The sequence below is a fragment of the Rhinatrema bivittatum genome, chromosome 5 (assembly GCF_901001135.1).
Source record: "Rhinatrema bivittatum chromosome 5, aRhiBiv1.1, whole genome shotgun sequence".
NCBI lineage: Eukaryota > Metazoa > Chordata > Amphibia > Gymnophiona > Rhinatrematidae > Rhinatrema > Rhinatrema bivittatum.
In genome coordinates, this window is record NC_042619.1 from 235,638,353 (window position 1) to 235,926,710 (window position 288,358).

The window sequence follows — 288,358 nt, forward strand, 5'->3', positions numbered from 1 at the left end:
CTACTACCCTTACAAGGTAACTTAGATTTTCTGCCGGGCTCCACCTCCAGGGTGTTTAGGGACTGGGCGAGACAGGGGATCACTCAAGTAGGCCATGTCTTTGATGAGACAGGTCAACTTCTTACCCCGCAACTGCTGTCCCAACTTTATGGCTTGCGCAATCCCTCTGTGTTTGCGTATCTACAGCTCTCCCATTATATTAAATCTTTACCGAAGGATAGTCTTACGACGCGAGGCATTCAGGGGGTAGCTGATTTTTTTCAATTAGCTAAGAGGGGAGTGCCATCGCTTTCCCAGTATTATCAGAAACTGCGGGCAGCTACCTCCCAGAATCCCTGTCTGGATTTAGCTGAACGCTGGAATAGCGAAGGGGCATTCCGGATTACAGTAGGGCACTTGAGGAGTGCCTTTTGGCGGATTGCCCAGATATCCTCAAACTCCTACTATCGGGAAATGCAGTATAAATTTCTTTGGAGGGCATATGTTTCTCCTCAGGTGGCATTCTGCTCTACGTTACTGCCAGCGGCAACTTGTGGGAAGTGCAGCCTGGCGATTGGCACTCTATCTCATATGTTTTGGAGCTGTCCGATTATTCAAAGATTTTGGGGGTGTGTCATGTCCTACCTGGGCCATATCTTGGGGATTTCACTGCCTGCATCCCCCCTATTGATCCTTTTTGAATGTATTCCTATATTACGCATTCGGGAGGTGGGCCCTCGTCTTTTGTTTATGAAAGCTTGTTTTGTAGGGAAGAAATTGATTCTCCTACAGTGGAAGGAGGCGGCAAGTCCTTCCTTTTGGGCCTGGAGGAACCACTTTCATCTATTGATGCAGATGGAGCGGATGTCGGCTCGAACCTCTTCAAAGACACACCGCATCTTCCTACAAGTTTGGGACTCGTACATACAGACTTTGCCTCATAAAGTTCGTAGCTGGATTTTAAATGACTGACATCTCATTCTGTCTTAAAGTGTTGGACTCACCCCGGTTGAAGGGAATTGGAACCCATATCACGGATTATTTAGTTGCTGTCTTTGGGGTTGGGGGGGGGGGGGAGAAGAGGGGGTGGGGGGGAAGGGGGGTGGTTAAAGGCAGTTTCAAGTTGCTACCTGCTTTGTTCAGTGAGGTTGAGTGCAGAAGGAACACTGTAGTCACCCTGTTGTTTGTACTGTGTTGTGATTTATTGAAAAAGCAATAAAATTGTTTTACACTAAAAATTAAAGGACAATGAAAATCAAATGTGTGTGCTATTCAGTTTCTTCATGGAGTTCATAGGATGAAACACCTGTAAGAGTGTATATCTAAAATTGCTCATATTTATTCAAAAGCCCTTCTCAATCTCCTCCCCTCGAAGTGGATTGTATCTAGTGGTCAATAACAGACTGAAAAAATGTTGACATGATAGATATTATTGGACCATCGGAGCCTGCACCGTATTTGTACTGAGACAACTCCTGTGCTCTATCAAACAATATGTTTAGTGTGCCTGATATAAATAAGGAGATAGTTACACTGGATGACATAAATTAAATTACATGTTGTGAGATGCAATCTATGTGATGTTTGATTGAAATACAATATCCCAAAAACGTGTGGTTCCATTCTTCTCCCGTAAGGTTGAATTGCATAAATCCTGGTCAACGGATGACTGAATCAATGGTAAAGCTTAGGGATGTGCAGAGCAAAATTTTATGTTCATATTTTTTATGTCCGAAAGGGGGTCCCACTTGCGGCCAATATGGACATAAAAAAAATCCAATGAGTTGGGTATATGTACATATGTGCAAAAAAAAAATTTAAACCCCCTCACCCTCCTTAATCCCCCCCCCCAGACTTACCACAACTCCCTGGTGATCGAGCGAGGAGTGAGGACGTCATTTCTGCAATCCTTGGCGAGAAGCATGTGACGTCGGTGGCACGTCGAGTGACGCGGCGTCACGTGCTTCCTGGCGAGTTCGCGCCGGACGGCTCGTTCGGCCCAAAAAGAACTTTTGGCCAGCTTGGGGGGGTCAGGAGGCCCCCCCAAGCTGGCCAAAAGTTCTTTTGGCCAGCTTGGGGGGGTCAGGAGGCCCCCCCAAGCTGGCCAAAAGTTCTTTTTGGGCCGAACGAGCCGTCCGGCGCGAACTCGCCGGGAATCACGTGACGCCGCGTCACTCGACGTGCCACCGACGTCACATGCTTCTCGCCAAGGATTGCAGAAAATGACGTCCTCACTCCTCGCTCGATCACCAGGGAGTTGTGGTAAGTCTGGGGGGGGGATTAAGGAGGGTGAGGGGGTTTAAATTTTTTTTTGCACATATGTACATATGGCCTCCTGACCCCCTCAAGCTGGCCAAAAGTTCTTTTTGGGCCGAACGAGCCGTCCGGCGCGAACGAGCCGGGAATCACGTGACGCCGGCGTCACTCGACGTGCCGCCGACGTCACATGCTTCTCGCCAAGGATTGCAGAAGAAATGGCGTCCTCACTCCTCGCTCGATCACCAGGGAGTTGTGGTAAGTCTGGGGGGGGGGATTAAGGAGGGTGAGGGGGTTTAAATTTTTATTTTGGCTCAACAATCGCGATTTCCCACATATCGAACATATCTATGTTCGATATGTGGGAAATCCGATCGTTTATGTCGAATCAATTTTTTAAGTAAAAAAAAAATATGAGTTGCGTTTTACTAATGCGGTCAATCCGAATGCACACCCCTAGTAAAGCTGCTCATACTACCTTGTCCCTGATACTGCAACCCCCTCATATAAGATGTCAATGGTTTTGCGGAGAACACAGAATGCATAGACAAAATATTTCAATATTTTTTAATCAATGCTGCCAGTCTGTGGGACAAATTGGGTATAATGCAATACTCATCTATTTCCATCTCTGTCAACCACGGATTTACGAGCACATTAGGATTTCTTTTCTGGTGGAGATTTATTGTTTTAACTTTCTACAATCAAGACAATGTATTTGTCATCTACTGTGTGTCTGATATGCTGTCTGGTATCTGTTATAAATATAATAGTAAAGGGAACATTAGAGGTGAAACATTAGGGTGGAGTTCCTTGCATACCACCCTTGATTTCGTATCTGTTTGATAGTGAATCCTGTGCACTGTGTCTTAGATTTAGAGACAATAGGGACCTCAAGACGTCTTCTAGTCCATCCTCCAGGCAGAATCCACTGTGCCTATATGTACAGGTACAAATTGAGTGCGTACCGAATGAACAATGTCAGCTATACCCATACCCAAGCATACACATTAATCTCTCTCGGCCTTACACCGTGATCATTTTTATTAATCAAAGCTGCGGTTAACAATGCTTCTCGATTTGGAACAACATCAATTTTCTCACTTTCAGGCCGATTCAGTAAAGTCCGCAGGAGAGCGGACGAACGCCCGCTCTCCCAGCGTGCGCATCGGCCACTCGCCGGTGCGCGCAATTCAGTATTTAAATTAGGTGGTGTGGTAGAAACAGGCAAAAGGAGGTGCTAGGGACACTCCTTTTAGCCCGGAGTGGCGGCTGTCAGCGGGTTTGACAGCCGATGCTCAATTTTGCCGGCGATGGTTCTCGAGCCCGCTGACAGCCACGGGCTCGGAAACCGGACGCCGGCAAAATTGAGCCGCCGGCCCATTTTAAAGTTTCTTTTCTTTTTTTACTCTTCGGGACCTCCGACTTAATATCGCCATGATATTAAGTTGGAGGGTGCACTTTCCCGGTGCCGGCAGAAACTAGCACCTACCTTTGGGTAGGCGCTAATTTCTTAAAGTAAAATGTGCGGCTTGGCTGCACATTTTACTTACTGTATCGCACGGGCATACCTAATAGGGCCTTCAACATGCATTTGCATGTTGAGGGCACTATTAGGTGCCGCGGGTTGGACGCGCATTTTCCACCCCTTACTGAATAAGGGGTAAGGGAAAATGCGCGTCCAAGGGCAGGTTAACAGTGCGCTCCGTCAGAGCGCACTGTACTGTATCGGCCTGTTTATTAGGCAGGATGCTTGTGGATTACTCAGGGTCAGGAAAATAGGGGAACCAAAAGTTGTGACCTCCAAGTTCAATGGGGAAAAAAATTCCAGGTAAAGAATTAAGTTTTCTATTGATAGATTTGGAACGAGGTCTAAGTCTCCTGTGAATAGATATTCAGAATTCAGCCCATTTTCTTTTATGTTCATGTTGTATGTGGGAATTTCTGATCCAAGCAATGTACTCATTTGAATAATTACATACAGGAGGCTGCTTTACCAGGTTTTAACAGTTTTATCACTAACAAATTGGCCATGAGGCCCATCAGCATTAACTGGTAATAGGGCCAAATACACTGGGGTCTCTGCTCCCTCCTCTGGAGATTTAGGAGCCTCTGGATCTGTCATGTCTGTCCTCACCCTTCCTGGACAGCAGGCATTGAGGAGAATCCCCTCTCCTTTCCTGTTCTCATTTAACTTTCTTGCTTGAATCCTGGACAAGGCAGTCACCCCAATTTTGGAAATGCCATAAGCAGTATTGGGCCAGCCCTCTTGGCTGTGCACCCCATCTTTTGTGTCTTTAATAAACTTCTCCATGAGCGTCGCCAGCTCCTCCTCGGTGATGGTCTCACTGCGGAACTTCTTCTGCAGGTCGGGGCTGCAGCTCGAGAGAGCTCTTACACTAACCATGCTGGAGACATTCACCACTCTTCCTACAAGAATGAAAACATGGATCCTGTGCATCGTACTTCAACACGGTAATAACAAGAACACAAATTATTATTAGAAGTTTTGTTTTATTCACAGAGTAAAAGAAAAACTTTTTTTTTTTTTTTTTTTTTTTTTTTAAATCTCTGATCAAAGAGAGATGATAGCCCAGTTATCCCTCATTCCTGGCCCTTTTCCTGCTCAGGACCCACTCAACAACTGTGACAGTCTTATAAAACTCATTAAGTAAATCCAGTGACTCCAAACTATGATCTTCAAATGCCCCACCTCCTGCCTCTACAGTGATGTCTACTTTAGTTGTTGTCATGTGTTCTACATTGTGAAGTGACTGTCATGTTTTTCACTTGTAGTAGCTTTGGGTTAGTGTCAGGAACCAGCCTCTGGTGGATCTTGGAGTGGGAGGCCCTCTCAACCACCGGAGGGCACTGTTGAAAGCAAGGGAAGAGACTCCATAGCGAGTCTAATGACTTGTTTCAGGGTGCTTTTATGTGAATTTTAGTGTAGTTTTTTATCTAGTTTAATTGTATGCAAGTATTTTATTATGTATGTACATATGTATATATGAACCACCCTGAGCAATTGTATTGGAGGTGGTAGGGGTAGAAGATTTTATAAATAAATAAATATGTTCACAAATGACTGGGTTGGCCCTCTGACCTTGAAAACATTTCCAGCAACTTAAAGCCATCCGCTCGGAACTCATGTTACCTCTGTTCTGACCACAGAGGTACCTTGCTTTGGAACCCGAACTATTTGACCTACCTGTGAATTTCCCAACCTGAACAGGCCCTGTCACTACCAGATTTGTCTCTTACCCTTGCTACTTCCAGACCAGTGGAGGAACAAATAAGAGGCAAGCCAAGCACATTTCTTTAACTACTGCGCACACCGCTGTTTTCCACTTCCAGACCAGCAGGATCCAAACCCAGTGACAGAAAACTATATTTGGCCCCCTGCCCTGGGAGAGGAACCCGACAGTTGCTAACCTAATGAAACAGTGAAAAGCAGACAGGTTGTAAAGATCCCTTTCAGTGTCCGTACTCACCAGGGGACTTAATGTGTGGAGGCATTTTCCCATAGACACCAAATGGGAGCAAACCCTTTATAAATCAAGCCCTATATCCTTCTTGCCTTTTTCTCTACCGCACTACCTTTGCTACTCCTCTGAGCATTTCTTCATTTCCTGGTCCCCTCTTGTCTCTCCACTTCTTCCTGCCACGCTCCGTCTTCAGGACAAATCAATTAAATTCTGGCTGGTCTACAACTGTTCTTATATTTGCAACTTTTAGTCACATCACTGATTATATTGAAGGAAGCCAAGTCTACTCAACATGGTAAACCTGTAGAAAAGAAAAGTGATGGTCCCCTCTAGCCAACTGTCCTTTTTCTGTGCTCACATTGCTTTAGCCTGCCAAGCCTGTATCCTCACCATTACCATGTTAAACATTAGTTTCATATAAATAAAACTGGTGCATTTTATCTCTTACCCTTCCGTTAAGTGGGTTCTTCTCAATAGTCAGTCCAAGGCTCGCTGGCCACGCTCTTGTTTTTGCCAGTGCAAACTTTCCATTTGAGTACAGGGAGGTCAGGAGACTTGACCCAGATAAACCTCCATTTCCAGTTTCATAGCTCTGTAGTTTGACCGCTGCCAGCCCCAGAAGAAGTTTCCCTACCTCAGCATAAACAGGGCTGAACTTGGATTCATTTCAATGTCACCTTGCTTTCGTTTGCCTATGGAAACCCTATTTCTTCACCTTCCAGTCCATCCGATATCAAGTGGTTTATCACCCACCAAAAATGGCACTGCCAACTTCCCTCCCCAGTTTTCAAATTATCTCACTCTTATGCAGAGCAATACAGTATGGTGCGCTCAGCCGAGAGCACTGTTAGCCTGCGTTTTCGATGCGCTACTTTAACTGCTTATACAGTAAGGGGTAATAGCACGTGGAAAACGCTTGGCCAACCCCCCGAAACTAATAGTGCCCGCAACATGCAAATGCATGTTGATGGCCTATTAGTTATTCCCGCGTGATTCAGAAAGTAAAATTTTCAGCGAAGCCACACATTTTACTTTCAGAAATTTCGGCAGGTACTGGGAAAGTTTTTACTGCTTTTCTGTACACCCTCCGAAATAAAAAAAAAAAATCTGCCCACAGCCCGCGGGTTGGAAGAAGAACGCTCAATTTTGCCAGTGTCCATTTTCCGAACCCGTGGCTGTCAGCGGGTTTGACAACCGACGCCGGTAAAATTAAGCTTCAGCTATCAAACCCACTGACAGCCGCTGCTTCTGCCAATAAGGAGGCACTAGGGACGTGCTAGTGTCCCTAGTGCCTCCTTATTAGCACGGGCCCTCATTTGCATACTGGATCGCGCGCACAGGAGCGGGGCCTGGGCGCTCGCCTGTGAGCGCCGACACTCCTATGCGATTTACTGAATCGGCCCAGTGGTTCTTTCTCCATCAAATCTCATTCTCATTAGTTATTTCAATCTTCCTATCAGGGATCAAAATTAAATTCTCTGTTGCTCAACTTAGTGGAGATGCTGGTACTTGCCACCACTATCTCTGCCTCCGGCATTTTTGTTTGAATATTTTTTGAAATGCTATTTAAATTCAAGGCCTGCAGGACAGGCCACCTACTGCTTCTAAAATTGTGAAGTTTAACAATCATCAGAAGGCCTTTTAGGGCCAGCTATGCTTTGGAGGATCGGCCAGATACAAACTGGGCTTTAATAGCTTTTATGCTGATTCCAAACTGGATCCTGTACTTACCATGGGGTTTAATAAGTGGTAGTAACTCATTGCAGACATCTCTGGTAGCAAAAAAGTTTGTTTTCAAGGTCACCTCGGCTTGGGTGGGGAACGGAGTGGTGTCATCAACTTATAGTATATAAGAGAGAAGAAAAAAAAAAGGAGTCACAATAAGGGTGCTGCAGAGATCCTGCAAAACTGCATTATAAACTAGGTCAGTACTTTATTGCCCACAATCTGATTAGCTAAGAAGGTGTGCAACATCTGACTATAACGGATTGTTCAGCTTTTTCACGGCTGCCTCCCCTCCTCTTTTTCACATAACTATTAGGGTTAGGACAAATAAATTAAAACTGGAGTACAGTAATCGAAGAGTGAGAAATACGTTTGTTGGAGGATATGGTATGTTTCTGTAAACAGGGGTTTCTTAATACGATTCGATTACTAATGCAATCGCAGGGTATGTGGACAGATATTATAACGGCTCAGGGTGCATCTACCAATCAAATAGCTCGGTGATTGACCCCCCCCCCCGCAGAATGAGAAGTTAAAAAGGTTTCGCTGGTATCCATATGGCAACCTTACAACATATTGGGGTAGATTTTGAAAGAAGTGCGCATGTGCGTCCATGTGTGCCAGAATTCGTAATCTGTGGGCGCATGAGCACGTGCAAGGGGGGGCGGCAGATTTTTGCTAGTTTTGCTCGGCGACGCACCCCAGCCTTCCCCAGTTCCCTCCCAATCTGCTCCCCACTCCCTAATTCCCACCCGTCTCCTTGGGGTTTTTTATTTCACAACTTCAGGGCCCGATCTGAAGTAAGTTGCCTGCCGGCACGTGATCCCCCCGGCACAGTGGCAAACGGCCGCTGTACCGGCCGCTTCCAGCTCCACCCCGCCCTCTGGACAACCCCTTTTGTGAGGCCCAGCTCTTGGGCGCGAAACGGGGGTTACACGCGCGGCCGGGCCCCTTCTTAAGGGGCCGATGCAATAATTTTCGCGGAAAGCAGCACTGACTTTTCAGCGTGGCGCCCCTCTTGCAATTTCCATATTAGGGGGTCGCACAGGAAAGGAGGCGCTAGGGTCGACTTTAGCGCCTCCTTGTTAACGCGACCCCGCGACGGCTGCCGGTTATGAAGACCGACGCTGGTAAACCTGGCCAAGTTTATCGGCGTCCCGTTTTCGTTACTGGCAGACGGCCGGTTATGAAAACCAATGCCGAGTTTACCGGCGTCGGTCTTCATAACTCTGTCTGCCGAGGCATTTTTTTTTGTTTGTTTTTTTACTAAAGAAGTACAGAAGAGCAGTTTTTTCTGCTTTTCTGTACTTCTTTGCCTGCTCCAGGCATGCATCGATATCTGAGCAATAAATGTGCATCTGTGATGCACATTTATTTTATTGCATGCGGAGTGAATGAGTAATAGCCTCATTCACATTCATTTGCATGTGATGAGCGCTAACTCATTCACTCCGTGATGCGGGCGCGCGTTAAATAGGCGCTAATCCTCCTATTGCATTAGGGGGTGGATTAGTGCCTATTTAATCCGCGTCTGACAGCGGGTTAAACAGTGCGCTCATGTAAGCGCACTGTATTGCATCGGCCCCAAAATGTGCGCGTTGTGCACAAGGCCCGGACGAACGCGTACCCCCGTATTTTACGTGCGGGGGATTTAAAATTTGCCCTTTTATCATTAAGGGCCGTACAAATGTTACAGTCTTAGGTTGCAATCACACAAAAGAATGCCTGAATAAACACTTAATCCAGAGCCTACAGAATTGTCACTACACATCAAACCAAAAAAAGCTACTGGTATATATTTAACAAAAGTTGTAAGATATCGAACCATCAACTATAATTCAATTAAATGTCAATTAAATATATTTGTAGGACCTCTAAGCTACCTGAGAATGTAAGCCATACAGACTCATTTGTAGTGTGCAGGTCCAAATTTAATTTATTAATCAAAAGATCGATTTTTTTGTCATTTTTGTATTTTGTAAAAAGTAGTGAGACCCACAGTATCGGCTGCTATTCAATGCATCGCCGTCATAATCGTTGTAAATCCATCTTTTTAAGAAAGGATAATCACTTCACTACTGTTAATGGGTATTTATAAAGACTGATAGTCCCGAACGATATACTCAGCTTTTAGACGTCTTCCACGTCTCTCATCCTCAACGTCCCGACACGGCCGTGTTTCGGACCATACTGGTCCTGCTTCAGGGGCAGTGGTATCTCAAAAATGAGCATTCAGGGTCTTCATAGATTCATCGCGGTTCAATTTCCTTTTGGTCATTTTTAAATGCGGTCGGCATCTCCGACTGCCTTTTTTTGGTTTGATGTGTCGTGACAGTCTTAGGTTGAACAGCATCATGCTCACTAGAGGAAGAAAAATGATGCAGAAAAGAAAGCACACTTTCTGCATTCCCTGTACTTACCCGGATCAGTCCAGACAGTGGGTTTTGTCCTCCTTCCAGCAGATGGAGTCAGAGAGAAACTTGAAAGGAGCCCCTATATAAGCAGGTGCACCCTCTGCGTCCCTCCAGTATTCCTCTGACTCCAGCAGATGCGAGGTTTAGAACCTGCGGTCCTCTCTTTTCTTATTTCTGGTTTTAGAACACTAGCTTTCTTCTTTCTTGTTGGCTTGTTTTCTCCTCTTGGTTGGATCAAGTTGAATAAAAAAAAAATAATTTTTTTCAGACTGAAAGAAGTTAGTCAGTGCCGGGACACTAGCAGACTTGCAGGCAGAACTGTTTCCCTATTTTGGTCTTGTTTTTTGCTATTCAGGGTAAGTTCTGTATGTTTTTATTCTCAGGACTGAATGTTTTTTGGTCACTTTCTGGGGTGATAGTTGGTAGTCCAACCTCTCCCCCTTCTTCCAACGACACGCTGCCCTGAAAAGCCATTTGCCTCGGGGCAGCGCTAGCCGACATTCTTCTGCTCAAAATAAAATAAAAAGACAAAACAGGAGGAGATTTCAGAGGGAGTTGTTTCAAGTCGTTGGTATTTGGGTGGAGATTTATTCTCGCTCTAGGCTGCCTTCGGGGCTGTTTCTGTTTTTGCCAGACAGCCTGCCTCTCTCCTCCCATGCCGCGTTTCTTGCGATGTGATGCCTGTGGAGAGCCTGGGTCGAGGCTCTTCAGAGAAGGTCTTTGCTCCAGGTGCCTCCCTGGTGGGGAGGGTCCCTTGAGCCCAGCTACTCCATCGGCAGCATGTTCGCAGTCATGCCGTTTAGCGTGGGAACGGTGGCCATTTTGTTTTCTGAACCGGCTGCTCTAGCGTAGCCTGCGGGGGATTCAGAGCCCGGATTTTCACCGTCTCCGCCTCTTCTCACCCCCGTTGATCCTCCGGATCTCTCTGCAGTTTGGGGGCCTCCTCAGGGGCTCTTCCCGACCCCCTCCCCACAGGTCCCCTCCCCCCTCTTCCTGGGCCATTTTCAACAGATTTTGTTCTTCTCCTCCACAGCGCTTATCTAGCCCGGCTGGGAGAGCAGCATGAGCCAGTTCCCGGACCACCTCCTCCAAGCAGATTAGATTGGAGCTGCCTGGCAATAACACGGGGTCTGGGACTGCCCCGGGGTCTTCCAGGGTCCATCTGGCCCCACAGCCCAGTGTTCCGGCTCCTGTGTTTCAGGACCCTTTCCTGCCTACGTTACCTGATCCTAATTTGGATGATCAGGGGGCGCACATACAGGTTGAGGGAGATGACCCTAAGGTCCTGCGCCTCTTCCAAAGGAAAGAATTTGATTCTCTAATTCCCCATGTCCTTAGGGAATTAGATATCAATGCTCTGGAGGATACCCCTGGAACCAGACCCGCGCCTAAGAAAGGGGATCCTGTACTAGCAGGGCTACGCCCACCAGCAAGGACTTTTCCTTTCCACAAGATGCTTCTTCAGTTGTTGTCCAGGGAATGGGACACCCCTGATTCCACTCTCAGAGTAGGCAGAGCTATGGACAAACTCTATCCCCTCCCTGACGAGTACCTCGAGCTCCTCAAGGTACCCAAAGTAGACTCGTCGGTAATGGTGGTCACTAAACGGACAGGTAGAGCTGCTCTCCGGGATCTCCAAGACCAGAAGCTCGAGGTCTACCTCAAGCGGATTTTTTAGGTGTCTGCCCTGGGGGTAAGGGCCGCTATCTGCAGTTCTCTCATGCAATGTGTGGGGCTCCGCTGGTTTCAACAACTGTTCAGTGTGCAAGAGCTGCCTTTGGAGGAGGCGCAGCAGGCGGAGCGTTTGGAGTCTGTCATAGCTTATGGGGCAGATGCGCTATACGACCTCCTCTGAATTTTGGCTAGATCAATGGTCTCTGTGGTATCTGCTCGATGCCTCCTTTGGCTTCGCAATTGGTCAGCAGATTCTTTATCCAAGCAGCAGCTAGGATCTCTACCTTTTAAAGGGAAGTTGCTCTTTGGAGATGACCTGGAGCAGATCATTAAATCCCTTGGGGAGAATAAGGTGCATAAGTTGCCTGAAGATCGACCATGGAATTTCAGGCCATTCAGCTCATCCAGAAGTCACTTCAGGGGTCAACGACATTTTCGCCAGTCTTGGCCGGCCTCTCAGAAGCAGCCTTCGACTCGGTCCCAGTCCTGGTCACATTCCTTTCGAGGTCACAGACCTGCCTGAGATAATCCCTCCCAAAGGGGTTCGTCCAAGACTTTGCAATGAAGCTGTGCCGTTCCTCGACGCCCAGGATAGGGGGACGTCTTCGTCTATTCTACGAGGAGTGGGTCAAGATCACGTTGGATCACTGGGTCCTGGATATTATAAAGCACGGCTACACTTTAGAATTTTCTCGATCTTTAAGAGAACGGTTCCTGTTCTCCCCGTGTGGACCAGCGACAAAGCAACTCATCATGCGTCAGATGCTAGACAGGCTTCTAGCTCTGGGAGCCATTTCTCCGGTCCCACTAGAGGAGCAAGGATCAGGCCATTATTCTGTTTACTTCGTAGTTCCTTCCGCCCAATCCTCGATCTCAAGTTGGTCAACAGAGCCCTCAAAGTCCCTCATTTCAGGATGAAAATGTTGCAGTCCGTCATTGTGGTAGCTCACAGGGGGGAGTTTCTGGCTTCCTTGGATCTGACAGAGGCTTATCTCCATCTTTCGATTCGCCAGGAGCATCAGCGTTTTCTGTGCTTCAAGATACTGCGACAACATTTCCAGTTCAAGGCTCTACCCTTCGGACTCACAACTGCTCCCCGCACCTTCACCAAGGTCATGGTGATGGTGGCGGCGGCCCTACGGAGGGAGAGAATTCTGGTCCATCCCTACCTGGACGACTTACTCATCCAGGCAAAGACTAGGGATCTATGTCTACAGGCCGTCGAGAAAGTTCTACAGCTTCTCCACTCCCTGGGATGGGTGGTCAATTTCACCAAGAGCAGCCTCACTCCTTCGCAATCTCTTGACTTCTTGGGAGCACACTTAGACACCAGTATGGGCAAGGTGTTTCTTTGCCCTGAACAGGTTCGCTCCCTCATGGCTCAGGTACAGAGCTTCAGTTGCCTGCCATTACCATCGGCATGGGACTATCTCCAACTTCTGGGCTCGATGGCTTCCACTATCGATTTAGTTCCTTGGGCCTTTGCGCATATGCGACCATTGCAAAAAGCTTTACTCTCCGGCTGGAAACTGGTGTCACAGCAGTTTCAGGCCATCCTGCCTTATCGGATCTTGCCAAAGACAGTCTGGTGTGGTGGCTCAGTCAGGACCACTTGCTGAAGGGAGTGGACCTGGAGGTCCCTCAGTGGGTAATTGTCACCATGGATGCCAGCCTCTCGGGATGGGGGGCTGTGTATCAACAGCAATCGACCCGGGGCAGTGGACATCTGTTCAGGCGTTTTGGCCGATACATCGTCTGGAAACCAGAGTAGGTCGCCTGGCATTGAAGCATTTCCTCCCCCTTGTTCACCATCGGGCTGTGAGGATTCTCTCCGACAATGTGACCACAGTTGCGTACATCAATCGTCAAGGAGGAACGAGGAGCCATCATGTCTCTCTGGAAGCGGACAAGCTCATGACATGGGTGGAGCGTCACTTCTCCCGCCTGGCAACGTCCCACATAGTAGGGGTGGACAATATGCAAGCGGATTTCCTAAGCAGACAGCACATAGATCCCGGAGATGGGAACTCTCGGAGGTTGCGACAAATCTTTTCTTCCGTCAGTGGGGAACCCCCCACATGGACCTCATGGCCATGCAAAGGAATGCGAAGGCTCCACACTTCTTCAGTCGCAGAAGAGAATACGACTCAGAAGGAGTGGATGCCCTGGTCCTACCATGGCCTCGCCATCTCCTGCTCTACGTGCTTCCGCCATGGCCCCTGGTGGGAAAGGTAATCCGGAGAATAGAAAGCCACCAGGGACCCATAATACTGGTAGCGCCTGAATGGCTGTGGAGACCGTGGTTTGCAGATCTGATCAACCTCAAAGTGGACGGGCCTCTTCGCTTGGGGCATCTTCCGAACCTTCTGCGGCAGGGTCCAGTATTTTTCGACAGGGCAGATCACTTCTGTCTTGCGGCCTGGCTTTTGAGAGGCGCAGGTTAAGTAGACGAGGTTACAAGGAGAGGGTCATCTCAACCCTCCTCAAGGCCAGAAAGACATCAATGTCCCTCTCCTACATCAGAGTATGGAAAGTTTTTGAGGCCTGGTGTGAGTCTATCAACTTGGCTCCTCGTCACGCTTCAATAGCTCAAATCCTGTTCTTCCTGCAGCGGGGTCTTGAAAAGGGTTTAGCCTACAATTCTCTCCAAGTGCGGGTGGCAGCCCTCAGTTCTCTCATCAGACATCTGGACGGGGCCCCTCTGTCCTCTCATCCAGACATAGTTCAGTTCCTGAAGGGGGTCAAACATGTGAAACCTCCGGTCCATGCTCTGTGTCCTTCTTGAAGCCTCAATTTAGCACTCCGGGCCCTGACCAGCCCCCCTTTTGAACCATTAAAGAGTGCTACGCTTAAGGATTTAACGCTCAAGACAGTCTTCCTGTTGGCTATTATGTCTGCCCGCAGGAACTCGGAGCTTCAAGCCCTCTCCTGCAGGGAGCCCTACCTCCATTTCAGGGATTCCGGGGTTTCCTTGTCCACAGTTCCATCCTTCCTACCGAAAGTGGTATCCACGTTCCATGTAAATCAGTCGGTAGAACTTCCATCCTTCTCGCAGGAAGACCCCAGAGAGCTCCGCTGCCTTGATGTCAAATGCGTTCTCATTTGCTACCTGGAAGCGACCAACGATTTCCACTTATCAGACCACCTCTTCTTCCTCTGGAATGCCCCAAGAAGGGCAGCAAGGCATCTAAAACCTCCATTGCTCGTTGGTTAAAGGATGCAATTGTCTCCGCATATGTGGGCACAGGCCGCCCACCTCCACCATGGATTAAGGCTTATTCACTTCGAGCTGAGGTAGCCACCTGGGCTGAGAGACAGGCAGTATCACCATAGGAAATCTGCCGTGTTGCTACCTGGAAATCGCTGCATACTTTTGCACGGCACTATCGCTTAAATCTTCAATCACCGGGGTTTGGCTCTTTTGGCGACCAAGTCATTCGAGCGGGGCTTTCAGGGGCCCACCCTACATAGGGAAGCTTTGGTACATCCCACTGTCTGGACTGATCTGGGTACGTACAGGGAAAAGAAAATTATTCCTTACCTGCTAATTTTCATTCCTGTAGTACCACGGATCAGTCCAGACGCCCTCCCTAAGATTATATGGGGCTGGGATTGTCTCTTAGCTGTGGTGTGCATCTATTCCTGACACTTAATGTTACATGGCTCTCTTTGCAAGTTCTTTTTTTTATTGTTCGCACAGTTCGCTTGTTTTTTCTACTGCTGTTCTAGTTGCACAGTTCTGGTGTACTTGATCCATCCAATGGTTTCTCTATGCTTTGATATTCTGAATACTGAAGGGACGCAGAGGGTGCACCTGCTTATATAGGGGCTCCTTTCAAGTTTCTCTCTTGACTCCATCTGCTGGAAGGGGGACATAACCCACTATCTGGACTGATCCGTGGTACTACAGGAACGAAAATTAGCAGGTAAGGAATAATTTTCTTCTGTATGCTCTCCTATTTCCTATGTTTAGCTTTCCATTTGTTTATTAGACATACGCATGAATTAAACTGGTACAAGTCGGAGGCTTGTGAGCAGCAGTGCCAAATTTCAAATTTGTGCTAATTGAAACCCTGGGAGTAATTTGCTGTCATGACCCGCACATTTTAATGCTCGAAAATTAATGCCAGCCCAGAGCTGGTGTTAAGTTTTAAGGCACCCCAAGCCATGCTCAGAAGAGCAAAAAATACAGGGGTTTTTTTTGTGGTGCCTCCTACTTAATATTGTTGCGATACTAAGCAAAGGGAACTACAGAAAGCTGCAACAACAAAAAAAAAATAAATCCCAAAACAAAAAAAAAACCAAACAAACTTGACAGTAGTCAGGTTAGGAAAAGGGAAGCTCAATTTACAAGTGTCCATTTTCCTAATCCGTGGCTGTACATGGATTAGGAAAACGGATGCTCAGAAAACCATCCATTTTACTTACCTGCTCACAGCCACTTCTCCTGGGCGCTCGATGGCATGGACGTGCTAGAGACGTGCAAATTATCCACTGCGCGTCCCTTTTAGCGCGCCAGCTCATTAGAATATATTAGATCGATGCACATTGTGCGTGTAATATTGCATTGGCCCCAGAGTTACTCATACACTTAACGCCATGGTCTCGGGTAAGCAGCTCGTGACATGATTTCTAATGGGGCCCCAGGGCAACTGGCAGGGTTGGATTTCTAGCAATCGTGCCCCTGGCTGAGGAGATCCCCCCTCAGTGGCAAGGGAAGGAGAACCCCGCCGAATATTAGAGCTTGCTTTCAGTAAACACATGGCAATTGCATAGCATTAAGGCATATGCCGCTTCAACAAGTCCCATTTCGGGCTTAGTACTTAGTCTCCTTTCTGTTTTGGTTTTTTTTTGTCCTGATGATGTTTTCTGTTTTCACTCTTTCAGAATAAAAGGTGTGCACTTTACATTAAGATGGCTGCCTTTCCCCAATACCATTTTTAAAACTCTGCTCCACCAAGTTCAATCCTTAGCAGCCACCCCTGTCATGCACCTAGCAGTACCCCAATTTAGTTCGTCATAGCAGCAGCTATGAAGGAGCTTAAGGAAGCTTTAAAGCCTAATATCTCCTTCAGACTTAAATATTCAGTATGGAAACGAGTTTATTATAATGATTTAAATTCAAAGGAAAAAAACCCTGCAGGTCACTTTGCTGGCACAATTTTGATATATCGCAATGTTTCTCCTCCCAAAGATTTAACTTCCTATACATTCACAAAGAGCAAACAACAATGCAAGCGAAAAGAATTCTACGAGAAGCACAGTGAGACCTTTGCCAGATCCTGCTCAACCGAAGGATTTGTGGAAGGAACGTTTCACAGGGTAAGCTCTTAGTGTGCAATTATTACTCCTGGGGGAATTCTGTGCAAAAAAAATTTCAAATTCTGCGCACAAAAACTGAAAATTCTGCAAAATTCTGCAAACTTTATATTGGTCAAAATAACACAATTTACATGACAGTCTTTAAGTAATTACATTTTAAATTATTACAGAAAAAAGTTATTACTTAAAGTTGCAGAATTTCAAATATTCTGCGCAGAATTTCCCTAGAAATTCACTGTAACAGTGTCCCTTCCACATACACACACCCTCATGCAGGCTCCCTCACTCTCTCGCACACACACACACACACACATCCCCTCATATAGTCTCCCTCTCTGAAACCAACACTCAAGCATCCCCCCCCACTCATCCTCTTACCAACCAAGCTGTCTCTCATCCTCCCCCACACCCCCTCTCCTCTCTCACACATTCTCTCTCACCAGCATCCCCCTCCCTTCATATAGGCTCCCTCTCTCTGAAACCCACACTCAAGCATCCCCCCACCCACCCTTTCTTACCTCCCATGCTCTCTCTCACACCCTCTTGCTCTCTCTCACCCCCCTTACCAACCATGCTCTCTGTCACCCTCTCCAATCTCACAAACACATTCTCTCTCACCGCCCCCCCCCCCATGCTCTCTCTCTCTCACCCTCTCTGACACACATTCTCACCGGCATGTCGCTGGTCATGCTCCATTCGTGGCGAAGATGAAGGCCCAGCACGCCGTCCACAGTGAAAAGGGAAGGCCCCCATGTGCTGCAGGACACGCTCTGTTCGCAGCGAAGATGCAGACCTGGCGCATTGTTCGCGGCGAAAAGGGAAGGCCCCCGTGTGCCACGGGATGCACTCCGTTCGCGGTCAAGATGAAGGACCGATGCGCCGTTCGCAGCACACAGGGGCCTTCCATTTTCACCTTGAGCGGAGCACAGTCCGTTCACGGCACACGGGGGCCTTCCCTTTTCACCGCAAACAGCACGCCGGGCCTTCATCTTCGTTGCGAACGGAACTCGTCCCATGTACCGTGGGAAGCGCTCCGTTCGTGATATTCCGGGGTCTCCTCTGCTATTTTCTGGAACATGACAATTCTGCGCAGTAGCGCAGAATTCTGCACAAATTCTCTGCAGTAGCGCAGAATTCCCCCAGGAGTAAATTATTTTCCCTTCCTGAAACTGCAGGAAATTAAATCCCTGGGTAAAAAACACACACACTTTCAATGTGCATGCAAGCAAACTGACTTGGGGGGGGGGGGGGGTGGCAGATGTTTGCCGTCTCTTTTGACCTACTTTTAGGGGAATCTTAAACCCGGTCCCTTTTCGCTAGCTATTTTCCTTGCTAGCGTTACCTTTGAAAGCAATCGCTGCATTGTTGATGAGCACATCTATGCCCCCGTACTCCCGCTGCAGGAAATCCCGGAGGTTCCTGATGCTCTGCAGGTCCGTGATGTCCAGATGATGGAACAGAGGTTTCAAACCTTCTCCTTGAAGCGTTTTTACTGCTGCCTCCCCCAGCTTAGGGTCTCGGGCTGTCAGGTGCACGTCCCCGGTAAACTGCTTGCACAGAGCCCGCACGATCGCCAACCCGATGCCTTTATTACCCCCGGTCACCACCGCTACGCGCCCGCTGGCCATGCTTGGGCTACTAAGAGAGAAGGACAAGCGTTGGGCGGGCAGAAGGGAGCCAGCTGCGTCTGAAGCCTGATCCGCTGCTCACCAGCCACTGACTTCCAAACTCTTTCCTCTGTTCTCCCACTTATGCTAATTTCCTGTAAACAGGCGCTGCAGGCAGGGACAGTTAACCCTTTACCTCCTTTACAATTATGCAATTCGGTGATCCTGCATTCCTTTCATTTCCATTTGGCGTAAAAAGTCAAGAAGATAAAACCTCCTTTGTGGTGATTTTCTGCCAGGTCGCCAACCCAGACCCTTAAAGTGGACGGGGGAGGCTGCTGCTGGACCCAAGCCTGGTACCTTTTTCTTATTTAGAAAATGACCACTGTAGGTAAGAGTGGGATATAAAACCAAAGGGGAATAAAAAAGGGCCAGCAAGAGGGAGACCTACATAAGGAAAAAATCCTAAGCAAGTTCTTTAGTTAAGTACCCAGAGGTTAAGCTGCATCCTGGTGCTACTTGTTCGGTTGGGCTATAAACTGAGGGAGGTCCCTTCTTGGCCTTATGGCAGAGATTGAAAAGCTGAGCGAATTACAATGGTTAATGCCCAGCCACCGAAACCCATGGGGACTCCCAGTGCTAGAACAGTTATGACAACAAATGCAAGGCTGCCCACCTTTTGGCTCTGCTTTCCTTAAGTTTTTCTTTGAACCTGACAGCTACTGTTATAGGAGGGGGTAATTGTGTAACATCGCACCAGCAAAAATATGCATTCACCTATACCAATTTTCAAAGCCCACTTCTGTGCCTAAATCCACTTTACAAATTATCCCAGCAAAAGTGCATGCAGACAAGTGCACCTCATATGGTGCTTGTAGTAAAATAAAAAGATATGCATGTAAGTCCTAACCCCTCCCAGACTCCAGACTCCAGGCCCTGGAACACCTCTCCCCTATGGGGCCGATGCAATTAAAACACGCAGAAAGCAGATGCTGAGTACTCAGCGCCCACTTTCCTAACTCGCCCCCAAGCACCTCTCCTGGGGGCACCATGCTATATTCTAATTAGGGGTTGCGCTTTCAAGGAGGTGCTAAGGCTGATTGCACACCCCTAGCGCCTCCTTGACAGCATGCGCCTGGGAGAGACCAGCTGTCCGCAGCCATATGTGGGTTAAGAAAATGGACGCTGAATTTATCAGCATCTGTTTTCCTAACCGGCGCACAGCCACAGGTTTGGAAAATGGATGCTGGTTAACTGAATGTCTGTTTCCTGAACCTGATCACCTGCACTTTTTTAAACTTTTTTTTTTTTTAATCTTTTGTTCCTCCAACTTAATATCGCTACGATATTAAGTCGGAGGATGTACAGAAAAGCAGTATTTTCTGCTTTTCTGTACAACTTTTGGTAATGCCCAGAAATTATCTACGCACAAAAATGTGCATATTGGACGCACATTTTTTTTTTAAAATTTTGGGCAAATAATAGCCTCATTCACATGCATTTGCATGTGATGAGCGCTATTAGTTTTGCCGCGCATTGGACGTAAGTTGTGGAGGCACTAATCCCTTTATTACATAAGGGGATGTGGACGTGCCAACACAACCTGCATCCAACTGTGAGTTAAACAGTGTGCTTGGCTGAGCGCACTATAGTCCATTGGCCCCATATATGCAGAACATCACACTGCAGTTTAATTTTACACGCCTATCGGTGATTTGCTTTACCCACAAGCATCCCTTTGAAAATTACTCTCGAATGTACTACATTTTGCGGGTTATTTCTTTATATTCCTTGCTCGGTGTATATTTCTGATTTGCTTTAAAGGAGAGGCAATGCAGGCTCGTCATACATTGCCGTGTATAACTCGGCAAAGCGCGCATAGGGTGAGCGGAGCTGGCATGGGGGAGGGTAGGAGCAGCGAGGGGATTGGTCGGGGTGCAGCTCGTAACGGGCAGAGTTTGAATCAACCAATCAGGGCTAACCCCAGGAGAGCTATGGGTTAGCTTTAGGCTACATACAGCATTAGGCGAGTTGCAATGGTAAGGGTACGTGGCTCGTTTTTGCTGTTACCGTATTTGGGCTTCAAGGCGTATTTGTCTCGATTCTGTTAATTTTTTCACTTCTTTGATTGTTGTTTTTTCGCTTGTCTGATTCCCTTCCTTTTATCTTTTTCCCGAGTTTTTTCCATTCTAGTTCTGTGCGGCCGGGCGCAGTGGCTGCCTCGGTACTTCGAGGAATTAGCATACTGAGGAAGGGGCATGAGAAGGGTGGTCATTCGGGCGCCCGTGTGTCGGTGGCCAGGCCCAGCGATGGGCGGAGGGGCATGGCTAGGAGGACCTCCAGAGGCATGGCCAGGGATGATTCTCCTATGCAGGCAAGTGTTTGTGGGGATTTGCCTCCCGTCGCTAGCTCTGGCGAGAGCAGGCCAGAGGTGGACCCTGTACTCCTCGAGGCGCCGTGTGGGGTGGAGGCCGACTTCGAGCCGCTCGATTTATCCCTGAATGTGTCGGGGACTGATTTTGCTGCTCCCGGCAGTTCATCCCCCGGGGCCGCGGCAGTGCCTGTACATAAACCGAAAAGGAGCAGCGCGAGGTTCAAAGAGGGCGGAGATAGGGGCCTGGCCGCCTTGCGTAAGGCACAGGCAGCCTTCAGGAGTGGGAAGGGGAAAGCTGCTGGGGCAAGTAGAGCAATGATCAGCGGGGGGAGGCATGTGGTTTTTTCTTCCCACGGGGCGGGTTGTTTTAAGGAGCTTGGCAGGCCCAGAGGTTCTTTGGGCTTCCCGAGGCGGGGGGATATGTGTAGCGAGGAACCAGATGCGGGGGTGTTTAAGGGCCCGGTCGCCTGGCCCGGGGATCATTATGGCAGGGGGGTGGGTTTGCAGCCTTTCGAGGCCACCTTCTGCGGGGGTCGGCAGGCAGGGATCCCTTTCCGAGTTTTGTTTCGGCGAAGGGTCTGAGTGCCATCCATTTTCAGGGTTTGGTGGGTGGTCATCCTGGCAGCAGGACTCTGGGGAAAGGTCGAGCAGGCAGGGCATTGGTAGGGGGGAGGGCATGCCTTTGCAGAGGGAGTGGGGATCGGGTTGGGGGAAGTTTAGGGTCTCAGAGGAAGGTAGAGTTGGGGAGTCTGGACGCGGCCTTGGTGCGGATATGGGTCCTGCGGCTTCTTTTCTTCGTGCAGGTACACACGAGATGGTTTATCCAGGTACCTCTAGGTTGGAGTCATGGACGGACCAGATGCCCCATGGAAGCGCAGCTGATGAGATTAGAGGAAGAGGGTCGGGCGAGGGCGCAGCCCTTGGTGGCAGGCTGAGCTCGGGTACAGGAGCAGGTAACATCGATTCTCTTGGCAGGACAAGCGAGGGAGCGGTGGTGAAGAGTAAGAAGAGGGCTCATTCTGGCAGTTCAGGGTCCGATACCAGCTCTTCTTCTTCTATGTCGACATCTAGTGGTTCCGGGGGCGTGGTCAGTAGGGAAGGGAGGGGGGCCCGTCTCAGGATATGGGGCATCCAGCTCTAGCAACTTTGACCGAATTATGGGAGAAGGTGCCTATTAAATTGAGGAAGAGGATCAAGAAAAGGAAGTACGTTAATGTATTTGGACTGCTGGAGGGTAGAAGGGGAGCCAGGAAGGAAAGGAGGAAGGGGAAGAAGAAGGGTGAAACCTCAGGTCCCAAGGCTGCCAAGAACATTGTTAATTGGGTGAGGGGTTTCTTTAGATTGGCGAGTGTGGTTGGACACTACCAGCCCAGTTCTTACGGCGGGCTGTTGGCCTACAGGGATAGTAATCTCAGGGCTTTCCGGGATTACAAGGGTTGGGCTTGGTTAAATTATGATGTGAAATTTAGGGACAAGATGGCGGATAACAGGTTCAAGTCATGGGGCACGCAGGTTATTAATTTGTGGTTAACTCAGATGACCAACAAAAGTGCTGGTGGGGGGAGGAAAGGCATGGCTGCATCCGGAAGGACGGGGGTAAGCCTTCGGATAGTCAGTCGGGCTCAGTTGGTGCCTTTCGAGGTTACGGGGCTGGGAGCAAAGCAGGTTCAGGGCAAAAAGGGGGAGTAGGTTCACAGGGTGCATGTTGGAGATTTAACAAGGTCACTTGTCTGTTCCCAGATTGTAAATTCAGACACGTGTGCGCCACCTGTAATGGGGCGCACCTGGCTTCCAAGTGCGGGCAGGCGCAAGCTCCTTCCCTCGGTAGAGGGGGACAGTAGGGGCAGTTTTTCGAAAGCCGACTCGCCAATCGTGTTAGCAGCCATGCAGGAGTGGTTGCTGCTCTATCCTGATCGAGGAGCAGCGCATTTTCTTTTCTGGGATTTTAAGGAGGGTTTCCGGATTCCATATCGGGTTCAGAGTAGGGAAGGGGCGGTAAGAAATTCAGTCTACGGTGTGCTTGGCCAGTGCTGCTCGTGACAAATTGAACGCGGAGTTGCATTTAGGTAGGATAGCAGGGCCTTTTGTGGAGCCTCCGTGCAAGTCCTTATACTTGTCGCCTTTGGCTGTCATTCCCAAGAAGGTTCCAGGAAAATACAGGCTTATTTTGAATCTGTCTTTTCCAAAAGGGGAGTCAATCAATGATGGGATACCTAGGAAATATTGCTCCGTGCACTACGCTTCATTTGATGCGGCTATGGGCCTGGTCTGGGAGGCGGGTCCAGGTGCTTGGATGGCAAAAGCTGACATAGAATCTGCTTTCAGGTTGTTACCCATACACCCGTCTAGCATTCACTTGTTGGGTTTCACTTTTGAAGGGAAGTTTTTTGACAGATGCTTGCCTATGGGCTGTGCTTTATCGTGTGCATACTTTGAGGTTTTCAGCAGTTTCTTGCAGTGGGTGGCCGAGCAGCACAATCGTTGCTCTCAGATATTACACTATTTGGATGATTTCCTGTTTGTGGGTAGCCTTGGGTCCTCAGTGTGCCAGATGCAACTGGACGGTTTCATTCAGGTGGCAGGCAGTTTAGAGGTTCCCATAGCAGTGGACAAAATGGAGGGGCCATCTCAGCTGTTAACATTCTTAGGGATTAAGTTAGATTCTGTAAGTATGGTGTCCGGGTTGCCGGTCGATAAGGTCAGGAAGTTGCAGGAGTTAGTGTGGGAGGTCAAGGCCTCAAGGAAGGTTACATTATTCCAAATGCAGTCATTGATAGGTTTGTTGAATTTCGCTTGGAGGGTTATTCCGATGCTATGAGAGGTGTCAGGGCGAAGCATCATCGGATTCGTGTCACGCATGGGATCAAGGAGGAATTGGAGATTTGGGAATCTTTCCTTGGGACATTCAACGGAGTTTCTTTAATCCTGGATGATGAGATTTCCAATCAGGATGTAGCAGGTAGCACTGGTTTTGGGATTTATTTTCAGGGGCAGTGGTGCGCGTCCATGGCCAATGGATTGGGTTGAGAGTGGTTTGACTAAGAACATAACTTTTTTGGAGCTGTTCCCAATGGTAGTGGCCTTGGCAATTTGGGGGGGAAAGGTTAGCCAATAGACGGGTGGTCTTCAGGTGTGACAATTTGGGGGTGATGCAGGTTATCAATAAATTCTCGGCTCACTGTTTGAAGGTGTCAGAGTTGTTGAGGTCGTTATTGGCGTTTTGTTTGCAATTTAACATCGGTATCAGGGCTAAGCATGTGCCGGGAGTTCAGAATACCATTGCTGATGCTCTCTCTCATTTTCAGTGGACGGTCTTTCGGAAGTTGGCCCCCTTGGCGAAGGAGATGGCAGAGCCTTTCCCTGAGGATCTGTGGAGGCTCGGGAGAGCGAAGAGTGGGCGTTAATTCGTCAATCGGTGGCCCCTGCTACCTGGGCAGGATATGTAGCTGACTGGAACACCGTGGCGCGTTTCTTGCAGGCGGAGGGTTGGCATGGGGGTCCTGTGGTGGAGGACTTGTTGGTGGGGTTTGTGTTGAGCGTCAAGGGGCGAGGGTACTCTGTTTCAACTGTCCGGATGCAAATGGCTGGGTTCACTTTTTTCCATAAATTGCGAGGCTGGGGTAACCCGATGTTCAGTTTCCTTTTGAGGAAGCTTTTAGGGGGTTGGCAGAGAGCTTCTGGTTCGGTTGTTGATTCGCGGATGCCCATTCGTTATCAGGACCTGATTATGTTGATCAGTGCACTACCGGGGATTTGTTGGTCGGCATTTGAAGTTCAACTATTCACAACGGCGTTTTCCTTGGTGTTTTTTGGGGCAATGCAGATTAGCGAGTTAGTGGTGAAGTCCGCCTTGGCAGGGGCGGTTAAGGGGTTGCTAGCTGAGCATGTTAACGTGTGGGAGCTCCGTACTCTTGTATCTCCCCAGGTCAAAAATGGATCAAAAGGGTGTCGGTCAGGTACTAAAGCTTCTCTGGGCTTTCCCCATTTCTGTTTGCCCGGTGCGGGCAGTGCAAGGGTATTTTCAGGTGAGACCTAGAGTTTCAGGGTCCTTTCTGGTTCATGAGAAAGGGATGCTGTTAACTAGGTTTCAGTTTTCCAGGGTGCTGCTTTCAGGGGTATGTGGGGTCGTATAGTTCTCATTCTTTTCGGATCAAGACGGCTACATCTGCCGCGGAAGGGGGAATTCCAGCCGTGGGTATTCAAGAAGTCGTAAGATGGAGGTCGAATGCTTTCTTATCTTATGTGCGAAAATAAAAAAAATTAAAAAAAAAGAGAGGGGGGAGATGTGAGGTTGGGTGTGGGTGTGTAGGGTGGGAGGTGGCGGGGGGGCATGGTGCATGGCGAGCAAGGAGACGGAGGTGCGGATATTGACTGTGTCTTCTCTTTTGCAGGGCAAGAGGGGAGGCAGGGAGCGGAGGGTGCGTCTGGATCGTGGGCCACTCTTTTATGCACTGGACACAAGTGCGAGCTCAGCAGCGACCTTATGGAGAGGATTTGAGTCTCGGTGGGTGCAACGTGACAGTGCTCTAGTTCTGCAAGCGTGGAATGCTGTGGGACGAACTGTTGCCTTTCTTATGGGAAAGAGCGGACTGGTGGGGTGTGCCGAACATATTATTGGTGCATCTCGGGGGTAATGATATGGGGGCCAAAACTTGCAGGGCCTGGGTGACTTGCGTTAAGAAGGACCTGTTACAGGTCTTCATTCGCTGGCCGCGAGTTAAGCTGGGTTGGTCCGACATCATTGTCAGGTGGGGGTGTAAGGACAGCGCTTTGTGGAAGGTAGGAGTACCCAAAATGAATAAGCAGATAGGTAGATGGTTGGTTCGGGAAAGGGGGGTCTGGATTAGACACAGCTGGTCATGGAAACTGGAGAAAGGTTTCTTCATGATGGACAACATCCATTTGTCTGAAGTGGGAATGGATTTGTTAAATAATGATTGGCAGGAGGGGCTGGTGAAGGTGGTGGGGGAGGTTTTGAGGCTGCAATGGGGGAACAAGTACCACTAAAGCGGCCCTTGTTTGTGGCGGATAACCCGAGCCCAAATTATTGTTTGTGGATTGGGGGCTTAAAGGAAATGGGGGGGGGGAGGGGCAGCTCGTGTAGCGGGGGAGGCTGCTACACGAGATGGCCAGTGAGCTGAGGGGCTAAGCTCGAGGCCAAGTCTGCCAGTTTGCCCATGCTGGTGGAGGGGTGGGGCAAATGGTAATGGGGGTGGGGGCCTTACCACTGGGGGGGGCGAGGTGGTAAGGTATGTTGGGGAGGTAGGGGAAGGGAAGAAAAGGGGGCGGGGTTTGGTGGTTATTGTGATTGAGTTTGTAAGTTTATACTGTTAGGGCTCGGGTTAAGTGAATAAAACTGCAGCCGGTTATAAATGCCAAACAACGGGCCGATACAGTAAAAATCGTGGGAGAGCGGGCAAGCGCCCGCTCTCCCGGTGCGCGCACAGGACACTCTCCTGTGTGCGCGATATAGTAAATACATTTATTTAAATTAGGCCCGGCAGTAAAAAGAGGCGCTAGGGACACTATCGCGTCCCTAGCACCTCTTTTCGGTCAGGAGCGGCGGCTGTCAGTGGGTTTGACAGCTGATGCTCAATTTGCCGGTGTCGGTTCTTGAGCCCGTTGATAGCCACGGGTTCGGAAACCGGACGCCGGCAAAATTGAGCATCTGGTTTTTGAGCCGTGGGCCTATTTCACTTTTTTTTTTTTTTTTTACTTTTTTAAACTTTCGGGACCTCTGACTTAATATCGCCATGATATTAAGTCAGAGGGTGCACAGAAAAGCAGTTTTTACTGCTTTTCTGTGCACTTTCCCGGTGCCCGGAGAAATAAGCGCCTACCTTTGGGTAGGCGCGGGCATACCTAATAGGGCCATCAACATGCATTTGAATGTTGCGGGTGCTATTTAGGTTTGGGGGAGTTGGACGCGCATTTTGGACGCGCTATTACCCCTTACTGAATAAGGGGTAAAGCTAGCGTGTCAAAAACGCGTGTCCAAATGCCGGCTAACAGTGCGCTCTGTCGGAGCAGACTGTACTGTATCGCCCTGTTTGATACTAGTGTTGTGTGTTTATTGGGGGAGATCAGTGGGAGCGAGCCCAGCGCAGGTATTGACTCCTGTGTTATAGAAACATATAGAAACATAGAAATGATGGCAGAAGAAGACCAAACGGCCCATCCAGTCTGCCCAGCAAGTTTCACACTCTCTTTTTTTTCATACTTATCTGTTTCTCTTGGCTCTTAGTAACCATTTGGTTCTATTACCCTTCCACCCCCACCATTAATGTAGAGAGCAGTGTTGGAGCTGCATCTAAATGAAATATCTAGCTTAATTAGTTAGGGGTAGTAACCGCCGCAATAAGCAAGCTACACCCATGCTTGTTTACCCCGACTATGTAATTCAATCCTTGTTGGTTGTCTGTATATAGATCCACTTTTCTTCATTCCCCCTGCTGCTGAAGCAGAGACTTATGCTGGATATGCATTGAAAGTGAAGTGTCAGTCTTTCTCCCCTGCCGTTGAAGCAGAGAGCTATGCTGGATATGCTTGAAGACTTTCTCCCCTGCCGTTGAAGCAGAGAGCTATGCTGGATATGCTTGAAGACTTTCTCCCCTGCCGTTGAAGCAGAGAGCTATGCTGGATATGCTTGAAGACTTTCTCCCCTGCCGTTGAAGCAGAGAGCTATGCTGGATATGCTTGAAGACTTTCTCCCCTGCCGATGAAGCAGAGAGCTATGCTGGAAATGCTTGAAGTGTCAGACTTTCTCCCCTGCCATTGAAGCAGAGAGCTATGCTGGAAATGCTTGAAGTGTCAGACTTTCTCCCCTGCCGTTGAAGCAGAGAGCTATGCTGGATATGCTTGAAGACTTTCTCCCCTGCCGTTGAAGCAGAGAGCTATGCTGGATATGCTTGAAGACTTCCTCCCCTGCCGTTGAAGCAGAGAGCTATGCTGGATATGCTTGAAGACTTCCTCCCCTGCCGTTGAAGCAGAGAGCTATGCTGGATATGCTTGAAGACTTCCTCCCCTGCCGTTGAAGCAGAGAGCTATGCTGGATATGCTTGAAGACTTCCTCCCCTGCCGTTGAAGCAGAGAGCTATGCTGGATATGCTTGAAGACTTCCTCCCCTGCCGTTGAAGCAGAGAGCTATGCTGAATATGCTTGAAGACTTCCTCCCCTGCCGTTGAAGCAGAGAGCTATGCTGGATATGCTTGAAGACTTCCTCCCCTGCCGTTGAAGCAGAGAGCTATGCTGGATATGCTTGAAGACTTCCTCCCCTGCCGTTGAAGCAGAGAGCTATGCTGGATATGCTTGAAGACTTCCTCCCCTGCCGTTGAAGCAGAGAGCTATGCTGGATATGCATTGAAAGTGAAGTGTCAGTCTTTCTCCCCTGCCGTTGAAGCAGAGAGCTATGCTGGATATGCTTGAAGACTTTCTCCCCTGCCGTTGAAGCAGAGAGCTATGCTGGATATGCTTGAAGACTTTCTCCCCTACCGTTGAAGCAGAGAGCTATGCTGGATATGCTTGAAGACTTTCTCCCCTGCCGTTGAAGCAGAGAGCTATGCTGGATATGCTTGAAGACTTTCTCCCCTGCCGTTGAAGCAGAGAGCTATGCTGGATTTGCTTGAAGACTTTCTCCCCTGCCGTTGAAGCAGAGAGCTATGCTGGAAATGCTTGAAGTGTCAGACTTTCTCCCCTGCCGTTGAAGCAGAGAGCTATGCTGGAAATGCTTGAAGTGTCAGACTTTCTCCCCTGCCGTTGAAGCAGAGAGCTATGCTGGATATGCTTGAAGACTTTCTCCCCTGCCGTTGAAGCAGAGAGCTATGCTGGATATGCTTGAAGACTTTCTCCCCTGCCGTTGAAGCAGAGAGCTATGCTGGATATGCTTGAAGACTTCCTCCCCTGCCGTTGAAGCAGAGAGCTATGCTGGATATGCTTGAAGACTTCCTCCCCTGCCGTTGAAGCAGAGAGCTATGCTGGATATGCTTGAAGACTTCCTCCCCTGCCGTTGAAGCAGAGAGCTATGCTGGATATGCTTGAAGACTTCCTCCCCTGCCGTTGAAGCAGAGAGCTATGCTGGATATGCTTGAAGACTTCCTCCCCTGCCGTTGAAGCAGAGAGCTATGCTGGATATGCTTGAAGACTTCCTCCCCTGCCGTTGAAGCAGAGAGCTATGCTGGATATGCAATGAAAGTGAAGTATCAGGCTTATTTGATTTGGGGTAGTAACTGCCATAAAAAGCAAGCTACTCCCTGCTTGTTTGTGAATGCAAATCTTTTTTTTTTTCCCCCACATTCATTTACGTCCTCTAGACTTTATGGATCCACAGTGTTTATCCCACGCCCCTTTGAAGTCTTTCACACTTCTGGTCTTCACCACTTCCTCCGGAAGGGCATTCCAGGCATCCACCACCCTCTCCATGAAGAAATACTTCCTGACATTGGTTCTGAGTCTTCCTCCCTGGAGCTTCAAATCATGACCCCTGGTTCTGCTGATTTGTTTCCGACGGAAAAGGTTTGTCGTTGTCTTTGGATCATTAAAACCTTTCAAGTATCTGAAAGTCTGTATCATATCACCTCTGCTCCTCCTTTCCTCCAGGGTGTACATATTTAGATTCTTCAATCTCTCCTCATAAGTCATTCGATGAAGACCTTCCACCTTTTTGGTCGCCCTTCTCTGGACCGCCTCCATCTTGTCTCTGTCTCTTCGGAGATACACTTTGAGCTCTTTGAATGGAAAAGTGTGAGGTAAACAATGATGATGATAATGAGGTATTAGGAATAGGAGAGGGGGGGGGGGAGAGGGAACAGATGAGAGAGCCAGGGTCTTCACACTTATTCACATCCCCACTTCCCCCATGGTCTCCCCTCCTCATATTTAAGTCCTCAAGGTCATTTCAGAGGGCTTTGGGGCAGATTCTGTTCATATTCCATTACAAAGTAACAACAGAGGTTTTGTATACCTACAAATATATTCTGGATGCATGTAATTTTACACATAGGTCCGGTTTTTTTCACTGTCCTACACAAGAGGAATCCGTAATCCTAACGTATTTTCAAATTCAGCTCTTTAAGAAATGACCGGCGGTGTGGGCTTGTCCCGCGCTGCTGAGTTTAACCAGGGGAGAGGGTGCGCAGCGGCGGATGTATCGCTGGGGGGGAGGGGATGGGATCGAGGCTGGAAGCTGAGGGATGCAGCGATGTGAATCACTGCGTCCCTGTTGGTCAGGTTCCTCAGCCTGCCGGTGATGTGGTGATTCGAGGTAAACGGTCCCAGCAGGCTGAGGAGAAGGCTGTGTTGGCTCGTTGTCGCGGTTAGTTTAAAATAAAGGAAAATTAGTTTCTTACCTGATAATTTTCGTTCCTGTAGTACCTAGGATCAGTCCTGACTGCTAGGTTATGCCTCCCCTCCAGCAGATGGAGTCAGAGAAAAGCTGAAAATCACCCCCTAGATATACTGGTGTGCCACCTGCGATCCCTCAGTATAAAGAATATCAAAGCAGAATGAAACATATAATCATCCACTCCTGCTGAATAGTAAACTCTTTTAACTCAACCAATGATTAGATCAAGTAGGTATATTGCTCTGAAAACACAAACAAACCTGTCTCCCTATATGAAAATAGAAAACCCTGTATAACTTGCCTGAAACTACGCATCAACACGTATTCCAATACTCTGCAGCTGCAGGAACTGTAAGGAGACAAAGGAACAGAAAGAAATACGAGCAGACTCTCCCATAACAGACTTGGGCGGGCGTCTGGACTGATCCTAGGTACTACAGGAACGAAAATTATCAGGTAAGAAACTAATTGTCCTTTCCCTGTACTTACCAGGATCAGTCCAGACTGTTGGGATGTACCCGAGCCGCCTTAAATGGGGTGGGACCCAGAGAGTCCCGCTCGAATCACTCTGCTACCAAAGGAATCCACCGACGGATCATGAACATCCAACCGATAATGTCTAGCGAATGTGTGCAAGGACTTCCAAGTGGCTGCCCTGCAAATCTCTTGGGAAGACACAAACAGACTTTCAGCCTATGATGCCGCCTGAGAACGAAGAGAGTGAGCCTTAAGCCCATCCGGTACAGGTCGTCCGCACCCAATGTATGCGGAAGCAATCACGCTTTTCAATCAGCGGGTGACAGTAGTCTTGGAAACCTGAAGACCCTTCTTGGGACCATTCCACAAAACAAATAGATGATCCAACCGTCGAAAATCATTAGTCACCTCCAAGTACCGCAGAAGTGCCCAACGGACATCCAAATACCTTAGTTCCCGACCTTAAGAAGAGCGGATATCCTCCTCAGAAAAGGCAGGTAATTCCACCGCCTGATTAACGTGGAAGGCCGAAACCACCTTAGGCAAGAAAGAAGGTATTGTGCATAGGGATACCCCGGACTCAGAAATACGCAAAAACGGCTCCCTGCACGATAATGCCTGAAGTTCCGAAACGCGACGCGCTGACTAAATAGCCACTAGAAACACTGTCTTGAGAGTTAAATTCTTCAAAGTGGCCCTCCTAATAGGTTCAAATGGTGAAGTGCAGAGACCACGGAGAACCAAATTCAAGCTCCAGGATGGACATGGAGCCCTCACAGGGGGACGCAAATTCCTAACCTCGCATAAAAAACGAGCAACATCTGGGTGGCAGGAAAGAGAAGAACCATCAATTCTGCCCCTCAGACAGCCCAGGGTCGCTACCTGCACACGAAGCGAACTGTAAGCTAAGCCCTTCTTCAAACCGTCCAGCAAAAACATGAGAATATGCTCCAATGAGGCCTTCTGTGGAGACAGCTTTAACCTACTGCAGCAGGAGACAAAGACCTTCCAAACTCTAGCATAGGCAAGAAACGTCGAGGTCTTGCATGCCCTAAGGAGGGTAGAAATCACTGCTTCTGGGTAACCCTTCTTTCTCAGTTGTCTCCGCTCATAAGCCAAGCCGCTAGACAAAAGCGATCCGCTAGATCAAAAGATACTGGGCCCTGACGCAGAAGATTCGGGAGATGACCAAGACGCAATGGGCCGTCTACCGCCAGGTTGACCAGATCCGCGAACCACGGCCTTCTTGGCCACTTCGGGGCCACTAGAATTACCAGACCCCGGTGGGATTCTATGCGTCTTAAAACTTTTCCCACTAGGGGCCAAGGGGGAAACACATAAAGGAGGATGCATGGAGGCCACGGATGTACCAGCACATCCACCCCTTCCGATCCATGTTCCCTCCTTTAACTGAAAAAACAAGCCGCTTTGGCGTTTAGCCAAGTCGCCATTAAATCCAAGCGCGAGGTCCCCCAATGTCAATTTATGAGTTGCATTGCCTCGGCCAACAGCTCTCACTCTCCTGGATCCAGGTGTTGTCAACTGAGAAAAGTCTGCCTGAACATAAGAAAATGCCATACTGGGTCAGACCAAGGGTCCATCAAGCCCAGCATCCTGTTTCCAACAGTGGCCAATCCAGGCCATAAGAACCTGGCAAGTACCCAAAAACTAAGTCTGTTCCATGTTACCATTGCTAATGGCAGTGGCTATTCTCTAAGTGAACTTAATAGCAGGTAATGGACTTCTCCAAGAACTTATCCAATCCTTTTTTAAACACAGCTATACTAACTGCACTAACCACAACCTCTGGCAACAAATTCCAGAGTTTAATTGTGCGTTGAGTAAAAAGGAACTTTCTCCGATTAGTTTTAAATGTGCCCCATGCTAACTTCATGGAGTGCCCCCTAGTCTTTCTACTATTCGAAAGAGTAAATAACTGATTCACATCTACCCGTTCTAGACCTCTCATAATTTTAAACATCTTCATCATATCCCCCCTCAGCCGTCTCTTCTCCAAGCTGAAAAATCTTAACCTCTTTAGTCTTTCCTCATAGGGGAGCTGTTCCATTCCCCTTATCATTTTGGTAGCCCTTCTCTGTACCTTCTCCATCGCAATTATATCTTTTTTGAGATGCGGCGACCAGAATTGTACACAGTATTCAAGGTGCGGTCTCACCATGGAGCGATACAGAGGCATTATGACATTTTCCGTTTTATTCACCATTCCCTTTCTAATAATTCCCAACATTCTGTTTGCTTTTTTGACTGCCGCAGCACACTGAACCGACGATTTCAATGTGTTATCCACTATGACGCCTAGATCTCTTTCTTGGGTTGTAGCACCTAATATGGAACCCAACATTGTGTAATTATAGCATGGGTTATTTTTCCCTATATGCATCACCTTGCACTTATCCACATTAAATTTCATCTGCCATTTGGATGCCCAATTTTCCAGTCTCACAAGGTCTTCTTGCAATTTATCACAATTTGCTTGTGATTTAACTACTCTGAACAATTTTGTGTCATCTGCAAATTTGATTATCTCACTCGTCGTATTTCTTTACAGATCATTTTTAAATATATTGAAAAGTAAGGGTCCCAATACAGATCCCTGAAGTACTCCACTGTCCACTCCCTTCCACTGAGAAAATTGTCCATTTAATCCTACTCTCTATTTCCTGTTTTTTAGCCAGTTTGCAATCCACGAAAGGACATCGCCACCTATCCCATGACTTTTTACTTTTCCTAGAAGCCTCTCATGAGGAACTTTGTCAAACACCTTCTGAAAATCCAAGTATACTATATCTACCGGTTCACCTTTATCCACATGTTTATTAACTCCTTCAAAAAAGTGAAGCAGATTTGTGAGGCAAGACTTGCCCTGGGTAAAGCCATGCTGACTTTGTTCCATTAAACCATGTCTTTCTATATGTTCTGTGATTTTGATGTTTAGAACACTTTCCACTATTTTTCCTGGCACTAAAGTCAGGCTAACCGGTCTGTAGTTTCCCGGATCGCCCCTGGAGCCCTTTTTAAATATTGGGGTTACATTTGCTATCCTCCAGTCTTCAGGTACAATGGATGATTTTAATGATAGGTTACAAATTTTTACTAATAGGTCTGAAATTTCATTTTTTAGTTCCTTCAGAACTCTGGGGTGTATACCATCCGGTCCAGGTGATTTACTACTCTTCAGTTTGTCAATCAGGCCTACCACGTCTTCTAGGTTCACCGTGATTTGATTCAGTCCATCTGAATCATTACCCATGAAAACCTTCTCCATTACGGGTACCTCCCCAACATCCTCTTCAGTAAACACTGAAGCAAAGAAATCATTTAATCTTTCTGCAATGGCCTTATCTTCTCTAAGTGCCTCTTTAACCCCTCGATCATCTAACAGTCCAACTGACTCCCTCACAGGCTTTCTGCTTCAGATATATTTAAAAAAGTTTTTACTGTGAGTTTTTGCCTCTACAGCCAACTTCTTTTCAAATTCTCTCTTAGCCTGTCATATCAATGTCTTACATTTAACTTGCCAGTGTTTATGCTTTATCCTATTTTCTTGTGTTGGATCCTTCTTCCAATTTTTGAATGAAGATCTTTTGTCTAAAATAGCTTCTTTCACCTCCCCTTTTAACCATGCCGGTAATCGTTTTGCCTTCTTTCCACCTTTCTTAATGTGTGGAATACATCTAGACTGTGCTTTAGAATGGTATTTTTTTAACAATGACCACGCCTCTTGGACATTTTTTACTTTTGTAGCTGCTCCTTTCAGTTTTTTTCTAACAATTTTTCTCATTTTATCAAAGTTTCCCTTTTGAAAGTTTAGCACGAGAGCCTTGGATTTGCACACTGTTCCTCTTCCAGTCATTAAATCAAATTTGATCATATTATGATCACTATTGCCAAGCGGCCCCACCACCATTACCTCTCTCACCAAGTCCTGTGCTCCACTGAGAATTAGATCTAAAATTGCTCCCTCTCTCGTCGGTTCCTGAACCAATTGCTCCATAAAGCTATCATTTATTCCATCCAGGAACGTTATCTCTCTAGCGTGTCCCGATGATACATTTACCCTAGTCAAAATTGGGGTAATTGAAGTCTCTCATTATTATTGCACTACCAATTTGGTTAGCTTCCCTAATTTCTCTTAGCATTTCACTGTCCGTCTCACCATCTTGACCAGGTGGACGGTAGTATACCCCTATCACTATAGTCTTCCCCGACACACAAGGGATTTCTACCCATAAAGATTCAATTTTGTATTTAGTCTCATGCAGGATGTTTATCCTGTTGGACTCTATGCCATCCCGGACATAAAGTTCCACACCTCCTCCCGGGTCAATTCTTATAAATTTCCATGTGCTAAACATGAATGTGACTGTGAAAATGCAACCATATCCTTTGTCAGCATACCCATTCAAACAGAGGTTTTGTTCAATTTAGAGTATGTATCAAAGAAAGTATCCTCCTCATTGTTAAAAGCCAGCTCCTATTCCATTGCCAGACTATAATGCCTGACTTGGAGATATGGAAAGAAATTACCCCCTGGGAGTGACCAAGTATCTTGAAGTTGTGAAAAGGTATATAGAGTATTGCAGTCCGGATTGATCCACTGCCTCACACAGTAAAGGCCCTTATTTTCCCAAACAACAAATGCTGCAGAAGAAAACCCTGCAGGGAAATCAACATTACCCTGTAAAACTAAAAAGGTTGATCTAGTTGCACTGTGTTTCAGGGCTGTTCTCCACCATTGCCAAGCTTTACAAATACGGACATCCAAAAACTGTGGTAATTCATTGCCCCCAGTCAAAGACCCGAAAGGTGCAATAAATTAATGGGACTATTTGGACTTGTTACAGCATGCATTAAAGACTCAGGATCATATTTATTGCTAAAGGCAGACTATTCTTGAACATATCTCGAAAGGCAGGCTACATTATATAGACGAAGGTCTGGCAATGCAGGTTCCCCTCTGTTTTTATCAAGACAAAGTGTTTTATAGCTCAAGTCCGCTCTCCTGCCCTGCCAAACAAAGGATGTAACCATAGAATGAAATTTAACGATATCCAACTGTTTTATCCAAAGTGGCAGCATCTGTAAACAGTGTAAAACGTTTGGCGGAATCACCATTTTAACTCATGCACAACTGCCCATTAAATTGCCTCCAGCGACTCAGCTTGCTGTCCCTTCTGATTCCCAGCACAACACCTTGATACATTCTGAACTCTTGCCTCATTTGAACTCTAAACTCATCCCCTTTTGGGGAAAGGACCATACTACAAATCACTCCCTAACTCATATCGCCCTTGACTTCCCATTGCTGGAAAGGTCTTCTTATTAAACACAGCGTAAGCATTTGCCTCTAGTAAGGCCCAAGCTGCTTTATATTTCTAAAAGTGAAGAGTTCATTTTTGCAAGGAGAACTGCATGATCTTGAAAATTACAGTAGAGTTAACCGTTCTCCAATCAGGGTCTGAGCCTTTTGTTTCAGGCAAGGTGAAGGTAGACAGTCTGGTGGCGCTGCCAAGGATATGTTTTATAATCTAAGGCATATTTTGCAATGCTTGAATTTCTCAGTTCTGTCACATATACTGTAGAACAGGTTCTTGACCTTTTTTCCGTGATGACACACCTGACAGATGATACACGCATGACACATTGCACACTACATTTAACAGCTATACTAAAAAAAAATCCTAGATATTATTTTATTGTTGAAAATGATGCAGCAGAAATATAAAATATTCTTTAATTTCAGTAACTGTTTATAAAATATTCTTTTTTTTTTTTTTTTGTTATTAATTTTTATTGGAGTTTGCAATATCACAAGCAATACAGCCCAAAACAACGGGTAATTATCCACCAAGAAAGTACAAAACATCATGGTATACAATACACATCCGGATACCAATGAAAGATAAGTGCAAAAATTACAATAATAAACGCCAAGAGTAAACCCCAGTTTTCTTCACCTCCTTTTCCTGCACCTCTCCCTCCCCCCCCCCCTTCCCCACCCCCATACAGTAACTAAACCCGTACGTGGTACAGGAGCAATGTGAACTAGCCTTAAATAAGAAAAATAACATATGACATTAACGTCGTAACATACAACAGAAGGTAATAACAGATGGTCCAGAGTAGACACATAAAACATAGGAGAACGTGTGATCTAATACAAGAAATCATGTGATCTGGTACAGGTGATCATCAAGGGAATTTAGGTTGGAAACCAGCTATGAAACAGAGGTTCACCAGGGTACAGCACTCTAAATAACTAACTAAGTAATTCGTTAACTGGCACGTCCCCTGTTGGTGTGGGACTAGGTTTTAAGTATTCCAAAAAAGGATCCCATACCTCAGCACCTCTTTTCGCTACTGAAGTTTTCTGCTGTGTAAGTCCATACATCTCATGCGTGCACAGGCGAAGCATGTATTTAAACCATTCTTCATAAGATGGCACATTGTCAACCATCCAGTGGAACAAAATTGTCTTTTTCCCAACCACAGCCGCTTTAGCTATAAACAAACTCAACAGTGCATTCATGCTAACGTTGTCAGAAGGTATAACCCCAAACAACCACTGAATAGGATCTAAGATGATATGACATTTCCAAATAAGCATACAAAACCGTTGTATACCCTGCCAAAATTCCTGTATATGTTTACATTCCCAAAATACATGGTAATATGAGCCCGGAGCCTCCCCACACTTCATACACGTCGGCGAATCACTGAGTTTAAGCGTGTATGCGAGCGCTGGAGAAATGAACCCTTGCCATAAAAATTTATATTGTGTTTCACGAAGGTCCTCATTAATTGTAATAGACTGTATATTAGGGAACACACTTATAAATGTCTCATAAGATAATGTAAAGGCCGACCACTGTGTCCACTTGCCATAAAGCTTCTGTAAAGGTATGGGCACAGAACAGCAAATTTCCAGTTCCTTATAAAAAAGGGAAATTTTTGGGCCCTTCGTGGAGGTGCTGGAAAATAGGTCCCTTAAAGCACTAGTGCTAGTGATTAGCACTAGTATGCCAGTGATTAGAATGAGTTTGCATAAAATGTCTAATTTGCAGAAAGGCATAGAAGTCTGCATGAGGTAACCCAAACTGATTTTGCAAATCTTGAAAACTGTATAAATGACCGGTTAATGGATGAATTAATTGATATAGATATCGAAGCCCCTTATTGTTCCAACGCATAAAGGGGGAAACTCCCATTCCCGGGGAAAACATAGGGTTAAAAATCAGTGTTAGCATTGGGGTCACCCCTAAAGGTTGTCTCAAGCGGTGACACAATCTTGTCCACGTCTTCCTACATGTTACCACAAGGATATGATCTCGTAGGGGTAAAGGCATTTGGCATGCAGGCATATGCAACAAGCAATTCAATGAGGGCACTTGATACCAGGCCGTGAGGAGCTGAGTAGGTGTAAAATAAGAGGTGTCATATAGCCAGTCTTTAAGGAAACGTAAGTTACATGCTACATTATATTGGCTCAAATTTGGACAACCCAACCCCCCTTTTGAGAGAGGAGTTTGCAAAGTGCGAAGCGAGATCCGGGGTTTCTTGCCCCCCCACAGAAACAATCTGAGGGCCTTGTCTACACTACAAATATCCTTCGACAACAGGGAAATAGGTAACATTTGCAAAATATATAGCCATTTGGGTAAGATTATCATTTGAAATAGGTGAATTCGCCCTTTAAGCGATAATGGTAGATTCCGCCACCGTAGTAAAGTCTCTTGAGTGTATTTTACTTTCGGGGCTATATTTAGCTGGTAGAGAGTGTCAAGAGATGCTGGAATCTTAACCCCCAGGTATTTAAGGTCATTGGCAGCCCATCTCAATGGAAAGACTCCCCGCCAGCTAGATTGAACCTCCGGGGTTACAGCCAAAGCCTCAGATTTGTCTCTGTTGATCTTGAGTCCCGCAAAAGATCCAAACCATTCCTGAAGCGACAACAAAGGTCCCAAAGATTTCTCAGGATCAGTTAGGAACACCAGAACATCATCGGCAAAAGCCGCAATCTTAAAGGCATGAGTCGCCCTCTGAAAACCCCGGATCTCCTCATTTATCATTATCTTCCGTAATAATGGATCAATAGTGAGAATATATAGAAGTGGGGACAGTGGACATCCCTGACGAACTCCTCTCTGTATAGATACCCCCCCGGAACAAACGTTGTTCACAATAATGTGTGATATGGGATCACCATATAATAACTTTAGGTATTGCAAGAACGGCCCATCAAACCCATATTTGCGCAACACTGAAAACATATATGACCAGGACACCCGGTCAAAGGCCTTTTCAGAATCAAACCCTATAGCTATAGCAGATATTCCCTGTTGTTGACAGAATTTTATCGCCGAAATTAATTTGAGAATATGACCAGTGACTGTGCGGCCTTTGACAAAGCCTACCTGCTGATCTGAAATCAATTGGGGTAAAAGCATATTTAGCCTATTTGCCAGTACCTTGGCTAATATTTTGAGATCGCTGTTCAGAAGGGAAATCGGACGATATGATTCGGGTTTCTCTCGGTCCTTACCCGGTTTAGGTAGGACTATTATATGGGCTGTATTAAACGATATGGGAAAGGAATCTCTTGCCAAGCCATTGGCATAGAAATCCGTTAGCGGGGTAACAATGTGTTCCTTAAGCAGCTTATAGAAATCATATGAAAACCCGTCAGGTCCAGGCGCCTTCCCAATAGGCATAGTGTTGATGGTCTGTAACACCTCATAGGTCTGAATAGGTCTGTTCATGTATTCTCTTTGAGAAGGAGTAATATTTGGCAGGGTAAGGTCAGCAAAGAATTCCTGTTCACGATCTGGGGGTGGAGTAGGATCTGCTTTATACAGGGAATTATAGAAACTGCGGAAAATTTCGCAAATATCCGCAATGTCAGTGACTTGATGTCCTTGAGTCGTACGCATACCATGAATCATGGTTCGCGGTCTAGCTGCCCTAACCAAATTCGCAAGTGGTCTCCCAACTTTATTACCAAATCGAAAATAGTTGTGCTGGGCAACTTGTAAAGCATAGCTTGCCCGTGTATGAAGTACAGTATTGAGCCGTCTTAGAATGTTAAAGTAGTGTTTTTTATTATTTTCCGTGGGAAATTGCACCATAACACTACATGCCGGTCGTAACATGGAATCTAGCTGTAAAATTTCCTTGTTAATGCGCTTTCGCCGTGTGCAAACATAGCTGATAATTTCTCCTCTAAGGACCGCTTTTCCCGCTTCCCAATATAATTGGGGGTCACCAGTATGCTGGGCATTATGTGTAGCATACTCACGCCATTTTTCACGTAAGAACTGTTGAAAATCTTTATCCGTCCGCAGAGCCCGAGGAAACTTCCATATGTTTGCCCCCACCCTATTAGGCCCGAACCTCAAAGAAACAGACACAGGGGAGTGGTCAGAAATAACTGGTGTTTCAATGGTGGCCGTAAGGACCTTGGGAAAAACTTCCTCAGCTAAAAGTATATAATCAATTCTAGAAAAAGACCCGTGTGGGTGGGAATAAAAGGTGAAGTCATTTTCTGTTGGGTGTAAAGTCCGCCAGATATCAGTAAGCCTCAACTGAGTACTAAGGTGGGCAATCCCCGACCTCGGAGTTCCTGCATGAGATCCCCTTGATGTTGATTTATCTAGCAACTCATCCGCCACACAGTTAAGGTCTCCAGCTAACACCAATAACCCAGTCTGATGAGACAAAACTATTCTGGCAAAATCTTTTAAGTAACCGTGCGGATTCGTGGTGGGAACATACACATTACAGATGGTAACCAACGTCCCTTGCCAACGACCCATTACTAGCACATATCTGCCCTCCGGATCTGTCACTGAGTTTTCCAACACGAAATCCGTAGATTTGCGAATAAGAATCGCAACTCCTGCTTTTCTTTGCTGTGCTGCCGCAAATATGCATGTTTCTACCCAGTCCCTTTGCAACTTGGCACTCTCTTGGGCATTCAAGTGGGTTTCTTGGAGACACACTATATCTCCCTTTAAACGGTGTAAATGAGTGAGGACTTTTTTCCGTTTAATGGGGGAACCTAGCCCGTGCACATTCCAAGAAATAAGTTTCGTCATCTAATACACCCTGAAAAGAGAAAGGTCAGAACACACTGAAATGCAACTTCAAGGAAGGAGGTCCCAGCTACTCCCTCCCACACATGGTTGCCACAGCAACTCATTCCCCAATCCAGTTCTTGCTCTGCATCCTGTATAATAAGGATCACACATACCAACAGTCGATCCCACAAACTCACACGCAACACCCCATACCACAATAGTAATGTTAGCCAAAAAACTCCCTTCTTTACCCTCCCCCCTTTACCTGAACTACCCCCCCTACCCCCCTCCCTCCCCCCCCACCAACTCCCCAACTTCCCCATTCCCTTGAAATACTTAACAAAGAACCTGCACCCCTATTGTTCTACAGGGGTACGGATTTGAGGGCACGTTTAAGAAGCGTTCAGGTGCCCCGACCCTGCTCATGAATAAAAGTCTGGCGCCATCCACATAACAACTCCCAGATTGCCTCCAGCCGGGCATGGCGCCCATTCATAACACAGGTGTCATGCCGACCATCACAAAATGGCTGCACCACGCTCATGAGAGATGGAAGGGCAGTCCGTAGGCCCTGCAATTGACCTTCCCAAGCTAAAGCCCAGTGCGGTTAGGCTAGCTGTACCTTCCCCAGATGATTGCAAGTAAGAAAGAATAGTCCTGATTTAACCGGAGCCAGCAACCTGTTTTAGAAATTTGAGCCCGACAGAAATTAAAGTAGGCCAACACAAACTGGCTGATATCCTCACAGGAGTAATGCCGGTGCACAAAGTTCAAGGTATGCTGGGACTACAGATGAGAACATATAATCAGTACAAGCAGCTATACAAACGTAGGTAAGGTCTCCAGGAATACAAACGTAGAGATTCAAAGATTTGCTCGCGAGGGCAGTCACTTAATATTCCTCTGAGTTAATGTCCTGGTCTGGTGAGTCCCAGATTCATGGAGCTTGTAAAAATCTTTGCGCCGATTCCGGATCGGAGAAACTGTGTTGTTTGCCGTCTTTCCATATCTTAAGCACCGCCGGGTATTGCAGGGCAAATTTTATTTTTTTATCAAACAGTGCAGAGCAGACCGGAGAGAACTTTTTCCGCTGCTGCGACACAAGGACAGAATAGTCCTGCGTTATCCGAATCTTATGACCTTGATACAGAACCTCAGGACACTTACGGTAGGCAATCCAGATCTTTTGTTTTACTGCAGAATTTAGAATTTTCGCTATTGCGATTCTAGGGCGCGACTCAGAGGGTCGTCGGATACCAAGTCTGTGAGCCCTCTCGATTTTGAGTTCCCCTTTAATATCCGCCAGCCCTATTGCCTCCGGTAGCCAAGACTCCAAAAAAGATCCCAAACCTTGTTCATCCAGTGCCTCCGGTAGGCCTAAGAAACGTAAATTATCACGTCTGAGCCGATTTTCTAACTCATCCAATTTGTCTTGGCACGATTGGAGTGCAGCAGAGTGAGAAGTAACAGAGGTCTCTATCGCGGTCGCCTTGTCTTCCACCTCCGCCACTCTCCCCTCCAGCTAGTCAATTCGCGGGCTCAGTTCTAACAACGCCGATTTTACCTCTGTGAGCTGATGAGCTATCCCGGCCAGTTTTGTGTCCAAAGTGGCATCCAGCGTTTGCTGCAGCACGTCTACCGTCAACGGCAAACTCGTGGTAGGCCCAGAATCTCCGGAGCCGGCCGCCATCTTGGAATCTGCAGGTTTCAGTTTCTCCTTATCTTTTTTTCCTCCACGGGAAGCCATCGGCGGCGGTGTTTTGTTCATAAAATGAACAATCGACATGAGCTGAATATGGGCAGCAATCCAGTGCGCAATTAGGCAGTAAAAGATAGCTGATGCCGGTGGATGCAGGAGCGCGGCACCCGGAGCTAAGGGAGAGTACGTCTACCCTAGCACATCGCCTCACGTGACCCCCTATAAAATATTCTTAAATGTTATTTTTTCACAAACATTAAATCTTTGCTTACTGTATTAGTGAGAAATCTAGGACTGATATGCATATGCAGCACAGTTTTTTGTTACAGACAAACTCATGCATTTCACTGTCAGTCTCAGAAAGTTCTGACCTCTTCTGGAGTTTATACAGAGCAGAGTTAGGAAATTTCCCCTTTCAACACACCATACAACTTCTTCCCCATCCCACGTCAGGGAAAAAAAAAAAAAAGGAGGAGGAATCCTCCTAGCTACAAAAAAGGACCTCAGATTCACTCAACACTCCTCCCACACCGACTCGAAACTTGAATTTGGCTTCTTCTCGTCAGACAAACTCCAAATTTTACTTCTCTACGCTCCTCCAGGCTTACTGGAAACAGACGCCTCTCCTCTGGTCGAATTAACTACTTCCCTTATCAATCTAGATGCCCCAGCTATAATCTTAGGTGACTTCAACCTGCACGTCGACAACTCCATATTATCACCTAACTGCGAAGCCTTACTCACAGCATACTCCGCTTTAGGTTTCACTCAACTAGTTAACGAACCCACACACAAAGCCGGACACACGTTAGACCTTATCTTCGTCAATACAGCAATCAAACTGGTCCAGCACCCCACCTGCACGAAGGTACCATGGTCAGATCACTCCCTCATAACTTCCTCATTCTCAATAAAAGATACCAGTCCATCTCACATACCCTCACATTGCTTCACTTACAGGAAAACATGCACCACAGAAGATCTTAGCAATCACTTATCATCACATCTCACCCAAGTAGACTTCACCAATCCGAACTCAGCGCTTCGATCTTGGAACACCATCACGGAATCGATAGCAAACAAGCTATGCCCTTTAACAACAAAAAAACCTCACCCCAACTCCTCCAAAAGGCAACCATGGTTTACCCTAGAACTAAGAAAGCTTAAACTACTGCTAAGACAAAATGAGGCTAAATGGCGCAAAAACCCATGCACCGTCACTCTATCTACCTATAAATTAACTCTTCACCAATACAAATCCAATACATTAAGATCCAAGAGGAACTACTACGCATCCAAGATCCACCACCTAATCTTCGACGCTAAAGCCCTCTTTAGCTACGTCTCTAACCTCACTCAAATAAACCCTTCAGAAATCGCTCTAAACCAAGCCAAATCTAAAGCGGAAGAACTAGCGCTATTTTTCAACAACAAAATCAGCAAACTTCTAACTCAACTGCCCCCTAACACCGCTTCTACTTCTACTTCAACACCACATCAGACCGCCTTCAAAAATTCCTGCTTAGAAGAACTGGAACTCACTTCTTCCATTGAGATCCAAGGTATACTACGGAAAATGAAACCATCTTCTCACCCTTCGGACCACATCCCCTCAAAATTGCTTCTATCAATTCCTGACTCCATCTCCAAATCCCTGTCAGACATCATAAATTGCTCATTAACACAATGATCTTACCCAGATGACCTAAAATTGGCCTCTCTCAAACCACTACTCAAGAAACCTAATCTAGATCCTAATGACCCAAACAACTACCGTCCGATCGCCAACCTCCCCTTCATAGCCAAGATTATGGAGAAATTGGTGAACACCCGACTCTCAAACTACATTGAAGAAAACAACCTCCTTTTCCCATCACAATACGGTTTCCGCAAAACACTAAGCACGGAGTCCCTCCTCATTTCCTTAACAGATCACCTCATCCTGGGCCTCGATAAAGGTCAAGCCTTCTTACTGATCCTACTGGACCTTTCTTCAGCCTTTGACACCGTTAATCATTCATTCCTCATTAACCAGTTAGCCTCCATAGGTATCTCAGGCACAGCTCTATCTTGGTTCATATCATTTCTCAGCAATAGAGGATACAAGGTCAAGATTCAGAACAAAGAATCCTCTCAACACCCGTCATCAGTAGGAGTCCCACAGGGGTCCTCCCTGTCTCCTACTTTATTTAACATTTACCTTATACCGTTATGCCAACTTCTCACCGACCTCAACCTCAAACACTTCCTTTACGCGGACGATATCCAGGTCCTGATACCCATTAAGGATTCCTTCGCAAAAACTCTGGCTTACTGGGATAAATGCCTTCAAAAAATTAAACTCCTCCTCACCAGCCTAAACCTGGTATTAAATTCCGGCAAAACTGAACTCCTGCTCATCGCCTCAGAAAACAGCACCATCACCTCTGCACAACAAGCCACGCCAACAATCACACAAGTGAGAGACCTAGGAGTCTTAATTGATAATCGCCTGAATTTCAAAGCCACTATTAACAAAACCACCAAAGACTGTTTCTACCAACTACAAGTGCTGAAAAGAATTAGACCACTTTTCCATGCCCAAGATTTCAGAACCATTCTACAAGCAATCATTTTTTCAAAATTAGACTATTGTAACACCATCCTACTTGGCCTTCCCGCTTCATACACCAAACCGCTTCAGATGGTGCAAAATGCAGCTGCACGAATTCTGACAAATACCAGGAGAAGGGACCACATAACCCCCATTCTAAAGAGCCTCCATTGGCTACCTATACACTTTAGAATAATATACAAGGCCATTCTTACCACTTACAAAAACATCAACCAACTGGCTCCCATTGACCTACTGATCCCTCTCCGACTACACAATTCATCAAGACTGACAAGAGATGCATACAGGGGATCTCTACAGGTACCACCGTCCAAATCCACCAGACACTGCACACTAAGAGACCGGGCTTTCTCTACAGCCATTCCACCGTTATGGAACTCCATCCCCTCAAATCTAAGAACAGAACCATGCATCTCAACTTTCAAAAAAAGACTAAAGACCTGGATATTCACACAAGCTTTCCCGGACGCCAATTGATCTAACACCGCCAAGCCACCCCTAATCTCCAACTATACCATGGTTAACTAATCTCCAACATGGTTAACTAATCTCCAACTCGGTTAACTAATCTCCAAATACACCATGGTCATCCTTATCTTCTATCGTTACCTGTGTGAATTTCAATAACCTTTCCTTTCTCTTCCTTCTCAGCCAAGTTCTTATCACCCTGTTATATGTAACTGCCTTTTAAACACCATTGTTATAGTTATGTTTACTATGCACCCCTGTTTTATGTGAACCAGCACGATGTGACTGCTGTCTCGAATGCCGGTATATAAAAATCTGAAATAAAATAAAATAAAAATAATATAAAAAATATATTCAAATTCTGGTATCCCCTCAGTAATAGTACTTCAAAATCCCTTCCCTGCCAGCCATTTCATGAAATAACATGAAGACCTGATAAAAAGACATTTAGAAATTATATAGCATACTAGCCTTGCCATAAGAGTACTAATACCCAGGACTTGCACAGCAACAACCTAACCTATGAAAAAGCAAGACTGCAAATATAGAACACAGTACACCCACTATTGGATAAACAAAACAAGCCAGACTGCTCTAGATTCCTACACAGAATCTACATCCTACTTAGAAGAATCCCTCACTTCTGTCAAACATGCAGAATGCAGACTGACTCTTACCTAATATAGAATAAAAGACCATAAATTATGAACAAGCATACAGAGAAAAAATGAAACTCCAAGAAGCTTGGGGGGGGCTAGGACGGTGGGAAGGCAGGGGCAGGATACAGCATGCCTGCAACATTTATGGCTTGCATTGGAGGTGGCAGTGATTGCCAGGGTTGCCAGGGTTGAGGGAGAAGCAGGAATGTTAAGTTCCAGCTCCTTATCTGCACTCTCCTCAAGCAGCAAGCACATGTGGCTGTTATAGAAAGCATAGGCTTGCTATGTCAAATTTTTGGTGACACACCAGTGTGTCCTGACTCCTTGGTTGAGAACCACTGCTGTAAAAAAAATATCCATAATTCTTTGCTGTCCTTTCTTCCATTATGTTTGGTTCATATCCTTTAAAATATGCGCAGAAATGGTGGCCTGAATTGTCTCTGCAGCTCCCAGACATAGAAGTAGCCTCCCCACCTCTCACCTTCCTCTTTAAGGATTACATTTCTGACTGAATCTGGCTGGTGCAAGATTCTGGTTTTCATGAGTAAGGAGCTCTAAAAGGAATGACCAGAAAAATCAGTCTGGCAATGCTGAGGGCAGGCAAACACAGTATTTCAAACCCTGCACATGCACAAAGAGAGAAATCAGCAGAGCTGTTGATTTTGTCTGGATTATCCTGTATAACAATATACAAAACATTTTTTTGGAGAGGTGAGGGGTATATTTTTCCCACCCATAAATACCAGGAAAAAAAAAAGAATCCAAGAGAGCTTTTTCTGCAGTTTTGCCCATCATTTTCCATTGAAAATATTGTAATATTTTCTTTGATGAATCTAGAACAAAAACATGATGCATCTGCCTTCTAAGCCTTTATATGACCGTGGTATATGCATGTAATACAAGAATCCTAAATATTTTGTTTTGGGGGTAGGGAGGGCAGTTTTCACACACTAATGAAAAAACTTGTTTGGAGCTGTCTAAATAAGACGTGCATAAAAATATTTGGCTGACTGTGGTGCTTTAAGACCTCTGATTATTAATGACTCATGCAAGCAACTCGACAATATACAGTCTATCTTGCTGCCGGGTGTTATGATGGTCTTTTAAGCTTATGCTAGCGCCGACTATGATTCCTCGAAACTTGAACTTTCTATGTGAATGCCATTGTTGTTGATTAGCCAATTTTTTGCATTTCACATTTTGACTCTTTATAGTAGTTATTAGTTGAACAAGCGAAAGACCAAGAACAGCCCTAGATTTAAATGCAACATTTAAAAAAAAAACCCAAATCCATTAAACTTTTATACTATCTAACAGGGGTCTGTTTTCTGGCATCAAACATAATTCTACCTGGGCTGGTCAGGTGACTCAGTGGTGGTGCTGTTTACTGCTGTGCAGAGGGAGCTGGCCTTGATTTCCAGGCCAGATCTTCCGCTCCCTACTGGGTACACTGGGAAGGTATCATTCACATCCTCTGGGGAGGAACAAGTCATAGTCACTGCATAGTGGCGACACCTAGTGGCCAGATTAAGGGCTCATGATTGCAGAGCTCTGGAAGTAATTTTGGTGCATGCCCCGCCTCCCCCAGACCAGGACTGTCACTGTCACGATTGGGCTACAGGAGTTGTGAGGGGGGTATAAAATAGGGGAAATTTCCCCAGGGAGTTGTGAATGAAGGCTCATGGCACCAGGTCTCAGTCCTGACTGAACTTGAAGCTCCTTGGAACAGGGGAAACTCAGAGTAAAACAAACAAACAAACATTATCTTCCTCTATGGCAGCGGTTCTCAACCTATGGGTCGCGACCCCGGCGGGGGGTCGAACGACCAAAACACAGGGGTCGCCTAAAGCCATCGGAAAATACATATTTCTGATGGCTTTAGCCGCTGAGAAGTCGCGCTACCGTCTGCAGCAGCGCTATTCAGCTGGAACGCACGCCGTTATGGATGCGCGTTCCAACGCGCATGCGCAGACGTGATTGCATCATCTGTCCGGGGCCTAAGGGGCGGGGGAAGCGGGGGGAACGCTCCACAGTCCATAGCAGCGCATTACATGAGTCCGGCGCTTGCTGACGTCATCAGTGGGCGGACGCAGCAAGCGCCGGAGGACAGAAGCCTAGGAGGTGGAGAGGCAAGAGGCGGAGAGCCAAGAGAGCCTGCGAGACAGCCTGCTGGTGTAAAAAAGGTTAATAATGTAAAAACAGTACACACACCATACACACAATACTGTGTAAGTGTAAGGTGCTTTGTGTGTAATCATTTCTGAATTGGTAAGCAAGAAGCAACCACAACCATCTCACTGAATTTGGCAGCATACTATTGCAAAATATTGCACTGTTGTTTACTGTTATATTACTGTTGTTATATTTAAACCCATGCTATGCCATGGTGAAATGTTATTTATTTGGAACTAGCCATTAAGCCCGTAACAACGGGCTTCATTTAAAAAAAATTTTCGGTCTATTTCCTTCCCACTTCCTCCCCCCTCCTCCCTCCCCCCACCTCACTCCCACCTCCCCCCTCTATTCTCCCTCTCCTCCCTCCCCCTTCAGCTGATCACAACAGGCAGACGGGGGGTGTCCCTCCCTCGCACGAGCGTGCCGCCGCTACTACTCCTCCCTCCCTCGCGCGCGCCGCCGCTCCTGCTCCTCCCGCTCATCGCTCCTGCCGCCGCCGCTCCTGCTTCTAAGGAGCAGGCGCCATTTTTTTTTTGGGGGGGGGGGCACGCTCTGCTCTGGCCGACGTGCTCGCATGCGCAGTAGAGCTGCTCTCTACTGCGCATTTGCGGCACGTCGGTCCAGGCTCCCTTATAGGTATGATTGTTGTTATATTTAAACCCATGCTATGCCATGGTGAAATGTTATTTATTGGAATTAGTAATAAATATTTCTCAACATATAATTAAATATTGTTTTTGTGATTAATCACTATGTTTAAAATTATGTTTGATTTGTAGCAATGAGAATACATAATGCATATCAGGTATTTACATTCCGAATCATAACTGTAGCAAAATTACAGTTTTGAAGTAGCCACCAAAATTATTTTTTGGTTTGGGGTCACCGCAACATGAGGAACTGTATTGCGGGGTCACGGCATTAGAAAGGTTGAGAACCACTGCTCTATGGTTTTCAAATGCCTTCCTGTCTGGGACCTGCTTAAACTCTCAGGGACTAGCACATTAGAAAAACTGCTTCAAAAACCAAACAATAAGGGGTAGATTTTAAAAAAGTACGCCCGCTCGTACTTTTGTTCGCGCATCAGGCGCAAACAAGAGTACGCCGGATTTTAATAGATACGGTCGGCGCGCGCAAGGCTGTGCAAAATCGGCAGCCTGCCTCCGTTCCCTCCACCCCCCCGCACCTTCCCCTCCCTTCCCCTACCTAACCCACACCCCCAGCCCTATCTAAACCCCCCCACTTTTGTTTGAAAAGTTACGCCTGCCCGAGGCAGGCGTAACTCGTGCACGCTGGCCGCACGATTTCCCGGCCCGGGAGCAGTTTCTGAGGCCTCGGCCATGCTCCCGAAACGCCCCCGGGCCGGAACCACGCCTGCGGCCCCACCCCAGCTGACACACCGCTGCGACACGTCCCCGACACGCCCCCCCCAGGAAAGCCCCGGGACTTACGCATGTCCCGGGGCTTGTGCGCGCCGCCGAGCCTATTCAACATAGGCTCGGCGCGCGCAGGGGGAACTTGGGGCAGGTTTTCGGGGGTACGCGCATATCTTACGCGCATACCCCTTTGAAAATCTGCTCCTAGCGTATGGATTTTTTTAGATGTTGTGGGTGCATTTGGAGTCTGCCAGTGTTTGTATTTGCCTTGTGATCTGTATTACTGAACTGACTAAGAAAATGACAAGACTCACTATGCTTTTTTTTTTTTTTTTTTGTGAAATAATGAGAAGGTATATTTTTCTGTTTAATATATGTACAAGCAAAATTAACGCTTATGAGAACACTAGAGAAAATACAGCAAATTATAATATATACGTAACAGGAGTTTGAGAACACCCTAGACAAAATTTCAAAACACTATATATATATATATATATATATATATATATATATCAGCACAATATGCAAAAGTAATTTCCTCAACCATTAGTGTGTAATTTTATACAAAGCCTAGCGGAAACTGTCACCTTTACCTGAAGGGTTCCTTACTGCCAGACGGGTGAATCAGCAAAGCACATACTCTTTTTGGAGACAAAGCGCTGGAGAAATCCCCCTTCCCCACAGCCTTGGGTCTCAGCAGGGAATCGGCCTGGGATATGATGGCCTGGGGTCAGGGCCGGTGCAAGGGGATTAGGCACCCTAGTCGAGCCTTCTCTCTTGCGCCCCCTTCCTCCCCCCCCCCGGTTGCGCTACCACCCCCCGGTCTCGGCCCCGACTCCTACCTCATTCTCGATCACGCCTGCTGACTGTGTGGTTTTCTGGGTCGCGAGCAGGTTGGGCACTGCTCGCAGCACGCCAAATCTCCACTCCTCTTTGCCGCCGCTTGTGGCCCCATATGGCTTGCACCCAGTGGCGCACCAAGGGTCTCCGGCACCCGGGGGCCAATGCATTTGTGTGCCTCTCCAGCATCCCCCCCCTCCCCCGTAATCCTTCTTGTACTAATGCTTAAGGTCACAGAAAATCAGTGGTGTCTCTAAGAAGAATTTGGGGGGGGGAGCCAAAATGACATTTCTTCATCACACCCACCTCTATAGCATGGATCCTGCTTTAAAACTGGTTATAAAAAAAAGTGTAAATAAAAAAGTCCAAAGGGTCTTCTGCATAATTTAAAAAAGCTGGTCAGTTTCACACTATAAAATTATTTGATAGCCTCATTCAACTAATTCTATAAGGCTATGAGAGTGAAGTCTGGAATTTATAGGAAGGGACAGAATGTCAATATAAATCCTGCACCTCCAGTTCTGTAACTCTGTGCATCCACTGAAATTCCCCCAAACAATGGAGCTTGGATGTTTCCCTTACAGCTCATCATACTAAAAGATATTTTCAAATTCTGGTGTCACCTCACAGTAACAGCAGCACAAACACCTTCCACTGCCAGGCACATTCGGGCCGATTCAGTATGGTGTGCTCGGTCGAGCGCATCTTTAGCCCCGGTTTGGCTGCACGTTTTCCACGCCTGCCCAAAGGCAGAAGTTAATTTCAGCCGGCACAGGGAAAGTGTACAGAAAAGCAGAAAAAACTGTTTTTCTGTACACCCTCTGACTTAATATCATAGCGATATTAAGTCGGAGGCCCCCAAAATAAAAAAACGGATGCTCAATTTTGCCGGCGTCCGTTTTCCGAACCTGTGGCTGTCAGAGGGTTCGACAACCGATGCTGATAAAATTAAGCGTTGGCTATCAAACCCACTGACAGCCGCTGCTTCTGTCAAAAAGGAGGCGCTAGGGACACACTAGTGTCCCTAGCGCCTCCTTTTTACCGTGGGCCCTAATTTGCATACCTGGGCTTCCTGAATCACGCGCCCAGGAGAGTGGCCTGGGCACGCATCGGGAGAGCGGGCACTCGTCGGCTCTCCCGCAAAGTTTTCTGTATCGGCCCGATTGTGAACTAACACATAATCCCGCAAAAAAGACACTCAAAATCTATATTGTAATCTCATCGTAACATAATAGTAATAACACCAAGGACTCAAACAACAATAACCCTACCTGTGAATAAGCAAGGGTAAATATTACACTGGGTCCTAGAATAGCAATACACCACCTACTGAGGAAACAAAACAAACCTGATTGCTATAGATCCCTATACAGACACTTTATGCAAGCAGAATCTCTCATCACGGTCACACACACAGAGCAGAGACAAACCCTCACCAAATACAGAATACAAAATAAAGGAGCACAAATTAGAAAAAACTGAAATGGAAACCCCAAGAAGCCAGACTCTGTGTATTAACAATGGAAAAACAGAACCACCATTCCTCATAAAGCAAATAAAATCAAGAAACATAAAGCATCAGTTATAATAGTAAAACCATACTGATAAAAGAATATTTTAAAACTACTGATAAATAGAATTTCTATGAATTAAAATCATATACATTTTTTACAATTTCCCAAACACCAATAAAATATTTCAAAACAGCACATATATCAAATAACACCCAATAATTAAAACTAATAAGGATTTAAAAAGCCCCTGCTATCCATACGTGGGAGCTCTTGATTTCCAGTCACCCTGATATTGTCGAGGATTAGGAGGTTATCCTCTCTCTCTCACACATACTCACATATCCATTCTCTCTCACACATACACTGTCACATACATACACATTCATGCTCTTATACCCACCATAACCTCTCGCTCTCACAGACACTGACACACTCTCAGGCTGGAAGACACTCTCTCCCCCTCCACACACACCCCACACACACACTCTTACTCCCTTGGATTTTCTCATACACACTCATGCTCTCACTCTCACTGGCTCCCTCACATACACACAAACACACACCCAGGCAAGCTCCCAGTCATTCTCACACACACACTGACCCCCAGGCAGGCTCCCATTCATTTTCAAACTACTCCCTCCTCATCCCCCAGGCAGGCACCAATTCATTCTCACACACACATACACCACACACAGGCAGGCACTTATTCTCACACATACAAACCCCAGGAAGACACCCAATCATTCTCATACATAGACACACCCTCAGGCAGGCACCCATGCATTCACACACACACCCCCAGGCAGACTCCCATTCATACACATGCACACACTAAAGGCAGACACCCCTCTCTTTCTTTTGCCAGCAACCTCAGAGCCTCAGCAACTGCTGCCACTGTCACTGCTGCCGCGTAGCTATTGGGGAGGTGCTGATTGCTGCTACTGGCACTGAAGCCCATTCTGCTGCCTCTTCTGTGCAGGTCCCGTGGGCTTCCACTTCCTCCATGCTGATCTCGTACATTGTGAGATCCACATAGAGAAAGTGCTACTCTTGCACATTCCCAAAGATTACATGTGCCAATCAGTAAAAAGTAATTTATTTTTTTTTTTATATTGCTGTCTGAACTTAGTTTTCTAATTGGTTGGTCACAGGCTTTTTTTTCCCCATCTTCCCTTTCTTATTTTTTTGCCAATTCCTTTTATATTGTCTTTTTTTCTATTTCTTTTCTCTCCATCTTCTTCTCTCAAACACACAGTCAGGTTCTCATTCTCACATGCTTTCTCACACACACACAGGCTCTCACTGTCACTTGCTCTCTCTCATACAATCATTCATACACACAGTCTCTCTCTTGCACATGCTGTCTGACTCTCACACACACAGGCTCTCTCTCACTCCCACACACAGTCTCTCAACTCATGTCATACACGCACACATACACACTCTACAGGCCCTCAGCCTCTCTCTCACTTCTGGGCCTCCTCTTCACGGGTCGCCGCAGGATGGGCTCTGCAGAGGCCCTGATCTTCTTGGGCCGCCTGCAATGTGGGATCCGCGGTGGCCCTGGTACCAGGCCTCCTCCTCTTCTCAGCCCGCGGCGGCCCGTAAGCGCTGCTCCTCTTCTGCACGCGGCTGATGCTCCTCCTCCTTCCTACCCGTGCGGCTCCGGCAACATTTTTCTTCCGGGGCCGCGCAGGCAGGAAGGAGAAGCACCTGCAGGTTTAGATGCGACCTTTTTCTTCGGGTCGTGGTGACATGAGCTCCACAACGGTCCTGCCGATCTTCCTGCTGTGGGTATCCGGCACACAGCACAGCCGTAATTCACTGCTCAGCCGCCAGGGGATGAGGTCCACCGGAGGCCGCATGAGCCTTCATGTTGGTCATCAGCGCTCGTCCTATGGCCCTGCTCCCGGGGCACTGGCTCCCCCTGACCTCCCCTCGTTTTACCACTGCTTGGCGCCCCCTAATGCTCGGTGCCCTAGGCCCAGCCCTAGTTCTTCCACTGCCTGGGGTATGATGCTCAGAAGAGATCTCTTTGTTCCCTTCTTCTGAAAAATTGCCAAGCTAGGAAATGTTACTGCTTATGTACCTTTCTGATCACCATATTGTCTTCCCTGGGTAGTTGCCAGAGGTGGCCTTGACTAGGCCAGAGAAAGGGAAGAGAATCTGTGGGTGAAGAAGGAGGGGGAACTTTGTGTCCAGGCTACTTCTAGCAAAGGGAGAGAAGGGAGGGAGAAAGAGTGAGTGTGTATGTATATGTGTGAGTGTGTGTGTGTGTGTGTGTGGGGGGGGGGGGGTTGCTACCCACAACCCACAGGTGTCTGTGTTATCTTTTGCTATGCAGTACTCCCTACTAGCTTTAGCTTATGTGCTGGCCTGCTGCACAGCAATGGAGTCTAAACTGTACACTCTGTAACAACAAGATGGAGACTCACAGCACAAAGCAAGATCTGCCTCACAGTGTCACAATCATTATACAATCTGTAACAGTATTTTTCTCTCAGAAAGACAGAAAATGATTATACACTAATATGGATGTGTAAAGTGTTAGTTCACTGACATGGCTCTCCTGGAGTTTACATTTTCTTGGTGCTGGAGTTTCTGGGTGCTTTTTGTAAACATTTAATTAAGGAAGTTTCCAGGGGGAGGGGTTCCAGAATAGATCCATTCCTCCATTTACAAGTTTCTTTCCGAGTGTCAGGGTGTCCTTTCCAGAAGTGACTGCATTAATATTTCTAATGCGTGCATTCAGTTATTTAGGATATTGGATGACAGACACATAAGAACATAAGAACATGCCATACTGGGTCAGACCAAGGGTCCATCAAGCCCAGCATCCTGTTTCCAACAGTGGCCAATCCAGGCCATAAGAACCTGGCAAGTACCCAAAAACTAAGTCTATTCCATGTTACCGTTGCTAGTAATAGCGGTGGTTATTATCTAAGTCAACTTAATTAACAGCAGGTAATGGACTTCTCCTCCAAGAACTTATCCAATCCTTTCTTAAACACAGCTATACTAACTGCACTAACCACATCTTCTGGCAACAAATTCCAGAGTTTAATTGTGCGTTGAGTGAAAAAGAACTTTCTCCGATTAGTTTTAAATGTGCCACATGCTAACTTCATGGAGTGCCCCCTAGTCTATCTATTATCCGAAAGAGTAAAAAAGCGATTCACATCTACCCGTTCAGACCTCTCATGATTTTAAACACCTCTATCATATCCCCCCTCAGCCGTCTCTTCTCCAAGCTGAAAAGTCCTAACCTCTTTAGTCTTTCCAACTGTTCCATTCCCTTTATCATTTTGGTAGCCCTCTGTACCTTCTCCATCGCAATTATATCATGGCAAATGCAAATTATAATTTCACTAAAGCTTTTGTCTAAACCTTTGACAATCTAAAGGAGTGCAAGACATGGCTGATTGCCATATTAGCCCCACATTCTTGGTCACCAGGTTTTAGGCAGGCCTTTTCTATGATGACCACTTCTCTTGCATTGGTGGAACAGTCTTTAATTTTGACAGAAAATGACTTTTTTTTTTAATTCTGTTCTCCAAATATTTCAGCCAGTGCTCAATCATAGCTCCTGAAAGGCACCACTGCTTACTTAGAGTGATCAACTTTTAAAAGATTTTTTTAACCCAGCTACATTAACAGCTTTTACCACTATAAGAAACATAACACTTTCCCCTCTCAGGGAATAATCAGTCAGTGAACTACAAGGTACAATTAAGCTCTGGAATTTGTTGCCAGAGGATGTGGTTAGTAGGGATGTGAATCGTTTTTCGACGATTAAAATTATCGTCCGATAATTTTAATATCGTCTTAAACCGTTATGGAACACAATACAATAGAGATTCTAACGATTTATCGTTATAAATCGTTAGAATCGTGAGCCGGCACACTAAAACCCCCTAAAACCCACCCCCGACCCTTTAAATTAAATCCCCCACCCTCCCGAACCCCCCCCAAATGACTTAAATAACCTGGGTGTCCAGCGGCGGTCCGGAACGGCAGTGGTCCGGAACGGGCTCCTGCTATTGAATCTTGTTGTCTTCAGCCGGCGCCATTTTCCAAAATGGCGCTGAAAAATGGCGGCGGCCATAGACCAACACGATTCCACGGCAGGAGGTCCTTCCGGACCCCCGCTGGACTTTTGGCAAGTCTTGTGGGGGTCAGGAGGCCCCCCCCAAGCTGGCCAAAAGTTCTTGGAGGTCCAGCGGGGGTCAGGGAGTGATTTCCCGCCGCGAATCGTTTTCCGTACGGAAAATGGCGCCGGCAGGAGATCGACTGCAGGAGGTCGTTCAGCGAGGGTTCCGGCGCCTCGCTGAACGACCTCCTGCAGTCGATCTCCTGCCGGCGCCATTTTCCGTACGGAAAACGATTCGCAGCGGGAAATCGCTCCCTGACCCCCGCTGGACCTCCAGGAACTTTTGGCCAGCTTGGGGGGGCCTCCTGACCCCCACAAGACTTGCCAAAAGTCCAGCGGGGGTCCGGAAGGACCTCCTGCCGTGGAATCGTGTTGGTCTATGGCCGCCGCCATTTTTCGGCACCATTTTGGAAAATGGCGCCGGCTGAAGACAACAAGATTCAATAGCAGGAGCCCGTTCCGGACCGCTGCCGTTCCGGACCGCCGCTGGACACCCAGGTTATTTAAGTCATTTGGGGGGGGGTTCGGGAGGGTGGGGGATTTAATTTAAAGGGTCGGGGGTGGGTTTTAGGGGGTTTTAATGTGCCGGCTCACGATTTTACGATTTTTCACGATATTTTACCCCCCCAAACGGCAACAATACGATTCCCTCCCCCTCCCAGCCGAAATCGATTGTTAAGACGATCGAGGACACGATTCACATCTCTAGTGGTTAGTGCAGTTAATGTAGCTGAGTTCAAAAAAGGTTTGGATAAGTTCTTGGAGGAGAAGTCCATTAACTGCTATTAATCAAGTTTACTTAGGGAATAGCCACTGCTATTAATTGCATCAGTAGCATGGGATCTTCTTGGTGTTTGGGTACTTGCCAGGTTCTTGTGGCCTGGTTTGGCCTCTGTTGGAAACAGGATGCTGGGCTTGATGGACCCTTGGTCTGACCCAGTATGGCAATTTCTTATGTTCTTATGTATCAGTGAAAGAAGTCTTATCACACACTTGCATGGACGGGTGCTTAATACAGACACGTAATAAGCACAAATTACATTGATCAAGCTGGCTATTATATAACCTTTTCGTTCCTGTTATCTGATCTCTGCGATTAGCATTTCAGCATTGTTCCCCTTTCTTATTTGTCTTGCCTTCTTGTTTGCTTATCTCACTTAAAGCCTGTGTAAGAGAGGGAGGGGGGGGGGTGGAGGTGTGGGTCTCTGCCCTTTCTGCATTTTCATTTCTCTGTGCTCAGCAAGAACATAGGGAGATGTCTCAGCTTGGTGGTTTGACTCTTTAATCAACTCTGCTTACAGCCTAAGGGGTGGGTGTCATACTTTATATTCCTTTCCACTATCTTCTGCTAGAATGAGACCTATATGTGGTTTTACAATCTGCTTACACAGCACAGCTCGCCTGTCAATTCCTTTTTAATGTCAGAAGCTAAAAATGATCTCTAAAAACAAAGATTAATTCCTCCCTTAGATTCTTAAGGGAGCTTCAAATTAAAAACAATTCTTTTTCATTTTCTATACTATGCTTTGCAAAGCAACAAGGGTGTTTTCCAGAATTTTAGCAGCTTTAATATTTAGCAGCATGAAGTAATTTAAATGAACATTTAAAGCAACTTATATTTCTTATTCTTTATGGATATGCAATAGCAACATTTAAACTTTACTTCTCATAATTTCCACCTTTTTATTTTTATACTTCTGTTGCTATTTCACGCATACCTTTCGGGGCCCATCTCAAGGTTCCCAATATTTCTTCATACACTTGTTCTCCCACCAACTCCTCATACATCACGTGTTCTCCCACCAACTCCTCCATTAATTTCATGTCATCAGAATAGGAAGGTGGTCCGAGGGGCATTTTCTTAGAAATTGCTGTCTCTATTAATCTTTGTCATGAATTCACACAAATCTTAGAGAGCCAAACTGTATATATAAAACATACAAAATTTATTCAAAATATCACACATGTAAACCTACATAGACAATAAAACTAAGCTAGCACACTCACACATTCATACCCACAAATTAAAAAATATGTCTTTTTGAGATACAAGTTTCAAACATTGACATAAGTTCTTATTATAAATTAATTTCACAAATGCTCATAGATTATATCAATTAATAATTGCATATGTCACATGTTTCCGTGACCACTTAATCAGGATCATTTGCTCATTATGTCCGACAAAAGATGATACAAAATCTCTTCGTTTCACCCCTATCGTTAGGGGCTTCCTCAGGGACTGATGTTATTCATGTTATATCAGTGCTCCTTTTCTTTCTACCCCCCTCCTTCTCTCGTTCTGTTTTGAATGTCAGGGTGAAGGGAACTGCCAATTGTACAACTGCACATGTGCCAGACCATTTGGAGGGTAACGTTGCCCACAGCCTTCATCCTCCACAGTACCACCACAAGTCTATTTGGGCCACTTGCAGGTTGGAGTAATTCCCGCTGTCGTCTAGCCCTGTAATTCCTTCTAGCCCTGTCACATTTCTGATGGTCCGACACTCAGTTCTCCTAGATACTGGATATATTTTGACCCCTGCCTTGAGAGGCAGGCCTTATGTTCCCCAGGGCTTGGGGAGAATACTGGAGGTGTCTGCCAGCCTTGTGACTTCATGGCTGGGAATTTGATGGCCATCTGAGTACAGCTAGCATCACCCCAGGCCTTTTCTTCTTGGTACAAGGCCAGGATACACCTCATCTCTTCAGGGTTGTCATCCCACCCAAAGGGAAATGGCACAACTTTTGTAGTTGGTTTCCCTGCAGCGTACACATAGCAGTCACTTTTGTTCAGGGATTTCACTGTATACTTTACCCACTCCATCCAGACATTCATTTCTCCATATCCTGTTTCTATTTCTAGGGTTTCACTTAATTCTTTCACTATCATGATTCTTACTATCTTGGGATCATTTAGGGGTGGTTCGAATGGCTTTGTATACCCTGCCAAAATTCCTGTATATGTTTACATTCCCAAAATACATGGTAATACGAGTGGAGTGCCACAGCGATCGGTATTGGGACCGCTTCTGTTCAATATCTTTGTGAGCAACATTACAGAAGGAATAGAAGGAAAAGTATGTCTATTTGCAGATGATATTAAGATCTGCAACAGAGTGGACATACCTAAAAGAGAAGAGAGAATGAAAAGAGATTTAAGAAAGCTGGAAGTGGTTGAAGATTTGGCAGCTGGGATTCACTGCCAAGAAATGCAGAGTCATGCAGCTGGGATGTGGTAATTCAGAAGAGCTATATGTGATGGGGTGTGTGTGAAAAACTACTGTGCACGGACCGAGAAGGATCTTGGGGTGATAGTGTCTAGGGATCTGAAGATGGCAAGCATCATGACAAGGCAATAGCTAAAGCCCGAAGAATGCTGGGTTGCATAGAGAGAGGAATAACCAGTAAGAAAAAGGAGGTGATAATTCCCTCGTACAGGTCCTTGGTGAGGCCTCACCTGGAGTACTGTGTTCAGTTCTGGAGCCCATAAATAGCAGCGATAGGATGGAGGCTGTCCAGATACAGAATTATAGATAAAAAGATAACATGGACTTACCGTATTACAAGTTAATAGTGAGTCTCATCTTGGTCTTCCACAAGTTAAAATGGCAGCCTCAAGTACTAATTTTTCATTGTACTTATACTTTTCATTTATTGACAATTTATGGCCTATTATCTTAACACATGGACTCAGCCATAACATCTCAGACACACATGAACTTATGGTCACATATATAAATCCAAGATGTTAGGTACTGAATTTATCATTAAGCTCTAGTGTGTATATTCTATTAAAACTGTGTAAAAGCCTCATAAGAGGAAGCAATAGAATTAAAGCTGGTATATTTTTCAATATTGGTGTATTGTATTATTCTCTCATATATATTTATAGAAGTATTATTTGCTAAGCACCACCTAATTTCAATACCTACTAAGTCACATACTCAAGAGGATTTAGCTACATAGAGGTTCATGATCGGATATAATAATGCCTTACATCAAAAATGCTTAGTTGAGCTAGCTAAATGCCTTGCTCTATAATTTTATTATGTGCTAGAATGAAGAGCCTATAGCTATAGTAAAATAAAGCCTTATTTCCTTACATATTTATTTTTGATAAAAAAACAAAAACTCTTAATTGTTGCGATCCCCCCTGTTGCTGCGCTACAGGAGGTCTCTTACTTTCCTCCAGAGGCCGCTCTGAAGCCTGGGCCTCGCCTGTGTTCCATCCGGGACTTGCTCCAGGGCCTGAGAGGCCTAGCTGTTCCTGTGGCCTGCCTGTGGCTTGCATACCTCTGCGTTTGGACTTCCTGGTTTCCAGCCATGCCCGTTTCTCTAGGGGCTGGCCCGCAGCTCTCTTCCCCAGTTATAGGGCCAGCAAGGGGCGGTCCTGTCTAACTCCTCCCAGGGAGTTGCCTCCAACCTCCAGTATATAAGGACTTGCTTGTTAGTTCCTGTTTGCCTTTGGATTGGGTTACACAGTTGTCTGTGGCCTCTCATGATCAGCTGTGTCTAGATGGTACCGTGTCTTGATGTCTGTTTTTGACCATGCCCTGATGTCTTCGTGTCTCTGCCTTGACCTATGTCCTCGTCTGGTTCCTGAGCCTTCTGTCCTGTTGGGCCCTGGAGTGGCCAACAGGAGGGATTCGTCCCATGGGCTCTTGAGCTTCTGTTCCTGCCAGCCGAGGGGCTTCGGATGTGAGTATCCCAGCATCGGAGTTCCTGCTTGCCTGGACCTTTCCTTCTTGCTTCAGCCCTTGCCCTGATGTCTCCAATGTCTGCTTCAGCCTCTCTTGGATGTCTGCTTCAGCCCTTGTCTCATGTCCTCAGTGTAAAGGACCCTGTCTGCCCTCGCCTCTGTCCGGCCTGCTGCCCATTGCTGTTCCCAGCGGCAGGTCCGAAAGGGCCGGGAACAGTCGGAGGACCGTTCATTAGTCAACCTCCCCGTGTTGGCTACCATGGGCATGCAGGTCCGGCTGAGGGTCGGACTCCCTGCTTCTGTTCCTGCCTGCCTGCTCAGCTCACCTCCCACGGTGTGGCTTGGGGCTCCTCCTTGAGTCCTGCCTTGGCCCAAGGGCTCACCACCCGCTTATGATGATCGTGCCCACGTGCGCTCGTAACATTAATGGTTAAATATTGCAAGCAATGGTTTATGAACTATACTTGCAGATTTAAAATGACTGGTGTCTTTTTGTTTTTTCTCAAGTCTGAATGATGTATCTTAACTTGTGCATAAGTTCTGGGAGCTTTGCCAAACTAGATTATCTGCTACTACTGAACTGCCTCTTAATGCTGGACTATCTTCCAGCCTGACAGCCGTGCCAATTGTCACTAAGAAACTCAGCACTATCCCTGTTAATGTATTCAAGATTTAAACAGGAGCCCAGGATGTCAGAGGTTATTGTTTTCATTTTTTTTTTTTTGTTTTTAAGCGGTAAGGGGCCCCTAGCCACTGTCTGAGACCCAAGGGACCCAATCCCACCAGGTCACCAGTATTCTTCTGGCTTTAGCTATCGCTTTGGCACATTGCTTTGCCGCCTTTAGATCACCAGACACCATCACTCCAAGATCCCTCTCTTGGTCTGTGCACATCAGTCTTTCACTCCACATCACATTCAGCTCTTTTGGATTACCGCACCCGATGCCGTAACTCTGCACTTCTTGGCATTGAATCCCAGCTACCAAATCTTCAACCACTCTTCAAGCTTTCTTAAATCACTTTTCATTCTCTCTGCTCCTTCACTCATGTTCACTCTCTTGCAGATTTTAGTATTATCCACAAATAGACAAACTTTACCTTTTTATCCCTTCCGCAATGTCTCTCACAAAGACATTGAACAGAGCCAATCCAATACTAATCCTCCAGGCACTCCACTCAGTTTTCTCTTCAGTAGGTTGAATTTACCATTACCCGCTGTCTCCTGTCAGTCAACCAGTTTGTAATCCCCTCCACCAACTTGGCGCTGACTCCCAACGTCTCATTTTATTCACAAGCCTCCTATGTGGAACCGTATCTCAAGTTTTGCTGCATTCCAAGTAAATCACAGCGAGCGCTCTTCCTCACTCCAATTCTCTAGCCACCCAATAAAAAATAAATCCATCTGATTTGTCAGACAGGACATTCCCCTGGGGAATCCATGCTGCCTTGGATCCTGCAACTTACTGGATTGTAAATAGTTTGCTATTCTTTCTTTCAGCAGAGTCGCTCAATTTTCCCACCACCAAGGTAAGCCTAACCAGCCTGTAGTTTCCAGCTTCCTCTCTATTCCCACTCTTGTGAAGCAGGACCACCACTGCTCTTCTCCAATCACTCAGCACCACTCCCATTTCCAGGGATCTATTGAACAGGTTATGCAGCTGTCCCGCCAGCACCTCTCTGAGCTCCCTCAGAATCCTGGGATGTGCCTCATCTGGCCCCATGGCCTTGTCCACTTGGGAGTTTTCCTAGATCTTCCCCTACACTCTCTTCTATAAAAGTAGTTGTATCCACCCCCATTCCCATCTACCCTATTCCCACAGCTTCTTTTGGGGGCTAAGCAAAGATTCTCAACGGTTCAACATCTTTGGTAACCACAGGCTTTTTGGTGAGGCCAGGAGGATGAGGATCACATCTCTTGTCCTGCTGTATTAGTCCAACAGCCATATTAATTATTTATTTAAGGTTTTTTTTATACCGGCATTCATGCAGACATATTATGCAGACCTCAGTGTGGTGGTTTACACATGACAGGAATTCCTCACCAACGTCTCTTGGTTTTGCTTGAACATGAAATGGAGCTGGAGGTCAAAGATGAGGGGATAGAACTCCTCACATCTAACATCAGGTGAGATAATCACTTAACCTGTACTATCCTCCACCAAGGACATGCCACCTTATTGTATTTAAACCCTTAACCTTCCCAGCTGCAATCTTGCAGTTTAGGGCTGTAAAATGTTTAGTTCCGTGGTGGGGCTTAAGTTTGAAGCCCTTTCAAAGAAGGACAGACAGGATGTAGGAATCTGTGACTATGCCACTCCTGATGTTTAGGGGAGATGGCGAGTAAGGAACCCTATTTTAGAGGAGAGCAAGCTAGAGCTAGGTCTGCTTTCTGAGAAACACTGACCCTCACAAGAGATGGTTGCCATGGTTAGGAGTAAATCAGGCAGAGTAGAAGCTGTTCTTGTAGCATCACACAAAGTCAAAAGCACTGGTGTCTGCAGCCAGAAATATTGAAGGGGGCGGCAGGTAGGTAGAGATGGAGGCAGGAAAGTTGATATTGTCACACATCATGCCCATCCCACTGGCATGGTTCCTTGCATTTTCTACATGCATTAGTGTGTTCTTCTGTGTACCACTGTCATGGGTGTAAGCAAGGGGCTATAACAAACATAGGCCAGATTGAGCCAGTGAGTGTGTGGTAACACCTGCTGCTTGGGGAAGAGAAGACTGCTTATTTTCTCAAATGTCGGTTCACTAGAAGAGAAGACGCTTATCAGATGGCAAAATGTCTGTGTGGTGAAGTTTGTGTTTTGATGATGTGCATTTATTCCCCCATCCCCCCCAATAGCTTTACAATGGCCAGATCTAGCTGAGTCAAACTTTCTATGGAGGTAGGGCAAGGTATCTGACTTTTCAAAGTTTCAGAATGATCAGATAAATGCTGTAGGAGATACTCTTCCATTTTTCAAAAATAATTTTTTTTCAGGGGAAGGGGAAAGCAGGGCCACAGAAGATTGCCAAAATGTCCCACTTTTGCCAAAGAAATTGACAGGGAAGGGGTAACTACAGCTGTCTATAGTGGCAGACCTTGCACCTATTTTAATTAATACAAGATGTTAAGCCTGGTTGGCATAGGTACTTTTGAAATGCTGCTATACTTAGAGGGGGTATAGCTTTCTTCGCCCCTGTAGTCGGTTAGTGAAAATTCAAAGACAATCCACAGTAATGAACCCCATGAATTATACTTTGATAAAACCTCCAAGGTACAGGTAGCAGACAAGACTTTCTATCCATTAACAACTGAATAGGAGGAGCATCACTGAACTAGATGTGTACTGAAAATTTATTAAACTTTGAAAGGAAAGCCATCAACTTTATTAAATGTTACAGTTAAACAGTGCTGTATTAAAGTGTAAATGCACAACTACTGTAGAAAATGATTTATTGTTGGATGTTGCAAAGACAATTGACTTTTCCAGAGCAAACATGGGTAAGAAAAACATTACAGGCTAAGTTATGAGCACAGGGAGGTTGAATAGCCATCAAATGAGCAGCTGAGAACAGATTGGGGGGGGTCTTCAGGTACTGCCACACTCTCCTAAATTAAACTGTTCTATGCTTCACATGGGCCACATTTTAGAGGCCTTGGATAGAGAGAACAAATTGTTAGTTCTTGGATCATGCTTCTTACAGCAAACAAAAAAAAGAGGCCGCCCACTTACCATTTCTCCACCTTTTTTTCACTAACATATTGGCCATGAGGCCCATCTGTATTAGGAGGTAATAGAGCCAAATACACTGGGGTCTCAGCTCCCTCATCTGGAGATTTGGTTGCCTTAGGGCCTGCCATGTCTGTCCTCACCCATCCTGGACAGCAGGCATTGAGGAGAATCCCCTCTCCTTTCCTGTTCTCATTTAACTTTCTTGCTAGAATCCTGGACAAGACGGTCACCCCAATTTTGGAAACGCCATAAGCAGTATTGGGCCAGCCCTCTTGGCTGTGCATCCCATCTTTTGTGTCTTTAATAAACTTCTCCATGAGCGTCGCCAGCTCCTCCTCGGTGATGGTCTCACTGCGGAACTTCTTCTGCAGGTTGGGGCTGCAGCTCGAGAGAGCTCTTACACTAACCATGCTGGAGACATTCACCACTCTTCCTACAAGAATGAAAACATGGATCCTGTGCATCGTACTTCGACACAGTAAGAACAAGAACACAAGTTATTATTAGAAGTTTTGTTTTGTTCACTGGGTAGGGCAGAAAACTCCTCAGAAGACTTTCAGTTTCTTGCTCTGACTAAAATCGCAATTGTCCCAATTATCGCTCTATTGTTGAGGTAAGCCTTCAACTTTGCAGAGCCTGAATGCTTCTGCTACTGGAGCTATTCTCTACTCTTCCTTGAAAATTAGAATACTTTTGTTAGTAGTAAGTGTTCCTTCCCATATAAACTTGGGAAACAAAGTATAACAACTAATCACAAAGGAGGAAAAAAATGAAATTATTCCTGCATAGCAGTGGCTAAGTGGAGCAGGAATCTGGGATGCAGACGCTGGGCCAAAGCTTTGAGGTGGGACTGATGGTAGGGCAAGTGGTCCTAATTAAACTGTAAATTGTCCCATAAGACTGAACAAGCTACTGGGGGACTTGGAGTAGGCAACTAGTCTTCGAGTGCTGCAAGCTGGTGGGATTTTCCAGATAGCCACACTGAATATTCATGAGATGCAGTTTTATGCATTGCCTTCACTGCATGTAAAAACAGGTCATGCATATTCATGTGGATATCCTTAAAATCCCAATCGGCTTGCAGCACTTGAGAACCAGAGTTATCTACCCTGATGTAGACAAAACAAAGATTCCAATGAGACTGGACTGCAGAAAGTCGAGAGGTCAATCAATATCTAAATTTAACTAAGCGACAGATGAACTCCGCACTCTGGATGAACATAATTTAGAGTGCATGCACATTTTTTGGGATCCCTGGGCTATACATACAATATCTAAGACTGGTGCAGGAGCACCCACTCTTGAACTGACGCATAGAATCAGTGGTGTAAATTGTGCCCAAGCAGCTCCTGCAGGGAAGGGGGTCCCAAGGAAGGAGGAAGTGGCCCACCTGCAGATGCTCAGGGATCTTCTGAAGTGGAATCCCGCTGGGGGTCCTTTCTGAAGTTATCACTTAGGGGGGGCCCTTAATCTGAATTTATACCACTGCACAGAATCCATCACTGCCTCAAAAGATAAAGGGCCTTCAACTTCAGAGGAACAGATGTGCAAAAGTGGGGACACTGCAAAGCTACAGCCTCTAGGGAAAAAAAAAGAAAAGGTAAATGCTGCAATTGCAGCATTTTCATCCTTCAAGGGAGCAATTTTTTTTAAGGGAGATTCCCCCAGAGTAAACACTATAAAGCTGAGCAAGTGTGGATGGGCAGACAGGAAGGTCCATGTGGTCTTTATCTGCTGTCACATTTCTATGTTACCTGGGAAGAGGGCCCCTTTGAAATTTGTTGCACCCTCCCCCACCCCTCCAAGGGGAAAAGAGGCAGCCCCTGAGGCAGAACTAGGACAGTGCTGATAATGTCTTTGAAAACAGACCATGTTAGGTGATTAATTTTCTGCACATTTCCATGAGCCACTGGATGTAAAGCCAGAGCTTTAACTTTATCAGTCATATTACAGAGCTTTTGCATATTTAACCTGTTTAATTCTGATTTACCCTTTAATTTTATTGTGATCCACTCTAAGTGGCTGACAAGCCATGACAGGTGGAATATAAATCCTTAACTATATTGGACTATCATTGTAAGTGATTTGGTGTAGCACATTAACGTCTGATAACTGCAAAGGCAAGAGAGTGCAGGGAAAGCATCTTCAATAATACTGTACCAGTCCAACAGTCGTCATACTGAGCTTACCATTTGCTTTTATCAATGGCAGTAACTCCGTGCAGACATCCTTGGTTGCAAAAAAGTTTGTTTTTAGGGTCACTTCGGCTTGGATGTGGAATGGAGTGGTGTCAGCAACTTTTAATACGACAAAAGAGGGGGAAAAAGAAACATCAATAACCAGCTAAGTTAAACAGCCTTATTCTTTAGCAGTGGTAAGCCACATCCCATACTGTACATGATGCAGAGGTTACAGAGCTTGGATCTGTCAGAAGTTAGATTCAAACCTGGTGGTAGATAAGACTGAGGTACAGCTTCTGACCACAATTCTCTTCCCTCACCCCCACCCTGATAAGAGACCCATAAGCAGATATTCACATTCTGTATTGCCACAAAGGCTGAAAATTGAATGTTTACCCTTGACAACCCAAATCCTCACATGCATCCAGCTACCATGACTCCTGATCTCTACGCATCCCATGTCGGAGCTTTGAGCACACATCCCTTTCCTAATGGGTAAGTTTCAGAAGGACTCAAATCTACCACATCACCCATGAAGACCACGGCAGAATGAAAACACCACTTTCTCACAGCTTACAACTGAAGCAACATTCAATGTGAATGTCTGCAACAAGTCCTATTTTCAATGTCAAATATACCAAAGATGGTCCCCACAAGCTTTTTACATGAATACAATGGGTACCATTAATCCTCAAGCTGTCTGATGCAGTTTACTAAATATATTGTTAATAAAAATAAAAACAATGTGGATGTCCAGTGTTTCATCCAAATAAGAAAAAAAGAAACCTTTGCAGCTAAATGAAAGCTTTCAAAGAGGTGATGAAAAAAGGGAACGTTACTCAGTAACAGTGGGATAGAGTAGGGACAAGGAGGTAAGAGTAATTTCATATGGAGGGGGTGCAGACATATCAAACCCATAAACAGCCAGCATAAGTCAGGTAAAGTCTATCAAGGACACTTGCGAAACTGGCTTTACGGGAGGTTAACAAAGAAACGTAAATCCTGGTTGCTGAAAGCGTCAAAGCACCATAACGGCAAGTAAAGAGTTCCCCTACATTTATTTACAAAGCAAATTAACGTTTTAGACATCACACTTTCAGTGTACCTTTGAAAGCAATCCCTGCGTTGTTGATGAGCACATCTATGCCCCCGTACTCCCGCTGCAGGAAATCCCGGAGGTTCCTGATGCTCTGCAGGTCCGTGATGTCCAGCTGGTGGAACAGAGGTTTCAAACCTTCTCCTTGAAGCTCTTTTACCGCTGCCTCCCCCAGCTTGGTGTCTCGGGCTGTCAGGTACACGTCCCCGGTAAACTGCTTGCACAGAGCCCGCACTATAGCAAACCCGATGCCTTTATTACCCCCGGTCACCACCGCTACGCATACGTTGGCCATCTTCGAGCTAACAAGAATCAGATAAGCTGGAGAGAGAAAGCAAAGCAATCAGACACAGAATAGGATAGAAGATAAAGACAATAAACGCCATCTAATCTGCCCAGTTTTATTCCTGGTGCAGCACCATCAACCCCCAGTTGATCTGTAGCTTTCCCCTCACTTTTTGCCAACTTTAATTTGTTTTTATTTTAAACATCTTATATTCCACTGCTTCCAAAAAAAGTGTGTAGACTACAAATTACAAAATCACATTTATTTGGAATCCTCCGTGCTTATCTCAGGCTTTCTTGAATTCTATCACTAATTTTGTCTCCACCACCTTGACTGGAAGGCCATTCCACGCATCCATCACCCTTTCTTTCTATGAAGAAATATTTCCCAATGTTCCTCCCAAGTCTACCTCTTTAGAGCATCATATCATGACCTCTTACTCTAATTTATTTTACTATATTTTACTATTATATGGTGAGTTTTTGGTTGTGATCTGCTTAAGTGTCACTGGCATACTCGCAATCTAGATATGTAAATAAAAAAAACCCAAAAACTCTTCTCTCTGAAAAAGGTTTGTTTCTCGTTCATTACCTTTACTTTAGATATATCTGAATGTCTCCATCCTATCCCTTTTCCTCTACAAGGTATAACATATAGATCCATTAGTTTCATCTCATGGGTTTTAATGAAGCCCCTGCACAGTTCTCTAGACCAGTGGTTCTCAACCTTTTTCCCATCATGACACACCTGACAGGCCACGCTCACATGTGTGACACATTGCTCATTACAATTCACGGCGGAAAAAAAAAAGTAAAGGTCCGGTAATTATTTTTATTGTTTAAAATGACACAAGGAAAAGATACATATTCTGTCTGAACAGAAATTGCATAAATAGTAAACATCCCACAACAAAACAGCACCAATTTCCAGCACTTAAACAGTAACCACCTTACCTAAGAAAAGGCAACACTGAAATATTACACCAGGCCTTAGGACACCAATATATCTCCTATTAGGAAAACGGACCAAGTCAGGCTGCTATAGAGCCCTCACAGAAACTACATGCCAGCAGAGAACCTCACCTGAATCACATGTGCTGACCCTCACCTAATAAGGAATAAAGAGACCAAAACGCATAACTAGAAGCATGCAGACAAAACCTGAATTGGAAACTGCAACAAGCCAGAATCTCTGTATGCAGTGTAATATATGAAAAAAGAAACATCACCCATCCTTATAAAACAAATCAAGAAATATAAAATCAGTAGAAGTAAAACTATACTAACAAAAAGAACAGATTATTTCGAAACAGCTGATGAGTGGAATATCCAATAATTAAAAACTCATATAAAAAATTTCTAGATACCAATAAAATATTTCAAAATAGCAGACACAAAGACCCAGTAATGAAAAATAAGGATACAAAATTTTTTGCTCTGCATACCTGGAAACGTTTGATATCCAGGTGCCCTGAGATTGTTCTGAATTAGCAGGAGGAGGGGTGGTTTGCTTGGAACTTTCTCCTCTCTCTGTCACATACCAGCGCTCTCTCTCTCACACTGGCTCTCAATTACACACCTATACACACATGCTCTCAGTCACTCACATATACACATGCTTTTTCTCTCACTTATATAGGCTCTTAGTTACACATTTACACACATGCTATTTTTTCACGCTTACACAGATAGGCTTTCAATCACACACGGGGAGCAGCTGGGTCAGTGGGGGACCGGGAAGTGGCGACACATACATGCTGTCTCTCTCACACACACTCATTCACATGCTTACAAACATGCTCTCTTTCTCTCATTTACACACAGGCTCTCAATCACATACTCACTCACCTAAACCAGCTCTCAATCACACACAGACACACATGCTCTCTCTCTTACTTATACACACAGGCTCTTAATCATACATACACATGATCTCTCTCACACACAAAGGATCTCAATCATACATACTCTTTCACACAAACAGGTTTTCAATCACAAACTTACACATACAGGTTCCCAATCATAAACTTACATTCATGCTCTCTCTCACAGACAGGCTCTCAATCACAGACATTATTATTATTATTATTAATAAAGGCTTTTATATACAGACTTTCTTGGTACAAATCAAATCAACTCGGTTTACATCGAACTAAGCAGAAACTATAAACCAATCAACAAGAGACAATTTAAAAGGCGCATAAAGTTACATTATAACAAGGATGCCTTAACTGCTACCACATACATACTCTTTCACATATACAGGCTCTCAATCACACACATACATGCGATCTCACACACACACACAAGATCTCAAACACACATGCTTGCTTCCTCATTCACTCTCTCTCCCCCCCCCCCCCCCCCGGAACTAGCAGCAGCAGCAGCCTCCTCCCAACCCTAACCTCCTTCATTTTCAGCCCTCGTGGAGGAGGAGTCCCATCGGCCGCGGGGGTTGACGCTCTTCATTTTCCTCCAAGCCGCGCTGCACATTCTTCAGATCGCGACTCTCTTCTGTTCATCGGGCCGATTCTGACCACACTAGCATGGTCTCTTCTTCCCGCGCACGCACCCTATGCTCACCACTTCCTTTTCTGGGCTGCGGGAAGAAGAGACCATGCCGATGCCGCTGACTCCAGCTGTCCTGCCGCGTACCGCCCGGGCTGACAGCATTTTAAGCCCAGGCGGAGGAGGACCGGGGAGCAGCTGGGTCAGTGGGGGACCGGGAAGTGTGGCAACACACCTGCGTGTTCTTGGCGACACACTGGTGTGTCATGACACACCGGTTGAGAACCACTGCTCTAGACCAATTTCACCCTTTTTATATCTATTTGCAGGTAGGACCTCCATCACTGGACAAAATATAGTCACAAATGTATGAAGTTAGTCCAACAAATAAGGTATCACCTACAGTTTATCAGGATGTAAAATCCCGACAAATCTTTTGCATTTCAGGAAAACTCTAGTTTGCATGAGGCTCCAAGGGGCTACTCAAAGGTAACATCAGAAAATAATTTCTGGGGCCAGGCCAGTGGCAAGTGCTGTGTGGTATTAAGCAGAGAACCTGGATTTGATTTCTGAGTTAAGTATTCCCTTCCCCAGGCTTGCCAGGGGAGGGGCTGCTGCAGTATTTACACCCCTGGAAGGTAAAGGAGCAACTCAGCCATCACTCACGGGTGAAACCTAGTGCTCAGATTTAGGGTCCACGTCAGTTGAGCTCTGGGGGAAGCCATGGTTTACGACCCCTTGTCCATTCTAAAGTTCTTTCACTCCTTTCCTATCTCTTGCACCTTTATCGTTAGCCAACATATCCTCACCAGGGGGTGGGTGGGTGGGTCAAGTAGCTTGTGGCCTTCAGCATCAGCAAGTGTGTTGGAAAAAATATTCCCAATCTAACAATATCAAAAAGGGATTCCAAACTTCCCATCTTAAACTGTAATCTAATTATCCACTGTTAAGGCTCCTTCGCCAAAGTCCCAGAAAATCCTCTCCACCCTTGCCTGACTGGATACTTGAGCAAAAAGGTATTTCATTCCAATCTTCTGGGAGGCAGTGAGGCAACCCTTCCCCTCAGACCAGAAAAATACAAACAAACAATCTTCAATAGCAAACCTCTTCTCCTTCAAGCTCCTGCATAAGATCCAGAGGGGATCTTTAGCTCTCCTACACCTTTGTTCATGATCAGGGCATGAGCTTATGAGAGACAGCCTGTGTGTGCATGTGTGATTGAGTATATGAGGGAGAACCTGTGTGTATGACTGATCATGTGAGAGGTATGAATGTGGGTGCGACTGAGCATATGAAAAAGAATGAATGAGCATATGAAAAAGAACGAGTACATATATGAGTGAGCATGCCTGAGCATACGAGTGTGTGAATGACTGAGCCTGTATGTGTATAAGATTTACCATGTGACAGAGATCGTCAAGTATGTTTGTGTGTATTAATGAGCATGAGAGAGCACAAACGAGCATGTGTGTGTGTGTGTGGGTATATACAATTGAGCATGAGAGAGAGAAAGCATAGATAAAGTTTGGATGCAACAACTCCCTCCTCTCTCCCTGCTAATCCATGACAATCTCAGGTCATCTGGAAATGAAAGTTTCCAAGATATGGACAGCAGAGGATTTTTTAAAAATCCTTATCAGTTTTAATTATTGGGTGATATTTGATGTATCAACTGTTTTAAATATTTTATTGACTTTTGGAAGTGAATAGTTTTTAATTATTAGTATAGTTTACTATTTATGATTCTTGATTTTATTGTTTGAAGTTTGAGGAATGGTGGTATTTCTCTTTTTCCATAGTTGCACTGTATACAATCTGGCTTGTGGCTCCCAGTTCAGTTTTTGTCTGCACTTTCTGTTTACACTTTACAGTCTCTCTATTAAGAATTTGGTGAGGGTCTGTCTTGTGTTTGGCACGTGAACAAGGTGAAGTGCTCTGCTAGCTTGTAGTTTTTGTGTGGGGATCTATAACAGCCTGGTTTGTTCTGCTTTCTTAATAGGAATTGTTTTGGTGTTTAGCACCTGGTGTAATATTTGCAATGTTGCTTTTTCATAGGTAGGATTAGATGCCGACAGTTAGCGCTGTCTTGGTATGGGAGGTTTAGTATATTGAAATTGCAATTCTGTTTTCTCATAGCTTTCTGAGGACCAAGCCTACACCTAACACACTACCACAGGCCTAATACCATATTGGTTCCAAGGGCCTTTTTTTTTTTTTTAACTTGTTTTGTAGGGTTTTCTAATTAGAATCATAGCAATGCATGAAAATATAATATAGATATTGTAAGTGATGGGATACATATTCAAAAAGCCATTTAGACTAATAACTGCAAAGTTATCTGTCTAAATGGCTTAGCAGCATATTTAAAAGGCTTATCCGGTTAAATTCTAGCCAGATAAGTCATGGGTATTCCTAGGGTGAGAGGCAGGCATTCCAGGGAGGAGCAGAGATAGCAGATTAAATTAACATGCCATAGGACAGGTCTATAGTTAGCCGGTTACCATATCTCCGGCAAACTAACTTAGCCAGGTATATTCTGCAGCATGGCTACACTACTGAATATCCCAGTTAAGTTAACCAGATATGTGCATCTGGCTAACTTAATTAGCCATTCAACAGCTGAATATTTGCCCTGATATTTTTAGCTCTGAATGGCCTTTCATGTAAAATCTGAATAATATTTAATCATGTGTGGGGAGGGCATGACTAGGAAGGGGGATGACACCTAATGGTTGACTGCAGGGTTCTGAAGGGAGCCTTGGTGCACGGCCTCCCAGCCCAGGACTGATACTGCAATGACTGGATTAAAGAAAGTGGAGATGAAAAAGATATCCCAGTGCATCTTGAAGGCTCCTGGTGCAAAGATCTCGCTACTGGTTCTGACTGAGTTGGAAGCCTAAAGGAGCCAGAAGAAACTGCTGGGTGAAAATAAAATTCAAAGCTCTGTCCCTTTAAACGTCTCCCAGCTCATGGTGTCCTGTGTTGTGCTCAGGTGTGGGCTCACTTTTTCAATTTGCCATAGGTGCCACATGGCTTGGGTAAGGTTCTGGCCCATTCCGGTCCTCGAGAGCCAGAAACGGGCCAGAATTTCAAGGCAGGCCCAACAAATATTCATGCCATAGATTTGCTTATACTCGAAGCAGCGCATGCATCGTCATTGCGGATACTCTGAACACCAGACCTGTTTGTGGCTCTCGAGGACTGCAGTTGGCCACCCTCGCTATAGTTTGTCCAAGCTGGTGACCTTTACAGCACCTGCTAACGTTCAAGAGTTAACAGCAGTACCTAGCGACTGCATGTAGAAGCCCAGATATTTCCTAGACCACGCCAGCATATTTTTAATTGCAATTAATACGCGGATGGTTCCCCAGTCCCTCCCTAGACATTTGCAGCTTGCGCTTGCTAGGATGAACCCATGTCCCCATGCAAACTTTTGCACGCTCGGATTCCTCCTTGCTGTTTACCTCCTCCTTTTCCGATTAACGTTCACAGAGCTTCTCTGGCCGTAAAACCACACGAGGCCAACGGAAACCGTTTGTCCCTCAATGTCACGCAGTTCTTACCGCTAAAACAGATACACGTCCTTAATATCTCCGTTAAATATTATTAGGGAGTCAAGGCGGGTCAAGCTAAAGAGAGCGGGGCGAGACCCGCTAAGCCAATCATGTTGGCCGCTCTTTGAGTAGTGGGCGGGGCTGTGAGGCAAGACGAGGCTTGGCACGCACAGGCTCCGTTAGAACGTAGATGCTGCTGGGGTGATTTGTTGCAGGGAAAGCAGACGAGTGGGAGGTACTAGGGATGTGGCTGGGAGGGAAACGTTTTACCTGTGACTTTGCCTTCTCCCCAGATAAGACTGTGCCAAGTAGTAGCAGAAAAAGCAGGTGCAAATCTTTGTTAGTACTTCCCCCTCCAGACTACTTTCAAAGGGAAAGAACTGGTGCAAAGTGGGCAAAATTACTTGCAGGCTGCAACAATGTGGGCATTTCTGAAAATGGCTCCACTAATGAGATTAGTTAATGATATAATGCAGATGATGGGAGGTTTCTATGTTTGCAGTGAGGTACAGAATTTTTCTATTATACTCTTCAGCAGTCTAAGCACCGTTTTAGGGTATGTAACAGACCTCATATCTCACTTGGCTGCAGTACTTTCCTTTTCACCTCTCCTTCCTTATCACTGCCCTTTGCCCGACTACTTTTTTTTTGTGACCTTTCTAGGAAATGAGTATGCTCCAGCTTTTTCACCAGTGGAACAGGAATGCTTCAGTGAGAAACAGCCGACTGTCTGAATGTGCTTAATTTGGCAGGAAGGTTTGTGGCAGATTTCTAGTAACTGTATTGGTGTGGGGTGGTAGCAGTAGGCACATGCCCCAGCTTTTATTATCGAAAATTTTTTTTTTTGTTATACATCTATATATTTTAAGTATAACACCCACTGTGTTGTAACCATGAGAAATCTTTAAAACATTCTTTAGTGAAATTTCAAAAAAAAAATATTTAGAAGTCAGTTGAAAGTTTCATACATTTACAGGCCGATACAGTACAGTGTGTTCTGGTGGAGTGCACTGTTAACCTGCATTTGGACGCACGTTTGACGTGCTAGCTTTACCCCTTATTCAGTAAGGGGTAATAGTGTGCTGAAAACGCGCGTCCAACCCCCCCCCGAAGCTAATAGCGTCCGCAACATGCAAATGCATGTTGATGGCCCTATTAGTTATGCCCGCGCAATTCAGAAAGTAAAATGTGCAACCAAGCCACACATTTTACTTTCAGAAATTAGCGCCTACGCAAAGGTAGGCGTTAATTTCTCTCGGCACCAGGAAAGTACACAGAAAAGCAGTAAAAACTGCTTTTCTGTACACCGTCCGACTTAATATCATGGCGATATTAAGAACATAAGAACATGCCATACTGGGTCAGACCAAGGGTCCATCAAGCCCAGCATCCTGTTTCCAACAGTGGCCAATTCAGGCCATTAGAACCTGGCAAGTACCCAAAAACTAAGTCTATTCCATGTTACTGTTGCTAGTAATAGCGGTGGTTATTATCTAAGTCAACTTAATTAATAGCAGGTAATGGACTTCTCCTCCAAGAACTTATCCAATCCTTTTTTAAACACAGCTATACTAACTGCACTAACCACATCTTCTGGCAACAAATTCCAGAGTTTAATTGTGTGTTGAGTGAGTCCAATTAGTTTTAAATGTGCCCCATGCTAACTTCATGGAGTGCCCCCTAGTCTTTCTGTTATTCGAAAGAGTCAAAAACCGATTCACAACTACCCGTTCTAGACCTCTCATAATTTTAAACACCTCTATCATATCCCCCCTCCGCCATCTTCGGAGGTCCCAAAATTTACAAATAGTTAAAAATTAAAAAAAAAATTTTTTAGCATGGGCCCGCGGCTCGAAAACCGGACGCTCAATTTTGCCGGCATCCGGTTTCCGAACCCATGGCTGTCAGCGGGTTTGAGAACAGACGCCAGCAAAATTGGGATTTTTTACATCTATCCAGGATTATTAACAGGGTTGAAGGGATTATACTCTTAAAGACTCTAGTAAAGGCAAAAAAAGAATTGTCAGTAAAATATAGAAGAATGGATGCCATTTAAAGTGTTTCTTTTGGGACATCAGCAAGTGAAAAAAGAAAAAAAAATTGTAAAAAAAAAAAGTAAAATGAGGAGGTTGGAAGTTGATTACATCCACCAGACTAAATGTATGAAACTATCAACCGACTTCTAAATATATATTTTTTTAAATTTCACTAAAGAATGTTTTAAAGTTTTCTCATAGTGACAACACAGTGGGTGTTATCCTTAAAATATATACATATATAACAAAAAATATTTCTTCCAAAAAATGTTTTAGATAATATAGTACAGTGATGGGACAATACAGTCCCAGTGTGATTGATTATATCTATAGTTCACTGTTTTAGTGATGGAGTTAAGTTTAGGTGTGTTCCAGCTTTGAGTTAAGCAGGCCATGCACCCTTTGGGGTAGATTTTCAAAGGGGTACGCACGTAAGATACGCGCGTACCCACCCGAAAACCTACCCTAAACCCCCCCCTGCGCGCGCCGAGTCTATTTTGCATAGGCTCGGTGGCGCACACAAGCCCCGGGACGCGCGTAAGTCCCGGGGCTTGCAAAAAGGGGCGGTTGGGGGCGTGGTCAGGGGCAGGTTAGGGATTGGGGGCATGTCCGGGGTGTGTGTGGGCGGTCCGGGGGCGTGGCCGAGTGCCCCGACACAGCGGCCTGTGTCGGGGCCTGCTGTGCCGGCGCGCGTAAGTTACTACTGCCCGGAGGCAGTAGTAACTTCTCCGATAAAGGTAGGGGTGGGGTGTAGATAGGGCCAGGGGGGTGGGTTAGGTAGGGGAAGGGAAGGTGCAGGAGGGGGGGTAGAAAGAAAGTTCCCTCCGAGGCCGCTCCGGAGGGAACGGGCAGCGCGTGTAGTACTCTGCGGACGCAAGTTGCACAAATGTGCACCCCCTTGCGCGCGCCGACCCTGGATTTTATAAGATACGCGCGGCTACGCGCGTATCTTATAAAATCCAGTGTACTTTTGTTCGCGCGCGAGTATGTTTTTAAAATCTACCTCAGCGTGTTCCAATAATGACACATTTTAACACTCTGTGAAGTAATTGGGTATCATCTTGTTTTTGTGCCCTTTCTCTCCTTGCTTCTGCCTCTGGAATAAACTACCCCCAGTCATCCAGAATGCCCCTCTCTGAAGGCTACAAGTTTGAGTTTTCCCATAATCACATCTATCTCCTAGCTAGCTTTATTTTGCCATCATTCCCTTGACAATGTACTTTCTAAACTACTTTGCTTAGCTGTATGCTTCCTTACTGTGGTAAACTTAACAGTAATGAAATGCATGTATTTATGTAAATAAATATATACAAATTGTTCTACATATATCTCTGTTAGTAAGTGAGAAGTACAATTTTTGTAAAGGGGAAGATGTACACCAAGCAGAGAAAAAAAAAAAGTAATAAATATTTCCCCTGACTCCTAGAAGACATGAAATGAAGCAAAGGGGAAGGGTGTTCACACTATTTCCAAGTCCTAGCTAGAGTATTGTAAACAAGGCCATCAAATGGAGATCTAATCTGGATAGCGCTCTCCACAGTATACAGTCAGATTTTTCCTTAGTATACAATTACCCTATTTAATACAAGGGAAATTTGTTTAGCTTTATTGGACGATGTAAGGCAAAAGAACTCAATTGTACCCGGACTGCTGCAATGCAAGAAACATATTTCTGTCTTAAAGGCCTGTTTACTAACGTGCGCTATTCATTAAAGGCTTTACCCTTTAAGTGGATAGTGTGTTAAAGTGCTGCAATTGCCTGCATTAAAATTTGACTTTTATTACCTATGAGCCTCACAGGCTGGGGTGCTACTCTTCTGCTATGTTTGGCACAGGGAACGAGAGAACTTTACACCTTTGAGCCACCTTCAAGTATCTCCCTCAGCATCTCTTCTATTCGCCCCTCTTTTCCACCTTCAGCTGCCTCTCCCTGCTGGAGGCGAGCAATAGGCCTCCCACGCCTACCTCAGTGCCAGCTCCATGTCTTCTCCTCTGCCGCATCCCGTGGGGCCTCCCTTATTCTTGGCCGAAAAAAAAAAAAAGTATCTGTCTTGCAGCTTGTTCTGATCGCACAGTACCCATACACTGCTAATCAGGCAGTTTAACCAGATGCTGATCTTCCAATGAAGGCACCTTGTGTTTATTCCAACAGGTAATCAAAACGTATAGGGGCCGATGCAATAAAGGCGCGTAGAAAGCGGGCGCTGAACAGTCAGCACCCGCTCTCTTAACGCGTACATGGCATCCCAAAGGGGGGGGGCGCCATGCAATATTTAAATTAGGGGTCGGCGTTGTTTATTGGCGTCTGCTTCCCTTACTGTTGTACGGTGGTCACGAAAAACGACGCCAGGTTTATCGGTGTCTGTTTTCGGGACCGGCCAACAGCAGTCACGAAAACAGACGCTGGCAAGTGTCCTGCCCAGACGGGTGGGGGTGTGCTCTCAGACTTGTAATTCTGCGCATGCGCCTTACGCTTGCTACTGGCTGCGGTTTGGTGTATCGTAGCTTTTCTTAGCTGCAGCGATCAAGCAAAGGTTTGTGTTTAGAAACAACATTGGGCTCAGATAAAATAACTTGAGGGTGGATAGAAATATTTAATCATTTTTATTGTAGGTAGTCGTATTTTTATTTCATGACAAATGTAGGTGTGCGCACCGTGCTGCTGGGAAGGAGCTGGGACTGCTGAGCCATTTTGCTGCCCCATGCAAAACAATTTCCGTGTTGTCCCTCCCGTATTTATTAGCTGTGGACAGCCACGAAAACAGACACCATTAAACTTGGCAATCGTCGACTTTTTTTTTTCTTTTATTTCTTTTTTTGATGTGCACATCTATGAACGCCTGCTCCTGGCATGCGTTAATAGGTGACAGTTAAATGTGCGTGGGGAGATGCACGTTTTTCTTTTTGTATCGGGAGTGAATGCCTAATTGCCTCATTCACATGCATTTGCATGTGAAGAGCGCTTATTGCATTAAGGGATTGATTAACACCTATTTTACCCACGTCTAACTGCACGTTAACAGTGCGCTCGGCTCAGCACACCATATTGCATCGGCCCCCATGGAAGTATCTGCTGCGCTATGCAGGTTACCCCCATATGTCAGTCAGTTTTGCTTGACATGCTTTGCTTATGGACTTGGCTGTACAAGCAGTCCAATGTTTTTTTTCTTTAATGTCTGTGCATCAGTACTCCAGACAGTAAAAAAAAAAAAACGTCATGGCTTGTGCTGGTTGCCTCTAAATCCAAATTCCTCTTTCCTTTCACCCCCCCCTCCCCATTCGAAACAGAGAGTGATTGTAGTTGCATCAAAAGCATCAAGGCTTATTGGTTAAGGGTAGTAATCTCATGCCTTCTATTAAGGGTAGTAACTACTGCTCTGTGCTGGTTACCCCCATGTTTATCAGTTCCCCAGACTGTAAAAGTTGGGGCCCTCCTTAATTTCTGTCTAAATCCAATGCCCCTTTTCCCCTGCCGTTCAAGCAGGGAGCAATGTTGGAGTTGCATGAACAGTATGAAGGCTTATTGGTTAATGGTAGTAATCGCTGCACCAGCAAGTTACACCCCATGCACGCTTTCTTCGTTTCCTTTAGGACTTGGCTGTAGAAGCAGTCCTCTGCTTTTTCCCTTATCCCAGAGCATGGAAGTCAAGGCCCTCAGTTGTCTAAATCCAATTTCTCTTCCCCCCCACCTGCCATCCAAGAGGGAAGCAATGTTGCAGTTGCATTAAAAGCATCAAAGCATATTGGTTAGTGGTAGTAATCTCCATGCCTTCTGCTAAGGGTGGTAACTGCCGTACCAGCAAGTTACCCCCCCCCTGCACACTTATCTCATTTCCAGCTTCTAGCCTTTAGAGATCCACAGTGTTATTGTATGCCCCTTTGAATTCTTTGACTGTTTTCTTCTTCCCCCATCTCCTTTGGAAGGGCATTCCAGGCCTCCACCACCCTGCAGTACTCCCATTTAGGAATGCACGTTTTCTGCGCGCAAAACTCCTTGTTGCATTGGCAGTAAGTTTTTTTTTTTGTGCACAGAAAATGCACCTTCAGGTGTAGGCAGAAAAATGTGTTCAAATGAACGTACCTTTCTGCATCAGCATGTTGGTGAGGAGGTAGGGCCAGGGAGAGGGCAAAGGAATCTGACTTTTCTACTTTTCAAAGTTTCAGAGTGAATTGGGGTGGGGGAGGGGCAGGCAAAGTTAGCATTTGTTTCACAACTCGGGGGCTTCCCCCACCCCACTCGCTTTATAACTTTGAAAGAGATGGGCCTAACTCTACCAAACTTTGTTTAGAGGTAAATGTTTGAGGGGGCATCAGACTTTACAAAGGGGCTGAATCATTTTTTTTTTTTTGCAGAGGGGCACAGAAAGTAGGGAGGGAGACCTTCCACCTGTCCTAATAGCATTTTTAATAAATCCAAGATGCTAATTCTGGTTGACTTATGTACTTTTGAAATGATGCTACACAATATAGAGTAGGTACAACTTTCTTCTACCAGGTAGGGCTAGTGAAACAATTCACCAGAGACCTCATACATGGTAAGAAACCCCATGAAGTATACTTCATGATAAAGCTTCCAAGCTGCAGCTAGAAATCATTAGGTCTCCATGCATTAGCAACTGAATATGAAGAGCTTTAATGGAGGAAAATCACTGAACTAGCAGTGTACTGAAACATGATTACATTTGGAAAGTAAAGACAACTCGAGCAATGAAAGGTTTATTAAATCTTTCAGTTAACTATATTGGTGCATTTAAGTGTAAATGTGTAACTACTGTATTACAATCAACTGTAGAAAATGATTTAATATTGGACTTTGACTTTTCCAGGGCAAGCATGGTTAAGATAACATTACAGTCTTAAGTTATGAGCATAGGGAGGTTGAATATCCATGCAGAAAATCAGCAGTAGAGAACAGATTGAGGGGTGTTCAGGTATTGCCACACTTTCCTGAATTAATGCTGTTCTATGCTTCACATGGGCCATGATTTATAGGCTTTGGATACATAGTAAAATGTTTGCATTCAGGATTAGAGCATTGTTGCTGACTCTTCTACAAGAGACATGAACCAAGAACAATAATTACAGAGGCTGCTTACCATTTTTCCACCTTTTTTTCACTAACATATTGGCCATGAGGCCCTTCTGCATTAACTGGTAATAGAGCCAAATACACTGGGGTCTCTGCTCCCTCGTCGGGAGATTTAGGAGCCTCTGGATCTGTCATGTCTGTCCTCACCCATCCTGGACAGCAGGCATTGAGGAGAATCCCCTCTCCTTTCCTGTTCTCATTTAACTTTCTTGCTTGAATCCTGGACAAGACGGTCACCCCAATTTTGGAAACTCCATAAGCAGTACTGGGCCAGCCCTCTTGGCGGTGCACCCCATCTTTCGTGTCTTTAATAAATTTCTCCATGAGTGTTGCCAGCTCCTCCTCGGTGATGGTCTCACTGCGGAACTTCTTCTGCAGGTCGGGGCTGCAGCCCGAGAGAGCTGTTAAACTATCCATGCTGGAGACATTCACCACTCTTCCTACAAGAATGAAAACATGGATAATGTGCGTCGTACTTCAACATAACAAGAAGGAGAAATTACTACTTACCTGATAATTTCCTTTCCACAAATGAAGGTAGGCCAATCCCCACAAGTGGGTTATGTACCTCTACCAGCAGATGGAGATGGAGTAAAAGCTGACATCACAGATATATAGCCCTGCCCCGACAACAGCCCACCAGTATTCTCTGGACAAATTGATTATACTTGAAAATGATTATTAAATGATTAGTAAAAAGTCATTATTAAATGATTAGTAAAAAGTCATGGGATAGGTGGCGATGTCCTTTCGTGGATTGCAAACTGGCTAAAAGACAGAAAACAGAGAGTAGGATTAAATGGGCAATTTTCTCAGTGGAAGGGAGTGGACAGTGGAGTGCCTCAGGGATCTGTATTGGGACCCTTACTTTTCAATATATTTATAAATGATCTGGAAAGAAATACGACGAGTGAGATAATCAAATTTGCAGATGACACAAAATTGTTCAGAGTAGTTAAATCACAAGCAGATTGTGATAAATTGCAGGAAGTCCTTGTGAGATTGGAAAATTGGGCATCCAAATGGCAGATGAAATTTAATGTGGATAAGTGCAAGGTGATGCATATAGGGAAAAATAACCCATTCTATAATTACACAATGTTGGGTTCCATATTAGGTGCTACAACCCAAGAAAGAGATCTAGGTGTCATAGTGGATAACACATTGAAATCGTCAGTACAGTGTGCTGCGGCAGTCAAAAAAGCAAGCAGAATGTTGGGAATTATTAGAAAGGGAATGGTGAATAAAACGGAAAATGTCATAATGCCTCTGTATCGCTCCATGGTGAGACCGCACCTTGAATACTGTGTACAATTCTGGTCGCCGCATCTCAAAAAAGATATAATTGCGATGGAGAAGGTACAGAGAAGGACTACCAAAATGATAAGGGGAATGGAACAACTCCCCTATGAGGAAAGACTAAAGAGGTTAGGACTTTTCAGCTTGGAGAAGAGACGACTGAGGGGGGGGATATGATAGAGGTGTTTAAAATCATGAGAGGTCTAGAACGGGTAGATGTGAATCGGTTATTTACTCTTTCGGATAGTAGAAAGACTAGGGGGCACTCCATGAAGTTAGCATGGGGCACATTTAAAACTAATCGGAGAAAGTTCTTTTTTACTCAACGCACAATTAAACTCTGGAATTTGTTGCCAGAGGATGTGGTTAGTGCAGTTAGTATAGCTGTGTTTAAAAAAGGATTGGATAAGTTCTTGGAGAAGTCCATTACCTGCTATTAAGTTCACTTAGAGTATAGCCACTGCCATTAGCAATGGTAACATGGAATAGACTTAGTTTTTGGGTACTTGCCAGGTTCTTATGGCCTGGATTGGCCACTGTTGGAAACAGGATGCTGGGCTTGATGGACCCTTGGTCTGACCCAGTATGGCATTTTCTTATGTTCTTATGTTCTTATTAACAATGAAAAACTCATGCTTCCTATTAACCAAAGGGGGAACACTGAGCTCAGACAAAACAATGAACATTTACTAAACTGAAGAGCTGGATAAGTCACTTATCTATTCACCAATGAAAAGCAAAAACAACGGTCTGCATTGTGCACACCTAAAGGGCGAACCAAAGGCAAAAATCAGCAGCTGAGGGAGGGTCAGGGATTGGCCTGCCTTCATTATAGGAAAGGAAATTATCAGGTAAGTAGTAATTTCTCCTTCCTCTGCACTGAGGCAGGCCAAGCCTCACCAGTACTAAAGCTACTCCCAAACAGGGTGGGAAGCTGCCCGCAGTCCAGTCAAAACCACCAGCGCAAATGCAGTGTCCTCCCGAGTCCGAACAGCCAAGCAGTAATGCTTAGAGAATGTGTATAAAGACGACCATGTCTCTACTTGGCAAATCTTAGCAGGAGACTATAATCAAATCCCTGCCCATGATACTGCCTGAGCCCTTGTGGAATGCAGTCTAATCTGCTTTGGCAAAGGAATCTCTGCAACCACATAGGCGGCCATGATGACTTCCTTAATGTAGGCTCACCCTGTTTAACTCCACCATGGAGTACAAACAGAGAATCAGACTTTCGTACAGATTTAGTAACCTTCAGTTACCGCAACAGATGCCGCTTGACCTCCAAGGTTTGCAAAAGACGATACTCTCATCTCTGTCCCTGTCCAAAGTGAGCAGAGAAATAGACTAATTCAATTAAAAGTCCGAAACCACTCCCGGTTAAAAAAGAAAAGGCACAGGCCGAAGCTGTACAGCTCCTGGAGTCACACACAGAAAAACCTCACAGTAAGAAAAAGCCTGCAGTTTGGAAACAGAACAGATTGCCACTAGAAAAATAGTCTTCAAGTTAAGCAGCCACAAGGAGAGGTCAAGTAGCAGCCAAAAAGTCGGACCTGACAAAACATTCAGGACCAGATTAAGGTCCCACAGAGGCATCGCAATCACAAGGGAAGACTAAGATGCTTAACTCCCTCCAAGAACTGAGACATATCTGGATGGGAAGACAAGAGCTCACCGTTGACTCACCCTCTATAACAAGCGAGAGCTGCCACTTGAACCTTCAAGGTGTTAAGGGCCAAACCTTTACGCAGTCCTTCCTGTAAAAATTCCAAAACTAAAGGAATTTCCCTTTTGAGAAGTTGAGAACCTGGTTCCTCACACCAGACTTCAAACTCTCCAAAATCTAAAGTAAGCCAAAGACATAGAAATCATTGTAGAATAACCACACTTCAATAAGTGAGCCCTCTCATGGGCCAAACCTGGATCTTCATACAGAATGGGTCCCTGCTGCAACAGATCTTTCCAAAGTGAGAGGGGACTGCCCACCAGCAGTCTCTACAGATTGGCATACCTAGGCCTCCGGGGCTAATCTGAGCCACCAAAAGTATGGTGCCCTCCTGTCTTGCAAACTTCTGAACAATCCTGCTTATCAGAGGCCAGGGCAGGAAGGTATATGATATCCTGCCGCGCAGCCAAACCTGAACAAGAGCATTGCTGTCCAGCATCTACGGATCCCTTCTGTGACTGAAGAACCGCAGAACTTTCGCGTTGCTGGATGTCGCCAGCAAGCCCAGGTACGAGCATCCCCTAGTGCTCCACTATTAGCTGAATAGCTTCATCTGCTAACTCCTACTCTCCTGGGTCCAGGTTCTTCCTGCTGAGAAAGTTGGCCCTTGCATTGTCCTTTCTGGCAATGTGGGAGATGGATATGGCTAGCAGATGTTGCTCTGCCCATACCATTATTATTATCCTCCGACACCTGCTGGCTTCTGGTTTCGTCCTGGTGATTGATGTAGGCCAGCATTGTTGTATTGTCTGACATTATCCTGACTGCCTGAGCCTCCAGACGTTCAGAGAATCGCAAACAAGCCAACTGTACTGCCTATGCTTCCAATCGATTGCTGCTCCACTTCCATTCCTCAGCAGTCCAGTGACCTTGCACCAGTAAATCCTGACAGCGAGCCCCCCCCCAACCCAGGAGGCTCTCAACTGTCGTAAGCACCAATCAATCCGGCGTCTCCAAGGAAACTCCCTTCCTTAGATGATCCATCTGCAACCACCACTGCAACTGGACGCTCACCTCCAATGGTAAGTGAAGTCTCACTCTGTAGTCCTCCGACTGCAGACTTCACCTGGAAAGCAATGTGTGCCAAGAAGGCTGCATATGGGCCCTCACCGAGGGAACAACCTCTAACGTAGCTGCCATCAAACCCAGGACCTGTAGATAAGACCATACCATCAGGCGAATAGTCCTCAGCACGTGAACTGAGCAATTAACTTCTGAATGCGACTCTCCAGCAGAAAACCTCTGCCCTGCTTCATCTCGAAAAAAATGCTGAGATACTCCAGTATCTGAGATGGCTGCAATTTGCTCTTGGCCAGGTTCATCATCCAGCCTAGATCCTACAGTAAGGAGACCACCCTGCGAGAAGCCAGATGGCTCTCCTCCATGCTCATAATTCAAATCAATCAGTTGTTCAGATATGGGTAAACTAGGATGCCATCTTTGCGCAAGGCTGCTGCTACCACCACTATGACCTTGGAGAAGGTCCCGAGTGCAGTGGTCAGCCCAAAGGGCAGGGCCTGAAACTGGTAATGACATCCGAGCACAGTAAACCTCAGGAACTGTTTATGTTCCTGGCAAATGGGATATACAGATATACTTCCGTCAGATCCAGAGACTTGAGGTATTCCCGTGATTGTACTACCATTATTACAGAGCACACAGTCTCCATTCAGAAATGAGTCACCCTCAAATGACTATTGACTCCTTTGAGATCCAGGATGGGTCAAAAAGACCCCCTCCTTCTTGGATATGACAAAATAGATGTAACAGCAGCCTGTAGTTTTTTGCAATTCAAGAACAGGAATTATGGCCTTCAAGTCCAATAGCCTCCTTAAGATAGTCTCCACTGCCACCCTCTTATGAGGGGAGTTGTGTGTAGAAATCAAAGGCATCCAGAGGAATGCAAAGGAATTCTAGAGCATATCCATCCCAAATCACTTCCAAGACCCATTGGTCTGACGTGATCTGGACCCACCTCTGATAAAAGGGAAATAGGCACCCACCTATCTTCTGCACCAGCAGATGAGTCCACAAACCTTCATTAAGAAGATTGAGAGGTGCCACTCCTGGAGCCAGCATCCTTCCAAGGTGAAAGGACTGATCCCTACTGAAGGGATGAGGTCTCTGAGAGGAAGCCCCCCCGTAAGGACAAAATTGCCTATAGTCTCGAGAGCAGCCATTTGTCCGAAAAGGACGTGAAGCTGGCTTCTTATCCTCCGGCAAACAAGGGATCTGGGCTCCCCCCCCCCCCAATCTATTTGCCATCTTCTCTAATTCACTGCCAAATAAGAGAGAACTCTTAAAGGGCAACTTAGTGAGATTGGACTTAGAAATAGTGTCTGTCGATCAATTTTGTAGCCACAGCTGACATCTAGCCACTATCATGGAAGCAACTCCTCTGGTGGTGGTGCGAACAAGGTCACAGCCTGCATCAGCTAAGAAGGTGGCTTCCGGTTCCATTACCACTCTGCCACCCGAAATCGTTCCTTCAGACTCCTGAGAGAAATGCAGACTAGCTCGAGCCACCAGAGAACAACAAGAAGCAATCTGTAAATTTATTGAAGCTGCCGAGGTAGAAAAGGGTTTTCCCCACATCTTATGTAAAACGCATCCAACACAGCATGTGGTGGTAAGACAGTTGGTTCAGGCGGCATTTCAAATATCTTTAGGATGCTGAGAACCTCCGCCCGAGGGTCAGGAAGTTTTCCTGTTTCAATGTTTAGTAGCGATCCTACTTTTTCTATAAATTTAGCGTAGGATAGATCCTCTGGAGGAGAATATGGTTCGGGAAGGCCCTCGGGAGGGTCTGATGGAAAACCCGTAGATGACTAAGGGGGCGACGTAGACCATTGTGAATGTGGAGAATCTGGCCGATCCGGAACTGGAATTGATTTTTCTTTTTGCTTTGGTGGTGGGACCACTGGGATATGTGGAGTAGAAACTGGAGACTGTGAACCCGGGTTCCGTGGATGTATCTCATTGAGATCATGGAAAAAGGACGTCAAAGCAAAAGAAATTTGTGACATCGCCTTTGATGCTAACGTATGATGTGAAGGCGTAGGAAATGGTTCTGAAGGAGGGGGTGATGCCCCTAAAGAGAAATCCTGAGAAGGGCGACTTGGTTCCATATGGTGACTTGACTGAGATCTCAGAGAAGAGGACCAATCGGATTGAGAACTCTCCCCCTCTGACGATTGATTAGTAGATAGGTGAACTATTTCTACATCAGAATCTGTACATGGTGATTCAGCCCTTTGGAGACGTTTTGTCTTGGCTTTCTGTTTGACATGGTGCTCATGTTGGGGTGCATCTTGGGGAGAGGTCAGAAGTGGAGCTATAGGTGGGTCCTGATGTTTTATACGCATTGCATTACCCTGATGGTGATGGTGAACATGCTTTCTTTTCTGAACATTGTGTTGGGATGACCCAGATAGCGAAGCAGCCCTCCCCGAAGCACCGTCTGAAGCACCTAGTCTCAAAACGGCGTCTTGAATTAGTTGTGGCGCCGTTGCGCTGTGAGATGTGCCATTGCGCCGTGCTTCATGGGGCTACGGTTGCTTTTCCCGTGCTCAGAGTGCTTCGGCGTCAAGGAGCGGGAACAAGGGGGCACAGAACCCTGTGACCCCAATGGCGCAGCTGACTTATCTCTTGAGGGATTCGAAGCCCCGATCTCCTTTCGCGGCCCTGGTGGTGGCAACCATCTGGCCAAGTCCCCTTCCAAGAAGTCTATCTTCTTGGCGGCTTCTTTTTCATCTTCTTCGCCAGGCCCGGCGAAGAATGAGGGGACCGTAGGCGCACGATTTTTTCGGCGCGCTATCTTCGGGCCCGGGACGACATCCGACCACAGTCTCTGCAAGAGGCTGTGTCATGCTCCGGGCCCAAACAAATGTAACAATAATTATGTCCATCGGTGATGGACATAATTTTGCCACATTGGCAATATTTAAAGCCCGATGGCTTCGGAGCCATCACTAACTCGAAAAAAGTCGAAAAATGAAGAGACGAGGAGAGGAGAAAAAACCGCCCGCGTGCAGTCCTCGCGGAAAAAAAGAGACTGAGGTAAATCAAGCAATCGCGCAGGAACCTCACTGCGCAGACGTACAGAGTTCAAAACTCTGCACTCTAGGAGAAGCTCCACCTGCCGGTCGCGCGACGACGCTCCCAGACAGCATGGCTAATTCAGGCTGCTATCACCGGGAAACAAAGATTCCAGTGGGACTGGACTGCAGAAAGTCGAGAGGTCAATTTGTTTTTCTTTTTGCTCCAAACACAATCCTTTTTTCCTCCGAGAAAAAGCAGAAATATATTGCTCATGACCCTAGATTCAGCTGCTAGTCTTCACTACTCCTGGAAGAATCATCTTAAACCTGTAGATATAAGATTCTCAAAATCTAAATTTAACTAAGCGACAGATGAACTCCGCACTCTGGATGAACATAATTTAGAGTGCATGCACACTTTTTGGGATCCCTGGGCTATACATACAATATCTAAGACTGGTGCAGGAGCACCCACTCCTTGAACTGATGCATAGAATCAGTGGTGTAAATTGTGCCCAAGCAGCTCCTGCAGTGAAGGGGGTCCCAAGAAAGGAGGAAGTGGCCCACCTGCAGATGCTCAGGGATCTTCTGAAGTGGAATCCCGCTGGGGGTCCTTTCTGAAGTTATCACTTAGGGGGGCCCTTAATCTGAATTTATACCACTGCACAGGATCCATCACTGCCTCAAAAGATAAAGGGTCTTCAACTTCAGAGGAACAGCAAAAGCGGGGACACTGCAAAGCTACAGCCCCTAGGGAAAAAAAAAAAGAAAAGGCAAATGCTGCAATTGCAGTATTTTCATCCTTCAAGGGAGCAATTTAAGGGAGTCTCCCAGAGTAAACACTATAAAGCTGAGCAAGTGTGGATTGGGCAGACAGGAAGGCCCATGTGGTCTTCATCTGCTGTCACATTTCTGTTTTACCTGGGAAGAGGGCCCTTTTCAAGTCTGTTGTACCCTCCCTCGCCCCTCCATGGGGAAAAGAGGCAGCCCCTGAGGCAGAGCTAGGATAGAACTGGTAGGAAACATGCAAAGAGTTTAACTGCTTGCTTATCCTTTCCAGGGATGAGGTGTTTGCACCTGCGAGCTCTGCAGGTACTTATGTACTTGAGGGCCCTACCTGAGAAGGGAGTTTCCCTTTGAAAAATGGCAAGCAGACTCGTGGTTACAAAATAGCCGCAGGCCTTTAAGCTCTGTGGGAAGGCTGAAAATTGGCCTTTTAAACTTTCTTTGCTGAAAAATTGTTTTTGTTAGTTTATTTCATCAGTCCTTATCTCCCCCCCCCCCCAAAAAAAAAAAATCCCCCCAGACAACTGGGGGATTTAAATCCTCAGCTGTAAGCATGAAATGCAAAAGAAAGTTCAAACTGCAAGAGGATGAGGAGTGAAGTAAAAACAGATCTGACAGAATATTTGAAAGTGTAACATTCTTGTTATTTGTAATGCCTACTTTAAACAGCATGCAAAAGGAACAGGGGAAAAAATCTGTATCACTTGAAAGGAAAAATTCTCTGAAAATTTCCATCATCTCTGACCATAAGCCACTGCTAGAATGAAGAAAGAATTAAATATTTTCTTGGATACCACATGCAACTTAAATGTTGTATGTCTATCAAATGTTAATTTTTCTTTCCTTAAAATGTCTCTCTTAAGATCTCCAGACCACTTAATAAATTGCAAGTAAAATGTTTAAAGTTCCAATTGGCCTCTCATGCTCCTTGCATTTTCTAAACTTTCCATCCCAGAACACAGTAGCAAAAAACAGACTGCTGCTGTTAGCGATCAATCTGGATGCTCTGTGCTATGCAAGTTTGCAGGAGAAGGTTCTGTGCTAGCGAGGGAGATCAGTAAACAAGGTCACAGCTAGGCACAAGACGGACTTTTTGTCAAAGCCAGATTATTACATTTCAGAATGACACAGTGTACATAAACGTCAGTATTGGACTGCTGACATAATCTTCTCAATCACAGCAACTGCTCTAATTTCTCAATCCATTTAATCTTTGTAAGGCTCTGTATTTATAGCGCTTCTGAAATGTAGGCAAATCGGCTGAGATATCACCTAACCTTCTCTACTTCCATACTATAGCTTGAGAATAATCTATTAACCAAAAATGGTTTTCTAAACTACTGATGAATAAAACAAATGAAGTATGGTTTGTCACTAGCTCTTACCATTGCTTCACTAAGCTTAGGGATGTTGCCTCAGTAGCTGGAGGGTCTTTGGTTATTGGAGCCAGGCAATTTCCAAACCCGCTTGGACCTTTAAGGGGGTCACTGTCTTACTGATAACCTCCTTGTAAGCCATCCATGTTAGGCAAATAATTTTCGGCACATTTCCATGAGCATTGGATGTAAAGCCAGAGCTTTAACTTTCAGTCATATTACAGAGCTTTTGCATATTTAACCTGTTTAATTGTGATTTACCCTTTAATTTTATTGTGATCCACTCTAAGTGGCTGACAAGCCATGAAAGGTGGAATATAAATCCTGAACTATATTTGACTACCATTGTAAGTGATTTGGTGTAGCACATTAACTTCTGATAACTGCAAAGGCAAGAGAGTGCAGGGAAAGCATCTTCAATAATACTGTACCAGTCCAACAGTCGTCATACTGAGCTTACCATTTGCTTTTATCAATGGCAGTAACTCCGTGCAGACATCCTTGGTTGCAAAAAAGTTTGTTTTTAGGGTCACTTCGGCTTGGATGTGGAATGGAGTGGTGTCAGCATCTTTTAATATGACAAAAGAGGGGGAAAAAGAAACATCAATAACCAGCTAAGTTAAACAGCCTTATTCTTTAGCAGTGGTAGGCCACCTCCCATACTGTACATGATGCAGAGGTTACAGAGCTTGGATCTGTCAGAAGTTAGATTCAAACCTGGTGGTGGATAAGACTGGGGTACAGCGTCTCACCACAATTCTCTTCCCTCACCCCCACCCTGATAAGAGACCCATAGCAGATATTCACATTCTGTATTGCCACAAAGGCTGAAAATTGAATGTTTACCCTTGACAACCCAAATCCTCACATGCGTCCAGCTACCATGACTCCTGATCTCTACGCATCCCATGTCGGAGCTTCGAGCACACATCCCTTTCCTAATGGGTAAGTTTCAGAAGGACTCAAATCTACCACATCACCCATGAAGACCACGGCAGAATGAAAACACCACTTTCTCAGACAGCTTAGAACTGAAGGAACATTCAGTGTGTGTCTGCAACAAGTCCTATTTTCAATGTCAAATATACCAAAGGTGGTCTCCCACAAGCTTTTTACATGAATACAATGGGTACCATTAATCCTCAAGCTGTCTGATGTAGTTTACTAAATATATTGATAATAAAAATAAAAACAGATGTGGATGTTCAGCGTTTCATCCAAATAAGATCCTTTGAATAAGGAAATTTAAAAAACCCAAAACCCTTTGTAGCTAAACGAAAGCTTTCAAAGAGGTGATGAAAAAAGGGAACGTTACTCAGTAACAGTGGGATAGAGTAGGGACAAGGAGGTTAGAGTAATTTCATATGGAGGGGGTGCAGACATATCAAACCCATAAACAGCCAGCATAAACCAGGTAAAGTCTTATGAAGGACATTTGCAAAACTGGCTTTATGGGAGGCTAACAAAGAAACGTAAATCCTGGGTGCTGAAAGTGTCAAAGCACTATAACGGCAAGTAAAGAGTTCCATCCCCACATTTATTTACAAAGCAAGTCAACGTTTTACGTAGACAGCAGCACTTTCAGTGTACCTTTGAAAATAATCGCTGCGTTGTTGATGAGCACATCTATGCTGCTGTACTCCCGCTGCAGGAAATCCCGGAGGTTCCTGATGCTCTGCAGGTCCATGATGTCCAGCTGGTGGAACAGAGGTTTCAAACCTTCTCCTTGAAGCTCTTTTACTGCTGCCTCCCCCAGCTTCGGGTCCCGGGCTGTCAGGTACACGTCCCCAGTAAACTGCTTGCACAGAGCCCGCACTATAGCAAACCCGATGCCTTTATTACCCCCCGTCACCACCGCTACGCGTACACTGGCCATCCTCGAGCTAACAAGAATCAGATAGAAAGCTGGAGAGAGAAAGCAAAGCAATCAGACACAGAATATGGGGCAGGAAGAAGGGGGGCATCTCACAGCCCAGGGGTGGAGTGGTTTGAGGGGGTCTGGGAGGAGTGGCAGTGTCCAGGCCCGTGGCGGCGAAGAAGCCCGACCCTGTGACTGCCACTGGCTGGAAGTGCTGAAATTAAACACAGCGGCCAGCCACAAAGAGGCCAGCCGCGCCAGGATGTCCCGCTTCCAAATTGGCAGAGAACCGCGATAGAGTAGGGATTCCCCAAAGCGGCAGCAGTGAGCGCGGCAAAGGCACAATTAAAGTAAAAGTGGCAGATGGGGCAATTGGAGCTCCCAGCGGCCGTAAAAGCAGGCAGATTGGGAGCCACTGGAGCCTAGAGATATCCGGCTTGAGTGCTGTGACATTTTTCTAAAATAAATGTTTGCTGCTTCAGTGCGGCTGAGAAGGCAGTGGCAGCCCTGGGAAATCTGCCACTGTGAAATTAAAGGGGAACACAGCATTGGGGCTCTAAGCAAAGTATGTGTGAGAGACAGAGACTGGGCAGGGAGGTGACTGGGGTGTGTGTATGAGACAGAGACTGGTCGTAGGGTTTAATTGGGTGTGTATGTGTGGAAGTGACTTGTGGGCCCTAAAGAAGAGGACCGTGAAGACAGAGCTTCAGCAGCCACTGCTGCTCCTGGTATGTGCTTTCAAGGGAAAGAAGTAGGAGAGTTGCTGGAGAGGGTAAGTAAAGGTGGCATTTTAAGTTTATTTTTCTTGATTGACAGCCATTTTAATTATTGGGTATTATGTGATGTCTGCTGTTTTGAAATATTTTATTGATATTTGGACAACTTTTAATAATTTTTATGAGTTTTAATTGTTTGACCTTATTCTGTTCATCAGCTATTTTGAAACATTTATTAATATAGTTTACAATTATTTCTGTGTGGGGATCTATAGCAGCTTGCTTGTTCTCTTTTCCTAATAGGAGGTGTATTAGTGTTTAGGACCTGATTGAATATTTGTAGTGTTGCCTTTTCATAGATAGGGTTGTTATATGTTCCATAATGCAGGTGTAACTTTCTGCAGATTAATTTCTGTGCATTATTGCAGATCCTGGGAGTGTGTTAGGTGCTATATTTCTCTTTCCATTTCTCCAAGTTTGCACTGCATGCAGAGTGGCTTTTTTTTTGTTTTTTTCATTCCAGTTTGTCTCCCTATTTATAATGTGTGGTCTTTCTGTACTTGGTGAAGGTCTGTCCTGTGTGTGTGACCGAGGTGAGGTATTTTACTAGCATGTAGGCAATTGTATCAATCTTATTTGTTGTGTTTTCTCAATAGGATATGCATTAGTGGTAAATTATTACCTTTTCATAAGGAGGGCTATTGTGCCTGGTAGTAAAGGGAGTTTGTTTTGCTTTTACTGAGATGTCATCAGAACATCTTTTTTTTGCATGGTGAGTTCTATGAGTAATGCCCTAGTTCTGCTCTGCATCCATTGTTGGAGGTCAAGGGGGTTCCCATGGATGCAGAGTGTATGTTTACATATAGCCCCATGACTGTCATATGTTCAGTGTCACGCATGTGAGAACCATCTGCCAGTTGTGCCCCGGCCGAAAAAAGGTTGAGAACCACTTCTCTAGGGTATACATTTACATTTTTAAGTCTATCCCCATATGTTTTACAATAAAGATCACTGACCATTTTGTAGCCACCCTCTGCATTGACTCCATCCTGTTTATTATATTTGTTTGAAGGTGCAATCTCCAGAATTGTACACAGTATTCCAAATAAGGTCTCACCAGGGAATTATTCAAGGCAATATTACCTCCTTTTTTCTGTTACCCTTTCCTCTCCCTATGCACCTATAATTCAGTTATTTTGAAAAAAATCTAGCTACAATTCTAGTAACTTTAAATCATATGGATAAAATCTCTATTGTGTCCCAATGTGAAGCCTTTGGCATCTTGTTGCTTAGGCAACATTTCTTCTTGGGTAGCCTCTATACCAGGGGTCGGGAACCCATGGCTCGCGAGCCAGATATGGCTCTTTTGAGGGCTGCATCTGGCTCGCAGACAAGTGTCGCCACACTTTCCCGCTGACCCAGCTGCTCCCCGGTCCTCCTCCGCCCGGGCTTAAAATGCTGTCAGCCCGGGCGGAACGCAGCAGGACAGCTGGAGTCAGCGGCACCTGCGTGCTCTCTTCTTCCTCCCCCCCCCCCCCGCGGCCCGGAAGAGGAAGTGGAGAGTATCGGGTGCGTGAGCGGTAAGAAGAGGCCACGCTAGTGCGCTCGGCATCGGCCCGAAGAAAAGAAGACTGCAGCGCAGCTCGGAGGAAAATGAAGAGGTTCAACCACGGCCGATGGGACTCCGCCTCCGCGAGGGCTGAAAATGAAGGAGGTTAGCGTTGGGAGGAGGCAGCTGCTGCCGCGAGTTCCCGGGGTGGGGGTGGGGGAGAGAGAGAGTGAATGAGCGAGCAAACACATGCTTGCTCGCTCATTCACTCTCTCTCCCCCCCACCCTGGGAACTCGCAGCAGCAGCAGCCTCCTCCCAACGCTAACCTCCTTCATTTTCAGCCCTCGCGGAGGCGGAGTCCCATCGGCCGTGGTTGAACCTCTTCATTTTCCTCCGAGCCGCGCTGCAGTCCTCTTTTCTTCGGGCCGATGCCGAGCGCACTAGCGTGGCCTCTTCTTGCCGCTCACGCACCCGATACTCTCCACTTCCTCTTCCGGGCCGCGGGGGGGGGGGGGGGGGGCTGTGTGTGTGTGTGTAAGTGAGAGATTGCATGTATGTGAATGATTGAGAGCCTGTACATGTGAAAGAGAGTATGTCTGTGATTGAGAGCCTGCCTGTGAGAGAGAGAGAGCATGAATGTAAGTTTACCATTGGGAACCTGCTTGTGTAAGTTTGTGATTGAAAACCTGTTTGTGTGAAAGAGTATGTGTGTATGATAGAGATCCTTTGTGTGTGAGAGAAATCATGTGTATGTATGATTAAGAGCCTGTGTGTATAAGTAAGAGAGAGGTCATGTGTGTCTGTGTGTGACTGAGAGCTGGTTTAGGTGATGGAGCATGTGAGTATGTGATTGAGAGCCTGTGTTTAAATGAGAGAGAGAGACCATGTGTGTCTGTGTGTGATTGAGAGCTGATTTAGGTGAGGGAGCATGTGAGTATGTGATTGAGAGCCTGTGTGTAAATGAGAGAAAGAGAGGACATGTTTGTAAGCATGTGAATGAGAGTCTGTGTGTGAGAGAAAAAGACAGCATGTATTTATGTGATTGAAAGCCTGTGTGTGTGTGTAAGCGTGAAAAGATAGACAGCATGTGTGTAAATGTGTAATTAAGAGCCTATATAAGTGAGAGAGAAAAAACATGTGTATATGTGAGTACTGAGAGCATGTGTGTATAGGTGTGTCATTGAGAGCCAGTGTGAGAGAGAGCGCTGGTATGTGACTGAGAGAGGAGAAAGTTCCAAGCAAACCACCCCGCCTCCTGCTAATTCAGAACAATCTCAGGACACCTGGATATCAAACGTTCCCAGGTATGCAGAGCAAAACATTTTTGTATCCTTATTATTTTTCATTACTGGGTCTTTGTGTCTGCTATTTTGAAATATTTTGTTGGTATCTGGAAATGTTTTATATGAGTTTTTAATTATTGGATATTCCACTCATCAGCTGTTTCGAAATATGTTCTTTTTGTTAGTACAGTTTTACTGCTGATGATTTTATATTTCTTGATTTGTTTTATAAGGATGGGTGATGTTTCTTTTTTCCTTTGTTACACTGCATACAGAGACTCTGGCTTGTTGCAGTTTCCAATTCAGTTTTTTTCTGCATGCTTCTTGTTATGCGTTTTGGTCTCTTTATTCTATGTTAGGTGAGGGACAGCACGTGATTCAGGTGACATTTTCTGCTGGCGTGTAGTTTCTGTGTAGGACCTTATAGCAGCCTGACTTGGTCCGTTTTCCTAATAGGAGATGTATTGGTGTCTTAAGGCCTGGTGTAATATTTTCAGAGACTTATTGTACTTTAAAAGTGTGATCTTACATAAAATGCACACATTTACTTGTATTTAGTTTTAAACATATTGTATGGCTCTCATGGAATTACATTTTAAAATATGTGGCGTTTATGGCTCTCTCAGCCAAAAAGGTTCCTGACCCCTGCTCTATACATTAATGGATGACTGGATGGCAGCAACTCTGCTGTCCACCAGAACTGGGCTGCTCCCTGGATCCTGATGCAGCTAGGGAACTGAGCCTGATGCCACACACCATGTCAGAGAGACTTAGGAAAGGGAAGGAGATCAAAGTGGCTTCTCCCTCCTGCTGTTTTTAGTACCTTACATGTGCAGGGCACAAGGTGTTGAGCGGCAGAAAGAATGAAAGGGGAATAGATGCCAGGGAGCAAGATAAAAATGCACTTATATAAGACAATGACAACTATAGCATAATGGTCTGAGTTAAATTGGACTATTATCTTTCTTTTGCATATGAGAACATACCGAAAGATTTGTATATAACTGGTACTCCCACTACATCGACCTATAAGAGTGAGTAATGCTTGAGGCGCATTTAAACATCCGGCTCCTGAACTGTTTGGGCTACGACTCTAGGCTTGCTATAATATGTCCAACCTGGAGAGTTTTTCACTACTAACATCCATCAATGAAGAGTTGCCGACATTACCTGGATCTTGTATGTACATGCCCAAATAATTCCTGTCAACGGGGATAGTTTTTTTTTTTTAATGTTTAATACCCGGATGATTCCCCTTTCCCTAGACTTTTGCGGTATGCGTATGCTCGGATGTTTTTACGTAACTAGTTTATTTTTAATGATTTTTTTTTAATGTAACGTTGGAATCCGCTTGATCTTTGGAATATAAGTATTAAAAATAAATAAAAAATATTTCACAACCCCTCCCGAACTATTCCTCCTTGCTGTTTACCTCTTCTTTTTCCGACTAGATTTTCGCTGCCCGTAAAGCAAAACGAATCGGACGGGCACTGTTAGTTTTCCTTCTCCCGGCGGGGAGCAGTCGTTACCATATAAGCGGGTGCGTGCAGTTAATAGCTCCATTAACCTTTATTGGGGCGAGGGGGAGGATCAAACTAAGGAGAGCGTGGCCGGGCTCACTTAGCCAATTAAATTGACCGCGTGCGGGGTAACGAGGCTTGGCACGCACAGGCACGCAGAAGCAGTAGGGCGTGCTCTCGTTGGAGCGCGGAAGTGATGGGGGTGATTCCTGTAGGCAGGTTGAATAGCTTTGTTGAAGGAGAATCATGTGATGGCGAGGCACCAGAGCTGTGGGTACGAAGGAAACGTTTTACCTGCAAGCAGTCTCCTTTTCCTAGTTTCTCAGGGAATCAGAAACTGAACAAATTCATGTCATGTTAAAATTCAGATTTTAAGTCCTCTGGGTCCCTCTTTCGTTCTTTGTCTGAAGGAGGACTTTTTAGTGTGAAAAAGGCCATAAAAAATAGAAATTCCTGCCGTTGGAAATTAAAAACAAAAAGGCTTTGAGCTCTGAATTCAGCGATAAAGCATTTGTGTCAAAAGAGGCCTGGTATCAATCTCCACATTGCAAGCTTAGCCTAAACCTGATGCGATCGTGGCAATTTTCAAAATCTTTTTACCCGCTAAAATTGCTATCCTATATGTGAGTATAAGTATGTATGGGGATCAATAGCGTGTGTACGTTTACTTGTGAGAAAAGTTGGTGGGCTCAAGAGTCCGGGTGGGGAAGGCAACAATATGCTAGTGTTTTAAGGAAAACGTTTTAGCAGAAAAAGCAGTTACAAAACTCTACTATTACTTTTTTTTTTTTGTGGTCTTTCCAGGAAGTGAGCCTGCGCCAGCTTTGAGCCAGTAGAACTGGAGATCTTCTGTGGGAAACAGCCTGAATGCACTTAAAATTGGCAGGAAGGTTTGTGGCAGAGTTCTAGTAACTATTGTTGTGGTGTGGCAGCAGCAAGTACATGCACCAGTTTTGAGTTGAGAAGACCAGGCATCCATAATGCTCCAATAATGACACATTTTAACATTCTCAGGCCAATACTGTAAAGTACGCTCAGCTGAGCATACTGTTTAACACGCTGTTGGATGTTCGTTTTCCTAGCGTATAGCCAGATGGACTCAGGACCAATGGTTATTGTGCTCTCCTGATAGCAGATGGGAGACGGAGTCATATTTCAAAGCTGACAGCCTACATATACCTGTGCAGCATGCTTAGCTCTTCAGGATTTCTCCGTCTCTCATAGCAGATGTGGATACTATCCAAAAGAGTATAGTGTAACATTTACAAAAAAAGAAGAAAATTTACCTTTAAGAAGAGAGCCCCGCTTCTCCTGCAGTGAAACCTAACGGTCCCTCCCCCAGTCGAGTCTTTCCTGAGGTCGATTCGATATCCCTCAAAGGTGAGCCTTAGTCCGCTGGCCAATTCCCGGCGTGGACGTTGCCCCTAGGGTGGCTGAAAGGCAGCGGGTGCAGATTCGAGCGCGGCGGTGAAGGTATTTCCCTCTCCCCCCGCAGCTGGAGACTGCCCGACACGTGACCTGTAAATGCCGAGACCAGGTAAGGTAGAAACCTTTTCTTCTAAGTCCCCCCCCTCGCCGTCAGTACATGTGGAGCAGGCCAGAGGCTCGAGGCACCTAACTTGAGTGCGTCCGTAGGGATACACGCTTAACTGCGCGCACATCTGGGTTGTGCGCAAAGCAGCGCGCACAACTGCGCACATAATTGTGCCATGCGCACAAAATCTGCCGCCTGCACGCATAACTTGTGTGTACGTACTGTGCATAACTTCTGCACTCCCGACACGCACAACTCTTGCTCGGACAAATTTTTAAGCCCTACACGCGCACAAACGATGCCCATTCTGCCACTTGAGAGCTGCGCAGCCTGAATTAGAATCCCTGCTGGGCCAGCAGTGCGAAGAGAACCAGGGAGAGCCCACTCAAGACCTCCCACAGCCAGGAGCGGGATCCAGAACCACTGATGATGGCACCCCGGACCTAACTATGTCCAACTCTGCATCCCCACAGGAAAGTTCCTCCGGGGCTACCATTATAATCCTTCCTGGCATCAACATGGACCTAGGAACCTTCTCCTGGGTAGAATTTTTCAAAGGGCTGTAAACCTTTGTCCAGGGGCAACCAGCCCCGGCTATTCACTTGCCTCAAACTCTGCCGGAAGCACAAGCACTTCCCAGCACCTCCCGAGGATCCCGAGATATGCCGCTCCTATCCAAGATCATCCCAGATGGGGAGCCAGACACCTCAGAGGAGGAAACAGACTCCCTCGAAGAAGGGGAAATCCCCCCAGGGATGGAGCCATACTGGACCATGCTCCAGTTCTTCCACAAAGACGAATTACCATCTCTTGTGTCCCAAACTATGAAGACACTGGGTCTACCACGCACGGACCCTACATTGGAACCTAAAAAGAATGCATGAATTAGGGACCTTCATAATACCCAAGGTGCTGCAAGTATGCACTTGTGTTTTTGCACCTTGTGGGTCCTTTTTAAACATAGGTCCAATAGTCCACTATTTGCACAGAGATTTTTAACTTTTTTTACATTTTTCTTAAAACATGGAATGTTACTTCCCTTTTGTTCTTTGTCGGAGTCAGAGGTCCGACGCGCGTGTTTCGCGAGCCGCTGCTTCAAGGACGTCTCAAGGACGTTCTTGAACCTGCTGATAGCCACAGGTTCGGAAAACGGATGCTGGCAAAATTGAGCGTCCGTCTTCCAACCCGCGGGCAGATTTTTAATTTTTTTTTATTTTTGGGGCCTTTGGCAGGCAACCCCCCCCCCCCCCCCCCCCCCCCCCCCCCCGAAACCAATAGTGCCAGCAACGTGCAAATGCATGTTGATGGCCCTATTAGTTATTCCTGCGCGATACAGAAAGTAAAATGAGCAGCGAAGCCGCACATTTTACTTTCAGACCGACCACTTTATTATTAATACCATTGGCACCCTTAACACCCCCCCCTGTACACCACACACACAAAGAAAAACGATCTCCTTCCGTAAACCCTGCCCCCCGGAGGCCATATCCCTAGCAATTGAAACAGCCACCAAGACCCTAGATCTTTCAAGTCCTGATGCAGCCCTCCAATCATGGAACAATATCACCTCTTCCATAGCTGAGGAATTATGCCCCCTGATCCACAAAGAAATCCCCCTCTCTCAGAAAGATAAGAAACCATGGTACAATAATGATCTAAAAACGCTAAAGCAGACCCTCAGATCGAAGGAGCGCATCTGGCGTCGGCTACCCACACACACACACATTACAGAATACAAACAGACCCTTCACAATTACCGTCAAGCCACCCTCAAAGCCAAACGTGACTTCTACTCGTCTAGAATCCATGACTATCAATTCAACTCAAGCGCCCTCTTTTCCTATGTTGCTGACCTCACAAAGCCTTCCCTCCCCACATCCCATGAAAGCAACCCCATGGAAAAATGCGAAGAGCTTGCAAAGTATTTCCACAACAAAATTGCAAACATCATCAAGCGCTTCCTCCCTAAGCCCATCCCCACCCCACTGCTCCCCAACTATAGTGGCCCCATGCTGAAATCCCTAGACCTTACATCCACCTCGGAAATAGTGTCTATCCTAAAAAAGATAAAACCAGCATCCCACATTGCAGACACTATTCCCACAAAAACCCTCCTCTCCATGCCCACCTCTATTGCTAAACCCCTAGCTGACATCATAAATTGTTCCTTATCATCTGGTAAAGTCCCAGACCCACTCAAAACAGCTGTCGTCAAACCCCTCCTCAAAAAACCGTCCCTCAACCCCTCTGACCCAGCAAACTATCGATCCATTTCCAACCTCCCTCTTATTGCCAAAGTACTCGAGAAGGTAGTCAATTCCCAAGTTTCTGACTTCCTCGAGGACCACCACATCTTACATCCATCCCAATTTGGATTCCGTAAGGAGCGTAATACAGAAAATCTTCTGCTAGCAATCACCAACACCATCCACATAGGTATGGGCCAAGGGACATCTTTTCTCCTCGCTATCCTTGACATCTCAGCTGCCTTTGATACAGTCAATCACCAAATTCTACTATCCCTTCTAGCAGAAATAGGTATCGTAGGCACTGCTTTATCTTGGTTCTCTTCATACCTCTCCCACAGAGAATACATAGTAAAAATTGACAAAGCTGAATCTTCTCGCATCTCCCTCACACAAGGAGTTCCTCAGGGGTCCTCACTATCGTCTACCCTCTTCAATATCTATATACTGCCCCTGTGCCACCTGCTCTCCAACCTAGGACTGAACTTTTTTCTATATGCCGACGACGTTCAAATCCTCATCCCTATCCAAAACACACTAAAAGAAACCCTTCAACTCTGGGACTCCTATCTCACCTCCATCAATTCACTACTATCCAACCTTCACCTTGCCCTCAATGCTTCTAAAACTGAGATACTCATAATATCTAATCACCCTGAACTCTCACTCCCCAACAACATATCCTCACCCCACGTTTCATCCCCGACTGTTAGAGACCTCGGCATAGAACTTGACCAGAGCCTCGATTTCAAAGCTCATATTAAATCCCTTCTAAAGGGGGGCTTTTACAAACTCCACATCATGAAAAAGCTTAAACCTCTGCTCCACACACAAGATTTCCGACTATTCTTGCAGTCCACTATCCTCTCCAAAGTGGACTACTGCAATTCCCTCCTCCTTGGCCTTCCAGAGTCGACCATCAAACCCCTACAAATCCTACAGAACGCCATGGCGAGAAAACGAACACCCGAAAAAGAGACCACATCACCCCTATACTTAAGGACCTCCACTGGTTACCCATCTCATTCCGTATACAGTATAAAACCCTGACCACTCTCCACAACCTCCTCTACAAAACCAACCCCTGGCTCAAAGACTCACCGCATTTCCGTATAACCAATCGTCCAACCAGATCCTCTCATGCAGGTACTCTACATACTCCCTCCCTTAAAATCACTCATCTCACCTCCACGAGAGAAAGGGCCTTTACCATAGCGGGCCCTTCACTCTGGAATACCCTCCCCACCTTTCTCCGCCTTGAACCTTGCCTGGCCACCTTCAAAAAAGGCTTAAAAACTTGGCTTTTCAGAAAGGCCTATCCTGAAACCAACCAAACCTAGACACTTCTACCCAGTCCTACCCACCCCCACCTTTATAGCCTCCTAGTCTCCCTCCCTACCACCCCGCCCGCCTTTCCCTCCCTAAGGCAATACCTCTCCACCTCCCGCTGCCTGCCCTCCCTTTTTTATCGTTCTGCAATTTTATAAAGTATTTCAATGAAACTGAAGTAATTAATATTATTTTAGATGTAACTATTGTAAATAGATCCTTCTGTAAATAAGTTCCTTCTATTGTTTTCACGGTTGCTCTTTATTCTCTATTTCACGCTACCTATCTTTCCCTCTCTTCTCCTGTCTCCATTACCCCCCTCCTCTTTCTGGCCTGCTCCCATCCCCGGCCCCCTGTTCATTGTAATTCCTCCTTTAATTGAGTTACTTGTAAACCGGCGTGATGTGCCATACGAACGTCGGTATATTAAAAACTGTTAAATAAATAAATAAATAAATAAATAAATAATGCCTGCCAAAGGCCTCAAAAATAAAAAAAAATTAAAAATCTGCCCGCGGGTTGGAAGACGGACGCTCAATTTTGCCAGCATCCGTTTTCCGAACCCGTGGCTGTCAGCAGGTTCAAGAACCGACGCCGGTAAAAAATTGAGCATCGGCTGTCAAACCCGCTGACAGCCACCGCTTCTGTCAAAAAGGAGGCGCTAGGGACACGCTAGTGTCCCTAGCGCCTCCTTTTACCGCGGGCCCTAATTTGCATATCTTTCTTTACTGAATCGTGCGCCCAGGAGAGTGGGCGCTTGCTGGCTCTCCCGCACGTCTTACCGTATTGGCCCGTATGAAAGTATGGGCACAGTGGCGAGTTACATTAGTAGGACATCACTCTTATTCTTTTCTTACACATCTTTTTCATAATATTCCTGGGGTGTTCCTGGGGTGGTGGATTCTGCGCGGCTTCCCTTGGGGCTCCGAGGCCTGAGTCCCTGGGGGCGGCTTGGACGCGTGACGGGGTGAGCGGTGCCAGCAACCCCCATCCTCCTCATCCGCTCTGTCTCTGCTTTTCCCCTCAGCAGTCACTCTCTCTCTCTGTGCGGTTTGCACCCAGTGGCAGAATGTTTCGATTCATGAGAGACGGCAACCCTGAGGAGCCTCCACTGTTTGTCATGGACCCTTTTGCTCTGCACAGGCAGCAGTTGAGCCGGATGCTTTCTTGGGGGCTTTGGCTTCAGCCCCTTTTTGAGCCTGACAGATGGCAGTCTTCCTGTAGCTCGGCCTCCTGCCCCCAACCGTAGGATGCAGGGATTTCAAACTGAAACTGACAACGGAGGGAGTCCTCAGAGAGAATGAGACCCGCCCACAAAATGACATCATCATGCTAACGGCAGAGCCGGTAAAAGACGCCGTTACATCGGGCGTCGCGCGCCAAAGGGCGCGACAAAGGGGCTTTCCCCTTTGTGCTCCCCTTCGTGCTAACTTTCGTGCTGTGTGTAAAATAAGTTTAGTTAAGTTTGTTATTTAAGTAACCTCTATTAAGCTGTCTAATAACTTTGCTTTTACATTTTTAATTCTAGATGTTCTATGTATTCGACTAAGGAATTATATTTCCTGCTTGTTCAGATTTCAGTGTAAACCGGCCTGATTAGCATTTTATGCAAGAAGGTCGGTATATAAAAATTAAAAATAAATAAATAAAATATTACTTTGCAGTTGGTTTCTACCCTAGGGCTTTCCAAGCTTGGAAAGCAAGAGGAATAGTTATGGTGGAACACGTGACCTTCCAAGGTGCATTTGATCCTTGGACAATTTAAAATTTAGATACCCGGACTGGAATGTGAACATCCTGGAATTTGCCCAGATGCGACACTTTATACAGATGCAGTGGCGATTACATGTTTTGAGCACTACTAAAACATTATTTGAAAATTATTGTAGTCAAGTTGATAGAATCAGGGGACTAATCTCAAAAACTTATGCCATATTACAACAAAGGGCAATGTTAAGTATCCTCATATGCAAGCATGGGAAACAGATCTGGGGATTATATCAGTGAAAGAGATTGGGAATTCATCTTTCCCTGTAGGTACCCGGATCAGGCCAGACACTTGGGTTCATCTCCCCTTATCAGCAGATGGAGAAGGAGAAAAAAACCTTGCTGACACCGAATTAAGCAGCTGTGCCAGCTGCAGTTCGTCGGTATTTCTCGGTCTCCAGCAGATGGCAGAGGCTGTTAATCCTGCAGTTGACTACCGGTAATATTTTTTTTTTTTCCAGCTAATTTTTTTTCTTTTGAGCCTTCCTCCCAGGGGTTTCTTTTATTTTTTTATTTTTTTTAAAATCCTTAGTATTCTTCCCTATCTGGTTGAGGTGGCCGAGCTGGGGGTTGGTACCCTTGTGTGTACTTGGTCTGGGTGCCTGTGAGGTGTAAATCTGGTTGGAATTTCCGGCTTTTCCTAACTTACCAGCATCTGATCCTAATGCAAGGGAGCTCAAACGTCTGGATGTTCAGAGAGCTTTATTGCGTTACCTCGATTACCAATGACTTTAGGAGGTCCGATCACCTCTTTGTGCCATGGAGTGGTCCTAATAGAGGCTCCAAGGCTTCTAAAGCCTCTATTGCACGATGGTTGAAGGAGGCTATTTCTTCCATGTATATTATACAGGGTCGTCCAGTTCTGGAAGGCTTGTGTGCTCACTCCACACATTCACAAGCGGCCTCGTGGGCAGAATCTCAACTTGTTTCCCCACAGGAAATTTGCAGAGCGGCGACTTGGAAGTCGCTGCATACTTTTGCAAGGCACTATCGCTTAGATGTCGGGGCTCCAGCAAACCCTTCCTTTGGCGAGAGTGTTTTGCGAGCGGGACTCTCCAGGTCCCACCCTGGGTTAGGTCTTTGGTACATCCCAGGTGTCTGGACTGATCCGGGTACGTACAGGGAAAGGAAAATTGGTTCTTACCTGCTAATTTTCGTTCTTGTAGTACCACGGATCAGTCCAGAGCCCGCCCAATTAGAAGGGAGTTATATTAAGGGGAGAGTTGTCAGCTCAGCTGTAAGATTGCTCTCTGTTGCATTCCATGTTCTTGTTAATTGTTGTTTAATGGTTACCTATTTTTTGCTATTATCTGCTTTGATATAGATATATACTGACGAACTGCAGGTGGCACGGTTGCTTAATACGGTGTCAGCGAAGTTTTTTTTTCTCTGTCTCCATCTGCTGATAAGGGGAGATGAACCCAGGTGTCTGGCCTGATCTGTGGTACTACAGGAATGAAAATTAGCAGGTAATTTTCCTATCAAAGTACACGAAAAAGTTCCATTTCGGCCCATATTCAAGAAAAGTTTTACAAACTTCTGTACCGTTGGCATTTAGCCCCAGTAAAATTACATGGCATATCCCCCTCCCAGTCCTGAAAATGTTGGAGGGATTGTGCAGCATTGGGTACTTATGTACATGTCTGGTGGAAATGTAGCAGAATAATACCATTTTGGACCCAGGTAGCCACATGGCTTTCTGGAATGTTGGACGTGGAGGTTGGAGTTGATGCATTCCACATGCTCCTTGGTAAACCAGATTTGCATTTAACTAAGCACCAACAATGTTTTTGTGTGCTAGTTTATGCTGCAGCTAGGTGTGAACTTGCTTTGTTCTGAAAGAGCACAGAATTACTGACATTCCAGTCAGTGATTCAACGAGTACATTTTCGTAATCATATGACCCATTTAACGGCCATTCGATATGATACCCGCTCTTCCTATCATAAAATGTGTGATTCATTCCTAGCTTGGCAAAAACAGCAAGGACCTCAACCTATGTAAGCACCTGCTATTAACGGGCTGTTTTGCTGCTAGTAACGTTTATCGCTATAATTGAGGCATAAGATCTGACCCCTGCTTAATGCCTATTATGCATCTTCATGTTTGCTGCTTATTACTTATTTATTAGTACGTGGAGATCTTGATAAAACATGGTTCATTGCTGACTAGGATCACATGTCTAATTTAAATGACTGCTTGTAAGAGGGTAACTGTATTCCTATTTCTTTTTCTTTACAACCATACTGATCTGTGGTGGGGGGGGAGGGTTGGGATTGTTTATGGATATTTGTTATAAGAAAATGGTGGATGCTATTGTGTTACAGTAGTTATTGTTTTGTTTGTACTGGTGTGATGCATCCAATAAAATATTTACAAAAAAAAAGAAGTTTTTACAAATGTAAATGCACTTTACCCATATAAGTGGGTTTTTGAAAATTGCTACAATATATGCCATTGAATTGTCCATAGGATGTACCCATGTAAGTGCACTTTATGCAGTAAATAGCTTTTTGAAAATTTCTACAATAGTAGTTACGTGTAAATCCTTTTGAAAATTACCCTCTTAGCGACTATCCCTTCCTCTCTACAGCATTTCAGCATGTAACGTTCCTGTCCTTGTTGCCGTCCCGTACAGTTCCTCCTCCCTTTTCGAGCACTCACTGTCTCCATTTGCTCTGACAAGTCAACTGCACTGCCCTTGTCTGAGATCAACTCAGCCAGTTACAGAGTGGCCTGCTTAGCAGGACAGAGAACTTCCCCTGATTCCCAGAATCACAGCAGCAAAAAAAAAAAAAAAAAATTATAATAAAACATAGCCCTCTTCTTGTCTTCCATTCTTCTGCTGCTGTCAGCCTGTCTCATAAAGTTGAAGCGCCTGCTTTTTTTTTTTTTTTTTTTTTTTGCAGGCTATGATTTGTTCTCTTTCCAGTTGGGTGCTCGTCTGTGATGTCAGATTCTCCAGGGTGAAGGGGGAAAGACTGAACCAGCAGAGCCTGTTCTAAGGAAGGACGGGGCTGGACCAGCAAGCAGGGCATTCTAGCCAGAGGTCTCACTCCTGCAACTTTCTAGACACAGGAGGTCTCACTCACTTGCATGTTTCAGCTTCCAGGTATGCTTGGTAAGTAGGAAGTCAATAGAAATCTAGAAGAGGATTGGGGAGCAGCTGTTGCAGGTGGCAGCTTGAATTGGGGGTGGGGGGGGGGGTCATGACCCTTGTGCCTATCCGATGCCTATCAGTACCGTTTTGTGAAAAGTGGAAGTTGTACACCAATCAGAAAAAAAAAAAGTAATATGGTTTAAATAATTCTCCCTGACTCTTAGAAGACATGAAGCCAAGGAGAAGGGTGTTTGCACTATTTTCAAGTCCCAGCTAGAATATTGCAAACAAGACTACCAAATGGAGATCTAATCTGTATATCCCTCTCCGCAGTATACAGTCAGATTTTTCCATAGCATATGCTTACCGCAGGGCTTCCCAAACCTATCCTGGGGTCTCCATACCCAGTTGGGTTTTCAGGGTATCCACAGTGAATATGCATGAGATAAATTTGCATGTCAAGGCTTAGTAGATGCAAATTTATCTTGTGCATATTCATTGTGGATATCCTGCAAACCCGATTGGCTCTGGTGTCCCCAAGACAAATTTGGGAAGCCCTGTCTTATCATATTTAATACAAGGAATTTTTGTTTTAACTCTTTTTGAATGATGTAGGGCAAAAGAGCCCAATTGTACCAAGACTGCTGCAGTGCAAGAAACAGATTTCTGATTTAGGGAACTGTTTACTAAAGTGCGCTATTCATTTAAGGTTTATTTATTTAACAGCTTTTCTATACCGACATTAAAATACACATCATATCGGTTTACATTTTAACAGAAAAGGTTGGAAATTACAATAAACAGGGGCGGGGGAGAACAGGACAATCGATAAATAGGAAGCAGGAAAGAAACAAACTTAATAGAAGAAACCAGAAACGAGCGATAAACTAATAATGGGAACGAGAATTTACAAGGGTGCAGTGGGAAGCAATAATTAGAGGAATTCAGCGGGGTACATTGGAAAAAGAGGAAGGCACGGGGTCGGCACGGAATTAGTCGGGGAAAGCCTGGCGGAAGAGCCATGTCTTCAGCATTTTTCGGAATTTGAACGGGCATGGCTCTAGGCGGAGATTGAGGGGTAGAGAGTTCCATTGAGTAGGGCCAGCAATCGACAATGCACGATCTCTAGTGGCTGTAAGTTGGGCTTTCTTAAGAGGGGGGACTTGTAAACTGCCTTTGCGATTCATTCTGGTGGGGCGGGAGGAATGAGTAAGTTTCAGCGGTTCAGTTAGCCATGAGGATTTATCTTTGTGGATGGCCTTGTGTATGATGGTAAGGATTTTAAAAAGTATGCGGTGTGAAATGGGGAGCCAATGTAGGTCCTTGAGGATGGGGGGTTATGTGATCTGATTTGCGGACATTGCTAATTATCCTTGCTGTAGCGTTTTGTAAGATCTGTAGAGGTCTGAGAGTGGGAGGCCAAGATAGAGCGAATTGCAGTAATCAAGCTTAGAAGATAAAGTGGCTTGGACGACGGTTTTAAGATTGTGTGTGTGGAGTAGAGGTTTGAGCTTTTTAATAACCATGAGTTTATAAAAACCTCCTTTAATGACGGAGGAGATATGGCTTTTCATGTTAAGATGTGCGTCAACTAGGACGCCAAGGTTTCGTACAGAAGGTTGGGAAGTGAAGGTGGCGATCGCAGGGTCGTCGGAGGGAGCAAGCTTGAAAGTTTGTTGGTTATGGATGAGGAGGAGCTCAGTTTTAGCAGTGTTAAGGGCAAGCTGAAGGGAGGACAGATAGATGTTGATGGAGGAGAGGCATTTTTCCCAGAAATTTAAGGAGGCAGTTAGAGAGTCCTGGATGGGGATGATGATTTGGACATCATCTGCGTATAAGTAGAATTTGAGGCCGAGATCAGAAAGATGGTGACAGAGGGGGAGGAGGTAGATGTTAAAGAGGGTGGAGGAAAGGGAAGCGCCTTGGAGGACTCCTTGAGAGAGGGTGAAATGGGAGGATTCAGAGGCACCTAGTTTTACAGAGAAATGTCTGTTAGAAAGATAGGATCTGAACCATAGTAAGGCAGTGCCAGCGATGCCAGTGTCGGCAAGGCATGAAATCAGTAGGTCATGGCTAATAGTATCAAACGCCGCAGAGATGTCAAGGAAAGCAATGAGGTTGTACCCCTTAAGTGGACAGTGCGTTAAAGTGCTGCAGTTGCATGCATTAAAAACGCACTTTATTTCTTATGAGCTTCACAGACTGAGGTGCTACTCTTCTACTGGATAAAAAGAGGAGGGGTTGTGGCCAAACTTTAGCCAGAGAGGGCACATATTGAGTGCTTTCTGGCTGAGGTTAGATGTGCAAGTCTGGTTAGAAAATTTGTTATTCTTACATTATCTGGGTAAGTCCTGCTGAATATTGAGATAAAGTTACATGCATAGCCTTACCCCTGCCTGCTCTCTGAATATTTACACTTAATATTTCTTGTATCATTTGAACACTTTAAGTGTTTTCAGCTGGACAGTCAAGTACCTAGTCTACCAGTGATGCATATGTCCTAAGAGTTATAGAAATAATAAATAGTAGTTCACATAGTAGATAAGTGGAATATTCAAGCAGATTGGCTGAGCAGAAAAGCTATGAAATCAGTAGAATGGGAACTGAAGATGGAGGGGTTCTGAGTTGATTTGCTCATGCTGAGGAGGAACAACCATGGGTCTGGCTATAGAATGGAATGAAGTCTCCCATCAATGACAATGTTTGAGTTTTCAGCATTTCCCTTTGGCTAAATTTCTTTGTGTCCATTGATGTGGTGTAAGACCAATCCTTGATCTGCAGATGAGACCATGGGTGGCACAGGTGAAACCTGCAGTTAATGAAGCAGTGGAGCTGGTGTGTCTTATTTACAATATTTGATATTCCGCCTTTTGCTAGGTTTGGTCTCAAAGCGCATAACAGAAATTAAGACTTAAACAGGTATAACATGGTTAATGTAATTAACATTGAGTGCCATTTTGTGACATAAGGACCAAGTGTCTAAGGCGCCGAACTTAAGTGTTCCTTCTTCTCTGTGCTGGGTGTTATAGTCTCCTGATGGAGTCCTGGGTTCGAATCCCAGTTCTAAAAATGCTCATCCTTCAATTTGTTTGGGTGATGGCCTGGATTGGCCACTGTTGGAAACAGGATGCAGGGCTTGATGGACCCTTGGTCTGACCCAGCATGGCAACTTCTTATGTTCTTAATGAGCCAGCCAAGTGATGGAGCTGTTTCTATCTGACCCTGTCCAAATCCATCTCCTCCCAACTACTGTCTACTTTACAGATTTTAAGGTTGTATTTGAGGTTATCCTTGAATCTGAAGTGTGGTCTTCCTTGGGATCTGTGTCCACTTTTTGGTTAGCTATAAGCCTAAGTTTGGGAATTCTGGTGTCCTCCATTCTAGAACTTTGGCACCTTACAAGGACTTCTCTGTTGGAGATCCTGTCTTGTCAGCTTAGTGCATTACAGATGGATCTCAGGGAGCACTGATGGAATTGCTTGAATTGCCTCTAATGTCTGCAGTATAATGTCCAGGATTCACATACATTTAATGATGTGGTCAGTACTACTGCTTTGTTCACTTTATTCTTAATGAGTAGTCTTGCCCCTCTCTCATCCTATAGGTGATGATAAAGTCTGCCAAAAGAAGAACTTGTCTTGACAGTGCATTGCATAATCTAATTGTTGGTTAGTTATGTTTCCAAGATAACAGTTTGTCAGTTGCGCTCAGTTAATGAAAACTGTTGGCTTGCCAAAGGGCTTAGAGGATGCTGTCTGGTACATGATCTCCTCTGTTTGTTTTTTTCAGGCTCATGGTGAGCCCAAAGTGTCTAGCTGCCTGGGCAAACCGGTCTACGTTAGCCTGGAGTGGCTACTAGCGCACAGTCATCTGCAAACAAGTCTCCAACCAGTGATTCCACCTCCTTAGTCTGAACATGAAAATGTCTCAGGTTGATCATGATTGGATCCCCAGTCTTTGTCCTGGAAGATGTCCAAGGGTGTCATGGAAAACAATAGACGAGTGTTGGTGCCAGTACACAGTAGAAAAGCTGTGAAACCAGTAATATGGGAACTTAAGTTGGAGATATTTGTGATGAGCTGCACATGCTGAGGCAGAAGAACTATGAATCTGAACAAAATGGAAAACCTCCAATGTACTTCAGGCAATTCTTACAGGAATAAGCATTAGTCATGGATATATATAGTGATTCTCAAGAAGTTTTAGAAGTTTTATTTATATATATATCACTTTTTTGTGGGTGATGCTAAGGAGAGTGGTATTCATGATTGAGGCAGACATCATCCTTATTATACCTTATTGGCCAAGAAACCTGATGTTTGTGGCTATTGGATCTGTCAGTGGCAGAACCTTTGAAACTTCAGTGATGGTATCATAAGCCAAGGGTCATACATTTTCTTATTCTATTATCTCTGACTGACAATATGGAAGTTGAAAGGAAAACCCTGCATAATAAAATGTTCAGGTCAAGTAGTTACTGGACTATTAAAACCCAGAAATATTTCTTAAAGTGAGCTTATTATTCAATTTGGAAACATTGTTCTCAGCATCAAAGTGTTTGTTAAAGTTTATTCTAGAATCTCTTTTCCAAGGCATGAATTTAGGTGTGTGCAACAGTGCACTTAACAGTTTATGCAATTAGAGAGTCTGTTAGAGGTCCATATATTTCCTACCACCCAGGTATGAAACTTTTTTTTAAAAAGGCAACAAAACTGCTACAGTAGCTTTGCATCTCCCTTTTCTTGAAATGTGAATGATGTTTTAAGTATTTTATAGGAACTAACCACCTGACCTTTAGGATTGACTTTTCTTTATTTTTCCACTATTAAGATGGTATTTTTGCTTGCAGTTTGCTAAGGAAAAAGTTAATTGAAGACTTTATCATTGTTTTTTTTTTCTCTTTATTCAAGGTTTTTTCAAGCCAAAGTATTAATTGCTTTGAGATATTTTTCCTAAAATGCATCCTTTCGCATCCTTCAAGAGGTCTTCCTAGGTTAATCCTGACTTCTAAAGAACAGCAATTGTGGTCTTTAGAGCTTATTTAACAGCCAAAGTCATACTTATAAAAATGAAATAATTGTTTTGTGGTATTTTGTGCATGTAAGAAAAGATTACCAGCTACAGATACTTCACTTGCAAGGTGGATTCAGTGTTTGACTTAAAGGCTACAAGAAGACTTGCAAACGCCTTTTAGTCTACCTACAGCTCATTCCACTAGAGCAGCATCCTTCATTTGCAACGAGAGCTCACATATTACTAGAGGAAATCTGAAAATCAATAGCATGAAACTCAGTTCATACATTCACAAAACACAGTATGAAGCTCTAAGTGGTAGATTAAAAAAAAAAGTCAGGTGGTATTTTTTCATCTTGACTATGGAGGATGCCTGGAATGTCTTCTCAGAGAAGGTGCTGATTACGAGGACAGTGACAGACTTCAAAAAAATATTGGATAAACACAGAGGATCTTTAGTGGCAAGAAAATGGTAATGAAACTCAGGACAACCTTCACTAAGAAACAGATGCAGCCACATTCAGCAGTGATATAGCTGCATTGTGCTTTCTGGGGTAACCTGCACAGAGCAGCAGTTGCAGCCCTAAAGCAGATAGAATAGGATTGGAGGTTGGGTTCCAGGTATGAATTTGATCTGTTTGTTCTGGAGTAGAATGAATTAGCCATGGAATACCCACTGAAGCCCTGGAGAGTCAACTACCTAACTAGGATTAGCTCTGATATCAATTGAGGAGCATCGCGAGGCAATGCCTGCTTGGGATTCCTGCACATGCTTAGTAGAGGAAATGCTCTACTGAGCTAAGAGGTCTGTTCAGTGCCATCAGATGTCACCCACATGTAATTTATTTATTATTTATTTAAAGGCTTTTATAAACTGATAACCATTTGCACAACGTATCGGTTTACATGGAACAGGGTGATTAAATAATTATAGGATAACATTTAATGATTAATTCATTCTCCTATCGACAGTAAACACTGTTTACAGTAAGCAAACTTGCTTTCTCCAGCAGTACATAAGCATTCTGACTCTAGGAGCATCAGCGTGCTGCCACCATCATGGAAAATTTCCATGCTCTTATAAGAGAAGTCTGGGCTTTTATTAAAGCTACAGCTGTTTCTAAAAAATGGTCTTCCCCTATGCTCAGCGATTTGTGTGATATTTATGCTGTTATGTGTCAGTGTGATGTCTTTATGAGACTTTGATGTGGAAAAAACTTTAAACTAAAAAAAATATCCCCAAAACATATCCTAGAAATGAAAATCAAAAGGGGGCAGTCATAATTGTTTGTTTTTTGTTTACCTGCCAGTTGTACTATCCACATTTTATTCTTTTGCTAGTATTGCTTCTTTAAAGTTTGCAGGGGTGGCAATTAGCAGTGGGCAAGGATGTTAAATGGGTCAGTATGTGGGGAGGCTCTGCCCAGATCTCAGCCAGCGAGAGTTCCTGAAGCGTGCGAAGCAGGTGGTGGAAGGGGAAAGAAAGGAGATATGAGAGAGATTTGTTTGCAGCATAGTTTTGATTTAATTATACGCAAGCATATGACCAAGGGTATGTAAAAGGGGTAGGAAAATAATATTGTCATGTCTTTTTCAGATGCTTTTTTTCCCCCCACAGGAGACATTTTGGAAATGAAAACACATAGAGGTCGAACGGGTCGGAGAAGGAGGAGAAAGTTAGCTGGAAGGTCTGCTGTCAGCGGAGGTCCGTACAGTGCCTGGTTTCCTCCTCTGTTTTTGCTAGTACCAGCGTAGGAGAGCAGTCCGGTAGGCGAGTATTCCCATAACACACAATAGCCATCTGCATTCACAATTTAATATGACAGAAAACTCCGCTAAAGAAACTTCAAAAACAGCATGAACCTAGAGATCTGCTGTGATCTGTCCAGTGTATAAAAGGAATACAGGAGACAGACACAGCACATTCATACTGTTCATAGGAGCACAGTGAGTTTGTGCAGTCACATTGCTTTCGGTACTTAGCTAAAGTTATTCTGGTGGCTGAAACTAAGTGTACCACAAGTTTTAATTTAACTGAGGTCAGAGATATCTTTTTTTTATTTTTTTTATTTATATTTTTATATTCTGCTTTTTGCACTCTTTTCAGCACTTCAAAGCAGATTACATTCAGGTACTGTAGGTATTTCTATATCCCCAGAGGGCTTAGAATCTAAGTTCGTAATTGAGGCAATGGAGGGTAAAGTGACTTGCCCAAGGTCACAAGGAGCGACAGCAAGACTTGAACCCTGGTCTCCTGGTTCATAGCCCACTGCTCTAACCACTAGGCTACTCCTCCAGATCTTAAGATCAAAGGGAAAGTGAAAAGAAAAAATATCTATTTCCCTGTACGTACCTGGATCAGTCCAGACAGTGGGTTATGTCCCCAATCCAGCAGATGGAGTCAGCACAAGCTTTGAGGGGGCGTATCCATATATACTACTACCCCCTCTGCAGGAGTTCAGTATCTTCTGACTCCAGCAGATGCGAGTAGGGGAATCAGGCTTCCCCTCCTTTTCCTTCACTTTCTTGCTTGATTATGGCTTGTTGTTGTCTTTTTCTGTGGATCAAGTTTGTATCAAGTTTGTATTAAGTTTAAAAAAAAAAAAAAAAAAAAAGGCAGAGTTCTTTCAACTTCTGGGGAGTGGCTTATCTTCCTTGTCTCTTCTCTGCGGCCTTGCTGTTTATTTCTCGTTGCAGCCAGGGGTAAGTTTGTTTTTCCTTTGTAGTTTTTTCCTTTACAGCTCAGCCCCCGGTGCCCGCAAAAGCCGGTGGAGCCGGCCTCTTCGCTCTTTACTCCCTCACCCGCGGCCATTTTACAGCTCCTCATGGGCTGCTGAGCCATTTAGGGAAAGATGTCTGGGGCGGGTCGTGTGGCCAGGAAGGCCCCCCCCGCGGCACCCTCCTCTATTTTCAGACAGCGGGCAGTGCGGGCCGACCGGGCCCCCCCGCAGCGGCGCCTTTGTGCGCGTGGCCCCCCCCCGTGGCTTTTTCTTTTCTCCTGCAGCGATCCCGATGCCGCGGCCGTCCCGCTGTGCGGCCTGCGGAGACCCGGGGTCCCGGATTTCCTGGGAGGGCATCTGTGCACGATGCCTTCCCGGGGGGGAAGGTACCTCACAGTCCCTGACTGATTTCTCTTTTTTGCCCGGGCGGTGCGGGCCGGCCACTCCGCCATTTTTGGCGGGAACGGCGGCCATTTTACATTCTGAGCGCCCTGAGGCGCAGGCCACGAGGGGGAACGGATCCCTGGAGGCCACGAGGGAGAACGGATCCCTGGAGGACTCTACCAGCGGGGGTGTTCCCCCGATTTTGGTGCAGGAACCAAGCACCCAGAGCCAGGGAGCAGGAACCACGCCGCCCCCGAAGCGCACCCGAGCAGGCCGGGGTTCTCTCCGGAGTTTATCCTGCTCATGCATACCGCTTATCTGCAGGGGCTGGAAGCACCTGTGGGACCCCCCCCCCCTCCTAAGATCCCTCGGATGTCGCCCTCGACGCCGGCCCCCCCCCGACCCTCCGGGAGTGGGGGCCTCCCGCCTTCCTACCCGGGTCCGATCCACGCCCGCGGCAGTGGGGGCGGTGCCAGACCCAGCGGGACATGGACTTGACCTCCCGGACGGGGGACAAGGGGACGGCACACAGGAGGGGGATGATCCGCGTACCCTACGCCTCTTCCAGAGGGAAGAGCTGGACGACCTCATCCCGCAGATCATCCAAGAATTAGATTTGGATCCGCCACCAGACCCGCCTGCCCCAGTAGCTCCCGCTGTCATCACTTCTTCAAGGAAGGGAGATCCTGTCCTGGCGGCACTCCGGCCGAGGGCTCGGGCTTTTCCCATTCATGACTCGTTTTTACAACTTCTCACCAGGGAATGGGACACCCCGGAGGCCTCCCTGAAGAGCAGCCGGGCTATGGAAAAGCTGTACCCTCTCCCCGAAGATTTTCTGGACCTCATCAAGGTCCCAAAGGTGGACTCCGCAGTGTCGGCGGTCACGAAGAGGACGACTATCCCAGTGACGGGAGGTGCGGCGTTGCGGGACACACAGGATATTAAGTTGGAAGTTTTCCTTAAGCGGGTTTTCGAGGTCTCCGCTCTGGGTATGCGGGCGGTGATGTGCAGTTCGCTTGCCCAGCGGGCTAGTCTCCTTTGGGTGCAACAACTCCTCACGTCTCAGAACCTGCCGTCCGATGAGGCTGCCCAGGCAGATCGGCTAGAAGCCGCAGTGGCGTATGGGGCGGACGCCTCGTACGACCTTTTTCGGGTCCTCGCAAGATCCATGGTTTCGGTAGTGGCAGCACGACGACTACTGTGGCTACGCAATTGGGCGTCTGATACGTCCTCTAAGTCCAGTCTGGGCTCTCTTCCCTTCAGGGGCAAGTTCCTCTTCGGGGAGGATTTGGACCAGATCATCAAGTCCCTGGGGGAGAACGCTGTTCATCGGCTGCCGGAGGATAGGTTTCGACCATCCAGAGCGTTTTCTTCTTCTCGGACCAGAGCCAGAGTGCAACGGCGCTACAGGGGCTACAGACAGACGGGCTCCCGGCCATCCGCCCCCAGGTCTCAGCCCTGGTTGCGAGCCTTCCGCGGGCATCGGCCCGCACGCACTACTCCCGGAACCGGGAACCCCTATACCAAGTCTTCACAATGATGCCAGTCTCGCCCACTCCCCTGTCCCCAGGATTGGGGACCGACTAACGTATTTCTAAGCGGAGTGGGCACGGATCACCTCGGACCAGTGGGTCCTGGATACCATAAAACACGGCTACGCATTGGAATTTGTCCGCCCCCCCCGCAGGGAAGGTTCATCTTTTCCCCCTGTGGCTCGGACCTCAAGAGAGGAGCGGTGCAGCTGACTCTGGACAGACTCCGGGAGATAGGCGCTACTGCGCCCGTGCCCTTCGGAGAGGTGGGCTCGGGCCACTATTCCATCTATTTCGTCGTACCAAAGAAGGACGGTTCCTTCCGGCCTATCCTAGTCCTCAAGGAAGTCAACAAATCCCTTTGAGTCGTTCGGTTCCGCATGGAAACGCTCCGGTCAGTGATTGCGGCGGTGCATCGGGGGGAGTTCCTCGCCTCCCTGGACTTAACGGAGGCCTACCTGCACATTCCCATCCGCCCGGACCACCACAGTTTCCTTCGTTTCAAAATTCTGGACCAGCATTTTCAGTTCACGGCTCTCGCGTTTGGATTGGCGCCGGCGCTGCACACCTTCACCAAGATCATGGTAGTTGTGGCGGCAGCTCTCCGGAAGGAGGGCATCCTGGTTCATCCTTATCTGGACGATTGGCTCCTCCGGGCGAAGTCATTCGATCATGGACGCTCAGCGGTGACTCGAGTAGTACGGTTTCTACATTCCCTGGGATGGGTAGTGAACTTCTCCAAGAGCTCCCTCATGCCCTCGCAACGCTTGGGTTTTTTTTGGGGGCAACTTTCGACACCCTACTGGGCAAAGTTTTTCTGCGCCAGGACAAAGCTCAATCCTTGCGGGATCACACACGACTGTTCTCTGCGTTACCAGAGCCCACCTCCTGGGACTACCTGCAACTCCTGGGAGTGATGGGGTCCACCATCGACCTTGTACCTTGGGCTTTCGCGCACCTCAGGACCTTACAGTGGGCGCTCTTCTCCCGTTGGAAACCAGTATTGCAGGACTATCAGATGATTCTCCCGCTCCCACAGAATGCCAGGGACAGTCTGGGCTGGTGGTTGGATCCGCCGAACCTGGCCCGTGGCATGTCCCTCGATCTGCCAAATTGGGTGGTGGTGACCACCTATGCCAGTCTAGCAGGCTGGGGTGCAGTCTGCGATCGAAGCGCCACGCAGGGGACGTGGTCCACGGTGGAGGCGAAGTGGTCAATCAACCGTCTGGAAACCAGAGCGGTCCGGCTAGCTCTGCGACATTTCCTCCCGCTTCTTCGGAACTGAGAAGTCAGAATCCTATCGGACAACGCTACCATTGTGGTCTACATCAACCGACAAGGAGGCACGCGCAGCCCGCAGGTCGCGCTCGAGGCGGCGCTGCTGATGCAATGGGCGGAGCGTCATCTCGTCCGGCTAGCGGCCTCGCACGTCGCCGGTGTGGACAACGTCCAGGCGGACTTCCTCAGTCGTCAACTGCTGGACCCGGAGAGTGGTCTCTCTCCGACAAAGCAATGCAACTTCTCGTCCATCGGTGGGGGGCCCCCCACTTGGATCTGATGGCGTCCGCTCTCAACGCCAAGGCTCCACGCTTCTTCAGTTGCCGGAGAGAGCGCGGAGGGAGTGGATGCCCTGGTCCTCCCGTGGCCGCCATATCTTTCTTTTCCACCATGGCCCCTGGTGGGCAGGATGCTCCGCAGAATAGAAAGCCATCAGGGGACCGTGGTTTTCGTCACCCCAGAATGGCCCAGGCGACCCTGGTTTGCGGACCTGCTACAGCTGGTGATCGACGGGCCAATCAGGCTGGGGCACCTCCCCCAGCTCCTACATCAGGGCCCGGTATTTTTCGAGCAGGCAGAATTCTTCTGTCTTGCAGCCTGGCTTTTGAGAGGCGCCGCCTCCGGCGTCGGGGCTACCTGGAGGCGGTAGTATCCACGCTATTGCGGGCACGAAAGACATCGACGTCGGCGGCCTATGTTCGGGTCTGGAAGGTGTTCGAGCTGTGGTGTACCAGCCAGGCCACGAGACCCGCTAAGGCTTCTGTACCTCAGATCCTTCAGTTTCTACAGGTGGGGGTGGAAAAAGGGCTCGCCTATAATTCACTACGGGTTCAGGTGGCCGCCCTTGGTTCGCTGTTGAGCGATGGGGGCTCTCTTCTACAGTATCCTGACATTGCTCGTTTTCTCAAGGGTGTCAAGCATATGCGTCCTCCGTTACGGGACCCTTGTCCCTCCTGGAGTCTTAACCTTGTGCTTTGCTCCCTGTCGGGACCACCGTTCGAGCCGCTGCGCAGCGCAACGATAAAGGATCTCACTCTCAAGACTGTATTTCTTGTGGCCATCTGTTCCGCTCGACGCATCTCGGAGCTGCAGGCTCTGTCGTGTAGAGAGCCCTATCTCCGTTTCTCCGACTCTGGAGTTTCGCTTTGCACCGTTCCCTCCTTTCTTCCGAAGGTGGTTTCTGCATTCCATGTGAACCAGACGGTGGAGTTGCCATCCTTCTCTTCCTCAGAGCCGAAGTCTCTCCGTCTCTTGAATGTCAAGCGCACTCTGCGCCTCTATCTGGAGGCTACAAATGAGTTCTGGACCTCTGACCATCTCTTCGTACTCTGGGCCGGTCCTAAGAAGGGGTCTCAGGCCTCGAAGACTACCATTGCCAGATGGCTGAAGGCCGGCATTGCTGCTTCTTACATTGGGTCGGGTCGGACTCCCCCACCCGGAATCATAGCGCATTCTACACGTTCTCAGGCGGCTTCCTGGGCGGAGGTTCGCTCGGTATCCTCGCAGGAAATTTGTAGGGCAGCCACCTGGAAATCGTTACACACGTTCTCGAGGCACTATCGTCTGCACCTCGCCTCTTCGGTCTCTGGACACTTTGGCGAGCAGGTTCTCCGAGCAGGCCTCGCAGGACCCCACCCGATTTAGGGAAGCTTGGGTACATCCCACTGTCTGGACTGATCCAGGTACATACAGGGAAAAGAAAATTATTATTTACCTGCTAATTTTCGTTCCTGTAGTACCATGGATCAGTCCAGACGCCCACCGCGTTTGGGTTCTTGATCCTGCTCAGCTCTGCGCTGCTTCTTGCTCGCAGTGTTCTGTGTCTTCACAGTTGTTTCTTTTCGCTGTTTTTCACAGCTCCCTACAAGTTGGTAGGATGTTTGCAGTTACTTGTTGCGGTTACAATTGTTTTCATTATCTGTTTCCACAAACTTGATCCTTCGGGGGTTTCTACTCGGGCTTTGATATACTCGATACTGAACTCCTGCAGAGGGGGTAGTAGTATATATGGATACGCCCCCTCAAAGCTTGTGCTGACTCCATCTGCTGGATTGGGGACATAACCCACTGTCTGGACTGATCCATGGTACTACAGGAACGAAAATTAGCAGGTAAATAATAATTTTCTTATTTGAACCATTTTCTTTCAATAAAGTTACAGCCACGGGGCAGGCCCACCACATGTCAATAAAGGTTCCCTCACCACAATTCTTCCAATTTAACGTAGCATCCTGCTAATGTGGTGTAATCTCATAGGAATGTAGTAGGCCCTGAACAAAAGCTTATTGAACTTTCCTTTTATAAAGGAGGCAATCAGAATTGTAGTGCAGGCCTCACAGACATTTTCCCACTCCTATTTAGTAAATTTGAAAGCAGAGTCTTGACCACAGCATTGCCAGTGCCTGTTTTCCTGTGTATTCTGCATGTGAAAAGAAGAGGAAAACCTTTAGGGGAACATTCAAAGGGGCTGCAGTGTGTTAATAGACTAGTTCCTAAGCAGTATATCTAATCACCCAGGACCTGATTTCCATGAAAGTATGCCTCCCAGTTTGTGTGTAAGGCAAAAGCCTCCTGTAATTGAGGCCCAGAATAGAAAAGGGGATTGCATTTTGGGCAGCTATATTTTGTATTCGAGTATCCTTTGCAGGTGGGAGGTGCCCCTTTGCATTAATGGCACCAGGTCAAATGCAAATTGTTGGTACCTAAAAAGAAATGACAGTTCCTGTTCATACCCCAGATCAGTCCAGACTCCTGGGTTTTGCCTCCCTGCCAGCAGATGGAGACAAGAAAAGCTTTACTGACAGTGCTGCTTAACCCAGTGTGCCACCTGCAATCCTTCAGTATTTCTCTGTCTCCAGCAGATGATAGAGGTGTAGAACCTGCAGTCTGGAATGAAAAAAAAAAAGAATAATAGAGATAACAGGAGCTTCCTCCTAGGGTATTGTTTGGTCCCTGATGGGGACCATACTCCCTGGTTGAGGTGAACAAATAGGGGATTGGTGAGCCTTGATGTGTCTTGTCCTTGGACATTGAGGAGTTTTCGATTAGCTTGTGGTCTAGCTCCCTTGATCGTCTAGAGGGGGTGCTCAAACGCCACACCCCCCCCCCCCCCGGCCAGTCGGGTTTTCAGGATATCCCTAATGAATATGCATGAGAAATATTTTGCATACACAGGAGGTAATTCATGCAAATTAATGTCATGGATGTTCATTAGGGATATCCTGAAAACCCGATTGGCTAGGGGGGCCCGTTGGACTGGTTTGAGCACCCTTGCCTTAGAGAACCCCCAGAAACCAGCAGCCGCTCTACAGCATTCAAGAAAGTACTCCAATTGATTTTTATCTGTAAAGTTTAAAAAAAAACAAAAAAAAAACGGACTTGGAGAGGGATTCTCGACTCCAGCAAGCCCAGTGAGTGATTGGTAATCACATCAGATACAGGTGAGAGCCAGCAGTAGCTGGGGGTCCTGGCATTGATGAGACTGCTGTGGCGAGAAGGCAGCTTGTGTGGGATGCACATGGCACTTGCCAAGAGGCCAAGACCTGCTGTTCATGCACGGTACGCGCACTTATTTTAGCCAGGCGGATTTGTGCGCAAATTGCATCTTCGGGTGAGAGGGCAGCTCAGATGCATGTTCCATTTTGGCGTGTACAGTTTCTATGCATTCTAGTGCACACTCTGATTCGGTGCATATAAGACCATTGCGCTCGTCGGGAGCCGCCACAGATCATTTTTCTGTGAGCATGGGAACGGCAGCCATCTTGGTTGCATTAGCAGCAGTTCAGGAGGCTCCCAGTGAGGCAAGAGATTCCCCTTCTCCCTCACCGCTGGACATGCAAAGTCCCATGGAGCTGCAGGAAGCCTCTGAAGACGAGGAGGTTTTGCAGGAGGATTCTGAGGATTCTCAGGCCTTTTCCTCAGGCTCTGTGGAGAAGTAACACAAAATCTATCTGGCTAGACAGGCAACAGAAGAGAAGCGCTCTTGTACCCAGGGTCGACTGCAAAGTACCTGACAGCCTGCTAAGTGGCTCAGGGTGATAGCAAGAAGGCATCGGCTGGCATCCATAGAGTTCTTGCCTTGGCTGGGCAGCACAGTGGCCCCACTGAGGAGTCTGAGGATTCCAAAGACTAAACTGGTCTGCCAGATGGGTCTCCAGGAGCAGAGTCCACGCAGGACTTGTTGGATCTGGAGGAGGTTCTGGTGGTCTGCCTGTTTTGCAGGGAAGAGTTGTAGCCCTTGATTCCACATGTGCTTGAAGAGTTAGGCATAAAACTTCCTCAGGAAGAGTTGGACCAGGATGGACTGGATCTCATCATGGACAACTTGAGAGATCTGGTTAAGGCTTTTCCCTTCCACAAGTTGGTAAAGAAATTGGTTATCGGAGAGTGGGATACCTCTGAGACAGGTCTGAAAGTTGGAAGGGCAGTGGTGAGGTTGTACCCATTGCCATAGGAGACATTCAAAATTTTGTTTATTCTGAAGGTGGACACTTCAGTCTCAGTGGTGACCACCATTCTGGTGGTAGGGTCTGCTGCACTGAAAGATGTGTAGGTCCGAAAGCTGGAAGTTTACCTCAGATTTTTGAGTATATGGGTTGCCATATGCATCAGATTTATGCAAAGAGCTTGTTTGCACTGGGTTCAGCAGTCGCAGGCGAAGAAGAGGTCTTCATCATCCCTGAAGCAAGTGGAGTACTTGGTGACAGCAGTAGTCTATATGGTGGATCCTTTGTATGGCTTAATTAGGATGTTATCCAGAATTATGTTGGCAGTTTCAGCCAGGCAATTGCTATAGTTAAGAAATTGGTCTGCAGATGTTTGCTCAAAGTCTCAGTTAGGGACCCTCCTGTTCAAGGGCACACTGTTGTATGGGGAGGATTTAGAGTATCTGAGAGAGTTCAAAGGGCATAAGTTGGCGGAGTATAAGCCAAAGGGGGTAAAGAAATCCTTTCCAGCTCGTTCGCGTTTTAGAGACTATAGGAGATATCGGCAATACAAAGGCAAGGCTCAGGTAAGTCCCGGTCCTTTCGAGGTGGGTAGAAACCAACCTGAGATACCTTTGGACAGGGAACTAGGGGGGCCAAGTCTTCTCAATGAAGCAAGGCTGGTCCACTTTTCTCTTCCTGCTTTCGGGAGGCGATTAGCCCACTTTTACAAGGAGTGAACCAGAATGACAAGGACCAATGAGTCTTTAAAGTATTAAAAAAAAAATGGCTTAGCGTTAAAATTTGCTCGCACGGTGAGGGTGGTGATTTACGAAACAGTTAACAGCTTTCGGCAGTTAAGGTCAATAGTGCTGGTTCCCTGGGAGGAACGGGGGAAAAGGTCGGTTTTCCATTTATTTCATGGAACCTAAAAAGGGGACATGTGGACCCATTTTGGTTTTTAAAGATGGTGAATGCGGCCCTTGGGGTGCCACAGTTTTACGTGGAAACACGTTTAGTCATAGTTGCAGTTTGCAAGGGGGAGAGTATCTGTGTCACTAGACCTCAGAGAGGTATATCTACATTTCTCACAGGACAAGCAGGATGTTAGTCCTCACAAATGGGTGACATCGAGGATGGAGCCCACCACGGAAAACTTCTGTCAAAGTTTAAACAGAACTTTGACTGGCCCCTACTGGGCATGCCCAGCAAGGCACTGACCCTGCAGCCAGCAGGGGTCTCCCTTCAGTCTTCTTTTTTCCGCGCAGCAGTTGCCACGCGGTGAAAGGAGCTCCCTTACCACGTTCCTGACAGGAATTCGGTACTTTTCTTTCCGAAGAAAATTTGCCCCTCAGGGGTCTCCCTTCGACAAATTTTTGTCACTTTTGCGGAAACCGGTAAGTTTTTGCCTTTTTTTCCTCGACTACCGTCGAATTTGGCCCTCAAGGCCTGTTGGCACTTACCAAGCCCGCGACTAAATTTGGCCTTAAGCCATGGCGACGGGGTTCCGTCGATGTCCGGATTGTACCCGGACTATGTCAATCACAGACCCCCATAGGGTTTGTGTTTTGTGTTTGGGTAGTGAGCATGATGTCCTGACTTGCACCAAATGTGCCCTAATGACACCTAAGGGTCGCAAGGCCAGGATGGAGAAGATGGGGCTCCTCTTCCATGCACCCACCCCAACGCCATCGATAGCATCGACGTCATCGGAACCGGCACCGTCGAAATTGCACCACCATCGTCAACCCTCCGGTGACCGGCCACCATCGATGACTTCTCGGCCGTCGACTCCTGTTCCCTCCCCGGATGGGCGAGGAGACCGGAAGGACAAGCATCGCCATCGACGGCACAAGTCTCGGCCTGTCGAGGATCCACAGTCATCGACCTCTGAACAGGCCGAACCACCGACTAAGAGGCCTCGATCAGACTTGGCACCGTCCACGTCTCGTTCGCAGGCATCGAGGAAACCCTCACCCTCTCTCCGGGTGTGGGAGCCGTGATCCCATCGGTTACGGTGGTCCCTCCGGCTCTGCCTCAGCCTCCCTCTCCCGTCGAGCCGGGTATTGTTACCCCTGGTCTCCGGGCTGAACTGGACCGGCTGGTCCAGGAGGCCATCGAGAAAGCGATGCAAAGATTTCAACCTCCATTGGCACCGGCTCCGGCACCGATTCCGGCACCGCCACCGGCATCGACCCCGGCACCGACTCCACCACCGAGGAAGGAACCGACCACCGAACCTTTGGTGGAAGCGCTGGCACCGCTACTACAACGTATGGAAGCACTTGTACATGCACTTCCATCGATGATTCCAGTAGCACCGACAGCGCCATCGTCTCCGACTGGATTTTCATCGGTGGGAGAAACACCGTTCTTGATTCCCCCTTCCGGGGTGGTCCCATCGGTGCCTTCTCGTATATCTCCACCGATTTATCCTTCGGCTCCATCGATTCCAAGACCGGCACCGACTCCATCGACAGCACCGAAACCCTCGATGCCGTTCCCAGTGCCGATTGTACCACCGGTTCCTCCAAGGTTTCCTTCGATGCCTTCGGATCCTCAACCAGGTCCATCGGGGCTTCAACCCCCAAGTGATCCCTATGATACCTGGGGTGATGACACATCTTCTGACACAGATTTACCATCACCGCCTTCTCCTACAGAGAGTAGAAAAAGATCTCCTCCAGAGGATCTCTCCTTTATTAATTTTGTAAAGGAGATGTCCGAAATTGTACCTTTTCAGCTGCAATCTGAGACCGATGACAGACACCAGATGATGGAACTGCTTCAATTTTTGGACGCCCCAAAAATCATCGCTTCCATCCCCATTCACCAGGTGTTTCTCGATCTCTTAAAGAAAAACTGGGAATCTCCTTCATCTGTATCACCAGTTAACAAGAAGGCTGACTCCACATATCTCGTCCAGTCAACACCAGGCTTTCAAAAGCCTCAACTGGATCATCGCTCTGTTGTGGTTGAGTCCGCACAAAGAAAGGCCAAGCGTCTAAAGCCACACTCCTCCACTCCGCCTGTCAAGGACAATAAATTCCTGGACAGTGTGGGACGGAAAGTGTACCATGGAGCTATGCTGATTTCTCGCATAGCCTCATATCAACTCTACATGACGCAATATAACAGAGCCATCCTTAAACAGATGCAAGATTTTGCTGACACATTACCTGACCAATACCAGCCACAGCTTCAGGCCCTTCTTAACAAAGGGTTTGAAGCGGGGAAGCACGAGATCAGAACGGCTTATGACATCTTCGATGCCTCCACAAAGGTTTCAGCTACTGCCATCTCGGCCAGACGTTGGGCTTGGTTAAAGTCATCCAACCTTCGCCCAGAGGTCCAGGATCGTTTAGCGGATTTACCCTGCTTAGGGGACAATTTGTTTGGAGAACAAATTAAGCAAATTGTAGCTGAATTAAAAGATCACCACGAGACGTTGAAACAACTTTCTTCTGTTCCGTCTGAGGTTTCCTCCAAACAACCACTTAAGAAGGACTCTAAGAAGTCGTTCTTTCGGCCACGCCGTTACTACCCTCCATCGGCCAGGCCTCATCCAGCGCGATCCTCTACTAGGCCTCAGCCGCGTCAGCCTAGGAAACAAAGGCCTACTGTAGCCCCTCCTCCTGGGCCTGCGGCTGGCCTTTGACTCCCCTGTAGGGAACACATGCCAAACCCCTCTTCCAGACATTCCTGTAGGAGGTCGACTGTACCATTTTCTACAACCTTGGTTGCAGATCACCTCAGATCAGTGGGTGCTAACAATTATCGCACAGGGTTACCACCTCAACTTCATAACTCTTCCGGCAGACTCCCCGCCTCTTCAAGCGTGGAGTCTATCCACCCATTTGGCTCAATTACAACAGGAAGTATCTCCTCTTCTGCAATCAAATGCTATAGAACCCGTTCCTCCCTCTCAGCGAGGCAAGGGATTCTATTCCAGATACTTCCTAATACCAAAGAAATCAGGGGGACTACGTCCCATTTTGGACCTTCGAGCCCTCAACAAATACCTTCAAAAAGAGAAGTTCAAAATGGTAACCCTAGGCGCGCTGCTCCCTCTACTACAAAGAGGGGATTGGCTGTGCTCTCTCGACCTCAAGGACGCTTATACCCACATTGCGATCACACAATCCCATCGCAAGTATCTGCGGTTTCTAGTAGGCCACGACCATTATCAATACCGTGTCCTACCTTTCGGTCTGGCTTCTGCCCCACGAGTCTTTACCAAATGTCTCGTAGTGGTAGCAGCATTCCTCAGGAAGGAAGGTGTCCACGTCTACCCCTACCTGGACGATTGGCTAATCAGGGCCTCCACCCAACAGATGGCTCAATCCTCCCTAAAATTGACAATTCAAACACTCCTTTCCTTAGGGTTTCTTGTCAATTACGAGAAATCTTGCTTAGTCCCGTCTCAAACCTTATCCTTCATTGGGGCAGACTTGGACACCTTACAGGCAAAGGCTTACCTTCCTCTTCAGAGGGTCCACACCCTAATCTCCCTGGCTCGCCAGCTCCAGTCTCAAAACACTGCCACGGCTCGCCAGTTCCTTATTCTCCTAGGACACATGGCATCCTCGGTTCAAGTCACTCCCATGACCCGACTAGCCATGAGAGTAACACAATGGACTCTACGACACCAATGGATTCAAGCTTTTCAGCCTCTGTCCTCCATAGTCACAGTTACACAAGCGCTGCGCCTGTCCTTAACCTGGTGGACGATTCAGGTCAACCTCCTTCAGGGCTTACCTTTTCTCCCACCGGATCCGCAAGTAATCCTAACCACCGACGCTTCTCACATCGGTTGGGGAGCCCATGTGGACGACTTCCAAACCCAAGGGTTATGGTCCAAGGAGGAAGCCGAACACCAGATAAATTTCCTGGAACTTCGTGCAATCCGCTATGTGCTCCGAACTTTCAAAGATCATCTAATTCATCAGATAATCTTAATCCAGACGGACAACCAAGTGGCCATGTGGTACATAAACAAGCAGGGAGGCACAGGATCCTTCTTTCTGTGTCAGGAAGCTGCGCAGATTTGGGCGGAAGCCCTCTCCCACTCCATGTACCTCAGGGCCACTTACCTGCCGGGAGTAGACAATGTATTGGCAGACCAGCTGAGCCGTGTCTTCCAACCACCCGAGTGGTCACTCAATCCTCTAGTAGCGACCTCTCTGTTTCGACAGTGGGGTTTTCCCCGCATAGACCTCTTTGCGTCCCCTCAGAACCACAAAGTGGACAATTACTGCTCTCTCATTCGGAGCCAGCACTCTCGGCCGAGGGATGCGTTCTCCCTCAAGTGGACAACCGGTCTGCTCTATGCATTCCCTCCACTTCCTCTTGTGTCAAAGACTCTCGTGAAGCTACGCCAGGACAGAGGAACCATGATCCTGATAGCACCTTACTGGCCACGCCAAGTATGGTTTCCCATTCTCCAGGATCTCTCCATCCGCAGGCACATTCCTCTGGGAATGGACCCGCATCTGCTCACTCAAAACGACGGATGCCTCCTCCATCCCAACCTCCAAGCCTTGTCCCTGACGGCATGGATGTTGAAAGGTTAGTCCTTCAACCGTTTAACCTTTCGGATTCCGTTTCTCGGGTCCTGATAGCTTCACGAAAGCCTTCCACAAGAAGGTCTTACTCATACAAATGGAAAAGGTACACATCATGGTGCACTTCTCAGTCCCTTGATCCCCTTTCCTGTCCAATCTCAAAATTCTTGGACTATTTATGGCATCTCTCTGAATCAGGTCTTAAAACCTCTTCTATACGAATGCATGTCAGTGCGGTAGCCGCCTTCCATAAGGGTATTGGGGGTAATCCTATTTCAGTACAACCCCTCGTAACACGCTTTCTTAAGGGATTGCTCCATCTCAAGCCTCCCTTGCATCCTCCGGCCCCATCCTGGGACCTTAATCTGGTTCTTGGTCGTCTAATGAAACCACCTTTCGAACCTCTGCACTCCTGTGCCTTGAAATATCTCACTTGGAAAGTGTTATTCCTTTTGGCTGTTACTTCAGCTCGCAGGGTTAGTGAATTGCAGGCCCTGGTTACCTATCCGCCTTACACTAAGCTCCTGCAGGACCGGGCGGTACTCCACACTCACCCTAAATTTTTGCCCAAGGTAGTTTCGGAGTTTCATATCAATCAATCTATCGTACTACCTATCTTTTTTCCCAGGCCCCACTCCAACTCTGGAGAACAGACTCTGCATACCCTAGACTGTAAACGGGCTCTAGCTTTTTACCTGGACCGTACAGTTTCTCACAGGAAGAGCACTCAGTTGTTTGTCTCTTTCCATCCTAATAAATTAGGACAACCTGTGGGTAAGCAGGCTCTTTCCTCCTGGTTGGCGGACTGCATTTCTTTCTGCTATGAGCAGGCTGGCATTCCTTTTCAAGACCGTGTTAAAGCACACTCTGTGAGGGCCATGGCGACGTCAGTGGCACACCTTCGATCGGTGCCGCTTCCTGACATCTGCAAAGCTGCAACCTGGAGTTCTCTCCATACCTTTGCAGCCCACTATTGTTTGGACAAGGCTGGAAGACAGGACTCCATCTTCGGCCAATCTGTCTTGCGTAACCTTTTCCCAACGTGATGTACCAATGCCCTTCCACCTCCCGGTAGGGTGCGGATGCCCTTTCCCAAATTCCAACCCAGTTGTTGTGCCTGTTGCACGTCATTGGGTGCATTTGGTGCAAGTCAGGACATCCTCAGCTTGGTACTCACCCATTTGTGAGGACAACCATCCTGCTTGTCCTGTGAGAAAGCAAATGTTGCTTACCTGATGTAACAGGTGTTCTCACAGGACAGCAGGATGTTAGTCCTCACGAAACCCGCCCGCCACCCCGCGGGGTTGGGTTTGTTTTGTTTTTACTTTTAGGCACTGCCTGTAGCTTTGAAAATCAGACTGAAGGGAGACCCCTGCTGGCTGCAGGGTCAGTGCCTTGCTGGGCATGCCCAGTAGGGGCCAGTCAAAGTTCTGTTTAAACTTTGACAGAAGTTTTCCGTGGTGGGCTCCATCCTCGATGTCACCCATTTGTGAGGACTAACATCCTGCTTGTCCTGTGAGAACACCTGTTACATCAGGTAAGCAACATTTGCTATCCCAATCAGGCAGGAGCATCAGAAGTTCCTTTGGGAGATCATTTCCAGTTTTGTGCTCTTCCTTTCAGGTTAGCAACAGCACCACACACATTCACCAAAGTAATGGTGGTAGTGACTGCAGCCCTTCGGAAGGAAGGAATACTGGTACATCCATATCTGGACGACTGGTTCATTCGGTTAAATATGGCATACCCCTGTCACCTAGAGAGGTGGAGGGCTTTGGGATGGGTGGTGAACCTAGCGAAAGACCATCTGATGCCATTGCGGACCTTGGAGTATCGGGGGGGGGGGGGCTTGATTCGACATTTGGGTTGGCAAAGTGTTTCTCACAGAAGAGAGGATGGTGAAGCTGCAGAGTCAGTTGCACTGCCTTTTATGACTCAAGGTGCCTAGAGTTTGGGATTGTTTGCAGGTCCTAGGTTCTATGGCATAGATACTAGAACTGGTTCACTGAGAGTTTGCACATATGCGACCCTTTCAGAGAGTGCTCCTCTCCCACTGGAATCAGTTATCAGAGGATTTTCAAGTTCCACTGATCTTCAGGGAGGAGTCCAGGTCTAGTCTTTCTGGTGGTTTGGTCGTGTCAATCTGGAAAAGGATGGAATTGGAAATCCCAGATTGGGTGATAGTGATTACCAAAGCCAACCTATCCAGTTGGGGAGCAGTGTGTCTGGGCAGACTGAGCAAGGCTGATGGTCGAAAGACAAGACATTGTGGTCTATCAATTGGTAAGATGAGAGAGATGCATTTTGCCTTGCTTTCATTTCTGCCTGTTACAAGGTCGGCCAGTGCGAGTTCTCTCAGACAATGCAATAATGGTGCTGTATATCGACAGACAAGGAGGGACTAAAAGTCAGATGGATTCTCAGGAGGCTCAGGGGTTGGTTCACTGGGCAGGGTAACACCTGGCAGTTCTGGTAGCATCTCACATAGCTGGGGTGGAAAAATGCAGGTGGATTTTCTCAGCAGGCAAAAGTTGGACCCTGGAGAGTGGGAGCTATCAAGAGGAAGCAATGCTTTTTATTCAGGCCTGATGGGAAATGCCACGCATAGATTTGGTGGCATAGAGACAAAACAAGGTGGCACGGTTTTACAGTCAAATGCGAGAACAATGAGTAGAAGGAATCTGATTCTTTACATCTTTCCCCCATGGCCATTGGTGGAAAAGTACTAAGACACAGAGAGAGATACCAGAGAGAAGTGATTCTAGTGGATCCGGAGTGGCCTTGTCTGTCGTGGTTCGCAGACCTAGCAAACTTGACAGTAGATGGTCTGTTAAGGTTCGGTCACCTTCTGAAGCAGTTACATCAGGGTCCAATATTTTTGGATCTAGCAAATAGCTTCTGTCTTGTATCTTGGCTTTTGAGAGGAAATGCTTGTGATGCAGGGGTTATTCTGAAGACATCACCACCTTACTGCAAGCCCAACAGCAGTCTACATTGGTGTGTTGAATAAGGCATGCAAACTACTTGGCTTCAGTTTCCCATATTTTGTCCTTTCTGCAAAAAGACCTATTTGAAGGGTCTAGTCTATAATTCTCGTCAGGTGCAGGTGGTGGCTCGAGGCTGTCTTCGGGGTAAGGTGCAGGGAATATCCTGCCTCCCACCTAAGAACATGCCATATTGGGTCCATCAAGCCCAGCATCCTGTTTCCAACAGTGACCAATCCAGGCCATAAAAACCTGGCAAGTAGCCAAAAACTAAGTCTATTCCATGCTACTGTTGTTAGTAATAGCAGTGGCTATTTTCTAAGTCAACTTAATTAATAGCAGGTAATGGACTTCTCCAAGAACCTATCCAGTCCTTTTTTTTTTTTTTTTTTTAAATTTTTAATTTATCATTTCCAATACTTAACTTCACAATGTTTAAGTGGAATCACAATAAGTAAATCATATTCCTAAAAAATATTATTGCTGACATAATATTTTATAAACAAATATGTCTCATAATTCAAATTAAATAAGATAAATCTCAGCCTTAGAAACTTAAACATATTCCACTTGAATATTCAAAGTAATATAGTACAACACAATCAAAAAGGCTAAGGCATTTAAGTTAAGACTGGGAGTCAAATCTAACAAAATATATTCTTAATAGAAAGCAAATACATAGAATTTCCTGCTCTTTCTCTTAATATTAGCTATAATGGGGATGAAGTGACTAGCTTCCTTTGCTCAATGAAACTTCTCAAATGGTCAGAGATGAAGAAGACAAATGTCTCCTGATCCTTTTTTATCAAACATTTGCAAGGAAACCTTAGTGTAAATGAATACCCTAAGGATACAACCTCTTGACGGAGTACTAGAAACTCTTTCCTCCGCAATTGAGTTGTTAAAGCTAAATCAGGGAAGATCTTAACATTTTTCCCATAAAGTGTGACTGGGTACTTGGAAAAATATTTCTTCATAACCTTATTCAGGTCTAGGTAATTTATAAAGGTAACTATTAAAGTTCCCCGGTCTATCACTTGATTAGAATTCTCTAGAAATTCTGAAAGATTTCCCTGAAATGGTTGGTCAGGAGTATTTAAATTAGAAATTCTTTTTGGCAGGAAATAACATATATTTATAATTGGTAGATCATTTTCCAAAAACCCCAACAATTCCTTAAGAAATTTAAAGAAAGTTTCTTTAGGTATTTCCCCCACAATTCTTGGGAAATTTAAGAGACGAAGATTTAGCCGTTTTGAATTGTTCTCAAAATTTTCTATCTGCCTTGCAAGCAAGGCTCTCTCTTTCACCACAGCGGTATGAAATTCAATATTCTTTTTCTCAGTCTCTTCCAAGATTTTTATCCTTTCCTCCGATTTCTTAACGGACTTTGTAAGTAATTGTATTTCCTGATGACTTTTCCCAGTATTCAAGTCCATTTTCTTCTCCAATCTCTTAATATTATTCGACATTTCAGCCATTAAATCCCACATTAAGTCTAATGTGACCACGGCTGGTCTGGTAACAATCTCCAGGGACTCACCACCGTCAGACAGGTCTAGTCCCCCGGTTGCTCCCTCGGACAGGTCCAGATCCACGTCCCCCTCCGCTGGATCCTGGTTCGGGGCCTCCGTGGATCGATCCTCCTCCGCGTCTGCTCGGGTTATACACATTAACCTGGTAGGAGTTTCCTCCTCTGTGGCGTTTCTCCGGCATTGCTCTCCTGACCTCTGCACCGGAGGTGGTCTTTGATCTGGACTAAGTGATGCCTCCTCAATTTGGTCGGCGCGCTCTCCCAGAACGCCCGACAAGCTTGGATCCTTGGCTCCCACTTGTAGAGCAGGGGTAAGCATGAAACGCGTAATCTCTTGTTGTATTGGCGATTGAAGGGGTAGTGAGGGGAAAATCCTCACCTTCCCCTTTCGTTTTGGAGGCATAATTTCACCAAATTCAGAATTTGTTTGCAAAACGAGAGAGGTCGGCGTCTCTGCTTCCATCATCCAGTCCTTTTTTAAACACAGCTATACTAACTGCACTAACTACATCCTCTGGCAACAAATTCCAGAGTTTAATTGTGTGTTGAGTGAAAAAGAACTTTCTCCAATTAGTTTTAAATGTGCCACATGCTAACTTCATGGAGTGCCCCCTAGTCTTTCTATTATCCAAAAGAGTAAATAACTGATTCATATTAACCCGTTCTAGACCTCTCATGATTTTAAACACCTCTATCATATCTCTCCTCAGCTGTCTCTTCTCCAAGCTGAAAAGTCCTAACCTCTTTAGTCTTTCCTCATAGGCGAGCTATTCCATTCCCTTTATCATTTTGGTTGCCCTTCTCTGAACCTTCTCCATCGCAACTATAACTTTTTTTGAGATGCAGTAACCAGAATTGTACACAGTATTCAAGGTACGGTCTCACCATGGAGCAATACAGAGGTATTATGACATTTTCCATTTTCCATTTTATTCACCATTCCCTTTCTAATAATTCCCAACATTGTTTGTTTGCTTTTTTGACTGCTGCAGCTCGCTGAACCGATGATTTCAATGTGTTATCCACTATGACGCCTAGATCTTTCTTGGGTGGTAGCTCCTAATATGGAACCTAACATTGTGTAACTATAGCATGGGTTATTTTTCCCTATATGCATCACCCTGCATTTATCCACATTAAATTTCATCTGCTATTTGGATGCCCAGTTTTCCAGTCTCAGAAGGTCTTCCTCCAATTTATCACAATCTGCTTGTGATTTAACTACTCTGAACACCTGGATGCGATTCAGTTTCTTCGTGGGGCAAAACACTTACGGCTGCTGGTGCGGAAGCTGTGTCCCTCGTGTAATCTTAATTCAGTTCTGAGAGTGTTGTGTGAGGCTCTGTTCAAGCCATTGTGGAGGACGACTTTAAAGGTTTTAACCCTGAAGGTGGATTTTTTGGTGGCAATTTGTTTGGTCAGAAGAATTTCAGATCTTCAGGCATTATCTTATAGAGATCCCTTTTTGCAGTTTACAGAGAGTAGAGTGTTGTTGCAAACAGTGCCCTCATTTATGTTGAAGGTGGTTTCAGCTTTTCATTTTAGTCAAACAGTGGAATTCCCAATTTTCTTAATTTGGCTTCGTCAGGGCTACATGCAAGGGAGCTTTGTGTGTTTGATATGAGGCAGGTGTTGTTGAGGCATCTTGAGGTGACTAATAGTTTCTGGAGACCAGATAATCCCTTTGTGCTATACAGTGGTCCCAGGAAGGGATTGAAAGTGTCTAAGTCTACTATTGCGCCCTGGCTGAGGGATACGATTGGCTCGGTATAAGTTTGTAGAGTTCATCTGGTATCGGAGGGTCTAAGGACTCATTCAACTTGAGTGCAGGCAACCTCCTGGGCCAAAGGTAAGGGAATCTCGATTGAAGGCGGCAACTTGAAGTCTTTACACACTTTTGACAGGCTTCATCATTTGGATGTCAGAGATCCAGACTCCACAGTTTTGGAGAGAGTCTATTGCAAGCAGGGCTATCACATTCCTGCCCAAAATAGGGGAGCTTGGGTACAACCCAGGAGTCTGGACTGGTATGAACAGGAAAGGAAGATTTTGGTTCTTACCTGCTAATTTTCATTCATGGAATACCACATATCAGTCCAGAACCCTGCCCGTTCAGTAAAGCCCACTCATCATGGCAGTATGTAAATGATGCAGAGTGACTTGTTTGGTTAAGTAAGGTTCTACTTAGTGTTGTTAGCATGAGTTTTCCATAGAGGCTCTGCCTTCCTCCTGCTTGTTGAGGGGGTTGAGGGTCTCAGTTATCGTTAATCTCATCTTGGCTTGGGTACAGGTCATACTGAGGGACTGCAAGTAGCACACTGGGTTAAGTAGCAGTGTTAGTAAAGCTTTTCTTTTTTGTCGCCATCTGCTGGCAGGGAGGCAAAACCCAGGAGTCTGAACTGATCTGTAGTATTCAGGAATGAAAATTAGTAGGTAAGAACCAATTTTCCTATACTGACTATACTATTTTATTCAGTGAATTATAGCCATGAACCACAACATATAGAACTCAAGAAGTGGCTTAAAGAGAGAGGCTTTGAAGGTAGTAATTTGAAGACCGCACAGTTTGCAGGTAAAGTACCTTCTTCATCAGTTCTAGATAGAGGCCTTTTTACAAAGCTGTAGAATGGCAAAAACTCGTGGTATTAGCCAATAACAAGTATTATTTAATCATTTTGCAGCTTTTTAGTGTTTAAAAATAAATTTGAGCACAATGTGAGGTAAAGTATTAAGCTGTACAGCATGCAAATATATGGAAATTAGTTCATCACTATGTCAACCAGTAACTCAGCTCATAAAGCTTTCATGAACTGTGCTACTCTGGGGAAAGTCAGCCACATCTATAGAGGTGTAGCTGACTTCCTCCTGAGAGCATCGACAGGCTGCTTGGTTAAAGGGGCCCCCAAGGCCCTGTAACATGCCTCCTCCCCAGGGATAAGCTCCCTGGCGGCATGTGGAGACCAGGTGTCATCTCTTGCCTCACCTATCCATCTACCAGCTTTAAGCCTCGCCCACTTTAAAAATGTTTGGACGTATCTGACCTCTCCCAGCTTTCCCCATCAGTCGGGGTCTTCAGGGGGCAGGATCAATCCCCACTCACTCCTGCCCCGTTGGGGCTGTCTTTTAACATGCTGCACGCTAACCCACAGCATGAGGGGCAAAGGAGAGCTGTATGTCAATGGATGCCACTTTGAAAGATGTCACCGGCAGGGTAGAAGCAAGTAGGGATTGCTCCTGCTCCCTGCAGACTTCCATGCTGATGGGGTAAGCTGGGGGGAGGAGGTGTGGAGGTGGGGCTGTGTGTATATTTTTAAAGTGATCGTGTCTTAAAGCGTTTGGGGCAGACCTTTCAATTTTCTGTTGTGTGCGGAGGGAAGCAAAGGGGACTACACTTTGCCTTCCCCAGCCCCCCTCCCCATAGGCCACCAAGTAGCTTTTCCATTGGGAGGCGGGTGGCAGCCACCAGATCCATGCGGCCTCTTTAATTTGCACAGCTAGGAATGGAGGCCCGGCATCCCACGTTGCCATGGCTGGGAACACAAGGAAAATTCCAGCAAAATTTACAAAATAGTGGTATTCTGGTACGCAGTTTAGTAATCCCTGCAGGCATTTTTTCAAAGTAAAATAGCGGACGAATGTGGTGTTTCCAAACCTGTCCTGGTGGACCCCCAGCCAGTCAGGTTTTCAGGGTATCCGCAATGAATATGCATGAGACAGGTTTGCATGCAGTGCCACCAGTGCACTTCTGGGAAGGGCCTCAGTTTTGATCCCCGAGTTGGTTCTTTTTCTCCCCAGGTCAGCTGGAGCTGAGGATCCTGAAGAGGCAGCTTCACAGCTCCCGCGGGAAAGAAGTTGGGGGTCATTGCTTAAGGGCGACCCTTGTGGCCAGATTCAGGGTTCATGATTGCAAGGTTCCGGAAAGCATCTTGGTACATGCTACCCCCCCCCCCCCCCCCCCGGCCCAGAACAGTCACTGTAATGACCTTTGGCGGGGGTTGGGCCGAAATATAAAAGGGGAAGAATCTCTAAGGTATTTGAAAATGAAGGCTCATGGTGTCAGAATCCCAGCACAGGTTCCGACTGAGCTGGAGAAAGCTGCTGGTTCAAAACAAATTTGTAACAGGGCTGTGCAGTTTGTCTTCTCATGATAGAAAGTATTTTGCTAATATACAGTAGTCGGGTAATCTTTGTGCTTAGTTATGTTTTATATAGTTTATCCTTTTTATTGTGATGCTTTTTGATGTGCAAATGTACTTATTTACACAAGGGTAGAGTGGAACGCTGTCTTGAGCCAGAGCCTTCTAAGCAGTTGACAGTTTTGAGAGACCTTGAATATTTATTGCTAAAACGATTCCACAGTTTGTTTTGTACCAGTGATTGAGAGTGTTTTATTGGTTTAGAGCGAAACTTAAAGATCCAGAACTGCAGAGCACCCTGTGCAATTGAGGATGTTTGACTCTCACTCTTGCCGAATATGCCAGAATTCTAAACAAAATGCATCCGATATCCCCAGTGGCACAGCATGGGCCTGGGTAGAGAGAAAAGCTGCCTCTACTCTTGTCTTGTAAACTTTCTTCTCTACAGACAGACTTCTGTATGTGGCAGAGGTCTTTGGAAAAGATTTAAATCTTTCCTGGCCATGCATGTCCCACCCCTTACTAGACACAGTGGTCCAGGTAATGGTAGTTCCTGTACATACTCAGATCATTCCAGACTAGTGGGTTATACATTCCTACCAGCAGATGGAGTCAGAGACAAAACTTTGGACACTGCTACATAAGAGAGAGTGCCACCTGCAGTCCCTCAGTATCTCTCTGACTCCAGCAGATGGTAGAGATGCAAACCTGCAGTCTAGGATTTAGATTAAAAAAAAAATAAAAAATTGGTGTGTTGCTCTTTGAGGTGTTAGGCACTGTCGTGGGCCATCCCTCAAGTGGAGCTGGGTGTCTGGGGGGGTTGGTTACCCCTGACTGCGTTTCGCCCATGTGCCTGCCGGTTGGCCTGATATCCAGAGGCTTCTGGTTCCCTTGGCCTCCAAAGCAGTTCCCCCATTCCTCTGGCCCTGTCTTTGGCGAGTTTTGGTAAAGTTGAGTGTTAAGACAAGGCTGGTTTTTTTTTTATTTTTCTTTTTTTATCGCATCAGGTAAGCCCCCTGAGTCAACCGGGACTGTCGGGACGGTGGGGACTGAGTCCTGAAGCCTGGTGCGGGGCAGAGCAGGCTGTAAGGAGGTTGGCAGCCCAGGGCTCTGGGTGGGCCTGACAGTTTTCGCACTTCTCGGCTGAGTGGGGGAGACTTCCGTGGCCCCCCCCCCCCTGGGATTTGTCCTTTCAGGCCTTCCCGCGGTGCGGGAGGCACAATTGGGGCCAGAAGCACTGCATTGTGGGAGCTTTGGTTCGCCGGCTGGGGCCCGTTGAGGCTTCTTGTGCGGCAGGTGCTGGGTATCTTTTTTTTCTTTGCCGCATGGCTGCGCGGTGGCTCGTATGGCACCAAATCCAAGATGACCGCCTGTTGCACGCGCGTCAGGGGACTGATTGGATTTGCGTTCGCTCTGTCCTGCTTGCATTTCTGGCCAGGAGGGTCCCTCAGGAGGGGGGTCGCATTCGACCAGATTCCCCCCCCCCCCCCCGCTGTCCCCGATGGAGCTAGGGCGCGCAGCTGGAGAAGATCAGCAGCACAGGTCCCCACAGGGTGCAGGGGAGGTGTAGCTGGACTTCTCCCCCGAGTTTGTTCTTCTCCTACATCAGGCTTTTCTGGCCAATCAGAGGGCCGGAGTCAAGAGGTCTGCGGAGTGACCTGGAGTTCCCATGGGCGAGGGTCCCAAGCGGGCTTCTCAGAGTCAGCCTGAGCTCCTTCGGCGGCTGGGGTTTCCTCACTCCGGAGGCGCAGACGCAACGGCAGTTGACCAACAGTAGGACTCTTCTCACCCTCTGGGGACAGATATGGGTCCCATTACCCCGCCACAGACAACCTGGCCCTAGATGAGTTCCCAGTTCCAGATGGGAATGATCCTCAGGTGGTACGATTGTTCAAGCTCGAGGAAGTACGCCCCTTGATTCCCCAAGTGCTAGAGGAATTAGGGGTTAAGGTCTCCCTGGAGGACTCCGATAGGGAGTCAACCTAGTATTCGATAGTCTTCTAGTACTGACAATGGCTTTTCCACTGCCCAAGAAGATCAGGAAGTTAGTGACCCGGGAGTCTGATTCCCCGGATTCTGATTTCAAGGTGGGCAGAGCAATGACAAAGCTTTATCCCATGAATCTGGAAATGTTGGACCTCCTGAAGGGTACTGCGAGTGGACGCTGCTGTTTCAGCAGTCACTAAGAAAACAACAATTCCGGTGGCTGGGCAGCAGTGCTGAAGGACATGCAGGACCGCAAACTGGAGATTCAGTTGAAGTGGTTGTTTGAGGTTTCGGCGCGCAGCCTGTGTGTGGCGGTATATGCCAGCATGATGCAATGGGCCTGTCTGTGTTGGGTCCAGAAGGCCTCAGAGGTTATGTCTGGCGACTCTTTGCCCTTGCAAGCGGCCTGCCTGGAGGCAGAGATAGCATATGTGGCTGATGCTCTGTATGACTTAAGAACATAAGAAAATGCCATACTGGGTCAGACCAAGGGTCCATCAAGCCCAGCATCCTGTTTCCAACAGTGGCCAATCCAGGCCATAAGAATCTGGCAAGTACCCAAAAACTAAGTCTATTCCATGAAACCATTGCTAATGGCAGTGGCTATTCTCTAAGTGAACTTAATAGCAGGTAATGGACTTCTCCTCCAAGAACTTATCCAATCCTTTTTTAAACACAGCTATACTAACTGCACTAACCACATCCTCTGGCAACAAATTCCAGAGTTTAATTGTGCGTTGAGTAAAAAAGAACTTTCTCAGATTAGTTTTAAATGTGCCCCATGCTAACTTCATGGAGTGCCCCCTAGTCTTTCTACTATCCGAAAGAGTAAATAACCAATTCACATCTACCCGTTCTAGACCTCTCATGATTTTAAACACCTCTATCATATCCCCCCTCAATCGTCTCTTCTCCAAGCTGAAAAGTCCTAACCTCTTTAGTCTTTCCTCATAGGGGAGTTGTTCCATTCCCCTTATCATTTTGGTAGCCCTTCTCTGTACCTTCTCCATCGCAATTATATCTTTTTTTGAGATGTGGCAACCAGAATTGTACACAGTATTCAAGGTGCGGTCTCACCATGGAGCGATACAGAGGCATTGTGACATTTTCCGTTTTATTCACCATTCCCTTTCTAATAATTCCCAACATTCTGTTTGCTTTTTTGACTGCCGCAGCACACTGTACCGGACTTTGGCACTTGCTATGGTTTCCTCCGTCACAGCCCACAGGCTTTTGTTGTTGCGAAATTGGTCAGCAGACTTGTTCTCCAAGGCACAACTTTGTAATTTCCCCTTTAAGGGAAAGCTCCTTTTTAGGGAGGATTTGGACCAGTTGGTGAAGCTGTTGGGAGAGACTAAAGGAAATTGGTTGCCGTAGTAAGAAGGTGTTATCTTCCGGAGCTTGTTTTCGGGATTGTCGGAGGTTTCAGCACGGTAAATTGGTTCCGCCACCCGGCTCCAAGCAGGGCTCTGGTTAACAGCAGTCCTTTCGTGGAGGCCGGTGGGCTTCCAGAGATGGTATAGGCCAGGGCTCAGGCGGTAGTAAACCTGTGCAATGAGGCTAGGGGCCACCACTCCTCCGTAGAAGTGATAGGTGGCAGATTATCCAACTTCTACGCGAAGTGCCCACGCAGTGCCTGGTGTACTTAGGAGCACGGTTCAACACAGAGGTTGGATGGTGCGTGTGCTGTCCGACAATGCGATCACAGTGGCGTACATCTACAGGCAGGGGGGAAAGAGGAGCCTGGCAGTGGCGTTGGAAGCGAGGTGGTTGTTTGTTTGGGCCGAGCCTCATCTGGGGGGAAGGGGGGGGGGCTCGCTGCGTCTTATGTCGCGGGCGTAGACCACGTGCAGGCGGACTTTCTCAGCAGCCGGCAGTTGGACCTGGGAGAATGGGAGTTGTCTGCCTAAGCGTGGAACCAAATTTGTGCCAGGTGGGACACCCCCCCCCAAGCTAGATCTGATGGCCAACTCACGCCAATTCAAAGACTGAAAGGTTCTTCAGTCAATGGAAGGAAAGCAGATCAGTGGGGCTCGATGCCCTGGTGTGTCCATAGCCCAAAGGAATTTTTTACATCTTTCCTTCGTGGCCTTTGATTGGATGCATTTTAAGGCAGATAGAGGCGCATCGTGGTATGGTAGTGCTGGTGGCGCTGGAGTGGCCCAGATGTCACTGGTTCGCGGACTTGGTGGAACTGGCGGAGCAAGGTCTTCTTCGGCTGGCCCATCTGTTACATCTTCTTCGGCAAGGACCCATGTTCTCAGATTGGTAGGATCACTTCTATCTCGCAACTTGGCTTTTGAGAGGTAGAGGTTATGCCTGAAAGGATACGCAGAGCCGGTCATTTCCACTCTTCTTCAAGCTAGGAGACCTGCTACGTCAATGGCGTATGTCAGGGTTTGATAACTGTTTGAAGGGTGGTGTCTTCAGAGGAAACTGAACCCTGTGATGGTAGAGGTGTCGCAGATCTTGGACTTCCTGCAGCAAGGTTTAGCTAAAGGCTTGGCCTTTAATTCGCTTCGAGTGCAGGTGGTGGCCTTAGGCGCTCTTAGAGACTCTTCTCAGTCCCGGAAGCTGGCAGCCCATCCAGATATCATCCAATTTCTTAAAGGCATGAAACATTTGCGGCCACCAGTATGTAAGGTGCGCCCAGATTGGAGCTTAAATTTAGTTCTCAGAGTGCTCTGCGGGGCTCCATTTTGAGCCATTGAGGAAAGGGCATCCTTGAAAGATCTAACGCTGAAGACTGTGTTCCTAGTGGTCTTTTGTTCGGCACGAAGGATTTCGGAGCTGCAGGCTTTCTTGAAGCGACCCTTTCCTGAGAATTTATAGGGACAGTATGTCTTTGAGAACAGTGCCTTCCTTTGTGCCCAAGGTGTTTTTTTCCTTTCATGTCAATCAGACTGTGGAGCTTCCATGGTTTACAATTTGGTCATGGGAGTCTCCCCAGGACAGGGAGCTGCATTTGGATGTGCGGTGAGTCCTTTTGCACTATTTGGAAATTTCCAATGACTTTCGGCAGTCAGATCACCTCTTTGGCCTATTTAACGGGGCCAAGAGGGGGGGACAAAGCGTTGAAAGCTTCCATTTCCAGATGGATTAGAGAGGCCATCTGTGCTGCGTACATTTCTAAAGAGAGACAATATCCTGTGAGATTAAGGGCTCACTCCACAAGGGCGCAGGCAGCCCCTGGACAGAGTTAGCTTCTCTCTCCTCAGGAGATTTGTCAGGCGGCTGTCTGGTCTTCTCTGCATACTTTCACCAGATTTTACCGTTTGGATGTGAGGGTGCAGGATGAGGTGTCCTTTGGTGAGAGTGTTCTGCGCGCGGGTCTTTCGAGTTCCCGCCCAGTGTAGGGTGGCTTGGGTACATCCCACTGGTCTGGAATTATCTGAGTATGTACAGGAAAGGAAAATCTGGTTCTTACCTGCTAAGTTTTGTTCCTGTAATACAGCAGATCTTTCCAGAGGCCCACCCCGTTCTGACTCCAAAAGACTGGCTGGTGAGCTGTTAGTCTGCAGAAACATTTGGTTTTATACTGTTGTTCAAAGCAGGGCCGGTGGTTTCCGAAACATGTTTCATTGGTTAAGGGCAACTTGGCTTTCTGGTTTGTTGGGAGGGGTTGAAGTTTAGCTTTTGAGGCTTGGATACAGGTCGATACTGAGGGACTGCAGGTGGCACTCTCTCTTATGTAGCAGTGTCCAAAGTTTTGTCTCTGACTCCATCTGCTGGTAGGGATGCATAACCCACTGGTCTGGAATGATCTGCTGTATTACAGGAATGAAAATTAGCAGGTAAGAACCAATTTTCCTGTAAGCCAATCTTAACAGCCAGTTTAGCCTTTTTGTAGCATGTGTTTTAGAAAGCTGTGTGGCTGGAAAAGGTTTGATTTGGCCACTTAGTGACTCTGTTTAGGGGACAGATTCAAGAGGATGCCCATTAGTTACCTTCTGTTTTTCTTTCAGATACTGGAAGAGGATTAATGACCACAAAATCCATTCAGGTTGGTGCATTTTACTGTAACTGCGTGAATGGCGAGTACTTGATTGTTGTGATTTGTCTGCAGTCCAGTGCCAGTATTGAGCGCAGCTTATTCAGATAGTTTTTACTCATTACATGCATTTTTCATGTAGCATGGGCTTTAACGCAGTCCGTGTTTGATTGCATTGGATAGTTTCACCATAGTATGACATGACTCATTGGACATAAGAATGATAAAAAATGATTGTAATATGAGTTTTCAAAACCCCACCTCAAGCTATATCTTACTTTTTTTTTTTGGTAGTAATTGATTTTGAGGGTTTTTTTTTATCATATAGATAGTCGTGTTGTAATAAACTAACATCATAGCAAACCAGCCATGAGGGGTTAACTTGCATATCCAAAAATAAAAAGAACAATCGTATATGTTATAGCTGACATCAATAGTGAAAACTTTCTAATACACATACCTGTGGTAACTTTCCATCCAATTTTTCCTGTTGGAATAAGTATTTAGCAAATAGCCATTCCCTGAAAAGCCCACAGTTCACATACCATCCCACCTTGTGGCATTCCAAACTATATATCCAGTCCTTCTGGGACAATAACTGGACTCCAGATTTTGTCCTCTAAAAATAAAATAAAACAGAAATCTGCATCTGCAGACAGCATATATGATTTCAAGCTGAGTTATCGGTAGGGGGCTGGAAGTCTTCTGTACACAGCAGTGCTTACTGCAGTCTGGTTAACATGTGGTGAGATCAAAGGACTCCTGCACACAGCAAAGCTTGCTGCAGGCTGAATTACAGCTAGGAGGTGGGATCAGAGGACTCACACTCACTGCCTCCCTGCCGAGTCCTCCTCAGTGCTTCAGTCTCACACTCACTGCCCTCCCTGCCGAGTCCTCCTCAGTGCTTCAGTCTCACGCGTCCCACACTCGCTGCCTCCCTGCCGAGTCCTCCTTGCTGCAGGCTGAGTTACTGCTGGAAGTGGGGGAATCAGAAGTTTCCTAGCATGTAGACAGATGGACTCAGGACAATGGGTTATGCACCTTTGCCAGCAGATGGGGATGGAGCAAACAGACGTCACAGTGTATACTCCGGCAGTGACAGCCTGCCAGTATTCTCTGTCTCCAGCAGATGGTGGATGTGCATCTCCCTACTGGGGATCGCTTCAGATTTTAGAAGGAGAATTTTATAAAGAAAAGAAAAAGTCCCACTCTTCTGCAGTGATACCAAATGGTCCCTCCCCCAGTTGAGAATTTGAGGTGATTTCCGTGGTGTCTCAGATGTGTGGTCCGGTAGCTGGTTTTTCACTTGGCGTAGACTTAGCTGATTGACTAGCTTAAAGGCAGTGGGTGCAGGAAGCCAAGCATGGCAGTGAAGACAGATGCCCTCTCCCCCCGCAGCCAGAGACGTCTCTGCACTCAGCTGGGAAGGGCTGAGCTCAGGTAATTTTTTTTTTTTTTTTTAAAGTCAGAATAGAGGGGTTGTGTAGGAATTCTTCCGGTCTCCGTGCTCAGTGTGCCATTCTGACATTCATTCCCGCTTCTGTTGGGGTTAAGGGAACTGGGCAGCCTGGCGAGTTGAGCAGCCTGGGTGGGCTAAGACCCACTGTTAGACTTTTTCCTGTGCGCCATATGGCAGGCCATGGCAGCATTTTTGTGCGCTTTTCTGTGTGTTTGGCTGCCCTCTACAGAACAGTTGATGTGCACAGTGCATCCGGCTGTGCATCCAAATTGTGCGCCCAGTTTCTTTTGGGCACACTACCTGTGCGTACATTTTAAAACGTATTGGTTGTGCGCCCAGGTTTGGCGCAGTGCCAGTGTGCTTAGTTTTGCAGCACGTAGACTTGGGGCACCTAACTTTTGTGCACACAAATTTTGTGCGCTTAAATTTTTTTCAGTGTGAATCAGCTGGATGCACATTTTCAGCCACCTGTTAACCATACTGATGGACCTAATGGTGCTGGATATCAAGAAACCTAAGTGCCTTTCTGTGTTGCCTGTCATATTCATGTATCTCAGCCCGGAGTGCCCTCTAACGTGTTAGTGCTGCATAGAGCTCAGGGAGGTTTATCTTCCTCTGATTTTGCTAAGCCTAGTTCTTCCCAGCCTGATGATGGCCTGGAGGAATGCCTGACCTTGAAACTTCCTTGAGTGGTTCCTCTGCAGAGGATGGTAGCTCAGTGGGTCCCACACAAGTGCCTTCTGGTTTTGGCATGGATCCTTCTGCCTTTTCTTGGGTAGAAATTTTTTCAAGGATTGCAATCCTTTCTTCAGACGCAGTCCTTATCCCTACCCAATCCTGTCAGGTCAGATCCTCAAGTGGTGGCCTCTCCCTCTCCCAGTTCTATGTTTAAGTGCCGAAGAACACCTTGGTGTTAGCTGCGGGTATTCCCGACAGGAATCCAAGTGGCACTGATGATGAGGCAGATTCTGACTCTCTGGAAGATGGGGAAATTCCTCCAGGACTGGAACTGTATAGGACTGCTTTGCAGTTCTTTCATATAGATGAACTGCCAGCCCTGATTTCCCAGACTTTGAAGATGCTGGGAGTGCTTGGGGCAGATTCCATGTGAACCAAAGAAAAATCTCATTTTGGTTTCCTTGCGTAAAGCCTTTTGTTTTTTTCCCTGTTATGGAAGCTGTTCAAGAATTGATTGATCTTGAATGGGATGCTCTGGAGGCAAATTTCAAAGGGAGTCTGACATTGGAAGCCCTGTACCTCCTGGATCCAGTGGTGAAAGAGCGACTGTGTTTTCTGAAAGTGGATGCGCTTGTCTGTGCTGTCACTAAGTGAACAACTATCCCCTTAGAGGGAAGAGTGGCCTTGAAGGATGTGCATGATAGGAAGATTGAGGCCATCCTTAAGCAAGAATTTGAAGCAGTAGCAATGACATTGCAGCTTCCTGTTGTGCCCTGGTGGTTCACTCTTGACTGCTACTCTCTTAGGAGGTTGATGATTCTGGAGTGAATTCCAGAGCAGTTATGGAACTCGCCACCGCCATTTTTAGCAGATGCGGGCTGGGATTTTGTCCATATCTCGGCTAGAGGAGTGGCACCAGTAATAACGGCTAGGCATCAGTTATGGCTGCGAAATTGGTTGGCCAACGTGACTTCCAAAGCTAATCTTACAAAATTGTCTTTTAAAGGCTTGTTCTTGTTTGGGAGGAAGATGGAAAAACTGGCCAGTAAGTGGAGCAAATCCCCAATTCCTCTGTTGCCAGAGGATAAGAAGCAGTTGCAGCACCCCTGTGGTATGAGGGGTTGTCTTGGGTTCCAAGCAGTTTTGTCCCTATATAGAGTCGACCTTTCAGAGAACTTGGCCTTTCGGAAGGTCTTGGTCCTTTTGTCCCAGATAGCCCAAGTGAAACGCAGGCTCAGGTAGTGGATCTTCCTGAGCCTCACAATGAAGGTTTTCCAACCCACCCTCTAGAGCAAGAGGTAGCGGGACAACTCTTTTAGCAGAGGTGGGTCGAAATCACATCGGATCAGTGGGTCCTGGAGGTGAGACAAGAATATGTGTTGGAGTTTCACAGTGTTCCTCGGGACGTGTTCATGGTGTCTCCTTGCCACTCCTCACAGAAGAAGCAGGCAGTGGAATCTACGCTGTCGAGGCTTCTCAGTCTGAGGGCTGTGGTTCCAGTTCCTATGTCTCATTTATTTTGTTGGGCCCAAGAGGGAGGGCTCTTTTTGTCCTGTCCTGGATCTCAAAGGAGTCAACCGTCATTTGAGGGTGACTCATTTTTGTATGGAAACTTTACGCTCAGTGATAATGGCCATACAGTCGGGGGAATTTCTGACCTCCCTGGATCTGTCCAAGGCCTACCTCCATAGTCCCATCTGATTGTAGCACTATTTTCTGCATTTCGTGGTGTTTGGGCACTGTTATCAATTTCGGGCACTGCCTTTTGGTCTAGCTACCGCTCCCAGAACTTTTTCCAAGGTTATGTTGGTTGTGGTGGCAGAGTTGAGAGAGGATGGAATCCTAGTACACCCATATTTGGACGACCGGCTGATTTTGAGCCAAGTTTCTGGAAGAGAGCCATCTGGTGACCCGCAAGGTGATCTCCTTGTTGCAGGAGCTCGGTTTGGTAGTGAACCTAGCCAAGAGCAGTCTTCAGCTATTTCAGTCGTCAGAGTATCTGGATGTTCGGTTCAACACGAGGCAGGACAAAAGTCTTCCTGCCAGAAATTTGGATTCAGAAGTTGATGTCACAGGTACATCTTTTGATGAACACTATATTCCTGTCAGTGTGGTCCTATCTACAAGTGCTCTGTTTAATGGCAGCAGCCCTGGAAGTGGTGCCATGGGCAAGAAGCGTCCTCTTTAGCATTCCCTGCTGTGTTGTTGGAACCCACAGTCTCAGGACTATTTGGTTTGGCTCCACTTGCTGATGGAAATCTGCTCTGATTTCCATTGGTGGTTGCAGGAGGATGATCTGAGAGAGGGAATTTCCATGACATCGCCAGACTGGTTGATATTCACAACAGATGCAAGTCTCCAGGGTTGTGGAGCTCACTATCAGGAATTAACGGCACAAGGACACTGGAATACAGAAGAGTCTGTCTGGAGTATCAATTGTCTGGAAGCCTGAGCGGTCCGGTTGGCATGCTTGCAAATTACCGACAGACTGCAGGGTCAAGTGGTCCAAGTAATATTGGACAAGCAATGACAGTGGCTTACATCAATCAGCAGGGAGGAACCAAGAGCCAGCAAGTGTTACAGGAAATAGTCCAACTTGTGGAATAGGCGGAAGGGCATCTCCAAGTGATCTCGGCCTCTCACATTGTAGGAAAAGACAACATAAGAGCAGATTTTCTCTGCAGGGAGTCTGGACCCAGGAGAATGGGTATTGTTGGACGAGGCATTTCAGCTCATAGTGGATTACAGGGGCCTTCCCTTCCTAGACCTATCAGCAACTTCTCGCAGTGCGAAGGTTCCTCGATTCTTCAGTTGCAGGAAGAGATCAGAGATCCTTGGGTATCAGTGCTCTCGTGCAGGTTTGGCCGGAAGACAAGCTGCTGTGTGGCTTTCCCCTGTGGTCCCTTGCGCAGAATAGTTCTCAGGATCGAAGGCCACAAGGGGATGGTGCTCCTGGTGGCACCAAATTGGCCCAGAAGACCATGGTATTCAGATCTGCGAATACTCAGGTAGACACCCCCTTCATCTTCTGCTGCATAAGAATCTGTTGTAGCAAGGGCCTATCCTTCCTGAAGATCTGACTCTGTTTTGTCTTATGATATGGTATCAGCCTTGAGAAAACTCACTTGTTGAAGCGTGGATATTCTTCTGCGGTGATTGCCACCTTGCTATGAGCTTGAAAGATCTCCACTTCCTTTGCCTATGTGCGGGTTTGGTGAGTGTTTGAGGCTTGGTGTGAGGATCGAGGTGTTCGTCCTTGTTCAGTTAAGATTCTGCTCATTTTGAAATTTTTGCAGGATGGGTTAAATAAAGGGTTGGCCCTTAATTCCTTGAAGGTACAGGTTGCAGCTCTCACCTGTTTCAGGGGCCATGTGGCCCATTTCTTGAAGGAGTGAAACATCTTCATCCTCCCTTGTAGTTACCAGTTCCCTTGTAGAGTCTTAACCTGGTGTTGGATTTCTTGGAGGGCCCTATGTTTTGACTGCTGCGTAGCCTTTCCTTGCAGTTATTGACCTTGTAAACAGTGTTTCTGGTGGTGATATGTTCTGCGTGTTGAATTTCCAAGCTGCAGGCCTTGTCTTGCTGGGAGCCATTCCTTCAGGTGACTCCAGAAGCGATACAGCTGCATATGTTTCCTCTTTCTTGCCTAAAGTGGTTTCAGATTTTCACTTGAATTGGTGCATTTCCTTGTTGTCCTTGGATAAGGAAAGAGATGTGGAAGAGTATCACCTGTTGCATTCCTTGGATGTCAAGAGACATGTCATGCTGTATCTGGAGGTTTCTAAACCTTTCCGAAAGATGTATCGTCTGGTTGTCCTTCATGGTGGAGGAAAGCAGTCAATCCAGCTTCGCAGACTATAGTAGCTCACTGGATTAAGGAGGTAGTCATGGCCGCAAAAGTGGATGCTGAAAAACCGTTGCCTACTCAGGTTAGGGCTCAGGCAGTGTTATAGGCGGAGGTTAGATTGTTGTCTCCCATCGACATTTGCCGAGCTGTGATGTGGTCCTCCTTACACACTTTTTCCAGGTATTAGCATCTGGATGTGCAGGCCCAGGAAGATGCAGCTTTTACATGTGCAGTGTTGACTGGGCCGTGGGCAGCCTCTCATCCTATTCAGAAGTAGCTTGGGTATATCCCACTGGTCCTGAGTCCATCTGTCTACATGCTAGGAAAGGAGAAATTACTACTTACCTAATAATTTCGTTTTCCTTAGTGTAGATAGATGGATTCAGCTTCCTGCCCTTGGCTACCGAATGATTGTGTTAATGGTCCTTCTGTGAGGCCACATGTTCTAGAGGATTACTGGTAAGTGTTCATTCAGTCCCTAGATTGGCGTACATATGTTCCTTGCTTGAGGTCAGTGTTTCCTGTTGGTTGTGGTTGACTTTTTTAAATCACGTTTTTTGCTAGTTTGTCCACAGTTGCTTTTGAAGAGAGTACTGGCAGGCTGATGTCGCTGCAGAAGTATATGTACTGGATGTCAGTTTACTCCATCTGCTGGCAGAGGTATATAACCCACTGGTCCTGAGTCCATCTGTCTACACTATAGAAAATGAAATTATCAGGTGAGTATTTTTTTTCTTCATTTTGCACATGGCAGAGCTCACTGCAGGTTGGAATGCAGTGGTGGCTAAGAGGAGTTTGGTTGCATAGTGTGTACCCTCTGATTTAGCTCTGATAGCTACATTCCATATATTCTGGAGTGGTGACCTGATTCCTGCTCGAGGCTCCACTACTCCGTCACAACCCGAAGCCATTGTACCATGATTATATTTTTACACAGTCCTGTAAAAACCTTTTGTTAATATATTTGTGTATATTGTAGTGTGCTTATTCTAAAATTTTGTCATGCTTTGTTTCTCAAATCTCAGTATTAGTGTTGCAAGGTGCCAGATTTGAGAAACGAATTATTATATACATTCCTAGTGAGATTAGCTGCAGAGTAAAACCAGGCTTAAATTGCATATTTCTGTTCAAACCTTTTGTTTTCTGGCAGGCAGGAGATGTGATTATATCTTTGCCTGAAAAATGCTTGCTCACCACTGGCACCGTGCTTAGAAGCTATCTTGGTGAATACATTACAAAGTAAGTCATACGCTGTAAATCAGGCCATTAGGTGTCGCTATTGCACCATAACTGAGGGTGCTCCCCCCCCTCCCCTCGGGAATAAAAATTGAACCATTAGACTGACCCCCACCTTTCTCATTCTAATTTTTTTTTTTTTTTTTAATTTAGAATCTGATCCATTAATTTTTTTTTTTATTTTTATTTTTTTACCATTCTGTTTTGATGGGGACAAAAGCTTAGTGAAGCAAGCCCATAATCTTTTATTGACCTATGAGCAAAAGGAGCCACCATCAAACGTTTTACAAAACACAAGAAAAGACTAATCAGTAAAAGCAGGTACCCCGCATTCATATGCTTCAAACTTTAGGAGATCCCTTCCTCTACCCAAACAGCAAAGAAAACCAGAAATAGCCCAAGCAACGGAATAAAGAGAAATAGAGACTGAAGGAGAGAGGAAATCATAACACTGGCAACCTTCATGTGAATTCTGTGCTTGACAGGTGGAAACCTCCGCTATCTCCTTTATTGGCACTCTGCGTCTTTTTAATTGTGGAAAAGCACGTTGGAGACCTGTCGCTATGGAAGCCGTACCTAGATGTGCTGCCACAATCCTACACTTGTCCCGTGTATTGGGAACCAGAAATAGAGACTCTTCTTCCTGACCCTTTAAGAAGAAAGGCCCAGGAGCAAAGAAGAGCAGTCCAGGAGCTCTATAAGTCTTCCAGGCCCTTTTTCTCGTCTCTGCAATCTTTGTTTTCTGAGCCCGTGGATAATATCCTGACCTATGAGGCTCTGCGATGGGCTTGGTGCACCGTTAATACCAGGACAGTGTACATGAAACCTTCTCGGGCGCCGTGTTTCTCCAGTGAACCAGATGTGTATGCACTGGCTCCGTACTTAGACCTCTTAAACCACAGCGCTGGGGTCCAGGTAAGAATCTGCATATATCTGAATTTCCAGACTGAGTGGAGCATGCCACAGCGATACCCACTAGCCGGACAAGGGCCCAAGTTAGCCAAGTTCCAGAGGGAGCAGGGGCTTCTGGCCTCGGGCTGAACTAGGAGGTGGAACAGAAAAATGCCCCCCCCCCCGATAGTTGTGAACAAAGGCTCATGGTGCATAATACCAAAAGTGACTGATTTCAATTGCACTGCAGAAGCACTAAATATGGACTGCCACGTTATTGAGAGTCACTGACTTTCTGGTAGTATGTTGGCTCTTGGCTCTTGCTTTGGGGCCTATTTATGAAAACGCAATATTGCGTCTTAACAATCGTTATTAGTAAATAGGCTCCATTAATCTCATCGGGACCTATTCGCTAACAATGTGCATTATGCATTTTGGTAAATAGGCTACTTAGGCTCTTATTTAAGAGCTTTAACCTATTCAGTTTTTGGAAACAACATAGTTTTTACTCTTCCTTGTTTGTGTTTCCAGCTCAATTGAAATAAGCACTTTTGGGATATGCACCATGAGCCTTTGTTCATAACTACCTGGGTGGGGATGGGGGGGCCACTCATTTTATGTTCCCCCTCCTAGGTCAGCCCAGTCTTCAGCCAGAGGCCACAAGCCCCTGCTCCCTCTGGAACTTGGCTACCTTTTGGCCCTTGTCTGGCTACCCTCCAGGGCTCTGAGTGCTGCCTCCATAGCATCCCTAGCTAATGCTGGCCTGGGTTGCAGAGTTCTGGCCTGTCCTCCATATGGGAGTGCACAGCACTCATTGCTGGCAACTATGCTGGCTCCGCATACTCCAATATTTTATTTTTTTTTTTGTGTTTGCTATTTTTATGGGTGTTTCAACTGAAACAATAACCACTGAATGCATGGACGTTCCTTTCTGGATGTTCGAAATGGTATTTCGTTTGCACCTATAGTCTTCCTGCTGGTTTGGATTTGCAAATACATGGAAAATTTAATTCCTTTTCATATCCCAGATCAGTCCAGACAAGTGGGTTTTCCATCTTTACCAGCAGATGGAGGCAGAGAATAGAAACTTTTCAGGCACTGCTATATAACTGAGAGTGCCACTTATAATCCCTCAGTATTTCTTTGTCTCCAGCAGATGGCAGAGGTGCAAACCTGCAGTCTGATGATAAAAAAAAAAAAGCTAGAAAAAGTAGAGGAAGAAGATCTAGAAGACATGCACCCTCAGGTGTTAGGCATCTTCGTGGGCCATCGCTCAGGTCGAGCTGGGCGAGAGGGAGATTGGTGATCCCTGAACTGCTTTATCCCCGCAGCGCTCAGGGAACTGAAAGCCAAGGGTCCTGGTTCCCTCAGTCCACCTGAAGCTTTCTTGCCCTCGACTACAGCCAGGAACAGCAGGGAAGTACCCCTTTTATTATGCTTATGGCTGTGTTTGGGCTGACTGGGGCTCTGTTTAAAAAATAAAACTTGCAGTAGCTCAGTTGTGTCGGGCTGTTCAGAGAATACAGTTGTTGGGGACAGAAGAACTTGGGAAGCCAGGATTTTTTTCTCAGCATTCCAGTCCTGCACGGGAGAGATGATTCACACCGCTAATCCCCTGTGCTCCTCCGTGAGGCCTGAGGCGCACCACGTGCATGGCTCTAATGGTGCCGGCCTCAGAGCGTGGGAAGATATGTTGGGCCTGTGGAGTCCAGCGCAAGTGGCTTAATTCGGCCGTGCTTTGTACTATATGTGCTGCTGGATGGGAGGGAACCTCTGCTGGAGCATCAAGCGGCAGGAGAGTCACCCGGTCATATAGACCCATCAGAGAGGCTCCTGGGGAGGCTAAAATTGCATCTGGCAAGAAAGGGATGCGCAGTAAGAAGCAGACAGTTCCTAGGGTGTCCAGGGATTCCCCTCTGCCGTGGTCTCCGGTGGTTCACTCGGGGCTGGGGGACTAGGAGCAGGAAGAGGAGCCTGAACAGGCCTCGGCAGGTGATGGGACAGTGATGTGGAGGATTTTTTGATGGAGTTTGTTTTGCTGTTGCACAAGATCTGTCTGGCCAAGCGAGGAGCAGGAGGTAAGCGACATCTAGGCCTGACACCTCAGGAGACCTTGAAGAGATCTAAGGTGGGGGGCTGCTTTACTGGCTGGGCCTGGACTGTGCAGCGGGAGACGAAGGGTCTATGAATTTGGATGTTTCTAATGACCTGCATGATGATCCAGGGGCAGACCTATGGGTGTCAACCCAGATGAGAACAAGGATGCAGATGATCCCGAGGAGGTCCCGGTCATAGAAGGGGATAACCGTAGGGTGGTCCACCTGTTTCACAAATAGGGATTAAGACTGTTTATCCCTCAGGTTCAGGAAGAGCGTGGAATTAAATTTGTCCAGGAGGAATCGCATAATGGAGTGGATCCAGTCTTGGATGGTCTTCGGGGACTGCCAAAGGCCTTTCTATTGCCGAAAAAGGTGAAAAGGTTGGTGAGTGGGATACTCTGGAGACAGGCCTCAAAGTAGGCAGGGTACTGACAAAGCTATATCCTTTGACGAAGGATACTTTGGAGCTATTGGTTTTATCCAAGGTGTCTGTGGTGACCAAGAAAATGACCATTCTCGGGGCGGGGGTGGCTGCATTGAAAGTTGCCCAGATTTTTGAAAGTTGTAAATTCATTGAAGAGGATGTTTGAAGCCTCAGCTCTAAGTCTTTGAGTGGCAATCCATGGTAGCCTAATGCAAAGAGCCTGTCTGCGTTGAGTGGAGAAGGCGCAGGACATGGGTGCCATTCTGACAGCCAATTCCAGATAGGTGGCCCAGTTGGAAGCTGGAGTGGCTTTTGTGGCAGATGGTGCTGTATGATTCGGACTTCTGCCTGGAGCATGGTCTCAGCGTAATTGGTCGGCGGATGGCTGGTCCAAGTCGCAGCTGTGTAATCTTCCCTTTAAAGGAAAACTGTTGTTTGGGGAAGATCTGGAGCAGCCGATGAAGCATTTGGGGGCATCAAAGGGAAGAACGGCAAGAAATCCTTCCCTTCACACTCACACTTCAGAGATAGTAGATTTCGTCCCAACAAGGCTACTTCATTTGCAGGGAAGCAGAGCTCGGGAAGGCAGCATTCCTTTCGGGGCAACCTGAGATAGCTCCAGTCAGGAGGTAAATCCTGACAATGAGATCAAGTTGGTCCACTCTTCCTTGGGATAATGTCAGACCAATGGGTCCTGGAGGTTATATGACAGCTATGCTTTAGAACTTTCTCAACCACTCAGATGCCTTCATAGTGTCCCATTGTATATCCCATCTTAAATAGGAGGCGATTTGGGATACATTGTAGAGGCTAGACGCAATTGTGTTGGTGCTGTCGGAAGAACTAGGACAAGGAAGAGACTCTCTTCATCATGGTGCCCAAGAAGGAGGGCACTTTTCTTCCAATTCTGAATCTCCAGAAGGTCATTGTGGCGCCGTGTGTTCCGCATTTCCGTATGGAGACATTGAGGATGGTAATAGTGGTGGTCCGCAAAGGAGAGTTTCTTGCGTCCTTAGATTTAACGAGGCATATCTCTACATTCCCATACGTTCAGAACATTGGAGGTTTCTACAGTTCTTGGTATTAGGGCAGCAGTTCCAGTTTCGAACTCTTCCTTTCGGGTTAGCGACAGCTCTGCATTCATGAGGGTGATGGTTGTGGTGGCAGCAGCTCTGAGAGAGATGGGGATTTTGTTCCACCCTTACCTGGATGACTGGATCATCCAGGTGAAGTCTGCAATGGGGTGCTGTTGGTCGATTCAGCAGGTCATGGAGATGTTGTGAGCGCTGGGCTGGATAATAAATCTAGCAAACAGTCACCTAGTTCCATCTCAGTCATTGGAATACCTAGGAGCGAGGTTTGATACTCATCTAAGCAAAGTTTTTTTGTTGTTTTTTTTTTTTTTTTTTTTAAACCTCTGAGAGGATTTCGAAGCTGGGGGTGGCTTGACTTCTGCAGCTAGAGGTGCCCAGTGCCTGAGGTTATTTGCAGGTCCTGGGTTTTACGGTGTCTACGCTGGAAGTCATGGCATGGGTGTTTGCACTCATGCGTCCTCTACAAAGGTTGCTTTTGTCCAGATGGAATCCACTATTGGAGGAGTTTCATTGCAACAGAGAGACTCCACATCCAGTCTATTGTGGTGGCTGTCACACCACAATTTGGGAAAAAGGGGTGGAGCAGGAGACTCCAGACTGATGGTGGTGGTGACCACAGATGCCAGCCTCAAGGGTTGGGGAATGGTCTGTTAAGAGCGGACGGCACAAGGTCTTTGCTCACCAATAGAAGCGTCCTGATCTATCAATTAATTGGAGACAAGGGCACTGCGCATTGCACTGTATATTTTCCTGCAGCAAGTGCGTGGTGGGATAATGAGTGTTCTCGGAGAATGTGACGATGGTGGCCTATATCAGTTTCCAGGGCAGGATGAAGAGTCTCGTGGTGGCTCAGATGCTGTTTGCCTGGGCAGAGCAGTTTCTGGCTGGGATAATGGCATCTCAAGTAGCTGGGATAGACAATGTGCAGGCTGATTTACCTCAGCAAGCAGCAGTTGGATTCTGGGGAGTGGGAACTGTCTGCGGAGGCCTTGACCTTCATTTGGTCCAGGTGGGGCAGTCCACAGCTGGATCTGATGACTTTGCAAAGCAATTCCCAAAGCAGCGCTGTTCTTCAGCTGCAGGCCAGAGGTTGGCTTGTGAGGAATCAATGTGCTGGTTCAGCTGTGGCCATCAGAAATCTTTTTATGTGTTGGCGCCAAGGCCTCTTGTTGGTCAAGTGTTGCGGCTTATCGAGAAACACCCAAGAAGAGTGGTTCTCATGGAGTCAAAATGGCCGTGTCATCCATGGTTTGTGGATCTCGTTCAGCTCGTAATGGACGGTCCCATCAGGTTGGCTCACCTGTCTTTTACGGCAGCAAGGGCCTACATTCTCACATCGGGCGAATTGCTTTTGTCTTGTGGCCTGGTTTTGAGAGGAGGCAGCTTTGGGCTTGAAGGATTACTCGGAACCGGTTATCACTACTTTACCTCAAGCTAGGCAGCCATCCACTTCATTTGCTTACATTCGAGTGTAGAGTATTTGAGTCCTCGTGCTTGGAGGAAGGGCTAGAGATGTTATGAGTGAATGTTCCGCAGATCCTGGCCTTCTTTGCAACAGGGATTGGAGAAGGGCCTGGGCTACAACTTGCTCCAAGTTCAGGTAGCGGCATTAGCTTGTCTTGAAGGTAAGGTACACAGAAAGCCGTTGGCCTCCCATCTGGATGGCATGTGTTTTCTGAAGGGGACGAAGCATTTGTGTCCTCTGGTTTGTAGGATCTGTCCATCCTAGAGCCTTAATTTGGTTCTGAGCATCCTTTGTGGCCTCATTTTGAGCCTTTGCAAGGATGTCTTTAAAGGATCTCACCTTAAAGTCTGTCTTTCTGGTAACAATTTGTTCAGGCAGATTTTGAAACAGCAGGTGTTGTCATGTCGCAAGCCTTTCTTGCGAATAACGGACTGTGTGTTGCGGCATATGGTGCCTTCATTCTTGCTGAAGGTTGTTTCCTCGTTCCATTTTAACCAGTTGGTAGAATTCCCTGCGTTTCTGAATTTATCATCTGAAGAGAGAGCGGTGTTGTGCGGAGTGCCGCAAGGGTTGGTGTTGGGACCGGTCCTGTTCAATATCTTTGTGAGCGACATTGTGGACGGGATAGAGGGTAAGGTTTGTCTTTTTGCGGATGACACTAAGATCTGCAATAGAGTGGACACGCTGGAAGGAGTGGAGAGAATGAGACTGGATTTAAGGAAACTGGAAGTTTGGTCGAAGATATGGCAGCTGAGATTCAATTCCAAGAAATGCAGAGTCATGCATATGGGGTGTGGAAATCCGGAAGAACTGTATTCGATGGGGGGAGAAGGGCTGATGTGCACGGGGCAGGAGAGAGACCTTGGGGTGATTGTTTCGCTGACTTCAGATCATTAGACACTATGTGACAAGGCGATAGCTAAAGCCAGAACAATGCTGGGCTGCATAGAGAGAGGAATATCAAGTAAGAAAAGGGAAGTGATTATCCCCTTGTACAGGTCCTTGGTGAGGCCTCACCTGGAGTACTGTGTTCAGTTCTGGAGACCGTATCTCTGAAGGGACAGAGACAGGATGGAGGCGGCCCAGAGAAGGGCGACCAAAAAGGTGGAGGGTCTTCATCAAATGACTTATGAGAAGAGATTGAAGAATCGAAATATGTACACCCTGGAGGAAAGGAGGAGTAGGGGTGATATGATACAGACTTTCAGATACTTGAAAGGTTTTAATGATCCAAAGACGACAAACCTTTTCCGTTGCAAAAAAATCAGCAGAACCAGGGGTCACGATTTAAAACTACAGGGAGGAAGACTCAGAACCAATGTCAGGAAGTATTTCTTCACGGAAAGGGTGGTGGATACTTGGAACGCCCTTCCAGAGGAAGTGGTGAAGACCAAAACTGTGAAGGATTTCAAAGGGGCGTGGGATAAATACAGTGGATCCATAAAGTCTAGAGGATATGAATGAAGACAAGAGGCCATGGGGGTGGCTTGAGGGAATGTTGGCTACTACCTGGAGATGAATATCCTTATTCAATAATGCGACTCCAACATTGCTTTATGCTTCAATGGCAAGAGGAAATGTGGAAAAAAGGGTTTGCAACCACATAAAAGCAGGGGAGTAGCTTGCTTGTTATGGCGGTTACTACTCCAAACCAATAAAATACCTGATACTTCTCTTTCAACACATATCCAGCATAGCCCTCTGCTTCAACGGCAGGGGAGGAAATTTTGACACTTCACGCATATCCAGCATAGCCCTCTGCTTCAACGGCAGGGGAGCAAGACTGATGCTTCACTTTCAATGCATAGCCAGCATGGCTCTCTGCTTCAACGGCAGAGGGGAATGAAGAAAGGTGGATCTATATTCAGGCAACAATCAACAAGGACTGAATTACATAGTCTGAATAAACAGATAAGCATGGGTGTAGCTTGCTTATTGCGGTGGTTAATGCATCTAACTAAATTAAGTTATTTCACTTAGATGCAGGTCCAACACTGCTCTCTACATTAATGGCGGGGGTGGAAGGGAAATAGAATAAAAAAAGGTTACTAAGAGCCAAGAGAAACAGATAAGTATGTGAGAGAGAAAAAAGTGCAAAAGCTTGCTGGGCAGATGGGATGGGTCGTTTGGTCTTCTTCTGCCGTCATTTCTATGTTTCTATGATTCACCGCATGCATAGGATTTTCACTTGTTGGATGTGTGTTGGACTCTGTTACGGTAACGGCGTTCAGATCATTTGGCCAATTCAGTGTAGCAAAGAAAGGAAGCAAAGTGTCTAAGACCACAATTGTATGATGGCTAAATGAGACTATTTTTTCAGCTTATCTGTGTAAAGGATAGATGGCCCTAGAGGATTTGTGCCTCACTCTTAGGAGCCATTGCAAAAAAGTTGCGCTGAACACTCAGCGCCCGCTTTCCTAATGTGCACCCAGGCACCTCTCCTTGGGGCGCGATGCAATATTTAAATTAGGGCTTGCACTGTCGAGGAGGCGCTAGGAGCGATTGGGCGCCCCTAGCGCCTCCTTGACAGCGTGTGCCCGAGAGAGGTCTGCTGTTGGCGGCTGTCCGCCTGTTAAGAAAATGGACGCTGAATTTATCAGTGTCCGTTTTCCTAACCAGCGCACATGCACAGGTTAGGAAAATGGACGCTGAATTTATCAGTGTCCGTTTTCCTAACCAGCGCACATGCACAGGTTAGGAAAATGGACGCTGATAAATTCAGCGTACATTCTTCGAACCTGACTGCCAACACCTAAGAGTGTATAAATCAATATTAAATTGTCGGGCACTTAATTTATTCATTCCTTCACTTATTGTTGATTGGTCCCTTCGCTGTCACATGTCAGTGAAAGGACCAATCACCTGTTTTGTGTTTGGTATTGTAAACTGTTGTGATGTACCCTCGAACGACGGTATATAAAACCCATTAAATAAATGTCAGGGGATTAGTTAGCGCCTATACAACCTGCATCCAACTGCTGGTTATACAGTGCACTCAGCTGAGTGCACTGTATTGCATTGGCACCTTAGAGGGCTCAGGCTACCTCTTGGGCGGCGAGTCAGTTGGTATTGCCACAGGAGATATGCAGGACAGCGACATGGTCCTCGCTTCACACTTTTACCAAGCATTACAGATTATAGATGTACCTGCTCTAGAGGCGGCTGAGTTTGGGGAGAGTGTTTTAGGAGTGGATCTTTCGGGTTTCCACCCACTGAAGGGGAGCTTGGGGACATCCACTTGTCTGGACTGATCTGGGGCAAGAACAGGAAAGGAAACTTGGTTCTTACCTGCTAACTTTTGCTCCTGGAATACCACAGATCAGAATCCCATCCCCTGATTTTTGAAAGACCGTTGTTGATTCAGTATGTGTATATTGCAAAAGATATGGAATGTGTATATAGGTTGACTTTTTCAGTTTTTACCCTTAATTTGAGGGTTCCCAGTTCAGGGGGATCAACTGTTACTTCTATAGTTGCACTGGGTGGGGGGGTTACAGTTAGTTTGAAAGTTGTTTTTCTGTCTTGCCTGGGGTACAGCTCAATACTGAGGGACAGCAGGTAGCACTCTCGTTTATGTAGCAGTGCCGGAAAAGTTTTTATTCTCTGCCGCCATCTGCTGTTAAGGATGTAAAACTCACTTGTCTGGACTGATCTGGGTTATTCCAGGAACGAAAATTAGCAGGTAAGAACCAATTTTCCAAATTGTGTTCGAGGACAGTTTCTCAGACATTCTGAGGCCCCCTTTCCTCTGAAGACAAAGATCAAGGCTGTGTCCCTCTTAGCCACAGCTGCTTGTGCAGCAAGTGTATCATGCTGGGCTGCTTTGCACTGTGTAGTTTGTAATAAATGACCTCGCGCTTTATGGTTAAATCACAGAAAGGAATGATTTGAACCAAAGCAATTTTAACATCTGCGTGAAGGTTATCATTTGCCAAACTGCTTGTTCCCATAGATTTCTTATTGCCATTTATTCTCGACTTAAGTTTCTGACTTTGACGTTGTTACTTCTCTTTCAAGGTGAAGGCTGCATTTAATGAGAAGAGCAGATGTTATGAAATTGTAGCAGGCTCCTACTGTAGAAAACATGAGCAGGTGTTTATCTGCTATGGACCCCACGACAACCAGCGGCTGCTTCTGGAATACGGCTTTGTTGCCAGCAAAAATCTGCACAGTGGGGTTTTCGTTTCCACAGGTTGGTTGATAGCAAGCCTCTTAACTCGGTGGGGCTTAGGTACCTTTATCTGATTTTTATTGGCAAGATACTGGAGTGGTTTGTTGCCTTCTGCTGCAGCCCACAATACCAGGACTTCCCAACTGCTTCCCAGCAGTGCTAGCCAGGCCTTATCCTGCTTAGCTTCCATGACCTAATAGTTTTGTGTTCACTCAGGGCGGTGTTGCTGGGGATGCCACTCATTTAATAAATGCAGTAATTGCATTCAGAAGTCTGTGAACTACCTTTGAGTAATATCTATGAGAACATGAAACAAATGCTGACCTAGTTGATTCACATGGTTTGTATACTCCAGAGAAACTTTTTTTTTTTTTAAGAAAACTATGAACATTTAATACTCTCCTGTGGAGGACTTTATTATTGCGTAGGTTTTCACACAACTCCACCAGCTCCTCTTGGCTTTGATCTTCTTTTACCAGATCCTCCAGCTGCTGATTTTAAATGAGGGCAGATTAGAGTTCTTTAAAGAGAGAAAATTGAAACATTTGAGTTTTAAAGGTTTTGGAGATGCGCTTTGGGCTCATTTCTGTTGAAATGCTGTTCACCAACAAATCCTGTTTAAATGTATTTGCCAGAGGACCTCCTTCATCATGCATCTCTAATGGACAAGCAGATACCCAAGAAACTTTCTCTTTTAAAGGAGCACAACTTTTCAGAGTAGGTGGATATATTTTCTTTTTGTTTTATTACAGATAAAAAAAAAAGCTAAATCTTCTTTTTTTTTTTTTTAATGTAAGATGTGGAAATTGTTGGAAACAGGATGGTGGGCTTGATGGACCATTGGTCTGACCCAGTTATGGCATGTTTGTTAGCTTCGTAGCTGCATAATGTTTTAGAATTGAAGAATGGTTATGAGCAATCCATGCATATGCCTTGGAGAGGGCAGTGTCCCAGAAATCCCTTCATACATAGGATTCATCTTGCAGTGCACACAGCAGACATGAACTGAAGTGCAAATTAATATCTCTGTTCTACTTATTGGCCAAATCTTCAAACAGATTTGCTTTTCAGAATATTCAAGACCTACAAATTATCATGATTCTTATTTCAAAAATGATTGCATGCAAATATTGCCAGTGAATACTGAGTCATATCTTTAAAAAAAAAAGGAGCTTGTGGCCTGCAAGAACCAGAATTAACTATTCTGCTAGACATTCCAGGATCTGTGATTATGCATTTTTTGTGATTTGATAAATATGGGCTTGACATGAAAATTGCTGGATTTAAAGACATTTGTAAAGAATCACATGTGAATGCCAATAGTTATTTTGGTGTCAGTGTAGTTTTTTTTATGCCAGCAGTTCAGCTGTTCCCATCTTAGCTTTGACAGTCTCTCTCTCTTTCAGAAACTTGACATTTGGACTGGATGGGCCATCTTGGAAATTGTTAACAGCTGTCAAGCTGCTGTGTCTCGGAGAGGGGGAATTGTATGTATGTTTTTACTATTTACAAAGCGCGCAGAATCAGAGACCTGCCATTTAATTGTATTACAAATCGGAATTTCCTTTCATTTTGCAGAATTCAGTTGTTTAAAATATTTATATTCCATACAATACAGTAATAGCTGAAGTGGGTTACAAATAACATAGCCATCAGTAAATCACACAACAAACAAAACAAATCAGTCATAAGAAACAGTTAAGTAATTTAAAAATAACCTTGTAACTTATTAAGCAGAGCACAAAGACCATTACAGCTCATAAAACAATGCAGCCTATTCCTAGGAAAATAGATGAATTTTTAACTTTCTATTAAATTAGGAGACCTCTGTGTCCTCTCTTAGCAAGAATGGAAGGGAATTCCATAGCATTGGTGCTATTGCTGAAAACACCCCCCCTGCCTAGTAGATTGTAGCTTGAAAGATTTAAAAGAAGGGATTGTTAACAAGCACGTGTCTGTTGAACGTAATGACCGAGTTGGGATATATTCTTGTAAAAGATGCTGAAGACACGGGGGACCTTCATCCTTGCAAGCTTTGATCAACAGCAGCAGCAACATTTTGAATTGTGCCTGCCAGGCTACTTGTAGCTAATGCAACTCAATTAATTGTGATAATTTTGAAAGTCCAGTCATTAAATGGGCTGCAGAATTTTGTGCAGTATGCAAGGCCCTCCTCATTTGGCATTTTGGCAACCCATAGTATAAAGAATTAAAATAGTCTAGCAGGGCTAATACAGCACTTGCAGCAAAGTCCAAAAATCAGCAGCAGGAAGGAGATATTTTAAACTTCTCGCCAACCCACAGCCCTTATTTTTAAAATAGGATTTTTATTTATATTGTGACTTTCAGGCACTTCAAAGCGGATTACATTAAAACTCAAGGAAGAATCAAATGATTATGCCTAAATCTTGCACCTCTGCATTTTTATTTTTTTTAATGACCAACCTGTGACTCTAGGACCTTAGCAGGTGTAAGATCATGACCTCCTCCCATCACCTCTGTCGTTTCCATGTTCAGGGCAAGTCTATATGCATGTATCCAGTTCTGAACCTCAAGAATACATTCGACTGGAGTTGCCAGAGGAGTTTGAAGGGGACTCATAGGCAAAAATAGCTGTATGTCATGTATATAGGGGTAGATTTTACAAATTTGTGCAGACACGTACTTTTGTTCACGCACCAGGCGCAAACAAGAGTACGCGGGATTTTAATAGATATGCACATAGCCGTGTGTATCTGTTAAAATCCGGGATCGGCGCGTGCGAGGCTGTGCAAAATCGGCAGCCTGCGCGCGCCGAGCCGCACAGCCTGCCTCCGTTCCCTCCGAAGCCGCTGCGAAATCAGAGCGGCCTCGGAGGGAGCTTTCCTTCCACCCCCCCCCCACCAGCCCTACCTAAACCCCACCTACCTTTGTTGCACAAGTTACGCCTGCCGGGCCAGCCAGCGTGATTCCCAGGCCCGGGAGCCGTTTCGGAGGCCTCGGCCATGCCCCCGGGCCGGAACCACGCCCGCGGCCCCGCCCCCAAATGATGCGCCACCATGACACGCCCCCCCCCCCCCCCCCTCAGGAAAGTCCCGGGACTTGCACGCGCCGCGAGCCTACTCAACATAGGCTCGGCGCGCGCAGGGGGAACTTCGGGCAGGTTTTCGGGGGGTACGCGTGTACCCCTTTGAAAATCTGGCCCATAGATTTTTCAACCTACCCATAGGGGCGGATTTTCAGAGCCCTGCTCGCGTAAATCCGCCCAAAACCGGGCGGATTTACGCGAGCAGGGCCCTGCGCGCCGGGAAGCCTATTTTACATAGGCCTCCCGGCGCGCGCAGAGCCCCGGGACTCGCGTACGTCCCGGGGTTCTCGGAGGGGGGCGTGTCGGGGGGCGGGGCCGGAGCGCGCGGCGTTGCGGGGGCGTGTCGGCAGCGTTTTGGGGGCGGGTACGGGGCGTGGCTACGGCCCGGGGGCGTGGCCGCGCCCTCCGTACCCGCCCCCAGGTCGCGGCCCGGCGCGCAGGAGGCCCGGCGTAAATCCCCCGACAAAGGTAGGATGGGGGTTTAGACAGGGTCGGGCGGGTGGGTTAGGTAGGGGAAGGGAGGGGAAGGTGAGGGGAGGTTAAAGGAAAGTTCCCTTCTAGGCCGCTCCGATTTCGGAGCGGCCTAGGAGGGAACGGGGGTAGGCAGCGCGGCTCGGCGCGCGCAGGCTATACGAAATCGATAGCCTTGCGCGCGCCGATCCAGGATTTTAGCCGATACGCGCGACTACGCGCGTATCTACTAAAATCCAGCGTACTTTTGTTTGCGCCTGGAGCGCAAACAAAAGTAGGCTGTTCGCGCTCGTCTGAAAATCTACCCCATAATGAAGAGTGAACCTTCCCAAGGGATGCAGATAAAGACCGAACAAAGCAGCAGAAAGCATCAAATCTTGTGGGACCTCTGAGTCAATAACATGGAAATGGGATTATCAAGTTTGAGCTTGCATTTGCTGGCAAAGCTGTGTTTAGAAAGGACTGCAACCACTGGAGGACAGCCTCAGTGATTCCAGTCTTAGCAAATAGTATTGAACTCAGATGGCGCATCCAACAGCACCAGAGCATTAGCATGCCCTTTTGAAAGAACTTTGTTAAAGGGTCTCTGATACCAACAAAGTTTTGATGCTGTGATTCAGCCTATGCTCACTCTGATGTAAATGAAGAATATCATAACCTTTCAAAAACTCTTGAAGTTGATGATGTAAAATACTCTTGCTTAGAGAAGGCAATTAGAAATGGGATGGAAATTCGTAAGATTAGCCTGGACGAAACGCAGACTTTCTCAAGGCTATGTTGAATGAGCAGGGGGGTCTGTCCCTTGTTAGAACATGATGTCCTTACTCGATTTCATCTTTTGCTGCTTGCAAATTTGTTTTTCTGTAATGTTTTAGTAGGACTTCTTTTTTTTTGACCAGGCAATTTCCTCCTGCTCCTATTGGGCTTTCAGCTCAATCGGATGTGGCACCTGGAGCCTTCATTCTTAAATGCCCAGGAATTTTTTTCTCTGATTTTTATATTTGCTCCCAGCTTGCTTAAATGAGTTATCGCAGTGATGGTCCTCAGCTGGGGGCTCCTTCGAGAACTCTGCAATCATGAGCCCTAGATCTGGCCATCAGATGTTGCCATTGCGCGATGGCTTTGACTCTTATCTTCTCAGGGGCTATGAATGCTGCTGCTGCTGCTGCAGCATTCCCAGCCCTGACCAGTCCCTGCTGTTTGATCTGGTTTCATGAGCTTCAATAAGTCACCTACAATACTTGTAGACACATTGTGCTTGCAGAATAGTCTGAGCAGTTTGCTTTTATTAGTTTGTAACTTTTGAAACATTTTCTTTCAGATGCTTTTAATTAGAGATTTTTTTTTCCAGCTGCCAGAATTAAATACTTATGCATTATCAATTGTAGCATGTGCTGGAAAAAAGTGCTGCTGGGTGACACAGTGTCTTACACCAATGAGCAGAAGAGTCTGATTCTGGTAAGAAGAATCTGCAGCCACTTAATAGAGAAGACGCAGGATGCTATTAGGAAGGTGAGATGCTGGAGGGCTATGATGTCTAAAGCCAGAGGGGGTCTGGTTAATCCATAAAGTGTTCATATCAGTGTGCCTCATCCCTTTTTGTTTATTTCTTTTCATTCACAGATGGTGCAGGACATACTGTAGTAACTATCATTTTGTATGGCATAGAAATGTAAACATATAAGTCAACAGATAAGCCCTGGAGCCATCGTCCCTTCCTGCTCTTGTCACCCCTGAATTTCATCTCAAGATACCTTTCTCAGGGAGGTCGTCCATTAATCTTGGGTAGAATTCTTGTCAAACACAGAGCCACAATCCCTTTCACCCCTATATATTGCTGTCTCCTTTTCTTCCCATTTAAACTGAGCTCTCTAGAATGGGGACCTCCATTTTCATGGTCTACCTGACTCACCTGATTCATTCATGGTAGCGCTGTTTGATCATGCACATAGGAGCCAACTTCTCAAAACAAGTGTGGGTGCTAAACTCAACACAGATTACCTCTCCCTGGACAGGAGTTTGCACAATATTGGGAGTGCTCAGTGATCATGCACAGTGCTTACGTCTATCAGCACTAAATGAAAACATTTATAATATAGAAGGTAAAACAAAACTAATAACTGGCTGGAAAGTGGCCTGAAATGCAGCATGTATGGCCGTGAGTCATTATTGGGGTTAGGAGATTTTAGAGCAGTTCTGTGATTTCTTTTTTTTTTTTTTATTTCTTCCTCTACTGTTAAATATCTTTTGTGTAGCATGTGCATATGTTATTGATTTGTATTAGAATATTGTATCTGATATATGTCAAATTTGGTTTAATGTTATGAGTGTTATTTTGTAAACCATTGTGATCTTGATTTGGAATGACTGTATATAAAATTTTAAAATAAATATGGAAGGTGAATTTTTAGCATTTTGACAGACTCTCCCTCAGGGTGTGATTGGAATCTGATTTGAATTTGATTTGAATTTGATTTTTACCATAATTGATCCCAATTAGTTTCTTTTTCTGGAGTCTTTTTTTTTTTTTTTAGGGGAGAGAATTTTTTCACTTTGCTGTGTACTGCTGTTAATTTTCTGCATATGTTTGGTTCAACTTGAAATGCTGCTTTACATAAATCTGAGTGTAAGAACCCTGACTGCCTTGTAAACCAAAAAGTTGGGTCCTGTTAAGGAGCTGCTCATTTAATATTCAGGGCCAAGTTACTTCAGGAGAGCCTATTGGCCTTGACTGGAGTTCAGATCCTAGAAGGCTTCAGTTGGACAGTTAAACAAAGAGCAATCTGATTTTCCTTCCCAGTCTCTGGAGTATTTGGGGGCTTGGTTTGATACTAGTCTGGGCTGCGTCTTTATGACCCTAGAGAGAGCCATCAAGTTATTACATCAGGTGTGAAAATTTGACTCGAAATGCTCCCAGGGTGTTGGATTACCTCGAAGCCATGCTGGCGCTGGTACCATGGCCCAGAGATCGCATGCAATCTTTTTAGATGTTCTTGTTAACTCACTGGTTGCCACATTCGCAGGATTATATAATTCATCTCCTGTTCCTCCCTCTTTAAGGTAGAGCCTAGCTTGGGGGGGAATCTCCCATGGATCTTGTGAAGGGAATGGATCTGGAGCCACCTAGGTAGTAACATTGGATGTGAGCTGCGTAGGCTGGGGAACTCTCATTCTGGATTAGACTGACTTGTGTTTGGACTGGACAGGCCATCTTGGAAATTGCCAACAACTCTCAAGCTATTGTGCCTTACAGAAGTAAAACTTGTATATTTGTTTTTACTATTTATAAAACATGCAGAAAGAAACAAACTTGCCATTTAATTGTATTACAAATAGGAATCTCCTGTCCTCTTGCAGGAGTGAGTTATTTACTGAAAACATTTATATTCTGCACAATGCAATAATAGCTCAGGGTGGACTACAATAAAGCATAACGAGCAATAAATCACATACATCGATCATGTGATGCTTGGGCTCTGCTCCAGAATGATGTTCCATAGTTGCCCAGGAAACAAGCTGCCTGTTCCGGTGGGTTGGGCAGAATCTTTTCAACTCCTTGCAGGAGTGGAAAACATGCAAACTGTTTCAGTGGAAATACATTGGATCCCATAGAGTGGGAGCTCAGCCGGGATATCTTCCAGGAGATAGTATACTGCTGGGGCATTCCTTGTATAGATCTGATAGTAGCTTACAGGATCTCCAAGGTTATCAAATTCTTCAGTCCCTGGAAGGAATGGGGTTTCTAGCAGGATGGAGGCTCTAATCCAGCCTTGGCCAAGAAGCAAACTCCTTTATATCTTCCTGTCTTGGCCTTTCATAAGCAGGACTTTAAAAAAAAATAAATCACTTTTTGGCAGTCATTCTGATTGCTCTGGATTGGGCAAGTATACTGTGATATGTGGCTATGGTGCAGCTGCAAGCTGCTGCTCTCCATCTTTCCAGCTGTTGCAGTCTGCTATATCAGGGGCTGGTTTCTCCCCAGAATTCTTTCATTTCCTCCATCAGACCTTCTGCATCTTTGTGTGGCTGGAGGAGGTGCCTCAAGGACCCCCTTCCTGAGCATCAGATGGTCTGGGATCAGGCCCTTCCTCTCTGGTTCCTTCCAAAAGACTGGAACCAGCCCTGGAGGCGCCAAGACCCTTGAGGGAGGACGCTGGAGATATGGAGGAGTCTAGAGACGCGGAGAGTTCAGCATCCTTCAAAGAGGATGATTCAGTCATATGCCTGTTTCATTGGATTGAAATTGTGTTTTTGATTGAGCAGGTGATTTCGTGCTTTCATCTGGAAGAGTCGAAACCACAGGAGGCTCCAATGTAGGATTCCACTATCAAAGGAAAGTACAAGACCACTATTGTCTTCCCCTCCATCCAGAGGTGGAGGAGATGATGCTGGTGGAATGAGAGTCTCCAGAGTTGGACCTGCGAGAAGTTGCCCTCCTGCAATGACCGTACCCTGTTCCACCTGCTGCGCTTAAGAAGTTTTTCCAGGTTCCGGAGGTGGATGCTTTGGTCCCGGCTGTGAATCAGCAGGAGGACACCAGGAGCCAAGGAGACTCTGTAGAGATGTCTCTCCTGTATCCATGGATAGAGAAGAATCTCCTGCTATTGTCCGCAGTGCACATTGTGGGCCAGGAAATGTTTCAGGCTGCTTTCCTCAGTTGGAACTGGCTGGAGCTCGGGGAATGGGAGCTGAGTCTGGATGCCTTTCGCAGGAATTGTCACAAGTGGGGTCTGCCTGAAGTAGATTTGATGGCGCCCTAACAGAATGCAAAAGGTGGACTGCTTCTTCAGCCAATGAAGAGAGCAGGGGTAGATAGGGATAGATGCACTAGTGCAACCCTGGCCGCAGGGAGAGCTTCTCTACACCTTTCCTCCGTGGACGTGCATAGGCAGACTGCTGTGGCACATGGAGTTGGAAAGCAACCAGGTCATACTAGTGGCGCCAGACTTGCCGCACAGTCCTTGGTATGTGGATCTGCTCCCACTTCAGGTGGACCAGTCCTTGCATCTCCTAAGAGCGTGGGGGCTCTTGACTCAGGGCCTGTGGTCATGCAGGATCCATCTCTGTTCTGTCTTACAGCCTGGCTCTTGAGTGGAGATGGCTCCGTAAGAAGTGGTGTTCTTCAGCAATGATTCTATGCTACTGAAGTCTGGCATTTGTTCAAGCAGTTCTGCAAGTCCGGGGGAGAGTGTCCATGGCGAGCTCCAGCGCCCGGTGTATCTTAGCCTTCTTCAGGGTGGGCTGGCCCTGAACTCCTTAAAGGTGCAGGTAGCAGTGCTTGCCTGCTACTGGGGGCCTATTGCGGGGCGCTCTATAGCGGCTCATCTGTCCCATTTTTTTTGAGGGGCATGAAAAGGTTATGACCACTTTTCTGTCCCATCGTTCCCCTGTGGGATCTGAACCCAGTGTTGCAAGCCCTAACGGGGGCCCCTTTTGAGCCTCTGAAACAGTTCTTTGAAAGATTTGTTGCTGAAGACTGCCTTCCTGGTTGCAGTTTGCTCCACAAGGCGGGTCTTGGAGCTTCAAACTGTGTCTTGTCGGGACCCTTTTCTGGTGATCTCGTCGGGTGTGGTCGTCTTTCATCCAGTGCCATCCTTTCTTCCAAAGGCCAATTCCATGTTCCATATCAGATGGGGGGAGGAGTGCAGGTCAAAGTATCGTTCTCGCTGGTGTTTGGATGTCTGGCGGCTTGTCCTCCGGTACTTGGAGGTCACTTATGATTTCCACAGGTCGGACAGGTTGTTGGTTCTGTTTGGAGGTTCGCGAAAAGGGGAGGCAGCCCCTAAGGCCACTCTGGCTCGCTGGAAAAGGGAGACCATTGAGTCGACTTACTTGCTTAAGGGCAAGAAACCACCAGACTTGGTGTGGGCGCAGTCCATCAGGGCTCAGTTGGCATCCTGGGTGGAGGTACATGCACCTGCGCCAGCAGATATTTGCAGGGTGGCCACTTTGTCTTCCCTGCATATCTTTGTGAAGCATTACAGGTTGGATTTACTGGTGCAGGAGGATACGGCATTCGGCGCAGGGGCTCTTCGGGCAGCTCTTGCTTCCTCCCGCCTGGGTAGATGAAGCTTTGGTACTTCCCACTTGTTAAGGGCTGGACTGGTGTAGCAGGACAAGATAGAAGGAGAAATTTTCTTGCCTGCTAATTTCCTTTCTATTAGTCCTGCTACACCAGTCCAAGACCCACCCGGGAGGGAGGTGTGTTTCTAAGTGTGATTGCTTTGACTGGCTCTGGGGCCTTTGGTGTTTCTCTTTCTGGCTTGAGTTTTTGTTTCCTGCTTTCCTTCTGTGTTTGGTTGCAGGGAAACTTGTCAGGTTTCGAGTTGAAATTTTGTTTTTCAGTTGCTGATCCGAAGCTTTGTCAGAAGAATACTGGATTCCTGCTGCTACCACAACCACCTATGTAGTGGCTGTGATGTCAGTGGGAATCAGTGTTGTCTGCCTCTATCTGCTGATGGGGGAATCACCCACTTAGTAAGGGCTGGACAGGTGTAGCAGGACTAATGGAAATTAACAGGTAAGGAAGTTTCTCCTTCAGCCCAAATCACAGTTGCATCCTACCACGATCCAGGCCTGCCTGGTGCCTCTGCTGTTTATAGGCTGCTATGATGGGAACATACTCCCATAACAAGCCCAGATCACGTTAGGACGTAACCATGATCCAGGCTGAAGAAATACAACAATTTTAAGGTATGGGGGATGGAAGGGAAAGGGTTGAGGTGGGCGGGGCGGGGGCCTGGAGAGCATGATATATCAAGAAAAGAACCAGGGAGATGGTGGGGGAATTATGTGGCAGTGACTCCCATTCCTAATACTTTATTAAAAGCATTAAGAGAGGGCGCCAGGTTTGGCCCTGCAGGGCCTTTGAAGTGAAGGAGGCTTTTGTATTTTTTTTTTTATACAGTAGAGCAGCTTAACCGGCTATATTCTTTTGAACATAGCCGATTAAGTGTAAGGTCATCCGGCCACACAAGCCAGATAACTTAGCCAGTTATTTATTTATTTATTTAAAAACTTTTCTATACCGTTGCTAAGTTAAATACCGTCGCAACGGTTTACATGTAGGCACATATTTAATGTAGGTAAAAGTGTACAATAGTACATTCTAACAGGTGCCGTCAAAGGTTCGGTTACAATATATCATTAGACATAGTCATTTAGCGAAGTAGTTCATGACCAATTGTACCAAGGTACTTACACGGGTAGTTTTATCACACACAGTATTATAGTAATGTTTTATTGTGGTGTGGAGTTCATGGACTAATCTACTGTAAAGTTCTAAGTACCCTGGGTCAGTGCCTTTCTGTCTTTTCCTGAATAATTATAACTGAAAATCAGATAAGTTAGCCAGATAATTTTATCCTGCCGTGGAACACCCCCAGAACAACCCTTTTTTTATCCAGCTAAATTATAGCCGGATCATGATTTATCCTGCTATAGCTTAGCTGGATAACTTTTCTGAATATCCCAAAACTTTCCATTTAGACGGATAACTTTTGAATAACCCATAATGAATTATTTGCCTCTGTCTTTAAGATGGAGATGTTGGGAACATAACCCACACCTGAAACATTCTTTAATGGTGGAAATTCTGAGCAACTAAAACAAATACCTGTGACCGTGAAGGATGTAATAGATCAGACTGAGCAACAAAAGAACATTCACCCCAGAGCTCTAAAAGAACTAAAATGTGAAATCGCTAACTTGTTACTAGCAACCTAACATATCATTTTAAAACTACCATGATTCCTGAAGACTGGAAGGTGGGCAATGTGATGCCAGATTTAAAACAAAAGGCTCCAGGAATGAGCTGGGAGACTGTGGACTGGTGAGCCTGACTTCTGTGCTGGCCAAATGATAGTCATTCTTAAAAACAAAATCACTGGCTATATATTACTTAATGGAGAAGCCAACATGGTTTTAGCAAGGGGAAGTCTTGTCTTACCAATCTTAATATTTTTTTGAAATTTTAAATAAAGGTGAGCCGGTTGATATATTTGGATTTTCAGAAGGCATATGCTGAAGTCTCCCATGAAAAACTCCTCAGGAAATTACAAAGTCATGGAATGAGAGGCAGTATTCTATTGTGGATAGGTAACTGGTTAAAAGGCCAGAAACAGATGGTAGAACTAAATGGTCAGGTTTTAGTTTTTGCAAGAAGTTGTTAGTGGAGTATCACAGTACAGGGGCCTGTGCTGTTTAACATTCATAAATGATATAGAAAAGAGAATGCGTGAGGTGATCAAATTTGCAGGTAATAGGAAGTTATTCAAAGTTAAAACAGAAGCAAATTGCAAGGGACTGCAGCAGTACCTTGGGAGAGTGGGCAACTGAATGGGAAATGAAATTTAATGTGGAAAAATACAGAATGATACACATAGGGAAACATAATCCTAACAATATGTACACGATGCTTTGTTTTTTAAATTGGGCATCCCTACCCAGGAAAAAAACCTTGGAATCCCTCTGGGCAGTGTTGCAGTCCTCTGGCTCAGAGCGTGGCTGCGATCAAAAGAAGCAAATAGAATGTCAGGAATGATCTGCAAAGGAATGGAGAATAACACAGGAAGTATCATATCGCCTCTGTATTGAGCCATGATGTGACCATACCATGAGTATTGTGTGCAGTTTTGGTCATCCCATCTCGGAAAGACAGAGCGGAACCAGCAAAGATGCAGAGGAGGGTGACAAATGAGAGAGGATGAAATATCTCTCCTTTGAAACATTTTATAATCTTAACTGGGGCGAATACTGGTTATTCTACTCTGAATCTTTGTCAGCATGAGAGTGGAGTATCCTGCATGTATGAGTTGATTTTACCAGTTTAGCTTGGCACTTCTCTTCTCTTGTAAACAATTTAATTTAATGCGTCTGATTTGCAAATATGAGGAAGATGGCTGAAGGGATGGAAGGGGGGGGGGGCAGGGGAATAAAAAAAACCTCAAAACTCGTTGCTTTGCTTATATCACAGTTTGTTTAAATCGCAGTTTATTATATATTCAGTTTACATGGAAATTATAGTCATGTGTTTTCTGATGTTGCTAACATATTGTATGCTATCCTAAGATCTGTGATTTATTGATATGTTCAATAAACATTAAATTATAAAAAAAACAAAATGCAGGCCAGGGCTCTTCAGCTTGGAAAAGAGACAGCAGAGAGGGGACATGACAGAAGAATATAAAATCATGAATGTGGTGGAATGGGTAAATAAAGGAAGGGTATTTACTCTTTCAAATACTAAAAGAAGGGGCACTCCATGAAGCTTGCAACCAGCATACTCAAAACAGATCATAGAAAGTACTTTTTCATTCAGCACACTATCAAGTTGTGGAATCTGTTGCCAGAGGACGTGTTCAAGGCGATTAGCATAGAGGGATTTAAAAGAGGTTTGGACAAGTTTTAGAGGAAAAGTCCATAAGACATTATTACCCAGGTAGATCGCTATCCATGGAAGTGAGTAACAGGAATTAGATCTACTGTATGGGATCTGCTGGGTACTTGTGACCTAGATTGGCCTCTGTCAGAGACAGGGTCCCGTGCTCAGTAGATCTTGGTCTGTTCCAGCATGGCAAGTTTATGTTCTTAATGATGCAGAACCAGCATTCACAGCCGCAGTGTGGGGGGGGGGGTGGGTGTCCAGACATTGTACGATGGTGACAGCTAGTGCCTGGACTTAGGGTCCATGTTAGCCAGTTCAGGAGGGAGCAATGTTTGATATCTCTTGGGTAAGTATTATCATGGCGATGGCTGGGCAGAGTGGGGATGAAAATCTAAGGGGAAAACCCTGGATCCTTGTGAAGGAAGGTTTATGGTGCTATAGCCCAATAGTGGCTGGTTCCAATTGAGCTGAAAACCCACATGAGAAGGTGGAAATTACTGGGTCAAAGAAGACAAATAATTTACTTCAGTTTAGATGCTTCACTTTGCACAAGTACTGGTGTGTTTTTCTCAGTCTCTGAGCGATTCTCTCTCCTGTCATCTGACTTTTAGCTTTCCCATTTGAAAAGTGAGTGTGTGGATCTGGAGCAGCATCTGGCCCTGGTAGAGACCTTACGAAGAGAAGAGTTACAAATCCTTCAGGCATCAGCAGAGATACTGCAGAACTTGCTCCCTGAAGCCTCTTCAGCAACCTCTACTGGGCACTGTGCATACTGAATTTGTTTTCGAACATACTTGATATATGTATTTAAAGCTGTCTTGACATTCCTGCTTGACGTCTAAGCATATTTTTTCTGTAATATATTTAAAGTTTTATATAGTAAAATATTTGAGAAACAATCTGATCAAGTTATTTTTTTAATTCTTCTATGACCTTTCCTCCCCAGACTGTGCCATCTAATGGTTGTGGTGGTAAGGACCCAATTCCTCCATGCTCTACAAGCAAGCACTAGAATGGAGCTTGAAGCTGGAGATGGCACCCATAACTCAAATTCAGAAAAACGTCTTGCAGTGGAAAAGATCCATGCAAATACTAATAATATGAAAAGAATAAGAAGGAATGGTTTTTGGTGTCATGTTAATCACTAATGGGAAAGTGCTTGTAGATCCATGATTTAAAGAATGGAAACTTTTATAGAGCAATTTTCTGAAGTCTTAAATTCACAGACTGCTTTTCTGTATTTAGAGTGGTACAATTATGAAACATTGTGCTTATGGAGATGGGCATGGCTGTAACACTTAACTACAATAAAGTATACAGCCCTTTTGGGAAAAAAAAAACAGCTGGATATAATGATGGGAAAGGGGATGATCCAGGAGCTGGTGCCAATCTACATGCTTAGGGTTGAACAGAGGTTTGAGAGTCAATATTTAAAGAAATCTTCAACAGATAACTTATCCAGCTAAAGTTAGCTGGATAAGTTTACCTGGATATTCAGTGGGTTAAACATCCTGCCTAATAAATTTAATCAGGAAAGTCTACGTGGCTAACCAACCTAACTGGCAAAATAAATCTGCAAGCTTCTAGGCCCTGATAAGCTGCCTACCTCCAAATTTAAACAACAAAGGTGCCATTGCTTTTTAAATCCCTACTCCCCCCCCATCCTCTGCCACCCCCAATACAAGCTTTCTGCCAATTCCCCACTCCACAAACCTTGAAAGTGGGCCAACAATTTGAAATGTAATGTTTATTAAACAAGGTCAGCACAACAACTGTACAGCAAATGACAATAACTAGCTATACAAGGGCTGGTCTCAAAATTATAAACTAACAGCAAAGAAGTATGACATGGCAACAGAAATGTGACTTTGCCTTTTTGTTTTATATCCCATCCCCAAGTTATCTCTCAGCTAAGATACATGAAAATAAACTGCATATGTGCGATTTAATTGTCCCTTCTTGGTCTTCCTGAAATACCACTGCACAAACTGAGCCTCCCACCAACTAAAGTTATATGAAAGTTATATCTTATGAAAGTGCCATGAATTAAGGCAGTCGGTCTATACCTAGTATATAAAGCAGCAAGTCTGAGTTGAACATTTAGTTTTAAAGGGAATCCCAGGCTTTTGCCACCAAGAAAGTCATTTGCCAGTACTTGACCACTTTAGGGCATTCCCACCATATATAATAGAAATGGCCCATCTCCCCACACTGCTGCCAACACCTATCAGACACACCCGAAAACATTTTGGACATTCTGACCAGTGTAAGGTACCAGCGCTCTAGTAATTTGTAACCATTCTCAATTATTCTGGAGGAAACAAGACTTGTCCCCTCATTTGGTAGCACAAGTCCCAGTCGGAAAGCTCTTGTGTCACCTGCATATCCTTTTCCCAGGCTAAAACATGTTTAGGTTTTGCAACCACCTCACCCAATAGTAATGCATGCATTTTAGAAATGGCCTTAGACACTACAATCCGATTTTGAGCAGTGCACTTCAAATTGTGATTTGGTTCTTCATAAGGCTGATAAAACCTGCTGAGAATGATCAAAAGAGGACAATTGCAAAAAGAGAAATCTGTCCCACTCTGCAAGTGGATATGTCTGAGAAATCGCTTCAAAGGAGTAAACAGAACTCCCATCCCAAACCTGCTCCAGCTGACAATCCCTACATGGCCAAATATATACTAAAGCTATCCTGGGTTTGTGTTGTTTGTGAATCCCTACATGGCACCAGAAATTAATAACTGATTTCTCCAGACGGGGGGGACGACAAGTTAGTGAGTAGAAAAGATGAGCGGGGCCAAAGTGAGTGATCACCCACTAATTGTTTCTTATACTGCTCCCAAATGAAGTGAGCTGTGTAAAGGAAGAAGCCCACTGCAATAGTACAGATGTGCTATAATACGACCATACAAAATGTTCCAAAGAGGGTAACCCAACTAAATCCTGCTCTATCATAGTCCATAATTTTCGGTTGGGCAAGGCATGCCATTTAAAAATGGCTTGCAGCTGAGATGTGGCATAGTAAAGGGCAAGATTGGGAACTTCCAAGCCCCTCCCTGACGAGTGGTCCAATATATCCTAGGTGGTCTATGCTTCCAAATAAAGCGGAAAAGCTTCTGCTGCCAGCTCTTAAGGCCAGGTGGTACGGCTATCAGGAGAGTCTAGAAAAAATAGCAGAGTCTAGGGAGAATATTCATCTTGATGGCATGTACCCTGCCCAACCAAGATTGCTGTAGTCTTTCCCATTTATCCAGGTCAGCAAGAATATCCTTCCACAAAGGTCCATGGTTGAGGACACAAATTCCCAAGATCTCCACCTAATCTCACACATAAATATTTAACATTCCCACCCATCCATTTGAAAGGAAGAGTTCTCTTCTGATTACATCTGATGTCCCCTATTGTCAGATTCAAGATTTCTGACTTGTCCTCATTTACTTTGAAACCCCAAACCCTCCCATATTTCCTCATTTCATCCAGCAGAATATGGAGCAAAACGCCAGAGTTGGAGATAGTAAATAGTAAATCATCCTCAAATAGAGACATCTTATAGGAGTGTGCCCCAATAGGAATGCCAACAATTTTATCAAGGGTCCTGATCCGAGAGGCAAAAGGCTCTAGTGAGAGAGCACACAACAATGGGGAGAGTGGGCACCCTTGCCTGGTACCTCGTACCACTGCAAAAAAATCCAAGTACCCTCCATTAACCCTTATGCTCATGTCAGGGTGGTGATAAAGTGCCTTTAGCCAGGACAAAAAAGAGGACCCCAAGCCCAACCTAGAGAGAACTTGACAGAATGCACCTTATCAAATGCTTTCTCAGCGTCTACTGCCAACAATACAGCAGGTATAAATTGTTGCCAAACCCACCACATTATGTTAAGAACCCTACGACGTTAGCCCCTAATCTACCAGGGCCAAAACCAGATTGATCCCCATGAATAAGTAGAGGAGCTCCCAGGCTTAGCCTGCGCACCAGCACCTTAGCAAGAAGCTTTAAGTCTAGGTTTATAAGAGAGATGGGTCTATAGGATCCAGATAGCATGGGATCTCATCCCCTCTTGGCAATGACAGTGATCCCTGCTACGTTCAAACCTTGCGGTAACTGACCACCATCACGCAAAAAATTAAACATGGCCGAGAGGGGTCTGACCAATGCTTGTTTGCAGGATTTATAAAACCGGGCCGTGTATCAAGTCCTGGGGCTTTCCCCACTTTCAGCTCTGTTATCGCTGCTAAAACCTCCTCCTGAATCATAGCATTCAGATGTGCCCTAGCCTCCTCAGGCAGACAGGGGAGAGATAAGTCATTAAGGTAAGCCACTACGTCGTCGTCTTTAATGGTGGTATCCGCTGACTAGAGTTCAGCATAAAATTGGCAAACCTATTTAGAGATTTGGGTGTGGTCATAAATAAAAGTCCCTTCCCTATTCTTAATTTTAAGAATCTGATTAAGCAATTGTTGCTCCTTTAGATATCTAACCTACAATCGGCTGGCCTTATTGCCAAATTTGAAAAATTTCAGCTTTGTTTGTTCTAGATGACAGGCTACCTCGGCAACATCCAAAGCTTTTAATTCTTGTTGAGTAGCTTCAAGTAAAGAGAGGGTCAAGAGCTGTACCCTGGCTTTACCCTTCCCCCTCTGTAAAAAAAAAAAAAAAAAGAGAGAGAATAGCCCTAGATATCAGCTTGCCCCTGGTCACCACCTTTAGCCCTTCCCAAACTACTTCAGGATTAACATCCCCTGCCTCATTAAGCTTTAAATAGTCAGCTATGGCCTCAAGGAGTTCGGTAGAGAAGGATTTATCCACAACCAAATCTTCATTGAGCCGACAAAACATCCTGCCAGGCAACACTCTACCCACCCTTAGTCCTAAGTACAGCGGAGTGTGATCAGACCAAGTTATATTGCCAATAATTGACTGTTTAACCTTCCCCACTAGCCCTTTATTCAATAGAAAATAATATGACTTGTGAGGTTTGGAATAAAAGGAGTAGTCTCTCATGGCAGAATTATGTAAACGTCACATGTCCACCAAGCCCCAGTCAGACATTAATTCCTTTAACTTCCTTCGTTGCTTTTAGTATTGTCATGTCCCTCACCCAAATTATCTAGGTGGGGATATTGCATCAAATTAAAGTCACCACCCATTATGATGTGCCCTTCTGCCCAACTAGACAACATGGTGGAAAGCACATCTAAATAAGAGCCCTGGCCAGTATTAAGCACATAAACAATCACGTAACCAGCTCCCCGTGTATTAAAGCATTCAGAAATAAAAATCTTCCCTACCTTCCTTCACATCCACTACCAGTAAGATGTGTAAATCAAATACCCACCCTACCATACTTATTCTCCTTAGAGGCAGCAGAAAAATACTGCAGAGGAAATTTCCTGGAAGACATAAGGGCACAATGTCATTCCTTAAGATGAATTTCTTGTCAAAACATTATATTGACTTTTAAAGCATCTGCAGTACGGCAATATGGCCATTTTGGCCATATGGCCATATTGCCGTTTTGCAGTACGGCAATATGGCCATATGGCCGGCGCCGTTTTCCATTACAGCAACACGATTCGAGTGCAGGAGGTCGTTCCCGGACCCCCGCTGGACTTTTGGCAAGTCTTGTGGGGGTCAGGAGGCCCCCCCAAGCTGGCCAAAAGTCCCTGGGGGTCCAGCGGGGGTCCGGGAGCGATCTCCTACGCTCGTGACATCGGGGGACAGGAAGCAAAATGGCGCTGGCGCTACCTTTGCCCTGTCATATGACAGGGCAAAGGTACATCCAGTTTCTGGGAAGAAATTCTTTTTAAGGCATACTACAACATGCCAAACAAGTTCGGTGGTATATGTTGTGCAATGCCCGTGTGGGCTTTTATATGTGGGAAAAACATCAAGGATAGTTAGACTTCGGATTTTGGAGCATTGCAGCAGGATTAGAAACATGGTAGAAACGGCTCCCCTAGTGAAACATTGGCGGGAATACAATCATAAGGTAGAAGAACTTCGTTTTTTTGTATTACAGAGGGTATATGCTAGACGTGGAGGGAATCTAAATAGATTATTACTATGGATGGAGCAGCGATGGATATTTAGTCTGCAAACTTTGTGGCCGAAGGGATTAAATGATAAGATCGATTGGGTAACATGTTTTTGAATGTTTGATTCAGGCTGCAATGCTCGTAAGAATGGGTGTTTGGAAGGTTTGGGGTTGACGGGCTTTAAGGGGGTGGAGACTGTTCAAGTGCAGCAGCAGTTTTGAGGAGTTTGGATTTGGCAGGCTTTGAAGGGTGGAGATAGCTTGCGTTTCATTTGCTGATTGGTACAGTGGGGTTTAAAAGGACGGAAGAAGAGAAAGGGGTTACTTCCGTTGATTCACTCGATGGCGGCGTTTGTTCTTTGACTGAAGGTGGTGGCGGTTTCACGCCCAAAATTGAGAAGGTAAGGTTCTTTGAAAGTAGTGCATGTTGGTAATTTCTTGAGAGAAGTCCAGGTATTCTGATTCTCTTTGAAATCAAATTTTTTTCATTCTAGTTTTGACAAATGTAAGATGAGGTGTTCCATACATTTGAATTGTTGAGACGCTGTGAAATACAAGTCGGGGGATGTGTTCAGCTGTATGTCTGGGACAGTTTTTTGGGACGTGCAGGTACAAAAATGAGTTGGAATTGCTTGTAAAAGTATTAATTTATATGAAAAATGTATTAAATGAAGTGTTCCTGATTTTTGTGAAATGTTTTTAGATAGCCCTTTGGATAGATGTTGGATACATGAGCAGTGGGAGATTGTTTTAGAAGCTCTCCTGAAGAAGCCTGAGGGAAGGCGAAACATGTAGAGAGAAGACAAAGAAGGTTCAAGAGGATTGGCGTTCTTGTAACGCATGAATTAATGTGTATCGCGACTCTTCTGCTTATAAAACAGACTGTATCTGAATTTGATTACATGTTGTGCAAAGATTTGTTGTTGATGTTTGATTCAAATTTTTAGGAATTGTTTTGTGTAAGGATTAGTGAGATTTTGTATGAGTGTTATGTAGAGTGGATGGTTTGTGTATGGGAATGTTGCAATAGTTTTTTTTATAAAAAAATATCTATTGTGTGGGGTATTATGGGAATTTTGTGGGATGTGCTTTATGAATTTTTCACCAATAAAGATTGAGAAATTAGATATATGTCACAATATATTTTATTAGCTGTCATATGACAGGGCAAAGGTAGCGCCGGCGCCATTTCTATCAACGCACCCATGGCCCGAGAGTGGAAGATCACAACGGGACCCCCCCACTGGACCCCAGGTAATTTAAGACATTTTGGGGGGGTTCGGGAGGGTGGGGGATTTATTTTAAAGGGTCGGGGTGGGTTTTAGTGTGCCGGTTTTCCCGCCCTCTCCCTTCCCCTTCCCCTTCCCCCGATTTATGATTTTTGACGATAAATCGGGGGAATTCATATTAAATATCGCCTCTAATGATTTTTGATGATTTAAAATATATCGGACGATATTTTAAATCGTCAAAAAACGATTCACATCCCTAATGAAATGCATTTCCTCCTGTGCTGTGCAAAATACAAAGAGATCAGAGACGCACATTTCCCAAAGACGACAGAGAAACATAGAAACATAGAAATGACGGCAGAAGAAGACCAAACGGCCCATCCAGTCTGCCCAGCAAGCTACGCAGTTTATCCATTTTTTTTTTAATCTTCCCCCCCCCCCTTTTTTTCTCCCCCTCCCCCGTCACTATTGGCTTCCAGCACCCTCCGGCCCCAATTCCCTTCCACCCCTCCACCAATGCAGAGAGCAGTGCCGTATCCGCATCCCAATGAACATCCAGCTCAATCAGGGGTAGCAACTGCCGCAATAAACGGCCACACCCCTGCCCCATACTCTTACCAACCTCTGTTTTGTTTGTTTGTTTTGGTTTTTTGGTTTTTGGTTTTTTTTGGAGATGGCAGCTCTCCAACCTTCCGCTCCGTGAAGGTGGAACACAAACCACTGGCATCCCGCTCCGTGAATGCCTCTGTGGCTACTGCCGCTCCGTGCAGTATTTTGCTGCCTGAAGGTGGAAAATCCAAGACTTCCCATAAAAGAATGAGCAAAAAAAACTGTATAATCCTGGAGAAAGAGGAGAAACACAGCAAAATATGTTATCCTGCCACCAGGCCAGAAATGAACCCTGACCAGGGACAATATAGACCAGCATCAGAAATTCATTTTGTAATTTTTCCCCCCCCCCCTCCCCCCACACACCTTTTTTTTCTACCCTTTTATTTTAAACATTCTGTATATTACTTTGGCAGCATATGTGAAATTGTCATGCCAATAAAGTTATGTGAATCTGACAGGCTGTGAGACTGGTTTCCAGTCCTAGCGTCATTGCCTGCTGGGGACACTAGGTGATGTCCGTGCACTATGCAATGCATAGGAAGTTAGCACATTTTCTTCAGCAGTGCAGGGCTGAACGTTCACTCAGTGTGCCTGAAACATGCAGTCTGGGGCATAAAAAAATGATTTATGCAGCAGCTGACCTGTGAGAATGTAATAGCCTGCCCTGAGATTTTTTTTTTTAGATTTTTTTTGTCATAAGGCATCTCTTTATTCCTTTTGCTTTTGGTCAAATTTATTTTAATTTCTATGGTTTATGGTTTATTTATTTATCTATTTATTTTTTAGTATAACATTTGAAAATCTATTGAGGCCTTGTCCTGTTTATTAAAAATCTAAACTCTGATATCTCCAACTATTCCTACTGCTCTCTCCTCCCCTGAGGTCTCTTTTATACTGTATGCACACTTTGGCTAGATCAGGCTGATGATCTCTCTTCCCCTGCGGTCTCTCTTCAGCGGTTTGTGCTATATTCATAATTTGGATGTATCAGGGTAATGCACTCTCCTCTCCTGAGGGCCCTTTTCTGCTGTTTGTACTGTATTCATACTTTGTGTGTGTCAAGGTGCTGAATCTTGGGTGCTGTTATCTCTTACCCTGAGGTCTCTCCTTCAGCTGTTCAAACTTTGGGTTTATCAGTGAGCCCCTGTCTCCGCCCCCACGATCTCTCTCCAGTTGTTCATGCTGCATTCATACTTTGGATGTATCAGGGTAGTTCTGTCTCCTCTTCAGAGGTCTCTCTTCAGCTGTTTGTTCTGTATTCATATTTTAGGTGGATCAAGGGTCAACAAGCAAGTTGTAGGTGAGACATTTTCATTGTAACATTTCAGTCTGTCCCAGTAAGTGCTCTCCATTTCTAGAAATATGCTGTGTCTATAAGCTGTGGTGGGGAGGGAGGGGAAAGAGGAGCTTGGTCACAGGTGTAGGATCCATAGGGCTGCCAGAACTGCAAGGTGATCCCGTTTCTGAAGGGACACCACCTCCTGATATATTTTGGTAACCTGTAGTGCCAATGTCAAATGGAAAAAGCAGGAGTACAAATCCCATAATATACCAAGATGTAAGTTTTATTAAAAAACAAACAAAAAAAAAAAACCCAGGACCAATCAAATCTCTTCCTCTAGGCCACGCAGCAATTCTGTACATCAGCGTAGTAATTTTTTACTGTTTCGCTCATGGAATGGGGGCATTGCCTTCCTGGGACCTGATTGGGTATCTTATGCATATTTGTTCCCAAGAAAACTGTTCCTCTGCTTTAAATGTTCCATGCCATCTGTGTCTTTTGCAATAGGACTCCATAAATGCCTAGCTGGCTGCTAGGAAAGAGGAAAGGACATCTTATGAGCGATGGATTCTTATGAGTAGAATCCATTTCCTTAGGCTTTCTGCGGTTTGCATGGTTCCAGTAATAAGTTGGCACCTGACAGAAGATATAATGCTTTTGCATGGAGTGAGGGTATCTTGTTTTTATGCCGCTTAATGTTTGCCAGTGGAGCAATGGCAAGATGTAGCTAAAAACTGCTGAGCACAGGAGGCATCCTTCTCAGGCGCTCTTAATGCCTTTTGATAGCGGTAATGCAATCAAATAAATGGTCACCTTTGGGTGATGGAGTGGTCTTGCTTAAAAACACAGTTGCTGCTCCCAAACCAGCCACGCTGTAGGAAACCGTAAAAGGTGGTCAGTTCTAAAGAGTTGTGGTTTAATCTTTTACCGAGCTGAGTGTTCAAGGGATGAGTGCTTTACATGAAAAGCAAATCATGTCCTACACAAAAACCATTAGCAATGAACTTGCAGGTTGCAACTTGTGCCCAACAGAAGAATTCTGTCGAAGATAATGAATGGTGAAAGGTGTATCGCAGGACCATGCCAGCCCTCTAAGGTATACCAAAATGATTCTTTGAAAATTAGCCTGTTCATTCAGAGTGCAATTAAGCGATCATTGTGCATGGGAGGGCATTTCCTGTTCATTAAGGAGCTGGTGGATTAAAGGCTTTTGAGGCAGCCTCCATCCTTCAAACTGCCTACCACATACTCATTAGCCGTCACTAGAAGCCCTCCCCTAGTCCCCTTTCAACACTACTTCCAGTGCCCCCGGTGATAAAAGTTACTTTGTAGGCACGTGAAGCCTTTAGATTCCTCTGCAAGACTTCCAGCTTAGTTTTACTTGTTAAAATCTTAGTGTGTGACTTTTGTTCTTCAGTTAGTCACTGTATCCCTGTGTTGAAAGATACGCATTGACCTCAGACATACACTGTCAGCACTATATAAAAAGAAAATAATATTATTCACGTATTCATAAAATCTCCAGTAGTTATGTTATGGTCATAGCACAGATACAGAGAAGGCAAAGAAAGCCCAGTTTACGGCTGCCCGGGCAACCCCTAACTTGGCTCCCTTGTGTACTGTCGCATCACATGACGCGGAACCAACTTTAGAAACAGGAATCAAAGGAAGGAGGTAGGTAAAGGCACAAGATAGGGAATGAGCGATAAGGAGTAGGTTTTTCCAACTGGATCCGTGCCGTCTGGGTAGGTTGAGCTAGTCCTGGTTTTACCCCATGATATCTGTAGACATTTACCTTTTTTTTTTGTTTATATTTTGCCGTTTGGCACATCTTACAATTTCTCAGACAAATTGGAGCTACAAGTCCTGTGACATCATGGGGTAAAGCCAGAACTAGATTAACCTGTCCAAATGACACGAAGCCAGTTGGAACTGCTACATAAAGAAATGAGGACAGCAAAGGGAAGGTGACAGGGCGAAGGGGAGAATATCTGGTGTAACCAAGAGCCGGTTTTGGTTCCCATTAAGTCCTGGGATATGCCATTAGTGCAGTTAGTGAAAGAAATAATTCGGGGACAGGTCAAGGGTTCCACTACTGTCCTCTTCTCCCAAGGCGCCGAGTGGTTTGCCCTGGGAATATTTTGGAATTTTACATGGTAGGGGCCTTGCTGGACACCTGGGCCTTTCTTGGACTCAGGGAACAGGGAACTTTGTGTTTGGACACTCAGGGATAGGGAAGAGCTGTCCTCCAAGGTGGTGACCCGCTGTAAGGGGAAACTCCAGTCTTATTTCCTTTGTGGAGAACCGAAAAAATTGTTTTATGAAGATCAGGGAGGAAGTCTTTTCTGTCCCTCTTCTTACCCACTTAAGGACCTGTGACGCTGCAGTTTCATCTCTGATCCCTGCCAATGGGGATCCCTATTGTGACAAAATGGAAAAGTCAACTGTGAGCAAGAACCTATTTACAACTTGGAAGACCCCCATCCGGAGTCTTCACCCTTTGGAGAGAGGGGGTTGGACTCTGTGTAGGGACAGGATTTTGGCCACCTTTGGAAGGGGTTTTCCTGACCATCTTAGGGTTACCCTGCCCCTTGGATCCAGCACTTTGCCTAATCCAGGAAGGTGGATGGATCCCTTGCCTGTTTAAAAGATTCCTGTACAGACAGGAGGATAAAGACTGTAACCAAAAAAAAAAAAAAAGAAAGTCCGTGGTGCTGGATTCATATTTATTGTGGCATTATTCACCTAACTTCTGAACAGTAAAGTTTTATTTTGGACACTAACCCAGTGCATCCTGTGTGTTTTTTGGCACATAGCACACAGTGAAGAGATCACCCCTCTCCCAGGGGAATTTCAGTAAGGAAGAAGTCACCCCTGCACCGGGCCCGAAAATAAACCTTTCCCTCCAACCAGAAGGATCCAGACCCTGGGGAAAGGGACATAAAGAAGAGCTAGCCAGGGTACCAGCCCTAAAGAGACTATAAATTCTTTTATGACCCCACCCGTGCAGGACAGGCACACAGGGGCGGAGTTACACTAGTATGAAGAGAGAGGTTCTTTAATTTAAAGATAGGAATGGTAGTGTGATTGCCTCAGGAGAGAAGAAAAATAAGGAAGAAACAGGAATAGAAAGACAGATATGTTCAGAAACAAGATAACAGGTAATCAGCTATAGAGGAAAGAGGCACGGGAGAAGCCAGAGGAGGAAATCCATGGAAGAGCAGAGGTAGAGGAGAACACAAAGCACTTGTGGTGAGAAGCATGAGAGTGTTGAGAGTAGAACTTTTCAACTGAGTAATATTTAAATAATTCTACTTCACTTTGTCATAATTTCTGGTGTCATTCATGAAGTCATGATATCACAAGCTTTTCTACACGCTGCCCTGCCCTGTCCATGGGCCTCACTCCTGCTCTGGAGAAAGCAACCCTAGGAGTCAAAGAATAATCCAGGCTCCTATATTGTTCAAAATGTTGGCTTTTCTGCTAAGATTGCTAACAATAGGAGCTGGACTGTGACCCAGACGTCTGGACTGTGACCCAGACGTGACATCTCTGTTATCCTATATCCTTTGAATCGTTCCCAGTAGCCATTTTTGCCTCATGTCTGTCCTCCATGTGACATCAGAGTCTGAACCTGGTCCGTGTGGTTCCTCTGAGCCTATTCCAGTGCTTGCATCTTTGGTAAATCAGGGTCTTTTCAGAATTTTCAGTGCAAAACGCATTCTTTATAATTCCACGTTTTTTGCATTGTTAGTGAAGAACTGAGATAGTGCTATTCTCCGTTGATAAGAAGGCATGAATTAACCATAATGTGTGGGGGATTTCATCCAATGGTGCCAACATTTGACCCAGTTGTTGGAGCTCGGTAAAGATTTTACTGGTATAGGAGACAATTTTTCAAAATGATTGGGAGTGCCAAATTCAACACAAATTATCCCGCCTTGGACACAGTGAAGACAGAGTCCATACATACCCTGTCTGCTCTTGTGCTTGGCCTGGACCACGATTCTTCCAGCTGCTACAGCTGTAGTCGGATGTCCCTGAGGGCGCAGTACTCCAGCACCTGGAAAATGAATGTCCTGAGGAAGGCACTGGCAGGTACAAGCCCTAGGCCCAGATTCAAGGTGAGCAGCAGAGCCGCTCCTCATTCAGGAGTGAGGTCTTCTCAGGTATATTCTCCCTCTCATTCTCGCAAACAAGGCAAGACTCTCCCCATACTCCCTGCGGCACTGGTTTCCGATTGGTCTCAGCTCAAGGGTTAACTGTGGTGAGGAAATCTGTGCTGACAGTTGAGGCACCAAGATGAACACCTAAATTACACTAAAGATCCCCTTTAGGGGATCAGAGCTGAAGAAACGATTGGTTCCATTGGCACAAGACTTGGCCAGAGTGGGCCCATCCTTGAAGCCAAGGTGGGAGGTAGTTTCATCAGGGCAGATCCCAATAGCCTTCACGGCAAGGAAAATCCTCATAGCACTCTGTGGAGCTTGCATTCAAGAGCACAATCAACATGTTATGGTTTTGAGGTGTTAGGTGGATTCTTAGGTGCTGCAGTGATGGCCACTCCCACAGGGAGGAGCCCCACGGGGAACTGCAATACCAGGCTAGACTCAGATGCACAAACACAGAGATAGTCTTTATTATACAGCTTGCAGAGTTCACCAGAGGTGGCAGTAGTGAGTAGATTCCTGCTGCAGCAGTCTTGGGTCCTCGGCTGAGGAGACCCGTCCCACAATGGTGGTATAGGGAGCTCCGATGCAGGTTTCCAATGAGGAGCTGTAGGTGAGACAGACTGGTAGATGTTAGATTACTCACAACTCTTGTAGCTGTAATGGTAGAGTTCCCAGCAGTTAGAAGTAATGGTAGCAGGCACCAAGGTAGACAACTCAGGCCCTCGAGGAGCGAGTACCTGGATACTGGATAGGCACCTGGAAAGAAGCATAGGGCCCCCGATGAGCGGGTACCCAAGTTAGTAGAACCCCGGAAGGTAGAGAGAGCTTCCAGCAGCAGCAAGAAGCGGCAGAGCAGCTTAGACCGGACAAATCCAATCCTTGCTAACTCAAAGTCAGTCAGCAAATGGGCAGGCTAAATACCCGGATGGTATGACATCACTCGAGGGGGATTCCCCCGAGGTTCGTGCCAATGCTGGAATAAAGATGTGGGTGGCGCGCATGCACCCTAGGAGGCCCTTAGGTGAATCATGGCGGAACGCCTTGCCATAGCCGTTCCGGGGATGCCGGGGAGCGCGGCAAGCAGACGTGGTGGTCGCCACTTTCCCGAGGCTGGTGGAAAAAGCAAATATTGAGGTGAGGTAAGTGGGACGAAGCCATATGAGTCAGACGGATGCAACACAACATACTCAGCATGGCAGGCTAAGGTGCCATCAATCATGTCAGAGTGGTGCACTTTGGTGCATAAGCCTACTACTAGAACTGTGGAGCGGAAGGAGGTGCTGCTGGTGCCATCCATGGAACAAGGCGCCATTCAACAAGAGTTGTCAAGGCATCCAGAGTACCTTGGAGCGGGCTGCTTCTGTAGCATAGCACTAAGTTCCCTCTCTGTTTTACAGACAGCCCTTAGTGAGGGAGAGCTGAAATGGATCTCTAAAGAAGATGTATCCTCTGACTCCTTCACAAAGTGTTCTTCAGCCAGTTGAGCCCAGCTATCGGAGTCAGTGAAAAATTTCTTTGCCTCCTTAATCTCTGAAGACCACAGAGGGAGATTAGAACCTCTCTTGTCCATGATGGAGGACATTTTCCAACATTGTGAGGCTACACAAAGTCACACTCCACTGTGTATCTCTCCAGAACAGCTTTCAGTGTTGCGGGTAAGTCCTCACAAGGAGGAGGTGCAATCCCCTCCCCATGGAAGTCCCTTCACAAATTGGATGAAGAAGAACTGGGATCAGTTCATTCTTAGTCCCTGCTAGAAGTTCATTTCTTTAACGAGAGGAGATATCCTCCTCAGGTCATGGCTTAGCATTCCCACATAGTTGGGGAGGAAGAGGATTCTATGAGGATTTCTTTAGCCTCCTGCCAAACTTACCTAACCAGATATCTCCTCCAGAAGATCTCTGTTACTCAAGGTTTTTGGATAAATTGGCAAAAATATTGTCCATTGATGTCAGGAAGGAAAAGGACCTTGCATTGTGTAGTTATAATTTGGGTTGCTCTTCCCTATGTGCATCACTTTGCATTTGTCCACATTAAATGTCATCTGCCATTTGGATACCTAGTCTCCCAGTCTTGCAAGGTCTTCCTGCAATTTCTCACAGTCCTCTTGTGATTTAACAACTTTGAAAAATGTCATATCATCAGCAAATTTGATCACCTCACTTGTTCCCATCTCTAGGTCATTTATGAATATATTAAAAAGCAATGGCACCAGTACAGATCCCTGGAGCACTCCACTATTCACCTTTCTCCATTGACCATTTAGCCCTACTTTCTGTTTTCTTTCTTTTAACCAGTTCTCAGTCCACAATATAACATTGTTTCCTATCTGATGACTTTTTAATTTCCTCAAGATTCAAATGATTTCTGAAAATCCAGATACATTATATCAACTGGCTCACCTTTAACCACTTTTATTTATGCCTTCATAAAAATGTAGCACATTGCTGAGGCAAGACTTCCCTTGGCCAAATCTGTCTCATTAAACTATGACTACCTATATGTTCAGTAATTTTGTTCTTTATAATAGTTTCAACCATTTTTTCCCGGCACTAACAACAGGCTCACTGGTCTGTAGTTTCCTGGATCATCCCTGGAACTCTTTTTAAAAACTGGGGTTACATTGGCCACCCTCCAATCTTCTTATACCATATATGATTTTAGTGATAGTTTACAGTAATAGTAGGTCTTAAATTTCATTTTTTTAGTTCTTTTAATTCTCTGGGATGTATACCATCTGATCCAGGTAATTTGCCACTCTTTAGTTTATCAATTTGCCCTATTACATCTTCCAGGTTCACTAAGGTTTGTTTCAGTTCCTCTGAATCATCACCTTTAAATATCACTTCTGGCATGGGTATCTGCCTTTCATTTTCCTTAGTAAGACTGAAGCAAATAATTCATTTAATTTTTTGTTGCATTTGTATGAGGAGTAAGAAAACTGTAGGCTCTAGTTTCATATATTCCTTATGTCCAGTTTTTTCATAATAGGGCAGTTCTTTCAAACTCATCCCAAATTCCTTCCAAAAATGGTATCTTTATTCCACATTAATTAGGCTATTATGCTGCAAATGTTCTTCCCAAGACCACATGTGGAAAAGAGAATAAGCTCTTCACTTCTTGGACAGTAAGAGAGCCTTAGCATATTATTTAAAGAATTCTCAACTTTACCATCAAGCTTCTCAACTGTTCATGTTCTTTGATCCCAATAGATTGGGAAGGGCAGTTGCTAAACAAACCCTGTCAAATTGGCTAGCGGACTGTATAGCACACTGTTACATGCTGGCTGACATGCAGATTTAGATTCAATCAAGGATCATCAAGTGAAAGCCATGGCAACTTCAGTAGTTTATTTGAAGGTTATTTCCATTGAAGACATATGCAAAGCTGCTACTTGCTCATCTGTGCACACTTTTACATACCACTACTGTCTGGACAGCATCTCCTATATAAACAATAACTTTGGACAAGCAGTTCTGTGCAGCCTGTTCACCCAGTAATTCACTCTACCTAGTGAGGCCAGGTTGTCTATTCAATAGTTGTTCTGCAAGGCAACCCTCAGTTTGGGATGCAACATGAGTTATGGCTAACTCATGCCTGCTTGTCAACAAAAAAGCAAGTTTGCTTACCTGTAAACAGCATTATTCATAGACAGCAGAATGAATTAGCTACACTTGTTTCCTGCCTCCTCCATGGAGAATCGACTACCTTGCTAAAGCTGTGGCCTTTTATCTACCGCCTTCCTTTGACTCACATTTCTAAAGTATGTTCTATGTCATGTGATGTGACAGTTCAAAAAAGTCCAAGTTAGGGGTTGCCTAGGCAGCCATAACCTGGAGGATTTTTGCCTTCTCTGTATCTGTGTTATGTCCATAACAGAACTAATGGAGGTTTTATGATGGGCTCATGAGGCAGTGTGTATACACAGGAACTCCTGCGCATGTTCAGTAAGATCTGTATTAAGCTCTGAGAACTGGGTCTGTGTTGGTGCTGTCGGTTAACATCTTCCATGCAATATGACTAATTCATGCTGCTGCTTACAGAGGACCCTGCTTTCCAGTGTTGAATAAATTAACCCTGCTGTTCACCTTGGGAAGAACCTTATCCCATGTGCCACATCTGTTTTGGCTTCTCAAAAAAATGTTGTAAACTGCCTTGAACTAAAATTGGAAAACTAGTCTATTATTATTTTCTGCATTCTTCACAGTTCACTAACCTACAACTGGAGTTCCCCTCAGCACTACAAGACAGTTTAGCTGTTTATTAAGAAAGTTGACTACAACATGCCATGCCAGCCTTCTGGATACCAAAGATCATCTACAAGATGATCCAAGCAAAGGACACTATGGAACCTGTGACCAACCTATCAAAAGCCACCTGTACCATGGCGTGACAGATCATCACATCCATAAGATTGAACAACCAGCAAAAAGACATTGAATGGATGGTCATACAGGGTGGCTTACCCACAAGGGCATTCATGCAAGTGAGGAGCACTGCTTGGGGGTGACACAGGGGAGACAACCCTCCACCTGTTCTGGGAGTCACACAGGACTTACCGAAGGTAATAGATAAGGAATTCAGAAACTGAATACCAAGGAAATACATGCTCCATCAGTCGAAATTCTAAAGACAGTACCCAAAGACATAGACATGGGGAACCATCCAAGATACTTGAAGGCTCCTCATCTGCATCAAGGACGTCCTCCTCTTTACCAGGAACTGCCTTGTGCTCTAGCAAAGCAAGAGAAATATTTTAATTAACTATGATAAAAGCAAAGAGAGACCATGCACTCAGACATACATGGGCAGACAGCCATCATGAAATGTGTGAGGAATCTTAGGAAAAAGAAATGAATCCTGGGTAGTTACCATGGAAACCACCACAATGGCCCCCCCCCCCCTGCTTTTCGCCATCCGAAGGCCAGAAGCAGTATTTCATCCACCCACAACTACACACCACCCCTCCCTCCTCCCTCCTTCATCCTTCATTTTATTTTTTATTTATTTTGTTTTATGGTTTAAACATGAACATTAGCAAACTTGTGAAAAATAAAAGGAGATATGCGGTGTCACATGAAATCCAAAACTTGCCTAGACATGTCTTTTGCAAGAAGTGTAGAAAGCAGGAGGAAAAAAAAATGCAGGTTTTTTTTGGGTAATAGTGATAACAATAATTAGAAGAATAAAAGTTCTTAACAGACTATTTTAAGGTAAAAACCTATGCTCTAAGCAAAATCTGATGTGTTTGTTTGTCCACTATTTAAAAGCATTAGCATTTATGTCTTATGTCATAAAGAATGATATAAATACATGTATAATAAAAAATATAATGTGTTTCAAGTGGAAGGCAGAGATGGTATGAAAGGGTCAGTTTGCATTTTAGGAAATACGACATTTGGACTGAAATTTCTGTTTCAGTCCAAATGTCCAAATGTTCTGCATGTACGTGTTATAGCCCCATCTCTCTTTGACTGCAGTGAAGGAGAACAAAACATTTTAAATCCTCCAGTGAATGACTGGGAGTTCCAATGTTCAATAAGAGGGGCTTGAATGCTCATTGTCTGAATACAATTTCTATGTTCCACCATATAATAACAGACCTCCCGTGTAGTTTTTCCAATGTAAATCAGGTTGCATGGGTACACGATTGCATTATAATCATATCAGCATAATAATTTATAGGGCTGCTTCAGTGACAGATGGTTAAATTGACTGATCTCCAAGACATGCAAACACACCAAGCTTGCCCCACAAGAAAACTGACCATTAATTTGTATGGAACTAGAAATTGATGGAGAAAAAAACTGACAGGGAGAGATTAAATTTTAAATTCCTACCCTTCTTCAAATCAAAGTTGTTAATATATGCCAATGTTTTAGAATCATTTGTTTAATACCAGAATATCGCGCCAAATAAGCTATTGTACACACCAAACAAGATAAAGCAGGCTTATCTACTCTTAACAATACATTTTGCCAATTTGCATATAGAGCTCATTTATAGGATCATTTAACACTAGACCTCGAATATCCCCAGTTGATAAATCTGTGTCAGATTCATAGCTTGCTTTTTGTACTCATCAGTAGAAGTGCAAAAATTGCCCGGTAGGAATGTTATCCTTTAAATGACGAGGATGAAAACTTGAATAATGTAATAAAGTATTATCAGTAGTATTTCTATTGAGAAGTAATTACTTGACCTAATCCTTTGTGAATTATGATGTCCCAAAAAGGGACACATTGTTCATGATAATGAACTGTAAATAGAAAATTAGGATCTAAGATGTTTAATCTTTCAATTAACTCCATAGGGGCATCGTTAGCCCTGGGCACACAGGACCCATGCCCTGAGCCTCTTCCTCAGAGCCCCAAGTCTCCTTCAGCAGCTGTCGGGCTGCGAAAAAAGGAGAGACCTAGTGGGGCTGCTGAAGATCCTATCCCACAGTGGCTGAAAAAGAGGCCCAACAGGCCACCATAGACTCCATTCCACTGCAGCCAAAGAAGCAGCCTAGAAGAGAGGGGGAGTGAGAGGTGAGTGAGGTGAGTGAGGTGAGTGAGAGAGAACATGTGGGAGTGAGTATGTCTGAGTGTGTCTGAGTGTGAGGGAACCTATGAAAATGAGAGCATAAATGTGTGAGAGTGAGAGCAAGTGTGTATGAGAGAGCCTGTGAGAGTGAGAGCATGTATATGTGATAGAGTGTGTGTATGAGTGAGAACATGTATGTGTGTGTGAGGGAGCCTGTGGAAATACGTGTGTGTAAATCAGCATGTATGTGAGAGAGAAAATGTATATTAGAATGTGTGTGTGTGGGAGAGACGTGTACATGACAGCACACACGTGTGTGTGTGTGAGAGAGAGAGAGGAAATGTGTATGAGAGCATGTGCGTATGTGCATGAGAAAGAGGAAGAGTGTATATGTGAGAGCACATGCATGAGAAAGAAGTGTATGTGAGAGCATTTGTGTGTGTGTAAGAGACACAAGGAATGGATGTGAGAGAATGAACATATATGGTTACAGAACAAGGTGAATTTTAAAAGCCTGTCACGCATTAATTAGGGGATAAGAACATAAGAACATAAGAAAATGCCATACTGGGTCAGACCAAGGGTCCATCAAGCCCAGCATCCTGTTTCCAACAGTGGCCAATCCAGGCCATAAGAACCTGGCAAGTACCCAAAAACTAAGTCTGTTCCATGTAACCATTGCTAATGGCAGTGGCCATTCTCTAAGTGAACTTAATAGCAGGTAATGGACTTCTCCTCCAAGAACTTATCCAATCCTTTTTTAAACACAGCTATACTAACTGCACGAACCACATTCTCTGGCAACAAATTCCAGAGTTTAATTGTGCGTTGAGTAAAAAAGAACTTTCTCCGATTAGTTTTAAATGTACCCCATGCTAACTTCATGGAGTGTCCCCTAGTCTTTCTACTATCCGAAAGAGTAAATAACCGATTCACATCTACCTGTTCTAGACCTCTCATGATTTTAAACACCTCTATCATATCCCCCCTCAGTCGTCTCTTCTCCAAGCTGAAAAGTCCTAACCTCTTTAGTCTTTCCTCATAGGGGAGTTGTTCCATTCCCCTTATCATTTTGGTAGCCCTTCTCTGTACCTTCTCCATCGCAATTATATCTTTTTGAGATGCGGCGACCAGAATTGTACACAGTATTCAAGGTGCGGTCTCACCATGGAGCGATACAGAGGCATTATGACATTTTCCGTTTTATTCATCATTCCTTTTCTAATAATTCCCAAAATTCTGTTTGCTTTTTTGACTGCCGCAGCACACTGAACCGACGATTTCAATGTGTTATCCACTATGACACCAAGATCTCTTTCTTGGGTTGTAGCACCTAATATGGAACCCAACATCGTGTAATTATAGCATGGGTTATTTTTCCCTATATGCATCACCTTGCACTTATCCACATTAAATTTCATCTGCCATTTGGATGCCCAATTTTCCAGTCTCACAAGGTCTTCCTGCAATTTATCACAATCTGCTTGTGATTTAACTACTCTGAACAATTTTGTGTCATCTGCAAATTTGATTATCTCACTCGTCGTATTTCTTTCCAGATCATTTATAAATATATTGAACAGTAAGGGTCCCAATACAGATCCCTGAGGCACTCCACTGTCCACTCCCTTCCACTGAGAAAATTGCCCATTTAATCCTACTCTCTGTTTCCTGTCTTTTAGGCAGTTTGCAATCCACGAAAGGACATCGCCACCTATCCCATGACTTTTTACTTTTCCTAGAAGCCTCTCATGAGGAACTTTGTCAAACGCCTTCTGAAAATCCAAGTATACTATATCTACCGGTTCACCTTTATCCAGGTGTTTATTAACTCCTTCAAAAAAGTGAAGCAGATTTGTGAGGCAAGACTTGCCCTGGGTAAAGCCATGCTGACTTTGTTCATGTCTTTCTATATGTTCTGTGATTTTGATGTTTAGAACACTTTCCACTATTTTTCCTGGCACTGAAGTCAGGCTAACCGGTCTGTAGTTTCCCGGATCGCCCCTGGAGCCCTTTTTAAATATTGGGGTTACATTTGCTATCCTCCAGTCTTCAGGTACAATGGATGATTTTAATGATAAGTTACAAATTTTTACTAATAGGTCTGAAATTTCATTTTTTAGTTCCTTCAGAACTCTGGGGTGTATACCATCCGGTCCAGGTGATTTACTACTCTTCAGTTTGTCAATCAGGCCTACCACATCTTCTAGGTTCACCGTGATTTGATTCAGTCCATCTGAATCATTACCCATGAAAACCTTCTCCATTACGGGTACCTCCCCAACATCCTCTTCAGTAAACACTGAAGCAAAGAAATCATTTAATCTTTCCGCGATGGCCTTATCTTCTCTAAGTACCCCTTTAACCCCTCGATCATCTAACGGTCCAACTGACTCTCTCACAGGCTTTCTGCTTCGGATATATTTAAAAAAGTTTTTACTGTGAGTTTTTGCCTCTGCAGCCAACTTCTTTTCAAATTCTCTCTTAGCCTGTCTTATCAATGTCTTACATTTAACTTGCCAATGTTTATGCTTTATCCTATTTTCTTCTGTTGGATCCTTCTTCCAATCGTGTGAGCCAAGCGGATCCTTCTTCCAATCATGTGAGCCAAGCGGATTTTATGCATGTAAATGCCGCAGTAGTCACATCTCGGAAGTTTTCAAAAAGGGGTGGGGTGTGAGCATGGTCTGGGTGGGGCATGAGCATTTTGGGATGTGAAGCTGAGATGTGTTGGGCTCATTCCTCTGCAATAGGTTCTTCAAGGTCAGAATTAACAACAAATGGCCTTGACCACGCCCCCGGGCCAGTGCCATGCCCCGGTCCCACCCCGAACTGCCCCCTGACCCCGGACACGCCCCCGGACACGCCCCCACCCCGCCCCTTTTACGAAACCCCGGTACTTATGCGCATCCCGAGGCTGTGCGTGCACCGGCGGCCTATGCAAAATAGGCACGCCGGTGCACGAGTGCCCTGTACACGTAAATCCGGCCGGATTTACGCATGCAGGGCTTTTAAAATCCGGCCCTAGGGGTATTAGCACCTATTTAGCCCGCTTCCAAAGCGGAGTGAATGAGATAGCACTCATCACATTCAAATGCATGTGAATGAGGCTATTACTCATTCATTCCGCATTCAAAAAAATAAATGTGCGACTCAGGAATGGGCAAGTCCAGGCAGGGGATGAGGTCCAGGTGGAAGGCATTCGTGGTCAGGTCCAGGCGCACATTTATCGCTCAGATATTAACGCGTGCCTGGAGCAGGCGTTAATAGCTGAGTGCATGTAAAAGAAGTACAGAAAAGCAGAAAAAACTGCTTTTCTGTACTTCTTCGGTAAAAAAACAAAACAAAACAAAAAATACTTTGGCAGACCACTGAGTTATTGAAGACCAACACCGGTAAACTCGGCGTCAGTTTTCATAACCGGCCGTCTGCCAGAAATGAAAACGGATGCCGATAAACTGGCAACCCTAGCACCTTCTTGCTAGCGCGACCCCCTAATTTGCCTATTGTGTGGCGCCCCCCTTGCGGGCACCATGTGTGCGTTAAGAAAGTGGGCCCTGAAAAGTCAGCACCCGCTTTCTGTGAAAATTATTACATCGGCCCCCTTGTTAGCTGCCTGCTCTGACCTTGGTGTGCCTTTGGACTTTAATTAACTTTACCATTCTAGGGACCCACCTAAGTCCTGCTGACCGCCAGGACTTAGGGGGAGGCTGGTAAATGTGAAGCTCCAGACTGTCCTACTACAGGGTGCTTTCATCAGCTGCTGGCATAGACCTTGTGGGTTCACCTTCGAGGCTGTGTCAACTACGTCACAGCACAAAGGGCTCACACACCTGCCACCCTTCACAGTTTTTATCACTATATTTGTATTTCTACTTTATAGTGTCTCCATTCTGTATTTGGCGAGGGTCTGTCTGTTTCCTGCAAGTGTTACTGAGGTGAATTATTCTGCTAGCTTGTAGTTTCTATATGGGGATCTATAGCAGCCTGACTTATCCTGTTTTTCCAATAGGAGACGTATTGGTGTTTTAGGGTCTGGTGTGATATTTGCATTTTCATAGGTAGGATTCTTACTAGTTGAGTCTGGCAATTAAGATGTTATGATATGGCAGTTTCCCTACAGGTTTTTTTGCAGGCTTTTGTATTATTACAAAGGCGCACATTGGCGTGTATACGTCAGACCGTGCCCAGGGATGCGGATATTTTATAACATATGTGCACACTTTACAAAAATAGCCTGGCTGCATGCACATGTGCGCGCAAATCCCACGCCTACCGCATACATCGGGGAATTTTAAAAGGGGTGCATTCTGACGCCATTCCCAGTTTTACCAGTTTGTGCCCCAGTTCACCCAGTTAAGAGACAGGTCCTCCACCCCCCTCCCCCCTTGGTTTGAAAGCCTTCACTCTCCCCAGTTAGCCCCAACCCTTCAAACCCTGCAGATCTGCCTATTTTTCTTTATTTTTTTTAACTTACACGTCATCCGCAGCAGAAGTAAAGTTCCGAGGTAGGAGGCCTCGGCGAGTGATGGGTCCCGTAAGTATTTACGCATATATCTCAGGTCCACACCCTGAAACGGCCATGACCCGCCCCTTTCTTTGAAAACTTTCAAAATGTGCACGCTCCGGGAGATACGTGTGTAACTCGGCGGCTATTAAAATTTGCTCAGCACGCGTAAGCCCAACATATTCGCTCATCCCCTAATTAATGCTCGCGTCAGGCTTTTCAAATTCCTTAATATTAATCACGTTTTCCTGAAAGCCCTCTTGCAACACTAGATGAATATCTGCCTGTATAGAAGCAGCGGGATCATTAGGTAATAATAATAACTTCTATCCTATAGCTGGTTGGTCAACTCTGCGACGTATTGTGTAGTGTCCTTTGTCCTTATACTACTCCCCCCCCCCCCCCCCCCTGTTTATCAACCTCTTTAATAATGATAGAAGAATCCTTATTTAAACTAGTGTTAGCACAACGCTCAACTTTGGATAAACTGAATCGAATGAACTTCCATGTAGATTCTATAATAGCTAAATAAATCTCTCAACACCAAACTTTCAAAAGCTATTATCAAAGGATCAGGTGGATCCAGAGGTAGCCACTTAGGTTTTCTCAGCCTTTTAGATGTAACAGTCATATTGGATTTAGAGGGAAAAAATGAGCTATTTTCGGTCTTCTAAAATATTTCTATAGCTCAACTCATGTAAACAATGGATCATACTTTACCATGGGTATAAATAATAAACCTATAGTTAGTAAATGACAGCACTTCATTAGAGACCAATTAAACAGTGAAGATTCCTTTGAAACTAAATCTAAGAATTACATCCTGCTCACATCTGCAGGAATGGGGAGCTGACATTGACTTTGACACCCTCATCCCACCCACCACCGAGTGTCATGTTCATGTTCTTAAAAAAATGTGTCCTCATTCAGTCCCATGGATGGCAAATCAAAAGATACTGTCTTTTACCCTATAACAAATTACCATTCATATCATTGTTAGAAGATTCATCTGATGATAAAGAAAAAGTGACACTATAGGATTCTGGTGGGTCAGTTGTTGCTGGCTCCGCGCCTTACCATTGCCACCTGTTGGAAATCTACTCCTGGTATGGACTACTGGTGCCAACAGGCATACACGGCATGTGATCTTGAGAAATGTGCTATGATTTAAAAGGGAAAACCTTAGTATGATACAATATGGGGCGTTTACCATCAGTTTTGAAACTCTTTACTTAGCAGCTGAATTTGTATTCTATTTTATCATAACTGAGTAATGTTTCATATTGTTTCTTGCTGTATGTATGTCAGAAAATCTAAAATAAAGAGATAAAACCAAAAGAAAAGGTGACACGTTTCTTGATATGGGTTAGCTGATTTTTGTGCATCCAATGTAAACAAAACCTTTTATAGAATCAATCTCATCTCGATGGAACTTAAGCTTAACATTCCTAGTTTCTGATTTAAACAAATCCAGTTGTTTTTGATAATCTAATAATTATCTATCAAATTAATCGTTTAATGTAGATTGTTGTAGCATTTTTAGCTGAATTTCAATCTGTTCTTGCATAGTTACCATAGATTGCTTAGTAATCTCAATGATCAATAAGATTAAATCATATGCATAATTATTAGGAACTGCATCCCAGCACTTAACGAAATCTTCATTCTCAGTAAATAAAAATGGTTCCTTATTAATTATCAGTCCCCTTGAGATACATTTCACACAGCAATATTCTGTCAGTGTGGCAGCATATAGCTCTATACCAATGTATTTCTTCTTTAATTGCACAAACCCATTCCAATCACCACCAGAGGTTTTTCAGTCACTGTAGCAAAGAGTCTAAACCCTGATAGAACGTGAGAAGTTGGTTCATCTGTGTAACTAAATACATCTTCCGTATTGATTAGGGCCATAATGAAACCTTCTCAATAATGGTAACCACAAGGTAGGACATAAATGAAGGTAAAAATATATTGTCCACCAAATTAAATGAGACTCATGCAAAAAAAAAGGAAGAACTATTCAATTTCCAATCAACCATCAATAAATCCTTTTTACAATCTCTTTATTTAAAAAATGAATAAAAAGCAGGCTAATTCGTACATTCATTGGTGAAGGAATCACAGTCCAATCACACTTGCTGATGCAATGGCAATGGCGAAACAAGCATTCAGACTTGCAGATGAAACCAAATAAATCTTGACCAGAAAGTCATCCAAATAAACTAATGTTTTATTCTAAGGACTATGAATACTACAATCACAACACAAATCAGATTTTAGCATATGATAATTCAGAACTGTAGATATTTTGCATTCACCAGGGAACATTAGAGAGAGAATATGTAAACAAAAAGCAAGGGTCTGCTACTTATTATCTTTGCAAGCAATACAATAGGTGTTGGTGACTGTCATCCAAGCTGCTTCTTGTAGGGCAGATTGGTGAGGAGGTCAGATGATGAGTCTGCACCCATAGTTGCTTTACGATGGTGGTGATGGCTGCTCCTCTGACATTCCCTTGTCTGTTTTCGTGTCTTATAACTTTTCAGTGGCGGGTCTAATAGTCATGGTGTTGCCATCCCTGTCAATTCACTGGGCAACAAATTTTCACAAAAGTCATGTTACGGAAATGAAATTAGTCAATTCTTATACATTTCCATGTGCTAAACACGAATGTGACTGTGAAAATGCAAAATTGGCTCTAGTTTTTTTGTAATATGCAATAATATAATTACATCTTGAACTGTATGCCAATAGCTCACTGGGCAACAAATTTTCACAAAGTCATGTTACGGAAATGAAATTAGTCAATTCTTATACATTTCCATGTGCTAAACACGAATGTGACTGTGAAAATGCAAAATTGGCTCTAGTTTTTTTTGTAATATGCAATAGTAGGAGTATGCCAATAGTAGGAGACCTACGGTTAATACCGTTTGAAAAACGAAGTCATAGACTACGTCTTAGATTTCTTTGCTTGTCTCTTGTACACCTGTTCGGGAGCATCTCTGCGGAGTGTCCAGCAGTAGTCAGCCAGCATGAATATTTCAAATGCTCACCCTTTCTGACTGGGCTTCATATAGTACACTGCTGAAGTCAGCTTACTCAGCAGCAGCATGGCAGTAGAACTCCATTGCATCAGAAAATGATGTAATAAACTCTGGGTGATGTGTGCATGATGGTATTATGAAATATGATGCAATATTACATCATTCTAGGCTTATTTACAGTCCTACTGGATAAATTTACATGACTAAACATCGAAAGTGAACTATATTAAATATCTTCAAAACGAGAGCCAATAAAAACTTTTCATAGTCATATTCATGTTCAGCACATCAAGATACTACAGAGTAGGACCTTTTTAGGTCAGTAACACTTTCATTGTTGCCCAGTGATGGGTCATGTTGTGTGCACTCTAGACAGAGTCACTGCAACTTTCCATCCACGATTTGTTTTGGCTTCACAAAGAGATGTGTCTCCCATTATTTTGGCAATGTCTGCACACACACACAGGAGCTATACACAGTTCTTGGCAGTTTCAGCAAATATTTATTTATTTCAAATATTTATCTTTTTGCCTATAACAAAATGGGCTAGACAAATTCCATCTTGGTTCACAGAAGTTAGCATGAGTTGTCATAGAAGTCAGTGGGAGTCTCGTCTTCGGCCTGTAGATCTAGACCTGGAACTTTATTCCTTGTATTACATGCAAAACACAATTGTTGCAGATCCAAGCTAACTGCAGCAGAATGAACAACACATTACAAGTGTTGGGGGGTAAGAAGGAGTATCAAGGTTTGTGTGTTTGGGATGGGAAGCAGTGTCAGTTTTGGGGGAGGAAGGCACATCGAGGTTTGTGTGTTTGAAATGGGAAGGAGCAGCTGTTTTTGGGGTAGCATGGAGTATCATAATTGAAAAAAAATGGCCAGGGTATCAGGATTTCAGTTCTGGAGCAGAAAGTGGATCAGAGTTTGATGAAGGAATTAATATAACCACAAATGCATTAGGTTAAAATGATCAGCTTCTTTGCTGATCACATATGGAAGGGGACTAACACAATAAGCTTATTTTGAAAGGTCCCCCAATTATATTTGGGAAAAATCCCATTGGTGATAGCATCCAATGATTTGAAATGTAATATCTGAACAGCTCAGAAGAATCAAAGCAGACAACGCTTTCCCCTCAGGAGTTATCTTAGGCATACTGCATTAAAACCACTTTCTTCTTCAACCCTTTTCAATACATGGGATGAAAGGGAGAAAAGCTTAAAGAAAGACGGCATTCCTGAGGAGCTGAGTACCCTGTTTATATTTATTAGCTTTTGCAAGATTATCAACTTGAATGCTCTGGTTTCAATACATCAACTCGTGCTTCAAGGATAAAGATACAGTATTTGGAGACCAGTTCCAGGTCTTTCGTTCCCTGGGTTGGCTGGGGCTGTGGATGCTGCGGAGGCAGAGCTTGAAGCCCCTATGGGGAGGAAGTCATAGTCATTGCACAATAACAGCACCTGGTGGCTGGCTATAGGGCCCATGATTGCAGGATTCTGAAAGAAGCCATGGAGCATGGCCTCCAGCCCAGGTCTATTGCTGCAATGACTGAACCAAAACAGGCTGGAAGGGGGAATAATCCTTGGGTAGTTGAGAACTTCAATAGGATGCACTAAAACCTGGCCACCAAACCTCCCCCCTCCCCAGACCAACTAAACGTGCAGAAGTAGAAATGGAACCTCTGTTCTAGTGTTAGGCTGAGAAGTCCAGGGATCACTTAGTCCCCTTAGGGCTAAATCTTTGCACGGTCCTATCAGCCCCAGGGTATGCATTCTCTGATAGGGGGGAAGGGCAGGCTTCCAGGGCCCAGGGTGTAGGGAGTGACTCCTATTGTGGGTGCTGTCTCCATAGGTGTTAGCTAGATGAGTGTAGGTACCAGGATAAACAGGCTGGGCATTCTGGCTGGGTGCTCCAACTTAAACATTACTGTTGCAGGTCTTTGGTAGAAATCATCCAGCATCAAGTACATTTGAATCTGGTTACATCCAGGTCCCAAGGTTCTTCTCAAACTGCTCCTCTATCTGTGAATGTGTCCTTTGCTATAGGGGTCCTAATATCGTCTCTCCAGGACATGGAATGGAAAGCAAAGCATCCCAGATGGGTCAGGGTGTCCTAGATGAAGTGGAAGACTTTTCCCCCAACAATACCTGAGGTCCAGATGTACTTCAGCTTCTCCAAACTACCAATCTTATTTTTTCCCAAGGCAGAGACTCCAGTGGGGGGAAGGGGGGGGGGGGTCTCCTGATTAACAAAAAGCTTTTTACTCAAGAGTTCTCCTCTCCAGATGGCACTTGGGAACTTTAAGGGAGAAAGCTCCAACAGAGCAGGGGAAACAAACTCTTCTACTTTTCTCATATCCTGGGCAGGAAGAGTGGCTGAAAACTTCCTCACGAAACAAAAGCTAAAACTGTCTACTTAGTCCATCCACTGAGTATGAGATGGAAACAGAAAATCCTCTGTCATCTTAATCTTTTCCAGAGGCAGAGGGATTTTCCCTTCTTTAGAAAGGGCCAAAGGATTAGCAAAAACATCGAAAAGTAAAGGTTCAAAAATCCTAAACAAACTGAAAAAACCTGAAGCAATCTCACCAGCCAGGTTGAGGATTGAAGAAGAATACTGTCTCTTTCCTGACCCTGGGAACACAAAATCGTGAGGCCTAGTGCACCAGAAAGTAGGGGAGCAAAGAAAAATAACTCCTTCTACTTAGACTGCTAACTCAAAATGCCACACAGATCTCCTGCTCTGCCTGCCTTTGAGTAGACAGGAGCTCACCATTCCATCCAACCTCACAGGGGCTGCTGTCAGGAAATTAAATGCTCCTCTCCTAGCTCCTCTACCCCGATTTATAAACTCGGACCATCTACTGAAGATCCCAAGGGGTCACCACATAAACAATCTCTCCGAGGCTATAACCATTATGACACTGGTGGGACTGAGGACCACTCCTGCCCCATTTGGATCCCTTCAGATTAGGTAATTTAAGGGGTGGAAGGGGTCTAAAGGGTTCTGGGAGGACCCTAGGAGGTCCATATTCAGACATAGCTGCTAAGTAAGTTAACAGGAAAATATTTAACTGACCATTTAGCCGGGATATTCGATGGTGTGGCTGTGCCACTGAATATACCTGGATAAGTTTAAAGTTATCTGAACAAGATAACCGGCTGACTTTAGACCTGCTCAATAGCGAGTCTACAGTTAGCTGGATACCTTAGCTGGATAAGTCTGAATATCACTATTTATCTGGCTAAGTTAGCCGGATAAAGAGCTCCTCCCAGTTATGCCCCCAGAATGTCTCTTTTTATCTGGCTAGATTTTAGCAGACACTGGCTTATCTGGCTAATTTCTAGCCAGATAAAAGGCTGAATTTACCAAAACTTGCCATTTAGATGGATAATTTTAAGTTATCCGTTAAATAGCTTTTGAATATCTACCTCTTGTTTTCTTACTATTTCAGCCCAGGAGCAGCCTGATAATTTCTTTTACTTAATATAGCCAGATGGATTCAGGTCAAGTGGGTTATACACCTCTACCAGCAGATGGAGACGGAGCAAACTGATATCACTGTATATATACTTCTGCAGTGACATCAGCCTGCCAATATTCTCTTCAAAAGCCAACTGTGAACAGATTAGCAAAAACTTGATTAATAACAGATAACCATTTCTGTACTCAACCAACAGGAAACATTGAACTCAGACAAAGAATATATGAACACTAATCTAGGGACTGGATGATCACTTACCAGTAATCCCTGGAACACGCAGCCACACAGGAGGACCATAACACAATCATTTGTCAGCCAAGGGCAGGAAGCTGAATCCATCTGTTTAGATTAAGGAAAAGGAAATTATCAGGTAAGTAGTAATTTCTCATTTTCTAGCATCTAGACAGATTAATTCAGGACCAGTGGAATGTACCCAAGCTACTCACAAATAGGGTGGGAGGCTGCCCGAGGCCTAGTCAAAACTGCACGAGCAAAGGCTGCATCCTCCTGGGCCTACACACCCAGACAATAATACCTGGAAAAGGAGTGTAAGGAGAACCTCGTTGTAGCTCGGCAAATGTCGAGGGAGACAACAATCTAACCTCCACCCATGACACTGACTGAGCCCTAGTGGAATAAGCCTTAACCTGAGTAGGCAATGGCTTTTCAGTGGCTACATATGAGGCCGTGACTACCTCCTTAATCCAGCGAGCTACTGTAGACTGCAAAGCCGGTTCACCCTGTTTATCTCCACCAAGAAGGACAAACAGGTGATCCGGCTTTCAAAAAGGTTTAGAAAAATCCATATACCTCACAACATGTCTCTTGATATCCAAGGGATGCAACAGGCGATATTCCTCCACATCTCTTTCGTTATCCAGAAACAGCAAGGAAATGGACTGATTGAAGTAAAAATCTGAGACCACTTTAGGCAAGAAAGAAGGAACAGTACGCAGCTGTATCACTCCTGGAGTCACCTGAAGGAACGGCTCCCAGCAAGACAAGGCCTGCAGCTTGGAAATTTGATACGTAGAACATATCACCACCAGAAACAACATTTTCAAGGTCAGCAACTGCAATGGAAGGCTACACAATGGTTGAAACATAGGGCCCGCCAAGAAATCCAACACCAGATTAAGACTCCACAAGGGTACCGGTAACCTCAAGGGAGGACAATGATGTTTCACTTCCCTCAAGAAACGGGCCACATCAGGATGAGACAATAAGGATTCACCATTCACCCTGGCCTTTGAAACAGGTGAGAGCCTCTACCTGTACCTTCAAAGAATTAAGGGCCAACCCTTTATTCAACCCCAAAATTCCAAAATGAGCAAGGTCCTAACTGAATGAGGAAGTACTCCTTGACCTTCACACCAAGCCTCAAACACTCACCAAATCCATACATAGGCTAAGAAAGTGGAGAACTTTCGTTCTCGTAGCAAGGTGACAATCACCGCAGTAGAATATCCATGCTTCAACAAGTGAGCCCTCTCAAGGGCCATACCATAAGACAAAACAGGGTCGGATCTTCGTGAAGGACAAGTTCCTGCTGCAACGCTGGAAGATGGGGGGGGGGGGGGGGGGGGGGGGGGGGGAGGGGTGGTCTGCCAGGAGTCTTTGCAGATCTGCATACCATGGTCTCTTAGGCCAATCCGGTGCTACCAAAAGCACCATTCCCCTGTGGCCTTCAACCCTCCGAACTATTCTGCCCAACATGGGCCATGGAGGAAAGGCATACAACGGCTTGTCCTCCGGCCAGACCTGTACGAGAGCATCGATACCCAAGAACTTCAAATCTCTCCTGCGACTGAAGAATCAAGGAACCTTTGCATTGCAAGAATTCACCAACAGATCTAGAAATGGAAGGCCCCAACGATCCACTATCAGCTGAAATGCCTCGTCTGACAATACCCATTCTCCTGGGTCCAGAATCTCCCTGCTGAGAAAGTCTGCTCTTACATTGTCTTTTCCTGCAATGTGTGAGGCCGAGATCTCCTAAAGATTCACTTCCGCCCATTCCATAAGTTGGTTTATCTCCTGCGATACTTGCTGGTTCTTGGTTCCTCCCTGCCGATTGATGTAAGCCACCATTGTTGTGTTGTCTGACATTACTTGGACCGCTCGACCCTGCAGCCTGCCATTGAACTGCAAGCATGCCAACCGGACCGCCTGGTCTTCCAGTCGATTGATGTTCCAGAGAGACTCTTCTGTATTCCAGTACCCTTGCACCATTAGTTCCTGACAGTGAGCTCTCCAACCCTGGAGGATCACATCTGTTGTGAGTACCAACCAGTCTGGTGATGTCAGGGAAATTCCTTTTCTCAGATGATCTGCCTGCAACCACCACTGGATGTGAGAGTAGACTTCCATCGGCAGGTGGAGCTGAATTGAATAGTCCTGAGACTGCAGGTTCTAGCGAGACAGCAGGGAGCACTGAAGAGGACGCATATGCACCCTCGCCCATGGTACCACTTCCAGGGTTACCACTATCAAACCAAGTACCTGTAGATAGGACCACACTGTCAGACGCACCTGTGTCATCAACTTCTGAATATGAGTTTCTGGCAGGAAAACTTTGCCCTGCCTCATATCAAATCGAACACCCAGATACTCCGACTGAGATGGTGGAAGACTGCTCTTGGCTTCACCACCCAACTGAACTCCTGCAACAGGCAGATCACCTTGCGGGTCACCTGGCGACTCTCTTCCAGAGACTTGGCCCAAATCAGCCAGTCGTCCAAATACGGGTGTGCTAGGATCCCATCTTTTTTCAAGTCTGCTGCCATCACCATAACCTTGGAAAAAGTTCTGGGAGCAGTGGCCAGACCAAAAGGCAGCACCCAAAGCTGATAATGGCATCCCAACATCGCGAAACACAGAAAACGGTGCTCCAATTGAATTGGAATATGGAGGTACACCTCAGACAGATCTAAGGAGGTCAGAAATTCCCCCGAGTGCACAGCCATTATCACTGAGTGCAATGTTTCCATGTGAAAATGAGTCATCCGCAAATGATGGTTGACTCTTTTAAAATCCAGGATGGGACGAAAGGAATCCTTCTTGGGCACAACGAAATAAATGAAATATCGATCCTTATTTTCTTGAGACGTGGGTACTGGAACTGCAGCCCTCAGATTGAGGAGCTTTGACAGTGTACACTCCACTGCCTGCTTCTTCTGCGGTGAGTGGCAGGGAGACACCATGAACACGTCCCGAGGAACACTGCAAAACTCCAGTGCATATCCTTCTCGTATCACCTCCAGGACCCACTGATCCAATGTAACCTCGACCCACCTCTGATAAAAGAGAGAGAGGTGCCTCCCTATCTCCTGTTCCCTGGGTGGGTCGGCAAACCTTCACTGGGAGCTCAGGAGGTTCCACTACCCGAGCCAGCACCTTGCTTGGGCTGTCTGGGACGAAAAGACTGAGATTTGCCGAACCCCTGAGATGACACCTTCATTCTGCTTCTTATCCTCCGGCAACTGAGGAACCGGGGATTTACCTCACTTACTGGCCAGTTCCTCCAACTCACTCCCAAACAAGAGCGAGCCTTTAAAAGGCAATTTCATAAGATTAGCTTTGGAGGTCGCATTGGCTGAGCAATTTCGCAGCCATAATTGCAGGGCAACTCAAATCTCCAATTAATTCTCCTCTAAACGTTGAAGCAATCCCCAGTAGGGAAATGAATGTCCACCATTTGCTGGAGACGGAGAATAATTTATTTATTTATTTTATTTAACAGTTTTATATACCGAAATTCTTGTAAGGGGTTACAAATCAGTTCGGTTTACATTGAACAGAAACAGTGCTTCAGTAAATGAAAGCAAATACATTGAACATTAACAGAGCTTCAAAAGAGAACAATTACAAAGAACTAAAGGATTCCAATAATAAAAATATATTATTAACCAATACAACAAGCAGATAACATTTAACATTTGTATAGAAAACAGAGAATAATGGCAGGCTGATGTCACTGCAGGGATGTATATAGATTGTGATGTCAGTTTGCTCCATCTCCATCTGCTGGTAGAGGTGCATAGCTCACTGGTCCTGCATCCATCTGTCTAGATGCTAGGAAAATGCAATGAAAAACAAACAAAATGTTGTTCTTTTTTTTTTTCTTTTTTCAGTTTGTTTACAAAATGAAAGCCCAGCCCTAGTCAGTAGGCCGTGCTGCTGCTGTAGGGAAAGGAAGAGGTGAAGACTGGAAAGGAGAGAGCTCATCACTAGCCGCTCAATAGCTGTGGCAGGTTCATTTCCGGGTCTCTGTTTCTGGTTAGAAGGAACCTTTGCTCCTCCTCCTCTATCCCAGCATTTGCAATGCTTTACCAGGCTTTATCAGTCCCTAATTATGATGCATCTTTACAGTAATGCACACAATGGAGATAGATAGGACAAGTCATAGGACACTATCCCCCCCCCCCCCCCCCCCGGCTCTGTGCTAATACCCAAGGCTGCAGCCTTCCCCCTCCAGGTAGAAAAGGTTAGAGGCAGTGATTATAGTGTAGTGCAGCAAGAAACCATTTTACAATATAATCCAGGAATGCCTAGCAGACCCTCTTTGATATACAGTGTACAGCACAGGAATTTCATACTGTATGCGCAAATCTATTTCCTTCCTCTAAATAATAACAATTTGTGAATTCAGAGTAGACTTAAGAGGTTATTTGACATTTTTATTACTTCAGAAAACTTTTAAGAGCTTTCCTTTACCAAACCCTCCAGGGTCACAAATTAATCTTAGTCAAAACATGCTTTTAAGAGAGGATGGTTGGCATATAATGGTGTGTTCCTTCTTAAATTGCGTATAATTTTACATGGTATAACCTCTGAAGGAGAAATCTGACCTGTTCAGAGTATTACAGTGGCATCCAAGAAGTCTATCTGTCTGAAAGCCTCGTCCCAAGGTGGGTAGGTTCAGTTTCAAGATTATCAAAACGTCTTTTCCTTCTTGGAGATATTTTGACATCTAAATAATAGCTTCTGCATTTATTTCAAAGCGTGAATCAATAACATCAAGTTAGTGCCTCCCTTATGCTTATTAATCTTTGCCATCCTATTCTGCCTCTCTAGTGACAAGGCGGAAGGAGAACCAGGAAAAAATCCCTGGGTGAAGAGGCGACACTAGAAGCAGGAAACATATTGACTATAGTCAATTGGATGTACGGTATTTATTTATTTAAGTAAATTTTTATGCCCCTCTATTCATAGTGCTAGGCGGTGTATAACAATGTATACAAATACAAATGAACATAAACGCAGATAGTAAAACATGTACTTACAGTATATAGTATATATATTTTGATATATTTTGTCATCCGTTTGTTTCTTTCTGACAGTCTTAACGATTACAACATTTGCAACAATTGGGGTCGGTATTTTCTTTTCCGAGCATAAGCTTTTCCAGCCTCTGTACTGAGTTTCGCTATCTAAAGGTAACTCATATTTCAAAAGTTTATTTAGCACGATGCACTGTATTTGTTTCTTTTCATACTTAGCTATTTCCGTCCTTTGAGTTCCCCGTTCTTGAGCTGCCTGTGGATCTCTTTGAAACGTTTTTCAACGCGATTTGTTTTCTTTGGGGTACATTTTACAAAGTTGTGCACGGGCATCCATATGTGCGCACACATGGACGCCCGATTTTATAACATGTGCGTGCAGGTGTGCGCATGTTATAAAATCGGGGGTCAGCGCACCCAAGGGGGTGCACAGTTGTGCACTCTGCGTGTGCCAAAGCCCGCAGCCTTCCCCAGTTCCCTCCCAGGCCGCTCCGATTTCGGAACGGCCTGGGAGCGAACTTCCCAACCCCCTACCCTAACCTCCCTTCCCCTTCCCTTAACCAACCCGCCCCTATCCCTGTCCTAATGCCCCCCCCCCCCCCAAAAAAATTATTTTACCTGCTGCGCCTGCCTAGGGCTGGCATTTGATCCCCCGACACAGCGGCAAATGGCTGCTGTGCCGGAGGCCTCTTGCCCCGCCCTGCCCCCCGGACTACCCCACCTCACCCCGCCTCCTCCTCGCCAATTTCCTGAAGCCCAGGACTTAGACGCATCCTGGAGCTTTACACGCGTTGCCGGGCCTTGTAAAATAGGCCCGGCGTGCGTAACATAAGAACATAAGAAATTGCCATGCTGGGTCAGACCAAGGGTCCATCAAGCCCAGTAACCTGTTTCCAACAGAGGCCAAACCAGGCCACAAGAACCTGGCAATTACCCAAACACTGAGAAGATCCCATGCTACTGATGCAATTAATAGCAGTGGCTATTCCCTAAGTAAATTTGATTAATAGCAGTTAATGGACTTCTCTTCCAAGAACTTATCCAAACCTTTTTTGAAACCAGCTACACTAACTGCACTAACCACATCCTCTGGCAACATATTCCAGAGCTTTATTGTGCTTTGAGTGAAAAAGAATTTTCTCCGATTAGTCTTAAATGTGCTACTTGCTAACTTCATGGAATGCCCCCTAGTCCTTCTATTATTCGAAAGTGTAAATAACCGATTCACATCTACTCGTTCAAGACCTCTCATGATCTTAAAGACCTCTATCATATCCCCCCTCAGCCGTCTCTTCTCCAAGCTGAACAGCCCTAACCTTTTCAGCCTTTCCCCATAGGGGAGCTGTTCCATCCCCTTTATCATTTTGGTTGCCCTTCTCTGTACCTTCTCCATCGCAACTATATCTTTTTTGAGATGCGGTGATCAGAATTGTACACAGTATTCAAGGTGCGGTCTCACCATGGAACGATATAGAGGCATTATGACATTTTCCGTTTTATTCACCATTCCCTTCCTAATAATTCCTAACATTCTGTTTGCTTTTTTGACTGCTGCAGCACACTGAGCCGACGGTTTTAAAGTATTATCCACCATAAGGCCTAGATCTTTTTCCTGGGTGGTAGCTCCTAATATGGAACCTAACATCGTATAACTACAGCAAGGGTTATTTTTCCCTATAAGCAACACCTTGCACTTGTCCGCATTAAATTTCATCTGCCATTTGGATGCCCAATCTTCCAGTCTTGCAAGATCCTCCTGTAATGTACCACAATCCGCTTGTGATTTAACTACTCTGAATAATTTTGTATCATCCGCAAATTTGATAACCTCACTCGTCGTATTCCTTTCCATATCATTTATATATATATTGAAAAGCATCGGTCCAAGTACAGATCCCTGAGGCACTCCACGGTTTACCCTTTTCCACTGAGAAAATTGACCATTTAATCCTACTCTCTGTTTCCTGTCCTTTAACCAGTTTGTAATCCACGAAAGGACATCGCCTCCTATCCCATGACATTTTAGTTTTCTTAGACGTCTCTCATGAGGGACTTTGTCAAACGCCTTCTGAAAATCCAAATACACTACATCTACCAGTTCACCTTTATCCACATGTTTATTAACCCCTTCAAAAAAATGAAGCAGATTTGTTAGGCAGGACTTCCCTTGGGTAAATCCATGTTGACTGTGTTCCATTAAACCATGTCTTTCTATATGTCTACTATTTTGATCTTGAGAATAGTTTCCACTATTTTTCCCAGCACTGAAGTCATGCTCACTGGTCTATAGTTACCTGGATCGCCCCTGGAGCCTTTTTTTTAAATATTGGGGTTACATTGGCCACCCTCCAGTCTTCAGATACAATGGATGATTTTAATGATAGGTTACAAATTTTAACTAATAGATCAGAAATTTCATTTTTTAGTTCTTTCAGTACCCTAGGATGCATACCATCCGGTACAGGTGATTTGCTACTCTTTAGTTTGTCAATATGGCCTACTACATCTTCCAGGTTCACAGTGATTTTGTTCAGTTCATCTGACTCATAACCCCTGAAAACCATCTCCGGAAGCAAATAATTCATTTAGTCTTTCTGCAATGGCCTTATCGTCCCTGAGAACCACTTTAACCCCTCGGTCATCTAATGGTCCAACCAACTCCCTCACAGGTTTCTTGCTTCGCATATATTTTAAAAAGTTTTTATTATGAGTTTTTGCCTCTATGGCCAACTTCAAAGTTTCCCTTTTGAAAGTTTAGTGTTAGAGCTGCAGATTTACTTATTGTCCCCCTTTCAGTTATTAGTTAACTTTGATCATGTTATGATCACTGTTGCCAAGTGGCCCCACCACCATTACCTCTCTCACCAAATCATGCATGCCACTAAGAATTAAATCTAAAATAGCACCCTTTCTTATTGGTTCCTGAACCAATTGCTCCATGAAGCAGTCATTTATTACATCCAGGAACTTTATGTCTCTAGCAAGTCCTGATGTTACATTTACCCAGTCAATATTGGGGTAATTGAAATCTATAAATAATGAGGGAAACCACGCCCCTGAGGAAGCATGCCCCTGAGGAAACCCTGGCAGCCTTACACTGCCAGTGTTTTGTGAAACACTGGCAGTGTAAGGCTGCATTTATCATTCTACAGAGAGATTGCTGGTCATACTTCTCCTAAGGATTAGAGTTGATTTTTACAAAAAAGACTAAAATGAAAAATATAAAAATAATAATATTTTGAGTTAAATAAAAGTTTTTCCTTTTTGACAGTGATGGTGAATGATTAGAAGACCGGTTGGGTTCTTTTAAAAAAAAAAACACAATGTCAAGCTTGCTGACACCATCACTTAGGCTTCTCTATAAAAATACATAATTTTTGTTTCCCTCATTATTTATAGTTTTGTATGGGTTACTGTATTGACTCTCTATGGTAATAGTTTGGTAATTGAAATCTCCCATTATTATTGCACTGCCATATTGGTTAGCTTCCTTGATTTCTCTTAGCATTTCATCATCTGTCTGACCATTTTGTCCAGGTGGACGGTAGTATACTCCTATCACTATACTCTTACCCAACACACATGGGATTTCTACCCATATAGATTCTACTGAGCATTTTGTCTCTTGTATGATCTTTAACCTGTTGGACTCTATACCCTCCCGGACATAAAGTACCACACCCCCACCAAGTTGATCCTCCCTATCATTGCGATATAATTTGTACCCTGATATAGCACTAGTTATCCTCCTTCCACCAAGTCTCTGTAATGCCAATTATGTCAATCTCATCATTTGCTGCTATAAACTCTAACTCTCCCATCTTATTTCTTAGACTTCTGGCACTGGCATACAGACATTTCAAACTGTGTTTTTTGTTTGTATTAACAACCTGCTTTTCAATTGTTAGGGATAATTCAGAAATCATTAGCTTCGATGATTTTTTACATATAAGCACATGGACTATGTTTGTTTTAAATGGAACCTCTCTGTTGGGATGCCCTAACTCTCCTGTTTCATTAGTATCCTTCAAGGATACATTTCTCCAAACCATGCACTGCTGAGTGACTGTCGGCTTTCCCCCTTGTTCTAGTTTAACAGCTGCTCTATCTCATAGCCTGCCAAGTATCTGCTCCTCTTGGCTGCGAGAGGAATGGGCTCTGCTCGTGGCCCTCCGAGTCTCTTCTCCTCTCGACCGTGAGCAGGATGGTCTCTTAGTCTTCTCACTGCCCACCGAGTACCTGCTCTTCTCTGCTGCAAGAGGGATGGGGTCCACTTGTGGACTGCCAATTTTCTTCTCTTGCTTGCAAGCAGGATGGGCTCTACTCAAGGCTCCATATGGCTGCTCGTTGTCACCCTAGGCAACTGCCTACTTGATGTGTTGGCCTTCTTCCCTAGCCTACCCTGGGCTGGAGAGAGTGAGTTTCTAGCCTATTGCCTTGCTCTACCAGGAAATTTCTTGGTTTCCTAGTGCGGTAATCCAATAAGATTTTTGAAAACTTTTGTTTGTGACATCAATCCTGGTGAGAGAGAGAGAGAGAGAGAGACAGAGAGAGAGACTCTATATAAGGCTTTCGTATTAGTCAACTATTTATATCACTATAGGAGGGTCAGCTAGTAACTCGAGGTGAGGTTTTGGTGGTGGTCTAGGGTTTTGGGGCCAGTTTTACACGCAGAGTGAGACTTACTAACAGCACAGCAGACCTCAACGAAGATTTGACTTGATTCACAGTGAGGAAAGTCAGTCTAAGATGAGATTACTTCAATGTTGTTTCGCCCTGGTTTGAAAGTACCCTGGTAGAGAGTCCATCAAACTAGGGCAAGAGAACATTATAGAAATCTCATCTTTGTGTGACTTTCCTCACTCCAAATCATGTCAAATCTTCACCGAGATCTACTGTGCTGTTCATACGTCTCACTCTGCATGTAAAACTGGCCCCCAAACCCTAGACCACCACCAAAACCTCACCTCGAGTTACTAGCTGGCCCTCCTATAGTGGTATAAATAGTTGACTACTATGTGTGCCACCCCAGAGTCAGTCAGTCTCTCTCTCTCGCTCTCTCTTTCTCCCTCATTTTGATAAATGACCCTGTTAGCCAGGTAAATTCTAGCTGGTTATCTTATTAGCCAGCTAGAATTTAGCTGGATAAGTGTCCAAATATTCATTTAGCTGGCTAACTTCTTAACAGCTCGATACAGTAAAGTGGGGCCGCGGTTACCCCGCTCCTAACCCGCTTTCTACTCACTTTTCGGCAGTGTTAGTCCAACCCGCAATACACTATCCCCTTTAACCCATACTTACCGCCTCTTTAAATCACCGGGTAACCCCTTCCGCATGCGGCATGTATATTAGATGTAAACGATCGAATTAGCTATCCCCTCCCATACAGTAACGCGCGCCCCGACTATCGCTGTTTTACCCTGCCATTTTGTCCCGCGTTTAACCTGCTAACTTACCGCCTACCCTTACCCCTGCGTTAGAGGCAGGGGTAATGGTAGACAGCAAACTTTCCCCCAAAAGGAAACCTCTAAAACCTAAAATCCCCTCCTCCCCTCCTCCCGAAGCGACTCGACATTACTTTTTGTTGCTTTCTTACCTTTTGTTGCTTTCAGCTCCTTCCCTTCTCTGCCATCCTCCAGAGGGGGCAGCCGGCGGCGAAAGCGGCTCGCAGCGGTCCCCCCGCGCAGGTCTCGGTTCTCCTGGCTCGGCAACAGCAACAGCAGTACAATGGCCACCAATTAAAGCAACTTGTCCAGTCTGGCACAAGTTTCCATATCCATTCCTCCTTGTATTCACATTCTCCACCTGCAGCCACAGCTAGGGCTCCATCCACCCCAATCCTTCCTTCCTTCCTGGCTCGGCCAAATTGTGAAGCGGCTTGCAGCATTCCCCCCCGCGCAGGTCCCAGTTCTCCTGGCTCGGCGTGAGGTGAGAGCCCACTGTTCTGTGCCCTCTCTGGCACGAGCAGATTGAAGTGTTCTTTCATTGACCTGAGTGCCCGTCGATTTGGGCACTCCAGCCAATGAAAGCACATAGACGGGAGAGAGAGGCTGTGCATCAAAGCCTGTGTGTTTGTGAGAGAGAGAGAGCCTATATGTATGTGTGTGCTTCAGTTCCAGCTTCTTGTTTCCTGATTACCCTTTGGACAGATTCCTTGGCTTTGACTCTCGCTTGTTCCTGGCCACGCTTTGGACGGATTCCCTGGCTTTGACCCTTGCTTGTTCCTGACCTTGTCTCCAGCCACCTGCCCTGACTTCAGCTTGAAGCTGACCTTGTCTCCAGCCGCCTGTCCTGACTCCAGCTTGAACCTGACGTTGCCTCCAGCTGACTACTTGGACTTGGCCTTTCTTAGGCTCTTGCCTACTTACAAGCCCAGACTTAACATGTTACTGACTCTTAGCCTGCTTTAGCCTGTCCGGGCTTCTGGATCCAGGCCCTGTCTTGAGCCCAGTTTCGTTGGACTCTGTGTCTGTTAGGAAACTGCTCCTGTGGAAGGAGGAGTTAGCAATCTGTTAGGAATCGGCTCCTGTGGAAGGAGGAGTTAGCAATCTGTATGACCTACTCCTCAAGAAGGGAGGAGTTAGCAATCTGATATGCTCAGCTCCTGTAGAGGGAGTAGATAACAATCTGTTAGGGTTTAGACTTCGGAGTTAGCAATCTGTTATGAATCTGTTGCTGAAGACTCCTGATGGGAAAGAAGTAGCAATCTGTACCAGCGGTGTGCTTGGAGAGGGCACTCAGCTGTAGAGGAATGTAGATAAGTGGATCCTTGGGCCGATAGCAGATGACTGCGCCCCCAGGAGGATATCCTGAGAGGGACCACCGGCTAGGCTTGGGTATGGAGACAGACACAGATAATTCTTTTATTAGACTGGTAGTAGAACCACCAGAGGTGGCAGTAGTGAGCTGATATGCCCGACAGGACTGAAGTCCCTCAGGAACTGGAACAGCGATCCCAGGGTAGCTGAGCTGTATAGATAGTGAGTAGACAGGGTATGCTGTGTTCATAGCCAGAACTAGATGACAAAACTTACATAAGGTCTTAAAGAAGCTCAGTAGCTGGAAAGGGTTAGGCCCTCGAGGAGCAAGTACCTGGTTCCAGGCAACCCCAGCACAGGCGATTCGTCCACGCGGCATCCGGAGTGAGGGAGGGCCTGCGCAGTCGGCGCCACAGACCCATCGGGGTAAGGCCATTACTTTTTCTCCCTTGCCCCCGCTGGGTCCGAGGCCGACCACGCGGCCTACCGCGCCGTCCTAACGCCGCCACCGACCGGAACGAACGACGAAAGAAGGCCCGCCTACCAAGCACCTACCTGCAGCCAATCGGAAAGGGCACAGAGGCCCTTTAAATTTACAGCAGCCCGGCGAGCTCCCTCTTCTCCTTGCGGCAGGCAACCCCAGCACAGGCGATTCGTCCACGCGGCATCCGGAGTGAGGGAGGGCCTGCGCAGTCGGCGCCACAGACCCATCGGGGTAAGGCCATTACTTTTTCTCCCTTGCCCCCGCTGGGTCCGAGGCCGACCACGCGGCCTACCGCGCCGTCCTAACGCCGCCCCGACCGGAACGAACGACGAAAGAAGGCCCGCCTACCAAGCACCTACCTGCAGCCAATCGGAAAGGGCACAGAGGCCCTTTAAATTTACAGCAGCCCGGCGAGCTCCCTCTTCTCCTTGCGGCAGGCAACCCCAGCACAGGCGATTCGTCCACGCGGCATCCGGAGTGAGGGAGGGCCTGCGCAGTCGGCGCCACAGACCCATCGGGGTAAGGCCATTACTTTTTCTCCCTTGCCCCCGCTGGGTCCGAGGCCGACCACGCGGCCTACCGCGCCGTCCTAACGCCGCCCCGACCGGAACGAACGACGAAAGAAGGCCCGCCTACCAAGCACCTACCTGCAGCCAATCGGAAAGGGCACAGAGGCCCTTTAAATTTACAGCAGCCCGGCGAGCTCCCTCTTCTCCTTGCGGCAGGCAACCCCAGCACAGGCGATTCGTCCACGCGGCATCCGGAGTGAGGGAGGGCCTGCGCAGTCGGCGCCACAGACCCATCGGGGTAAGGCCATTACTTTTTCTCCCTTGCCCCCGCTGGGTCCGAGGCCGACCACGCGGCCTACCGCGCCGTCCTAACGCCGCCCCGACCGGAACGAACGACGAAAGAAGGCCCGCCTACCAAGCACCTACCTGCAGCCAATCGGAAAGGGCACAGAGGCCCTTTAAATTTACAGCTGACCCGGCGCCGCGCGCCGAGCGTCGCGCGTCGAAGGAGCGCGACAAAGGGGCCTGCCCCTTTGAGCGCCCCTTCGAGCAGCCCTCTCGAGCAGACCTGAAAATCCAGAAAATTTGGCTTGCGTCGCTTTCCAATGCAACCATAAGTTTTCGATCCGCCTGGCCTCCAGCTGACCTAAGAGGTAATATTCTCTGAACTATAGTACACGCCACCATACCCGCCCAAACAAAGCTTGGATCCCAAGCCCCTCTGGCAGTGTCACTTTACTGCCTAACTGAGACCTAGGTACCTATCCCACGTAATTGCTCTCATCTTGCTCGTGCATGAGCGCAAGCCTAACATCCAGTGATTCTCGTCCCCTTGCTCCATTCCCCAACTCTGAAGTGACGCAGTACCAGCAACATCCCTAGACACCCTCTTTTTGTGACGTAGTATACAACTATATCACCTGCGCTATGATATTCCATAACCTTTTGTGTACTGTGCTGTGCTGTGCTATGCTGTGTACTGTGCTGTGCTATGCTGTTTTATAACCCACTATACTATTATCTGCATTTTCTGTATCACATATCTGGTCTCTATGAAAAGTTATACCCTAGTTGGAACTGTACAACCTGCTTTGTCATTAGTCAGTACTTTCCAACTTGCTGCTTATCTATTGAATCTACCCTATATAACATACTTTTTGAATAACCTATAATTTCTAAGTGTTTAGTTTGGCCCAACCTCTCAGTCAATAATGCCTCCTTTAATCTGTGACTGCTCTTTATCCTACCAAATCGGACACCACTCAAAAAATCCTCCCTTAAGTTTCTCTCAGACCACACAACACAAGACCACACACAACAAAAGAAGGCTTATCATGATCCCCACTTTCAACCGCAAACAAGCCATCAGTCTCTCACTCATATCCATCATTTTGCTCAATGCCCAATCCCTTCAGAAGAAAACCCATCTCCTACATGACATTCTCACCGACTCAAAGCCAGAAATATGTGCTGTTACTGAAACCTGGTTTAAACAACATGATACACCCCTCATCAACCAACTGCCCACTGACAACTACGACATTTTCTCAATCCCACGTAAAAAGAAGAGAGGAGGTGGCCTACTCTTAGCTGTAAAAAAGGAGCTCCAACTTCTATCCCAGAAGTGCGATCTCCCAAAACAGTACGAAGTAGGTCTTTTCAAATCTAAATCACTTCAAATCTGTCTTATTTACACCCCCCCTGGACTACTAGAGAAAGATTCATCCCCCCTTATTGAATTCTTTGCAAACTCCCTTTCTAATGACATACCCACGATTCTCCTTGGAGACTTCAACTTACACGTGGATGCCCGCCCTCAATCCCCGGCCTGTGAAGCCTTCATTTCCTCCCTCGAAGCTATGGGTTTCTATCAAATTGTTCAATCCCCTACACACAAAGCTGGCCACACCCTAGATCTGATTTTCATCAACTCACCTATCAACATAAGCAATCCCCCCTCAATCCTGGCAGTACCCTGGTCTGACCATTCCTTGATTCTTACTAAACTCACTCTCCCGCAAGCCTCACCCACATTACCTGCCCAGCCCATATCTTTTAGATACCGTAAAACCTGTAATGTGGAAACTATTACACAAGCATGCTCTGACTTAGACAGTCAAATTGACCTCTCATCCCCAGATAACGCCTTCTCCTCTTGGGTTAACATCACACAGAACATTGCAAACAAGCATTGCCCTATCACAAATAAAACACTCAACCCTAACCATAGAAACAGAAAACCATGGTACACACATGATCTCAAAATACTTAAAACTCAGCTTAGAGCTGCCGAGAGGTGCTGGCGCAAACACCTCTCCCCTGCAGCCAAGACCACCTATTACCAACGCATGCACGAATACAGAAATGCCATCCTCCATACTAAACGCGATTATTATGCTAGAAAAATACACGGTCTCCAAAACAACCCCAAGGCCCTCTTTACTATGGTTGCGGACCTTACCACTCCCGCCCACAACCAGCAACCAGCAACCACCCACAAGAACCGATGCAACGACTTAGCGCACTTCTTCAGAGATAAAGTTGCATCCATCACGGCACACTTCTCACACAATGACAACAATGTTCCTCTACCCAGTATCAGCTCTGCAGCAAATCTCTCCGTTTTCGACTCAACTTCCTCATTAGAAGTTGAGAACATCCTAAGAAAGATGAAACCCTCATCTCATCCCTCTGAAACTATCCCCTCTAAGCTTCTCCTATCTATACCCAAAGTTATTGCCAAACCCCTATCCAACATTTTCAACTGCTCCCTAGAGCAAGGCACAGTTCCTAATTTCCTCAAACAAGCAGTAGTAAAACCGCTCCTCAAAAAACCTAATCTTGATCCTGCCACACTGTCCAACTACAGACCAGTCTCCAACCTGCCCCTACTCGCCAAAATTCTTGAAAAACTAGTTAACTCGCGCCTCTCTCTCCACCTTGAACAACATAACATTCTACCACCTACCCAACATGGTTTCAGGAAGCATTTAAGTACCGAAACCCTGCTACTCTCTCTCTCTGACACTCTTATCAGAGGAACTGACTCAGGATCCTCCTATCTGATTGCCATGCTAGACATTTCTGCTGCGTTTGACACTGTCAACCACTCTATCCTCCTCAACATCCTCAGTAGCATTGGGATTTCTGGAATCGCACTATCCTGGATACAATCCTATCTCCAAAATCGCTTCTTCACTGTCCTAGTGGATAACAATGAATCTGAACCCATTAGTCTCCCCCAAGGTGTTCCCCAGGGCTCCTCCCTCTCCTCCACCCTCTTTAATATCTACATGCTTCCCCTCACCACCCTCCTCTCAAAACTTCACATCAAGCACTTCATCTATGCAGACGATGTGCAAATTCTCTTCCCCTTTTCTGACTCCCTTCAAACTGCCCTACAAAACTGGGAATCATGCCTCTCAGCCATTAACCAACTCTTCACAGACATGCACTTGGCACTAAATCCCAACAAAACTGAGCTTCTAATCATCTCTAATAAGCACCCGCTCCCAGCTATCCCACCCTCTCACGCATCTACATCTTTCTCTGCACACACTCGCAACCTAGGTGTACTCATTGATAACCATCTCACTTTCAAACCATTCATTAACTCTATCATAAAGGACTGCTACTTTAAGCTTCAAACGATAAAAAAACTTAGACCATTACTTCACTTTTCCGACTTTCGCACAGTTCTTCAGTCTATTATCCTGTCTAAAATAGACTACTGCAACGCACTCCTCCTTGGCATCCCCTCAACGCATACTAAACCTTTACAACTTTTGCAAAACGCCGCAGCTCGTATTTTGACTAACTCTAGAAAAAGAGACCACATTACCCCCACGCTTATCGAGCTACACTGGCTCCCAATACCCTCCCGAATACTCTACAAAGCACTCTCCCTCATCCATAAAAGTCTGTTGAATGATAACCTTAATTGGATCAACCCCCCTCTCCTCCCCCGCACATCGAATAGACCTACTCGCCCAGCCCTTCAAGGATCCCTCTGTAAACAATCTATCAAATCTATCAAACTCTCCTCTACCATGAGCAGAGCATTTTCCCTAGCTGGCCCCACTATATGGAACTCCTTACCGCCTGAACTCCGCATTGAGACCTCTACTCCTAAATTCAAAAAGAACCTCAAAACCTGGCTGTTTCTTCAAGCTTACCCACTTTCCCCCCATCCCACGCAGAAACATCACCAACAACAAGCGTGTAACAAGTCAAGTAACTGACCAGGAATGCCTTATCGATGTATGACTAAGAATGCCTGCTGATTTTGTACTTTGTACTCACCTATTTTTGTATATAGTTGATTGTATCCATTTAATGTTTGGAATACTGCATCGCCTTACCAGTATTTTACCCCCCCCTGTTTAATGTATTCTTATGGTTACATGTAAGGGCCCCCGCCCGAAAGTTATTTATATTCTGCTGTTATATGTAAGGGCTCTGCCCAAAAGCTTTTGTTCTTTGTGAACCGATGTGATGTGCATACGAACATCGGTATATAAGAGACTTTAAATAAATAAAATAAATAAATAAGGCTCTGAGAGAGCAATGGTAACTCACAATTGTCTGTATCTGTGATAGCTTCCAGGCAGTAGAGAATCTTCAGAGTGTTCAGGGACATGGGCTCTCGAGGAGCGAGTACCGGTTCCTATCTGCAATCTGAAATAAAGAAAAGAGAGCGAGGCCCCCGAGGAGCGGGTACCCCTGGTAAGTCCAAGGAGGCAGAGTAGCTTAAAGAGACAAGCAAGTCCAAGTCAATCCCCACTTGAAGCGAAGACTTTCTCCTTGCTAACTTGATTCGTTAGCGAATACTGAGACCTTTTATATTGGAAGCGGATGACGTCATCTCAGGGGGACGTCCCCGAGGTTCGCGCCCTTGCTGGTACATCAATCGGAGCACACGCCCTACGTCATATGGCAACATGGCGGATCAGCAGCGTCGAGCCGGTCCGGGGACGCCGGAGGGAGACGGCAAGAAGATGTCGCAGCAGCTAACCGTCCATCAGACCCGGAGGGAGTCGCCACAGAGGTAGAGAGGGTGGAGTGAGGGCGTCGAGCAGCAACGGACGCAACAGTGTCTCCGCTGCTTCCTGGATCCTTGCCTCGAACACCCTCCATGGGATCAACCATGCAGAGGCCTGTCTAAGACCAGCCGGCCTCAGTACCCAAGCGCTCAACCTGCGGGGAATGAGGGCTGGTATAGGCAAAGCACCAGTCGGCCTCCACTCCCCGTTCTGCTCCACCTCCTGACGGTGGGGACCCATGGGGGCTTCCCCACAGGTTGAGTCAACTACACCTCGGACTAAGGGTCCACCTCCGCAACATGGATTTATAGTAGCCTGGCTTGTTTGGTTTTTCTACTAGGAAGTGTTAGTTTACAATAATTTTTAAACCTTGTAAATAGCTTTGATTATGATAAAAAGAAAGGTGATCAATCAAATACTAAATAAACTAAAGCTATTTATGTTTTAGGGCCTAGTGTAATATTTGCAGTGTTGCCTTTTCATAGGTAGGATTGTTACTGTTTGAGTGTTGGCAGTTAGTGCTGTTTTAGTTTGATGTTTACTGCATTTTAATTGTAATTCAGTTTACTTATGGCTTTCTGAGGGCCAAGTCTATATTGAACGCACTTAACATTAGTCTTAATCAGGTGCAGACTATAGGAAAATATCAGCCCGGGGGATATTTTTTAAACAGGCCCATGTGATTCAATGACTCCCAAAAGCAAACCAAGCTGACCCTAGAGAGGTATATTATGTGACCTGGAACACATAAGCCTCTACTGTCAGACTTGAGCCAAAAAATCTCCAACACCAGGGATGCTTGCCCCTTCCCCAGTTTCACACTTACCTTCACCCAATCCTCAAATTCCTGCTTTAATCCCTCAACCCCCCACCCTAGCTTTTTTTCACAGGTAAACTTAACTTATGTATAGGCTACAGCTGGTACATTCAGCTGCTGGGTTCCTAGGCACTTTGCTGTCCTGGTGACAGTGGGAGAGCTGCAATGTGCTGGTCCCAGCCAGGCCCTCTCTCCTTCACAGCTTTTTTTTTTTTTTTTTAAACTTTACTGGATTCACTGAGGCCAAAAAAAAACCAAACTCAGTTTCTTGTCCCTGGACAATGCTGTTTTCAGTCACAGTGCTGCCTACCAGTGCTTGCACAACCTCACTATCCCCTTTTCCATCTCTGAGGCTACAGGCAAGCAGTTTCAACCAGACAGAAACAGAGCTCTGTTTCTGCAGCACTGGCAATAGACTGCTTTTTTTCCCCCTAGGATGGGACCTGGGGTTGATAGCTCATCCACGGGCCGATACAGTAAAGTCCACAGGAGAGCGGACGAACGCCCGCTCTCCCGGCGCACGCACCGGCCCTTTGCCGGTGCACGCGATTATTTAAATTAGGTGACGCGGTAGATCCGGGTAAAAGGAGTGGCGGCTGTCAGCGGGTTTGACAGCCGACGCTCAATTTTGCCGGCGTCGGTTCTCAAGCCCGCTGACAGCCACGGGCTCGGAAACCGGATGCCGGCAAAATTGAGCGTCTGGTTTTCGGCCCAACAGCCGCGGGCCGAATTCAAATGTTTTTTTTTTTTTTACTTTTCGGGACCTCCGACTTAATATCGCTATGATATTAAGTCGGAGGGTGCACAGAAAAGCAGTTTTACTGCTTTTCTGTGCACTTTCCCGGCGCCGGAAGAAATTAGCGCCGATCTTTGGGTAGGCGCTAATTTCTTAAAGTAAAATGTGCGGCTTGGCTGCACATTTTATTTTCTATATCCCGCACGTATACCTAATAGGGCCAGGGCCGGTGCAAGGGTATTAGGCGCCCTAGGCGAAACGTCAGCTATGCCGCCCCCCCCCCCCCCCTGCACAATTAACTTACATTGTGCATTAATGAAAATAACGAAGTCTGTAATTATAACAGAACACTTATTTGACATTTTTATGCCATGTAAACCATTGAGATGATTTGTCTTATCGACGGTATAGAAACTCTTTTATAAATAAATAAATAAAAATAAATAAAATAAACATAAACCAAAGCTATACTTGTTGCTCAAACAAAAAAGCAGACACATCACATAATATTAAATAATTAAAATGGCAGTCAGTCAAGAAAAATAAACTTAAAAAGCCATCTTTACTTACCCCCTCCAGCAGCTCTCTTACTCCTCTTCCATGCAGGCTATAGTACACACCAGAAGCAGCAGTAATGGCTAAGCTCTATACTCATGGTTCTCTTCCTTAAGGCCCCTGTCTCTCACACACACACCATATCAGTCATGCCCCCATGACCAGTTTCTGTCTCTCACACACCAATCATCTCCCAAACAGTCTTTGACAAACACACCAGTCACCTTCCTGAACAGTTTCTCTCATGCCATACACACACACAGGCTTCCCACTCCCGTGTTCCACTTACATATATGGGCTTCTCACTCTCATAATCACTTTCTCTTTCTCACACACACTCACCAGTCTCTCACTCCCATGCTTGTTCTCTCCACATGCACAGGCTTCTCATTCCCATAATCACTTTCTTTCTCTCACACACATACACAAACACACACACACCAGTCACCTGATCTCTCTCATGCATACACACACACAGGCTTCCCACTCCCATGTTCTCTTTCAGATATACAGGCTTCTCACTCCCATGCTGTATCTCACACACTCCCAGCTTTCTCACTCCCATGCTCACTCTTCACATGCACAGGCTTCTCATTCCCATAATCACTTTCTTTCTCTCTCTCACATACACACAAACACACACCAGTCACCTGTTCTGTCTTACATATACAGGCTTCTCCCTCCCATGCTGTGTCTCACACACACCCAGGTTCTCACTCCCATGCTCACTCTTCACATGCACAGGCTTCTCATTCCTATAATCACTTTCTTTCTCTCTCTCACATACACACAAATACACACAAACACACACCAGTCACCTGTTCTGTCTTACATATACAGGCTTCTCCCTCCCATGCTGTGTCTCACACACACCCAGGTTCTCACTCCCATGCTCACTCTCTTCACATGCACAGACTTCTCATTCCCATAATCACTTTCTCTCTGTTACACACACACACACACACACACACCAGTCTCTCTCTCATTTCCATGCTCGCTCTCCAGGTGCACAGGCTTCTCATTCCCTGAATCACATTCTCTCTCTCTCACATTCACATACACACCAGTCACACCGTCATCTTACCAACCAGTCTCTCTCTCATACATGCACACACACACAGGCTTCCCACTCCCATGCTCTCTCTCACATAATCAGGCTTCTCACTCCCATGCTTTCTTTCACATACACCCCCACAACACCAGGCTTCTTACTCCCATGCTTTCTCACATACCCAGAGTTCTCACTTCCATGCTTTTTCTCTCTTTCACACACACACACACACACACACATCAGTCACATCCCTGACTATCTCACACTCTCACACATCAGTCATCTCCTTGAGCAGTCACTTTCATTGTCTCTCACATATACACATACATCATCTCTCTGACCAGTTTCTCTCAATCACATACACATGCTCTCGATCAAATACATTCTCTCACTTACACACAAGCAGGCTGGCTGCTTCTCTCTTTTTCTCTCACTCACTTCCTACACCCCCCCCCCCCCCCGGAGCACAAATGGTAGCTGCAACAGCCTCCTCCTCCAGCCCCCGCAGGCCAAGAAGGAAGAATCCCATCGGCCGCAGGAGGCTCGTGCTGCTGACTCCTTTCCCGATTACCGGCTGCTTCAATTGCTCGGGGGCCGATGCTGCTGTCGCCGCTATTTTTTTCATGCAGCACCGCTCTTTCTCCTTCCCGCGCATCACTTCCTGTTCCGGGTCGGGGGGGGGGAGGAAGAAAAGGACAGCCGCGGATGCCACAGCTTTTTTTTTTTTTTTTGCACCGCTGCCGTTCCCGCTGGGCTTGAACGTGCTGAAAGCCCAGCGGCAACGGCAGCAGGGAAGAAAGCAGCGGGAGAGACCGGGAGCACGCGAACCACTGAGGGAGGTCAGATGGGTCTTTTGGGGCGGGCTGCCGGCAGCGGCTCTTTTATTTTTATCGGGGGGGGGGGGGGGGGGGCGGCGGCTTAATGCAGCTCTTTTCATTTTACCCGGGGCAGCGGCTGAGCGCGGCTCTCTTAATTTTACCGGGGCAGTGCCGCCCCCGGGAAGCTGGCGCCCTAGGCGACCGCCTAGTTCGCCTAGTGCTTCCGCCGGCCCTGAATAGGGCCATCAACATGCATTTGCATGTTGAGGGCACTATTAGGTGCCGCCGGTTGGACGCACGTTTTCCTCCCCTTACTGAATAAGGGGTAAGGGAAAATGCACGTCCCAGAGCAGGCTAACAGTGCACTCCATCGGAGCGCACTGTACTGTATCGGCCTGTAAGTTAGTATAAAAAAAAAAAAAAGGAGGTGGGAGAGACAGGAAGGCGGGCTGGGGCCAGGACACTGCAGCTGCGACTGGAGCATCAAAGAGAGAGGCAGGTCAAAGGCAGGCAGTGCTCTGACTGGAAAACAGAGCAATGTTTAATTTATTTTTTTTCAAATATATGCAGCAGGCAGGAGTCATCTAGGTGCTGGCTTACCTGCAACAAGTACCAATCTGCCTTTGCTCCCTCCGAAATTGAAGCCCAGCACCTCACACATCTATTGGCTTTTCTCATGCAAACAAAGACAAGGAGCTAACTGCTAGTGCAGTTGAGCCACAAAGAAAGCAGAGGAGTCTGAGAAGAAACGACATGTGACCAAAATAACCTTCCCACCGGGGCATGCCCGATCCCCCGATAGGCCAATCTGCCCCTGAAGCCATATGGATTCCAAGTGTCTTTTTTGCAGGGCGTTTGGTTGCAGCAGCAGCAGTGCATGTAAAAATAATATGCATGTTGCGATATTTTTACCTCTGAAGACTATGAATGTCCTTTTTCATGTAAAATCTGTTATTTTAAATGAATAATTTTTAATTGTAGGTGATGAGGGCTGGGAGAGAAGGGGTGCAAGGCTCTATGGATCGCCCAGAGCACCAAATACCCTTGCACCAACCTGGAGAAAGTGTGCCACACACAGACCCCCATCATTCACCCATCTCCTATTTCTCCAATGGGCCAAAGGTCGGAAAACCCTGGGAGACAGGTGGTAGGTGTCCTGGGAGTGGGGCAGGATGGCCAGCTTCTTAGAGATATTATCACTGTCACTCTGTCTGCCACTCTTCTGGGAACTCTGACCCCTGCTTTACCCCTTCTGCAGCATTTCAAATCACCGAAAGGGCCAGACTCACAGGGAACCCCCCTTGACCCTCTCGATGACTTGACCTGTGCGAGCCTTTGGGGAGAGGGGACAGTGCCTCGGGCAACAGATTGCCTTGAGCTGCCGCTGGCTCTGTAGGAAAATGAATATAATTATGAATAGCAGTTCAAGATATTTTGCATTAAAGGAAAAGGTTTAAATTGGTTAAAATTAAAAGTATATCTAAGAGTTTATAAAAGATTTTCTCTTCCACAAATATTTAAAGAGAAAATATTTGTTGAAAGAGTTTGGACATCTGTTATACTGTTTACCACCAGACCGTTTTAAATGTAATTTTTTCTTCTTCCTAGTATGTGAATCGGAACTGAAATCCGAACCGATTCTGGTTCCGATTCACATCTCTAGTAAATATACTTGTTAAAATCGGACCTCAGGAAGCATTTATTGCAGAGGTTTCTTTTTTGAAGAGCATCCTCTCACAGGGCATTTCTAAGTTTATAACCCTGCTTTCCCTCCCTGCCTCCAGGAGGCAGACTGGCTGGGTTACTTCATTTGGCCACAGCATGCCCGGCAGGAAAGAGGGCATTTCTGAGATGGCCCTGAGGCCCTATCTACAGTCACACCCACACTCTCGGCCTGGCCCAGCCAAGTGTGAGGGACTCCACTCTGAGGCTGGTTTAGATGCAATTGCAGTAGTTTTCTTTTTAATATAATTGTTCCTGTATTTATTTATTTATTTATCAAATTTTCTATACTGTCGTTCGGACGAGCCATCACAACGGTTTACAGCTTTTTAAAATTTGTTGTCTGCGTCCAGTTCAGAGCCACCCTGGTTCCGGCTCAAGGAACCAGTGTGGAAATAAAAATCTGAGCTGGTTCACGCTTGTCAGTTCGGGTCACACAGGTTCCGATTCCACTTCGAACCGCACCAGCCTAGCTGAGGACCCGGGGAAGCCAGCGTTCAAATCCCACTGGTTCCACTGTCGCTTCTTGTGACTTTGGGCAAGCCACTTCATCCTCCACTGCCCTAGGTACAAACTGAAGATTGCACACCCTCTGGGGACATGGAAGCCCTCCTGTACCTGAGCTCAGGTTCGGAAAGGCAAATAAAATCCAAATCCAACCGCCGCTCGGATCATGAAAGTTCACTAAAAACCTCTCCTGGGTCAGACGGAGTTCCAGTCTAATGCGCACGGCTCACCTATCCTTAGCTTGCACTGTAGCCACCATAATTGTTTTGTTTTTTTTTGCGCTGGTTGGAAAGAATACTGTCTAAGGTCAGGACCTGTGGTTTCCTTAGCCCAGCGTGGTCTCTGAGTCATGGCTTTACACAGTACTGTGTTTGCTTTAAAGACTGCGCATGGTGCGAGTGGGATAACAAGCCACAGTAGGAGAGTATTTGCTTATCTTTCAGCTTGTTTGAAGACCAAACCACAGCCATGTTGGGATAAAACAACTGAGGTTAGATAATGCTAGCAAACTCTAGAAACATATCATTCTGGCTTACCACGGAAACCTCAATGCAGATATGGTGTCCCAGAATATACAAATCAGTACATCACTGCACAAAACAAGTGTATGAATCACCTATACTTTGACTTTAATGGATCTGCTTGACTATCTGTGCGCAGGAGCGATCAATGAAATCCAGCAACTTCTGCCCAAATAGAAAACGGCATTAACCATGAAGCGCTTTGACATGATAAATGGGTTAATAACAGACTGCACACACATCTGCACTGATACAGCGGAAGCCGCATGGGTCCGAAGTGTTCATTAGTCCTACGTTTTTAAATTTAAAATAAAACATTTTGTCACTCTTGTGGCTGACCCTTGCTCCCACCGGCTGGCTTGTTTACAGTCTGCACATGCTAACACGATGAAGAGGGCCTTACATCCAGAGAACATCCCTGGAAGGATCCCTGTGGGATATATCATGTATGACAGGGGCCTGTTGATATTCAGTGATGGTCCATTCATGCCTAGCCCTTGCAAAAAGTTTACATTTTGCTCTGGAATGGTCTGTGGCTGGGACATCCAGGAGATTCAGAATATCGCTGCAGGCATTATCCAATGATTAGATTACACCACAATTGACTTCAGGGACAAGTACAGCTTTTAGAATTATGCCACCACTTTTTTTCCCAGCTTGTGGTGGACAGAGTGCAGATCTACTTTTTTTCATTTGGCTATAAGTGCCAAACTGCACAGCTATCGCTCTGGCTGGGGAGCCCTTGAATTGGATTATACTTTAACCCAGTGTAGTGCTGTCCACAAAAGCGGTCACTATCTGGATGATATGCCTTCATCATCATCAACATCCTCTGTTAGGCATGAAACACTTGCAGCAAAAGAGTTCAAAGCGAGTTTCACTTGTTACATAATAATCAGGTATAATACTGCACAACAGGGAACAAGGAGAGAGACCATAATCAGTTTAGTTTACATTATCTAAAGAACAGATCTCATGAATTAGAGTTAAAAAAAAGTGTATATATATACAAAAATAATTAAGGGAAAAAGACATGAGAAATATAAATGTTGTTACAAGATGTAAAATATAAAGCTGCTGTTTTTTTTTTATTAGTAATTGTGGAGGAGCACAGTTGTGCTGTTAGATTCTGTGACCCTGGCTGAATTCATGTGGGTTTCCGTAGGATCCTGTAGAGCTGTAGAAACTTAAAGGTGTGTCAAAAATTATTAGCTCAATCGATTTTTCCACCAACCCCCCCCCCCCCCCCCAATCTGTACACTTATTACCAAAATGGTGGTGACAGTGGCAATCAGAAAGGAAAAAACAACGGAGCCTTAAAACTTGCGCTTGTTATTCCAATATTGCAAACCAGGAAATGTATTCTTTTCGCAGCAGCATCCATGCACAAAGCATTGTGGAAGCTTATTCCACTGGTTTATAAACTCCTGCTTAGGAAGATTTTCTATCTTGATGAGCTGAGTCTAAGACACCCTGCAGATGCTAAGTACTGAATCCCGGAGAGCTTGGGCACTTCTGCCTACACACATCAGAAAAGCGCAATTCCAGACCCCAAGGCAGCGGCATCTAATAGAGAAGCCTGGGCTGTAATGCCCATTGCAAGGGATACCTCTGCTATTAAAAATAAAATCACACCAAAAGAACTAAAAAAATACCATTAGCTTCATTATTTTTTTTTTAACATTCATTTTAAAGTGCCTGATTGCTGGTGATATTCAGCAGGCTGACCCTGTCAGTGAGTCTGCTGGATTTCTCTGCCCCCCTGAAATATTCCATTTTCTAATCCTATCATAAATCTCTCGCTGGGAATGGTTAAATGAAAATAAAACTAAGGAAACCTTATTTTAGTGTAAAAACTCTCCCAGCGCTGTACTGAGGAGCCAAGAGAGCACTAATATCAGGCACCAAACAGTGGAGATGCTGGAGCTCCACCCCCAGTGTTCTAGGCTCCGCCCAGAAAAGAACCAGCGTGGGCAAGGGATATTTAAAATTCTAGCCCGCATGCAGTTGAAAAAGGTTTCTTTTCCCTGCCAATAAAGCTTTGCTTTTCATCTTCAAGTGGAAAACCTTGACCCTTAATGCCAGCTTCCTCTCTGGCCACCTTGCTTTTGAAGAGCAGTTTCTGGTAAACCACACGGAGAGTGCAAATAAACAAAGTTCATTAGCACCGTTCAGTGCTCAGATCGGATTTGGCATCCCTGCATTGAGGCCGGGAGAAAGAAAGAAAACAATTTGGTTTGTCCTGTGCACGAAGTGCAAACTGCGGTATCTCGGCAACCTGTACTGAGAAAAACACAAATATGTCAGGCCGGGGATGTGGGATGGGGGAGTGAAGGGGGACCTCACACCCATTTTGTAAACTCTGCACAGGTGGCTGAAAATAATACCTGAATAAATATCACCAGTCGCTTATAAATCTGTCTTTGTATCAACATTTACTGTTTGTGGTTCACACATCTATTGGCTTTTCTCATGCAAACAGTTCTGATTTACACAAGACAAAAAATGGCTTATGGAGAATAATTGTGCACTGCTAGCATCACAGATAATGTTATCAGGGGAACTGCTTTTACAGTTATTAAGTATAATATTTGCTCTCTAGCTTTGCCTTTAAATTCTATTTCTTCCTGAACACGGTGACTATTTAAAGCTGTTGTATTTAACGAGCACTGCAGAGCACTCAGAGCATATATGGAACATCTTTGAAAATGATTCCTCACTGGTGTACATTTATTTTACCTTTTTGAGTTTCTGTTACTATTCATGGACAAGGATTCCCACTTTGTGAGAGTGTAGTGGAGGTGATCGACAAGAACCGTGAGAGTGACCATACCCTAGCGCACATAATCGCTGTGTGGAAGGGTGTACTGTACTGATCAATGCCAGGGATGGTTTCAGGGAATTAGCAGCCCCAGGAAAATTAGAAAGTGACCTGGGAGCCACCATTACGCCAGCTCATCAGATGGGCCAGAAAAGGGGAATCAGAGCCTAATCCCAGTTTACTCTAAATACTCTGAGCCCAGAGGGAGCATCTTAAGTTAAAATTAAATTCATACTATCTTTAGTCTATTCTATGACTTCCAATTGATTTACTTAGAGGAACACTGTCTAGGGAATGTCTTAAAACCTCTGAGGTAGCTAAGCCATTTCCTTGCCCAGTGAGCCCAAAGACACTGGGACAGCCTGTTCTCTAATAAGCTGGCCACACAGATCCTTTCAATAGGCAAGGAATTTCTCCAGATCTGTTTCAGGTTAATGGCCAACCTGAATTTGAGGTTGAAGAGATTCTGCATTCTAGAGTGTCCCGTACTTGTACGGGACACTCTAGAACTTGGTCCACTGGGATTAGTATGGCCCCAAAGAAAGATCTTGGATTGATGCATTGGATCTTCATGCCCCTCATCTATTGAAGACATTTCTTGCAAAGCATCACAAGGAGCTGTCCAGAGACAGTCCCTTGTGTGTGTGTGTGTGTGTATGTGTGTGTGTGTGTGTGTGTGTGGGGGGGGTGTTACTCTAAGGATCCATTGCTGGATTCTTCTCCAGCCTGCAGGTGCTGCTGTTAGCTATTGGGACTATGTGGCTAGTATGTCTACGCAGCACCCCTCGCTTACCCCTGGCGGCCATCTTGTTTCCTGTATAGATCTGTATTTATACTGAGGCAGGTTTATCTGTCAGTTGCCAGAGCTTGGTCCTACCTTGCGGTCCTCATACTCTGGTTCATTACTGCATCTGGAAGACTACTTCGCCTTCAGATTCTACTTTCAGCGCTCCTGCTTGTCCTTGCTTCTGGGTTCCTGATTTGTTCCTATTCCTCACCCTGCTCAAAGCCTCTCATCCTCTGTTTGAGCCAGATCCAACCCTGCTCCTCATGCCTTGCCGGCTACCATCGGAAGGCTCAACTCAAAGGAAAGGTGGCTGACCTTGGCAGAAGGCCCTCTATCATCCGTGACCTAGATTTGACTCCCCTGACATTAGGCTGCTCGTTTCTGGGACAACTTACAGACAACTGTCACAGTTGGGGGGGGGGGACGGACAGGAAATGTACCACCCCCTAGATTTTTACATAAACCCAGGTCTGCTTATTTATCATGGTAGCAAAACATTCTAAAAATACACTGATCTCCCAAGCCAGTATGTCTTCATAAATAAGATTTGAAGAGAGTTTTAAACTTTGCACGTCCTTTTATGTCAAAGCTGTGTGGATTATTTCAAAACTTGGTAAGAAGACATGGAATGGGACCTGCATATTGAAGTAAGTATTGGTCTTATAAGAATCAAAGAGAAAGATGACAAGGACTGAAATTGCCTACTAGTGGAGATGGTGAAGGCCAGTACTGTGTCTGATTCTGGATCTCATGCATGGACAGATATGGAGGGCAGTAATAGGAGGGGGCTTTGAGAGGTTAGGTGGAAGACATGAAGGGAGTATTGGTTTTCATATGAGAATTTGTATTTTTGTCTACTCAGAGTGATAGAAAATCAAAGTACGAATCTGAACTGGGCAGTCTGGATGAGCCAATAGCAAAACTAACTGATCTTTTTTTTTTTTTTTTTTTTTACTATATTTGTTTTATACTGTGTTTAAAATGGTTTATGAGTAATATCAATGTCTAATGTTAGTTACTAATTGAAGTTAAGTGGTTAAAGATAGAGTTTTTGTCTTTCATCGTTATTTTATTAGCAGAAATACTGTGCAATGGAACACGTTCTTCCTGACATTATTAAAGAAAGAATTTGGCAAGGGTCAGGAAGAGAAGGTAATTTGTGTTGAGTTTAGCACTGTCAATCATTTTGAAAAGTTGGCTCCTATGGCTGGGGGAGATTTCTGACCTAATGATGGAAGATGTTGAGGTCAATTACAGAACATGCAAGATGATATTTCAAGATGGCGGTGGAGGCCATCAGATACAAAGGACTTGAGATAAGTTGAGAAGCAGCACCTCTTTGACTAAAACTACTGGGAGTGATAAAATGTACACTCATACTGTTAAAACGTGTTTTAAGGGAGATCACTGGATGTGGCATTACAAAAGACATGTTGGAAAAAAAAACTGACTTTCAAAAAATTAGCTCACAGATGAATGAGATGGAAAAGCTAGTATTGGTATTAGAGGCTTCAGATATGTCAAAGCTCCTCAGCTGGAGAAAATGTTTCAAAGAATTAAGCAACTCAATGATCATTTTGTAGGTCTGGAATTGAGATACTGGAAAAACATTATCAAGATTGCTGGAGTTCCAAAGGACAGCAAGGCTGAAGGTATGAAAACATTAGTCAGAAAGATTAACATAGTAACATAGTAAATGGCAGCAGATAAAGACCAGAAAGGTTTATCTTGTCTCTCCAGCAGTGATTGTTGCCACATGGAACACAACCCCCAATTCCACTGAGTCCCCTTTAGGGCTACAACTGCAGTTCTAAGCAAGTTTCCCCATGCCTTCCAGGAAGCACAATGCAGATCCTAACAGAGATGATCCATAACATTTTGAAACTGAGAGAGCCCTTGAAATGAGACCTCCGTCGGATAATTGTTCAGTTTTCTTTGTTTTTCAGACAGAGAGGCGATTTGAAAGTGGCTCATAAGAAAGATCAGTGTTTTTGGAAAAACAGGATGATTTTATTTTTTCAAGATATTCCTGCTAATATGCAGGCAGGAAACTACCATTATAGCAATCTCCAATGGGCATACCTAGGAACTTTCCAGATTTGATCTGGAGACTCGGAATTCCAAAGGAATTGCCGGGTTTCCAGATCAACACTACAAATATCTGGGTTGGGGGAAGAAGAGAGAAAAAGAGAGAGAAAGAGAAAAGTGTGTGAAAGTGAGCATGTGTGTGTGAGTGAGTGTGTGAATGGGCATGAATATGTGGGAATGTAGAGAGTGAGTGTGTGAATGGGCATGTGTATGTGGGAATGTAGAGAGTGAGTATGTGAATGGGCATGTGCATATGCGAGTGTGAGGGAGTAAGTATGGGAGTGGACATGTGTGTGGAGGAATGAGAGTTAGTGGTCATGTGTATGTGGAAGAGAGAAATAAGTGGACAATGTGAGGGAGTTTGTGTGTGTGTGTAAGAGAGAAGTGAGCGTGGGCATGTATATGAGTGAGCATATAAGCGAGAGTGTGTGTGAGAATAAGCATATATGTGAATGAGAGTGTGAGTGTGAACATAGGAGTGTGTGTGTAAAAGAGGAGAAAGTTTGTATTCATAGCCCTGCCTTGTCCTGCCCCTTTTCCTCGCTAATCCACAACAATCTTGGAGTGACTGCAAATCAAAAGTTCCCAGGTTTGCCAATGGTGATGCTGTGGCAAGATGGTTCCTTCCTTTCACCTGCACTGATTGGTCATAACACTAGGCCTGTTTTCCAGGAACACCCTGTTTCCCATCGATTTTTACCTGGTCCCTGATCAATCCCCTTTCCCGAGTCTTTGCCCCTGCAGTTCTGACTTTGTTTATGCAGTCAAGTGGTTTGGTAGTTAAAGCTGCAAGGGCAGTCTCTGGACAAAAAGGCATCCCAAACAAGGATTGCTTATGACATCCCCTCCTTCTTGTTCAGGCTCGCAGACTCACAAACTGACTCAAAAGGGCAGCATGGCACTGCCCTTTCCCCGAGCTTGGCACGAAGGGCAGGTGCCCTTCTCGCCCACCCCTTGCGATGGCCCTGAAAGCTGCTATCCCTCCTTCCCAGCAGACCTTGCTTTGAACCTTGCTAATGCCTTGCCTTGACACTGGGGGATCGGCAGTAGCTTTAAGACATACGGATGAAAGACTGGCCACAAAGTGTACTGAAGTTTGTGCAGAGTTTGCAAGCGGTCATGGAGATCACAGGATGCTGAAAGAAAATTTGACAGATTTTGTGTAAGTATCTCATTCCCTAAGCTTTCTGTGGAGAAAACCAAGCTGTGTATTGCTCAGATTTCAATGCAGGAAGTAGGAGATGTTGTCAATAGACTTCCAAACTAAAAGGTTCTGGTAATGATGAATTACCTTGCTGAATATTACAAAATGTTTCAAGATATTTTAGCTCTCTGGTTGGTAAATCTATACTCTATAATGATAGCTTAGACAGGACAGTTTTCCTGGATATAATGTATGAAGCTATCACATCACTAATCCCAAAAGAGGGTAGGATCCACAATTGTGTTAATGTTGATTTCAAGGTTTTAACAAAGGGTATTAGCTGAAAGATCAAGTCAATTATGCATCATCGCGATCAAATGGATTTTGTTGCAGGAAGGTTCTTCTACACACTATTTGTGTTGGATTTCTCATTTAATCTGAATGTTTTCTCATGTGCAGCCCCTCTTCCAATGCCTTACAGCAGAAGGAGGCACATCTGGGAGCTGCTGGAGCATCCTGTAGCACATGGGGCTCTCTGAGATTCCTTTGGCAAGAGGAAATCTTGCTTCAGGCCCCTGAGGGATTGGGGCATACTCCTATCATCATGAACTATTAGGTGTCGCAATGAAAACACCTCAGACGGTCTTCAGGGTGAAGCGTGCTCTCCCAGGCTTTTGGGAAGGCTGCTCTTTTATTGTAAATGATCTCATAGCATTTGATATGATACATACGTCACATGTTTACTGCTACAATATTTCCACATAAATGTTTATGCTGACCTTTTACTACGTGGGTGCAGAGAGGTGCAAATGGTCAATCTTCAGGCAGGGAGGGGGGAGGTCATTAGCTGGTCATGAGGCAATGGTACTGAGCTATCTAGGTGTGAAAAACCACATACATGCTAGTAGGTCATAAACTAAGCTGGTGCTGCAAAGCTTTTGCTGCAGATATGTTCCTTGCAGACTTCCTGTTAGCTATAGACAGGAAGTATGTTTGCTTGCTAAAACTTGCTGCGGTCGGAGCAAACAGTTTCTTTACGCTACGAGTAGGTTTTAGACATGGGACAGATGTTGACCTTCTGAGGTGGCGTGCCATCTGTCAGGGAAGCCAAACACCCAACCCCCACATCTGGTCCTTTTTTTCTTGTTTTTAATTTTAAGTAGCATGAAGTACATCCCTGTATCCAGGCCGAGATTGGGGTTTTAGAATGGATATGAGATGGGGTATGCACCGAAGGCAGCAAGCCAAACAAAGAAGGAAACCTATTATCAAGAATACAACAGGAATAAGTCGTGTGATACCACCGATATTAGGAAACCAGGACCATAGCCAGTCCCAGGAGGATATCAGTGTGGTCTCCTTTGAGAGCGGTGCCTCAGCGATCATGGTCTCCATCTGCTCTATGGTATGTGTGAGATTTGCTTTATAATCTGATATATATATATACAGTAATGAGAATAGTCTTTCTGAGACCTGGAGCCAGGAAATGTTTGTGAAATTGTGCATGTGTTCAGTGATGGTTGCATTAAGGAAGGAGTATTTTCTAGATATGATGTGGTGCAGAATGAAGGTTTGATTGCAATATGGGTATTTCCCTAGCCTGAGCCCTGTGATACTGTCATTATTTTATTCCAACAAAAACAGCATTAATTTGTACCCTACTATTCAAATACATTACTGTGTAATTGACTGGTGAATTTATAAAGGACCCATTGGTAAGTCCATGGGTAAGTAGTCCATCCTGATAGGTTAAAAAGAACTGCATGCATCAATAGTCCTTCTCTGGAATGGGTTGGCATGTGTATGCAAACCCAGCAATCTGTTTGTTCAATAGTTGTGATAAAGTCTGTGCATCGGTAATGTACATATTGGATTGTCAATAGTTCTTGTTCAGACATCGCAATGGCAGGAGAGATGAAGCTAAATATGAGTATACAGAACACAATTGTTAATGAGTTGGCATTCAGGCAAGAAAAGGCAGCTAATAAGAAGTTCTCTGGAGTTTTCTCAAAGCCTTGCTGTTCCAGGAGTTGTGCAGATTGGTGGGATAGGGCTTTGATCTATCTCCAGGTCATCAGGGGCTGCTTTTTGCGGGGAGTCCGGTCTCTGACCGTCTGTGGATTGTGGAGGCTCAGGGAGAAGTTTGGGATCGGGTTTTGTGGATCCGGACACCTTTCCATCTTTCCACGGCTTCATACAATGGATTGGCACCCAAATTGGGCCTGTGAAAGAAAGCACAGTAGCATGCCCGGGAACGGGACCATGCCAGACAGTATTAGGCAATACAAAACTGATGGTTGTGGGTGACTAACTTTAGTCCCATAATGATTATCCGCGACTGTGGTCTGATTGGAATTTGATATATTTAGATGATTTAAAGTGTTTTAGGGGGAAGACCAATGGCAAAGTCCAATGGCATGGCATTTCCCGCTTTCTGTTTGTTTGTGTTTATGCTCCAGGAAGAGAAGAAGCAACATTACAAACATACTGGCTATCAGAAATAATGTTTAAATTAGCATTGATAAAAATTGCAAGGGTAGAATGACTGCAGCTAGTTCTGCTTTTCGCGCTGACTGCTGCAGCAAGATTAATAAAATTTAATGATGTCATAGTCAATCTTACAGCAAGGTGTATCAATTTTTCATTCATCAAGGCTTAAATTGTGATATGTGTTTCTTGTAGCGTCGGGTACCTAATATAGGGAAAAAACTGAAATTCAGATTAATGAATGACATTTCATTATGGCTATAATTCTACTATTACTAATCTTATATAATGTTTTTCCACTTTATGAGTATTAAAAAAATGAAGCATCAGCTTAAGTGTCATAGCAAGATGTAACAGAAATAAATTAGATCAAAAATCAAAAATCAAAAGGATGTGTAAGAAATGTTTGAAAAAATTGTTAAAAGAAGCTGCAAAGTAAAGCGTTCATCTTCACATGTCTCATGACAGGAAGACTGTCAATCTGGAAAATATTAAAATCTAGCACTCAGCAAAAAATTATTAAGGCAATGATTAAAGTGAAATTGTTACATTTTGAACCTTGGAGAATTAATTCTATTATACCATTTAATAAAATCAATTTGGATTTGCAAGAAAAGACTTGGGAGGGATTGCTTTAGATGTAGCAACCTCTATGAGTAAAAATAAAAGTTCAGAATTCTGAATAAAATTTAGAAAAAGAAAATAAAACTGAAGTTTCCTGAAATAAAACTAGTATTCAAAGAATTATGAAGATAACAAAAACAATATGGTACATCTGGTAGTAACATTTGGTAGAATAACACAGTGCCTCATAGTGGATGCACTATCATCACTTTATAGATGTTAACCTAGAATAAATTTAAGCAATAAGATTCTGAGCTGAAGTATAATGTGCAATACTAAGTAATTAGAATAATTAGAACTTAAACATCAAACAGTTAATTATCAAATGAGTAGAGCTGGAATATGCTCCGTTTAAACAAAAGTAACTGTTTTTTTCTTATTTCCGTTCGCCGCACAAGTCACTGACAAGAATACTTCTATAAGCAGTGCTGTGCCTGTCACCACAAAACGTACTTCCTCTTTGTCTTTTTTTTTTTTTTTCTTTGCTCAGCACTGAACTGACATAAGCAGTTTCCTAGAACAGTGCTTTTACGGTAAAGCAACTTTTGCTTCCCTAAGAGACAGTTTAACTCTGTGGTTAAAATGTCCTTTCAGATTGTCAGTAACCTCAATTCAGTATTAACACAGTTTGAAAGCATTAAAAAGTTTTAGTTTTGAAGCTTGAGGGAAAATAGATTTGGATCAGCAGAAGATCTGAGCTTCAGCGCACAGTTAAAGAAATGTATCAGATATATACAAATACAAAATTAGAGAGATAAACTGCAGTACTAAGTTCAGTTTTTTTATTTTCAAAAGTTCTCCCTCCCCCACACGAGTTAACAACAGAAAGACAGTGTGTGGGAGGAACAGTGTTTCTCAAGAGAAAAAGAAACAGAAGAAAAAACTCCATTCAATGAATCAATAGCCAGATTCTATCCCAATCTACTTTATCCTAAAAAAAACTAATTCCGTGCACTATTAATGTAATCAATAGCTATGAAATATAAGGTTCAGAATCACGAGGTCATTTTAATTTTGGTCCAATTTTAACTTTGTGAAAAGGAAAATATTTCACATGAAATTTACAGTGTCTTGGCCAAATTTCAACACAGTTGTAACATACATTGAATCTTTTTTGATGTGCGAGGGGCCCCTATCATTTCCTGTAGGGAAATGTGCTTTAAATACGTATGTTTTGTTTATTCTGGTTTCCAATAGAGCATTGTACTGTCTTATTAAATCATTTCTCTCACGTTGGAACCATTCTTGCTTATAATGTTGCTGCAATATTAGGAATGCCTGGCCCAAGGTCATATATGCTAATTTCTTGGAAGACCTGGGAGCATTTTTACTGCGTACGGCACTCCGGGCGGTGTTCAGTTCAATTGTTGTCAGAGATCCTTCCAGAGGACAGACTCTTTTTTGTGGGCTTAAGGCAAGCGTCCATCCATGAAATGAATCAACCCAAATGGTGACATAAAAAAATGAACGTTCTAATTTGGCAACTTGTGCTGCTGGAGGACCAGCGACAGGCGAAGGTACAATGACTTTTTCAACTTCCTCACTACTGTCCGTGCCTTCCTCATTATTCTCAAGGAAAATAGGCATGGATTGGAGGCAAGGGTTAGGTGACAGGTCAGGAGGTTCAATCAGTGACAATTCAGGAAGGTCAGGAGGCAGTGACAGTTCAGGATACAGGGAATTTATGGGTGGTGAAAGAGCTTTAGGGTAAGGCGAAGAGAGACTAGCTTCTCTGATTTCAGTGTCTTTAGTTTCCTGAGGTTTTTTCTCTGAGATGAACGCAGAGGAAACCACGGGAGCCGTGGTTGGGGACTGTGCCTTGTGAGTGTGTGTTCCCAGATGTTCTATGGATTCATATTCTGTCCTCCCTAGTACATTAGTCCTTTCTCTAATGAGAAAGACTTGAAGTCCTTCTAATAATTCTTCTCCTGTAAGATTTTCTTTGCAAATTGGACCACACTGGCCAGGTTGTGGTTCAATTGTGCCTAGGAGCTGTTTTTCTGAATCAAACTGGGAAGTCTGAATGGACTGCGTCATGGGTTCTGGCATGGGAAGCTGAGGATACAGCGAAGTTGCTGTTCCTGAGGGTTTTTGCAAATCTGGTAAGGGATGAGGGTGTGTACTAGCTGTGCTGACGGACAGTCTGTCTGTTTCTTTACTGTCTGTGTCTAAGGACGCATGAACTAAAAGTGGTGGCTTGAAATTTTTAGTCCTGATGTGTTCTAAAGTCTCTGTACATTTTTTCCAGAGCAATAACTGCTTTAAAGGAGCTCGTGGATATGTATGCAGACTATTACCTATCTGGATCCAATCTTCTACATTTAGAGTTCCTGATTCGGGGTACCAGGGACAACGACAAACTATTTCTTTCATCAATTTTTCCATATCCCCCAATTTGATATGTACCCTTTCTCCCTTGGTGACTAAATAATGATTCTTCACTAATATTTTCAATTCTTCCACATGACTTCTATGCTGAATTGAAATGCTATCTCCCATACTCACGAATGTTTGGGAACAAACTCGCTGAATAAATACTTACGACGGGTCTGTTGGTGGGAGCAAACTCGCTGAGAGAAAAATACTTACGTTTGTGGGAGCGAGTTTTGCTGTTGTACGATGCGCATCTAGGCTTTCTGTCCAGCCGAATGAGCAGGGAGTTGTCACGTCTCGGGTCACTCCTTGGATCAAGACTTACATCACGTCGGGGTCACCACATGTCGCAATGAAAACACCTCAGACGGTCTTCAGGGTGAAGCGTGCTCTCCCAGGCTTTTGGGAAGGCTGCTCTTTTATTGTAAATGATCTCATAGCATTTGATATGATACATACGTCACATGTTTACTGCTACAATATTTCCACATAAATGTTTATGCTGACCTTTTACTACGTGGGTGCAGAGAGGTGCAAACGGTCAATCTTCAGGCAGGGAGGGGGGAGGTCATTAGCTGGTCATGAGGCAATGGTACTGAGCTATCTAGGTGTGAAAAACCACATACATGCTAGTAGGTCATAAACTAAGCTGGTGCTGCAAAGCTTTTGCTGCAGATATGTTCCTTGCAGACTTCCTGTTAGCTATAGACAGGAAGTATGTTTGCTTGCTAAAACTTGCTGCGGTCGGAGCAAACAGTTTCTTTACGCTACGAGTAGGTTTTAGACATGGGACAGATGTTGACCTTCTGAGGTGGCGTGCCATCTGTCAGGGAAGCCAAACACCCAACCCCCACAATTAGGAACTCCACACCAGATAGTGCCGTTCCAAAATGAAAAGAGTTTACTGATGTTTGCTGTATAGTGATCAGGTGACAAATGCATTTTCTTCTGGAGATCTCCATAAAACCAGTGTAATCAGTTACTTGCACGTGTAGAGGACTCCCTTGACTAGGTACCCTGTTCCAGGGAGCTATTCTTGACTCTCTAGGACTCCTCTTCCTGTTTCTCCTTGGCTCCTTCCTTTTTTACGATCCTCCTCTTCCGAGCTGCTAAAAACAAAGGGCCGTATTTTAAGAGGTACGCCCGAGTTTATAACATGCGTGCGCAGCCACGCGCATGTTATAAAATCCGGGGTCGGCGCGCACAAGGGGGTGCACACTTGTGCACCTTGTGCGTGCCGAGCCCTAGGGAAGCCCCGATGGCTTTCCCTGTTCCCTCCGAGGCCGCTCCGAGAAGAAGTTCCCTCTGAAATCGGAAATCGGAGTGGCCTCAGAGGGAACTTTCCTTCCGCCCCCCCCCCCCCCCCCCCACCTTCCCCTCCCTTCCCTTCCCCTACCTAACCCGCCCCTCAGCCCTACCTAAAACCCCTCCTGACCTTTGTTTTTAAAGTTCTGCCTGCCTCTGGGCAGGTGTAGATTGCGCGCGCCGGCCAAGTGCTGGTGCGCGATCCCCCGGCCTAGAGGCCCTACGGAGGCCTCTGGCCATGCCCCCGCCCTGCCCTGGACCATCCACACCCCGCCCCTTTTTTCAAGCCCTGGGACATACACACGTCCTGGGGCTTGTGTGCGTTGCCGGGCCTATGCAAAATAGACTCGGCGCGCGTAACCCCCCTGTGCGCGTAAATCCAGCTGGATTTACGCGCGCAGGGCTTTTAAAATCTGCCCCAAAGAGCGTAGGACACCCTGGACAAGGTCCTTTTTTCTTTAGGCTCCCCTCTCTCTTTCTTCCGGTGACGAACACCAACTGGAGAAGCTCCTTTTGTAACTCTTCCACTGAGAAGAAACAGAGAAACAAAACTTTACAGCACTAATATTCTCAGATGTTTAAAAATCGGAGGAAAAAAGACCTCAGGACCTCAAGTTTGTTCTACATAGAACATATAACATATAAGAGGTAAGTGGTAAGTGGTAATCATTGGTCTTTAAAAAACCTCCAGCCACCATAATTTTTATTGAAATTCAATTGTTGAATTGCCTTAGCGGTTGTGGACCGCAAAAGAAGAATTTTTTGGATGTTAAAAGTTGCGATTCAGAAGTAACTGTTTTGAAGCAGCCTCACGGTGAAACATCAGCTGATGTCGGCTTCAGAACAATGAATGGTTTCAATGCACATCTGGCACTCTATAGCATTGGCCAATGCTGAATACAAATAAGTTTGAATTATTATCGTATCTGGATGTTCTAAAGAAAAGTTTTCTGAACATATAATTTAATTTTGAGCAACAGCGGATCTGGATAATAGAGTATGAAGTTTTAAGAAAATATAAAATTAAAAAGTTGAATTTCAATAAAAATTTTGGTGGCTGGAAGTTTTTTTTAAAGACCAATGATTACAACTTACCTCTTATATGTTCTATGTAGAACAAACATGAGGTCCTGAGGTATTTTTCCCTCCAATTTTTAAACATCTGAGAATTATTAACCATTAAGTCTTTTTTTGCAATATTAGTGCTGTGAAGTTTTGTTTCTCTGTTGACTCTTCCTCTGGTAACAGACCTGCCACACTGGACACTCCCTAATCCCTTATATCCTTTTCTCAAAAACTTTGAAAACCACTGGAAAAAAAACCCCCAACTCCCAGTAGAACAAGGAGTCTCTTGTGCTCCCCCCTCTCCAGGAATCCACCTCAGATTTCTTCCTGAAGCCCCCCATGGGCTGCTCCATTAACTCATTCCTTGAGAACCCAGAGGCACCTTCCTGAAACCCTACATCCACCTCAAAGACAGCCCCAGAACTTGTATTTATCCTCCAAACCCTCAGTCACCACTTTCTGGGTGTCTATGGACTCTACATTTCTCCTCTAACTTTATTCAGATATGGTGGAGGCATATGGTAGCTTAGTAAGGGGATCTGAGGGTACCCTTACAGATGGAAGAGAGATGTACGCTAATTTCCATTGATGCTGAAAACGTTTTTGACAACGAGGAGTGGGAATTTTTAGAAGGAGTTTTCAGAAACTGGACCAAAGCATTTATATATTAGAAAAAAACAAAACGGCTGCAAAAGTGATAGTAAATATGAGGTTCCTTCCCTCTCCCCTCCCTGTGGATTCTAATGGAGCCCTTCACAGGCATTTCCCCCCCCCCCCCCCCAGTAATAAGGTCATGAATATCTGAGCACCATTTACAGGGGACTGACGTGATGGGGTGACAGCAGGAGTCTAAAACTCAATCCACAAGGGCTGCATCCCAGTCAGGTTTTCAGGATTTCCACAATAAAGATGCATGAGAACTATTTGCAGTTAGGGGAGGTAGTGCATGCAACAGATCTCATGCATATTTATTCTGGAAATCCTGAATACCCGACTGAATTGCGGTCCTCGAGGGCCGAGTCTGGAGGTCCCTGGATTAGGGTAAGGCTACACAGCATTTTGCTGGGTGAATTTAGGATACGTGCTCGCCGTAGTGCCGGGAGCAAGGAAGCAGTTCATTAGAGGGAATGGAGGGAAGGGGGTTAATATCCGGTGGACCATCCCCATAGAAAATTGTAGTAATCTACTCTCAAAATACACCAACACATTCTTTACATTTTGTTACCACAAACTCTTTCAAACCCAATACCAAAGCTTCAGGGCTGGCAGGTATGTCCTGCATACAAGAGAATTAAGCGCCAAAAAAATGTAAATCAGCCAGCAAATTCCAACATGTAAATTCTGTGTGGAAGACACAACCAGGCCCTGCAATTTTGAACTGGGTCCCAGGCTATTTTACCCTGCTTAGTTACTGATATTTGCTATCAGATAATGAAAAGAGTTTCTAAGCGGTGGGGTCACTGGCTTGCTTTCTGATTTAGCATGTCTCTTTTTTTCGTCGTTCTCTGGTCTTGACTCTGTTCCTTTTTTTGTTTTGTTGTTTTTTCTCTCTCTCTCTCTCTGGTGTCCTTTTTTTTCAGTGTTCTTTCCCTTCTTTGTCTCTTTCTTGCAAAGTGAATAATAATTTCATTTCCTTTCTGCTCTCTCCTGCTTCCCCCCCCCCCCCCATCATGGGTACTTATTCCCTTTACGTTCACCCAATAACCAATGCCATTTCCTCCTCCCTCCATCCTCATTCCTTTCTCCTGCAAACTCTTTCAGTCACCAGTCCTCCCGCGCTCTCCTGTTCCCTGGCTTCTGTCCTCCCATTCCTGGTTCTCTCTCTCTTCTTCTCCTTGCACCTCTTCCTCTCCATTCTGGGTCCTCTCTTCTTCTCCCTCTCCTTCCCATTCATCCCCTGTCCTCTCTCTGTCCCGTCCCCCCCCATCCCAAGTTCACTTCCCTTTCTTCAATCCCCAGAAAACTCCTCCCATCCCCCCTTCTTTCTCTGGAAAGCTCACCCAGCATCCCCCCTCCCACTCCTAGGAAGCGGGCCCCGCACCACCCGTCCCCTACCCCTGGAAGCTCTCTCCATGTTCTCCTCAGTCCCCAAAGCTCTCCTCACATTCTGCTCATCCCCCATCCATATTCTCCTCTTTCCCCCAAAAGCTGTCAACCTATGGCCTCTCTGGCTGCCTCAGTTCTCTACTCTGCAGTTCGGTCCCTAGTGCAGCTTGGCCTCCTCCTGATCCTCCCTGCCCAGCAGCAAAAGCAGCACTAAATCACGGTATCAACTTCCTGCCTATGCAGTATGAGCCATGAGACCAACTGGATCCATGCAGCACATGTTACAAAACTGGCCCTGCGCACGGCACAGGAAGTTGATGCTGCGATGTGTCATTTCTCCTGCTAGCTGCAATGGATGGTGGGGGGGGGGGGGGGGCAGGATAATGCAGAAATCATCTCTCACATGCTATTGTTCTCCTAGTCACATGAGGAGGGGGGGGGGGGGGGCTAGGAAGACAAGCCAGGCTGCATCTCTACATGCCGCTCTTCCTGCCGGCTAATGAGGGGGTGAAGGTGGTGATGGGAGAAAGTGGAGAGGCTCGCTCAGTTGCATGATGCCGCCCCTTCCGAGCTGGTCTGCACGATCGGTTGTGCCTGCCCTATCTGTAGGCTCCAGAGAGACAGACAGGTGCGACTGGCTACAGATCTCTCTAAATTGGCGGCACAAAATGGCCAGTTTCCTCAAACGGGGAGAAATTCCCAGCATGCCTTGCAGCTCACCCAAGCAGGGTAAAAATTAGTCATTTGTTAGGAAACTCAGCATGGATTGATGCAGTTTTCCTAAACAACCAACAGATGGTAGCACAACGCATAAAACAAAGTGTAAAGAGAGTGTAAGCATACAGAATTAATAATACAAGGCAGGCAGCTAAGTAGCAAATTATTACTGTTGTGACAGGACAGTGTGTGTGTGTGTGTGTGAGGGAAGCTTGCAGGCCATGCCCTTTAGAGGGGGGGGGGTGTCTCTCTTCCTTCCACTGATTCATTCCTGAGAAACTTCCAGTTGCTTGCTCTCATACTTTCATGCTACCACAAAGGTGACCATTCCCCCTTCTACTCAGCTCCCCTCGCCCCCAGGAGAGTTCCCTTTGTCCCCTGGATTTCGGGAGGGATTAAGGCAGCTTTCCCGTCCGGGTGCTCTCCTCTTTCACCGCCTGCCTGTATGGAGCACTGCACGGGGACTCTGGGCGAGGCCTGCGGCAGTGCATTGTTCGGAACTTCACCGCTGCTGTTTACCCAGCTGTTGTGAGCTTAGACAGCCATTTAGATTCTCCTATAGAAAGATTTGCCTAAAAGGTTTCCATATTCTAAGAAACCACAATGATTGAGTACATATAAAAGAAGGCATTATGATGAGTAATCGGAACAAAAATCAGTGGTGCCCTTTTTACATTATAAATGATGAAGCTCCTGTTTGCCAGCTCTTAGCGGGAGTGTGGGTGTGACATCTTGAGAAACAGACTACCCGGAGAGCTGTCAGTTTTGAGAATGAAGTTATTAATGATGTGCTTAGCATGCAAATTTGAAATCTGCCAATACAAATTTTTCATATTTGGTCTGTAAAAATAAACCAGGGGAGGGCTGTTTTGCCATTAGTGACAGAGCTATTGTTCTTCTAAGTGCAGATTCAAAAACCCTAGCTCTGTAAACAGGGCTAAGTGGCACCTGAGCTCATAAAGAGAAGAGAGAATTGTTCGTTCCTCCCTTCTTTCTCTCTCTCTCTCTCCCCCCACCCCCCCTTTCTCCCATCAATGGCGACTCCAGCTTAGATTGAGAGTGGTAGCAGAAAAAGAACGTGTTGGTGGAGCAGTGTTACTGTGCATGCTAGTACCTGTCCCAGAAGAGCCATGTAAACAATGAACAGAAGAGACGCAATGAGCTGCAGGACTTTTTCCTGCACGTCTTCTGTAGTAGCCATGCTGGTCCTCGAGAAAACTGGATTCTCTGCGAGCTGCGATAACTTTTAATGGCCCGGCATCAGAGTGATCCAAAAATGATGTTGCCCGCCAGCTCCAAGATGATCTCAACTAGGAAGAGAAAATGTGTGCCCTCTCCAGAACTCATCTACAGCACCTTCTTTGGATAATTCTTATGGTGATGTAATGAAGGGCATCACACCCTCAAAAGAATCCAGGTGCTAGGAGAGCTCTTCTACAGGTTAGAGACTGAGGAAGGGAGCCCAGACAGCTGGAAGAGCTCTTTTGTCAGTTACAGGTGCCTTTCCAAACCTGTGCTCAAGATGCTTTAAAATTCAGGTACAGAAGGTAGGTAGGTTGCTGTTCCAAAGGCCTTACAATCTCTGGTGGGTGAGGTGATTTGCCCATGGTCACAAGAAGTAGAAGCAGGGATTGACCCCTGCCTTCCTTGGTTCTCAGCCCACTGCTCTAACCTCTAGGCCCCTCCTCCACTCCATTTGGTTAAATAGCTTTCTCCATCTCTAACTGTAAAAACCTATCAATGGAAAGGCTAAATCGTATGTCTATCCCCACTAATAAGCTTGGATCAATACAGAAAAATTTGAACTATTCGGGAACTATTGATATTGATGGGTACCAAGATGATGTGGGCGTGGACCCTTGGACCAAGATGGAGTTGGTGCAACCTACAGGATGGAGCCCTATATGTTCCCACTATCGGCTGGCAGAGTTGGATGAGGCAGAGGTCCAGCTGGAGCTTCACCTATACCAGCCCACGGTCCCCTCGGGTTGAGACTTTAGGTACCTGGGTCAGCAGGTCTTAAGTGGGGGGCCTCTGCTGATGGTCAGAAGATCCATTGAAGAGGCTGGAACGTACAAGTGAAGTCAGAGGCAGGCTCGGGTCAATGCATGCAGCATTCAGGGATGTCCAGAAGGCAAGCAGAGGGCAGAGGCAGGCAGCAATCAAGAAGGTCTAGGAAGCAAGCAGAGGTCAGAAGCAGTGATCAAGGGAGGTCCAGGAAGCAAGCTGAGGTCAATACCGGGTATCAGTACAAGGGAAGGCGGAACAAATAGGCAGGGCAGGGAGGAAAGGAGCAGAACAGGCAGGCAAACAAGGAGACGTGTAACACAGAAGAACTGAGGAACTGTCCACGAGAACTGAAGAGCAAGGACAATGAAGACTAGTGGAACAGAAGGCTGAGATGAGGACCAGGAACCGACGACAGGAATGCAGGAACTAGAGAACGCAGGCAGGGAACCCTGAGGCAACTCACACTACAAGGACTGTAGCAGATCTGTTGCTGAGGTGAGGAGGAGATGCATCAGTGGCCTTTTTTAGGCCTTCCCTTGTGAAGCCATCTCGAGGCATCGCTGGCCTTTTCCCATTGCGGGCCCTTTAAATGAGGGGCTATCGTGTGCGCGCGCATGCCTTTCGAGAGTCTAGGAAGCATGTTAGCGGCATCTCGCTGTGGAGACTGTCAGCGGCATCCTGCCATGCTGGAGGAGAGAGCAGCCCGGCGGCATCAGAGAGGCACTGCAGGGGCCCGGCCTGATGGGTGAGTGTGGCGGTTCATGGGGGGAGCCTGCGGACTGCCAAATGCAACATAAGATTCTTTAGACCATATAAAGTTATTCCCTAAGCAAACATTTAACTCCATTCTATACCCCTCTGATGGCTCTCCAATTTTTTTTAGTTCCTTGAGGGAATGAATGACTTTTAAAATATGGGATTCTGTGGTTTTTTAGAACCTTACATTCATTTTATGTGTCTGGGAGTGTTTCTGATTTCAAAATTATACAACAAAAATGTAATCTTCTGAATTCAGACCACTATGATTACGTGCAAGTTATATAGCACATAAGAAAATAAAGGATGTCCATCTGGGTCTTCCTTCACCAATAGTGGAAATATGAACTAAAAGTACAAAGGACCTAATCTCTAGAATATCAGTCCCAGAGTGAAACCTAAAAATAACAATGAAAGTACAGCGGAAAAGCAGCTTGGATGTACTGTCCCAGTTAGAGAAGAATCTAGGAAAAAGCTCCATCTCTTCTAGCATCCTGGAAGAGAAGAGATTTAATACCTTAGGGTTTTCTATAGTCTTTTGCTTAGAATCATCAGTAGTTATGATTTTAATTTCAGTGGGTTGATTTGTTTCTTTTTAATTATACTTGTTTTATGTTGATGGCACTTTATATTTTGTGGGACTATATGTTATGAGATTAGGTGTCTGATGGATTGCGTTTTATGTAAAGTACATTGTTTTTACGTAAACCCTATTGTTATTTTATCATTTATCTTAGATGTTTTATACAATTGTAAAAACGCTTTGAACTTTATGGAATCACGGCCTCTAAGTTTAATAAATTCATTTAAAATTGCTATAAAATTGAGTATCATTGGTATTTCTCATGGAATAGTAAGCAGAATAAATCTTCTGATGTCTCAGAGAAATGCTAGTGACAATGCAATACCCCAAATTGATCCTCTTTTGGAGATTTCAGTAGTCACGCAGAAGCTGATATCAGACCACGAGATGTTGATTTTCTAAGGGTCTATTAAGCCCAGCATCCTGTTTCCAACAGTGGCCAATCCAAGCTACAAGTACCTGGCAAGTACCCAAACACTAAGAAGATCCCATGCTACTGATACCAGTAATAGCAGAGGCTATTCCCTAAGTCAATTTGATTAATAGCAGTTAATGGACTTCTCCAAGAACTTCTCCAAACCTTTCTTAAATGCAGCTGCACTAACTGCACTAACCACATCCTCTGTGTTGCGATTCGGCCCTTGGCTGGAGCCATGAGCCGCCTCTCACCTTCTTCTCTACGCTTCTTCAGCAACCCGGAGGCTGCCGACGTTCTTTTTCCTTCCCTTGCGGCTGGAGCAGTGCTGTGACACCCGTTGCAGCCCGGAGGCTTACCAAGTGCTTCACATGCGGCTGGAGCCGCGCTTGAGTACCCCTGCGCTCTGGGGATCGCAGTCGGCGTCCCCACGTGGTTGGGAGGCCGCCGAAGTGTTTTCTCGCAGCAGGAGCCGCGTTACAGCATCCCCATGCAGCCCGGAGGCCGCCAACATTACCTTTTCCCCTCCGGGGGGGAAGGGCCTTCATCCCCGGGCTCTCTTGCGGTCCGGAGTCATTCTCAGCTGCCCTCCAGCGGCAGGAAGCCGTCTGCGTTGTCGGGGCCTGCCTGCGGCCTGCTCCTCCCTTCACCAGTGTCTTCAGCGGCAGGGACGCCGCTCTCCATGGTCCTGCACTCCCCTGCTTCCTCCTAGGGGGTGAGGCTGCGTCTTCCTTCCCTTCTTAAAGGGACAGTGAGGAAGGAGGTCCAGCAGTGATGTCATCAGGGAGTCGACTCCTCTTCAGTATAAAAAGGTCTTGTCTTCATTCCTTCCTTGCCTTCGCAAGGAGCTAGTTCTCCTTAGGACTTCTTTGAATCCAGCTTCTCATTGGCACTCTGTTCTTCGTTGGAATTCCATGTCTTCGTCCTGGTCTTTCATCTCGTCAGCTTCTGTGTTCCAGATGTTCCTGATGTTTGTCTTCATGATGTCTTCTCATCTTCGAATCTTCTCAAACCTTCAATCTTCTATTTTATTTTTTTATTTTATTTAACATTTTTATATACCGACATTCGTTTGGAACATCACATCGGTTTCCATAGAATTAGTAATGCAGCATAACAGAGCTTTACAAAGAACTTAGTTTGAACAGGGGCGTGAGGGGAGAGGTATTTAAAACTATGACATGGGAATTTATAACAGGCAAACAAGTTATTAAAACTATAACAGGGGTGATTATAGAAGGCAGTCAGCAAATTATAATAGGCAGAAAGCACATCGGGTAAAATAAGAAAGGCGAATCATTACAGACACATCAATCAATCATAGGAATCACATAAATCATAGGTCAAAGAAGGGGGGAGGTGTATTAAGTCTATAAAGGGAGGCTATAACAGGCAACTAGCAATTTGGAAATAATAGGATACACAAGCTGTACCAATTACAAAGGTCATATAGATCACATAAAGATTACATGAAGATCACAAAATCACTAATTACAGGGGCTGAGGCTATTTACAGGATAGTGAAAGGTGAAAGGTTGAAATTGGAGCAAGAGTGTAGGGCAAATAGGTCACATAAGGAAGTTCCAGATGCCCCACCACTGGTTCTTCTCTTCAAACCTTTTAACCTGAAGTTCCAGATGTCCTGTCACTGGTCCTTCTCTTCAAACCTTTTAACTTGAAGTTCCAGATGTCCCGCCACTGGTCCTTCTCTTCGAATCTTCTGAAGTCCTTTCCCTCGACAGTGACTCCACCAGATGGATCCTGCTTTTATCTCCGAGCTCCAGTGCCATACTCCGCATCCTACTTATGCTCCCGCCCCGAGTCCTTGGTTCCTGGGGTTCGACCCCTAGGTCCTTCCCTAAGGTCCTATTTTACTGCTAGGATCTACGGAATCCCCTGTGACTGTCTCATCCTGATAATGAAGTCTAATAATGTCCTGCTCCGTTCGAAGTGGTCCTTGCTTTGCCTTGACCTGCCAGATGGAAGCGTCTCGGTTCAGGTCTCGCTGAGTCTTGTCATACCTTACCCTGGATCTACAAGTGTGATCTGTGACCTGCTAGGCCTGGCAATGTGATGTGGCAGTACCTACTCAGTATTTCTTTAAGGAACTTGTGACTCTTTCGGAGTCCTTCGTCAATCAACCGTGAGTCCGATCTCACCACTTCTTCAATCAACCGTGAGTCTCCGCTCACCTCTTCAAGCAACTTGTCTTGGGAACCTCATGCGTTGTCTGAGACCTGCTTGGCCTGGTTGAGTAGGGCGTGTGTATGCGTGGTCCGTGACTTGCCTTGCTGGGTAGTGTAGGGCGCGTCTTGTCACAGTACCACCTCAGAACTTTAAAACCTTGAGACTCCACCTAAGTTCTTCTCTCTTTCAAGTCTTCGTGAAACCCTCACGTATCCTGAGTCTTCATCTCTTCGTGAAGCCCTCATGTCTTCAGTCTTCAAGTCTTCGTGTTCATCTGATGTCTTCTTCCTCTGACCGCTGTCCGCCCTGTCGCAGTTGCCGAAAGGGCTTGGAGTAGTCGGAGGACCACTCATGAGACCAACATTGTGTTGTTTGGGTCTCTCTCCCTGCTGCGTACAGGTGTGGCTGTGGTTAGGGCCATCATTCAACATCTACAGCCCATGCTGGGACACTCCTCACCTGCTTCGGTGCTTGCTGGAGCTCCTCTGCAGCTGCGTTGTGGCCCAGGGGCACATGATATCATCAGAGATGGGTCCACTACTAGCGTTTTCACAACACTCTGGCAACAAATTGCAGAGCTTAATTGCGCATTGAGTGAAAAAGAATTTTCTCTGATTAGTCTTAAATGTGCTACTTGCTAACTTCATGGAGTGCCCCCTCATCCTTCTATTATCCGAAAGTGTAAATAACAGATTCACATCTATTCGTTCAAAACCTTTCATGATTTTAAAGACCTCTATCATATCCCCTCAGCCGTCTCTTCTCCAAGCTAAAGAGCCCTAACCTCTTCAGCCTTTCCTCATAGGGGAGCTGTTCCATCCCCTTTATATTTTGGTCGCCCTTCTCTGTACCTTCTCCATCGCAACTATATCTTCTTTGAGATGCAGCAACCAGAATTGTACACAATATTCAAGGTGCGGTCTCACCATAGAGCAATACAGAGGCATTATGACATTTTCTATTTTATTAACCATTCCCTTCTTAATAATTCCTAACATTCTGTTTGCTTTTTTGACTGCTGCAGCACACTGAGCCGATGATTTCAAAGTATTATCCACTATGATGCCTAGATCTTTTTCCTGGGTGGTAGCTCCTAATATGGAACCTAACATCGTGTAACCACAGCAAGGGTTGTTTTTCCCTATATGCAACACCTTGCACTTGTCCACATTAAATTTCATCTGCCATTTGGATGCCCAATCTTCCAGTCTCGCAAGGTCCTCCTGCAATGTATCATAATCCGCTTGTGATTTAACTACTCAGAATAATTTTGAATTATCTGCAAATTTGATAACCTCACTTGTCATATTCCTTTCCAGATCATTTATAAATATATTGAAAAACACTGGTCCAAGTACAGATCCCTGAGGCACTTCACAGTTTATCCTTTTCCACTGAGAAAACTGACCATTTAATCCTAAATCCTTTAACCAGTTTGTAATCCACGAAAGGACATCGCCTCCTATCCTATGACTTTTTAGTTTTCTTAGAAGCCTTTCATGAGGGACTTTGTCAAATGCCTTCTGAAAATCCAAATAAACTACATTTTAACGGTTCACTTTTATCAACGTTTATTAACCCCCTTCAAAAAAACAAAGCAGATTTGTGAGGCAAGACTTCCCTTGGGTAAATCCATGTTGACTGTGTTCAATTAAACTATGCCTTTCTTATATGCTCTATGATTTTGATCTTTAGAATAGTTTCCACTATTTTTCCCGGCACTGAAGTCAAGCTCACTGGTCTATAGTTTCCCGGATCGGCCATGGAGCCCTTTTTAAATATTGGGGTTACATTGGTCACCCTCCAGTCTTCAGTTACAATGAATGATTTCAATGATAGGTTACACATTTTAACTAATAGATCTGACATTTCATTTTTTAGCTCCTTCAAAACCCGAGGATGCATGCCATCCGGTCCAGGTGATTTGCTACTCTTTAGTAGGGATGTGAATCGGGCTTCAGACGATTGAAAATATCGGACGATATTTTCAAAATCGTCAGAAATCGGGGGCTCCCCCAAAGTGATAGGAAAACCCCACGATATTGATCGTGGGGGTTCTCTTATCGTTTTGGGGGAGGGCGGGAAAAACGGTACACAAAAATAACCCCTAAACCCACCCCGACCCTTTAAAACTAATCGCTTAGCTTCCCCCATCCTCCCAACCCCCCCCAAAAAACATTTTACAGGTACCTGGTGGTCCAGTGGGGGTCCCTGGAGCGATCTCCCGCTCCCGGGCCGTCGGCTGCCACTAATCAAAATGGCGCCGATGGCCCTTTGCCCTTACCATGTTACAGGGTATCCGTGCCATTGGTTTTTTTTTTCATCGGGCCCGATCGCGGTTTTACCAGCTGCGCCCAAGCAGATAAACAAAAACCCACCCCGACGCTTTAAAACTAATACCTTAGCTTCCCCCACCCTCCCGACCCCCCAAAAACTTTTTACAGGTACCTGCTGGTCCAGTGGGGGTCCCTGGAGTGATCTCCTGCTCCCAGGCCATCGGCTGCCACTAATCAAAATGGCGCCGATGGCCCTTTGCCCTTACCATGTGACAGGATATCCGTGCTATTGGCCGGACCCTGTCACATGGTAGGAGCACTGGATGGCCGGTGCCATCTTGTGCTCCTTCCATGTGACAGGGGCTGACCAATGGCACCGGTAGCCCCTGTGACATAGTAAGGGCAAAGGCTATTGGCGCCATTTTGAATACTGGCAGCCGACAGTCCGAGTGCAGGAGGTCGCTCCCGGACCCCCACTGGACTTTTGGCAAGTCTTGTGGGGGTCAGGAGGGTCCCTGGTGGTCCAGTGGGGGTTCGGGAGCGATCTCCTGCACTCGGGCCATCGGCTGCCAGTAATGAAAATGGCGCCGATAGCCTTTGCCCTTACTATGTCACAGGGGCTACTGTCACATGGTAGGAGCACAAGATGGCGCGGGCCATCCAGTGCTCCTACCATGTGACAGGGTCCGGCCAATGGCACGGTTACCCTGTCACATGGTAAGGGCAAAGGGCCATCAGCGCCATTTTGATTAATGGCAGCCGATGGCCCGGGAGCGGGAGATCACTCCAGGGACCCCCACTGGACCACCAGGTACCTGTAAAAAGTTTTTGGGGGGGGGGTCGGGAGGGTGGGGGAAGCTAAGGTATTAGTTTTAAAGGGTCAGGGTGGGTTTTTTGTTTATCAGCTCGGGCGCAGCCGATAAACAAAACCGCGATCGGGCCCGATGAAAAACCCCCCACATGTGAATCCGAACCGGAATCCGAACCGATTCTGGTTCCGATTCACATCTCTACTCTTTAGTTTGTCAATCTGGCCTACTACATCTTCCAGGTTCACAGTGATTTGGTTCAGTTCATCTGACTCATCACCCTTGAAAACCATCTCCGGAATTGGTATCTCCCCAACATCCTCATTAGTAAACACAGAAGCAAAGAATTTATTTAGTCTTTCTGCAATGGCCTAATCTTCCCTAAGAGCCCCTTTAACCCCTCGATCATCCAACCGACTCCCTCACAGGTTTGTTGCTTCTGATATATTTTAAAAAAATTTTATGAGTTTTTGCCTCTATAGCCATCTTCATTTCAAATTCTCTCTTCGCCTGTCTTATAAATTTTTTACACTTAACTTGACAATGCTTACACTTTTTCCTATTTTCTTCAGAAGAATCATTCTTACAATTTTTGAAGGATGTTTATTTTGGCTAAAATAGCCTCTTTCACCTCACCTTTTAATCATGCCGGTAATTGTTTTGCCTTCCTTCCACCTTTCTTAATGCGTGGAATACATCTGGACTGTGCCTCTAGGATTGTATTTTTAAACAATGTCCATGCCTGTTGAAAACTTTTAACCTTTGCAGCTGCACCTTTCAGTTTTTTTCTATTTTCTTCATTTTATCAACGTTTCCCTTTTGAAAAATTAGTGTTAGAGTTGAGTTACGGGTCATCCCCACTCAGCAGGACATACACTGGATTTAATCTTTATATCACAAGTTTCATTCTTTTTTTGGGGACAGATCATTTACTGATTCTTTTCACCTTAGTTTTCTCAGAGGAAGTGGAAACTTAAGAAGGCTCCGTCCTAGAATCTTTTTGATCCGGATGTAACCAACTTGGCTTCAGAATTTGATCACCTCTCTGACAATTTTGACGCTTTCAACTTCGAACTTTAGATTATGGCCTGGAACTCAGTTCTTCAAACTGCTCTTGATACTGTAGCCCTGCTTACTTATCAGATTATAATTTGAGATTGTACAAAAATATTGTTGAGCACTATTGTAGAGAGGTTAAGCATGCTAACAAACCCTATGTCTCTAGGAAACTTAATATGGCCACTAATCAGCCAGGACAATTATTTAAGTTGATACGGCAATTATCCAACTGTGAAGACATTTTTACCTTTACAACAGATTTGTTTGCTACATATTTTTAAGGATAAGGCAGAGAACATAAGTAAGAAATTCCCCCCTTCTTCTCTCCTACTTGAGGTGATGGAGGAAGACATACCTAGGCTACTTTCAATAAGTAAACTAACTTTACAATTACTACACTTGTTAGTCTTCAAAAAATAATGAGCATCATCCCATGTTGGATCCTTTGCCCACCAAATTGGTTAAAACCTTGGATCTGACCCTTTTAGGCTTTCTTCTCTCTAAGGTAAATATTAGCCTTGGTCAGGGGTGGCTGCCCACTCAATTAAAGAAAGCACTGATTAAGCCACTTCTTATAAAGGAGTCTCTTGATCCTCTAGTTATTAATCACTAGAGACCTGTCTCTAACCTTCCTATTGTTAGTAAATTAATTGAGAAAGTAGTGGCCATGTAATTGGCTAACGTCTTAGAAATGCATACCATCTATGTCAGTCAGGGTTTAGATGTAACCACAGTATTGAAAAAACATTGATTACATTAATGAATGAGGTCTGGATTAAGGCTGATGGTGGAAATAATGCCTTGATATTTTTTATAGATATGGGTTCTGCCTTTGATACTGTGGATTATCATCTTTTATTATCCCAGATGGCTGAGGTAGGCACTGAAGGGACAGCGTTATCCTGGTTTAGGTCTTTTTTTGAAAGTGATCCTTTCAAGTTAAGTGGGGTTCGGAGTTGTCTAAAGTGAGACTGTTAAGATGTGGGGGTGCCTCAGGATTCTGTACTTGCGCCTATGTAATTTAACTTGTATCTAACTCTGTTGGCTACTCTCATTCAAAGCCTGGGGTACAGTTGATATCCAAATTGTAGCCTACTTAGATCTGGTTCACAAGAGGAAAAGGGGTATTTCAATTATTGTTTGGAGCAAACTGCCCTTTGGTTAATCAATGTGAAACTGAATGTCAATCCATCTAAATTGAAGGCTCTGTGGATAAGTTGCAGTGGTATGATTCTGTCAGCTGATCCTACTGTGCCTGGTACAGCAATCTGTCATAAGGAGGTTGCAATGGGCCTAGGTATCAGAGCTGATGCTAAATTAACTAGGACAGCCCATATCTCTGCACTTGTCCATTCCTCTTCTTTTTATTTACATTAAGGAGGTCATTTACCAGACGGATCGCACGCGATAAGGGATGTTTCGCACGCGAAAAGTCCCTTATCACATGCGATACCAAGATGGGGGCGGAGTCGGGGTGTCACCAGGGCCAACTCCGCGAAGACGGCGCCGACAGCGAAAAGGTAAGGGCCTTTTCGCTGCCTATTTCGTGCCCAATAGCTACACCTTCTATGGTGGTGCTATTGGGTGCGATACTTTAGAAAATGAGGCCCTATATTAGATAAGTTCAGCCTTTCGTTGAGCCACATGATTTAAGTGTTTTATTGCATACTCTTGTTCTAGCTAGATTTCATTATGGAAATGCACTATTTCAGGGATTACCTTTGGGGATTCTGGCGTGATTGCAGTTTATTCAAATACAGAGGCAAAGTTAATATTTGGTTTGCGCAAATTTGACCATATATGCCCATCCCTTGTAAAACTGCTTAAATTACCTATTTTGTCCTGATTTAAGATCAAGATTCTTGGTTATACATTTAAGGCCTTACATTGGGGTGTGCCTAGTTATTTGACTAACCTGTGATTCCTTATACCCCATCCAGGACTTTGAGTTCCAATGCTCAAAAACGTTTGAGAATGCCTTCACCATTGAAGATTAGGCTTGAACTAACCAGATGGAATGCCTTTTCTTATCAAGCACCTCTTCTATGGAATACATTACCAATGGAGTTTTGCCTAGAGATTAATTTCTTAAAGTTTAGAAAGAATGTTAAAACATGGTTATTTAAGCAGACCTTTTCAAATGTTGATTGATGTTCAGGATTTGTTCATAAAAGTGCTTGGCAGGCTCAAATTCTAATTGTGTGTTCTTTGTTTTCTTTTGGAAGCAGAGATTTTATTGTATGATTTTATGTATATATTTTTTTATTATAGTAATATTGCTATATTTTATTGTTTTATTGCTTTATTGTACTGTTTTTCTTTGTATATTTTCCTGTGTTATGGACATTGCTTGTGAACTGTCTTGGTTATATTAGAAATGCAGTATATTTAGCTGAATAATTAATATTAATAATAAAAAAGCAACATATCAATAAAAGCAATACCAAGTTTGGAAATTCCTTGAGACTGAGAGCCCTATAGGGGGTTAGATAACCCTGCACTTCCCAGCTGTGCATGTATATCTGAAGAGAGAGTGGGACAGGGATTATGAGTAAAATACTGAACTGCCCCACCCAGTACTGGAGTCAGAAGCCCTAACTCTGTGAGAACTCATCCTGGCCTGAAAGCAAGACTGTAATAAAATATAAGGACAAGGACTGTCTCCAGTCTCGAGCCCTGGAAAGTAAGGGCTGGAGACTGTAAGGCAGGATTGACAGAGAGAACCTGCCTTCATATTATACAGGCTTCAGCGGAGACCATGCTTATTCGTGGATGTTAATTAGCGATTCTCTGCAATGCCTGGCTTCTTCTCTGGAGAAAATACAGGGTAAACAAAGCATTAGGAAGAGTTTGGGAGAGGGTTGAGCCAAGTTTGCGGTTCTGTTATATGAGTTTGTTAGTGCACACTGAAAGTGCCTGCAAGGGATTTAAACTGGAAATCAGGATTCGGCTGAGCCTTCATTAGAGCAGCAGCAGCAGCAGCAGTTGGTGATCAGAGTACAGTGAAATGCACACATCCTAGGTCAGAGTATAATATACAATGTGGACAATTTCCAAAGGGGGAAACATTTTAAGGTGGGGGGGAGGGGGAGCATAGACTGCCCTGTTTGAAAGCTGTAGGCGTGAGCTTTCCCAATGCCCATACTTTTAGCTGGGCTATGGAGAGGCTTCCTAGGTGGTGGGGCAGGGGAGGAGGGCATAGGTTTAGGTCAGGGGAAGTAAATAGCGAACATACATTTACATTTTCAAATGCACGCATGTTATTTTACCTCCGATTAACTGCCCGCAGACATGGCAGGCAGGAAGCACGTGGCAGGTTTTCACCTGCATGCCTGTAGCTCATTTTTTGTCAGACGGAAAGAACCCGGACACTTTTTCCTTCAAAAATGACCTCCAAGATGTGAACACAACCTTGGAATGCAGCAGGACTGTTGAAATTTGGCCCTTCTATGTCCACCAGGGCCAATAAGTGGTTTATATAGAAGAACACATTGTATGAATATGAGAAATAGCTTTTTCTTCTCTGAGTATCACTGACCTCATGTACCGGGCACTCTATGCTCAGAGTAATTGATACAGATGAACAGATGGTTCTAAGATGCATATTAGATTTTTAAAATGCATTTTATTGAGATGCAAAAATTCAACAGAAAGCTGATTGTTTTAGCTAAGCATTTCAGGGACTGTGAACTGCACAGGAAGAGAGCACAAAGGTTCAAGAGATACTTGTAGGGCGGGATGAAAAACCTTTCGTCTGTGCACTCATCACAGAGTCACAGAATGGTTTCCTTTACTGGAGAGGACTGGATGAACAAAGAATGAGGCCTTGGAAAGGGGATGAGCAAGGCCTTTTGATATGGCCATCGGTGCATAGGGTCTGGCAAGGTATGTATGAACTAGAAGCCACTGACCAATCAAACATCAAGTATCCTGGACATTTTTATTTCCTAAACCCCAGTAAGAAGTAGTCAGCTTTTCCAACCTATTGTATTAGTCTTTCATCCAAACTGATTACAAATTATTATTTTCGTTTTACTGAAAGACATGTTTATGCAGCTTCAAAGCCCATTTTTGCTCAGATGCTGAGGGTTATGCGCCCACCCCCATTCTGCTTATTTTTCTTAATCACGATTCACCCTAGTCCTCTCAGATCTTAAGAAACTCAGAAAAACCTGATGGCTGTACCTAAGTGCTTCTACTGCATGTAAAACTGCCCCCCAGAACTCACTCCACCCCCACAAACCTCACTCTGAGTTACTAGTGGCCTCTCTTACAGTGGAATAAATAGTTAGCTCCCTCCTCCAAACCACCAATTGCAATAAATTTAACTCACATTGCAAAAAAATACCTATGCGGTACCAGAAAAATGAGTCTAACCACACCCCTTTTCTATCACGGGCTCTATTTTTGCGATATATATAGCAAAATTATGAATCTAGGCCATAACATAGCAAATGATGCAAATAAAGACCAAAATGGTCCAACTATTCTGCACAGCACGTTTTTGTTTTTTTTTTGTTTTTTTTTTAGGGTAGTAACTGCCTCTCGGTGCAGATTACCCCTAAGCAGAAATGTAAGCTTTTAGTGTAACAGAAGTTACCCCAATTCTTCATTTCTGTTCTCTAACCATTAGGGATCCTCTGTGTTTGTCCCATGCCCTTTTGAATTCCATTACCATTCTAATTTTCACTACCTCTTCCGGGAATGAATTCTACTGTGTAGGATTAGAGGACGTGAAGAATCTCGATGTGATGGGAAAGGGTTAATGAGAGAGAGTTATGTTGATTCACAGTTGAAGGATGCAGTTGCATGTGAGTTCTCTGTAAAAACTTACTGTGTGAGGCAGCCCTCCCTTTTCCTAGTCTGATACATAACAACTACCCTGCAAACTTCACAGAATATAGTATATTGGGCAGCTTGCCACACACAGACAAAAGCAGTTTGATTAAGAGAGAATTACATGTGAAGAACTTTTGTAATGTCAGCGTTAGGGACCTAGGCAAAGACACTGTGAACATTTCTATAGCAAATATGGTGATTCTCAGAAGTGTGATTAAAACAACAACAAAGAAGCCATTACTGGACACTTACTTCTCTGATATTTGCTGCTACTGGACAGAGGTTACTATCAAACTGGAAAATGCATCACTTGCTGGAAGCAGAGACTACTTAAGGTCTGGACAAAGGAGGGGCAGGCAGATTTCTTCGCAGCCTACAGATCCCGATACAGGAGCTACACGACTGAAGAACTGCCGGCTATTACCGGTCCTCATCGAGTCTGCTTTCAGAAAGATAGAGGATGCTTACTGAGGGAAGTGATTAGCCAATAGCGGTTGCCTGTATATTGTGTTCATTATTATCACTTCTGTCTTCTCTCTTGGCTTGTGTATGTTACATGTGCTCATTCTCATAAGTGCGCACAAGGATTTTATATTTCTTCTTTGGGAAAGTTGTTTGTAGCACAATATATTTTGCATATAGATAGATAGATATAGATATAGATATTTATATATATATATATATATTTGACAATACATATATCTCAGATTATTCACATTGGTTTCTGTGGTTTCATTGCCTGCTCCATTTCTCTCAGAAACTCTCACCCGCAGGGATCTATAATACATTATCTGTGGGAAAGAGAAATAAACTCCTTTTGTCTTATCCCAATTACCCTGCTTCTCAGTTCCATCTGTGACAACTACCGTTGTGTAAGTCAGACGGCCTTGAAGGCCTTGCATTCTGTTATGTGTAGGTCGGACGGCCTCGGAAGGCCTTGCATTTTATTATGTGACATGGGTATTTAGTGTGCCCTTGGGCCTCAGCCCGACCCCAGATGGATCCAGGACCGAACCGAGGGTTGGCGACGTGTCCCAGTTTGGCAGAACACGGTCTTACCCTCTGTCGGGCCTGCAAGCTCCCAGCGCCAACAACAGGATGATGTTGGTAGGGTAACGGTCCTCCGAACGTTCCAAGCCCTTTCGGACCTACCACTTGGATCGGCATGGAGCAGAATGCTGGCCTGAGGATGAGGGCAGACAGAGGCCTTGACTCGAAGACATGACACCAAGGTTGAAGCGACGGCATCACAGACGAGGGTTGATGCAAAGACATGACACCAAGGTTGAAGCGAAGACATGACACCAAGGCTGATACGAAGGCATCAGAGACAAGACGAGGGACTTGACGAAGTCCAGACGAGACGAGAAACTGGGAAGGTAGACAATGGTACTGTCTCTCAGGGTGCCCTACTCAGCCCACCTTCACAGGCGGACCCAATGGGCTGGTCGCGGACCACCTTGTCCCACTGCGCGCCCTACACAGCCCGAGGAGGCTGGTCACGGACCACGCGGAGAGCGGGACAAGCGCAGGAAAGGATCCAGTCGAGGCGGGACGTCGACGATGAAGCCGATGTCATCCGAAACATCACAAAGGCTGGCAGGACAGGATGGCTCAGGAGCACAGGACACCAGTCCACTGCCGGCATCTCCTAAGATGGAGCAGCGTCACCTGGAGATCCACGGCCGGCAGAACAGAAGGCTCCAGAGCACAGAAGCAAAACACCAAGGAGGGCAGGAACACCAGGAAGTGGGACGTCAGATGACGAGACACCAGGACATCTGGACAGGGACCTCAGGCAACGAAGACATGACATGACGCAGACGAGGAGCTCCCATGAAGAAGACAAGGACCTGTCGGAGCGCTGGAAGACAGACTCCTCCAGGACGAAGTAACTCCGATGCAAGGCAAAGAGCAAATGCAAGAACAGCCCTTTTATAGGGCTAGCACAGGAAACAGTCAGAAGGTAGAGCCCAGGGCATATCCGGCCGTGGGCCCTTTAAATGTTGAAGAGATGCGCGGCCGCGCGCCTAGAAGCAGGAAGGAAGCTGTGCAGGACCATGGACAGCGGTCCTGCACTGACGTCAGTGACGCAGCAGCAGGGCTGGGCCTGGAGACAGGCCCCGATGACGGCAGCGGCTCCAGCCGCTGCAGGAGGCCCTGAGGGTGGCTCCAGCCAACAATCCAGCTCAGAGCTTGAGGCCTCCAGCCACGAAGAGGACGAAGACGGCGGCAGGGGCAAGACGGGCGGCCTCCGGGCCGCAAGGGGAAGCAGAGTCCGTGGCTCCGGCCGCGAGGGAAGGCCTAACTTCAGCGGCATCCGGCCACATCGGGCAGCAGGAAGCAGCAAGGTAAGGTGCCTGCTCGCGGGGATTAGCTCCACGGGCAGGGTTCATAACAACTACCCTTTCCATGAAGAAATATTTCTTGACATTGTTACTGGAAGTTTCATATCATGATCCCTGTTTTACCTTTCTTTCGGAAAAGATTTAATTTTTGTACATCACTAATTCCTTTCAGGTATTTGAAAGTCTGTATCATATCTCCTCTCCAGGGTATACAGTCTTCTCTCATATGGCTTTCCATACAGACCCCATACCATTTTGGTTGCCTTTCTCTGGACCGCCTCCATCCTATCCTCATCCTTTTTGAGATGCGATCTCCAGAACTGAGCACAGTACTCTAGGTGAGGCCTCCTTTTTTCTGTTGGTTATGCCTCTTTCGATGCAGCCCAGCATCCCTCTGGCCTTAGGCACCGCCCTGCCACATTGCTTCGCCACCTTCAGATCATTAGACACTAACACCCTAAGATCTCTCTACCAGTCACATGTACAACTCTTTTAGATTGCCATACCCCAAATGCATGACTCCGTACTTCTTGACATTGAATCCCAGCTGTCAAACCTTCAACTACTTGAGCTTTCGTGGGTCACTTCTCAATTTTGTAACCACAACTGCCCTTCTCCATTCATATGGCAGTCATACGGTCTTCAACGGTTTATTGAAAAGGTCCTTCAGCACTTCTTGGAATTTCCTTAGCATCCTGGGATGTACCTCATCCGGCCCCATGGCCTTGTCCACTCTCTGTATTGCTAGTCTCTCCCATACACTCTCTTCTGTAAATGGGGATGTATCTATCCCTTTCTTATCCGTGTTCTTGCCAGCCAGCAACAGTCCTTTTCCATTGTCTCCCTTAGCACAAATCAAAATGAAGTATTTGTTTATTTTTTCTGCTATCTCTTCGTCTCTTTCTACACCTTGCTCCTTGTCTGATTTCAATCTTACAATGCAACCTCTGATCTTCCTCCTTTCTCTAATAGATCTGAAAAATGCTTTGTCGCCACACTTTACCTCTCTGGCAATCTTTTCTTCCACCCGAGCTTTCGCTATCCTGATCTCTTTGCTTGTTTCCTTTAGGTTCGCCCGATACGCTTCCCTGTGTGCCTCTATTTGAGTGCCTTTGTACTTTTTGAGTGCCAATCTTTTGGCCTTATTTTTTTCAGCCTCCTCCTCAATTTTCTTTTCCCCACTTTTATTTACTCTTTTTACATAAAGGTTTGTTGCCTCCTTTTAATTTGGCCCAGTGTCGTTCCATTTCACTCACCTCCTCTCAGCCTCATAGCTCTTCCTCGAGGTACACTGCCGATTTACCAAAGTCTGTATTTTTTAAATTCACTGTTCAAGGACAGGCAGATCCAGTCTATCTGTTAACTTGTAACTACGTATTTCTTAGAGAAATGTTAACTAGGTCTGTACCTGTACCTGATGATTTAAGGTACCTCTGGGAGCAAACAGCACAGGGAAGACTTAAAAAGCAATGATAATTGTCTGTTTTGCGGTTACCCCCTCAGTCTGATTTGACATATGCTGAAATTCCTTTCCTGGGTTCTTCAATGACAGCAGAGTGCCTGCCTCTCATGTCCCATCCAGTCACTGGTGTTGTAGCCCAGGGAAGGACAGAAAGGTGCCTGTCTTCATTAACAACAGTAAAGGCCCTGCTGTGTAAAAAATGTTTGCATGAGGATCAGAGAAGGGCTGCAGAAATAATACAGGGACCTGCAACACAATCCCTACAACAGAAGGCTTGAGCCATTCAAAATGAAGGGGATGGGGAGGATAACGGACACATTCAAATAGTTGACAGGCTTCAATAAATGATAAAAAGGGACCTTGTCCATAAAAAAGTGATTTCAAAGAAAAGGGCTCATGCTGAAGGTTCAGAGGAAATATGATAAAATATTTCTTTCCTGAGAGGATGGTAAACACCCAGAATATGCCATCGGCATGGTAGAAAGCAGTCCTGTGAGAGAATTCAAGCACACATCTTTGGCATGGCGATAGTGGGAAGTGGTAGGAATAGGGTTGGGAAGCTGAAGTATTGCAAACAATCACGCCTTCACTCCCTTGAGAGCAGAGGAAAAGGACGAGGAGAGGTGGTAAGAAGAAAACAAAGGGTAGATAGAAGCAGTACTGCGGTCACGGGGTAGCTGGTTGGAAGCAGCAGCCTAGAATTCTCCAGAAACCAACTGGATTGATGCTAGCAGGTTGGTGGTGGCTTGCTGCTATTGTCCAGCAGGAAGAAAACGGGAGAATACAAGGGACAGGTAAAGAAAATACAACCTAGTGATACAGCAGCCCATGGGGTAATTGGGTAGGTTACTCAGATCTGGATGGTCTAGTAGCAGACCTAGACCATTTTCCTGATGATTTTGCTTCAGAGTCCCTAGAAACCCAGCTATCTCTTTGAAATTCAATTCTTAGCAAGGCATTTGATAAAGGAGCCCCAGTAACTGAATGCTTAGTGCAGGGGTGGCCAACTCCGGTCCTGAAGAGCCACATACAGGTTTGGTTTTCAGGGTAGCCCCAATGATATCCTGAAATCCAGTCCTGTCTGTGACTCTTGCACACTGGATTTGGCCACCCCTGGCTAGGTGAGAGCTTGCTCAGATTCTCCTTGGTATCACTCTGGCTTGAGAATTCTGAAGCAACTTGTCCAATCCCATGAGCAGAAATGGAGGAAAGATAAATATTCTGTAAATCTTTCCTGCTGTACATAAGAACATAAGATATGCCATACTGGGTCAGGCCAGGGGTCCATCAAGCCCAGCATCCTGTTTCCAACAGTGACCAATCCAAGTCACAAGTACCTGGCAAATACCCAAACATTAGATAAATCTCAAGCTACTACTACTTATTAATTAACAGCAGTTTAAGGATTTTTCCTCTAGGAACTTATCAAAACTTTTTTTTTCCTTTTTATTTTGCATATTTTAAATTTGACAAATTCAAATTCAGAAAATCATAATTCAGGAGTGCATAGAATAACATTAAATGTATTATCCTAAGGAAAAACATATACTCTATATAATATACTTTCACAGAATAATATAGACTCCCTGTTACCAAACAATGGAGGAGAATTCCATTTGTAAGCAAGTATCTACTATAAAGAAATATAAACCAAACATAGAGAGACTTAAGGAGTATACACATTCTTTCCTACACTAAGAAGAGGATGTTATATGCTCTGTCTCATGGCTCCTACGGCTCTCTAAGTATTTCTCTAACTGTTCAGGTTCATAATAAGCAAATCTTACACCATCTACTTCCATTATGCATTTACAAGGAAATCTAATATTTAGCTGAATCCCAAAAGTTGTAGCCTGCTTAGCCAGCATTAAGAATTTTTTACGCCTTATCTGAGTCTCTTTAGAGACGTCAGGGTAGACCCATAATTTTTCCCCTAGATATAACAAGATCTTTTACTTAGGAATAATTTTAATACATTATCTCTATCTTCTGAAGACTTAAATTTCACCAATAAAGTTCTTCGCATTTCTATTTGAGATCTATAGGAAGTCTCTATCAATTCAGTAACATTTAGTGACATTCCCTCTGGTAATGGATTTCCATTTACTTGTTCTTCTTTCTTCTTCGGTAAAAAGTATGCCTTCAGTATCACTGGTAGCGTATCAGATGGTAATAGTAGTATTTCTTGAAAGTAATTCTTTAATTGTTCTTTTGGAGAGGTCATTTTGCACTTCGGAAAATTTAATATCCTTAGGTTATTATACCTTAAAGAGTTCTCTATATTTTTCACCTTTTTCCCCAGCATAGATTCTCCTTGGATTATAGAAAACTGTACTTGCTTTATCTGATTTAGCTCTTCATCTACTTTCATCAAGTTAACAGTATGTTGGTTTATTTCTGGGGTTAAATTATGTAAAGTTGTTTGCATTTCTTTTATATTTAAAGACAAATTCAACAAGGCATTTTGCATCGACATTAATGCCTGCCATATTAAGTCCATAGTCACAACTTTAGGTTTTTCACGCAATAAGAAAGGTGTTAGATTTATAGCTTGTGGTAGAGAAATACCTTGAGCTTCTGGAGACCTTTGAGGCTGAGCAATCTTCACTGCTAATCCAGCTTCCATTTCGCTGGTTGCAGCTCGATCCAAGCCGATAGTTCCCTCCACTTGTGGGGAGGAGATGAAAGGACCTCCCGATCTTTCTAATGTCGCCATTTCTGCAGCTGCACCTTCCCCGATAGGACTCATTTCCAGAGACGCCATCCGTCCTCGTCTTGAGCCAAAGTCCGCAGCAGTCTCGGTCACCTAGTGGGTTGGGGGTTGTAGGAGCCCCGGGACTTAGCGTGGTATCTCCCAGGAGCAGCGGTGCTTGCTCTCCACCTAACTGCTCAGCGGGACTCTCCGGGACTGTTACCTCCATCAGGGGTTGGAAGCCGGTCAGCGTTGTTTGAATCAGCACGGGTCTAATGGGGGTCGGGGCTCCCTCTCTTACCCGGCCTTTGCGCTTTGTATGAGGAATCACTCGGAGGCCAGCAGAGGAAAAGTATCAAAAAAGAAACAACGCTTCAGGAGCTTCACACACCAACGTCTCTCTCGGTATCCAAACCTTTTTTAAACCCAGTTACACTAAGGGCCGGATTTTCAAAAGGTTAAGCGCATAAATCCAGAGGATTTACACGTGTAACCTGTTTTATGCATGCCCAGCCCGGCCTGGCAGCGTGCGTAAAGCCCCGGGATGCGTGTAAATCCAGGGGCTTTACAAAAGGGGCAGTCCGGGGGCAGGGCGGGGTCAGGCTCCCGGCAAAGTGGCCATGTTTGCCACTGAGCCGGGGATTGCAAGCCAGAGGAGGGCGCAAAAGGTAAAATAAAGGTCGGGGGGGGGGGGTTAAAGTAGGGCTGGGGGGGGGAAGGTAAGGGGAAGGGGTGGGAAGGTCAGGCTAGGGGGGAGGGAACGGGGGAAGGCAGAGCGGCTCAGCGCACGCATGGTGCACAATTGTGCAACCCCTTGCGTGCGCCGACCCTTGATTTTATAACTTGTGCGCGCCTGCGCACACAACTTATAAAATCGGGTGTACATGTGCGTGCGCCGGGTAGCGTGCGCACGTGTAGCCTGCGCGCACCTTTTAAAATCTACCCCTAACTGCTGTAACCATATCCTCTGGCAATGAATTCCAGAGCTTAAATATGTGCGGAGTGAAAAAGAATTTTCTTTGATTTGTTTTAAATGAGCTACTTGCTAACTTCAAGGAGTAACCCCTTGTCCTTCTATTATCTAAGAGAGTAAATAACCGATTTACATTAACTTGTTCAAGTCCTTTCATAATTTTGTAGACCTCTATCATATCCCTCCTCAGTCATCTCTTCTCCAAACTGAATAGTCCTAACTTCCTTAGCCTTTCTTCATAGGGCAGCTGTTCCATGCCTCTTAGCATTTTGGTCACCCTTCTCTGCACGTTCTCCAGTGCAACTATATCTTTTTTTGAGATGTAGTGACCAGAATTGCACACATTATTCAAGGTGCGGTCTCACTATGCAGCGATACAGAGGCATTATGACATTTTTCGTTTTATTCACCATTCCCTTCCTAATAATTCCTAACATTCTGTTTGCTTTCTTGATCGCTACAGTACACTGAGCCGACAATGTTAATGTATTATCCACTCTGACACCTAGATCTCTTTCCTGGGTGGTAATTCCCAAGATAGACCCTGGGTGGTAATTCCCAAGATAGACCCTGGGTGGTAATTCCCAAGATAGACCCTAACACTGTGTAACTATACGTTAAATTTCAGCTGCCATTTGGAAGCCCAATCTTCCAGTCTCACAAGGTCCTCTTGCAAGTCATCACAATCCGCTTGTGATTTAACTACTCTGAATAATTTTGTATCATCCACAAATTTGATCACCTCACTCATTGTACCCCTTTGCAGATTATAAGTCAAGAATCACATATTATAGAAAAAGTATTACAATTGCAAAAAGGAAATAAGTTTCAAAGTAGCTTGATTTGGAAGAATATCATCTTCTGAAACATTTTAAGCTAATTTCACCATTTTCTACGAAGAAAGTTGAGGTGCGGGAATCTAACCAATTTTTAGTAGAGTCATTTACTGATTTTGTTTTTCAAGGATAGATTGGATTTCTTATGTTGCAACTATTTTAAGCAATTCTGTTTGATTCTCTGCTGGCTTCATGAGTAAATATAAATCTTTAAATATAAATATAAATATAATATAAATATAAAGGAGTCCAGGAAAAGCAGTAACCTTAACGAGAAAACCTGGAAAGCTATGACCACAAATGCTCATAGTTTGGGAAATAAAATCCCAGATCTGCAAGCCCTAATGGTGGAGGCGGACTTGGAAATTGTTGCTATCACAGAGACATGGTTCACAGAATCTCATGATTGGGATACAGCAATACCAGGCTATAACTTGTTAAGGAAGGACAGAGTGGATAGAAAAGGGGGAGGTGTGGCTCTTTATGTCAGAAACAATATCCAAGCATCTGAGCTGCAAGAAAGATGGGGCAATGAAGAAGCACTATGGGCAGACCTAAAAAAAGATGACGAGGCGTCCATTTATATTGGAGTGGTTTACAGGCCTCCAAACCAAAAGGAAGAGCTGGACAGAGATCTGGTTGAAGACATCCAAAAGATAGGAAAGAAGGGAGAAGTGGTGATCGTTGGAGACTTTAATATGCCAGATGTAGACTGGAAAATCCCATCTGCAGAATCTAAAAATAGTAGAGCGATAGTGGATGCCCTGTGAGTAGCTTTGTTCAAACAAATGGTAATGGAACCCACGAGAGAAGGAGCTATACTCGACTTAGTGCTCACTATTATGGAGATAATGTCTCTGATGTCCAGGTGGGCGACCACCTCAGCACCAGTGATCATCAAACGGTGTGGTTTAATATCACAAAAAGGATACGGAAAAGAAACACAAAGACCCAAGTTTTGTAGTTCAAAAACACGGACTTTGAGGAAATGGGGAAGTACCTGGAGGAAGAACTAAAAGGCTGGGAGAACAAAAGAGATGTGGATCAGCAGTGGACCAATCTAAAAGGAGCAATTACCAAGGCAACTACTCTATATGTTAGAAAAGTAAAGAAAAGCAAAAGAAAAATGAAACCTATCTGGTTCTCAAAGGAGGTGGCTGATAAAATAAAGGCCAAAAGAACAGCGTTCAAGAAATATAAAAGATCCCAAAGGGAGGAGCACAAAGAAGAATATTTGATTGAACTGAGGGAGACGAAGAAATTAATCAAGATGGCAAAAAGTCAAGCGGAAGAGAGGATTGCCAAGGAGATAAAGAATGGTGACAAAACATTTTTCAGATACATCAGCGAAAAGAGAAAAGTTCAAAGTGGTATAGTGAAACTGAAAGGTAGAAAGGATCAATGTGTGGAGAGTGACGAAGAAATGGCAGAAATATTAAACGAATACTTCAGTTCTGTGTTCACTAAAGAACACCCTAGAGAAGGACCATCTCTACTTAACAAGAAACTGGAGGGGAGTGGAATAGATGAAAATCCATTTATAGTAGAAAATGTATGGGAAGAGCTGAAGAATCTCAAAGTGGACAAAGCCATGGGGCCTGATGAGGTTCATCCCAGGATACTGAGGGAGCTCAGAGATGTGCTGGCGGGTCCGCTGTGTGACCTGTTCAATAGATCCCTAGAAATGGGAGTGGTGCCGAGTGATTGGAGAAGAGCGGTGATGGTCCTGCTTCACAAGAGTGGGAACAGAGAAGAGGCTGGTAACTACAGACCGGTTAGCCTCACTTCGGTGGTGAGAAAAGTAATGGAGTCACTGTTGAAAGAGAGAATAGTGAACTATCTACAGTCCGGAGAATTGATGGACCAGAGGCAGCATGGATTCACCAGGGGAAGATCCTGTCAGACAAATCTGATTTACTTTTTTGACTGGGTAACCAAGGAATTGGATCAAGGAAGAGTGTTCGATGTCATCTACTTGGATTTCAGCAAAGCTTTTGATACGGTTCTGCATAGGAGACTGGTGAATAAAATGAGAAGCTTAGGAGTGAGTGCCGAGGTGGTGGCCTGGATTGCAAACTGGTTGACAGATTGAAGACAATGTGTGATGGTAAATGGAACTCTCTCTGAAGAGAGAGAGGTTTTAAGCGGTGTACCACAAGGATCGGTGTTGGGACCGGTCCTGTTCAATATCTTTGTGAGCGACATTGCGGACGGGATAGAAGGTAAGGTTTGTCTATTTGCAGACGACACTAAGATCTGCAACAGAGTGGACACGCCGGAAGGAGTGGAGAGAATGAGATGGGATTTAAGGAAGTTGGAAGAGTGGTCGAAGATATGGCAGCTGAGATTCAATGCCAAGAAGTGCAAAGTCATGCATATGGGGAGTGGAAATCCGAATAAACTGTATTCGATGGGGGGGAAAGGCTGATGTGCACAGAGCAGGAGAGAGACCTTGGGGTGATGGTGTCTAATGATCTGAAGTCGGCGAAACAATGTGACAAGGCGATAGCAAAAGCAAGAAGAATGCTGGGCTGCATAGAGAGAGGAATATCGAGTAAGAAAAGGGAAGTGATTATCCCCTTGTACAGGTCCTTGGTGAGGCCTCACCTGGAGTACTGTGTTCAGTTCTGGAAACCGTATCTACAAAGAGACAGAGACAAGATGGAGGCGGTACAGAGAAGGGCGACCAGAAAGGTGGAGGGTCTTCATCGAATGACTTATGAGGAGAGATTGAAGAATCTAAATATGTACACCCTGGAAGAAAGTGTTGTGCTCCACGGCCGTGGCGCCCCATGACCGCGTTCCCCTACCTGAGTCTCAGGCCATGAAAGCCCCGGGGGAGGGCTCCGACTCGGGCCGTGCTGCCCACTGCAGGGGACTCAGCGGCGTCTCTCCTTCTCCACCGGGGAAATCCAAGATGGCCGCCGTCAACTCATTTGCATTTAAAGGGACCTGGTCCCTTTAACTAGACTCACCTGTTTCCAATGATCCAGAGCAGAGGAAGTATATAGGGAGGCTTCCTCTGCTCATTCCTTGACTTGGCAACGTCTCCTGTGAGCTTTGTCCAGTCTGCTTGCTTCGGTGAGTTCTTTGAGCTTCGCTTCTGCTTTGTCTTCCTGGTTCCTGACTTCGGATTGGCTTACGGTGATTCTCTGGTTCCTGACTTCGGATTGGCTTACGGTGATTCTCTGGTTCCTGACTTTGGATTGGCAAGCGGTGATTCTCTGGTGCACGACTTCGGACTGGTGAGCGACGACCCTCTGGCACTCGACCTAGGACTCCCTCAAGACTCCGTCTCCAAGGGCCCACCTAAGTCCCAGCGGCCCGGGTCCCTACGGGCTCCTCCTGGGGGGACCGCGGGCTTCCAGGGCGAAGCTCCAGTTGGCCTTTGCACCGTTGCTCTGACCTCCCTAGGTCCACCTAAGTCCCAGCGGTCGGGTCCCTACGGGCTCCTCCCGGGGGGACCGCAGACCACCAGTGGTGAAGAACACAGCGCCTCATTTCGTCTCTTCATCGCCTCTGTATTCACCTCAGCCTCCAGTGCCAAGGGTCAGCTGGTCCCGCTTCCTGTTCTGCCTCGCCACCCGACAAGAGAGCCTACGGACCCTCCGAAAGGTACACCACCCTCTTGTCGGCCAAGGGTCCACAAGCCTGAGCATAACAGAAAGGAGGAGCAGGGGTGATATGATTCAAACTTTCAGATACTTGAAAGGTTTTAACGATCCAAAGACAACGACAAACCTTTTCCGTCAGAAAAAAATCAGCAGAACCAGGGGTCACGAGCTGAAGCTCCAGGGAGGAAGACTCAGAACCAATGACAGGAAGAATTTCTTCATGGAGAGGGTGGTGGATGCCTGGAATGCCCTTCTGGAGGAAGTGGTGAAGACCAGAACTGTGAAGGACTTCAAAGGGGCGTGGCATAAACACTGTGGATCCATCAAGTCTAGAGGACGTGAATGAAGAGGGGGTGGCTCGCGGGAATGAAGGCTACTACCTGGAGATAATACCCTTATTCAATATACATACACACGGTTAATGCGACTCCAACATTGCTCTAAGCTTCAACAGTAAGAAGAAATGCATATTATAAGAAGAAATGTGGAAAAAAAAAAAGAATTTGCATTAACAAAAAAGCGGGGTATAGCTTGCTTGTTACAGCGGTTACTACCCCCAAACCAAATAAGCCTGATACTTTACTTTCAAAGCATAGCCAGCATAGCTCCCTGCTTCAACGGCAGGGGAGAAAGTCTGTTACTTCACTTTCAACGCATATCCAGTATAGCTTTCTGCTTCAACGGCAGGGGCAATGTAGAAAAGAGGATCTATATATAGACAACAACCAACAAGGACTGAATTACATAGTCGAGTAAACAAAAGCATGGGTGTAGCTTGCTTATTGAGGCGGTTACTACCCCTAACTAAAGCTACATATTCAGTTAGATGCAGTTCCAACTCTGCTCTCTACATTAATGGTGGGGTGGAAAGGAAATAGAACTAAAAGGTACTAAGAGCCAAGCATAACAAGTAAGAGGAAAAAAAAAAAAAAGAGTGCATAGCTTGCTGGGCAGACTGGATGGGCCTTTTGGTCTTCTTCTGCCGTCATTTCTATGTTTCTACCCAATACTTTTGGCTGTATTGCAGAAAATCTTAAAATCTATGGGGTAGATTTTATAAATTTGTGCGAGGGCGTACTTTTATTCGCGCACCAGGCGCGAACAAAAGTACGCTGGATTTTATAAGATACGCGACTAGCCGCGCGTATCTTATAAAATCCGTTGCACATTTGTGCAACCTGCGCGAGCCGAGCCCGGCGCACGTTGCCTGTTCCCTCCAAGGCCACTCCGAAATCGGAGCGGCCTCGGAGGGAACTTTCCTTCCCCCTCCCCCACCTTCCCCTCCCTTCCCCACACCCCGGCCCTATCTAAACCCCCCCCTACCTTTGTTGCCAGATTTACGCCTGCTTTCAGCAGGCGTAAATCTGCGCACGCCAGCAGGCTGCTGGTGCGCCATCACCCGACCCGGGGGCTGGTCCGGAGGCCTCGACCACGCCCCTGGGCCGGCGTCATGCACCAGGTCCCGCCCCGAACCACCCCCTGACCCCGGTCCCCGCCCTGGACACGCCCCCTCCCCCGCCCCTTTTACGAAGCCCCGGGACTTACGCGCATCCCAGGGCTGTGCGCGTGCTGGCGGCTTATGCAAAATAGGCGCGCCGGCGCGCGAGGGCCCTGTGCGCGTAAATCCGGCCGGATTTACACGCGCAGGGCATTTAAAATCCGGCCCTATGAGGATAGCTTTCAAACAAATGTGCATGGCCGCATATATGCATGTATTTGGCTGCGTGTAGTTTTATCATATTATTTTAAAACCATGCATATTATATGATATGGTATTTTTATCTTCCTATTTATGATAATCCACGTTTTTCGAAGATGCCAAAAAACATAAATTTCTTGCAACAACAACCCTCATACAGGAGCCCAATCTTAACACTTAAGACCTGTGTATTTTTTCTTTTTCTCTTTAAATGCATGGGATTTATAACCCAATCCAAAGTGAATAGCTCACCATACGTATTATATAATCATCGGGTTTGAGGCAGTTGTGAACCCTAACTGTTTTTTCTTTTTCTTATTCTTTTTCTCTTTTTTTCTTGTTTGTAAAGTTCACACTTTTCTCTCTTATTTGTAAAGTTCACACTTCAATTCATTTCCTGTTTTTTTTCACTGAAAAATATATCCACAGATAAAGAAAAGCCAAAACCCACTTATCATGATGTTGAATCGCATTGCAACTTCATGTGCCCTTCTCAAAACGCCCGATTCTGTGCCGCAGTTCCAAACTTTAAACTGCTTTCTCCGCAGCGCCCGACACAGCGCGTGTTTCGTTTAAAGAACTCATCAGGGGCTGGGGCTTCAAATTAAATTTATTTCAAAAAATGGAGCCGCCCTTGGCGTTCTGAAATATACCAGGACGCCAAGAGGAGTTTTATCCGCAGAGTAAAATTTAATTTGAAGCCCCAGCCCCTGATGAGTTCTTTAAACGAAACACGCGCTGTGTCGGGCGCTGCGGAGAAAGCAGTTTAAAGTTTGGAACTGCGGCACAGAATCGGGCGTTTTGAGAAGGGCACATGAAGTTGCAATGCGATTCAACATCATGATAAGTGGGTTTTGGCTTTTCTTTATCTGTGGATATATTTATCAGTGAAAAAACTGTGTGAAATTGAAGTGTGAACTTTACAAATAAGAGAGAAAAGTGTGAACTTTACAAACAAGAAAAAAAGAGAAAAAGAATAAGAAAAAGAAAAAACAGTTAAGGTTCACAACTGCCTCAAACCCGATGATTATATAATACGTATGGTGAGCTATTCACTTTGGATTGGGTTATAAATCCCATGCATTTAAAGAGAAAAAGAAAAAATACACACGTCTTAAGTGTTAAGATTGGGCTCCTGTATGAGGGTTGTTGTTGCAAGAAATTTATGTTTATTGGCATCTTCGAAAAACGTGGATTATCATAAATAAGATTGTTATATTACTACCATAGTTTTTATCCAGTTGTCAAGCATTTATTTTTATCTTCCAGCATACATGCATGTGTATGTTTATGCACAAATACATGCAATGCATTGAAAGCGAGTATTTCGCTACATTGAACAAGTGCACTTTTCCTATTTATTTAAAAAAAAAAAAAACGCATATATTTTATATGCAAAAATAAAGTGGGACTTGCATAAATCAGGATTTATGCACATAAGACGGTGTATTTTAAAATATGCGTGTGTAAGTGAAATTACCAGTTTTACCAGTTACTCCACCAGCTCACTCAGTCCTTCTCCAGGTTCTTCAGCCTGAACTCCCTGCCAGTTCACCCAGACCTCCCACCTGTTGCGCACCCGGCCCGTGCTCGGGCCTGCTCACCTCGCTAGCTCCTCTGCAGGTCACGGGTCGGCCTCCCCAGTGGCAGCCGCAAGCTCCTCCAGGCCTCGGCATCCCGCAGCGGTGGTTGCTGGGCCTTCCACTGGGCACCAGGCCTCACGTTGGAGTTCGGTGTCCCCAGTGGCGTTGGCCACGCCCTTATGTGCGCACGCACAGACCGCCCGGCCTCTTGTAGGGCCAGGGGCGGGTCCTAGCTTCGCGGTGTTCCCTGATTGAACGTATGATATAAGGAAGTCCCTGCCGGCACTTCCTTGCCTTGGCAGTCGGGTCGGCACTGTAAGTGTACTAGTTTGCCTCCGCGTTCACAGTCTTGTTCCAGTCTTGTTCCAGCCTTGTTCCAGCATCCTACTGTTCCAGCATCTACTGTTCCAGCATCCTACTGTTCCAGCATCTACTGTTTCAGCATCATACTGTTTCAGCATCATACTGTTCCAGCCTTGTCCAGCGTCCTTCTGTTCCAGCGTCCTTCTGTTCCTGCGTCTGTCTGTCCTGTCTCCCCAGGTAGTACCCTCGGACTGTCTCTCTGGTACTGACCTCGGCCTGCTCTTTGACCATTCTTTTCGCTGCCTGGATCCTGACCGCTGCCTACCTTGTGACCTCGTCTGACCTCTGAAACCTGACCCCTGCTTCATTGACTACTTCTCGGACTGATCTTCGGATTCTGACCCCGGCTGCCATTGACCACATCTCCTGATTCTGGCTTTGTCCCTTGCCTTGTCATCGCCTACGCTGTACTGGCCTTCCTTGCTCCTCCAGACCTACAGCCTAGAGTCCGACCATGCTCCCTTGCTGCTCATCGGCACGCCTCTCTACTACCTCTCCGGGAGACCCTGCGAGGCCCACCTAGTCCAAGTGGCACAGGACCCTACGGGCTCCACCCGGGGCGGCTGCAGGCTTCCAGTGGTGAAGCTCATCCTAGCCTCTGTCTCCTCCTGTGCTCCGCCCCCTGGGGGCAGGTGCTTCCTGGTCCCTACCAGGGAGCCGTTCTCCACTGCTCCAGGACAAGGGTCCACCTCCAAGCGCAACACCACCTGACCAATAATACACAATAAACACATTTAATATCACTTATGCTGGATAATTAGCAGGCATAAAATTATGTTAATAAGTTGGCAAATCTACGTGTGTGTTAGCCCTGCCCTGGAACGTTCTAGACTGCTCCCTTTTTTGTGCGTGTATGATTAAGGTTTATAAAATAGCATAGGCGTGCATAGATATTACATGTATATGCTAATTTTTACGTGCTTAAGTCTTTGAAAATTCACCACTTTGAATGGATCGACTTCTGCTCTTGATCTGCTCCCCTCCAGACTAGTTAATAAGATTGAATTGGGCCTAGACAATATCTTCTTGCAATTGTCAATAAGAGTTTAGAGCAAGCTTACTTTCCATCTGCATTAAAAGAGGCTAGAATTTGTCCTCGTCTTTAAAAAGACTCTCTTGATCCTCCTTATCTACTTAAACAGTGTCAAACTTCCCTGTTTTGGGAAAATTATTGAAAAAGTTGTAGAATGTCAACAACATGTATTCCTTGAAAAAATGAAAGCTTTTCACCCTACACAACTGGGTTTCTGTGCCAGTCACAGCATGGAAACAACATCAGTTGCCCTTATAAATGAGGTTAGAACTAGGGTTGATAAGGTTAAATGAGGCCTTTGTTTCAATTGATATGTAGACAATCACCTGTTACTACAGCGTTTGGCTGACCTAAGAATTGTTGGCAGAGCTCTCCCATGTTTTGTTTCCTATCTGCCTGTTCTTACCAGGTCAATTGGGCTAATAAACTGAGTCACGATTGCTCAAATGTGGGACACCTCAGGATTCTATTTTAGCTCCTCTACTTTTAAAATCTTCATCTATCCCTCTTAGACACTCTGATTCAGTATAAGGGCTTTAACATTTTTTTTTTGCTGATAATATCCAGTTTATTCTTTATCTCCCAATGCAATTCTGTGGAGGAACTAGACAAATTCAAGTCCTGTCTTGATTCTATAGCCCTGTGGTTAAATGACCAGAAACTCAAGGTGAATCCAGAAAAATTTGAAGCTTTGTGGCTTACTAGGAAAGCCAAGCCTCTGATCAAAATTCCTTCTTTGGCTGATATACAGATTATTCCATCTGAGTCTATCTCAATACTTGATGTAATGACTGATGCCGGGCTTACCTTCACCTTCAGCACTCAGATATCATTTGTGATTCAGTCTTCATTTTTTAATCTATGATTTATTCATCAGACGAAACTCTGAACTCCATGATGTCCAGACACTAATGTATAGTCTTGTTCTGTCAAGAACAGCAGTTTATGCAATTCTCCTCCAGAAACCTATCCAAACCTTTTTTAAACCCAACTGCGCTAACTGCCCTAACCACATCCTCTGGCAATGAATTCCAGAGTTTAACTGTGCGTTGAGTGAAAAAGAACTTTATATGATTTGTTTTATATGTGCTGAGATGTTCAAGAGAGGTAAGTGACAAACCTTGATGTTACAATAGTCAATTAATCAAGTTAATTTAGGGAATAGCCACTGCTATTACAGGTATTGGTAGCATGGGATCTATTTAATGTTTGGGATCTTGCCAGGTACTTGTAACCTGGATTGGCCACTGTTGGACACAGGATGCTGGGCTTGATGGACCCTTGGTCTGACCCTGTATGGCAACTTATTATGTCTATTACAGAATACAACTGCTAAACTGGTTTATGGTTTAAGAAAGTTTGATCACATTACCCCAGTATTGGCAAAATTTCATTGGCTTCTTGTTTTGGCAAGAATTAAGTTTAAGATTTTGTGCCTTGTTTTTGTGCCTTGTTGTCAACCACACTATTTGGCAAATTTGTTGGCTTTATATGCCTTACTAAGTAATCTGCCATCTTTTCAAAAGCAACTTGCCTCCACCTTTTGAAATTAGGCTTGAGAATACTTGTCATTCATCTTTCTCCTATCAAGCACCTTTATTTGGAATGTGCTGCTGCAGGAGGTCTCTTACCTTCCTCCAGAGGCCGCTCTGAAGCCAGGGCCTCGCCTGCGCATCATCCAGGACTTGCTCCAGGGCCTGAGAGGCCTAGCTGCTCCTGAGGCATGCCTGTGGCTTGCAAGCCTCAGCGTTTGGACTTCCTGCTTCCAGCCACGCCCGTTTCTCTAGGGGCTGGCCCGCAGCTCTCTACCCTAGTTATAGGACCAGCGGTGGGCGGTCCTGGCAAGCTCCTCCCAGGGAGTTGCCTTCTACCTCCAGTACTTAAGGACTGTCTGTTCACTTGCACCAGGCCTTCGGATTGTGCATTACAGTTGTCTGTAACCTTGCTGGTCCAGGTCCTCCATGTTTCCTGATGTCTGCCTAGACGTGTTTCCTGATGTGTGCCTTGACGTGTGCCTAGTTGTTTGTTCCTGTGCCTGCCAGCCGTAAGGACTTCGGATGTGAGTATCCCAGCATCGGAGTTCCTGTTCACCTGGGTCTTCCCCGCACCCTCCTTCTCAGCGTGGTCCGCGACCAGCCTTCCTGGGCTGGGACAGGGTGGTCCGCGACTCAGTCCCACGGGTGGGCTGAGTAGGGCGCCCTGATGGACAGTGCAATGTTTCCGTCCAGCCTTGTCTACAGTGTCTGCTTCAGCCCTTGCCCGAATGTCTTCCTCTGCCAGCCGAGGGGGCTTCGGATGTGAGTATCCCAGCATCGGAGTTCCCGCTCGCCTGGACCTTTCCTGTGTCTCGCTTCAGCCCTTGTCCTGATGTCTCCGTCTTGCTTCAGCCTGCTTCTGCCCCGCCTGATGTCTGCTGTTTAAGGACTCTGTCTGCCCTCGCCTCTGTCCGGCCTGTTGCCCATTGCCGTTCCCAGCGGCAGGTCCGAAAGGGCCGGGAACAGTTGGAGGACCGTTCATTAGTCAACTTCCCCGTGTTGGCTACCATGGGCACGCAGGTCCGGCTGAGGGTCGGACTCCCTGCTTCTGTTCCTGCCTGCTCAGCTCACCTCCCACGGTGTGGCCTTGGGCTCCTCCTGGGGTCCTGCCGTGGCCCAAGGGCTCACCCCCCACCCGAGACGACCGCGCCCGCGCGCGCTCGTAACATGTGCTCCCAAGTTTTGTTGGTTTTGAACAGAATTACAGTAAGTTCTGGAAAGGAATTAAAACTTGGCTGTTCAATCAGGCTTTTAACATTAGCTGATTTTATTTTGTTGGCTGATTTTACAGTTTTGAACCTGTTATAATTGTTATTGGACTGTTCTGTTTTTAGGTTTATTTGTTTATGTTTGTTTTATGTTGGTATACTTTTTTATTTGGATCAAAACAAAAATAGCCTCGTTCTGAAAAATCCTAATGTTCTGATTTTTCGTTTCAGTAAATAGTGTATGCTGGCAAATAGTGTGTACTATTTTACTGGCACATCTGCCCTCCCACCCACCCTGTTCTTCTTCAGCCTCCCATCAGGGAGAGGGGGAGTATTTCCAAGGGGAGAAAGGAGCAGAAGCAAGTTTCAGATGTTTCTATCCCCAGCTTTTGCACTTTAAAAATGGCATTTGTTGCAGGGCTGGCTGGGGCCTAGCTGTTTTACACCCATAAAAATTGTTTTATGGTAATATTGCTTTACTTGTTTTATAGTCATATAATAACTAGGCCCTATATTTTTAAAGTGCAGCCAGTGGGGCAGAAGTGTCTGGGGCTCATTCCTGCCCTTTTCTCCCTTTGAACCCCTCCCCCCCCATGGGGTAAGCAGGGGATGCAAGGGAATGGGAGGGAGCATTTCATTTTGCTTTTTTTGTTTGTTTTTGGTTATTTTTTAAATTGTTTATTTCAGTTCAACAGACAAAACCAAAATAAACATTAAATGGCACGAATCCTAAACCATTCCTCCCTCCTTCAAAAACAAAAATAATGAAATGAAATGAACATTTTCTGCCTGCACATCCCTAGAAAACAAAAGAAACTGATTTGGATGAGCGATGAGAAGGGATGTCCTACACGTGGTCAGGCTTCCTCTGCTGGCATCTGGGATATAGCCTTAGCAGTGTGGACAGCAATAACCGGACACACTAGATGGGCAAATTGATCTTTTCTTGTTGTCATCTATTAGATACAGTATGTTATTATGCATCTTCATATCTACCAAGCAAGCCACAGGCAGGTCTGTCAGAAGGGGCGGGTGAGATGGGTGACTGTCTGGGGCACCAGGCCAGAGGGGAGCCAGCTTACAGTGTCAGGGAGTGGGGTGTCAAAGTGCCACACCTCCGCTTCAGTAAGCTCCAGCCATGCGGGAGAGGGAGTGGGAAGGTCTTTTTAGCCATTGTTTAATCAGAGAGGGACCCCCCTACTGGCCAATAGGGTGTTGTTATGTCATCAGAGGGGAACCCCTCCATTCTCACAGCCAGCCAGTATTTTGGAGGGATAACTCCCCCGGCCATCTCATACTGCCTGGGTGCTGGTTAGCGCACGATGGGCCTGAAGGGGCACACTTTGAGCCAGCCCTGAGGGAAGCAATGTGGATTTTTCAAATTCTGCATGTTATATGAACAAAGTCCCAGAATCTTTAGCGGTGGGAGTTAAAAATAAAAATGGGGTCTTGATCAGGGTTTCTGAAGGCTTGGCAGGTTTTAGAAAGTTCATGCAATAAAGACAAAAAAGAGATACTTGGGTTTGAGCCCCAGGAAATACAGACATAAAGAACATCTGTCTGTATGGGAAAAAACCCTGCTTGTCCTGGTCACCACATTGAATTTCCATGGGTACCTGATTACTTTTTGTCTGTTTCAACTAATAAATTGTCTTGGAAACATTCACAGCATCTTGGGTATAATCCTGGCCATAATGTATTCAAGATTCAGACAGAAATTAGATAAACATATGCTTGGATGTTCTCAGGAAAGCAATCAGTTTGGGCATTCATCCTGTTCATAAAGCACGACGTATGAACAGTTCATTGGAACATTGGCACACTCGCTAATCTCAATGTTTAAGCAGTCAGTACAGCAATAAAAAAACGGCCAGCTGAGCAACATCTTGGGCGCGTTCCAACACAGACCCAACGAGACAATAAAATTCAGAAACAGAGACAGACCCTATGGCGATAGGCTTGGAGAGCAACCCTCCAAGGACTGTCTGAGCCTCTCTGGATGTTCTTCTGCAATTTTGCTGGAGGCTTGCCTAGATGAGATAAAATCTCAGGGTGCTGGAGGTGCCAGAGACACCAGCTAAGCAGAGAACTCAAGGGCGAAAATCCTACTGGAGATTACAGCAAAAGGCTGGTGGCATGGGAGCTATGAGAGAATGGTGGCGGCAAGCCACCATGGACTCTGAAACATCCAAGCCTTGCAAAATTGATAATGTCCCCGGGGCTGTTGAGACCACATAGATCAATGCTACAGGTGTTAGGAAGGGAAAGAAATTGGAGCTCTCTTTGATTCTAGTGGCTTATGTGAAACATTTGTGGATGATTTTCAGGTTGGTCCAATAAAAGGTGGCACAGCTACACAGACTCCATGCCCTTACATTAGCACAGCAGTATTGCCATAAGCATTTTTACACAATTAAGGAATAATTTTCAAAGTGATTTCCATGCGTAAAACACAGTTTCATGCATGTAAATCAGTGCTGGGATTTGTGCACAGAACCCAATTTCATGCTCAGCCTTATAACAATGGGATTTACATGCATGCGTTTCCCTGGGAAAAGTAAGCCTGTAAATTAACCTGCGCATGTTGCACGCTGCAAGGAGCAGGTGTGACTTTGTGTGGGGAAGTTTGTGAGCACTACTTCAGGTAATTCTCAAAGTGAACATATGTCTATAGGTTTACTTTAAAAATTGGTGTAACTTTGGCAAGGTATAAGTTATGTGGGTTGTTATAAAATTACCCTCTGGGCTGATTTTGAAGGGCTGTCTAGGCCCAACTATTCTTTAAAAGGGAGAATTTTCCAGAAATGGGAGGCTCGGGAGGTGATCTAGGTGAAATGAGTGATAGGAAAGTCCTTCCACCAAAGGATGGTTCCGTGAGCTACAGGGTATAAAAGACGACTCAGTGAAAGAAAGAAGTCTTGAGTTCTGGTTTTGAGTGGAGAGAGAAATGTCTCACGGGGAGCTTGGAGAGGAGCAGTCAAGGGGCTGTGCTCTGCCTTGGACCCTGACGTTCTGCTGGAAAGGGAGTTCTTTCTCTGGTAAGGGTGAACGGCCATCCAGGAAGATTGGGTCTTCTATTCCAACAGCGCAAGGATTTGACCTGGGGAAGTCTGAAGTCAGCATTCTTGGGAACTCTCTGGATTTCAGCAGGGAAATTGTATCAATTGCTGGTCTCTGTGAAAACTCCTGAAAGCTCAGGGCTTCTCTGTTTGCTGCTCTTGCGCCTCCTCTTCAGGAAGCCTGCAGGGAACAGGCCAAGAAGGGCGAGCCAGGAGTACAGGGCCGGTGCGTCCCATTAGGCAAACTAGGCGGTCGCCTAGGGGGCGGCGAAGATTAGCCATGCGGGGCCACGAGCACAGCCTATCCCGCTGGCGGCCGAGAGGAGTAGAGACTCGGCGGGCTGCGAGCGGCACCCATCCTGCTCGTGGCTGAGAAAAGCAGACACTTACCGGGCCACACGTGGCGTCTCAGTGAATGAGGTAGGGGCTGGGGTCAGGTCCGGAACTAGGTGGGGGGAGGGAGTGAGGGGGGGGGGGGGCATGTGCAAGGCAGAATTTTCATCTAGGGCGCCTAACACCCTTGCACCGGCCCTGCAGAAGTACACACTACAGGCAGCATTTGGGGAGAAATTGGAGGAAGGGCAGGGGCTGGAATAGACACATCTCAGTCTGCGGGAGAGTCCAGGACTTGGAATGCAGTTGCAGGCAGAGTAAGGCTGCAGAAGTCAGGGAGCTGTGACTTATAGGGGAGCAGGAGCAAAGACATTGCTGGGTGTCAGGAAGGGGAAGAATGCTAAGGTCATCCCTGGAAGGGATGGTGTTGTTGGGGAAGAGAGAAAGAGAGTGGATTAATAAAAAGGGAGAGGCTTGAAAGAGAAAATGTTGATATGTACTATTCGTTCTCTCCCCACCCTCTCTCGCCACTAATCAACAGCAATCTCAGGGTGCCCACAGCTCCTACGTTCCCAGGTATGGCAGTCAGTAAGTGACTGGAATACTGGAGGAAGAGTTTCTTGTTTTTTATATAAGCCTGAGGAAGAAAATGGGCTTGGTGGCGGTCTGAGGGGAATAATCTTCTATTTGACTGTACTCAAGCAGCACGAGAAGGTAGTGAACAATGACTTTTTGGATTTTATGTCTTCAGGGAATTTTCTAAACTGTTATGCTGATTTTTTTTTTTGTCTTTGCTGAATGCTTATTTTGGGACTTTAAGTTAACTATTTTTATTTAATTTGGAACAAAACACCTGGCATGGGCCCTTATTTTGTTTCTGGCAATCCCTTGGGCCTGGCAGGTGAATCCTTCTCACTCCCCATAGCAGGAATCCTTGCTTATTACTAGATTCTGCAATGAGTGATGAGTGCTCAGCAGCCTCTGAAGGCGACCGCCTTGCCAGGGGTGGTTACAATAGTTAAGCCGAACAAAAACACCATAAGAGCATAAGACGTCACGCAGGGTGGGAGCATCAAGCCCAGCATCCTGTCTCCAACCGTGGCCAATTCAGGTCACCAGGAATTACCTGGCAGAGCCCTTCCTCACTGCTCACTTCCAGGCATAAGCAATGGTTTTGCCCAAGTCTACCTGGCTAATAATTTCTCCAGGAACTTGCTCAAATCCTTTCTAAACCTAGGTATGCCAGAAGCCTTGACCACATCCTCCGACAACAAATTCCAAAGCTTTATTGCACACCGAGTGAAAAAATACTTTCTCCACTTTGTTTTGAATCTGCTAGTTTCATGAAGTGTACCTTAGTCCTAGTATTATTTAAAAGGGTAAATATCTCTTCCCTATCATATCCCCTTTCAGTCATCTTGTCTCTAAGCTAAAGAGGTCTAAACTGTTTAGCCTTTCTTGATAAGGAAGTTTTTCCATCCCCTTTATCATTTTTTTTCACCTTTCTCTGAACCTTTTCCAGTTCCACAATATATCGTTTTGAGATGGGATGAACAGAAGTGCACAACAGTATTCAAGGTGCAGTCACACCACAGATCTATACCATGGCATTATGATATTCAAGGTTTTGTTCTCCGTTCCTTTCCGAATAAGTCCCTAACATTCTGTTTGCTTTATTGGAAGCCACTGCACACTGGCTGAGAATTTCAGCATATTGCCAAGATCTTTTTCCTGGGTGCAGGGGTGTAGTTATGGGAGGGCCTTGCAGGGGCCAGTGCTCCCCTCACCTTTGCCTCAGGCCCCCATAACCTGCAGTAAGGTCATGTCATATCCGAGTCAGCCCTTAAAGGTACAGCAGTTAGAGGTTCTGGAGACACTGGAATCACTGCCAGTCCATGACCCTCTGTGCCTTTTAAGGAGACTTAACTTGAGCAAGCTGCTCCTGTAAAACCTTGAGGCTATCAAAGTTTTCTGTTTACTTTTGGCAGGTAATTATCCCCCTTCCCTCTCAGCCTCTTAAGAGTTCAGTAATGCCTGGCCTGGGTGGAAGCCTATTTACATACAGTCCCATACAGTAAACTGCGAGGGAGAGCCGGCGCTCCGAGGCGAGCGCCCGCTCTCCCAACGCGCGCCCAGGCCCCTCTCCTGGGCGCGCAATTCAGTATTTAAATTAGGACCCGCACTAATAAGGAGGTGCCAGGGATACTAGTGCGTCCCTAGCCCCTCCTTATTGGCGGAAGCGGTGGCTGTCAGAGGGTCTGACAGCTGACGCTTAATTTTACCGGCGTCGGTTGTCGAACCCGCTGACAGCCATGGTTTCGGAAAACGGACGCCGGCAAAATTGAGTGTCTGTTTTCCAACCCGCGGGCAGATTTTTTTTTTTTAATGAATATTTTAATTTTTTTTTATTTTTGGGGCCTCTGATTTAATATCGCTATGATATTAAGTCGGAGGGTGTACAGAAAAGCAGTTTTCTCTGCTTTTCTGTACACTTGTCCGGTGCCTTTTCTTTGGCAGGAGTTAATTTCTGAGAGTAAAATGTGCGGCTTGGCCGCACATTTTGCTTTCTGTATTGCGGGTGAATACCTAATAGGTTCATCAACATGCATTTGCATGTTTATTTATTTATTTATTTAACAATTTTTATATACCGGCATTCGTAGGACACATCATGTCGGTTCACATTTAACTGAGAGAGGAAATTACAATGAACGAGGATAGAGAGTCAACGATATTACAATGAACTAGGAACAAGGATAGAAAGAGTCAACGAGCAAGTATACAACTTTGTAAAACGAACTGGATGATGATTATCCATGTTAAGAGTAGGTATGCATCAGGATATAAAGGATGCATGTACCCTTAAGAACTTAACATATGAAATTATTTACAATAATAATATTAAATGTAGGGGCAGGGAGAAGGGGAAGGGGGTAGCGAGGAGGGGAAAGGAGAGGAGGGGGTAGGGGTATAGGAGAACGTTAAGGCAATGGCACTTTCAAGGAAAGGCTGTTTGTAGGAAGAGAGGGGAGGGGTAGGGGAGAGGCAGCAGGGTGCTGGGGAAGGGTGGGGGGAGGGAGGGAGCAGGGGGGGAGCTGGGAAGGTGAGGGAGCTAGAATGGTAGGGGAGAGGGGGGAGCTGGGAATTTTATTTATTTTGGGATGGCGAAGGGGAGGTTGAGGAGGGGGTGTGTAGGCTGAGCGGGAGCTGAGTAAGTTCGAGACAAGACAATGACTAGGATTGGGAGGAGTTGGGGTATGCCTGTTTAAAGAGCCATGTCTTGATTCCTTTTTTGAAATGGCTCAGGGACGGTTCTAGGCGGAGTTTAGCAGGAAGGGAGTTCCAGAGGGTAGGACCCGCAATGGAGAAGGCTCTGTCCCGGGTAGTGGTAAGGTGCCCAATTTTGAGTGAGGGGGTTTGAAGGGTGCCAGCGAGGGAGTTTCTGGTGGGGCGATTAGTTTGACGGAAATGTGGCATATCCTCAAGCCAGGGGGAGTTGTTTTTGTATAATGTGTTATGGAGGATGGTAAGTGTTTTGTATTGGGAATGGTAGGAAATGGGGAGCCAGTGGAGATCCTGTAGTATGGGAGTGATGTGGTCAGTTTTCCTGGTGTTTGTTAAGATTCTAGCCATAGCATTTTGGAGGATTTGGAGGGGTTTAATAGTGGAGGCAGGTAGACCTATGAGAAGGGAGTTGCAATAGTCGATTTTAGATAGTATGGTGGTTTGCATAACAGTGCGGAAGTCGTGGGCGTGGAGGAGGGGCTTCAGTTTTTTGAGGGTTTGAAGTTTAAAGAAGCCCCCTTTTAGCAGTGATTTAATGTGAGATTTGAAGCTTAGCTGATTGTCAAGGGAAACTCCTAAGTCTCTGACACTGGGTGGTAGTGTGTAAGCTTGTGAGGCGTTTTGATTCATTGGTGGATCGCGTCGATTGATTGATTTGTTAGGATAAGGATTTCTGTTTTAGAGGCATTGAGTGCAAGGTGGATATTGGAGAGGAGAGAATTGATGGATGTCAGGCAAGTTTCCCAATATTGCAGGGTTTCAGTAAGGGATTTCCGAATGGGAATGAGTATTTGTACGTCGTCTGCATATAAGAAAAATTTTAGTCCTAGTTTAGAGAGAAGGTGGCA

General features: G+C 45.6%; 4 protein-coding genes across 22 annotated transcripts; 1 reads left to right on the forward strand and 3 right to left on the reverse strand.

Moving 5' to 3' along the window:
• Positions 1 to 3,861: 3,861 nt before the first annotated feature.
• LOC115092550 (carbonyl reductase [NADPH] 1-like) lies at positions 3,862 to 18,587 on the reverse strand. Its single transcript, XM_029603517.1, has 3 exons — positions 18,198 to 18,587; positions 7,452 to 7,559; positions 3,862 to 4,665 (listed from the first exon to the last, which is right to left on the reverse strand). The coding sequence occupies exons 1-3, from the start codon at positions 18,481 to 18,483 to the stop codon at positions 4,229 to 4,231; spliced, it is 831 nt and encodes a 276-aa protein (XP_029459377.1). The 5' UTR covers positions 18,484 to 18,587; the 3' UTR covers positions 3,862 to 4,228.
• A 6,697-nt stretch (positions 18,588 to 25,284) lies between these two features.
• Positions 25,285 to 174,281, forward strand: SETD4 (SET domain containing 4). Of its 18 annotated transcripts, none has more exons than XM_029603499.1 (14): positions 97,716 to 97,845; positions 98,376 to 98,461; positions 104,718 to 104,886; positions 107,357 to 107,568; positions 114,158 to 114,265; positions 135,457 to 135,552; positions 143,068 to 143,105; positions 150,228 to 150,316; positions 150,799 to 151,228; positions 160,304 to 160,478; positions 161,093 to 161,174; positions 161,864 to 161,944; positions 165,384 to 165,507; positions 173,992 to 174,281. In XM_029603499.1, the coding sequence occupies exons 4-14, from the start codon at positions 107,544 to 107,546 to the stop codon at positions 174,154 to 174,156; spliced, it is 1,413 nt and encodes a 470-aa protein (XP_029459359.1). In that variant the 5' UTR covers positions 97,716 to 97,845; positions 98,376 to 98,461; positions 104,718 to 104,886; positions 107,357 to 107,543; the 3' UTR covers positions 174,157 to 174,281. The 18 variants fall into 18 exon arrangements, with proteins under 18 accessions (XP_029459364.1, XP_029459362.1, XP_029459359.1 ...); XM_029603508.1 differs by lacking the exon at positions 104,718 to 104,886 and adding an exon at positions 111,337 to 113,032 and having other exon boundaries at positions 114,179 to 114,265; XM_029603509.1 differs by lacking the exon at positions 104,718 to 104,886 and adding an exon at positions 111,337 to 113,032 and having other exon boundaries at positions 107,357 to 107,559; positions 114,179 to 114,265.
• LOC115092549 (carbonyl reductase [NADPH] 1-like) lies at positions 64,276 to 74,418 on the reverse strand. Of its 2 annotated transcripts, none has more exons than XM_029603516.1 (4): positions 74,305 to 74,418; positions 67,958 to 68,269; positions 66,862 to 66,969; positions 64,276 to 65,105 (listed from the first exon to the last, which is right to left on the reverse strand). In XM_029603516.1, the coding sequence occupies exons 2-4, from the start codon at positions 68,241 to 68,243 to the stop codon at positions 64,669 to 64,671; spliced, it is 831 nt and encodes a 276-aa protein (XP_029459376.1). In that variant the 5' UTR covers positions 68,244 to 68,269; positions 74,305 to 74,418; the 3' UTR covers positions 64,276 to 64,668. The 2 variants fall into 2 exon arrangements, with proteins under 2 accessions (XP_029459376.1, XP_029459375.1); XM_029603515.1 differs by having other exon boundaries at positions 74,206 to 74,392.
• Positions 80,952 to 97,633, reverse strand: LOC115092551 (carbonyl reductase [NADPH] 1-like). Its single transcript, XM_029603518.1, has 4 exons — positions 97,484 to 97,633; positions 92,235 to 92,549; positions 91,105 to 91,212; positions 80,952 to 81,860 (listed from the first exon to the last, which is right to left on the reverse strand). The coding sequence occupies exons 2-4, from the start codon at positions 92,518 to 92,520 to the stop codon at positions 81,424 to 81,426; spliced, it is 831 nt and encodes a 276-aa protein (XP_029459378.1). The 5' UTR covers positions 92,521 to 92,549; positions 97,484 to 97,633; the 3' UTR covers positions 80,952 to 81,423.
• Positions 174,282 to 288,358: the final 114,077 nt, after the last annotated feature.

Excerpts from the sequence above, each read along its gene's own strand:
- LOC115092551 (XM_029603518.1), bottom strand. The coding sequence starts at position 92,520 with ATGGCCAGTGTACGCGTAGCGGTGGTGACGGGGGGTAATAAAGGCATC. Across the intron at positions 91,213-92,234 it reads CGCAGCGATTATTTTCAAAG|ATGCTGACACCACTCCATTC; the intron begins GTACACTGAAAG and ends TCATATTAAAAG. Across the intron at positions 81,861-91,104 it reads GCCATTGATAAAAGCAAATG|GAAGAGTGGTGAATGTCTCC; the intron begins GTAAGCTCAGTA and ends TCATTCTTGTAG.
- SETD4 (XM_029603504.1), top strand. The coding sequence starts at position 107,544 with ATGTTTCAGCTTCCAGGTATGCTTG. Across the intron at positions 135,553-143,067 it reads GAAGACCGCACAGTTTGCAG|ATACTGGAAGAGGATTAATG; the intron begins GTAAAGTACCTT and ends TTTTTCTTTCAG. Across the intron at positions 165,508-173,991 it reads CGCAGGATGCTATTAGGAAG|CTTTCCCATTTGAAAAGTGA; the intron begins GTGAGATGCTGG and ends TCTGACTTTTAG.
- LOC115092550 (XM_029603517.1), bottom strand. The coding sequence starts at position 18,483 with ATGGCCAGCGGGCGCGTAGCGGTGGTGACCGGGGGTAATAAAGGCATC. Across the intron at positions 7,560-18,197 it reads TGCAGCGATTGCTTTCAAAG|TTGATGACACCACTCCGTTC; the intron begins GTAACGCTAGCA and ends ATATACTATAAG. Across the intron at positions 4,666-7,451 it reads ACCACTTATTAAACCCCATG|GAAGAGTGGTGAATGTCTCC; the intron begins GTAAGTACAGGA and ends TCATTCTTGTAG.
- LOC115092549 (XM_029603516.1), bottom strand. The coding sequence starts at position 68,243 with ATGGCCAACGTATGCGTAGCGGTGGTGACCGGGGGTAATAAAGGCATC. Across the intron at positions 66,970-67,957 it reads CGCAGGGATTGCTTTCAAAG|TTGCTGACACCACTCCATTC; the intron begins GTACACTGAAAG and ends TCGTATTAAAAG. Across the intron at positions 65,106-66,861 it reads GCCATTGATAAAAGCAAATG|GAAGAGTGGTGAATGTCTCC; the intron begins GTAAGCTCAGTA and ends TCATTCTTGTAG.